Below are 288,358 nucleotides of genomic sequence, written 5' to 3' on the forward strand. Positions count from 1 at the left end.
TCAGGCCCGGTTATCAAGGGGATCGATTAATCCCAGGATTTCGATAAAATGATACTGCCAAACGCGGGAGTACTTCGTGGCCTATGAAGTCCGTCGAGAACTTTGCACCCAGGGTGTACGCTGTCCCATCAAGAACCCAGATGATTTTCTCCGAGCTGCACCTGCTGGACAATACTTTCTAGCTCTGGGTTTCTCTGTTTTCCACCGCCTCCACCTTATTCCTTCCAGAAATGGAAAGCGGGATATCCCAGCAAACGAAAAAAGGGCTCGATAGAGACAGAAGCTCCCCGGGTCCCTGGCGGGCGGCAGCTCCGGCCCTGCAGGGCCGGGGCCAGGCGGCCCCGCCCCGCTTCGCCCCCCGCGGCTCTGCGCAGCCCTTGGCGTGGTGCAGCCCGTGTGACACGGGGCTCCGTGACCCACCTCCAGCGCCTGGCACAGGGCCCGGAATACCTGTTACAAATAGCAAATGATGTCTTCCCCCACCTTGCCTCCTCCCCTCCCCACTGCTCCGTGACATTATTTAGGGGGATGATTATTACCTCAATGGCCGAGCCGGCAGCCAAGTGGAAAGGCGCTCATCATGAAGGAGTGACATTATTAAATATCTCGCGTGCCTTGGCCCCGGGCGCTGACCCGGCTCCCGCCCGCCCGCCCCCTCGGTGCTTCTCCCGCCGCCCGGCGCGGCCGGCCCGGCCCGGCCCAGCGCCGCTCCGCCCGCAGCGCCCAGCCCGCTCCGCGCCCCATCGCTCATTTCTGAGAAGCTCCCGGCAGCTGCGAGCACGCTAACACGGAAAAAGAAAACATGGGAAACATCCAGCAAACTTCTGAATGCTCTTTTTTCCCTTCGTCTTGTCCCCCCCCCCCCAACGGAATCCAGTAAAAACAGCCTAATCTTGTAGGAAATACCTGGAGCTTCTTGCTTGCCAAGGAAATGCTTTTTGCCCTGAAATGTGTTTGAGGCTGCCAGCCCTTTTCTTCCCTTCCTCCTCCTCGCCGCCGTGGTTTACAGGACGTGCTTTGGGGACAGATCTTGTCTGCAGTCACACTTCGGGAGGCCGGGGCCAGCGGCGCTCGCCTCTCCCCGCTGCGGCCCGCGGCCGCGCCGTAGGTGAGCGGCCGCCTGCGCCCGCTGCCCCCGAGCCCCGCATTTCGCCCCTCGGCGGCCGCAGCGTCCCGCAGCCGGCCCGCAAAACGCCTCCGTGTGCGGGGCTCCGGGTCGGGCGCTGAACTCGCCGCCGCGCCAGCGGCCCCGTCCGGCCGCGGCCTCCGCCCCGCGCGGGGCTCTCCCGCCCCAGCCGTGTCGGCGTCTCCCGCGGCCGCAGCTCCAGCCGCATTTGCAGGCTCTTCGCTGTCCCCTCGGGACGTGGGGGTGCAGAAATGCCGCGATGGGGGGCAAGGACGATGAGCTGCTGCTGGGCACCGTGGGGGCGAGGCGGCTCTCGCACCGTCGGGGCAGGCTGCGGAAGCGGACACGGTGCCGCACCTCGACGGCGCAGGGACCTGCGGCCGGTGCCCCCGGCTCCGCCGCACGGCGTGACCGGCTGTGGGTTTTTTTCCCCTCCCTCCTCTCCCTCCCCCACCGCCCGACAGAAACTCGCCTTTTACTCCAAAATGCAAGAAGCCCCGGAGAGCGGCAGCAGCGCCAGCACCAGCAGCTCCTTCTCCAGCCATGCCCCGGCCAGCATCAAGGAGGAGGACTGCAGCCCCGAGAAGGAGCGACCCCCCGAGGCCGAGTACATCAACTCCCGGTGCGTCCTCTTCACCTACTTCCAGGGGGACATCAGCGCCGTGGTGGACGAGCACTTCAGCCGGGCGCTCAGCCAGCCCAGCAGCTTCTCGCTCGGCAGCGCGAAGGCGGCGCGGAACGCCGGCTCCTGGCGGGGTGAGCGCAGGGCCGCGCAGGGCCGCGCAGGCTGCGCGGAGCCGCGGGTGCCGCGGCGGGGAGGGGGGGTGCTCGGGGCTGCGGCTTCCCCTCGCGGGGGAGAAACAGGTCCTCACGCCGCGGGCGACTGGCCTCGCCGGGGGCTACAAAGGGAAGCAAAACTCCACGGAGCTCCAAGGGAGCCCGAGCTGCAGGGTGTGCAGCGCCGAAAAGAGCCTCCCCCGCCGGTCCCCGCCGGGGCGGCTTTAAGATCCGTGCGTTGATAATTGAAAATTTGCAACGCAACAGAGCAAAAAAAGTGGAAACGATTTCGCCAGCTTCCCACCTTTAAAAAGCAAATTATTGATGTCCCTAAATCTCGCCCTGCGCGTAGCACCGCCGCGGTTGGTGCCGGAGCAGAGACAAGGACCCTAAATCGTAGGAAACGGGGGCGTTCAAGCAGCCCGCCGCGCAGCTCCCCGCGGCGCGCTGCGGGTTCAGCCTCGCCCGACTCGCGGCGACACCCAGGGGACACCCGGAGTTAAACATCCCCCTCGTTTCTCCTCCGCCCTCTGAGCCGCCCGGCGTCGGCACTTCTGGATTTTCGGGGGCCCTCCCTGACGGGGCTCCCTGCCCAGCCGAGAGCCCGCCCGAAGGTTTCCCAGCCTCTCCATGAATTCCTGCCGGTGGTTACGAAGGGTGAAATACTAGTTGAAATATTTCACGGCTGAAAGATATTCAGCACTGGAATTGATGGCAGGAGAGGAGATTTCCTTGACCGTAATGAACCACTTCCCTTTCTTCTGAGCACTGCCAGAGGCGTAGAGCTGGCATACCTCCCTGGCAGATGGGTACTACGAGCACAGTTTTTATTTGTCTCCAGAATGCACAGCATTCTCAATCAATAATGCTTAACATCTCTGTCTATGCTATTAATATTCCATCTTGCCCTCTGCTTAACAGGCAAAGAAAACGCAGGGTCCTTGTCCTTTGCCCTGCCAGTCCTAATAAGAACTGCAGAGTGTTTTCCAAATATATGTTAATATATACCCGAGAAACAGGCATAAGTTCAGGATAACAGATGGGGAAATTGCCCCCAAGTGTTCAGAAAATTCAAGCTGACCCCTAGTCAAATCTCATCCTGCCCCTGCCCCCTTTGAAACTGTGCTGAGAAGCAACCGGTTTCCCTGCAGGGTCAGGCATCCTCTGAGGTGCCGGGCGTAAATGCGTAGATAGGGAGATTATTACAAAGACAAACAAGAAAAAAACAACCCCCAGAAACTACTGTGGGGCAGTAGTTTCCAACTCAGTCTCTACTATTAAGGAAAAGAGACATCCCTCACCTTAGATAAGTCTTTTTCCCTAAATACCCACCAAAAGAAACCTGGAGCAAATTGTTCCAGTTTCATGGATAAGCCCTGGGCTAGGTCTGTCGGATGTTTAGCTGGGGAGGTATCTATATTCACCTAGAGCAATTTCTTGTGCTTGGCAGTCGCCTGGGGGATAAAGGGAATTAGAGGGTCTGGTTTTGAGTAAGAGGTCTGGAGAGGGGCAGAGCCCTGGGGAAGGAGATCAGTACTCGCTGGGTGTTCATGCTTATCTTCCTCTTTCGCTCTCTCCCCTGCCCCACTCTCTTCACCTAGACGGCTCCTTCCCTATGAGCCAGCGCAGCTTCCCACCATCCTTCTGGAACAGCACGTACCAGCCCTCCTCCGTCCCCGCCACCCTGAGCAGCCCCTTGGCGGCTGCCACCCACAGCGAGCTGCCCTTCGCCACCGCCGACCCCTACTCACCGGCCTCGCTGCATGGCCACCTGCACCAGGGCGGCCCCGAGCCCTGGCACCATGCCCACCATCACCACCACCACCACCACCACCCCTACATCGGGACACAGAGCAGTGCCTACCCCCGTCCCGCCACCATGCACGAGGTCTATGGACCCCACTTTGACCCCCGCTACGGCTCGCTGCTAGTACCCACCGCCTCTGTCCGCCCCCACCGCCTCACGCCCGCCTCCGTACCCACGCCAGTCAGCCCCCAGTGCGAACTGGGCAAGAGTGAGGCGGGGGCTGCTGCGGCCTGGACGACACCAGGACCCTTCCCCAACACTGCGGGGGACATGGCACAGAGCCTCAGCCTCAATGTGGATGCAGGTAAAGAGCTTCTCTCGGCCCCTTTGGGGTTCCCCCAGCTGAGCTCAACCTCAGCCCCCATCTCCTTCCCCTCCACTTGCTGTCCTTAAGGTGACAGGGAAGTAGCCCTTGTGGAGGGGCAGCTGGTGTGCTGCTTTGCGTAAATAAAGTAGGCGAGAGAGAGGTCTCATGGGAGACACCTGAGCTCTGCCCTTGCTGCCCCTCTCAGAAGATTCTTGGACCAGACAAGCGAGGAAGAAGGGGGAGGATGGGACCAAGCAACACATCAGCTCCCCCAGCACCCTTTGAATTGTGGCAAACACGTCCTGAAGAAACTGGTTGCTTCGAAGTGCTCTTGTCCTGGCCCTAGCCCTGCTCTTGCCTTGAGCAGCGAGAGCTGGAGCAGGACGGAGCCACCTCAAGGGCTTGCTCCCTCCACGGGCTGACTTGGGTGCACAAGTGCAGACCTCCATAAAATTGAAGGTTCGTTTCTAGGCTCTCCTTATTTTTTCTCCCACATTTTGAAAGGAAAGCACAGTTGCAAGTTCGCACTGGAATCCCATGCCTGGTCAGGTGCCTGGACATAAGGCCAGGGGCCACATCAGGGACAGGAAGGTGACACAGGCACAGCCAGCACTTCCCAAGGCAGTGGTGGTGGACACAAAGAAAGCCCGCTCTCAGAAGCATTACTTCATGCTGCAATTTGGTTACTCCATCCACATACGGCTCCTCTTGGTGGCCTCACGCTAGGTGAAAGGGGCCGTGTGTCTGTCGCTGGTTTAGTTTGGGTTCTTCTCTTTGCTACTTCCTTCCACTGCTGGGGAGTCTCTGGCCTCTTGCAGCAGTAAAGAAGTTTGTCTTTCTCTGTCCTAAATGCCTATACCTATTTTTCTTCTTCCCTTTTTTTTTCTTCTCTCCATTCTCAGGTTTACAGCCTCAGGATAAAAGCAAGGACCTATACTGGTTTTAGAGCTGTCCTTCACTCCTCTTACCCTGGCTCTCCCCTGTAGATCTCTGCCTGTTAGACATGGTGACATTCAGAGCCGAAATTGGGTCAGTTTGTAACAGCTTCTGGTCTTGGTTTGCAGCTCGACGTTACTCCTTCTGTGGTGGATCCCTTCTGAGCTGATCTGCTGCCTCAAAGCCTTCTAGATCCCCCTTGCTCTTTTCCAAGCCCACTGTGGCCCTGAAGCTCATGGAAAGACAACGGGACTTAAAACGGCCTGGCAATGCGAGGACGGTACTTTAGACTCATTTTGGAGAGGAAAATCCTTCTGTTGAAAGAGGAGAGCCAAAGACTTTGAACTTTTATTTAAACAAATTCCACACTGAGAACTGCAGTCAGACTACTTTAAAAGAGTCAAATGACATGTCAGATGGTGATGCAAAACCACTGGTCTTCTTACAGGTGACAGAGGAAATCTTCTTTTTTTAGTGGTGTGAATATTTTTTTTTATGGCAGTGAAAATTATTTCTTGAAAGCAATGTGGGAAAACTATTTAGCAATTTTGAACTGGATTTTTACTTTATAGAAAAGTAAAAGGAGAAGAAGTTGGGAATTCATGAACATTTTTGGACTATCAAAAAACTGGTCAGATCTTTCAGCTTTGTGGTTATGAGTGGCAAGTGTCTAGCTTGGGCCACCTGCCTTGGGCTTACAGAAATGCAGCTGTTCCAGGAACAACTGTTCAAAATCCAGAAATATGAAAACCAAGGTGGCACTTCTCAGAGTTTGGCACAACATTTGCATTGGATATATATATATATATTTTTTTTTTTACAAGAAACATTTTACCATGAAAGAAAAATCCTATTAAAGAAGGGGGAGGGAAGAGAAATGTGAAGAAACTGCTCCACCCCATCCCAACGGCCTTTAAGAGGAACACCACAAAGAAAGGCACATAAGGGACAATAGGTCTGGGTTGCCTCTAATATTTCTCTTTGTCTATGTGTTGCTGTCATTTTGTCACTTTAATAGGTTTTTTTTTTTTTTTTTGAAGGGGGAAACAAGATATCTATTTAACTGTAGGAGAGCTGCATTAAAAGTATCTTCTTCTTTCACCCTGTGTGCTTTTATGAGGAACTTAACTGAACAAGAGTAATGAGGCAAACTAGAAACTTCAGGATGAAATAGGAAAAATACCTGTAGTGTGGATGAAGTGAGTTATTTTATTACTTTGCATTAAAGCTAAATGGAAATCCTAACAGTGCAAAATATTATCTCAGTGAGTATAAAATAATAGAGCAATAAATACAAAAGAAGAAAAAATGCAGGGGTATAGCAATACTATATTTTAGTGTATGGTATATCTGTACGATGGGTTAAAGCAAGGATGCCATTACATAATAACCCATTTCTCAACAAACCTGATAGAAGATGGGATTTTAGCTATTATAGAGTGATAAATAATTAATGACAACAGTGCAGAAATGGCATTTTCCCCCCTCTACCTGAAGGCTGTTTTTTATATGCAAAGAATCTGATCCCAACACTACCATATTTTGTTTTCTGTTTTTTTTTTAATGCAATGTCTTTGAAGACTATCAAAGTTCAGTGAATTCAAGTCCTAACGTCACCTTTTTGACACTGGGAGAAGCAGCTACCCTGCAGTAAATGATGCAGTAGAAAATGCACTTCTGCACTGTGATGAGAGAGTATGTTACCTTCCGATGTTCTGACATAACATGAGAGGGAAGATTACTGTTAATGTGAACCACGTGTTGGAAACGGAGTTATGAATAACTAACTTGCCTCTCCTAGGTTTCAGATCAGCACTAACTACAGCGATGGGAAAGGATAGGAATCTGAATAGTGAGAATAAAATAAAGCAGCGTGGGTAAATATTACGGGGAGCTGGCAAGGAGTTGCTCTGGAATACAGCGTATGCAGAGCATCCCCAGCCAGAGCGCTGCAAAAGGCAGCAGGTGACTTGCTGTGCCTCTTTCAGCCAAACATACCCATGAGAATTTCTTGCTCAGTCTCCCAGACAAGCTGCAGAGGAAAAGTGAAGGACTTCAGGATTTATATTACCAGTCAAACCAAAAATGATCTGAGGAAGAAAAGTAAAAATGGCACCTAACTTCATTGTTACAGAGGCTTGGGGATGATGGTATCATTTTGTCAACACCTGCTTGCTGTTTTTTAGGCTTTTCAAAAGTATTTTTTAAAAGATTAATCTGGCTCTAATGTTAGCTGTGCCCCACTGCAACTGTTTCTTTTTTCCTTTCTTTTTTTGCTCCTGTCCTCTGCAATTCATATGGAGGAGGACTGGACAATATGGCCAAAATATATTTGGAAACATTCATGTAAGCAAAAACCAGTCATTTATTTCATTGGCATTTACAATTCCTTTTGACTGTGATTTTTTTCAGCATGAGCATTTATGCAACGCATACATGACTATTGGTATCAACACTTATTCTCCAAGTACTCGTTTATTGCTGTATTGTGAAAGCAGGCAAGCACCAAAGTCGAGAGTGTGGCTTAGAGTATTAGGCACTGTACAAACAACTTTTAAAAAGTACTGCTACTGTGGTGGGATTGCAATTTGAAAGATTACATGCCCTGTTCTGGCTAACCGCTGCAGAGTTTTGCTCCATGTAGGTTATTCTGCTGTCCCAAGGGGAGGTCACCCCCAGCGCCAAGTTAGTTGTTTAAATTATGAATGCTTGCAGGTCACCTGTGAGTACAAAAGGAACACCTCTTTTATATATACATATATATGTATGTCTTATATGCCACATGCTTGTCATACAAGAGAAGAGTGGGACTGTAGGTGTCCAGTCCTGCAGCCTAACGAGCAGATACTCACGGTGCCCCTCCTGTGAAGATCACACCCGGGTTAGCACCGCGGTGCTTGTGCTGGCTAGTTACAGAGCTAAAGAACAAGTCAGCCTGGCTGCGACAAACTCACACGTCTCCTGACCTGTTCATGCAGAGCCTGGGGAAGGTGGCAGAGCAAGGGGCTTTGCGGCAGTGTTGCAGTACCAGGCATAGGGAGAGCATTCGCCAGGGCTAAATGCAAGCAACTTTTAAGGGTTTGTAAAATGAACTCTGGCTATATTCACTGCAGACATTTCTTTCCCATGCAGAAAATAACTGAAGCTTAGCAAAGCACAAGGAAATACCATTTTAATGAACTCTGAGCTTAACACTGATCTTTGTCAGGGAAAGGATGGAAGCATGGATGGGATATACTATTTATGGCAGCAACCTCCACCTTATTTTAGTGAGGAGCTCCCTTATGGCAGTACTTGGAAGAATGCAGTATAGAGTTTTTTAGAGCAATATATAAGTGCCCTAGCATTTACAGTAGACACAACTGGCTAATGTTAGCTAGCTTTGAGATGTTGTTTCCTACTTCCCACCTTCTTTTCCAGTGTTTTTTTCCATATGAGCCCCTGGAGGAGGAGGTGGGGAGGAGAGGCAGGGTCTGAATAATCCTCTGTGTGCTCCGTGGATTGTGTGCTGCCCATCTCAGGGAAATGTATCCGCCCTGTCTCCTCCTTGGGTCAGGAGAGGCTGCCATCCCTTCTCACTTACCCTTTGAAGTCCTATTTAAGTTCATGACAAGTTCTAGCGAGGGCTTAAAGGTTGGTCCCTTCCTAGAAGGGATGAAAATGCTACGGGTGGTTTTGGATGCATCAGGGCTCTCTGACTGACAGTTTTCATGCACCTTTTTCTGGGCAAGGGTTGTAATTAACATGCCCTTATGATTGCAGGAAGGTGAGCCAGCTCCTCCAGGGGATTGTGGTGTCCTGGCCGGCTTCCCTGGCCTGCCACCCAGAGGAGCAATTACAGCCGGAGAAGGAGACAGACTTTGTGGCGTGATTATTTGGAGGACTGAAGTATTCACTTTGTAGGTTAGGCAATTTTTCATAGGAAAGCAGGGGAAATTGAGGATAGTGAAAGAAAATGAAAAAAGAGAAAAAAGGAAAAAAGGAAAAAGGAAAAAGGAAAAGGGAAAAAGGAAGAGGAAAAGAAAAAAGGAAAAAGAAAAAGAAAAAGAAAAAAGAAGAAAAATGAAAAATGAAAAAAGAAGAAAAATGAAAAATGAGAAATGAAAAGCCTCGTTTCAGACAGATCTTAAGCTTTGGGGTTGCAGCCTTGGGAGCCAAACTGCTAATTTCATTCCCACCATGGTTCCAGTGTGCTCTGAAATCACTGCAGTGACCAGCAACTCGACTAGAAGGACGCCCCTATTAGTGTCCCTCTCTAATCATATGGGAGGAGTCAATTTTGCTGTGCCTCCTCTTTCCACAATCAGGGATAATCTGTGAATAATGTGCACAGAAGGTGAAGAGCCTAAACCCAGAGGTGCCGCAGCTGGGGCCGCCTGCATGGCTGCTGCCTGCTGCTCCTGCCCGTGCCCCCTGCAGGGGCGAGGGAAGGAGCTGAAGGCTCCTCTGTCCAACGGATGCTGCAGCCCCCAGCCATGCGCCCCCATGGACATGGACAGGGCCGGGCCCCGGGTGCTCGGCTATGTCGACGCGTGTGGGAACCCTTCTTTGCTGGAGCTCGGCTGCAGCCCAGAAACGCAGCCTGGCTAGGGCGTTGCTTTAAGGATGCATCAGCTAAGTACCAAAATGGAGAACTGTCCTGCCCCACCTAGCCCAGGTGAGCTGTGCAGCGCCCTCCTTGTTCCCAGTGTTTTTGGCCTCCCTCCCCCCTCCTGACTTGCTCACCTCTTTTCTTCCTCTCCCTGACTTCAGGTCCAAAACTGCCTCCACATCTCACTCTTCTCTCTGTCGCCTCTCTCTTGCACTCACTCCACTGGCCTCACGCTTCAGCAGTAGGAAGCAAAGGGATGGAGTTAGGAGGGACACAAACTTTCCTATCAGTGCTGTCTGCACATAAGTGAAGCATCAGCGTTTATGCAAGCAGCAAAATCAGGCAAACGCAGACCCTCTCCAGAAGAACCAGCACACTGGCTTCCGATCCTGCACCATACCCCTGTGGCAGGGACCAAGTCCTACTACCTAATCCAGTGGAACAACTATTTTTTTCCACCAATGGAGTCCTAAAGACAGCCTGCGACAGCCCCAGTTGCACACAGACACAAATGATTATTCTCTCTTGACAGACCTGCACAGCTCCCTCCGTGTATTTAACTGCAGCCACAGTGAGCTGGATCAGGAAAGGGACACTTGATAGCTGCTGTTTCCGTGGTTGAAATATTTGTGAAGTTAGCGCATAATCTGAAAGCAGAAGCTAATAAATTATAGGGTGCTAATTGGGGCCGGAGTGGAGCTGTCAATCATATTATCCTAAATACACAGAGACCCTCATAACCTAAAAAGGCAAGAGAGACTCCAGAAACAGCTCCCAGTTGTCACTAGCCGTGACCTCCAGTGAGAGCACAGAGAGTCAAGGCAGAGAGTTTATTCTGCTAAGAAAATGCAGATCCTGTGTTTAAGAAGGCACTTGCATGTGTTTGCTTACCCTCCTTGGGAGCATATTTCCTAGGGCACCTTACAGTTTTGCTTTGCCACTTAGCATTTTTGCCACTCTTGCAATTTTAAAAAATGTGCAAATCATAGGAATTTGTAATCCTTATATTTGCATAGCCCTTAGAGTAAGTCACACATTTTCAATCATAGCCCAACACCATTGCACATAACTCCGTCTGCTAAAAGCCATATTATTGTTCACATTTTTTATTTGTTTTTTTCTTGTGCCTAGAAACATATATATTTCTTAAAAGAAATAAGAGTCTGTGATTTGAGCCAGAGCACAATTGTGCAAATGTGGTACCAATAGGGCAGTCTCAGCTTCAGCCACTTCGTCGTCAAACTTTCCTATGTTGTTTTCATGAAGATCCTTGCATTTTACTCACACGATTTGAATTGAATCAAAAAATGTTGAAGAGATTTTTGGTGACGCTTTGCACCAAGAAATGCATCTCTATCTTGAAACAACAAGAAGGTATTTCAGAAAGCATTTCCTGAGGAAAAATGTTGAAAAAATTAGGAGGAACCCAAAAGTGAGGAGTGGGAAACCTTGATTTTAGTGATGACTAATGCGTGCATGCCTGACAACTGGACTACAAAAAAGCCAAACCCTTTTCTTGGTGACACCTCACCTGGCCCATACTGACTGCCTAATCTTACAGCAGCAAGAACACGCCACGACTAAGTGTGCAAAGACTTTCAAAGATATTTCCAAGTGTGTCATTTTTCCCTCATTTTTGATGCCTGTATTAATTATTTAACATTAAAATTGAATGCTGGCAGGGAGCAGAACCAGTAGTCCCTTCTCAGCTTGCTACTGTGAAGACAAATGTCAGCGTCTAACCAGGTGACGCTGCCACTAAAGCCAAGAGCCACCTCTGGGTAAAGTACGCAAGAGGACGTGTTTGATGACTGACTGTGGTTTTTAATGGCTCTCCGTTCCCTGACCTCTCTGTGCAAAACAGGAGAGCAGAGTTGTTTGTATATGCTCATCATATTGTTGCAGTGTAAAGCCTTAAAGAATAATCTTAATTTGCCTGTCCTCAAACAGAAGCCAAATGACATATTTAAAAATTATTATTAAAAAAATTATTTTTTTTTTATTTATTATTATTTTCCAGTAGCAAGTATGAGGGAAAGCTCAGACAAGGATTAAGCGTGTGTGACATACATTGCCTGCTCCTTCCTTCTTTCTGAAATTAGCTCATGGTCACCTGCACAACTTAATTTTCTCTCTTGCCAGTCAATGGCATAATTCTCACCGTAGCAGACTGGTGTCAGATCAGACATTGCACATTTATGTTTTGGAAAGTTTTGTTCATGAATTAGAGTCACACAACTATACACAATGCATGAAGTGCACCATATGGGCCAATGGGTTTTAAAAATTTGGAAGTGAAAGCAGTGGGTGTAACAGTAATTGTGCAGCTGTTGCTGGTCTCTTCTCCCTATGTAGTGGAGAAGTGTATCTAAGTGCTCCTGCATACAGTGTGGCGGTGTGAGCTACACCTTGATATCCCAGTACTCAGGCATTAAGCTGTTATATTGATTCTTACAGATTCCATCTAGAAATGCTTATATCAGTACTTTCTATCAGCTGGACACCTTGCGAGTAAAAAGTCTGTGCTTCAAGATATGCATCAGTCTGGAACAACAAGTCTTATCAAAGCTTTACCAAAATTAGCAAAACCCCTCTGTCTGCAAATATAGAATGGAGCTAATGAAAGAAAGCCTAGAAGGTACAAGACTGACATCTGTGCTCATGTGTTTGTGTACACAAACTAATTCCACAAATTCCACTAACTTGATTTTAGCAGTTTCAGGTAGAGGAAAATTCTGGAATATGCTTAGTGCCTTCAGCAACAGAACCAAAAGCTACAGAATAATACCTTTGTAATGATAGCAAAGACTGTGTTGGCAAACAAACTAGAAGGCATAAAATTGGCAATATCCTACTTGAAGACCATAGAGCTGGACTGTGTGAGTAGGTTTCCATCTTTAGGGGTTGTTACGATGTCAGATTAAAGAAATGTGGAGACTGAAAGAAGATATATTCTTATAAAAGGTTAATTCTGTGACTCCCAGAATTCTGTAACTTCTGTTTCTGTGTAAAAGAAAGTTAAACATATTTGTGACTGGAAATTACTGAGAATTTACACAGGGTCAGCGCTGTGCACCTGGAAAGATGCTTGAGATTGGGCGCTTGAAGAGAAATACACCAGAAGATTAATCGGAGCAGTGGGTTTCTGGTGCTAGAAGCGAACATCGAAACTCCACTGAATTTCCTATAGCACAGATAAATAGGTAAGTGTTGTTGCTTATCATACTATGCAGGAGAATAAAGGGGTTTCAGCAGCCACATCTCTAACAACCACTAAATGACTTGTACTGTCAGGCAAGATAGGAGAAGGAAAACAAGGAGAAGAGTCAGCTATGTCAATAGCATTGCAAAAGGGATTGGTATCTAAATAGAGAGTGGCTATTTTACAGCTCTTGTTGTAAAAGATAGTAAAAGTGAAAGGCAGTGATCCACATCCTCCAAACTGAAGATGTCATCTGAAGAAGAAGTTAACACATTATAAAAAAGGTTATTTTATACGGTAGTATCAGTCATGTCACCGGCAATAATGACAATATTTTGGCATCATCACTTGGCCTTGAAGCACTGGGTTTCTGGTTATTTATTAGAGTTAAAACATAATGCCAGTTAGAAATGCCAAGTGTCATTATAAATAGAGCCATGATAGTTGGAAAAATCCATCTGGCATGCAAGCTCCTGCAACTCACTCCAGCACACACGCATTTGTGAGAAAAACTTAAAAGAATCAATTAAAAGAAATGAAGGTGAACTAGAACTTTTTAACCACTAACAGAGCTATAGAGGCTCTTTTACAGACATTCTTTTCTATAATAACTGTTCTTAGATCTGTTATAGCTAAGACCAGCTCTGTGTAGAGAAGAGGTAAGTCCGAATCTAGAAGAAAGTTTGCCTTCACAGTTAAGATTAAAATGAATAGTCCTAACCCCAGATCACAGAGAAGAGGACTCAAACCATCATAGACAGCATGCAGAAAATATCTAAGAAAAAAAATAGAAAAAATATCTAAGAAAAAAATAGAAAAAATGTCTAAGAAAAAAATAGGAAAGAATAGAGACGCTAGTTGATTCAGATCAATGGTAAAACCCTCTTTGCTGAAAACAGCTGTAAGATGTCAAGCAAGGGTGCTGTTATGAGACCTTCAATAAGGATCTTTGTGCCTTCCTTGTACCTGGGATAAAGGTGGTGAGAGAACCATATTTTGAGGCACCTTGTGGATTTTATTAGTCTTGTTATCTAGGATGCCATGAAAGCTGAGGAAAACCAACTTTGCCAAGTTGTGAGGAACTTCCTGCCTGGATTCTGGCTAGAGCTTCTCAGGTAAGCGAGGCTGCAGTGCACACAGCCCTTGCCATCCCTGTCCCCACCACCTATTAGTCTTTGGAGGTGAGATGCTTCTAGAAAACACCTGGGTTAGCAGTATAGCAGTACAACCTTTCTCCTTTCTGCTGGTCATTTTTAAGTTCCCTGAATCTTGAGACAATGCCATTAAACTATAGATGATAGGGTCTCCCAGAGTAGATGAGACCTGACTGTTAAATATGAAAAGGAAGAAAAAGCATCTGAATGCCCCACATTTGTCCATCGCATGCTATATATGTTGTAAAGAAGCAAACCGCTCTTTTCCCTCTCCCATCACCTCTCAGGAATTCCTCCTCTCAAGCTGTTTAAGTTTTCCCTTTGGAGCTCCTGACAACCACTTTGCCTTAGCTCTCATTTTACATTGCTGAGCACTCACTCCACCTGCAGCACACAGGAGTAAACCGAGTGATCCCACTGAAGCTCAGCATGTCTCTCATCAAGAGCTACACACAAAGAGGCCATAACTTTCTCTTTCACCCGATAAGGACTCCATGTTTCTTCCATAAGGCATCTGTTTATGAATGTAGGATCTTGCTTGTGGTCAGAAGTGGAAAGAGCCAGGTAATCAGTTTTTGGACAGATTTGGTCACTGGTGTGCTGGGAGCACACCAGTGCTCCCTTGTGAGCAGCTCTGAGAAAGAGAAATGCAAAGATGGATAGGTGTTGCCTGGTGTAGACCAAACCACTGCAGGAACTGAACACAGTAGACCTACTATGCTTTAAAACATAAAAATGATGCCACTGAAAAGTCTACCTTAGTAAATAAATAATATCTACTGATTCTACCCTGGCCCTTCACATTTACAAAATAATTTACAGATATTAATTAATCACCACAGCATGTATGGTATGCAGTAGTAAATACTATTCATAGGTAATAGTAAATATTCTTCATCCACTCATACGGATGTCAAATTTGCAGTTGAGAGATTAGATATGTCATGTAAAGCCATTTAGATGTCCATGTCCGTCCAAGCACGGATCAGAATTCAGCACTGCCAGTTGAGAGCCTGGCACTAGTAGGTCACCAGTGGTATCACGTCTGAAGCATGCTAACCATTGGGGCTCAGTAATCTTGCCAAGTGACTGTGCTGACATCAAGGAACAAGGAAAAGCCTGAGACACTCACCTGGCTGCGGCCCAGAGAACCACCTGGGGCATCCCTTGATCAATGCCCAAGGACACACAGCTCCTCCTCCCAGGCAAGGCATCAGCAGTAGGTGCCCAAGGGTGGTCCGGTCCCTGCCCACTCTCCCAGGCCAAACCAGAGGAGGCTAACAGCAGTCCCCACAGGTGCTAAGAACCACAGGCAAAGCAATTGCTAAAGCCCTAAAGCTCACTGCAAAGTACAGTCTAAACCATGGCACTGATGTCTTTTATATCTAAATAAGTTACAGCATCCTGCCCATTTGCAGAGTATTTTCAGCTTTCTCAATTTCAGTCTCAGCGGAAGTACCTAACAGGACAAAGTACCTAACAAGAAAAGAGAGATTAAAAATTGAAAAGCCACCAGATTCTGAAAAAGTCAACACCGATCTCATATAGTTCAATCTACTTGAGAAAAGTTAACAGCCTTTGAAAAAGGCTCTTCTGTCTCACAGGCTAATGGAGTTCTCTGAACTGATCAACAAACATGGAAAAGGATGCTCCAGCTGAAATAATCTAATTGGATTTCCAAAAGGCTTTGTACAAAGTCGTCCACCAAAGGTTTTTAAGGAAGCTGAATTTTCCATGAGGAAGGCTCTTCACCTGGATACATAACTGGCTAAAAGATTAGAGAAAAAGGATATGCATAAACGGTCAGTTCGAGGAGGGAAAGGAATTCACCAGGAGAATTTCACAGGAGGGATTAATGTTGTTTCTTGTATCATTTGGCATGGTCAGAAACAATGAGGTGGGAGTGATAGGACACTAGGACAGTGAGAAGGAGGCCCAGCTGTGAGGAGCTGCAGAAGGACCTCACACACCTGAGTGACCAGGAAATAAAACAGCAGGTGAAATTCAAATATAGAATGATTCAAAGAGAAAGTGACATAACACCTCAAAATTATAATCATAGCTTCACAAATAAAAGGGTGGGCTCTGGGATGGCCATTTTCACTCAGAAACAACATATGAGGATTATGATAGAGAATTAACTCAAAAATGTCATCTCAACACTCAGAGAGATCAAAAAGCAGAAAAAATAGAAGGGATGATTAAGAAAGGAACAGAGAAGAACTGAGAAAACACCCTTATGCCACTGTATAATGCATCTTGAATACTATGTGTAGTTTGTATCTCCTCCTCTCAAAAAGGAGACTGTAGAACTAGAAAGGGTCTGAAGAAGAGCAGAGAGGATGGCCAAGGGTATGGAGCAGCTCCTCGATGAGGAACAACTCAGTAGGCCAGGATCCCCCAGTGCAGGAAAGAGACAACAGCCCACAGGTGAGTGTGGGAATGATAGAGATCTGCAGAGTTATGGTACCGTGAAGTAGGAGGAGAGGAAGTGACTGTTCCCTCCCTCCCTGTAAGAACATAGAGGTCTGTTCTAGTTATCTGGGCTCCTTCTGTGGTCAGTAGAGACAGTGTCCTCTAAGGGGTGGTGTTTGCACAGACTTTGCTCCTTCCCCAGTCCAGCTAGTTCTATAAAACCAGCAGTGATTTGTGAAAAGCAAAGATGTGCTGTACAAGAGGTGAACATGACACTACACTAGATCAGAATTTCCTTTACCATGTCATGTTACAGGAGTCTTCAACGCCTCTTTAGGGCAATTAAAGAAATGTGCAATACAAATAGCCCTACATAATATTCCCCCCCAAAATGCTGAGTGCCAGAAGGAATATTCACAGCAGAGAAAGCAGCGTGGATCTCCATGGGGAAGGAGCGAGGAGAACAGCACAGCCACTCAACTGCGTCAATGATACAGAAGTTTCTAACATACCATATTGTAACCAATAAAGGAAGAAGGAGGTGTTTAATACTCTGAAAACCTCTAATAAACTCAAGCCTGATCTATGTGGCAGAAAAAAAAATGTGTATCAGAGTTGTTCGTATTGAAAATGAGGATTCTGAAAACAGAGCTACTTAACCTTTGCAAGGGTGTGAGCTATAGTTCTAATTTTTCTTTCACATGCTCTTTTCTAGAGTTGCATTAATAGCAAGGTAAAGTGCCCTCTTGACATTGAAGTTTAAAAGTATCTTCCCTTGGATCTTTACTTCTCAGGTTGCTGGGATGTTGCTTTTGCATTGGCTCACATGACAGAAGTCAGAGTTTGTGTATATGTGCTGCCTGACTGCAGTATCACACCACATGAATTTTATTACATCTAAAGTAGCACTGTTACTCACATTTCTCTCCACTTCCAATTCCTATTTGGACAGGGATTTTTCAGCACCGTGTCAGCATAATCTCTAGTTGGTTGATGCTTATGTGGCCAGGGTTTTACACTGCAGTGAAATAACCAAAATTTGCTTATAATGACTAAAGCAGTACTTGCTGAATCCATGCCAAATCTTGAGAAGCTAAACACTGAGCAGTTTCTCTGCTGCTATATATCAGCATAGCTTAACATATTTAACTTACAGCAGATGAAGGTTGCAACCATCTACTTTATAATAGTCTGTGAATGAAGCTTTTATTAAGAACCTTTCAGACTTGCTGACAGTAACTGCTATGCTCAGTGCATTTATGATTCAGACTTCAAACATCACTTGATCGTTCCTCCAGTCCTTGCAGAAGGAATCTTCCCAGGAGAGGTTCCTCCTTTTATTTAGGTGGCTTCCTCTGGCTAACAAGGGAAGTCACGAAGAACTCTCTTACTACATAGATACCACGTGCTGGACCTGGTCTCAATGTATGCCTTAAAGAAAGTAAAAATAGACAATATGGCCTTTGCACTTCAGGCTGAGGCTCTCAACACACAAGTGTGGTCATAATGACTGTTTCACTTGTACCTTTATCTCAGATTATACTTTTCTGATATGTCAGGATTCTTTTCTCCCCTAAATACATCATTTCCCTGAAAAACACATTATCACCCCTTACAATTTATCTAAAAACCTCTAGCTTTGAAAGTCAAGACACTTAAATTCAAGGCTTTCTTCTGAATCTTTACCTTGATCCAACACAGCAGGATGTGTCAGCAGTCAGAGACAAACACAGGGCAGGTAGTGCTAGTTTCCCTGCCAGAGAGATAATGAACTATAAAAGCCTGTATGCTCTTTCCCCCTTACACATGTGGCTCCTCCACTGTCTCCAAAAGTAGCTATGAAAACTGTCATTAGGGGCTGCTTGAAGGCAAGAGGTGACTTCCCGATACTGAACAAGAGTTGATGGACAGAATGGGAATCATAACAAAGAGTTTGAACATGAAGAGAAGATGCATCACTTTGATGAGATAGAAAAGGTGAAGTGATGAAGATGAGTAAAGAAAAGGATGATAAGGAAAAGTGGCAGGTTAAGAAAAACACTTTTTGCAAGTGTCAGTTTGAGTGCAAGGGAAGCAGGGTTGCACGCATCAAAGTCAACTTTACCATAACTCAGTGAAATACTTGTGTTTGCCTACTTGCTCTTCTACAGCAGGGAAATGAAGGAGAGGGAGAATGGGGTGACAGGCAGGGCCAGGCAGGGCTAGGCCCAGAACGGAAAAATCCCACTGCAGAGCATGCCTCACCACACTCTCCGTGCACAGGGAAGATTATGTATTGTGTCCTCCACTGACTTCAGCAAGCTACAGATCATGATCTTCAGATTTGGGCTTAGAGATTTGTGTTTTAACCAGTCCAATCCATTTCTCATACTCTCAGGTGCAAAAGGCATAGATCACTTGTCAATGTGATGCTAAGCTATCACTATTGGTGATGCACTGAACTTAACACTTTCTTCTTCATCATGCTGTGATAAACCCTCCATCAAGCGTAGTCTTGTCCTGCAGAAAACTCACAGAACGTGGCCAAGGCAAGACTTCTCTCCTGTTCTTCTACACAGAAGAACATCTCGTCCTCTGTTCTTTCTACACAGCTTTTGGTATTTATGACTACTTCAAGACTGCAAGGGCATTTCTTCTGACCACATTATTCTTGCCATGTGCCACTGACTCTGAGCTCACCCACCGACCCAGTTTCCCCACGTTAAATAGGCTCTTGCATGATTCTTTTCCAACCCAGCCCTGCACACGAGACTGAATCCACTTGGGTTATCATATCATGGACGTAGTCATGAGGCCCATGAAAGGCATGGCCTAGACAAACTTCTTGGCAGGATTCAAGGCTTCTCCTGCTAAAGAAAATGAGCTCATATGAAGTCACATTGATTTTCAAAATCTTTGTGATTTGCTGACTGAGTAGTATTTTTGAGTTAAGTGGAATTACACATGAATGTGAAATCATCCAGGTGTGGTGACTACAGAACTGGGATCTTCCTGGTTTCTGGCTAATACATGCTACTGGTTAGCAAACGTTACTCCTCTTTAAGTTACTGAAATGGAAGGAATGGCTGTACAATCAATCAATCAATCAGCACTTGACGAGGATGGAAATATTATACCATTATTTATTTATTTATTTATTGGCCACTCATGGTATGGTGAGGGTAATTTAGGAATAAAGTGCTAGAAGTGCTGCAGTTGTTGTTATTACCAAATCTTGCTTGTATGCTTATGTGTAGATGAATACAATTGCTTAATATAATTACAGGCTATTTAAATGGTCTTTGTTAGGATTTTAAAAGATCTTAATATAAAAACTCTCTAATTTGTATTTTGTTTGAGTAAAATCCCCAAAAGGTCAAAAATCAAACTTCCTGTTCCACTGTGTAGGATCTCCATTTAAGAAACTTTTGAAACCTGATTTCAGTTTGGTGGTGCATCTTAAAAATCTATACATATTGGCATCAGACTGTGCTTCTACTTCTCGCCAGTGTCCTCCATTATCAACTATTTGCATAAAAGCAAGCATGATTCTAGATTACTGACAGATGCCAATAAATAGCTGCACATAATTATAAAATCACTATTCATGAAGAAACTTTCCCAAAAGCTTATTGTTGTCTTTTATTCAGTATGCATTTTTTCTGTTGTTTTATTGTATATGTTGATTTGATCTCCAAACACATCAAGGAAAAGTATTTCCCTTTATCCAAAGGTTCAGTCTAATATGAAATGAGAGGATGATTGAGGTTAAAAAGGACAAGAAATGCAAGAAAAGAGGCTCATCTAGATTCACAGATCAACTGTTGTGCAACTTAAACATACAGCATGATTTCAAAGCTTTTTTGTAATTAAATAATAAAATAAACTATCCCCAGCAGTGAAAAGCCCAGCCACCTTTCTTCAGTTGCTTTCTGATTTGGAGTTCATAAAACCAAACCAAAATTTAAGCTAGTTTTTCCAGTCCGTAAAATCTTTTTTCTGCACAAGACTAAATGGATTTCAATTGTTTTTGTTTTGATAAGCTAGTAAGTCCCGTTGATGGGGGTGCACACCAGGACTCTTTTTTAAGCAGAACAATATGTGTGCCAAGATGTACCAAGAAGCTGAGGTACATGTGGTTGAGTAAAGTTAATCAACATAACAGTAAAATAATTTGCCATCTGATTACAAGTTTTATTCCCTTAAACTATCTCCTGTGAAACACCCAAATCATAACATTTAGAAAATCTAAAGATACGTAATTGTCTCCTTATACTCCTACACATCATTCAGTACCTTATGATACTTTCTAGCAGTTTAAATAATTTAGAGAGGTGGAGTTTTTTTAAGAAGTCTTTATAAGTATGCAAAGTGCACAGTGTTTTTCTTGATTTATGTCTTCTTTTGCAGAGCTTTCTCTTCTGTCCTCAAACAGAGGCAACCAGACTTAACTAAGTTCCGTAGAATTGATGATTCCTTGACCTTGGTTGCTGTCTTTGACTAGTACCAAATAATTTAGGCCTTCTTGATTCCTCATTTCCATTAATGTGGCTGAAACAATACTGTCCGAATCTGCACATGGAACATCGCTATCTGCATTTAAAACAAAAACAGCCCAGTGATATACATGCAGTGTTAGAAAGCAAAGAAAGTCAGACAGCTGGTGAAGAAAGTTTGTCTTGTGACCGTGTAAGGAGTGACTGAGGATTCAAATTTATTTTCTGCTATTGCCTGCACAGATTATATGTTCAACCAAATCACTTAGGGATGGTTGGTCATCACCACTCATACCATCACAGGTAGCAATGCCATTATGAATATATGAAATGCTTCTTCTCATAGTAAAGATGGCCTACATAAAACCAATGTGATTTTAATCTGTACCTTTATATAATCCATTATGCTACAGTGCCTTGTAATACAGGCAGTTTTCCACCTATTAAATTATAATAACCTCTCTTTACAGAAGAGTTAAAATATTCTGTCTTTCTAGGAGCTTAAACTTGAAAATCCAGCATGATTTTCCCAATTCTAACAATTTTTTTCCTAATTTGGTGCTGTTCAAATAGTCAGAGTTCCCCAGAATCTATTGCAAGGAATATATCTTTTTTTAAAATGTAAAAATAATTAACTAAAGGCTCAAGTTATTATTGTTGCTATTATTTCATATATTTATTCTTAGTAACACATACCTTTTTTTATTACAGTCCCTCCTTATTTTACTTCACAACTGGAAAACAGAGCATGTGACATTCAGGGTCATCTACTCGTAAGAATAACAAGCATTGTACCGTTGCACCAGGCAACATACAGTTTATTATGTCACTATAATCACCACCTCCCCCCCGCAAGCTATGAAGTCAGAAGTCTGTTCCACATGCTAGAGTCAATTGGGAAAGATTATCAGGAAAAAATATGAAAGAGAATTTTAATTTAAGAAACCTATTAGTGAGATGAGGATTGGGATATAGAACAGACTGTGTTCACATACCACAGTGACTGACAGCTATGAAAAATCATTTGATACTCACTTTGTCAGTTCAAGACTATTATGGCAATATTTAGTAATTCAATCCTCACCAAGCCTTCACCAACCAGTATGGCTTTTCTTTGTATTTGTTTTTTGTTTAATAAAGCTTTTAATGGAAACCCTCAGGGGCAAGCCACATTGAAAAAGGCATGCTGGCAAATGCCGAGGGCATGTTTGCAGCAAACTCTTACGAGAGAAACCCTAAAATAAGGACCCAAGTAAAACGGGGTATTTACAGACCAGACATATGCCGGCTGACCTGACTAAGTATAGAACACTAGAGAAGCATTCAGATTTGTTTCCTGTATAAGTATCTGGAACTGATGAGGTGATGTTTACACAAATGTGAGTATGAGGTCACTGAGATATTTTTACCAGATATATAGATACATTACTAATTCTTTCCCCAACAGGTCTGAAGAACTACAGAATATATAAAATATTATAATCCTCTTTTAGCCTATATGCCACTGCATTTCTCATTATGCAGAAAAAGAGCTAAAAATCGAAGACCTTGCCTTGGTTTTTCCTTTTGGAGCTTTGCAGACAAAATAAGCAAGAAAGACTATTTTTCCAGAATATGCATTACCCCATTCAAACACAGGAAGAATATAAAGTTGGTATCCTTTCTCCTGTGACACGACACAGATAAGCTACATTGCCTCTTTCACAAAGAGATATTGACTGCGTATGCCCTTTCCTTCACTTGCTATGTCTTTTTCTGTTAGCAGAGCATTCGGCACCCATGAAAGCTTAGCGCCAGGTATTCTGTGGTATAACCCAAAATCTACGCAAATATGTCAAATTACGGAGTACAGTGCTCGCCTCTCATGCAAGTCAGCATAGCAAGCAAATATTTTTTGCTCACTTAGTTATATGACATATGGAGATAGAAGATACTGAAAATGAGCAATTGAGAGGAAAAAAACATAGTATATTGCGGAATTTCCCCCAAAACGTGAAGAGTAGAAGCAGCACCAACACTGGGAAGCCATAAATCATGGCCAGCAATGGACAGAAGTTTGAATAATCTTAGAAAGCCCCTTCCAAAAACCCATAAGAATTTAAAGGAAGGTAGAGAGAAACTGGAGTGGGTAGGTAGGTCAGCATATTCATGAGATATCATGCTTTTCTTTTCAGTTTTAACATTGCTAAAATTAGTTGATTGATGTATAGTCATGCTGGGTTATACGTGAGTAAATGCAGGATAAACCATGTGATGTGATCCCCTCAGATTTCACGAGCAAAGGCTGGCTGAGCCAACAAAACGCTCCAAGAGGAGGCCTCCAAGGAACACCTTAATGGAATCTGAAGTCATGCTGGGGAGTCAACTCCAAATGCTTAAATCCTGCGGGGTTGTCTACATTGTAGGCTACTGCATAGTGTAGGGCTACCCATGTTAGTTTTAAATGACCTACCTCAGGACATGCAGCAGACTAAGTCCAGATCTATGTACAGGCTAGGTACACTGCTGAGAAGTAGATCTCCACTAAACTCTGTGCTCTCATACGTAGACTCTTTCCAGTAACCAAAATGGCATGTTCAAAACTTTGCACTGTAGTTGCATAGACGCCTGTCTCAGGTGTTAATTGCATGTGATCTTGAACTTTCTGGGCACTTTCCCTAGCAGAGGTGGTAAGCACAACATCCTAGCCAAGCTGCACGTAAATTAATTACAATGCACCTTTTCAGGGGCAGCCAACACCCTTCCTTTAAAGAGCACCACATCAAGGGGTACAAGAACCTATGACCTCCTGGCTCTGCTAATGAAGGACAGAGTTTGTTTGCTTAGTATCCTCTAAGGAGACTGGTAAAATCTGTGTTTCCCGCTTCCAAATCTCAGAATCTCACTCAGCTGCTTCCTGTAGCAAACCAGCATGCAGAGCCAACTAGGCGTCTCAGGCAGGCCATGGATCCTACCTCGGTGGGAGAGAAACAATCACAGAGTGTGTTTCATTGCCTGCTTGGTAGGCTGTGTGTACTTACTAAATGTTTTGAAGTCCTGTGTGGAAGGGTGCAAATTTTTATGATGTCTTGGTAACTAGACAGTTTTGGGGGAGTTTAATTTCAGAAGGTGACAATGTATTAGAAAAAAAAAAAGTCAGTAGAAAAGCTGATTGGTAGAGACTGAACAAACTGATCTAGAGATTCTAATCTTCTACTAAAACTATTTCGGGGCCAGGTCCCCAGCTAGTGCAAATTAACATAGCTCCATAGAAACCAGTGGGACTCCAGTGATTTACACTAGCTAAGTATCCACTCTGAGATGTTACTAATTCTAGGTAATACATTCGCATACAAGTCTTTGCAGCTTCATATGGGAAGGATCACTTATTTCAGAAGTGCAGTCACATTTACTTTTTTCCCATTAATATCCTCTTCTTTTTTCTCATACATGTTAGATTCTGCCCTTTGTCCCTTCCATGCACTTTATGTGCCAGTGAACAAGAGACTAGTTGATTTATGGGAATGGCAGAAAGATCTACCCCGCAGTGAACACATTCAAAACAAATGCTTGGAGACTTATCTGTTTAACAAATATTAAGGGTGAAAAATTTGATTATCAAATCCTGACTTCTCCACCTCAGCTATGTCAGTCAGAGCAAGGAGACAGTTCTATGGATGGAGTATTTTATTGAAACCTGTTGACCACCTGGAACTGTAGGTACTGTGTTTGGGCTTCTGTATGCTTCCAGTAAGAATATAAATAGAACAAATATATATCCGTTTTAATACTTCATTCTGTATTATGTATCAGTTGAGATACATCTGTGTTTCCTGTCTAATCAAGCATATCATCCCACATGGTTTGAGGGTGACTCACTAAGCTTTGCTATTCTGTCAGGTGCTAAGGATGCTAAAAGTGAGGATTTTGCTCATCCTTCATTTCCATAGCACTAAACTGCTTAAAGCATTGGTTGCCTATCTTTCCTTTTATTTTAATAGATTTTCCAAAGATAAATTTGTGGATAGAAACCTGTGTGCAAGATGCTGTCTTGAGGAATACAGTTATAAGCCTACTGGAGTTGTTTATTATCACACATTTGTGTTACCCGGGAGCACCACAGAAAGGCCAGTTCCACATTTGTGGCTATACAGTACGGCTTTATAAACAGGAAAGAACTCCCATTTTCCAGGTCACAGAGTAGGATTCATTTTACCTAACTTTAATCATTCAGATCTTATACGTCCAGTTTAAGCTCCTTGCTTAGGCTGCCTTTACAGTCAATGGAGAGAAAAGAGGGATGAGTCACGTCACAGAGATGCTTAATTTACACACTTATCTTTAACAATACTTTACCAGTACACAGTCAGAGTAACATCCACCAAACATGCCTACAACTCTCTGGTGACTATCAAAGAGCCCAGACAGCCAGGCTAAACTCTGTGTCTAAGGTTTAGTTGGCTATATCTGTACGCCCATAGTACACAAATGTCAGCTATTATTATTATAGTATCACATTGATTGTGTTTTTTCCTCAGTCTAATGCAAAGTGTTACATTACTTTTCTAGCAATATCATACCACTCATGTGTACTCTCTGGAATTAAACAATATTTGTCTAGGGGACAAATAAGAAATGATCGCTCCACCAAGTCCCCTTTTGCCTGCAGTGTTGTAACCACTCAGGGTTTTGGAAGAAACCTTTTTGCTGACCTCTACTGGCTTTGGGTCAGCCACCCGCTAAGGTAAGTGGGGAAGAGGATTATTGACTTTCACAAAAATACAAAGGAGACTAGGTACAAGGTTTAAGAACTGTCTCTTATCTGCACATCTGCTTTAGAGAAGTTTCCATTTGTCGAAGCGATTACTTTAAATCCAGAGAGGTGTGCAGAATAGGTTTTAAAAAGTAACTGGTTTTAGGAAAACAAACTGATGACACTTACATGGGGAACAGAAAACAAGTGCTATTCAGCCAGCAAAGAGGACAGAGATGTAGTTAAAGGTGAAATCACTAATCCCAGATTTTAATACCAAATCCCCCTGAATACAAAGTTTTGCACCAAGATTTTAAAAGACCTAGTGACATTTTTAGTAAGCACTTTACTTGCTGAAAAAAATAAATACTCTAAGTGACCAGCTTTGGAAAGAAAAGCAAAACAAGGAGAAATTACTGAGGTCTAACTATTTTGTCTTCCTTCAGTTTTCAAGGAGCATCTCCAATTTATGGATGAAACAGATCTTTTTCATACCAAATGTGTTTTCTTTTACTCTCTTAAAAAAAATATATATATATGTATAAATATATATATATGGTTTTTAAGTAAAACAAAATATTGCAGGCAAATACCTTTTTCTATTCAAAGAATGAAGAAAAACTGATTCACATAGTTTTACTGAAGAAACAGCACTCAGCACATCATTAACAGCTTTTTTATAACATGAATTTGTTAAAAAACAGCACAGAAGAAATATTTTTGAGCAATAGATTTGAAGATGAAAGTTGTCTCCTAGCCACAAAATAGCTACAGGATAACTGGAGATTGGCACAACAGGCTGCCCTGGATTTCCTCAGGCTTTTTCCAACTGCTTTACATCTGCTCCCATCAGAGGAGCCACTTCTAGCAGTAACAGGGTTGTGATCTGACAAAATTTCTGAGCAATTACACGTTTTCCTTCTTGATCCAAAATGGATCTAGAGCACTTAGCAGCAGCACTGAGTAGAGCAGTCCTCCTGGGTCACAAAGGCAAGGAGCTGCTCAGGCTGCTTGATGTCCAGTTGCCCGATGTGGGCAAAGAGGTTTGCCAGAAGAAACAGGTAACTTTACAGATTTCCATCCGTAAAGAGGGCACATTTGGGAAGTGAAAAAAACCAATGCTGTCTTGCAAGAGTATAAAAGTACTTTTTTTTGGTAAAAGAGTAAAAAGTTATCTCTGCAAATAGATTCCTTTCACAGCAATTCAGGACTATCCTGTTAGCATGCTGATTCATGACACTTTATTTGCACTTTTTGAAACAGTAGTCTTATGTTTCAGCAGTGAATAGGGGACTTTGGTGATCTGGGAGTTGATTCAGCCTCTACTTTATAATTCCTATCTGATTCAAAACCATTTAGGTAACCTACTGATGTCTCAGTCCTCCAACTGGAGACGGCTTCCCTCGCTCAAAAAATGTTAATGAGTCTCGCCTGCCTGCATTCAATGTCCTGGAAAAGTGCATAAGAGCAAGAAGAAAAAACTCTAAACTGGTAGAGCTCAGAATTGCCACGATGCAGAGCAGCTGCAGCAACTGCCGGGACTGGTTTTGTGCCCAGTTGATAAAATGAAACAGGAACAGGGTTTAGATGGATTCAGGTGCATGACTCTCACTGATACCACTTCCAGTTGAAATCAGTGAGAGGTAGGTGAGGAAATACCCAGAGTCCCAATAGAAATGCAGAAAGCATTTAGAACAGCTGGAGCTTTATAAAATACTCACTGCAGTGCTTATTCTGCAGTCTGATACCCAAGAGAAACAGACCAGTGTTCTCCAGCCTATGATGTTTGTAAAAATGGTATTGTTCTGGGACCACTGCTGCTACAGCCAGAGAACTGCTCCGTCCGTCCCAGTGGGCTGCTGCCTGATCTCCTGGTCCTGGAAGAGGTCCTGCAGCCTGTAGCCAGCCACCCCAACCATCCTTTGGTCGGGACTGCAAAGTCTGCCTCTTACAGGGATTCCTTCCCTCCCTTCCAGGGAGCAGTGCCAGGAGCTGTTGGTATTGCTCAAGCATATTTGCTGCCATCTGATGCCTTCTTTAGAGGGGTAACTCCTGCAATGCCAGAGGTTTTGTCATCTCCATACTGTCCAGTTAGCATGCATGTCCACTAGCATACTATCTGTGTTAGTGCACCCACACTTGCAGCCTGCATGTCATACTGCACCGGCATTAATGTTGATGAGAAAATCTAGTGTTTTTCACCTCTCCCACCTAAGAAATAGTGATAATAGCATGCACTGACCGGTGTGGTTAAATACAGGTATGTAAAGATTCAATAGAATTTGGTAGATGTATGATCCAATGTAGGGCTAAGTATCATAGTTATTTTGAGGCCTATCATTTCACTTTGCTTGACATTTGGCTCTTTCTTTTGGAATCAAGTCTCCTGGTGAGAGCAAACATTTCTTGGCAGGAGATTTATGACAGGAGTTTCATTACACACAAAGGCCAATGACCGCATAACATCTTTGGAAAATGTTGTCTGGAACAACGTATCATGGAACTGTCTTTTGGAATATTTATTTTGGCTGTAATCTTTCTACTACTACTAACACAGGAGGTGCTCCATTTAGTCCCAGCTAAAAATGACTGCAAATTTAGGGTTAGTCTTATCAAAAAATGCTTATCTATGATAAAGCATTTTACACATTGCAGACTAAGACATATTCCATGCCCCAAACTGTTTACAACAGGGTCATTAAGGAATGCACATTTTAGTCTGAAAGTCTGAATGGAACCTGAATTGCCTGTTCTTGTTTAAATCAACCACACTTCTGGAGCCAGCATTTCACTGAAACCCATTGCAAGGGATTTACACTGCAGGCAGATAAACAGCTGAATTAGTCTCTGGCCTGAGGGCTACAGAACACCGACATGCATATGTCCCTGACCAGATGATCCAACATTAAAATATTGCCAGGACTCTAGACCTTCAGTCACACACAGTACACAGCATAACATTAGAACAGCCTTATAAAGGCTGCAGTTGAGGATAGGAGATAACTTATAGGTAAACTATGAATATATGGGGAAATAAGTATGTGTGTTACAGGGACACGTAAAGAGTTTATCAAATGTTTAATCTTTTAAAATACATCTATATAAAAGGATGATATGAAGAACATTCAAGCTATGGTGTTGTCTGATGGGCATCCCCTGTGTGATAACCACCAAACGAGCTTGAGGAGAAATAAGGAGCAGTTGTGAGAACTGAGGCACGAAAAGATGAAACAGAAGTATGAAAAAAAGGTGCCTTGATTTCCCATCCCAATGCAGATCCAGCAGCAGGACTGAGGCAACAACAGCTGGGCAGAGCCTATGGAAAGGGAAGTGCAGGGGGAAGCCAGAAGAGGGAAAGGGGCCATTGCAAGGGAAAGGGGTAAGGCCAGGCAAAACAGGCTGAGAGCTGTTGCCAAAGGTCTGCCTAAACTGAGTTGCCCTGCTTACCAAATAGAACAGATTTTTACCAAATAGGGTATTATAAACATGCTTAAGGGAGTCTGATTTCAAAAATGGCCACTGCTGACTGATCCCCGAATGTAACCTACATTATGCAGTACCACTAACTATTATTAAGGCTACCCTGAAAGTCCATTACAAAACTGTGTTTTCTGTTGTAAATTATTTTTCAAATTTTAACAATTCAAGCTTTTCATGCAGGTGTCAGTCTCAATGTGTATTTTCGTCTTCAATAACTTGGCCATTTCTAAGAACATTATTTTGCCCTGGCAAACAAATTAAATGCTGCTTTTTTCTTTGTGATTTCTGCTGTGTGTGGCAGAATCTGAAATTTTGGTAAAAGAATGACTTTTGTGTTAAGAATTACTTTTGTGTTAAGAACGTGCACTTATCATCCCAGTAAAAATACTGACTTGCCTAAATTGACCAAGTTAACAACATGGGGAAAGACCACATTTTGCACAGGCTAAGCAGAGACTTGCACTATGTTACATCTGTTCCAGGCCTGGTCCACCAGAAGGATGACAACCTATATTCCAATGTTTCCCCAGCTCCCAGCAGAGGGGAAGGCTGCACAGGTAAAAATTTCAGCCCTACTAAAGATTCACAAGCTGTCTGGACAAGGTCTTGGGCAAACTGTTGTAGGTGACCCTGCTTGAGCTGGGGGGTTGGACTAGATGATCTCTAAAGGTCCAACCTCAACCATTTTGTGATTCTGTGATTTAAACAGATACTGATGCCACAAGAATTTCTAAACTCCTTTAGTTTTCATGTCTCTATTGTCAGTGGAGTTAGGGAACACAAAGTAAAGATGTCTAAGCTAGGAAATCACATTAGCTCAGAAGTAGATGCAAGCAGCCAAATAGCACAGCCCCGTGTGCAATGAATGTCGTGTTATAGTAGCCATCTAAAAATTAAACAAGTCAAAGATGTTGTGTTCAAGTCCAATGTGGCAAGTCATCCAGATTCCAGCTACCATCAATGGAGAGAACGGCAAAGGGTGACTCCTTTCACATTATGATACATGTCTAAAATACGAGAGATGTCACTCTTTGGAGACACCTGTTTCTCCTCCTGACTACAGAGATATCTAGAAGAATATCGTAGACCAGAATTTGTAGCTTCTAGACAGCTGCATTTAGGCAAGATAAAGTCCATCTAAAATGTAAGGCCTATTAGCTTGGGCAAAGTGCCTAATTAATTGGCTGTACTACTTTCCTGAGCCAATGCCAGGCTCAGATTTGTGCCCAAACTCCATTATTCAGAATGAAGATGTCCTTAAAGAAACTAAGAAATTACATTACATGCACATGCACAAAGCTCTTCACTATAGGATAAAGGGCTGAGAAATCAGCTGTTAAAAAAGTAGGAAATGCTAGGTTGTCAGTGCTAGTTTGCTTTTGGTCCCATTATGCCTATGATACAGTCTTTAGCCTTATAATGACATAGTGCATTTTCTCAACCGGTAACATGCACAGGCTGCGTCTGATGTAGAGAGAAATTATGATGGCGCAGAGTAGACTGACATTTGTAAAGCTACACTGAGTGATAAAGATGAGCAAAATATCAAATAGAACCATCACTAACTGAGCATTGGACAACATCTGTGAATTGAATATAGGTAGAATCCTATAGAAAAAGAACTACTTAACTGTGTAATTAAAGACTATACCATAGCTAGTATCAATCAATCAGGATATTTTTTAGTAAACCACAAAGTACTGATGTATCAAAATTGTTTATGAAACAGGGTGACTTCCCAGTCCCATAACATTTTGTGAAAAAAAAAACCTTCAGAAAATTTAGAAACATGTATTTTTTAGAATGGAAAGCAATTCTTTCAACAGGAATATTTTTCAGTAGAAAATCATAATATACAAAAAATATTAAAGTAAAAAGTTTGAATTAAAAATGAAATATTTCAATTGACAAAAACTTTCTTTTTTGCAGATTTTCAGATCACATTATTTACTAAGGTTTCACTTTTTCCTATATTTAACCATTTAGGAGTTGCTACAGGACAAGCTTCTTGTTCTGGTCCTGTCAGGATGTTCTTTTCCATGTTTAGAGGATCTGAATCACAGTTGCACACACAACTTCAAATTTGGTATTACCTAGTTTTTGAATTGTTGTCTTTCAACCTTAATAATGTTCTTATAAAATGGGACTTTGTTGTGCCCTTAAGTATATCTTCCCTAACATCAGCATGTTTTATTTATTCACAGTGTGCAGAGCGCACACATGCTGTGATTCCTGAGTGGGGCTATCATAGTTTGGGCTAGAATAAAGCTTACTTAAGAACCTAATTTATGTTTTACTTTCAGCTATCTACTGACCAGTCCTCCTAAAGTAAGTGCTTAACTTCTCTGTTTATCTAATGGAGATGGGGTAGATGCCTTTTAAAGTGGAGCGGATTCCCACCCAGAGGCCTTCAAAAGCTCTCCTGACTCTATGAGGAACATAAGCACTCACTTTAGCAGAACAAGGTCATGAGGTATCTAAAATTTAGATGCAAGCTGGACATCTGTGTGAGGCAGACTCAGTCTCAATTTCATAGGGTTTTTCTGCTTCGTGATCTTATCTGCTCTTTAGCTAATGAATGGTACCTAGTGGTACCTAATGCATCTTTACAAGTTCATTATGAGAGAGGTAGGTTTTATCTTTTCCCATAGGTAGAAAATTTGAGGTAGTGACAAACACAATGGAAAGAATTGCTGAGTCCCACTTGTCACAGCTCACGGGGCAGAAGCAGTGGGAACAGCAGCTGCTGGTCCAGACTCACCCTCAAAGGCTTCATTGATGACTCCAGTTGCTGCCTTGCTGTCTTCAAGGCAGGGGATGAAGCACATTGGGGAGTGTCTTATCTCTTGCAGTTTGTCCTGAATATAAAAAAAAGTAGGTCTGTTGTGAGGTTCTTGGGCCCAACATCTTGTCATTAAATCACATCTGGAAAAAAAAAAAGATAAAATGCAAATATTAAAGATAGTCGAATCATTCATCTCCAGACACAAATCATTAAATCCTCTGACAGGCAAGTTCAGCCTAGATTTTCAACCGCTGAAAACTTCATATGTGGTGCAATGATTTTCACCATCTGGTGAAGGAAGGAAAAGCAAATTTAAGGTCAGTTGTCAGGAATACTTACTACAAATGTTTTTCATTTTTACAAAGGTGGTTATTTTTGAGATTGGGAGTAGCGACAACATTTTTGGAAAAAAAGAAATATTTGCCAGTAATACTTGCTCTTACCAAAGAAGTCACCGGTATTTTCACTGAAAGCAGATAAGGAGATATTTCTCTCACAGAAAAGAAGAGATCTCTAAAAACAGAAATGAACCTGAACTTGGGTCACCTCAACCTCAGAGGAAGTTTGAGGCAGAATCCAGCACAGAGAGGGTTAATTTAGACTTCTGCCTCCAGTCCAAAACAAATACGAGTAGGTTTTCCCATCAAAGGCAAAAATTGTATGAGTTTCCTCAGGATTTAGAAGAATCCTCACCCATCTTGCACAAAACTTTTGGTACCATTCAGTGAAAAAAACTGCCCTCCCTGTTTGTCTAAAGGATAAGGCTGATTTATATTGCTTACTTGAGGGCAAGAATTGTGGCAAGTCCCAGCTACACAAAACCAAATCCTATAAAAGCCAGGGTGAAAACCAAAAGGTAACCAGCACCTGGATGTGCTAAGTGTTCAGAGGGAAGAGATGTGTTAGGATTTCAAAACGGGGCATGTAGCATTTGAGCAGTTAGTGAAAGGACGATTCAGGAAGCTGTTAATGGAATGCAGAGTATTCACCTCTAAGCCCTAAGTTCAAATCCTCCCCTGACAAGCAGCGTCTAAGACTTACTGCTATGTGATACCAGGCGTTAATGAGTTATGTGAAATGAATTGGCTTGCTCAGATCCTCAATTATCCGTCTTAAAAGGAAGGAGACTACTGTCCTTTTCCACAAATGGGTATTTCACAAAACTCTTGATGACAGCTGAGAGATATCCTTTTTACTTCTGTCTTTTCAATGATATTTTTCATTAAAACTTTGGATTTGCATGAAAATCATGATTAGAAAATTTTTTTCAAAACCATTTTTCATTGACTTCTGTCATATCATTGCAGAACTGGGCAGAATGGTTCTGTTTTTTCAAAACAATTCAGTGAAATCTTGAAAATGTGTTTTAAGAATCTAAAGAGTGGTAGTGACTCCCTACCACCCTGAGTCTCTTCAACTCCTTACTTACTTTCAGCTGTACTAGTTATTGATGTCACAGGAAATATAGATGAAAATGTACTAAATGGGACTCAAAACGAAGTGAAATAACTCAAGAGATTTCCTGTTGCTGCCAGCAAAGTGTTTGCCACACTGAATTCTAAAGTCAGCCTTGAATGCCAGCAGCCAGTTTGCTTTCTAGTCATCTGCATTTCTAGGGTATCCAAGAAGAGAACTTCAGTCCAGGTGCTGTGCTCCTCCAGGTTAGTGCTTGGGCTGTCATGAGCCAAGCCCTGTGCAAGTTGTAGCAACATACTAAAAGAGTGTTAGAGCTTAATGAATACACTTCTACTCTAATGAAGAGAAAGAAATGGACAGCCATAAGCCAAAAGAGGGAGAAAGGAATAGGAAGTGATATGTAAGTTATTCAAGAAACAAGAACATGACAAATGTGAGTTCTGAATATTTTTGCATTCCTAAGACCAATTTTTGTCTTTTTAAATAACTTTCTAAATAGACAATCTACTTCACAGAGCCATTCAGGTTGTTACTGACTGGGGGCATTCATTGTTTCTAAAAGTCAGAACTGTAATTTTCTCATTTTAGTTACATTCTCTGTTCTTATTTCCTAAATCAAATTACTTGCTGGTTGGTTTAAAATATTAATACCAGAATTGATATTTTCCACAAAGTATTTAATTCAGACAGGTTTTTTGTTTCTAATAACAGAAACTCTCACTCCTTCTCAGAATATATCTGTAAATTTTGCAGGGACAGCTATTTTCAGTGTGATATTTAGCTTTCAAGGCTTGTTGTGACATCCAAAGCAGATTTTCCCAGAATCAGAGAGAAAAAGCTTTTAGTTATCAAGGTTTCATCATCAAACTCAACCATGTAATTTTACATAGGAGTGAGCATTTGGTGGGACCAGAGCTTCAGGTCAGCAAGTGGTACCACACTTGTACAAACTCTCCTAACTACAGTCCACAGCTTTCAGGGTATATATGAGGTAAGCTCGGTTCACTTGTGCCAGATGTGGGTCTTTGACTACAAAACAAGTGCCATTCATACACCTAATTCATATTTCAATAAATGTTAGCTTGTTTGTGGATCCGGAAGCCCGTTTTACAATTTATTACCAAATTTCACCCACTCCACACTCCTCTGCATGGAAGTAGATGATTATGTCCATGGTGCAGCATTTTGGGGAGAAGAGAGGAAGAACTTCTTCCCCTTCTCCCCCCCCCCCACTTCCTTAATGCTTTCTTATGTCCCAAGGTTTCTGTCAGCTCTACTTGCCCTTGCAACGTAAGCCTACCACAGATTCCTAAACACTTCTCAGCTGAAGTAGTTTGGCCTTTGAACTCTCTTCCTATCAGTGATGGTTTATTTTGTCAAATGACAATGAGCAAGCCAAAGTGCCAAGGAGACAATTACTGACTGCTGATGTCCTGATGCAGGTTCAAAACCACAGGGCGGGAAGCAGGAATGTCAAGAATCCTGGCATGCCATTAATGACCAAACAAAGTAGCAAAAAGCTATTTACGCTACTGACAGAAGCTGCATGCAGGTGCTGAGTGTTCACCAAATGAGATAAAAGATGGTACAAGAGTCTAAGAGCTCATTCAACCCCTTGGCTTTCAAAGACGGGGTTACTGTGATTAGGCCCTGAATCCTACAAGTTACAACATGCAGACCAGTCTTTAAGACCTACCAGGTCCTACCTCCTATGCTAATTTTTAGGGAATGGGACCTTAAGAACTACTTCAATCAAACATAGTTTTCATGATTCTTTTGAAGATCTGACCGCTCCTTTTAAAGGCAGCTTATGGGTCTCTGTGTGGGCTTGAATAACAAGTACATGGATATGCTTTATCACCTATACTTTTTATTCATGAGACAGCTGTCAGGAATTTTTTGAGGAAAAATTTCTCAGCAAAAAATACTGAAACTGAAATTGCCTCTCATTTGCTCTGTCATTTCCAGTTCTCCCTCTGCTCTGAATGCAAAATCCTAATGTCTTCAGTTCTTCAGCTCCTCTGAGTGATAAAAGTTTTGTTCTTGTTGTTAATATAGTATTTCTGCTATTGCTACATAATGATAAATTCTCACCAGCTCTGGAACTTGGAACATTGTAATTGATGTGAGACCTACCAGAGAGGTCAGGTTTGCCAATCACAGAATTATTCCTAAATCATTTCCTGAGTCACAAGAGTTAGAGTTTTACACTTTAACTAGCTTCTCCCATTCGTAGGATCAGCTGTCAAGTGCATTGCTCTTACTGCTTATGCAGAGTGGGTGATACAGGAACTGAGACATAAAATTAGATAATACTGAATGATCATCAGGATCTGATTCAACTTCTTCCCTCACACACTTCTGGATAGTATGTGTTTGATACACTATCTATCAATATTTTTTATCTTTTAATTGCATCGAATTTTGTGCTCAAGAAACAGTTGGAAATTGAAATCTTTGTTTATCCAGTTCAATTAAAGACTAATCAGAAGTGCAGACTTCCCTTTTGTTGTTCTGCTTGAAGTTTTCTTATTGGCTTTTGTAGGAGTTACATCTGCAAAGAGAGCATGGTTTATTTTCCACATAAACTGTAATGTTAGCATATTTCTTGCAGCTACCAATGACAGAACCAGTTATATACAGTTATATCGTACGCACATGGGGTACAGGGACCAGTAATTTCTCTCTTAAAGCCATCATAACTTCTAACCAATACTGAACTGATTGGATTCAAAGCTAAGCCCCAGTGGTGAAAGAATGTTCAACTCGTTACCCCTTATTTCTTCAATCCAGCTATCTTTTTCTGTACAGCTATTTCTCAGCTAAGAAAATGTAATGTCTGCACTCAACAGGTTAAATTTAGAGATAGAAAAGCAGTCTGAAAGCACCTCCAGATTTAATCAGGCACTCTTGGCCTGTTATCAAATTACTACAGGATTCATGCCCAAGACTGAATTTATGTTATCTCTGAAATTCCGTTAAAAAGACCAGTATGCATCAACCATTCAACTTGAAGACTTAATTTTCAGCTGTTACTGAATTTCTCGCTCATAGGCTGAGTTACTGGATGAGTTGGTAGGGGGCTAGTGTCTACAAGTGCAGGCTGCTTTATCTGAAGAAAAAATGGAGGATGTTGAACTCTGCATGGGTCTAAGTAGACATTTAAAATGATGGTCACTTGGCAAAAAGTCTCTTGCTGTCTTATAAATATTACCAACAGTATTCAAACAAAGTTAACTTACAAGTCATCAGGACAATTATTTGGAGATTCCAGCCTTCCTCCTGATTGTACATGGTGTAAAACATCTATATTGGAAAAACCTGGATATGGCTGTTGACCCAAGGTTAGTGTTTCCCATATTAAGATTCCAAACGCCCTAAGAAACACCAACAAATAATTTTAATTACCTTAGTGATCATGAGCAATCTTCCTATCAGCAATTAACTAAAATGTCTCCAACCTAAGAATAAGGCTCAGTTAGAAAAAATAGGACTAAGCAGTTTTAATTTTATGTGAAACAATTCCTTCAGCCTTAAGCCAGCCTCTAGGATAGCTAAAGTAAATATGTGGAACCGACACACTTTCCCAGACTCTTCAAGGTACATTTTAGAAGACTCTGAGCACCCACAGCTTCTCTAGGCACCACTCTCCATTTGAGTATGTCCTCACTTAATCAAGTGTTTAGATATCTCTAGAGGTGTCACTGGAAATGGAGAGAGTTACAAGCCCTCCTAAGCACCACTCACAAAGCAATCAGCATCTCATAGGGTTTTGTACAGAGAACGAAATGGTTTTCTTAGATAAATGTAAGAGTGGCAGTTAAATGCTAAGGTTGCAGGGGCTGAAGACTTAAATAAAAGTTTGGTGGGCTACAGCCTACCCGTAAGTGCCTATGTCTACCCAAGTCTAAACCTATGTGAATCTCAGGTTTAATGGATCTGTTTTTTTTTTTTTTTTTTTTTTTTTTCCATGCATCCTGTCGGGGGCCTCTGCTTCTTCACCATAAACTCAAACCCACCCAAATGTCCACTTCAACCACACCACTGCAACAAAGTACTACAACCTTCCCCTGACGTTGCTGAGAAATTTGGGCCCAGATAAAGGCCTAATGACACATATGAGCTTAAAAATAAAGTCCCCAGAAGAGGGTGAAACTGTAAGGGGAAAGTATTTGCCTGTAGGAAGGAAATGCCAATTAATCTAATGGAAGACTGAATGGAAAGAACAAGATGTTGGTAGCCAATTCACTGCCCAAACAAGCAAAAAAACATACTGTGGGCTTAGTACAATATTGTTTAATTGAATGACACCAGTTCTTTCCAGCCAGAATCCAAAGGTAGAACCCAAAGCATTAAGTAAAGAAATATATACATGCAGGTACTGTCATAGTGCCAAACTATGAGAAAATTATATTAGAAAGATATTTGCCTTAGCCTATAAATGATTAGAGATGGCTATATACAAATCCATCATTGCTCTGGTAAACCATTCTTCTTCTCTGTGGGATTTAGCATTATTATTTGCACAATTGTATGGCTGCTAGAACTCACCAGACATCAGAGCGATTGGTAAAGACACCATCAATGAGGCTTTCAGGGGCCATCCATCTCACAGGCAGTAGTCCTTCTCCTCTTTTTCTGTAATAATCATTTTTGTAGATATCTCTGGCAAGCCCAAAATCCCCAATCTTTACTACTCGGGAGCAGCTCTCATATTCCTTCACAGATACAAGGCAGTTGCGAGCAGCCAAGTCCCTGATTCGTAAAGCAGAAACAAAAGGATGGAGTTAGCATCACAGAGTAACTCAGGCCAAAGGGATCCTTTGGAGATCATCTGGTTCAACCTCCCATTCAAAGCAGTGCCAGACATGAAGTTAGATCAGGTAGCTCAGGGCCTAATCCAGCTAAATTTTGAATGTCACCAGGGAGGAAGACTCCACAGCCTTTCTGGACAACCTGTTCCAGTGAACGATCCTGCTCATTGTGAAGAATATTTCCTAATTTCCCTAGCTGCAACCTGTGCTCGTCACCTCTCATCTTTCCCTTGTGCCCCTTTGAGAAGAGTCTGGCTCTGTGTCCCCTTTGAGAAGAGCCTGGCTCTGTGTTCCCTATAACCCACTATTAGGCATATGATGACAATAAACAGATCTCTCCGCTTGCCCTTCTCTTTGTTGCCAGGGATATGATTCTCGCCTCCTGTGCAATGGGTCCTGGTTTCAAATCTCAGAGTAGCCCACCACTTCGGGAGAGAACTGAAGGTGATTCTAGCAAACTAGCACAAAATTATATTGCACTCCAGTGCTTTCCCCTTCCCATTATGTTGTGAAATCTTTCGCAGGAAATCTTTTCCCAGGTAAAATAATTACTCCTGATACTGTGGGTAAGCCTAGGAAGACTAAGGAAATAAGTTCTATACCTGTGTATGAAATGCATTTTCTCTAAATAGACACAGCCTTTGCAAATATCCAAGCATATATCCAAGAGATCAGTCACTGTCAGTAAGGTGGTCTGGAGCTACAAGAAACAGAGACGGAAGTTAGCCATGTCTTCCAGCTTTACAGACTCAGAAAGACAGCCTCACTATGCCAATATGGTATTGTTTTTTCATTTGAAACTCATAGGACTTTTCCAAAACATGCAAAACACAGGGAAGTGCAAAATCTCTGTATGTCAAAAAAGTAGACACCAATTACTGGCAGGGTAAACTGCCAAATCATTGTCCTGCAAGGCAGGAGAGCACATCCTGCTCTTTGGTGTGGGGCTAAGAATATCCTGGGACCTTCAGAATTGCTTCTTTGCTGTAGCAGAAGAAATGGGATCCTGAAAATTTTTTCCCCATATCAGGTCAGGTTTGCTTGCTGCTGTATTTATCAGTAGAACAGATTATAGTGCACATTGCTGAATTCAATACTGAGTGCGGACTTGATCTGGTCATGCAAATGAACTAGGCTATTGCTATAATGCTATAAAATTTCAGTGTCAAGTCCTTTTGGCCTGCAGTCCTATCATCCATATTCTTAATTTGTATGCTGACTATGAAAAAAATGACTTAATTTAAGAGGTTTATCCCTTTCTCTTTTCCTCTTTCTTTCTAAAGCCTTTGGGGATACATATAGGGACAGTGTCCTCTTGTATACTTGGACTCTGCCTAGCACATTACGGATACTTCTGCTATCCAAAGAAAAAAATACATATGTGAGGTATTATTTATGATCACTTTTCAAAGCACTGTTCATGCTGTTCATAGAAAGAAACTCAACAGGCATGTCATGACTGAAAAAACAATTTTTGTCAGTGGCCTACTGACGTTCAATCCATTTCACAGCACCTCTGAATTCAAATTCTGCACTTGAACACTGAGGTCCCAGGGTGTAAAGGAAAAGCCAGGTCAGAGTCTGCAGACACAGAAACAGCTAGGCATCAACATGGCCTTTGAGGAAGAAGAAAACTGAGAAACAGTGGGCAGCTACGGGTTAAAAAACATATCAGTTAGAGTCCTTATACTACCTTTTGCTTCCTGGCTCCTCGTAAATAGTTAAGTAGATCCCCTCCTTCCATCAGCTCCAGTATAAGGTACTGAGGTTCATTTAACAGACACACTCCAAGTAACTTCAGAATGTGGGGGTGATCAAATTTACTAAAGAGAAGGAAATGGCTGTGAGATTATGTATGAAAAATCCCAGTTTGTTGATAGCTAATAACTTGCACATAAGCTGCCTGCAGTGCATGTGCAGTTTGACTTTTACAATCCTGCCTCTACCAACAGCGTGAACTTACAGTGCTTGAATTTGCTCAGTCATGGGGACAGTTCAGAGACACTCATTAAAAATATAGACTTACACTATATTTTGGTGGGCAGTCTAATGCATGTAGGCATATTAAAAGCACACTTCATCTTGTTTCTAGGAAAAAGGAAGTAAAGCAAGGTAGCCAAATGGCAATCTCAGCTAAGAATAACATGAATTGCAACCTCTAAGTTAAAGGAATCTGTAGTATTTTAATAGACTGCTTTTACTACTGTAATCAGAGAGGAACTGTTGATTCAGAGAAACGTGCAGAGAAAGGTAAAAGCACGAGGTGCACCATGTTATTTGCACAATCCAAAGGAGAATTGTCTCTCACAGTACATTTTGAAGAAAAATAAAATATGCAGGAGGAGTATTTGGAGTAAGGTATGCTAGATACTGCCTTGTGTGTGTCCAAAAAGAAAGGGATTACGACAGCAATCAGCAGCCTGACATTTAGCACTTTTCAAAGAACGGAGAATATTTACAGGCTCTGTCAGTGCCCGAGCTTTCACAATTACATGTCCTGTGTTCGAAAATGTTTTTCCCTTCCGACTGCTGTGTGAAAGGACTCGCACCAACAGTCAGAGAAACTTGACTCTACTGGGGAAACTGGTGGTGTCTAAAATGCTGTCAAATGCACCAGCGTAAACAAACAAATAAAGCAGAGAAACATTTTTCTTCCAAACCTCTTTCAATCCTAATAATCTTAGGTGTGGTCAAAAACTCTTTAACAAGAAGTGTGATTCTGAATTTGACAGTTCACCCCTCACCCCCAGCACATACCTCTCAATCAGACAAACCTCGACCCTCGAAGAAACAATAACCCAGGCAGGAGCACCTGGCACTTTCCTCACAGCTCAGCTCACCCAACCCTTTCTCCAGTGAGCTGTCATTCATTAGTTCCCAAGTGACGGGATATACCCAAGAATTTTTTACATGTATTCGGACACAAATGACTCGCCAATATCCAGTATCAAATGACTGTTTGCAACACAGGTAACTCAAATATTTTCCCACTGCTGCATAGTAAAAATAGAAGAAACAAATAGTCCTTGCTTAACTGGGACAGTGTGCATAACACTGCAAGCTGAATTTTAATATGCTTTCCAAATGGCAAGCAAAATAGAAGTTGCCTTTAAATCATGAACATGAGGATATGTCAACAGTCAGGTACACTTGAGTTCCCATTCTGCCCTTGGATTAATTTAAGAGACCTTATAGATGAATATCAATAAGTATCACTAAGCCCTCCAAGAGAGAACTGAATCAGTCTTTTCTAGATAAAGAAAGAAAGCTTTAAAGCATATAAAACATACCAACTTTTTTCTTGATTTAATGACTATTGGGTATATGTAATGTTTAAATTTTTCTATTCTCTTGGTCTCTTTATCTCACTGTATTAGTGTGCATATGGGCACACAATAGCATTTCCATTTAAATACAACTATTTCCAATTACATATTTTTCCCAGATTTCTGTTTTTGGACTATTTTCTGCAAAAAGAAAGCAGAACTGGGGATGCTTCAGAGATTTTCACAAGGCTTTATCCTCAGTCAGTGTAGAGTAGGTGGAAAAAGGCAAAGAAATGTAAGATTTTTGTTTAATATGGAAACACAAACAAAAAAGAATTTTCTGGAAAGCAGTTCCAAATCTAATAAACTTTGTTTTCTGCACAGAAAATAAAATCCTCCATTTTTCAAAAGATCCTTCTAATTCTGCACACACAAAACAGAAGTCAGAGAACTGCAGATCAGCACATCTGAAAACAAAACCCTGTTCTTAGTCTTATGCTACCAGTGGAAAACTTCAGCCCAACTTCTACTAGTCTTTGTTAAGACTCTGGAAAATCAGAGTTCCAGCAGAAACACAGACCTTTCCATGTAAAACTCATGCAGTGCTGGCAGATACTTATCGTCTGTTTGCATCCACCTCAGTAGAAGAGGGATGTGGCAGCCTCTAGTGGTAAACCTGCACATTTTTAAACCAGATTTCCTCGGTAAATTGAAACTTGAGGCATCAGCTTGTGTTGATAAATTTATTTTGATGAAATGGGAGTAGCCAAATGTTGCCCAGTTGTCTTTAACAGCTAATTTACTTCTAGGGGAGCAAAGATGCCGAAGTGTCTCAGTTCAAAACCCAATAAATCCACAATATAAGCATACTGAACCTACAGTTTGCATCTTAAATTTTGCAAATCAGTTTTATAACTCTGCTTTCATCAGTAGTCATATATTTTCTCAGCAGAAACAGGAGGGCTCCCCAAAATGCCACACTGATTTGTTCAGAATAATGAAAGCACCACTGTCCTCTAGAAGGCCACAGCCCTTATGTGTACTGGCTTTAAAGGGTGCCTAGCAGTAAAGTTGTCCTCACCTCATTAAGTGTGCTTCCTTCAGGAATTCACTCTTCTCGTGGTCTGTTGCACCTTTCTTCAAAGTCTATTCAACAGAAAGCAAAAAAAGTAATGATACTTAGGACACCACCATCGCTATCATGCAGCACTTAACTAAAGCAGTCAGACACAGACACAGCCTTACATAAACTCTTAATATTTTTCAGGAATCATGAGGTGACAGTCTCAGCTTTAAGTGACTTGCACAAAATACTGCAGTGAAATCACCTAAAGCTCTCAACTCCCATTTCTCTGGTATGACCTCTCAGACAAGTTTGTCTGCCTATCCCGTACTGTTGCCAGAGAACTAAGCAGCTGTGATTACCTTGATGGCTACTTTGGATTCTCCACTTCCATCTGCCAGGATATCTACTGCAGTCCCTTCATATACCTCTCCAAATGCTCCACTTCCCAGCAATTTGTGTAAGTTTAGTTTGTCCCGAGGGAAAGCTGGCAGCAATTCAATCTCTGCTGGAGAAGGAAGAATGCTACAAAACAGCAACACTAGTCACTTTTTAATAGTTAAAAATAATTGAAATGTTATTAACATTCTTCCTCAAATGCATCTGGTACTGTGTCTCATCAGATATATTTAAGGTGGACTCAGGCAAAGCCTGGGTGTTTTGGAAGTTATTGGAATATACCAGGTCTTTCCCTCCCCATGCACTTGCATTTCCTTTCCAAGGGAGCATGCAGGGTGGCCCAGCAGAAATCAAGGCCTCCCCCAGCCGGCATGCGTGCCAGGGGACCAGCACAGCAAGGCATACTTCAGAGCAGACCAGCCCTGCAGTGCAGATGTGGACCTTAACTCCACCTCAAAGTGTCAGGGATGAGCGCACTGACAAAAACCAGTCCAGGGAAACTCTCTTCCTTTTTTTGTCCTGAAAATACACATGCTCCAAGGACATACCTGACAGCATAGCAGGCATTGGCTAGTCCCACTGTCTCAGCCACCTCCCTGAGCTGAGCTAACTCTTTATCTTCCTTGACAAGTACTATCTGTCCAGGCGAGACTGGTTTTCTGGATTTCCATCGTTGGTGCCATACTGGAATAGAAAAGCAGAATATCAGATGTTTCACTCTGGGAGCATCCCAGCATGACAGCAGGCTGAATGGCTACAGGTTATTTGCTACTCTCTTCATTACGACCTTCCAGCCGCCTGTGTACACAGGACATTTCTATCTGGCCAATACCTTTTCCCTACAGCAGACAACAGAACAGCTCCTTGAGCAGAGAAATCAAACCCCTGCTCCTGTTTACAGCAAGACCCAAGCCCAAAGAACTGGTGCTATGTCCCGGGGAGAGGATGAGGGATGAGAGGGCAGGTCCAGCTTAAGGCTGGACCCTTCTGTTAGGGACAAAGCTTGAAGGGAAAAAAATGGGACCCTTTGGTGAATAAATGCAGTACCCAGCTTCGGAATTACAAGGTACAAGTTTTCATAAGAAGACAGAAAAATATCAGAGCTCCCTCAGCATTCCTGTGCTCTCCCTGCAGGGAACCAACAGAAAGAGATGTCTGAGGACGGAGCGAGCTGATATCCCATCCCACATACTGCAAACATAGCCAGCCATCTCTAGAGCCCTGAAGGATGAGAACACCTGAATTCCCTCCAGCTCCCACCCCAGGGATTGTTCAGCATTTCCCTGAAATGGGGAAAAACCTGGAGGCCCATCATTTCCTGCCATTTGAACTGCCTTTTATTGTTGCCTGGCAAACCCAGGAGATGCGAAAAACAGCCACATACCAAAAACAAGCAGTATGACCACAGTCAAGCCTAGCACAACAGCTCCAATTGTAACAGCAACAGCAATGATGGTGTCTGGAGAGGTCATAGTATCTGTTAAATAGAAGAGGTGAGTTGGTAAATGACTGTGTATACAAACCGTATCAGCCCTACTGAGCTAAGCAAACCTGAGTGAACCGCAGGTTCACTTCCCTTGAGCTGCTTGCTGTTTTCATCTGTGCAAAGCTCTCTTACAGGCTATATATAAACATCTATGTATGGTCCAACTAGTTCTCTTCCCCCAGATCAGGGCCATTCCTTTGGTAATGACCTACTGTGTATAAGGAAAAAGAAAATGCTGAACTGTTTAACCACTTAAAGTGTGATTTTCAAAAGCACTCGCAGAGTGTAGGTCTAACATTCCTGCTGAAGGCAACAATTAAGTTCCCACAGGCTTAGCCAGCCTGGAAGCCTACCTTTACTTCAAGATTTATCTTGTGATGTAGAGTACAGGGGCACAGAGACAAACCAGTATAAACAAGCAGAAGCAAAGCTCAGGTCCACTGTTCCATGCAAAGAGTCTCTGTCAGCACTGGCAGCTAGGATCACTGGATGAGTGCAACCTTTTATCACCCCTTAGACACATAACTTTATCTGTGGAGCAGTAGTGTCATAAAAATAGTCAGCCTCTCTTCAGAAATCAGTGTAATTCTTCTGAATAAAGAGCTTGATTACCAGAATTCAAAAGTACGGTACATACCTTCACCCAAAATGATAGCCTCACTGGTGTCGCTGTATTCACCAAGTCCCAGCACATTTGCAGCTGCCACTCTGAACTGGAAAGTTCCTTCTAAGTTCTCGGCCTTCCATGTGCAAATGCTGGCGCAGGAGCCATTGTAAACCACCTTCCACAAGGACTTCATTTTGCTAGTGTTGTCAGACTGCTTCCTGCAGAAGGCACAGCAAAATAACACAGGTGTATTATTAATGAAGGGAGTGCTGCTTGCTGCTTCTCCCCCACTATTCATTTCAACACCGCGGCTTTCACGAAATCTCTCTGCTTGCATGAAAGCTCATTCTATTCATGGGGATTTGGCTACAGAGCAGAAGATCGTACCATGCCATTTCAGCAATGCTGGAAATCACACATCTTTAGTCTGGCATTGGAAATGAAATGTTAGAACCTTTTACACATAAAAGGCTACAGCAGTCTTTCACTTGCTTCAGTGCACACCTCACAGATTTCAAAACCTTTGGATTTAGCTTTCAAAAAAAAAAATAAGCAAAATAATAAGGCTCTTACTCCTCCTGAAGACTTGCAATTGAGGAACAGGTTTAGTGCCCTCCAGGCTGAGAAAGAGCTGGGCACGGCTTCAAGGGAAGCAACTGGGCTGACAAAACCTGTGCCTTGTGGAACACCTGGAAGAAGCAGCGAGTGATTGTTGTGACTCCCTGCTGCAGGGGACAGAGGAACCTATCTGCTGACCTGACCTCTTGTCTAGAGAAGTTTGTTGCCTGCCAGGGGCTTGAATACGAGATGTCACGGAAAGACTGCCAAGGCTTGTCCACACGTCAGACTATTACCCTCTGCTGCTCTTCCATGTGGGCATTAATGATACCAAGGGCAAACTGGAAACCATCAAACAGGATTTCAGAGGGGATGGGGTCAAGGGTCTGGGAGCCCAGGTCATTTTCTCCTCGGTCCTGCCAGTGAGGGGGAAGGATGGGAGAAGAAGTAGATGGATTTTTCAAGTTAGCAACAGGCTGTGCCGCTGGTGTTGGTAACAGGGTTTTTGTTTCTACGACCATGGGACCCTGTTTGAAGACTGACAACTGATGGGGAGAGATGGGATCCATCTCGTTAAGCGGGGCATGCAAACAGGTTGGCCAGCCTGGTAAGGAGGGCTTTAAACTAGGAAAGGTGGGGGAAGGGGAGAGTTATAGAGACAGGGTAGTCAGCAAAACACAGCTCAAGTCGGGATGCCTCCAGCGGGTGCATGCAGCCGGGGAAGTGCGCATGGGACATGACTATGGAGGATCCTCTTGCACCCCTCCTGAGAAACCTGCACACTTGATTACTTCTCTGAAATACCTGTACACCAATGCACGCAGCATGGGGAACAAACAGGAAGAATTAGAGATCTGTGTGCGGTCACAGGGCCATGATCTCACTGCAATTACAGAGACATTGTGGGATAGCTCACATGACTGGAAGGCTGTCATGGATGCCTACATGCTTTTTAGGAAAGACAGGCCAGGAAGGCAAGGTGGTGGAGTTGTTTTTTATGTGAGAGAGCAACTGGAATGCATCGAGCTCTGCCTAGGGGTGGACAAAGAGCGAGTCAAGAGCTTATGGGTAAGGATTAAAGTGCAGGCTAACATGGGTGACACTGTCGTGGGTGTTCACTACAGGCCACCTGGTCAGGAAGAGGAAGTCAATGAGGCCTTCTACAGACAGTTGGAAGTAACCTCACAATCACAGGCCCTCGCTGTCATGGAGGACTTCAACCACCCTGATATCTGCTGGAAAGACACCACAGCTAGGCACAAACAGCCCAGGAGGTTCCTGCAGAGCATTGATGATAACTTTTTGACACAGGTGGTGGAGGAGCTAATGAGGAGAGGTGTGCTGCTGGACCTTGTACTAACAAACAAAGGACTGGTTGGAGATGTGAAGGTTGGGGGCAGCCTTGGCTGCAGTGACCATGAGATGGTGGAGTTCAGGATCCTGCGAGGAGGAAGCAGGGCAGTAAGTAGGATCGCAACCCTGGACTTCAGGAGAGCAAACTTTGGCCTCTTTAGGGACCTACTTGGAGGAATCCCATGGGTCAAGGCCCTAGAAGGAAGGGAGGTCCAAGAGAGCTGGTTAATATTCAAGCATCACTTCCTCCAAGCTCAAGATCAGTGCATCCCTATGAGTAAGAAGTCAAGCAAAGGGGGCAGGAGACCTGCATGGGTGAGCAAGAAGCTCCTGGCAAAACTCAAACAGAAGAAGGAGGTATACAGAAAATGTGCAAAAAGGGACAGGCCACTTTGGAGGAATATAGGAACATGGTCAGAGTGCGCAGGGATGCAATGCCAAAGCCCATTTATAATTAAATCTGGCAAGGGATGTCAAGGACAACAAGAAGGGCTTCTTCAAATACATCAGTAGCAAAAAGAAGACTGGGGAAAATGTGGGCCTGCTGCTGAATGGGGTGAGCGCCCTGCTGATGAAGGATACAGAGAAGGCAGAGTTACTGAATGCCGCGTTTGCTTCAGTCTTTACTGCTAAGGCCAGCCCTCAGGAATCCCAGACCCTGGAGACCAGGGAGAAAGTCTGGAGAAAGGAGGACTTTCCCTTGGTGGAGGAGGATTGGGTTAGAGATCGTTCAGGCAAACTTGACACCTACAAACCCATGGGCCCCGATGGGATGCACCCACGAGGGCTGAGGGAGCTGGCAGATGTTATTGCTAGGCCCCTCTCCATTATCTTTGAAAGGTCAGGAAATCAGGAGAGGTGCCTGAGGACTGGAAGAAAGCCAATGTCACTGCAGTCTTCAAAAAGGATAAGAAGGAGGACCCAGGAAACTACAGACCAGTCAGCCTCACCTCAATCCCTGGAAAAGTGATGGAACAGCTTATCCTGGATGTCATTTCTAAGCATGTGGAGGAAAATAAGATGATCAGGAGTAGTCAGCATGGATTTACTGAGGGGAAATCATGCTTAACCAATTGATAGCCTTCTATGATGTGATGACTGGCTGGGTAGATGAGAAGAGAGCAGTGGATGCTGTCTGCCTTGACTTCAGCAAGGCTTTCGATGCTGTCTCCCGTAACATCCTCATAGGTAAGCTCAGGAAGTGGGGGTTAGATGAGTGGACGGTGAGGTGGATGGAGAACTGGCTGAATGGCAGAGCTCAGAGGGTTGTGATCAGTGGTGCAGTCTAGCTGGAGGCCTGTAGCTAGCAGTGTCCCCTAGGAGTCAGTACTGGGTCCAGTCTTGTTCAACTTAATCATCAATGACCTGGATGAAGGGACAGAGTGCACCCTCAGCAAGTTTGCTGATGATCCAAAACTGGGAGGAGTGGGTGATCCACCAGAGGGCTGTGCCACCATTCAGAGGGACCTGGACAGGCTGGAGAGTTGGGCCGAGAGGAACCTCATGAAGTTCAACAAAGGCAAGTGCAGGGTCCTGCACCTAGGGAGGAATAACCCCATGCACCGGTACAGGTTGGGGGTTGACCTGCTGGAAAGCAGCTCTGCGGAGAAGGACCTGGGAGTCCTGGTGGACAAGAAGTTAACCGTGAGCCAGCAATGTGCCCTTGTAGCCACAAAGGCCAATGGTATCCTGGGCTGCATTAGGAAGAGTGTTGCCAGCAGGTCGAGGGAGGTGATCCTCCCCCTCTACTCAGCCCTTTTGAGGCCACATCTGGAGTACTGTGTCCAGTGCTGGGCTCCCCAGTACAAGAGAGACATGGAACTACTGGAAAGACTCCAGCTAAGGGCTACAAAGATGATTAGGGGACTAGAGCATCCCTCTTATGAGGAAAGGCTGAGAGAGCTGGACCTGTTTAGCCTGGAAAAGAGAAGACTGAGGGGGATCTTATCAAAGCATACAAATATCTTAAGGGAGGGTGTCAAGAGGATGAGGCCAGACTATTTTCAATGGTGCCCAGTGACAGGATGAGAGGCAGCAGGCACAAACTGAAACACAGGAAAGTCCCTCTGAACATGAGGAAAAACTTCTTTACTGTGAGGGTGACAGAGCACTGGAACAGGTTGCCCAGAGAGGTTGTGGAGTCTCCTTCTCTGGAGATATTCAAAACCCGCCTGGACGCGATCCTGTGCAACGTGCTCTAGGTGACCCTGCTTGAGCAGGGGGGGTTGGACTAGATAATCTCCAGAGGTCCCTTCCAACCTCAACCATTCTGTGATTCTGTGATTTATTTTGTTTACCATGAGAGGTTTTTGCTTTCCTGGGCCTAGAGGAATTCAATGGCTCTTGTGCATCAGGTTTCACAAGCTAAACAGGAAGCAAGTCATTGGCAGTGAACATACAATTCTTTAGCTAGCCAGTTTCCCATAGTATCTGGTGACTGCTGGGTATATTTCTTCCTTTATCCATTGGACTGAGATTGATTGCTCACAATAAATTCAGAGCTGATTATTCATCAACCAAAAGAAGACCATGCATTTTAACTTGAAAGGCCATATCTGAAATATCATTTCATGTCACACATTGTAATATTTCATGTGAAATGACCTTCATCAGTATGTCAAACACTCTCCCAACATTCTTTAATGCAGAAAAAAGGACAAACACTTCTAAACCAAAAAGATGTGAAAGCTATAATGTTCATGTCCTTGGCACATTCACATCCTTACCAGAGCTGTGTGAAAAACAGGGCATATCAAAATTTGGCATATCAAAATTATTGTGGTCTCATAGCATGCAGGTCAGTGCTGCACTACACTCACAGAACTGCATGGAGGAAGCTTACAGCACCAGGAAAATATGTCTGAGTGAAAACTTATATAGGTAAAGTATGCCCAGCTCCACAGTGTTGTCAGTCCTTAACTTTCATAAGCAGCAAGTTAACTGAGGAAAAAAATTCTAATTGAGTTTAAAATTTCGGTTCCTTCCATCACTCCTCATTTAAATGATGTCATACGAGTATCTCAGCAGATGGAACCTCTTCAGTTTTAAGTAAAGCCTTGCACTGACTACCTTGAAAACACCCCTCCAGCATCCTGGTCAAAAAATAGAAGTTTCAAAGTCACCACCAACACCAATATACTCTAATCTGTCCATTCAGTCCCACAAGGCAGGACTAAGTGTGAGTTAGCACTGTATGGATGCCTAATGAGCATGACATGTATAGTCCCGGTGATCTGTATTTGTTCACAGAACACTTTAAAAATTATCTAGTCATCCTGTCTTGGTGGGAATACCTTATGATCCTTTCTGGTAACTGTATAACATCTTTCCATAAGTCCTCTATTAAGATGAATATTAAGGTATTTCTCTGAATACTAAGATATTTCTCTATATATTTTCATAGAGAATATTCACTACATGCTTGAGAAATCCAATTTGAAAATATTTCCAAAGCTTCTTCTAATTCACCAATATTTATCCAAATATATCCCTGTATCTCAGGATTGTCCTGGAAATCTTGTTAGCCTATATTTTCTTCTAAGATTTCTAGGAATTTCTGGAGATGATGAGTACTGAGTTTATCTGAGGAAGAGATTGCATGAAAAGGTCCATTTGGGTCACTGATATTTCACTTTTCCCATCAAAGCCAAACTGAAAGTCCCTGAGATCTCAGATCTATATTTGCAAAAATGATTAGTTGTATCAAGCATACTTCAAATTGCCCAACTTTAGAAAAAATGATGAAGCGTAATTTTAACACAGCCCTAATTTTAACCTAATTTAACAAATGATAACACTAAACTGCTGACAATCAGAACAAATGAAATTGTCTTAACTTGTATATTCAAAACTGAGAAAACAGAAATTGTTAGTCAGTTTAGAAAATTCATACTTTTGCTTTTGATGCCCTTCACCAGGTCATGGACCCACTTACCCTTTAATAAAGAAGCACAAAAGAGGTCGAAGTTACAAGCAAGAATCATCCTAAGATACCAAAACACAAGGCTGATCTTCCCTCCTAGTCTGTCCAGAAGTCCAGTCAAAGATAATTTCAAAGACACAAACAACAGACTTTCAGGGCTTTCCAAAATCTCAGTTTGGCGTTCAAAAAGAGGTTCAAAGGCTATTTCTCAGCTAGCATGCTAGAGTCGAGGTAGCTGTCACACACCTTGTAGCATCATTTCCCAAGGAACAGGTCTGCAATGCAAATTGTTCAGCAGTGCAAGAGCACTCACCATACCCTCTGCTTTTCATGGGGACCCTGCAGCTGCCCTCCCCACCTTGGACTTAGGACACGCAGCTGTGGAGGCCATGTGCCACGGCAAGGCCACATCTTCCTCTCAGACGGGAGAGCACAGTGCCAGAAATGCCGCTGCTGCTTCCCAAGCAATTCGGCCCTATCACTTCTGGTCACCCTCCTTCCTTAGAAGCAGGCGGGGATTGTTCTTGACCTGCATTTGCACAGGGCGTCCCTGTGTCCCAGGGCTTCCTTGGAAGGAAGTGGGCAAGTACAGCACCCTTGGTACCTGAATTAGCCAGCCAGGCTATCCCACTGGAAAGGCCAGGCACAGCTGCTGGAGAGCAGCCTGCTGTCCCTCCAGGCCTAGATGCATCCTGTGTTAAAGAGCACTCGTACATGCAACTTACCTGCTTTCTAAGATGTAGTAGGTCAGATTGCTGCCATTGTCTTCAGCTTTTTCCCACTGTACAGAGCTTTTAGTGTCTTGTGCTCGTTTTGGAACTCCTGGCTTACTGGGAACACCAGCTTTTGTCGAACAGAGGGAAGAAACAATCCTTAAGAAGGGCTAATGGGTCATAGAGCAAATTTAGACATGCACATGGATGTGTAGACATACAAAAGAAATGAGGATCTAGACCAATAATCCTCATGAAGAATGAATTTTTGGCCTTCCCTTTGAAACAGATAAATTTCAAAATTTTCATTCACATGCAGACTTTCAACAGTTATGAGTTCATATGGACATAGATATTTCATTTCAATTTCCTTCACTCTTTCCCTCTGTTCCACTTGGAAGGAAAGCTTAGTTTCTTTCCTCCTATTACTTTTGCAACTGTGTGATGTATTTTTCAAACACACAATTATTGGTTCTTAATACAAGAAAATTACCTGCTAAGTTTTACGAAATACTGTGTTTGATTCTTGTAGGTGTAGGATTCTTGTAATCCTACACTAAGTGCTTACCTGTAGTTTTAAAGCTTGTTGAAGAGGAAGTGCTTTTCACTCCTGTCACATAAACTACTGTTGCTCTTACAAAGTAGTTGGTAGAAGGAAGAGTTCCTGTGAGATTACACGTATAAACAGGCCCTGCTGTGCAAGTAGTGCTTGCAGGAGAAAACCAGTCACTTTTTGTTTGCCACTAGAAAAATAAAATACCATTGTGGTCAACTTTGTCACTCTACTGAAACTGTCACAGATCTGTTCCTGGATAGATAAGCTACTTTGCCACCTTTTAATACCGTAGGGGAGAGATTATGCATGTGCTGTTTCAAACATGGGACTTTGTCCTCTTAGAGACCAAGGGCACAAAAACTAGTGTTTTCTTTGTTTTCAGGAGACCTACAAGTCTTGTCAGCCACAAAGGACAACAGACTGAGTTCTTTGCACAGCCAAAAGGAGCCTTCCTCTTGCTTATCTCCATGCAGCTGGCATTTCTGGATCACAGTGATGTGCCTGTGAGTTCAGCTTGCTATGGTGCAGTTGAAAGGAGGTGGTTTACAGGAATTGTGCTATGACATTTGTTTTAGGACAGACAGCAAATGTCTCATGTAGCTCTAATGAATCTGATTATCTATATTAAGGAATCTGTTTGATCCAATTTAGCACATGACACTGTCTGCGTCCAGTGGTCCAGGCATTAAAATCTGAAGCTTCCATCCATGTTGCTATCATTGTAGCACTTACTTCCACCTTGCACACTACAAGACCAGTTTTCCTCTCCAGCATTTTCTCCTAACCCCTATCACAGGAAAATAAAATTCAGATGCTATGGTGTTCCTGATATTTAATGTTGAAATCCCATTTCTTTTCCTTCTTGTGCAGAGCTCAGATACAACTTGTAGTTTGGGGGAGGGCAGTGAAAGAAGAGGGAGGGGACTATACTGAAACAGGAGACCCACGAGGAATTCTGGTGGGGTCATCCAGGATGTCCTTTGGCACTATGGGGTATTAAATGCTGCAGCTGCAACTCCCTCTTGTTCCTGGCAAGCACTGCCTCCATCCTGACCCCTTTGAGCCACTAAGGCTGATGTCACCATGCCCAAATTAGCCACTGAGACGCTTCATATACATCCTGCCACTCTGTCCTGCTCACCAGGATGGAACTGAGTTAAGTTTGCTCTGATCTGGAAAAAATACTAAAGGGTATTTTTACCTTATGCAAATCAAACCAGAAGCTGGTTGCATTGACATGCAGAGGAGCTTGCCATTTTAGCTGGAAGCTGGTATTTCTGGGCACTATGTTGACAGGTGCAGGTGGAGTCTCAAAAGTTGTTGCAAAGACAGGGGCACTTTCAGAAAACCAGTTCTCATCAGGGTGAAAAGCAAGGACCTAGCAAGGAAAAGGATGAACTGCACAACACAAGACCAATTGGAAAGCTGGCTTTAGCAACTCAGATTATTTGGAAAAACAGGTATTTTCAAACAAGGCAATACTCAGGCAATGTGGGACCAAACATTTTGAGCCTCACAACTTCAGTGTTGCACACCTTCAAACTGAAAGTTCATGGTTTCTAGGATCCTCCCTCCTCAGAGACTCTTCTCGGTTTCTAATTTCAGCTTTCTACCAAGATTATTCTCTGTTTTAGACCTCTCTGAAATGCCGCAAACTCTTATACAGGCATGTAGATGTCATCATCACATGCTGGGCAGTGTTTTAGAATCACAAAAACACAAGGTGAAAAGGGACCTCAGACCACTGCCTTCCACTAAGCTGTGATCAAACAAAACAGATGTTTGTGTGCACAAATTTTTATATTTATTTATATGTATATATGTATATGTATTCCCCATTATACCATCCAAATCCTTAATTTAAAAAAAAAAAAGAAATCTAATTAAGCACAGAACAAATCCCCAGTCGTCAGCTGAATGTTTTCTGAGTCCAAGAGTGAACTGTGAAAACCATTATCTGACTTTTTTTGTGCATGCACCCAAGGGTAAGTCTGTAGACCCCATGTTTACTTGGTTACTTTTGAAAACGTCATTCTGATATTAGTCTTGCTGTCCAGATGCATGATTTACTATTTTCCTTTTAGCCTAGAATTCCTTTATCTGTAAAGAGAGAAGTAATATGTTTTGTTCTTATGAATCTACGTTGGATGTTTTTAATTCCCCTGTTATCTTCTAGTTGCTGGTATACCAAAATTTTCTCCTAATGTGGTCCTAATAATACCTTCAGGTACTGAAGTTACACAAAAGTGGCCTTTTCTTTTTGAAGTTAGGTGTTATATTTGCTTTCTACTAGTCCTCTGGGACCGTCCCTCTTCCAAAAGTCCTAGAAGATATTTGTGAATGTTCACACACTATTTTAACCAGTTCCTTAAGCAGTGTAAGGCCATCAGATTCTGCTGGTTTGAATACACAGTACCACTAGCTACATGGAATTGTCTTAAATGTCTAGTCACAGGTCTCCTGTTCATAACAACTTTTTCTTGTTATTTAGAAATGCTTGTGTTCTTCTACCTTCTTGGTTTTATCACCATGTCAAGCTATTCTTTTATGCTTATTCTTAAGGCAATGGCACATGTGCTCAGGCAATTATTATTGGGATTATTTAAGGTGGCTGATCCCTGCCCCAGCTGTCCACAGAGCCTCTCTGCCTGAGTTACTGTCTGAGAGCAGGACTGGCAGAGGAGTGATGTATTTGCACCTCAGTTCTCACAGTTCATACCCCAGCATAGCAACACAAGACACCAAAGATTTCACACGATGCTAACATGGGAGTCCATGTGAACTGTGGCAGCTGAAGGATAGATATCCCATTTTGCTGCTTCTGCTAGACCTCCTGGTGTAGGCCTATTATTATATTTCCTATATTTGAGATCTATAAAAATTTGCATTTCAATTTCACAGTTGGCAGAAGCATATAGACCTTCCTCCATGTGTGACTTGCCTGGAAAGTGGAAGCAACTACTTCTTATACTGCACTTACAGCATCATATTTCAACAAAATCCAAAATCAGCAGGTTTACAACCACCCTTCGATATTCTTTTCTACAGAGATTTTCTTTGAAGGCCACCAAATAGTCAAGCCTCTATCTGCATTTTTAAGTCTCTGTTCATCTTCTGCCTTTGTTAAAGGGCCAACACTGATATATTGTTCTTGTTTTGACGTCTGCATGCATATTTTGTAATATGCTTTTCTTTGAAAAGGTGACTACTGCAAGACAGAATCAACATTGTACTCAGTCAACTATTAATTCAAACATGACAAATATCACTGCAGATCTGTCAGCTGCTTTTTGTTTCATGGAACTGAGGAAAGATTGTTTTTGCTAAATAAAAAGTTATTTATTGAAGGAAAAATATGAATATTCCTGCTCCCAATAAAATAAACAGAGGTTTCCCCTCATTAAAAGTTTCAAAACTGGTGCTTTCCTGAGAAAAGTCTTTATCATTTGAACATGCCCTATTTGCATTCTCATAGCCTGTTTACTGAACTATACCTCATGCTTCACAAGCCGGTCACAGATCCAGGTGTCCTCCTTTGAGGACAGACATTTCCTGTCAGTTGACCAGCGCCTAGCATGTTGCATGAAGTATCAGGACAATTACAACAAGATTGCAGCAGAAATTCCTACTTACTCTTGAGGTCTTTAAAGTGCCCCCAAATAGAAAAGATCTCAGTTTTAAGGATTACATCTGAAAAACTCATATAGGAAGAAAACATGATGTTTAATTTTCCTTGATCAGAAGACTAAAGGACTGAGAGAAGTCTGCCAAGTTTTGAGCTCATATTTTCAAAATGCAAAAATAGCCTTACTTTAAAGATAAGCAGTCTAAAGACTTGCAGGCTAATGAGCAAACAGATGAAGCTGCTTATAACTAACTATACCTTGAATATATTCTTTGTTCCAGGCTGGAGCCCGTTGACAGACCAGGCAAGTGTTCCATTTGGAAATTCACTTTTTCTCAAGGGTGTTGCTGGGACAAGAGTTAATAAATTGACAGTGATTTGATAGCGGATGGATTCTAGAGGTCCATTTGGCTTTGAAGGTTCAGTCCAAGATATGTTGATAGTGGTGTCAGACAAAACCACTGCCTGAATGAAACCGACTGTCTCTGGTACTGAAACAGAAAGAAAAATGAATCACCTTTTAGTCAAGGATTTCAGTAGAGAGGTTTTGTTTGTTTGCTCATTTGTTTTACAGAAGTCAGGAAATGTCAATGAGGAAGGAAAAAACATTACCCACACTTATGATCCATTTCCAGGAGTTATACTCTACATATGTAAAATCCATATTTTTGTATAGTCTGTCAGCACACCAATTCAAAAATATTTTGGGACTATTTTAGTATCTCCTTGACTATCCTACCACGCCATCAGGAAAAAACAAATGGCTGCTCTCCTATATCTTTACCTTTATAGTCCTATCACAGAACTCCTGCTCTCTCTTAGTTTCCTAATCAGGGTCTCAGATCTGAGATTAGCATGATGCTTACTTGGATATGCACTAAAAAAGGTACCCATGCACTATAGCAATTGGGAACTCTTTTCACTGACAGAAAATTCTGGAAAAAAATGGATATAACTTGCAATACGGGTTATAAGGTATATTCTTGTAATACAGATTATAAGGTATATTCAGAGAAGAGTTAAATTGTTTAATTTTGGTACTGTAAATTCCATGCTTTCAATATAATGTGAAACTGCTTTAATTTTTTTATCCAATTGAAAAGTTATATTTCTTTAAAAGTTATTTAGAAGCACTTTATATTGAAATCTCTGACAGGCTTAAGGTTTTGCATAGCTTCTATTTATTCTCTTCTCTTTAAAAGGAATCATAAAATTCAAGACATTTTATATATCATAATGCAAGAGCACTTCCTCATATCACCTGAGGCTGGCCTTAGACAGACAGCCTAAACTCCTATAATATGTCACTCTGTTCACGGTAAGCCAGGAGAAGATAGATATCAATATAGTAAAACATCATGCACCCAGCAAACACAATGAGCTTTTTAAACTTTGGAGATGCACTACATTGATTTTCTATGGTAAACACAAATACTATATTCTCACATGTCAGTCGAATGTGCCACTGAGTAGTTTGTAAAAGAAAATCAAAATATTTGTAAATATATCATGCAAGCAGGATGGAATGGAAATGGCTATTAAATTAAACGAGGTCCCCTAAGTTCATTTCCCATAAGTCCATATATTTCTTAGCTCTTTGTTTTGCTCGATTTAGAATCTCTCAATTAAAGAGGGTGGTTTTTTTAATTTCCTTTGAGAAATGTTTCCAGAGTCCAATAACAAAGGCATATATTCAGCAATATGTTACATAGCATCTGCACAAGAAGAAGCCATCAGAAAACTCCATTTCCTAAGCATTTTTTGCCATCATTTACAATTTTTGCTCAGAAATACATGCTCTAGCTTAGCTGTATAAAGAAGAAACTGTGTTGCTGGTCTAATGTCCATGCCAGCTGGTTACTCACTAACTGTTTTGGAAGAGTCAATCCTTCCTTCAAAGCTTAGCGATCACAAGCTTTGGACTGGCATATGGCATGCCCAAACTCTACATTATAAAAATTCTTTTTTCCTATTGAACTGTCCAGGTAGGTAAGAAGTTGCTAAGGTTTTACACTATCTAGATTCCCAAACATATCAGGATGATGAGTACACATGCTGTAATTTATGCCTTAGCTTCAAGATTACAGACTACTCAAGTGAAATGTGCAGAAGCTTGATGGGTTAAGAAGACAAGTTTCCTGCTTTGTTCGCTAAAACATATGTGGAGTAAGAGTGACACTCTGTGGCAAGAGCAATGCATTTATTTTTCCAAGTCCTCTTTTTTTTAATTATTATTATTTATTTCCTCTGTCTTAGAATTTGTTGGAAATTTCAGATTAATCCAAGCTTTTTTCATTTTGTTCCAGAATTAAGAGAAAGACAGAGGGAGTCCACACAGCTTCAGAGGTGTTAAATAGCTTACACACTTCCAGAGGCTTTAGTAGCATCTGGTTACAATTTAAACTAGCAGTTACCTTCATGAAACTGAGAACATAAAGGCCAGGACAGATATACATTCTGGCTACAGCTGGTTGGAAAATTTTCAACAAATGCAGTTTGCCATTGAAAATTACCATTTTGCCAAAACTGAAAAGTGTGAAAAGCTCTGGATGACAAAATTACCTATTAAAAATGCTCAGGGTTTGGGGTTTTTCTGTTGTTGTGGCTGTTCTAGGACTTGCTTTATTTTGATCCTAGTGTTTTGTTTTGTTCTGACTAGAGAATCCTGCTCCGAGTTTCAAGTTTCTTTTTGACTTGAGACTGAAAAATTCCATTTCAGTGGAGTGACTCGGTCTCCCATTTCACCTGTTACCTTTATGTCTTTCCACCAAAAGGATGCATATTGCTGCAGGATGGCTCAGATTACCACACAAAAAAGCAACAACATGAATACCTGGCACCTCCCAACAGTAGTGAATCTTATTCAGTCAGTGGGCCCTACAAATTTACTAGTATGGACATGGAACCTCGTGCAAAATAAATGAAATCTGCTGATCATAGGGCAGCTTTCTTATTTTTTGCTACAGTCCCTTAGGAGTAGTTTCATGTCTTTTCAGCTTGATCCACAATGAAATGAAACTCAGTATCATTAGATTTTCATAAGGCAGAACCTGTATCACCATAGGAAGCACTAATTATGAGAGCAGTGTCAACACTGGCAGCCAAGAATAAAAAGTATCAGTGTTGCATACATCCGCCACACACCTAAACACATATAGGCATTTAAGCATAGCTTATTGAAAGGATGGTCCAAGGCAGAAACTGCAACCGTTTAGTCATTTTTTAATTTTAATAGTTTATCTTTCCTCAGGAAGTCCACAGCTAAAAGTGGTAGAGAACATACACATTTCTTATGACTCTTACAGATTTCTCAAGTCTGGTCTCCAAATCCTTCTGAAGATTACATTTTACCGATTACACAGATTACATTTAAAGCAGAAAACTTCCCTACTTTCCGATCTATAACCAAAACTAACGCATACCTTTCTTTAACTGAGATGAAAATTCCAATCAAAATCAGAACAAAGAGTGAAACAAACCTCCATAAAGAGTTGTGCCAATTATCTCTTTTCCTACATGCAGCTGTTCAGAAGGATCTGAATAGTAGTTTTTCACTGTAACTTGTATGGCATAACTTGAAAATGGCTGTAGGTTGTCTATGATAGCTGTAGGCCCCTGAAATTCCTGTAACTTGGAATCAGATAATAAGCATGTATGCTTAGAAAAGGAACAGTCACACATCACACTAATCAACTGTCAATGAAACAAGAATGTTAAAAAATATAATATAGTAGCACTTTTGTATTCTAATACAATTTAGTGTGTATAAAAACAATAAAATGATAGTTTGGGAAATAGAACAGTACAATCCTAAGGATTCAATTTAGGATACCAGCAAAAAAGCTGAAGTTGTAATTAGCATGGCTATAATACCATACTGTTCAGCAGCTAGTACTTCAATAGAAAATGGTAAAGTCAAAAAAAAAAGTAATAAAAAAAATTACTAGGGCAAGTACAACTACCACAAAACACAAAGCCAAACCATATAGCTGTCGGACAGTATCAGCAGTTATTTAAACAGATTAATATCAGCCACAACTGTACTTTTTACAAGAAGAAACTGCAGATGCGTTTCAACAAGATTTTAGCAAGGGCATGTTAAAAAGTTGAGTACTTGCACAAAGGAAAGCTAAGGAATCAACCATTTAAACAAAGAGCACCAAACAGAGATGAGAATTGCTGCTGGATATACAGCAGTGGAAAATGCCTGGTAGGGAGTTCCAGAATGTTTCATAAAATTATTAGAGGCGATATCACATCCTCTGTCAATATATGATATCACATGCCTTTTGTTCCAAAATAGCCATACCACTGTTTTTTGCAATATGCCAGACAAACGGTAGGTTGAGCTCCTGCTGTTGTTAGTCACTTCTCTGAGATATATCGGATACGTCAGCGTAGGCTGGGATATGCCAGGGCATAGCTGCTGTGGTGAGACAGATGGCAAACTTAACACAAAACTGGTATTCGTCATATTAAGGATAGTAAGCTCCTCAGTGTCTGGTGTTAGACTCAGGCATCTTTTATCTAGAAAGACACCCAAAAAAATCAAAAATATAATTACTGCTGGAACAATCCAAATTTGCATGTTATTCTACCACCATTCATATGGCAAAGTATTATAAGAAAGTGTTCTCTTTTCTTTGGTTTCAAAAATACAAACCAAATGTAACATGAAAGCAACATGTTTAATTGTACCTGATTATGAAGTATTTGATTACTTTGGTGGCTTCAAAAGTAGCACTCACCAAAATAAATGCATGTTTATCTTTTATAAATGGATACAGATTTACCAAATTATTTAGATTCTTCTTTAGGTACCTAAATACCTTGGAAATCCCAATCTTAATTGCTGTGTTATCAAGGGCAGTATAGACTGTTGAGTCCAAACTTGCTTGTCACAGCAAAGACAGATTTGCAGCAACAAAATGTTTTCCCTCTTTTCTTCCAACAGGCTCTCTATTGTAAAGTTCATAGTAACAACAGGGAAAGGGGAGACTGGTTTCGAAGGAGAAAGGGCACATACAGGGAGAAAAGAGTAGAAAATACTCTTTGATAATATACAAAAGGTAACGGAAGATGAACCATCATCATTGTATGTACTGTTAAAGATTAATTAAAACTGTATATTAAAATGAACCTCCTGCCAAGAGGCTGAAGGAAAAGATTAAGGCGCGTACATGGGGGAGAGGGCACTAGGACAAAAGTTCGCCCTGAGGCCTGAACAACTGGCCTCATTGTCGAGATCTTTTTTTCCCTACATGAGCAACCCTTCCTTTCCCACCAGAGGCAGGTTCAAGCACAGAACGGAAGGGGAGCAACAAAGTCTGTTTGACAGAAATAAATGTAAGGTTGAGCTTTTGTCAATTTTATAGTTTCTTAGAGTAGTAACATTCCCATGGGAAAAATCCCAGATGGAATAAAGATTTGAGTCATTTTCAGAATTAAAGTTTCTGTCAGGCAGTTCCACAGAAATATGTTTACCCTGACAAGAAAATCCTTCACTATGTATTCAGTCCCCTTCCTCCTGACCCTGAAGAGAAATCATTCTCTCACAAAATCTGTGACAGGACAATAATTTTCACTGAGTGCTTCTGATGTGTTAAATGATCAATTGACATCACATCTCTGGATAGCAACTAAATAGGTTAGAATGAAAGAAAATGCTAGCACGACAGCATGCACACATCACAAAAGCAATAAAAAGCATGTCAGTCAACCCAGCCAGTCTTTGCAAACATCATTTCTTCACATATACACCATTTGGTTTCAACACTGAGGAGAAAATAGGATTTTTCTTATTTTACTGCTTTCATTGTTTTTTTCTCTTAAAAACTTATGTAGAAAATTCTGTGCATTTTTCCCCCCTTCAGAATGCCACATCAATGTATTCCTCTAAATATACTTCCAGGAGCCAATGTAAATGAGAAGAGCTCTGTGGGGATCTCTGGGTAGAAACAACCCCTGAGGACTGAACTTCAGGGCCTTCCTCTCTCACCAACTAAGCCCACATAGCCTGGTGTTACTGAAGGAAATCCTGTCCCTGAGGATAGGGATAGGGACTGGTACGCTCTGTGCCAGGGCCAAACCAGGCTCCTGCACCAAGGCCAAGCCCACACACACCTCATGAGAACTGACTTGCCCAAAGTGCTGGTAAGAATAGCCTGGGCACAGATCAGAGCTGTGAGCAGGAATAACTCCACTGGATGGCCAAAACAGCATGAAATTCTTTCATTCCAAAGAAGTCCATCCCATTAAAATATTCTTCTGTATATTTGCCAGATTCTTATGCAAAATTTACGTTAAAGATTTATTTTTAATAAACTCAGCATGCTAGTAGGTGTTTGAAACCTTCCCACTTACAAACATACTTGCTACAGGTACCATGACTTGTAAAACTAATTTTTATTTTCCTTTTGTTATCCTTCTATGATGGTTTGTTTAAAACATTAGGAGTTTTAAGTGAAGCTTGGGTCTACTAGCATGTAAACTGTAATTGCCTCTCAGGCATTTCTTTTCAAATCATTTTCATAAGCAGAGTTCTTATCTGTTTGTCTCTGGAAGTGCATACATTTGTTTTCAGCTTTGCACACTTCTGAACAACAACAAAAGTTATCATCATAATGGGGGTCATTGGCAAACTCTTGCAACAACACTTTGTGGCTACAGACCATCTTCAGGTTACAGCGTTTGTTGGTTTTCTGTGTTTAACGTTCACCACCCTTTCTAAATCTGCAAGTTCCAAGCAACTTTGAAAATAGGTATGCTCCGGCACTAACATCCTGAGGCTTTGAAGCACGGGCAGTCTTTGTTATCATGACCTCCCATGTGATCTCACAGCAGGCCAGTCCTTATTTTCATCCTTCTTACAATGTGCATAGTGAATTGTTTCCCTCTGGAATGTGTCTGCAGCCAGCAAGCATATTTTACATAAATACATGTACCATGATTTGCAACTCAAATGCATGCTCTGAAACAAACTCCTTACATTTACAAAAAAAAAAAAAAAAAACACACACACACACAAATCCCTGCTACCTGGATATGGTTGTACTGCTGTGCTGTAGGCTAAGATTTTCAACTCATGATTTGCTCTCTTCTGAAAATAGAGGCTTTTGTTTTCTTTATTTGCTCGATGAATTACAGTGTATTCCTTTGTTTCCGCACTCCAATATATAAATTCCTTATCTACAGTCAGGCTGCCAACTTTCATATCTGTAGGAAAACATTCTATATTAAGTTTCAGAATAAACCCTGAACAGACAATTTTAAAAGAAAGGATGTATGCTTGTATTCACTATGAGTCAGTGTGGGTGAGTATCTCAGTCATACCATGCCTTCAGAGACCTCTCCTGGAAAAGAGATATTTTCCGAAAGGTCTCCCAAAGCTGAGACATTTTGTTATTTGGGTTTACAAATGTGGATTTGAAGGCTTTTCATTATCTTTAATTACAGGAATTTCTATTCAATTAACAAACATCACAAATCATGTAACACAAGAATGAAAGTCATCTACAGAAACTTTCATTTTTCCAAAATAAAAATACAAAGCTCTGCCATCTCCCAGGAACAATTAAGGCAGCTCCTTTGGTAAAAGGACAATTTTACACAGCATTCTTCCAGTATAGAGCTGAAAACTGAGCAACAAAGACCAGGGTTCATCAGACAGTTAACCTAGATGAATTGTCATACAATACTCTACCAGCATGAAGTGCCCTCCCCACATCTAATATTAAAGTCTGCAATGCCACTTTCAGGCATAACCTAGTATTGTATTTTCTTATACAGATAATCTGTAGCAGGTATATCTGATACTACACTACTGCAAAATAATGTGCTAATACTATAAAGTGATATCTATTGACAAGTAGCATTTGATGCTGTAGCATCTTCATTTGACTGACACGCTACTAGAATACACATATGTGTCAACAAATATCCCCACACTGCTCTTTCCATTGCTTTGTATCAAGAGGGTACAAAACTGGAAACATAGAACACAAACATTTTTGTCTGTCTTGCCTGTAGAGGAATCCATTTCCTAAAGAAACTATGCCATAAATGTTATATTATTGAAATGAACATTATTTAAGGGAACAGCGGCAGCAGCAATCATGAACTACCTAGAAACAACAAAGAAGTCTGACCTTGAAAACTTGGTATTCTGGTAATTCTCCAGCAGTGGCAACCATCCACATCTGAGGCCCATATCTCATCTCTTCCTCTGATAAAGAGCAGCTGAGGTTTCTCAGAGTCAGATACATCAATACTCATAGGTCTTCCCAGCTCTGCCTCTGTCACGTTACAGCTGCAGTAGTTCCTCATCTGATCTTCTGCCGGTACATGTCCCAGTACGTGGTGCACAGTGTCATTCATAATATCATAATAAAACATCTGGCAGCCATAATCAAGGACTTCCATCCAATATAGACGACTATCAAAGAAAATGCATTGCTTACAATATAAAAATTTTGACCTGCGCAGTCTGACCTAAATGCAGTCCTGTAAGTGACTATGGTCACAAACCTTCCTAACATTTACAACAAGATAACTACAGCAGAATACTTTCAGAGTGGTTCTAGGTGTTTTACAGGATATTTTTCAACAGAAGATCACAATAACTGATTACTCTGGATAAAAAGGTTACTATAAAAAATCGTTACCTGGTACTGACTTCCATTTACATCATTTAAATAGTGATAGCCTATCAGTACGTAAGCATCATTTGAAGTCTTTACTCAAGAACAGACGTCTTTCTAAAGTCATACATAACCAGGTCAACTAGCAGTATAAAAGTAGAACTATACCCCGAACATTCTATGACTTTAAAATGCAAAATAGTTATTAACTGTAGGAAGCCCTTTTTGGCCCTGAGAAGCTGATGACTTCATGAAAATCATGTTTCAAATATGTTTTTAAAAAAGTATTAATAATTTATGTCTTACCTTAAGAAAGGATAGGCCAACAGAGATGATACAGTTGAATTCCTGTTACCCAGCTCTATGCTCAATGCTTTTAAAGATTTTATCTTGAGCTCAAGATCAATAACAAATATTTGAGTTTCATTCCATGATGTTCTCAGGGCAACAAAGAGATGTCTTGCAACCCAGTCAATTGTGATGGCTGTGACATTGTGAAGAAATGCATCTTTGAAAAACTTTAGAGGAAAAATAAACTATTATTAAAACTGCTTGGAAGCAGAATTTTTCCATTTGATGAGAAGTTAGGACATTCTGAAATTTTATTTGTTTCACAAATCATTTCTACTTGGAACAGAAAGTCAAAATACAAAAAGATGCCATGGAATGAAGATTCTAATATCTTTATGGAAACAAAAACTGTTGGTTTAATAATATCAACTGTTGTCCCTATTTTCTTGAGTTAAAATGAAATTAAATGACAGCTGATATGAAAATTAAATTTCTTGTATTTAATAATGTGTATTTGAAATTAAAATATTCTTGCAATATCTTGCCAAAAATATTCCTCCTGATAGAGCTGACATTTTCCAGAAAGAAGAGGGAAGAGGGAAGAAGGAAGGAGTCATACATTGAAAAAATCATACATTTTCAATAGGAAAACTTTTCACATGATATGTTCTGGCCTGTTCTAATAGCTATCAATAAAAAAAATCTGGGGTACAAATTTTATTATATTTATTATTATTGCCTTCCTAGAAAGATAAATTATCCAGGCATTTCTTTTTTTATTATGAAAATCACATACCAACTGACTATCACTAAGAATATTGCATCTTTCCAGTTCTATTTTCTCCACTGCATTTTGCCATTAAAAGTGTTTTTTACCATGTTTATTTTTCCCCATTTTAAATATGCAGTTTTCACTTCTTCAAAACATAATTAGACCCAAAATAATGATAATAACAGCCACACATTTTTCTCGATTTCTTCAAGCAAAGAAATGAACAAAAGAGTACCTGAAACCTTGAAGTGCTCTGTATGTTCAGAAGAAAAAGAGAATCTTCTAGGATATAGTACACTGTGTCATCATTAGCAGTATAGCAGATGTCCTTTATAATTTTCTTTGCCAAAAGTTCCCATATGGTATGATTATTGTCTACGTCAGTAAGAATCAACTTGTTGGCAGAAATGGTTATAAGAGTTGGAATAGGGAAAAGATCTGGAAGGAAAATGGTACAATGGAATTGACAGCAAACATTCTAGACAACAGCAGTCATTCATCATAAAAGCAAGTAAAAGGTAAAAATAAACACTGGCCCTGCACAAATTATATTTGATAATATGTCATAGCAAATATATGTCCTAGCAAATAGCTGTATACATAAGGTAAGCTTGATGTTGCCTTCTTGACATGACATACAGACTCCTAAGAATTTTTCAGAGGCATGGTGGATGCTTACATAACAAATTTAAAATTAGTAAAATTTATATTTCCTCTCTTAGTCACCTTTCACACCCCAGCTAGAAAGAGCCTAGTCATCTGCAGATTAAAGATCAAAAACTGCTCTTCCAGCCTACTCTGGGGTTGCTTAGAAAAATTAATCTAGCACAGTTCTGAGAAAAGGCTCAAAATTCACAAAGTTTAAGCGAATTATAAGAAACGTGTTCATCTTTTCCTGTGGAAAGCTGTAAATATTTCCTCTATGGTGCCTACCATACGGTGAAGCAAATGTCCCTCAGAGCAGGAGCCTATTTATCATATTACTAAATTCTTGTACCACTGAGTTCACCCGCTATTACACACAAAGCGTAAGAAGGCATCTGAGTGGTCCATACCTGATGAATTCCTCTCTACTATATCAGATAAAGGTCCTGGACCTGCAGAGGTGAAAGCTCTCACCTGTAGATAGATGGGACAGGAGATTGTTAAGTATGTTAAGAAGCAACACTCATAAGGGACTGCATTCAGAGAGCCCTTAAAGGCAATACTGACAAAAACACGACCAGATCCCCTACTGCCCAAGTGTAAAAGCTAAGAACATTATGACTGAAGGCTATTGTTGGTGAGTTCAAAGGCAATATTGAAGGCTGGACCATGGCTATCAAAACGATTTCTAGAAGTGACCCAGAAAGTGACAATTCATGCTGCATTTACCAGTTAGATCCCAAAGGAAGCCAGACGGTCTCTCTCCATCCCCAGGCTGGAGTAATTCCCACTGCCAAGTGATGCTCAGACCTGCGGTGTTCTCCTCCATCAGTGGCTGGCCTGCCACGCGCTCTCATGTTTATAACTCAGTGTCCTTTGAGCACACATTCTGTGTTCCAAATTTTTTATCATGAGGGAAACATGGCCTCTTGCCAAATTTTAAGTGAGAAGTCTCATATTACAGGGATCGCACAAATCCCTGCATTACTCCAGCAGTGGAGCTTCTCTTAATCTGTGGCTGCTTTATCCTCCACCAGCTCTAAAGGATCTGTGTTTAACCCAGAGCTATTATCTGGGCTTTGGGAGACCTCTAGGAAAGCTTTCTTTTGGCCAGACCAAACCTGCGTAATACAGCAATATTATTTTCCGCCTTACATAATCGCCAACACATCATACAGAAAGGTTAAGTCAGGTACCCAAGGGTAAGCTGGTGAATTAGAGAATGAGTGGAGCCAGGAGCAGAAACACAAGTTATTGCCCCAAGCCCAATACCATCTCCTAGACACATGCTTCAAGCTGTACTGATAACTTCTAAGAACCAGATAAGCTCAGCACTTTTTCATACCTGAAACCTTACTGTGAGCCTGGGAAGCACATCCTTGAGTGAAAAGAGCATCAGGGTGGGTTCGACGTTGCTCATGTTCCACACTGGGAAAGTGGCAGTAGTGTCGCTCTGATGCAATAGCTGATAGTAAATCTTGAACTTTGTTAATATTCCATTTTCCCTTTCAGGCCTATCCCATCTGAACTCCACATGGACTTCCTCATTGCCTTCATGTGGGTTATTAGGTAACACATATATTCTAGGGTTTAGAGGGGCTGAAGGAACTGTATTAAAAAACAAAACAGATTAAAGTACTTCTATTAAAACACACACTCTATTTTGTGATTAAAACACAAACTCTATTTCCTGCTTAACTGATTTAGTTTTGAGCCTGAGCTCTGTGGCCTTGACGCTGACAGAGAGTGAGTGGTGAGGTGCAAGTTATAGAAGAATATCTAAAACTTAGTGGTGACCCCTTTCAGTTTTGTATCATCATAGGGATACCTGATTTTATTTCACTTAACAAAAAAGATCTATATGACCAGACAGACTCAAATGCACTCATGCATGCTCAGACTGGCACACGTCTGTTCAGCCGAGCCGTGTAGACAACAACGAAGCTGCAAGAATTTTCACAGTGTAGAACAAACGCCATCCCTCCTCCTGCCTACCTCAAAACCTGCTGTAGCTCATATACTTTCTCAGTGCTCCTGTCATTCAGCAATATCTCTTAGCCAATTTAATTTTTAATTTTATGTGAGCAAAAGTATACACTGAAGTAAAATATGCACACCATTTATTAAAATCTTAATAAGAGCTTCAAATACTACATGCAGCCTTTGCTGGTCTTTATAATAGATCTCAATTTCTCATTTTTGCTCATAGTCATAGTTACGTGTGGATATTGTCATGTGCTTTCTGCTCCAAATGTTGTTACTGCAACTGTGTTCATTTATATGTGCAACAGATAATTGCCAAATATTTAAGAACATGTCCTCGCAACTCCACTGACAGCTGACTAGCCCTGAAGGCAGCTTATTCCTCTCCAGACATTTTGCTGATGTAGACCTCGTTCCAGTACCCATATAAAGGTTAGGAACGGGATTCGAAATACTGGTACCTCCTTCAGGGGCTCGAAGGACTGCAGATGTTGTTGGTCCCTTGCCCCAGTACGTGTATGGAGTGACAGTAAAATTGAAGAGTACAAATGGTTCCAGCCAATCAACTCTGTAGGATGGCGCTGTCAGATTATGGGGATGGAGGCACCGTTCACTCTCCAAAGACTGTAAATGGAACAAAACAAAACAAAACTTTTTTTTCTCTCTCTCTGGAAGACCTTGAGTTTTCCAAAATTCCCCTCACCAACACGGGTTAATTAAATCAAGGCAGAGCTTCTCTTGCTGTGAGTGATCGCTGTTTCAGTAACTCGTGTGGCACTGTAACAACATACAGCAATCTGCTAGCAATCTGCCCTTTGAGTTGAAAGTACAGCTTGTCAAATGTGCTAAAATTAAGTGTGGATGAAGGCTAGAATTCACTTTCAGGCAAAGGTTGTCCCCCTGGCAGCTCAGAGGACGCTTCCATCTCTGAGTTACTGCGAAGGCTTTCTCACACGCCTCCGGGCGCTGGGAGCTCCTCGCCTGGCAGTTCACACCCCTGCAGCTAACCTGCAGCTACTGCTAAGCCCCTGCTCCTCCAGTGTTGGCCTCAGTGGTGGAGAAACAGGACAGCTTGCTTTATATTTACAGTTTAGTTTAGTTGCTTGACTGAATCCTAAATGCCTGTGAAGAAAGACACTATATTTCTGTTTAAAAATAGATACATCAGCAACTAGATGCAGTAATATGTATAGAGAATAGGAAAAAAAATGCATAAATACTCTCTCTTGTAGAGCTTTTGATCCCACACAGTAGAAGACAGTTCCCCATTCTACATTTGCGGAGGCATTCCAAAAGATGTGAAAACTTGAAGAATTCCCTTTAATCCTAAAGGAAGACTCTGGCACTGAATCTGGAATTACCTTTGGTATAAAGGAAAAATTTCCTGTCCATAAAGAGAGAGAAAAAATAACAATAATTTAAAGAATAAAAGCAATAGGTAAAGTTTTCAAACCTGATTATTAAAACATTAAAGTACTATGGAAAATCTGGTAAGTTGTCATTAAACAGCAACAATGGTGTATGAATAACAACCCTAGGTATCCTCTTTAGCCGTAGTTATCATCTTTTATAATTGCACTTATCCAGCTATAGTCTGATACATTTATTAATAAATTGCTGTTGTTCAGATCTTTTGTCAAATGACTTTTAAGAATTTTAAGAATGAAGAATTACAGATTGTCAGTGAATACCTTTACTGAGGGGTTTAGATAAAGAAACTAACATACCTGGCAAAGGTTTGAGTGATTTATGAACGAGGGTAAAGGCTGCAAACTCTGCTGGTTGTGAAAAGGGAATGCTAATGCTCTGATTGACTTCTTGTGTTGTAATGAACTGAAGACTATTAATCCAGAACAGCCGTCCACTGTAGTATTCCAGAGCACTCTGAGATATTTCTGAAGTACTCCATGCTGCAAATTTTGTGACTATGGCATTACCACAACTGTGAAAACACGTATGACATTAAACTGAAAACACTCTGCATAAAGAGAACAGGATTTATGCAACGTTTGGCACATTAATGTGTTTTTCTTCCTCATTCAAATTCTTAATACTCATGGAGAAGGAAGGAAAATAAATCAAAAGGCTTTCTTTAAGTTCTCTACAGCAGAACACTTTGCAGAATGATACATTGCAGGAGCAGCAAAAACAAATCCTTCACTCCTTTGGTTTCATTAGAAGATGATTGTAAAATGGCTCAATGTCCAAAAACCTGAAGAAAGTATTCTGATGAACGCATGTAGAAAATTGAGTATTTTGAAAAAAATAGCCCCCTTCCTCTCAGCAATTCCAGGGAAACAATTGAGTCTCCTTCCCAATGTGAGATTAATTCTACTTCACTAAAGCAAGTCCCCAGATGAATTTGACCTTGCTAGTTTTCTTGATAACCTTCCATCATCTATAAAGCTCTATTACCACTTTCCTCCACCAGTATCACTTGATTTGATCTGTCTTGTTATTTCTATGTCAAATCTTAAAGGCCTTCTTTGATCCCAATTTATCTTCTGTGTAAGAGATTAAATATACTGTAAGAGGCATCATTTTACTATCTTAGAAATGTCTTTCAGCTTAGACACATGCTATCCTAAGCAAATTTGGAAAAGCTTTGACACACCATCAGGTCCATTAGGATAGATTACTTCTAATCCCTCTGTTCTGGCATGCCAGAGATGATTTATGGCCAGCAATTGGTTCACAATAGAGCTGCATGTTCTAGCTAAAACTAGTCAACGTATTTTGATTCTTTAAATGTTTACCATTGACCATAAGCAAGGCTAAGATCAATCAGAAAATTTAACTGATTCCACATGAAACAGGTTTGCAACATCATGAACACACACACACATAAACATACTTCATTAATTTTAAGAGGTTTAATCTGATGTTTGCAGAAAAAGAGCTACTGTCCATATGAAAGGGAGCAAAAATACAGTTTAAGGAGCTATTCACCAACACCGTAAAATAGTTTCTGTATGATGGACTTGGCACATAAAGAAAAAATTATCATTTGCTCTCATGGTCTTATCATTGTATATCTGAGTTGACTAATATATACACACGCACACGTACACACACAGTTTTGCTCTTTTTTTTCATTTTTGCCTTTCATGGATAGGGGAACCATTTCAAGCTCAGGAAGATCAAGAGGAAAGCTCACTGAGCACTGACTGCTCAGGTGAGAAAGTGGAATTTATTCAAGTCCCAAGCTGCACGCGAGATGAACAAGTTACAGCTCTTGGCATTTGAAAAGTGTCAGATGTTGTAAATGTCAATATAAAACAGAAAATAAATGGTGATTATTTCCTAACAATAAATTTAAAAATTGATGAGCATGACTTCAGTTCACTCAAGCATCCTATTCACTGTATGTTTCTCACAGTGTAAAACCATGTTAACAACCACCCCATAACACATAGTTTGCCATCAGCTAAGTGTGACCATCAGCTCTTCTTTTTGTCTGTTGTTCAATTAGCAAGTACAGTGTGCACAGCTTTGGATAAAAATCTGGGGGGGTTTTAAGACAGAATTGCAAAAACTAGAAAGTACAGACTTTCTTACCGGTGCTACACATTTACTTACCCTTCTTTGCAAAGAGAAACTCTGTATAGGTTTAGGTACAGACTATCTTGCACAAGCCAGTAAAGAAAACCATAGGTGAGATCCAAAGTTAGACCTACCACCTAATAAAAAAAAAAAGAAAGAAAGAAAGAAAGAAAAGAAATGGCAATTTGACCACTTCTGAAGGAGAAACCCTTAGGCATGGATGCTCTCCAGACAGCATCACAAATAGCTCTTTATTGGCAAAAATAACTACTACCATAAACATTTAGTCTAATAGAAAAAGAGGCAGCACTAGAAAATAATCAGATCCTTGGTGGATACCTATTTATAGCAGCTGATGATTTTCTAGATAGCATTTTATGAGCATCTGTTACAGTGTTCATCCCTAAAGCATCTGAGGCCTTCAGATATGATGGCAATAGTGTATCAAGTGGTTAGTGAAACTTCCCATCAAAATTTTCAGAACACCTCTGGTATTTTAATATTGTTTATCTGAAACAGATGGTTGATATCCAGTCTGAAAGTCAAATCACTTTTTGAAAGAAATATTTCAGATCTTTTGTCTTTTTTTGCCAAGGTTTGATTTTATGCATAGAATATTTAATGTGATACATTATTTATGCAAAATACATGCTAATTTCTGAGCAAAATATTCAATTTAAACATGAAATTCAAATGTTTATATTTTAGTAAAACATTTATTATTAAATAAGTCAGAGAAAAAAAAATCTTCCTATTCATTGCTTTGATATTTCATTTTCAGTTAGACTAGCTACAGAATTTTTTGTTGATTTTTTAAGCTGATCTAATACTCAAAATAGAGCTTTCTTGCTTTTGCAATAAACAACAGATTCAATACCATATGCAAAAATAATAGAAATCAAACATCTAATAAGCTGTTTTGTGAGTGACAAAGAATTTGCATTCACAAATTAGACTGCTAAATATTACGCTCGGTACATGTCATATCATAAGCTCAGCTTACAAGTTGGTATGGGCCTTTCTGAAAATGTTTTCCTGCAGCTCTCAAACCTTGCTTTCTCACATTCTCATCCAAAAGATAGTTGTAGCTATTCTTTTATGAGGTTAAATTTCCATTATGGATGTAAGGGGAGCCTCCTTTTTTTTTAAAAAAAAAGATCTCTTCATTAATAAACTGCAGAAGATGTTGACAGGAAAGCAAATGTCATATCACTTAGTTGTCTGTTGGTCCTTATGTAAGTACATTCTTCACATATTTCGGTTGATATCGTATGTCAGGAAATCAAGGTTTGAATGATTGCTCCTGTAGCTTTTCTTGTTAAAAAATATCTCACAATACGCATGTGCTTGAGTGCATATTTAGCAAAGCATGCACTATTTTATCCCATTTACCTAGGCTCCCTCCCACATTCATCACCAAGTTATGTCTTCCTAAATCTACCTTGACTTTTATTTGTTTATTTATTTATTGTTAGGTATTTCAGTCTTCTTTCCTTCCCCCACTTTCTTTCTGCAACTATTATATTTTCCCACAGACATGCCCATCTTCCTTCTCTCTATCCTTGCATCCCTATCAATAAAAGCAAAGAAATATTTGTACTATTCACATTCAGGGGTTAGGCAGTAATGTAACACCTCCCTCCTCTTATGCTTCAAAAATAGACAAACTTTTTTCCATTTCATGACAGGTATTAGTCTCTGGACATGACATATGGTTGGGATCATGCAATACAACTCCACATCATAAGATGCAACATAAATCTAGCTACTTGAAATACCCCTTGACTAGCAATAATAAGAGGCAACACTTAGAGGGTTCTAGCCCCACCTGCATACAGCACACTTAAACACAGCTTCTCTATAAATTACTTATCTCCCAGGCATATTGTACACTGTAAACTACTTATTTAAGTGCTTTGGACATTCTGGGCCAAATCCTAAACTGGAATATGTCAAAGTAGCTCTACCAAAATCAATCGAGCTATGTCAACATGCACCAGCTAAGCTGTACAACTGATTGTAAAATAAAATGTGTCATAAAAAGACATTGTTCCCCCCAAAGAAATAACTTTTAAAGCTCTGCCTTTATATTTATTTAGGAAACCTATTGTTTCCATAGTAGGGATCTTCACATTACTCAAATTTCAAGCTAAAAGGAGGTGCAGCAATACACTGCTGAAGATCCTGTGCTGACCAACTGAATGGCTATTCTTTATTAGGAAAACATTTAGTAAATTCCAGCACAGATCCAGTTTTGTAGAAAGCATTGTCTAACTATTGATAACAGCAATTAAAAATTACCTCTGTGTTTTAATATTGAGGTAAGAGGTAATCTTTTCAGGATAAAGGACTCCATCGTGCAAGGGAGATGCATATTTTTACTTGTACAAACATGGGCTCACATATTGAAATGGGCTAATAAAAACCTACTCAATAGTTCCACCATTAAAGTATATTCTACTCTCTTGTTTTGATGGGTTTGTTTTGGGTTTTATTTTAATGAATAAACACCTGTCAGCTATAACCGGTCACTTCTCGATCTAGACATGTTTACTTGGCTTTTTTCCTGGATGCATCACAGCAGGCAGCTGAGTTCAGGAAAGTCAGTGCATAGATTAGGGGCAATGTGGAAGCAAGAGAAGAGATGTTTGTTTGTAGGAGGTGTGAATAAGTGGATGGCTGAAGGCTGGTATCACTGACATAGAGGAAGGTGCAGAAAAAAAATGACAGCAGCAGACAAGCAGCCTTCTTGCTGCCAAGGGCCTTGAGGCTGAGGACAAGAAATTTGAGGTTAGCATGAGGCAATTTAGCGAAACAGGTAATAAAGTCAAAAGAGAAAGGCAAGGAAGGTGGCTTTAGCAGCTTAGATTGAACTGCCAATTGTCAGTTCTTAAAAGCAGGTCACCCAGAAGATACGTGATAAATTTAAGCGTGCTGTTGGGCTGGGAAAGCGTACATCTTTCCGTGAAGATGTTCCAAACCAGCCATTGAGGAGAGGTGTGAGGCTAGTCCTGGAAAAAACAGTAACCCTTTGCAGCACAGACATTATTCTTTACATGTGAAAAAAGTTTTTCAGTTCTTCTGTATTTATGTTTACAAGTGTAGCAGGTACAACACCAGAACCAGCTTTCCCTCTCCTCACCAAACCCTCTCACAGAGTGAACATAACAGAGACCTGGTAAACCAGCTGACCTTTCTGAATGCTAATTGCCTGTCAGAGACTAAACCAGGCCAGGCTTTTTTTCGGAGAAACATCAGCATCTTTTTATCTAGGTAAAGAAGATTGAAACGTTCTAGGGCACAAGGCTAACCAAGAGATACAAACCTCTAAAGTTCAGAAAGGATGGAACAAAAAGAAAAAAGGTTTCTTTAGCAAGAGCCATGTTTTAAAGAAAGCTTTTGCAGTAATATGTCTGAGGGGGGGTTGTGTGGGGTTTTTTCTGTATTTTTAACACTTCTGTGGCAGTCAGGTGATGCCTCACTCCGGCTCTTGGGACAGAGGGAGAAACCCCATAGAGGTTTGAGGAGGGGACCATTCAGCTTTCCTTTGAGTCCATAGAGTAAAAGCACTGCAGTAGGTGGGATGGCCCCTCAGCCTGACCTGCTTTGCTAGGTCTGGGGCTCTGATCGCACCAACCCCTTGTGTCCTTCGGACTCCATTATGGCAGTAAGAAGTTTTCTTGCCTGGGAATTGGGTCATCCACCTCCTTTCTCCCAAATGCACACATCGGGGGAAGAAAGGAAACAAAAGCAATTGCAGCTGCTGAGACCCTGGCAGGTCTTTTCATGGGGGGAGCTCAGTCTCTAAGCTCTTTGGATGCATAGGCAACACTGAATCCTGCCTCTCAAGAACAAGGGCAAATCCCACGTAGTGGCAGTAGCAGGATGAGTTTGGGGAGAGCAACGATGGTCTGTGAGGGGTCAGCAGTGAACCAAGGACTGAAAAGGCTTGATGGACTTCAGAGAGGGGTGAATGGAGATGTGTCTTGGCACAAAACTGGCCATGTCAGGACCTCTGAGCTGGGGAATGGCACAAAGGAGGTAGGATGCTATGGAGCACTGAGCTCTGGCTCTTTTCTTTAACACCTTGATGGGAAAGCCAGAACTGACAACTAGAGCTAAGCCCTTTGGTAAAAGTAAGCTTGGTCATCGAAGGAATATAATGGTCGGCTGGTTGTTCCTGGGCAAGCACATTTCACATGCGGGAGGGAGCAGCCTTACAACTACAAAGATGTCTTTAATATCACTTTTTGTTGCAAGCGTTTGATTTTAACATTAAAGGCCAAAGTTTCCATACAGCTATTACACGCAAGGCATGTTATTCTTCTGGTCATAACACGGTGATTTTGACAACCACAAACACTGACTGTATCCTAGAGACCTAATCACTAAAACACACTTAAAAAAAAAAAAATAGACATCAGTCACCTGTTTACCAGAAAACTGTAGCTGTTCTTGTAACATAAGATAATGCTCTCCATTCAGTCTTGTGCTCTCCACTGAGTACATTGTGGCCCAGTAAAGATAACCATTTACTGAATCCACTACTAGATCCTTCACTAGGAACACAACATGAGCCACAACATCCATATGGCCTCCCAGCAGTGATTTTCTGAAGATCTAGGGACAGAAGAATTGCTTTTAATATCACACCTAAATTATCAGCCATGATTTTTTGAATATACATGAGTACTTTTCCACAGTCTTTATCTCAAGCCTATGCAAGCCTTAGGCTTTCAGAGCCCAAGCCTTTGCATTTAAAGCGTAAGATGAGGAATAAGGCAAAATTATTATTTAATGTTTGCCAGAAAGTAACAAAAGAAAAAACTCAAATTTCTATCCCCCTTGTTTTTCCCAGTTTTGGCAGCCTTCTGTCTGACTAAGTTTCTCACCCACTTCATATTCACTATTCACAAGTGTAAATGAGGGTGCAAGGCAGTGTGAAATCTGGCCTTCTAGCTCCAGTTTTTAAAACAGCTTCTGACTTTGCACTTACAAGAAATGAAAGGCATAATTTGACAGCACTGCATAAATTAGCACTGCAGTTTCGAAGTCAAATACCTTTTAAATAATTCACATGTCAATATTCCTGATATAAGAACATACAAAGTGCAATTGTTTTTTTACCAGCAGGTATCTGCAAAATATCACATTACAGAGGCCAGTCTTGAAAATCCCCATGTAAGCAAATCATATTAAATTTGCTACATATATAAGGATTAAAATAAAGTCCATCAGCTTCTTAACCAGAAGCAACTTGGCAGCCTCCATTTTCACTATCTTCACTTAGTTTTACAGTATTGAATTCTACAAAACTATTGACAGCACATTCGATTTGCCTGTTTTGCACCTGGAATTCAGTGTCCTGCATTAGCAAATATTAGTGAACATTTTACTCCAAACTTTTGCATAACTGTGGAAAACCTCACAAGGGAAGAAAGGCCTCCTTGTTGTGTATTACTGTAGCAACAGTCCAAACATATCTCAGGTTGCAAGAAGTAAGGATTAGCTTCACAAATACTATTTTACAGCCTTTCTTATTAGCTTCAGGTTTTAGAAGTGCAACTCTACGTACCGTATTTGCTTTGCCAGCCCAATACAAGCATTGGCCCAACCAGTCAAAGGCCAACTGTCTTGCATTTCTGATGTCAGACACATAAGTATTCTCAGTGGTACCCTCTCTCCTGTTCAATGACCAGGTCAGAACTTCCCCCATGGAATTGCTCCAATACAGAGTATCATTATACCAGTCAAGGTCTTGAAGAAGGAAGGGAAGATATTAAGCATTTCACAAATATACCAACTAAAAAAAAATTTTTTTTAAAAAATAAAAATGAACCAGACACTTCACAGCTTTTAAAAACCAGTATAAACAAACACTAAGGCTTAGTTAACATAAAGATAGGTACTTTCCTATAGGAACCACACACTTGCATGCATATAGCTCCAGTGATTATAACCATATTACATATACCTTGGGATTCTGAAGGCACAACCGTTTAGCCCAGAGAGCTGAATTCAGCTCTGCTGTAGCTATGGTGAAATCAGTAGGGTTTCTCTAAGGATTAATTTGACCCATAAAGTAGAAAAAAAGATGATGGGCACAAAAGCTTTACTCAGTGAAGCCGCTTTACTGCGCACTCAAGTCTGGAGAGCTGCAATGAAAGCTTTCGTCTTTCAGTCCTGTTGATTAAATTTATGGAGTTCTGATAAGCGCTGACAAGTTGGTAGCAGCAGCGCCCAGCTTGGTTAGTATTTACCTGAAACATTTCTTATATCAGGATAGAGGAATTCTCCTGGCCCATAGCTATCCAACCGCTGCTTCCAGAGCCCTTCAGCCCCCATCGCCAATATATATGGTTCTTCTTCAGCTGATAAAGACAGAAAACTGCAATCATGCATTCCAAGAAACAATTAATTTGTAATATTTGTATTCTAATAACAGGGATGTCTGTTTTTAGAAAGTTACAGAAACACAGTTAAAACTGTCCTTGCCCTAAGGAATAATGGAGGAAGAGCAAAGGCATGAAAGTATAATAATTTGAAAAACTGAGAGATTTAAGACAGGTTTAGACCCAGAACCTTAAGGTGATTTGAAACGTTATTAGATGCCTGACCACCACTGTGGGTTTGGACCTTGCCTTACCCAAGTCATGCAAAAGTCATCCCAGATCTCAGGTGCCAGCCCAATGCCTTAAGCTGAAACCTCTTCTCCCCTCAGACATATGCTATTAGGGTAAACAAGGTTTCAAAATACATTCCAAAGTTGTATAATCTCAGATATTGCACACACATCCATTTCCCCCATTGTCTATACTAAAACCAAGGGTTCTCAGCTATTTCCTTTAGTGAGCCTACACTGTCCTGAAAACTGTCATTAACCCCCAAGACACTGCTCAAACCAAAGACAGCTATTCTTGTCACTTCATCATAGAAAGAACTTTATAGAGCACAGTAAAGCACAAAGCCTGTCACATGTGTTTACTTGACAGTGTGTCAAATAATGCATTTGCTATTACATTCACATTAGAAAAATATATATAAATATTAATAATACATAATATCAGCATATAATTAGTGTACTAAGTATATACTAATATTAGCATATAGTATTATATACTAATACTAGTATATAACAAAACACCAGTGCTGTAGTTTGAGAACCTTACTACTTTAACTAAATGCTAACTTCTTTAGCCCACATTCTTTAGAGTTTCTAAGACAATCCTTTTTGGGTGACTCATTTTGCAGTCTTTGCCCAAAGCCTAGGCACCTCACCAGGTGGAAAGCTGTACTGACTCATTTTTCATTTCTCCTAGGTGAAGCAGCAATTCTCACCTTCTTCTAAAGTCATGCCTCTAAACAGCTCTGACCAAGGCCCTTCGCCAGCAGGAGACACAGCTCTGATTGACATTTCGTATGCTGTGAAGCTGGCCAGCCCCTTCACTGTAAACCTGGTGTCACTAATGTTTGAAACAACTTGTTCCTCGTCAGAAGGGCACTGAGATGATACTTTCACATCATAGGTCCAGTTCTGCCAAGCGGACGGACCTGTGAGATATAAACAATCACGTTATTACAGAGTGGGTGACTGTAGCAGAAGACATGCAATCTTTGGCAAAACTAAGTTAAATACTCATTTTAATAAATGCCAGTATCAGAGAAATTAGGAAAGGGATAAACTAAAAATTTACATTTCTCCAGGGAACTAGGAAGAGCGGTGGCCCTTTCCTCCATGAAGATGAACTAATGTGCAAGAACCAAAATTTTCTCCAACCCAACCTGGTGTCACTGTTTAAACACGTATGCATAGAGGATACAGACCATAGTACATTCACTGGTCAAAAGCCACTATGTTACTGATATGCATTTTCTGTGTGATATCAGCAACCAGCCATACTGCCACTCCACAACATACTTGAAATGGAGCCTTGCTTAAAATCCCTTACAAGTAATAAATGAGTTAATTCGCTAAAATAAACTTTTATTAATTTAGTTGTACAATTCAGTTATTTTATTGGCAAATCTTGGGTTAAAATTTTCACACTGAGGTAATTGCACATGTTCCAGCAGGACAGGCTACTAAAGTCACTAAAGTCCCACAGCCAACAGAGGCATCAGGAAAAGGAAAACCAGGAAGTTATTCCTGTAGAAAGCAAAGGACTGGACTTTCAGGAAGAAGCAGTTGCACTTACTCGTCCCAATAGTGAGTTCAGGTGGTCCCCAGCTGATCACAGCTTGGTCCGATCCAAATAGCACCATGACAAGCCGAGGAGGAGTTGGTAAAGGAAAAGGCTGAGTTGACGCCCCGTAAAAAAGCAAGTTGCCAAAGCCAAAGTACTCTGGATATGCCAAACTGCAATCCACTATGTACTCATTGAAGCTAGAGCTTCCCACTGGAGAGACCTCCTCATGGAAAACTGCCCTGCCATCTGTGACAGTAAATGTGTTATCTTCATAAACAAAGCTCTCTGTGTTGCTAAGTGGCACGTGTGATCGCAATGTGTGAAATTCTGAACCATCCAGAAAACCTGACACAAAAGCCTGTTCTGTTTTGTTGAAGAAAATAAGTCTCTTAGTCTGGAAGTTGATCACGAAGTCTCTCAAAGCACTAGATTTCACTACTGGCAAAGCTGCAGAGGCAGCCTCAGGAAAGAGCGGAAGATTTGCTCTGTATATGCCATCCTCCAGGAGACAGAAAATATACCTGGCCATGGAGTAAAAAAGACCCGCATAACTACAACACAAGAACTGTGCAGATGAGTCACAAACACTTCAACAGCTCATAGACTGCCCATATTTACACACACAACAGGAAAATAATTTTGGTTCTATTACTATCTGTCCTGTGAGAATTCAGCATAGCACTTTTCACCTCCTCAATATCTGACTGGTGGATTATTTGAGAATATTCCTCCATAATACCTCAAGTGTTAGGTGCAGACATTTAAAATGCAAAGAACTTTATAGTCATAAAGCACTGAATGTCTAAAAACTCAAATTTCTACGCTAGAAATTCTTTATCTCCTCTGACAGCACCCGTGGGAGGGTAAATGCAGAAAAGAACACTGTACGGTGCCACTCTTGTTCTGACTGTTTTGTACCTTGTTATTTGTTACCATTGTACTTTTGTTTGGATAAGGGAAGACTTTGAAACAGGAAATAGATGATTAATGAAGAAAATTAGAGATAAGCTTTATAGAACCCCTGGCACAAAGTTCTCAAAGGACACTTACCCATTGTAGGGATCAGCTATAACCTTCCTGGGGGACGTAACTGAAAGGGGAGTGATGTCTTCAGCTGCCGTGCAGTTCTCTAAATGGCAGACATGTATCTAGGGAATCAGAAGTGAAACTGGTGACACATTCATAGGGAGTTTGCTAAAGAGCAAAGAACCTGCTCTGAGATCCCTCCAGGGGCGTGAGGCTGGAAACAAAACACCTCTCACACTCTTAGGTCCTTACAGGCTCCTGTGCTGTCAGTCACCCAAGTGCAACCCCTGTTCAGCATGGTAAGCATGACCATGAGAACTTACCCCAAAAGAGCTGTCAGTCGCTCTCCTCTTAACCTCCTGTCTCTAAGCTGGGGGGAAAAAGCTGATTTAGGGGTGCAGGAAAACTATGCTTTGAAAAGGATCTGACCGGAAAGGCACAAGAGGGAAGGAAGCCCTCTCCTGATCCTGGAAGCGATACCTCAGAATTCTTCTAACCTATAATGGCTTCAGAAAAGCTCTGCTGTCAGTCTGTTAATTTACAGCCACATTTGCATAGTTTTCTTGCTATCTCTCTTCCAGCTATGGTATGTTGCCTGAGCAGTAAGTGAAAGGTCAGGAATGGCAAAAGGCTTGCAGAGAAAAAAAAAAATCCCCCATTGCCCATTTAGGTCAGCTTTTTTGTCCTTTGTGCGTTAGAGGAGTAAGAAGAGCATGTAAAGTCTGGCCATTAACATAAATGACGTTTTGTGAGCTTTCAAGTTTATCCAGTACGGGGTTGCGATCTATATTTTTACTTCAAGTTGAAACAGCTGTAAGCTGAGCTGTCATCACTGGAATGAAATTCTTTCCCTCTTGAACATTTTTTTTTTCCATTTATGAGGAGTATTATAATCAGTAACTAGTTATCACACCACCCTTCTGAGGCACAGTAGGAACTGAACAGGCTAGATGGAAAGCAGAGCAACAGAAACAAAGTCACTCATTTGGGGTGTGACTTGGATGTGAAGTCAATCTCAAAAACAAGGTAGCTGAAACCAAAGCTTTTTCTTTCCTGAGAAGAAAAGTAAGACAAAGAACCAGAGTTCTGTATAGCCTGTTTACTTTAAATATGACTTGATATTCAAGCTTATTCCTCTATTTTAAATCTTTGAAATATGTGAATATTATTAAACTAAAGAATGTATTTCTATAATTATATTTTGTGCATGTGTGTCTATATATAAATCAGATTTTCTCATGCAAAATAAATCACAGTAATGACTCATATGAAATAAGAAATTAATTAAGTCTCACAGCCCTACCTTTTCATTCATGACAAAGTATATCTTCTGGTAAAGCCAGTCAACTGAGATTGATGTAATATTCCCCCAGCCAGCATAAAAGAGTGTTAGGTCAGACACTTTGGACATATTTGCAGCACCTTTCATCCAGATAGAATTCCCCTCAGAAAAATAGACAATTTGTTGATAAACATTCACAGAAATTCCTAAAAACAGAAATATATGTGCACATATATAATGTAAGAAATACATGTCAATTTTTCAGTTACTATTGTCTAATTGCCTTAAAATTAGGTACTTTTCAATCTGCAATCCAACATGATTGGAAAAAAGTTAGCTGTTTCTCTTCTCCATTTCTAGTCTTCATTCAAATAATAAGGAAACTTTTCTGTGTGCTATGCAAGAGGCATTACCATAGACAGTTGCTCTTCAGAAAGGTAATCGGAAACAGGATAAATAACCAGCAGACCAGCTGATACTGATTCCCTTCCTCAGGTCAAAGAGATGCAATTTGCATCTCCTTACAGAGCACCATTCATTCTAATTCAAGCTAGACATTATCTGTACTGCAACATTACTATAAAAGAGTATTTAGCGTGGGGCACCATTCATTCTGCTGGCTCTTTGTGGCTCTGTGAACTATGGTAGATAAACTCAGATTTCCATATTGTCTCCAAGGACCAAATACAGCAAGAGTGTAAATAAGAGACGTTAGAGTCATGGCCAATTTCAGAAAAACATGGTTGTCTGGTGATTCAGACTACTAAATGCCCAGTTACAAAACTCTTTGCCCCAGACCACCTAACACACCAGCATACTTTTTAGCCGGTATCCTTTGACACTTCATATAATTTAATCCTTTAGTTTGAACCAGTTTCCTTCTTCACATTCATGTTGAGAGAATACACTCATTAATAATAGGGAAATGTCTGGTTTGGTTTCATCTTATCTCATTTTAGATACCTACTGTGCAGAAGTCACCTCTGAACTAGCTGCCTAGAGTCAGTGAAGGAGAGGTGGCACTTACGGGGAACAACTCGTCTCCTTACAACATCTGTCACGTCAAACAGGTCAAGTCAAGTCCTGAAAGCTCCTATTTCTCCCCATTGGCTATAAAGGGAAGCTAGACGCTCTTTCAGCCTAAGTGAGATGTATTCTGTCCTTGACAAATATAGAGGTCTAAGTTGTACTTGAGAGAGAAAGAGAGCCTCATCTGATTTACCTGTAATGTCGTGGTGTATAACATCGTTCTGCAGGCACTGGGCTGCTTCCAAGAAAGATTCCATATATCTCTTCCTTAAAGACTGGTTTCTGGATAGGAAGAGCCATTTTGCTTTTTCCTTAGCTAACAAAAGGAGAAATTCAGAATTAAGGCAGATGACTGAAGCACAAAGAATCTTGCTAACTTAGATACGTCATTAATATATGTGCATATATGCATGTGCATCTATTCTTACACTAGCCATGACTGACTAAAACTAAAACTCTGCAAGTGTTGAAAGTCGATTGAGTTATTCACCATCACAGTGCCTTCAGGCTGTTTGCACAGGGTGAAAATGCTCCACATGAATTTCAGACCATTATTTCCTGTAACACAATTGAGTCCCTAGTGAAGGAGGGGAAGCTGCCTTTCACTGCAGCAAACGAGACCCTACTGACTCACAAGAAAACAGAAGCTCTAGGACATCCATGTCACCCCAAAATCCAATGTAAGTGGGATATTTAGCCCCCCCAGGCCTCTTTGAAAAACCCAGTCAAACTATAATATTATTCCACATAGCTGGGGAAGAGCAAATCAAGTATGTTTAATTCATGTATTTCATCATGCTAACCGGCAATTGTTTGAAGGAATAAGTAACCCAATATTCGAGAAATCTTCACAAGTGAAGGCTGATAATAGGAGAATATTGTTATCTTATTCTTCAGAGTAGATAAATTTTAATTAAAAATAATGTTTTTAAATAAATTCAAGGGTTTTAAGGTCAGGAAGGAGAGTTATGGACACATAACCTGACTTTTTGCTTATACAGGCCCAAGTATCTTACTTAAAACACTCTGCAGCAAATCCATATCTTCTGTCTGAGCTATGCATAACTCCAGAAAAGATAGCTAGCCTTGCTTCTGTATTTCAAATCACTGAAAGCCTACCACCTCGCCTCCTAAATTGCTTCATAAACTAATTACCTTCATTTTAAAGACTGGCACATTATTTCAGGTCTGAATTTGGCTAATTTCAGTTTCTAAACAATCCTCCACAGTCTTTTTCGTCTAGTTTAAACTACTGTCTGTTATCAGACAACATTTCCTTGTATGGGTACCAGAAGACTGATCAAATGCTATCTTAATTCTTTCCTGAATAATCGAAATAGATCGAGCTGCATATAGCCTCACGTGATGCACATACTGCAAATCATTTTGGTAATGATCTCATTAGAGCAGAGTACAAGAAATTAATCACTTCCTTATTTCTTTTTCAGAGACATTCCTTACAGATTCTTTTCCTGATTCAGGTCTCAAATCTATGTAGCTCAGTATCTGATGCAGTAAAAACATTTCTGAATGTAATACAGGCAGGAAGGGGTGCTCCTGTTTACATTATCACAGAAAAAAAAGCACATACCAGTGGAAATCAAGAAGAATGAATTGAAGTTTTAGGTGGCAACTGAGAAGGGCTTGTGTTTTCCACCACCACCACCAGAACGTGCTTTTTGGAGGTAGAGTTATTTGTTTGTTTTTTAACTTTAATTAATTGGTTGCTAAATGGCTTGAGTTAATGAACACAGTCAGATATACCAGTCTGGACACTTCATAAATGGCACAAATGCTTATGGCTCAGGCTCAGCTGGTCCTAGAGCAAACCTCTATGGGCTGTGCAGATGAGCACATATCGATGTGTTAGCTAACTTGAGTTAATTACAAAACAATTTAAGTCATATTTTTGAAAGCATTAATGAATATATAGACTTAATTTCTCCAACCAATAGCAGAAGACAGATGATTCAGAGACAGAGTTAGTGTTTGCTAGAATTTGCCTAACAGTTTCCAGGTGTTTGAAAACTGGATTTCTTTATGGGGGGTAGCAGTCTTTTGCTTTTTTTCCTAAAGATATATTTTGGTAACATTGATTTAATTCTCACTTGCACTCTTATCTTAACACATACCTTTCTCTGGCAAAAAATTAACATTTCAACAATTCTTTGAGTTGTACCTATAGTATACCATTCCTTTTATTATTAATAAGTAGACATAGTAAAAATAAATACAAGCATAAAAGAGCATCAATGATTTCACATTTTTGGCATGAGAAAACTGAGGACTTATTGTCAAGAGAGTCTAATATGACATACTTAACATTATTAGAAGACATACATTTACTTGCCAACTGTTAAAGTCTCATCTTGAAAATGAAAGTGTGACCTCTCAGTCACTGCCTCAGACCACTGAAGTGTTTTTCATCTGTTTTCATCACAATTCAAGCTGAATTTGTTTGAGTCTACCAGAATCTCAAGTTATTACTGTGATGTGTATTCCAGTAATGTTTACAGCCAAAGAACAGGACTCTCTCTGATGTACTATCAACTCCTCAGTGAATGACTCCTTGCCCTGACTGTTTACAGTCTAAATATCACTCTCTTCTGGGTACACCACAACCCAGTGAATGTGACTTTGCCCCCACGAACAGACAGCGACAAGAACTCTGCTAGTCTTGTACCTTTGGATTCTGGAGTTGTGATATTGGCTTCTGCAGGCGGTCCAGCACCAGCCTCATTCACTGCTACAATACTGAACCTACAGGAAATAATAATAAAAAAAAAAAAAACAGTTTTTGGTTTGGGGTTATCTTTTGAGATGTTGCCTGAAAAACATTTTATCAAGCACTGCAACTGTTACAGAAGTACTCTTCACATTCCTTCTTTTGGAAAATGTGTACTTACATAAAATGCTCTGGGAAACTTACAATAAAAATATAACCAACCAGAATCTGAATTCCTCAGCTTTGAAAGGTGGAGCAGCAACGACAGCTGGTAAACAAAGATGCCAAATGGGGTCTCAATTTCAGAGGGGCAACCCAGTTTCCCCTCAAATGAAGGTGTGCATTTACTTGTGCAAGCAGAATGCAGCCCTTTGTGTTCAATAAAAATGACAGAAATTTTCCAGATGCTTAAGGGACCAGAGAAGTTTGCTCTATCATGCCCTGAAAACACTGAAAACATGCCACATAAGCTTAAAAATAAAAAGGCTTCAGAGAAGAAAATCCAGCCCCTCATCCCCGTATCAAATTGCTTTTCCTTCCTCCCAATTTTAATTATTCCAGATGAGATGGCTGTTTATGTGGAAGTAACTCCATTATCCGAATGAAGATACCCTTGGTTTTGGCAACAATGTAAGTAGGGAGAGAATTTTGCCCTCAAGAAGTGGTATTTGGGCATACTCTCTACTACCTAGGCAAGAGGTGCTACAGACACACTTGGTCATGCTGTTTACTTCTTTTTGTACCTGTAAGTGTTGTTTGGAAAGGTGGAGTAGAACTGAAAGCTGTGCCCCCTTGATGCTCTCAACAGTTCATGATTTTCACTGGCCAGAAGCAAGTTATATCCAACAATCAATCCATTGGGAAAAAGTGGTGGAGACCAACTAACTTCAACAGTGTTAGGACTTGAACTCTGAATATCTTTAATGACAGGAGCTGTACTAGGAGCTGCAAAAGACAGAAGCAACTGAATCAGGAATGGCATTTAAGGCATTCATTGTTTTTCATTTTTTAAATTCATGCCTATTAATTCAAATTAATAAATATGATTAGGGACAGTATTAATTCATACATATTATATAAGCTGTTGTGAAGTTAGACATTAGGACCAGGACTGTTTCTAGATGATCACGCAAAACACCTAGACTCCTTGCATATTGCAAAAGAAAAAATAATTCCCACTTTGGAGGTATAATCTTTCAACTCTTCACTCCCAAATGTATGCCTCACTCTGCTACGTGTGAGAGAGGGCTCAACAGGAATAGTCTGCCCTGTGAGTCACTACCCTCTATATTGAGTGTGGTGTTCATTGCTGCATCCTTATCACATTTTCGCTGAAGCTTTTTTGGCACCTATACAATGACCTTCCTGTAAAAAGAAAGAAAAAGACAGACCTAGCCTTACAAGATGGCTCTGATTTCTCACATAGCCGGGATCCCTACTATAGTATACATGGGAGCCTGCTGGGAGCCAAATCTTCAGCCTCCATAGACCTTTCCCTATATTGTATTCTCTGGTCAGATGGGTTTGTCAGAGTCCATAAAGTACAAATCCTGAAGTTTTATTCATTCCTTCAACCTTCAGTCCTGAGAGTTTGTTGTTTTTCTTTATTTTCCTAAACAGGAGATGCAAGATGAAAATGAAAATAGTGTGTATGTTCTTTAGGGTTGTGGAACAAGCCGTAGTAATTAATTCAGTATTAAGCTCTGTGAAGCCAGAAAAGAAAACCATTTGAAATCATTCATATTCTCCAGCTTTTCTAAGGGATTATGTTCACTATGCCATGGAACACAAACTGAAAATTGATGACACCTTCCCTAGTGCCTTATTCAAGAGCACATCTAGTTTTTAAAATGAAACTGTGCACATATTGCCAATAGAAAAGAACTTGTATCTTGAAAATTGCTTCTGTGCAAGATTCCTGATAGGGAACCATTTCTTATCTCAGTTCTATGAAATGCTAATAACATAACCGTGACGTCACATATTTTTTGCAAGGCAATAAAGTACCAGGAAATTATATTAAAATCATGCTTTTTTCCCATGATAAGAATACTACCATCTTTTCTGCCTTCTTATAACAATGTCTTAATTAAGAAACATTGTTTATAAGTCTTTTTTCATCTCACATAATGGAGTGCTGGGAGTTTCCTATCTTTCAGTTGTAGATCTACATATTTTAAAGTATGAGCATATTAATTGACATGTCATAATCAACATTTCAGCAACAGTTAACTTCTACATGTACATTTTGTGTGTATATTCCACCCAAAGAGCTCATGTGTATAATCATGCATAAAAGTATACAATGAGTGCTCACAACTTTGGCCATGTACTTATCTGGGCATGTGTTTAAAATTAAAAGAAGGAAACAGTCCTAAATCTTTTAGTTCAAATAAAAGAACCTGTAGTATTTTAGTTCAGTCTTCTGCAGCTACTGAGCAGACAACATACATGCGCTTCTGAAGATTAAGCCTCAGTGTTTTCTATTAAATGAACAAGGAAAGCTAAATGTTTCTGATATGGTCCTGAAAGGTGTTATTAATAGTGCAATTCATTACCTCCAAAAGCGTTTGTCCGATAACTGGGACTTGATGGAGAATGGAGCTGCAGCTGAGATGTGATGATCCAAACCACTCGAAACACATATTCTGTGAAGGCTTGAAGGTCTTTGACTGCATATGAAGTTTCAGATACTACCTAGACCAATGCATACACACAATCATTTTCTTCCTTCCTCCATTCTGTAGCTGCTGTGCAGGGTATTATCAGTCTAAACATACATATTCATATTTAGGGATATTAAAGCTCAGCATTCTAAATTTAAATAAGAAGATATTCTGGGAGACATTTTCACCACAGACATTGATTTTTCTTCCCTTCAGAACTTTTTCCCTTCTCTTTTCTTCAGAACAAACTAACAGATCTAAATGATGGTTGGATGGGTGAAGGGATGGGTAATAGTAAATTTGAAGGATAAGGCAAAAAAACTAAAATAATAAAAATACATTACAGGCAATATGTTTTAAGCTTTTGATATATATACTAAAGGTTTAAGACTCAAAGGCTTCTGGATAGCCTGATATATGTATGTCCTGAAGGTCTCATTCCCCATTATTTCAACAATAGTTGATTCAAGAGAACTTCCTACTTAGCAAATGATCTTTAACTGCAATTTTTGGGACCAACTTGCCATGCTCCATAAATTGGTCTGACAGATATGATGGTGAGATGACAAGTACACAGCTGACACAAAAAAACATAATGTAAGAACAACTATACAGAACAAAAGTCCATCTATCCAAGTATTGTGTCTTTGACAAGAACCAAAAGCAGATCTCTAGGGAAAAGTGCAAGAACAAAGAAAGCCTACAGGACTATTTCCCCAGAATACTCTGTCTTGGCATTTTATGAGCATGGATCAATGGGTAACAACAGCAATGTTTATGTTTAGTAGGACTCAGGTTTTTTGTCCCATTAATTTGTCCTGTCTCTGAACTCCTCTAAATTTTAACATCCACATATGTCAGGATGCAACTGAACACTTTAACTACACATTCTGTGAGGAAATACCTTTGTCTGTTTTGAACCTGCTTGTTTCTATCATGGTCCCTAGTTCTTACGCTGAAGACAGGAAATAATTGTCCACTTCTCAGCTTCTCCATGCTACTCATGATTTCATAAACCTCTGCCATGTGCCTAATATAATACCCACTTTTGTCTAACATAAAAGCAAAGAGCAGAGACAACAAATACAGCCAGTGCACTATAAGTACACAAAGAATCCTACTACATTTCACCTTAGCTAAGCACTACAAAAAGATAAAGGAATCAATTGATTCACATTCAGCCACTTCTGCTTCAGATTCTGCTCTTTCCTCTCTTTCCTCTCATCATTTTAGATATGCTTGCACTTTGTTAATAATTGTCACTATTTCCCAGTGAAACAGGACTGCATTATAAATAAAACCAAGAACCCATTTCCTTGCAAAGTAAAAGGAATTTTCCTTCTTTACCTCTGTGTACCTCCAGTCTCCAGGGAGCTGGCTGAACTTCCACTGGATAATATATTTCACCCCAGAGATGTTAGCTGGTTTCCATCCTAATGTCACATTGTGGCTTCCAATGGTAGATGCAAATGGTGCTCCAGGCTTGTGCAAATAATCTGGAGAGAAAATACAATAATGTGTTAATGGTAAAAACATACTACCTTACATCTTAGAGCTGTGAAGCCAATAAAAATACAGAAAAGAGTGTATTAAAAATGTTGTAGAATAAATCACAAAACACAAGGCAAACACATAGTTTGATAAGCAAGCCTGAACTGTATGAAACTCAGTGCTAATAAACGTGACTATAGCTCTGCACTTGGGTTAATGCCCCTTTAGTCATAAGTACTTAGTAGATTTTTGATGAGTAGAAACCTAGAGAAGATATGAGATATTTCCGAAGACAAGATTTTCAGAGAGCTTATTTCAATAGCACTATATTGGCCTAATTTTTCCCATGTAAGTCATAGAAACTTTAGCCAACAATTGCAACAGAAGCAATCAGATCAAAGAGGAGTGCTCTACAAAGTACCATCTTAAACAGCTGAAGTTGGATGCAAAAGGTCACATGTTCACAGGGAGGGAAAAACAGTTTTACTGTAAGACAGAGTTAATTCCATTATATTTGCCAAAACAAAAAAAAGGAGAGAATGGTAATTTTTTGATCAAAATCAAAAATGGCAAGACATTCCTGATTTTGTTCAAAGAAATCCAGATAGTGGAGCAAAACTGTACTCTCAAAACTGAATTTATCAAACTGTGAATCAGACATGAAGTACATTCAGACTTACTCTGTACTTCAACACCATATGCTTCTTCTGCACGGCTACAGCCAAACTTGCAGGAAACTCTCTGTTTAGGATACAGAACTCAGTGGTTAGTTTTAGGTAAATGTAGTCTCCTACTAGACGTATCAAGACACTTTCTGAATACATACAAATCCTGTGGAAATGATTACGTTCATTCTAAAAAAATAACAGAACTCACTTCAAGAAGTTTACTGAGAAACATTCCACCAATTTCACTGGGCACTAAGTTAGGGTCTTCATTGTCCCCTTGTGGAAAGCACAAACATGGGGCAAGTAAAGCTGGACATAGACTTTGGTGACAACCATGGAGTTTGGAAAAAATGTTTTTTAATTTGATAATGACATAGTCTACGTGTTGGGTTTCACTCTTTCCCACTTTGAGTATTGCCTATGTATGCAGCACATGCTACGAATGTATGTCCTACAAATTTTCAAAATGGTCAAAAACAGTACTTTTTCAGAGCAACCCTGAGCAATTCACACATCCTTGTTAGTAGTTACTCTCAGCCTACAGGCTGCAATCGTAACAAAACCCCAGGGCAGTGAGTTCTCCACGTTCGCATCCTAAGAATTCAAAGAGTTTTCAGTTTAAGGAGGGAAGACGTATAGTGTTACCCTGTCTTACAGGTGAAGAACTAAAGAAGAGGTGGTAACGTTTTACAAAAGGATCCCAGTAGCTTAAAAATTATGAATAAGACTGAGTCTCCTGAAAGTCAATACAGAAGTGATGGCTTCAGCTTTTTGCAGGCCGGCATTTTATTTGGGCTCATTTATTCTGTGAGTTGATTTGGCCTATAAAAGCTTGAAGTTTGCTTCATACAGCAGCCACCTTTCAAGTGATAATTAACCTTTAGATCATTCAGAGGCAATTCATTATATTAAGTGGCTGGGGTTTTTTGCTCTTTTCCTTTGATTCTAGGGGACACACTTCCAGCACCCTATGGAAACTGGTAAGACAAGTTTTTCCAAACAATTCATTCAGAGTTGCAGCTGAGATGTATTTATAAACTAGTTTATAAATATATTCCTATGTATGTTATATCAAATCTAGACAACCAGTGCCAAGTGCAAGCATTTAAAGAAGTTTTTCCATGTGCTTTCATAATCAGAGATATAAAACATTTCTAAGTAAAATATCATGATAGTTAGCAGGCAAAGGTTTGGGTATTAGCAGATATCAGTTATCAGCTATAAATTGGAGCTTTCCTTTACATCCAAGAAATGTTTATTTTGTAGAGGATGGTATCCTCAAGATTTACATGCTGATTCCTAGCACTTTCAGCTTCTTTCAACACAGGCATTTTCCAACCATTTCTCTTTTTTCATGTTCTTCTTTTTCCTTCTGATCTTTGTCAGAGCCATAAATCCAATTTTTGCTTGAAGTAAGAGGATTATTGAAGTTCCTACCCTTAGAAATTTTGAGAGAAATTTGCCATCTGCTGTCCCTGAAAACAAGAAATCCTCATATATTCTCCATCCATAAGAACTGCCCCTCTATAAGCCAGATTCTGATGCCCTTTCTCGTGTTCCCACTGAATTCAGTGGCACTCCTCCCTTTCTAGAAGAAAGGTAATATTCAGCAGGAGTAATACTACCAGACTTGACTACCAGGGTATAGTGCCACAACAGAGCTGAGCCAATACCAAAGGAGAAGCCCCATTTTCATGTCTTCTCCTCTCCCCTGCAGACTGCAATGACCTCTGCATGCACTGGTCTGGTGCTCGCCTGACTGCATAGGAAGACAATTCAGCCAGCTGATCCAGCAGAAAGATAATCCAGCAAAAAACCCTTGCAGGGTCAGGGAGCTGAACTAGCACAGTGTGCAGCCAGACAGGAGGGAAAAAAAAAGAAAGAAAGAAAGAGAAATCATCAAACTAATTCCTTGTTGCTACAAAGTAAGTTGATTACTCCTTGGACTGTCCCTGTCCTCCAAAACAAACATTTAGTGGATTTTAAAACCATTGTTATGTTCAGAATTTCACAGATTAAAAAGCAACCAAAAAGAAAAAAAAATCAATGCTTTCAATCAAGTTTTCCAGCCTCCCAGTATGTTTGCGTTGTACTTGGGATTCTCTCCAGCTCCTCCATCGCCAGCTTGAAGTGTGTAGCCCCCATCTAGACACAGCTTTAGTACTGAGGTCTCAACAGTCCCAACCAAAATCCTGCAATCGTCTCATCACCGTCCATCCTACACGCCATGTTCGTATTAAAAGACCCCAGAAAGGCACTGTCTTTTTAGCAGCAGCACCTTGTTGACTTATCACTCTAAATGCCCGTCCATCTGCAGCACAGATGGACCAGGCGCTCCCCATTTTAGCCTTGCACATTTTTAGATCTCTTTTTAATGTGCAACACATTGGTCCTTACTGAATTGCATTTTACTTATTTGAGACCTTTTCTCCAATCAAAAGAATGTTTGGTATTCTCGTCTAGCTCCCTTTTTTTTTTCCCACTTATCCCCAAGCTGGTGTCATATCAGACTTAATAAGCATTCTCTCTGATTTATCTTTCATGTTATTAATGAAAAACTGAATAGAACAAGCCTTCTGTGAGAGTCTAGAAAATAGTATAAATATGTCTGTGCTATGTTCCATACTGGTGGGATTAGACTGCTTTGTTTAAGGCAATATTATTTTTACACAGCAGTCTTCAATGCAAACATGTCCTTAGTCACCATGCTAGAAAAAAGTGATTATATATTCAAATACTTACCTCGTTCTTCAGTTTTATAGAGTGCAAAACAGTTAGAGACCTAAATTCATAAATTCATGCATCTACATTGTATTTCTTAGCACTGTATGAACATTGTAAGTGAACATTTAAAAAATATATGATTTTTAAGTTTGTATTGATCTAACGGCACCTAACTTACCTCACATTCTCTGGTGTATGTCTTGTTCTGCCAAGAGGCAAATTGGAAAAGCACAGGATTAATATAAATATAAATGCAGAGTATTTCAAACAGATAATATCAATGAATTACAAATTTCCTACAGTGAAAGGTGCACTACAAAATTTTACCATTGGTAAATAATGAAAGAAGGAAAGCCCAGACCTGAAAAATTGCAAAGTCAGCACTAAAATGATGTCAAGGTTGATGAGCTTCAGTTGTTCAAGAAAAAGGTCCAGAAAAAGAACGCTTTAAAAACTTCCATGGCAGTTGTCCCAAATCTGTGCTAAGTCATCTGGTTTGGTAAAAGCAAGAAATCAATCTAGTAAAAGCACGTGCTACATTTACATCTGCATGTAACTTTGAGGTAGGCCCGAGAAGGGCCGAATCCTGAAAAGTACTAACTCAGTGGCACTGCTTGGAAATCTGGATGAGAGATGTAGCTTAATGAACTCTAAAGTGTCCCCACATTTTGACAAACAAAAAGAAAGTTTTTAATGTTACAAGTGACTCCTATAACAACAATTATGAGTTTCCAAACAGAGAAATTATAAACATACTGGGAAAAAAAAGATGGACATTACATCTTTTATCATAGAAACATTGGTCTGGTTACATTTCACATGTCTACCCTTGGATAACATAAGCGATGGATTCGAGGCAAGTGCTGTGAAACCACGACTAAGGCAATACTCACACACTGCAGTGGGCAGTTGTCTTGCACCACTGCATTCCAAAACCGACATCCCTCCGTGCACTGCAAAGAAAGACGGTGACTTTCAAAACTTGAAAAGGACTTTAAAAAACATACTTTTAAAAAGCAGGGATGCTTTACTGTTAAGGGCATAAGGAATATAGTTAGGGAACTTGAGTTCAGTTTCCAGCTGCTGTATGACTAAATAATTTATTTTCTCCATGCCCTTGTTCCCTGTAAAACTATATATAGAGAACTATATATCTATATATAGTTTTTTATTTATGTAGTTTTTATATTTTATATAAAAAATATAAATTTGGGATTCATAACACTTTCCTAATTCAGAACATCATAACAAGAATATTAAGTATAACAAAGATGGGGTAATGGGTTTACGTTGTATGATGTCCTTCCCAATGTAAAATCAAATATGGAGTAGAAGAAAAAAATATATCTTTCTTAGAGATTGCTTTGTGCAAAAAAGTAGATGTTCAAATGCATGTCCAGCTCCAATAAAGACTGATACTATCACCTGTACTGAGAAGACTGGAAGGGCTAAAAGGTGCCTGAGAGGACTGTGACTATCCGCTGGGGAGAGCACTTATCTTTGCACAGGCCTTGAGAGAGGGCTGATGCAAAGCCCTAGAGGCAGAAGGAGATCTAGCTAAGCCAGTCCACATTCGGTCTTGCTCCAGGAGTGGGGCACCTGGCCAGCCATGATGCGTGTGGCCAGTGCTCCTTCTCTCCCAACTTGTTCACTAGGGCAAAGTTACAAATTTTCAAATGCAAAATTCTGTATGATGCACGGCCAAGCACAGTCAAAAGCCATTCATCCAAGCCTCACGCTCTCCAGCAGGCATGGCATAGACTTTAAAACCATGAGATTTCGAAGATGTAACATATATCATGTGCTTTGTATTTGATGTTAAACATTTCTTGCTCATTCTGTCCCATCCTTTTCTTAAAGGTCATATGCATTTTTCTTGTAAGATGGAAGCTGGAATGGAATGACTCTAGAAGCAGGGAGTTCTGACATCAAATACTGCAAAGTTTCATGGAAAAAAAAAAAAAAGACTTGATAATGCTGAGCAAAAATACACAGTAACCTAAAGAGGCAGGTCAATGGTGCTATGTATTGTCATGACAACATAGCTTTTTATGGTCCCAGGATCATAAACTGCCCAACCTCGCTGGATACCAGCTGCTGAGAGGCTGCTTCCCACTAGTCTCTGTGGAAAATGTTGATGAATTCTCCACAGCTCTTCAGAGAATATGTATAACTACCAGCATCAACTGCATTTGAAAACTGAACTGCAAGAACATCAGCTAAAGTCCTTACAAGAATGCTTCTATGGAAAGCTCATGCTAAGCTAAAGAGCCCCCCTCTACAGAGGCAAACATCTGAAATCCTACAGAACTCAAACCAACTTTGAACAGTTGTCATTTTGTTTCCTCCCATCAAATCTATGAGAAAACAAAATAAACAATACTTCCTTGTACAAGGCCAACCAAATACAACAGTGTTCATGATTTGCATTTTGGAGGGAACGCTGGTTTTGACCCACTTTCTCAAAAATGACTGAATTGTGAATTTTGAAGATCACAAATCTCAACAGAACTGACAGCAGAGACCAACACTATTACCCAAGGCTTTCTTTAAACAAAGAAGGGAGTTGTCTGTTTGATAATTTGAGCCAAATCTAAGCATACAACTTAATGACTTATGCCAGACAGAGCTGTACACATTTACATAAAGATTTTGACAATATGATCATTGAACCCAGCTTATTCAAATAGCAATGACGTAAACTATTAGTAATTAACAAAGCAAACCACTACTCACTGCTCCAGTGATGTCACTAACATTGCAAAGATTATTAATTGCAAGTTCTCCTTCCTGTAAGAGAAATATTTATATTTTTACAAAGAGTCAAAATGTTTTTCCAAAACTCTTTGATTAAAATATATTAAAACATCAGTTCCTTGCATAACAAATTTTCCTTGGCTAATGTTCCCTCATATGAAGAAATTTATTAGTGACACACCAGTAGCTTCTTACTTGAGAATAATTTGAGAGTACCATCAAAACAAAGAAGTTGACAGAATCAGCTGGCATTAATTAAATTATCTCAGGTAGGAATTTGGCCCTAATCTCCTGATTCTGGTTCACTGATCACAAATGCTTCATAAATATATTGGGCATAAATGACAAAGCCAAGTGGTTTGACCTCTTAGGAGCAGAAAGATTTTCTTTTAAGCTAAATGCCTTTTGTCTGGCCTCCTTTTGAAGGGGATTTATGCAGCCATATGGTGACATGGCTGCCTTCTCTTGCTAAAAGTACTGCAGAGCTAAGGTGCCTATTCTTTCACATCATCATTCAAAGTGTGTAAAACCAGTCACCTCCTGTGAAGTGCAAATGATTTGGGGATGTATCTAACAGCCCCTGAGAAGCTGGATGTTAGGTCTTTCTTAAGTTTGGTCCTGCAAGCAGGTAAGAACATCCTGAACAAGGCAACTCTCGGGAAGAAATTTTCAGCACACAGGGCATAACATGACAACAGCGACGAACCCCGGCCTCACACACAGCTGTCACAAAGCAAATGCGAACACACAAGTATATTTGGAGGAGAAAAAGGAGATTTACAACTCTCAGCTCCAAGATTATCTTTTCCTCATGTTTACTGAACAGGAATACTATTTGCCTGTGTTTCAAAGCTGATAGGAAGAGCAAAGCATTTCTTCTTCTAAATTAATTTAAGCTTAAAACAAAGAATCCCCTTTAAAGCTATCCTTGCATGCTAGGCTCCGATCAGGGATGGCAATTAGCTCTTTCACTGGTGCCAGAGTTGACTGTGGCTCAGAAGCAGTTTTAAAGGAACTGTCAGACAAATGTATGAAATAAAATAGAGCAGGTGATAGTCCTTTGCAGTAGCTTTACAGAGTTCATTAGCCCCAGGGCACAAAATGTCCTTTTCACAGAGTAAAGGTACATGGTCTTCTAGACAACATCAACATCTAGGGCAAATAAAAACAAGCAGGTAACTTCTGAAAGTCTGAAGCAGAATTATTATTTGGATTTCAGAGTTTTTGCTTATCTTTGTTATGCATCAGTAGAAGGAAAAATAATAAATTCCACTCCACTACTCAAAGGAACACTAAGAAAGCACAACATCAAGGCTCCAACAACTTTCTTTTCTTCTTAAAGATATAGCCACAGTTAAAAGCATGGACAATTTAAAAGAGAAGCTAGAACCAGTTCAGGATATTTATGCAAGACACAGGTCCCTAGCCAATTTCTTGTGAATTTATAATTTTCCTAGTTTTATATAAGAAAAGTCACAGACCAGACAGAAATCCACAAGTAAAGTGAATATACTGAAAGAACAAAGGCCTTCGCCCTCCACCATCTAGGATCTTAGCATTTACAGTAATTTCAGCAACGGTGGGAATAGAAAGTACAAAACAAAAACCTTGCAGTCTGGTTAATGTGATTTTTTCCTTACATGGTGCTCTGTGAATTCAAATGTAAAACATAACTTCTCAAACTCTGCTTTTACTCAAATACATTCTTTAAAAAACAATTTCAGAAACCTGATTTGTAAAAGAAAATTCTGACAACGCTAACAACCACATATGTTTGAAAAAATTACGTATGTTTTTTAAAAACTTACCAGGTTACTCGTACATAGGTTTTGACAATTTTGTGAGGAAGTACAATACACTGCAGAAATCCATACATAGTAAAAAGCAGCAAGTCTGTTTAGCGGGAGAGTCCACAGGCAAATGTTCCTCATAACTTAAACAAGTTCATCTGGCAGCCTGATACTTTTCTTCATTCAGCCATACAAATTTCTTTAAGTCTAGATGATGGAGACCCAGCTGTGAAATTTCTACATTTCAATTTATTAAATATTTTTAAAATCCTTGTTTACAATCCATTCCTTCTATAACTTTTCAGCTTCCTGGAGCACTTGTCTTGAAATTGCGCAACGTGTATTTTACAGTTTCTTATTAAACCACTGAAACAAAAGAGGTGACCAATGAAAATCAGCGTATCTCCTTACATAAATGTCATTAACATGAAGAGGAAACTAAGTGGAATGCTTTTAATCCGGTGTTGCAAACAGCAAAGAAAGAGGGAAACAGTGGGAGAAACCTTGCCTGAACTTAATTTCTACTATGATTAAGCTATTTCTAAATATTCAGGTGGCTACAACTGAGAAAGTTTATTCATAATGAAGAATAACTTTGTTCAAACAACCATAGCTACAGTCCATATCATTCAGCACAAAAATGTTAATTAATTCTATTTTTAATGACTGTTTCCAAATGTTTTTCCAAATGTTCCACACCAACACCAAAATACCACTCAAAGCAGACCCCTCTTTACCTCCTCAGGCAGTGTAGACACAGGCTAACCAGGGCTAATATACATGGGAGTCTTTATATGAGCAGGTACAATTACACTGGTAACTTTTTGCCCATACCATGAAAGAAAATTGAAGCCGAGAGATAAATCATATATTTGATTCAGAGGGAGGTGAAGAGTCCTAAATATGCTAAAGTTGGAGGTTGATTCAGTGGCAATACAAGTTTAAGATATATGCAGCTCCCTTCAGCCCCCACTCTGTGACACTTCTCTGTACTGGCAGAGCTATCCACAGGTTCATTTTGTGAACAGGATCAGGAAATCAATCCAACTTCTAAAAATATATATACATACATAAAAGTATATATATGTGTGCAAAAATAACATAGCATTTTGATGATCAGTTTAAGTTTCTCTTTCCTGTCATTGCGACTTAAAGAGGGGACTTGCTTTCCCCCAAACCTAAATATTCCATCACCTTCCCAGGCCCCGCTGTCTTGCAGAGCAAACATTCATGTGGCCATGCAATGAACCAGGATGAGAATTTGGCTAACACTAATGCTGTAACAACATGAACAAATCAGTCAGCATTAACCAATGCTGGTTTCTCTGATTCAGTTCATGGTGCAGCCCCCATGCGCTGCTATGCCAGTGCGTGGTAGATGAAAGGAACTGACAGCACAGAAGCAGGAGCAAAGGTTGATCCGGGCTGGGAAGAGCCAATCGATACATAGCACCAGGCGGCCCGAGGAAGGAAGGGCTTTGTGGAACAGGCTCCTTCCTTTCCTTCCACATTTGGGGGCCTCTTTGTGCATCATCTCAGCCTCCTCGCTGTTGCTTGAGAGAGCTCCTAGGCGAGAGTGACTGTGGGCTTCCAGCTATGTCAGTCAGGGAGAGTTACTGCCCCGTCCGTTTGTCGCTATTTCTCTCCAGGAGGACACTGCCCTCTCCAACCCACCAGCAAAGTTGCTCAAGAGGGAACTCACTAGTTCCAGCCAAAATGAGCCAGATTAGTCTGACTGCTTAAATAGTAGCTCTTTGGTAATTCAGCTCAATTTGGCTGAAGAAAGTTCATGAGAGTTCACAGGAGCAGCAAAACTGAAAAGGGAGCCAGTGACAGGCAGCTGTAACCTGGGGTTTCTTCCAGAAGCTGAGCAGTCTGTGCTTTAGATCTTTAGACCAGTTCTAGGACCCTCAAGATTTGGTCTCTGTGGCTAGTAAATTGAATGTGCCCACGTCCATACCTTGGCACCCAGGTGAGGTGGCATGGAGGAGCCCACATCCTCACTTGAAAACTCTCTTGCACTCCAAAAGAAGATGGCCACAACCAAAACAGCTTTGGAGAATGGTCCCTGGCTTTTACTAGCTCCCAAACTGCTCCTGGAAATTGTTTGGGATAGTGCTGATATGGAGAAAAACTGTGCCAGGGACCTTTCTAACAATTTAACCGTTGATCTATGTGGTCACTCAAAGCCTACTGATCAGGAATGCTCCCTCGCACAGCTTTGATTTACTACTTTAGATGTAGCCTGGATAAACATATGTGTCTATGTTCAAATCTTAAAAAAAGCCCTCTTTTTGAATTGCTTTTAGTTCTTCAGTATCTTTTTTTTTTTTTTTTTTTTTTTTTTTAAGAAATTGGTTGGTTATGATCTCCATTATTCATTCTGGGGTAAACCAAAGACATTTTGCTATATCTATACAAACTCTGAAAAAGTGTACAGTGCAGGAGCAGCCACACCAAAGCTTGCTTTCTACAGGAACTGCTACTGCTCCCCAGCCCTATTTTAGCACCACTTACCCAATATCCCATCATCCATGGCAGGGAGTGGAGGGAGACACAGCATCAGACACCTGCCCATGTCGAGTGCCCATGAGGACCGTTGGTGACTGTGCTCTTAGATTGCCAAGGGTTGCACTGTGCCTCTGGATGCACCACAGAGCTTGGGCCTCCACTCCATAACATTATGAATAAGGCGCAGCTGGTTGGCAGATCACCAGTCACACCTAATAGCCACATCCAACGTGTGGGATCACAGAGCTGAAGAGACTCTACAGCACAAGTGTTTGGGATGGGACAGGTAGGTTGCCCTAGCTCCTACTGCCCTGCTGGAGAGAAAAGACAGTAAAGGTCTGACACTGCAAGCTCTTCACACATCTAAGGTTATAAATGTCCAGGATATCAGGAGCCTGAAGCGGGTGCAGACAGGGCTTGGGAAGGCTTGGCTGATAGGAAGAACAAGGCTGGGACACAGGAGGATGTATCCTAGATCTTGTTTGGAGACATATAGGGAGGAGTGGTAGGAGGGGGAACAGGAGGGATTAAGTTAAGGTCCTGGTGAGGAATGCAATCAAGGTGCAGCTAAAGGGCTGAAGAAGAGGAAGTTTGGCAGCTATATAAAAATATTGGCATTTGGCTCTTAGGGGAAGGAAATTTGGCTGCTATATTGAATACCACATATGCCAACTTGTATATGAAACAAACAGCGGTGTTAGGGATCAGTATAGACTATTTCAAGTCTATGGAAGTTACAGGGGAGTGTACATTCATTGCTATCAAACACACATAACTAACATTTTCTTTATAACGGGAAAGATTTGTCACTACTGATGCTGATAAATCTTATGTGAGAGTATTTGCATATTTATATATGGGTACTTACATGCATACCTTGCACAAATGGGCTCTTGTCCCTGAGCAGAACTTCTAACCATTACTGCAGTACAGATAGTTAAAGAAATAATAATGTTAGACATTATTCAAAAGAACAACTTAAGAATCAGAATATTTTCCTTAGACTTCAAACACTATTTTCCACCAGGTGTCACTGTAATATGCCATAAACCAGGATCTTCGAAGAAAAAAAAGCACTGGAATTTCTCCTTCCCTTATGTTCCTTCTAACACTGTGGCCAAACAAATACTAGTAGCCGTCTGAGCCTCTGGATTTGTCACCTAAACATCAAGAACTGCCTTCAGGGAGAGAGTATTTATGGGCTTTAGAAACTGAACTTTAAAAGGAGGGTTTGTAAAATCTGTGAATGGTGAAATATTAATTTGTTTATTATTTTTAAAGTCATCTCTTCCATAAAACTGCATCTTGACACAAAACTAGGGATTCAAACTCTATGAGACCTGTGCTTTATATTATAGATCTACTTGCAGCACATCATTTCCTTCATCCTTAAGACCAGTGTTAGAAGAGAAAATTCTAGGATCTGTGAAGGAAAAGATTGCAAATGAGCAGCAAAATAACAATATAGTGACTACCAGAGAAAAGCAAATTCTATTACAGTTCCCTATTTGAAAAACAGCGTGTATCAGAGCACTTCACAAAGAGTGGGTTCATCTTTAAAACTCCCTGGAGAACAACGGAAATATATAAAAATGAATGATCAGCTCCAACAGGTATGAATATGGACTATTATATCCTGAGGGGAGAAAAATGTACATATTATTGCCAGCAACACAAGTAACTAACATTTTCTTTACAACTGGAGTTATCAGGATCAGTAAAGACAGGGTGCGTGAGTGCCCACATGCATGTTTGTGCATATGTACCTATAGATAAATGGTACGAACATAAACAGATTAATGATCTCAGACACAATTTTGGGGCTCTGACTTGCTGAGAGCAGTAGGCAGAGATCAGTTGCTCAAGGCGGTGTGCAGCCCCAGTGTGCAGACACAGGGCGTTACCCCTGCAGCCAGAATGACTGATCCCTTTGGGAAGCATTTCCTGAACTGCCAAAGGTCACAGCTCAACACAGGAATATAAACTAATGCCAACATCAGCTTATTTTAATAATCCAGAGCAAAAGCTCTTGAATTTCAGGGCAGCTCCTGGCTGGGTCCAGGAGGTGTTCAGCCCTCCCTGCTGCAGGGACCTCCCATCAGAGGGGCAGGCCCAGCGGCCCCAGGTAGTACCCACTCCAACCATCTAATTTTATTCTCCTGTTATGTGCGAGTCCAGCTCCTAAAACCTCATTGAGTAAAACATTTGGCCACGTGCTGCCGTTTAAACATGGTTTCACCAAACTACAGCACACAGCAGCTATTGGAAGGACTGAGAAAACAGGGAAAGGGGTGCCTGAGGAGGCAAGGGGAAAGACCCCCCGCCCAGCCCCAAAATGTCTGTGTCTGATGTGGACTGCCTGTGTCCAGTTACGCAGCAATAAAAACTCCCTGAAACTATGACAACATCTGTAGATCCTACCTTGAGGAAGGGGAAAGAAGAAAGATGGGAGAGGCGAGCAAGGAGAAACTGTCCATCCCACAGCCAGCCTACTAGGCAGAGAGATGAAAAGGAAAATCTCAGCTTTTACTTATCAATGTCCAACTCCTTTGTCTTCTGGGGATAGCCCTGAAAAGATATACTGATATGAAGCACTTACTAGTGGTGACAGATTTTCACTCTTTCCCAAAGATCACAGATTATTCTCATTTTCCCTCCAGCAATGGGCCCTCATTAGCCTTCGAATTTCTCAGGAAAGTAAGTGAACAAGGGCCCTAAGGGCAAGGAGCTTCCCCCCACTGCCCCTGCCTCCCTCCCCTTTTATTTGTTAGTGCAACTGCTCAGGCAGCTGCTTGTCTGGCAAAAAACAGCCAACCAGTCAGGGAACACTTTGCACAAACAGAGGGAAGAGCATACAAGAGAAGCCCCCTGGAGTCTGGCTCAAGATTTATATCTATCTGGGCAGATTAGGGAAGTGCAGAAGGAAAAAAAAAACAACAACAAAAAAACCAGACTGTTAAACTGGATCAAATTGGAAAGACAGTTATGCATGAGATACTTAGCTAAACCAGTCAGGAGACAGGGATTTGTTTCTATTGATCTGCAGTAATGATGACTGGAGAAATGTCTCATTAAATGATGTACAATGATGGATTTCAGACTGGGCAAATTTGAGATGTGGAGATTAACAATAGCAAGAGATCTAAAAGCTAGGCCAGGGTAGAAAATATCAGGAATGTCTGAAGAGTACTGTGGATCTATAAATAGGCCAAGTGTCTATTATGACTGGTTACAAGAATTAACCTTAAAAAAAAATCCTTAGTTGTTAAAAAGATCACATCTAAAGGAAGAGTATATTGAGCTTACCAAAAAATGTTTGTGTAATCATCTTACATGACATCAGGGGAGAAAGAGAGCCAGCACAAAGTGACAATAGAAGGAAAACCTTCCTGTTAAGTAGACAAAACTTGCATTGCCCTTTGCATTGCTTTAAAGAGCAGAGGTTGGCAAGGTATTTGCAATACTCTTTAGAGATCTGTTCAATTGTATTATCTATTAAGAATCTTCTGACTGGTATTAACTAATTGTGCAGTTTGAAAATTGAAGAAAACTAGATTTCAACGTATACAAATATCAGATGGGACAACAGTTTAAGTGCAAAATGGCTTGATGCAACCTCTCTGAAGAGGACTGCATGGAAGGGATTTGCAAAGGTTTTTAGAGAGGAACAGAAGGAAGAGAAGATTGCTTACTGCAAAGGCAACGAATTATTGCCTTGAGCATGTAGATCATAAGAAGGTATAAAGCCAAGATTAGAAGAAAAAGACAAAAGGAACAGAAGCTATAATGTCGATTACATGATCTTTGTAGAGATCCTCAGAACGGTCAAATGCTCAGTCTGCATAAACATCTTCCATAAAAGGCTTCACTTCTAGCACCTCCTGGTTTCTCTGGTACTCCAAAATACCTGAACATTTTGTCTCCTCGTAGTCTCATAAAAAGAAATTTCCTCAGCCAGTAATCGAGAAGACAGTCTATTTGCATGGAGTCTGTGACAGCCTGAAAAGCTGCAAAGCTCCTGGGGGGAGCGGGAGAAAGACAGCAGGGGCTGGATTTGACCATTTCAATCACCTGCCTGTGCAAGAGGGCTGCTAGGGATGCTTGAATGCACCGCTCACTAACCTTTCAGGAGCTATCTGGAGTTTCAATCCCAACATGAGCTTCCAGGGAGAGAAGCCCACAGCCCATAGGGATAAGTAATTCCTTTTCTCCACACAAGCAAAAGCAAACTGCTTGTAACTGAAAAATTAGTATAGACTGAGGTACAAAATAATTTAAATGTTTAAACAAGCTTTCTAAAATGTTTTTCAGCCTCCAAAAGACAAAATAGGCTTGTTTCAAATAACTGGGGAAATGGTAGATCTCTCCTTATTTGAGAGAGAGCATGGTCTCTTTTGGATGAGCCAAACACAGGGTTGACTCTCAAGGTACCCAGGCTGCTGACACTGTGCAGTTGCACGGGATGAGGTCTCTGTCCCCATTCCCCTTTCTGGGTTTTGGCTGTAAATTCTGAGCCAGAAACATCCACTAGGAAAAACACAGTTAACCAGAACCACCAGCATGAGAAACTCCTGGCAATGGTAACCCAGCAAGTAACATTCACGTGCGCTAACAGGTCGAAAGGTGAAGGCTGTGGGAAAGCCAGCATTTTGTCCCGACTTGCTAACACATGCAAACACCACGGACAGCCCAGCTGCCCTAAGATCTTGCCCTCCAAAGGCTTCCAAACCCTTCCAGAGCACAAACAGCTGCAGCCATTTAAGACACCTCCTTTCCTCAGGCATTAGCTGTGCCCTGGTGGGAACCACTGTCGCCAAGGGTAGGCAGCAGGAGAGGCTGGGCACCCCAGGACAGCCCTGCCAGGGGGACAGTCACTGCCACAGGCTGGGACCAGGACCATAGGGTCCCATGGCCAGGCAAGGGCTGGGCTGTGGTGGGCTGGAGCTGGCATCACTGTGGCATCATGGGGCACTGACTGATGACCCCAGGCTGGGGCATGGGGAGGCCCCAGGGGGTGGGCATAGACAGGGCAGGCTGGGGGGGCTTGCAGGGGCAACACTAAGCTGGTGGAATACCCATGCCCACTGCACCCCCAGCTATGTGTTTGCTGCCGCTTGTACTGGCACCAATCTGCAGCAAGCCAGTTCAGAGCACCTGACCAACCCCTTCCTTTGCTGAGGAAATTTCCTGCTGAAGAAGGACAGTATCCCTCCTGAGAAAGTTTTCTTCATCAAGAAGTCAGATGGACACCAGTGTGAGGAAGGGTATAGGAATACAAAGCAGCAGCCTTGCCTGAGGCTGGTTCAGTCTCACAGATCTCCATCCAAACACAGATGAGGATATACATCCAGACCAAGCCAATTTAATACTCCTATGAAAGAAAGCAGTCCTGCTCCCCTGCCCTTGACATTTTCTCCCCCCTCCACATTCCCAAGCCTCGCTTTCTCTTGCCCTACCTTAACTGAGTAGCCCACTCTGCACTGCCTCTGGTGCTTTTTTGACCCTTTACTGAGATAATTCAGCTCACTGACACAGCAGAAAGCCATTCACCTTGTCAAGAAATTTTTCTGCTGCCTTGCCAAGTTGAATTGGCTCAACACCTCAGGTGAGTACCAAGAAGAGGTGAAGGGAGGCCAAGAGAAGGGCCCTGTGACCCGGCTGGTTTGAATCCTCGCTCTCACAGCTGCTATTGTTAACTAAATTTGGGTTCAAGAATACGTCATTGTCCCTTAACAGAGACAAGCCAGGGGAGTGGGGTCTGCTGCTCCTGCTGTGTTTTAATGCTGTCTAGCACAATAGAGCAGTGACCTCTCTCTGCATTACTGTAATATAAATAATAATAGTTGGCCTTTAATTGTGAGCACAGCTGGACTCCCAAAAGATTTGCAACAATAATGATATGCTTAAGCTGTAATGACAAATACTATGTCAAGGTAAAGCAGGGTAAGAGAGGGGAAGCATTAAACAAGGGGTCTCATACTGGTTCATGTGTTTATCCTCCTAAGATTAAAGGGATAAATTAGCTGATAAAAAGTGTGTCATTTTTCCAGTATTGCTCATATGCACAAACCTATGCACACACACCTCTTTTAATGCTGGAAGGAGTCAGTGGGCTCAATGAAGAAAAGGAATGCACTAGAAAGAGAAAAGCACTAGATCAAAACCAATATGACAGAATTGCTTATTTTGCAACAAATGACACAGTAATAACTATTTCTGAGGAGGTTTTTCCATATTTCTTTTCTTTTCTAGAAATGCCTGGGATGTGGACTGAACTATAAACCAGAGAAAGCTTATTCTGGGGAAAAGGCTACCACGCCCTTTTGCAGCAAATTACTATCCACAGTAGAGAATGGAAAAAAGACCATATTCTTCAACTTCCTCAGCCATTTGTGTTCAGTCCTGTGTACCACTGTGCATACACCCTAAAAACAATTTAAGTGCAGGTCAAACAGCTGAGGTATAGGCACACACTCTCTATCTGCCTGACTCTGCTCCTCTGGAAAGGGCAAGAGTTGAGCAGAGCACCGTGGGCACAGCATCATCATAAACCACTGCAGCAATATCTGCACTGCCCTCTGCACAAGCTCCCCGTTGTCTTCACAGCACTTTAGATTAGGTCCAAGAACTAAGTGGAAGGCAAAGGCTCTGCCCAAGCAAGACTGCTAAGTAGTAATGCTTCCTGCAGTAGTGTTTCCAGGTCCAGAAAGAGCATCAATGCACATACACCTAAATGCTGTATGCTTATCAGTGTTAGTTTACTGATGTTTTGCAAATGGTTTTCAAATAAAGGTGACACATGAGAGAAATCATCTGCATGTGGATCTCCATAAAACAGTAAAACAGCTATAAATATTATTGTTGTGTAGCAACAAGTCAGCCTTTACTCCGTGGAATGTCTGTCTGCAAATATTATCAGTATTTCCTGATTGTGGTATCTCTGCCATGTCGTTTTTGTTTCTTTTGCTTCAGTGTTTGCTATTTTGTTATATTAATGCAATTCCACAAATCAAAACAAAGACATCCCCAGGATACTGAAACAAAGAACAAGGAACAGTAAGAAAAAATACTGTTTTTAAAATACAGAGAAGTAAGCAAAGGTTCATGGTCCACCAAAGCTAGCCTCTGCAACCAGAGGAAACCAATGTGGGATGACCTGCATGTGCTCCAACAACAGTTTCCAATCGAGAGGAGGCTGAAGAGCAGCCTGGCTTCCTGCTCCTGCTCTGTTTAGAAGTGGTCAAACTGAAATTTAGAAGTCATAATTCACTACCTTTGAAGACCTCGCACACGTAGTAGAAGTGAACGCTGTGGCACAGAGGATATTTCACCATTGTTTCGCTTGGCTTTACCTTGCTTGGATCCCAGTAGACCCAGTAATGCAGGAACACCAATGGGAATGAGGGAGAGGGACCAGTTAATGCCTTCAGAATGAATTGCAGCCCATTTGATCTCTCTCTTTCCCAAGCGAAAGCTACCAACTCCATCAGAAAAGCGTTCAACAGTGCTAACATGAATCCTGCTAACTGATTAACATAGCGTGCTTGTGTTTGAAACAGTAGGTCAGATATCTAAAAATGCATAAATGCAACAATATTCAAATGTACCCGGGAGAAGTCTGAGCCTAAAAGATGGTGGCAGCCTCTGAAGAGGTGCTGAGTCCTCTCAATTACCAGATGAGCACGGTGCTGAGTCAGAAAGTTAGAAGCTGCAGGGACTCAGCCCTTCTCTAGAGACAAGAAGCACATTTTTACTCCAGGACTATACCAGGTAATTATTACTGGGGTGAATTTTCCCCTAGTTTGAGCAGCCACAAAGCACAGCTGTTCACTGAGGGAAAGCCTGTCCCTTGCCCAGCCTCTGCCATGCGTGCAGGCAAGCAGCCCATGGGAAGGTGAACCCAGGCTTAACTCCACATAGGCAGTTGGCCCAGCCCAGCCCTTCTGCACCAAAAACACCGCCACGCTCAAGGGAGGAAGGGCACATCACCTTCAGTTCTGGTGAGCAAGAGTCATGCTAGATATAGAGCAAATAAATGAAATCCAGGCTGAATTTAAGTCTAGATGAGAGACCTAACTAGGCTGCATGTACAAATATCATATTTTAGAAACCATCAGGGCCTTTAGAACTGCTCCTGAACCACCAGGTCAGCAACAACCAGTTGCACAGTATGTGTGTCTTGCACAACTAAAAATGCAGTACTTGATTGAAAAGAAGTAGATAGAAGGATGCCAAAAGTTCTTAGTTTCAGAAGGAATGTTTGAAAATTGATACTGTCCACATAAACCTACTTTTAAGACATAAAAACTCTCAAGCTACTGCTCATTTATTATGCTATGAGGAATGAATGTTTAACACTGATTTGAGCATTCATCACCCTACTAAGTTAACTTTCTGTTATCCATTTATCCTTGACAAGGAACCTATGGTAAGCACTACACTTTTTTTTTATATACAAGCACAATAATTTGTCAAATGCTGTAATTAAAATATGTGACAGTATCCAAATTCAAGCCCTTTTTTTGAAATCATTAAAAAAATTAAGACAGATTTGTTCAGATGATTTTTTTAATCAGTTTTTTACATGTAATAAATAATCTGGGTTTAAAAGCAAGTGACAGTGACTGCTTAAACTATATATACAGTTGTAATTCACAGCTGTGACACTTATGAATTACAGGAATTTGACCTTGTAATTCATTGGTGTAATGCCCCAATGCTATGTGAAAAAGTTGCACAAGAAGCTTTTTCTCCACACATAATGATTATTACAGATTTATGACCCATACATCCACTATGCCTAACTGACTGACTTCTGTGAAGCTCACGAGGAATGCGGGCTTTAATAAGGCCTGGAGTGAGCAAGAAGAGGGGGAGGGAGCACAGACCCACCCATTACTAATTCCTAAATTAATAAGCATGATTCCCATTCCTCTCTTCAAAGAAATAAACTGAATTAAAATAAAAGCATCTCGGGACTTGCCTCTCGTCTCCCAACACTTTCTGCCTGATTTCATATTGCATCCTGTAAAAAACTCAGTATGAAAACTTGAAATTAGGAAGAAGACCTGGTGTAAACTGGCTGATTTCAGTTAAATTGGTCAGTCATTCGGATCACACTTGTATTTGCCTTCAGCTTTCTAAGTTCTTACTTATATAGCCTTCCATATGGTGATAGATAAACCAGTATGTAAACTGCCCTCTCTGGTATACATGACAGTAAGTGTCACACTGACAATATTAGAAATGGGTGAGCTCCGTTTTCTTGCATTCATCTTCCCTCCTGCCACACTCTTTTTGTGAGGCTATAACTAGACTGCTTATTGTCTTTATAAAAAAGCATATAATTCAAACATGATTGATTATTCCCTTAAGTGACCACCATATTGCTCCATATTTTGCATAAGTAATTTCTTACCTCTTATTTGGAAGAGCCTTATAAACATGAATAAATGACTAAGGCTCCTTGTTTGCCGTGGCAAAAAATGACCACTACACAAACTCAGCTATGAACTCCCCCTCAAAAACATGGTAGGGTTAAAACTTGCATACTACCTATAGATTAAAGGGGAAAAGCTGTTATTCTTAAAATGTATGAGAGCGCTAATAGCCTCATAGAAACACGAAGACCCTTTAAAACAACTATAAAAAGCAATGAGAGCTTTGTCACTGACAAATTGATCAAGAATACTGTCAACTAGTAAGCTATAAAATAGTAGGCTCTGTTTTGACAAAGAATGTCAGGAATCTTTAGATCATAATATTTTTCCAGGCAACCTTAAAACAATATGTCTAAATGAAAAGGAACATTCTGCCCCATATTTCTTCACAGAATTTAAGATGACAGCACGGCACTAGTGCTTTTGCTGACATTTGGTTGATTATCTTCAGAATCAGGATGATTAGAAACTTTATTTCATTTCGTCTGAAAGCAAGAAAAAATATGACATAGGACTGCGAGGCAGCTGTGCGAAACTGAGGAATATGTGACAGTGGGACAAACGATTAGTCTTAAGCTTGATCTCATAATTACATCATAAAAGGTGGCATGATTGGATAGGTTACAGTAATTAAAGTGATGAAGGGTGCCCATTCATCCCCGAGATGGCTCTCATTAGGGTTATACCCAACTGTTGTCACTGTAGTGAATGAGGCTGTGTATCCTCTTTAGCATCCAATTATCACATATTCATCCTGTGCTGGTAAGAGCCCTGCTACCGCTCCTTCCCGGGCACGATCTTTTGTTCTCTGCTGTTGAAAATAAAGACAAAGTCTTGAAGCCTGCTGCAGTTTGTTTATTTCCTCTCCCAGAGATTATTGCCTGAATTTATTGTCCATAATTTCTTCATTCATGATTTGTGGACAAGGATATTTGTGGTCTCGTCCACGCTGGGGATTTCAGCTACCAGTGTAATTGCACAATACCATTGCCAAGGCTCCAGCTCAGCAGCATAGGTGTGGACCTGTGCCAGTGCAAGTGAGTCTGCTTCAGACATTATTTCTTAGTGATTGCTCTTAATAGGCAAGCCTCAGGTAAGTTTTTTCTGTCTGATATTTACCTGGAATTTCCCTCAAAAGCAGTGAAGTACTCAGCTGACACCCTCTGAGTTATTTGCTCAGATCTACTTAAAAAAATGGAAATGTTATTTAACTAGCTCCTTCACAACACCTTCATCCCATTTACTTTTTAAGAATGCATTTTCGCATCCAGAGAAGGATGCCAACAGTGAGCAATAATGGAAGTTACTAATGTGTTCCCCACCAGAGCCAAGGCTGGTTTTGATAAGAGGAGCTCAGTCCTGCAGTCTGCCACAAATGGAAAAGACCTTTTTCACAGCAGCAATCATGTGAGTATCCAGAAGCCTGGAGGAGTCCCAGAGGTTACCCCATCGCCAACCAGTTTATTGATAAGCAGGCCTTAGTAGGGGAAGCTGGTACACAGGCTGAAATGTCTTCACTGCTCCAGGAGCATGGCCTTAGCCTAGCTGATACAGCCACAGCAAGGCGGTATCCACAAAGCACTCTACATATACAAAACAATTCAGTGTGTCTGAAGGAACTGTCTGGACTTTCTGCACCATCTCACAGCCTTGAAGCAGCACTGACTTTACTGTACCCTAACCATTTTTAGCAAGGAGGGCTCCTCACATATCAAATACAAATGCTGAATCTGGTCACACTTGGAGGCTTTTACTTTACACATTGCTTTTGGGGAGGCTTTTACTTTACGCATTTCATTTTCTTTCCTTTTTTTTTTTTTTTAATGCAACTGTCATGTACACTTCTGGTGCAATGCTGCACTTCAATACACAGAGGTCAGCGACCAGCGTATTTTGTTCTCAACTTTATCCTGTAAATCTATGACACTATTTGCTTTGCGCCAATGAAAATGCAAAATGTGCCCCACATATAAAGACTGCAAAAGGCCTCTCAAGCTGCAAGCTGTCCTTCTGCTAAGTGACAAGATTAACATACCTCTCAATGTCTGGAATTGTTCTTGCACTTTGTGATTGGTGACCTAGGGACCTCTCCACTTCATTGGGCCTTATGATTCCTCCCCCTTCTTCTGCAAAGTCAGCAAAGGAAGCACTTGAAACTTCTGAAGAACAAGAACTTTCCTATTAGCCATACAAAAGCAAGGTTGCTCCAACAAGCTGAAATTTAACCCTCTTTGTATAAATTAGGCTTTGGGTTTCGTTTTTCTAGAACAAATATATGAAAAGATGCTTTTGAAAGAAGGAATGTATACAGTGTCAAGTTTGCAAGATAAGCTTAGGTAAACTCTTCAATGTGTTCTGCCTTTCTTTCCCCTTCCCCCCCCCCGCCCCAACAAACTACTGACTAAACATGAGCATCACCACCCAAGGCATGCTGAGGACAACTCAGATCTGCTTAGAAGACCTTTCAATGTGTATTATATATAGTAAAGGTAAGAAAGTAAATCCATGGATCTATTAAGACAGTAAAAGGCTAGATTAAACAGGTATGTTCCTAGCATATTGTCATACTAACCATCTTCTTAAGTGATTTGAGCTTTCTCCTGAAAGTCCTGTCTTGGTGTTTGTCCTGAGACCACTGGAATAAAAACCTAACTGCTAACTTGCAGGTGGTTGCACAGTCTGTGTAAGTAAAGATATCCATACAATGAATACTAGACAAAATATGTTGCATCTAGTTGCAGGTGACTCAGTTAATACCACTTGCATTAAACACATAAAATATTCCTGATTCATGTGTTTGGAAAAGTGACTGTAAAAGAAGAGCACATGCTCAAGGTAAAAGGTAGGCTATCTACATTATTGGGTGAATCCCGTTTCTTCCAAATTGAAGTGCTAGTGACTAAAATCATATATCATTCAGAGAGCACTGAAGTGGTTTGCCAGAGAGTTTTTGTGCTATGAAGCTCACTTTATGTGATCTCATCACAAGGTATTAGTCAGGCTCCATGTGTGCCTTATTTCTGCATTAATCTTTTCCTTGACCCAAAGTCTCCAATATTTGCATGTGTTTAAAAGCTGATTTTAATTCTCCTTCTTACAAAGGTAAATTTGAAAAAGCACACATAAACCAATGTAGCAATGTGACAGGGGTTACACAGGCTTTTGAATAATAGCTTTGAGAGTTGTGGACTACTTCATTCGTCTTAATGATTATTTAATCTTGGAAGCTGACAGTAAGTTCCTTGCCTATAGCATATTGAAAACTGTCAGGGAGAGGGTATGATAAAGTAATGTGAATTTAATAACAAAATAAATAATACAGAAGCTACTGCACTGGTGGTGTTATTCATTATCTTACTGAAGTCAATAGAAAATCTATGCTGCCAACACCTCCTGGAAAAGGTGCCGAGTTTCCACCTGAGCCCTGTACGCACTTGCCACAGAAAGCACGTGGCCTTGGACAGGCAACCAGCTCCCGCTGGTCCCCAGGCCGTGAGAAGACCAAAAAGGCAGCCTGCTTGCCTTGCAGCTTGTTCTCACCTGTATGGCAAACTTCATTACCAGCCAGCAACAGAAAACAAATATTTTACAGCCCTGGCCTCAAGGGCATGATTTATCGTTTAACTACAAATTGTTGGAATAAAAATAATGGTGAAGCAAATTATTCTCTAGCTACCTGTCCCAGAAGCTATTCCCAAGCCTCTAACACCCAGGAGAAAGAGAATATTTCTTTCCCTTGCATCTGCTGACCCATCTTCCTCTTTCTTAAAAGCCTCCTGAAGATGTGACAGGCAAAAATTTCTTTGGCCTTCTTAGGCTGCTTGCTTGCCTGCACCAACTGCACAGCTCAAGTTCTGCCGGGAGCTCAGCACTAGCAGCGTTACCTCTTACAAGCTTCGTGGCAGATGCTTTTGCCTATTAAATCACACAAAGATTATTCAATAATTTAGCAGGATTTTTCTGCCAGTATTCACCATGATCCTTAACAAACACAGCTAAAAGCTGGTATTGTTATTAAAGAGTATATTCTAGACCTCAGTTAATAGAATGCAAATCAGTATAATTCCCAGTACAAAACCCATGTATGACTGACTGTTTTTCATTGTCTGCTGAAACTGATACAAAACAATGTACACTATTACATTGTTATATTGCTTTTCAATAACCACAACTCTTTCAGAAGTGATGTGTTTTACAACATTTATTTTGTGCTTCTTTTCACTTCCTCTCCCTCACATTTTCATTATGTTGGGTGTTATTTGTAGGCTTTCAAGCAATATTGGGTGTTGGGGAAGCTATTTTACATGACCACAGTATTTTTACCAATTCTGTATTATTTTTAAATTCAGTCTTGTGGCTGTAGCAAAGTTTGACTTTCTTGCCCCTTCCCCTCCATAATCTCCCTAATTTGTAAAGGAACTATTTCTGATGAATGGTAAGACAAATGCAAGAACAGGCCGCTTTTACTTATACAGACATACTCCTCTTTAAGAGTGCCTCAGTCTTCAGATTCTCAAAGCAAAGGATCCACCATTACCTCCTTCAGCCAGAAGGATGCCGGCGTTCGCTACCGAGGGGTAGCAAGAATTAGTCCAACTGTTAAATTGCTGCAGTACTGAACACTCTACCTTATGCTGTATCTAACATTTCAGTCTAGATTTCAAACTCTCCTTTGCAAAGAAGGGATAAAACTCAAAAACTAAAAGCCTGCTTTAAATGCATATACCCAGGATGTAACATATTGGATGCATGGTAGAAAGCATGCCAGAGCACACGTGCACAGTGCTTGAAAAGTTACTAGAACAGCCACAAACAATTACAAAATAATAACTCAGTTGAAATAAAGGTGTATTAAACTTGACTTTTTCTAAAATACTACAAAATCTAGTAATTATCAGCTGTGTCTAAGACATTCAGGTTAGTATATACTATAGTTTATTGTGGCAACACAGTATTTCCCAGCTGCAACCAGTGCCACTTTAGCATCCTCACAGCAACCCTGTTCTGACAAGGCTGTATAAAGGCTACTTGGAATCCTTTGGCATAATTTCCTAAGGACAACTGTTGGGGCCTGTTTGATGCCCAGGTCTCCTGGGGCTACCAACACTTACAGACACTTCCTTACCACACACCTGTGACATGCCCACAGCGTGCAAGCACAGGCCAGCTCACCTGGAGAGCATTACCTACACCCTCCTCTAAAAAAATAATGGTTAATCAGCCCAGAAGCTTAACGCACTAAGGCACCACACACGTGAAATGTGCGTTTTTCCCCCCCAGGCATAGACACGAGCCTGGGGTCAGGGTGCAGGAACGGGAAGCTCAAGGCACCAGGCAGGCTCTGCTGCCTGCACGGGCAGTTTCCCTTTCGGCACGAGTGGGTCGGGCTGGTGCCCACGCCCCTTCCTCTCTGTGGCAGGGGGAGCGTGGAGCCCACGCGTGGCAAAATAATGCCGCGTCCTTAAAAAAATGCGTGTACTTGTGTATGCCTGCAGTTTTGCACCAGGTGCGCTGCTGCTGGGCGGCGGCGCGTCCAGCGCGGTGCTGCAAACGCCGGGGGACGGGACGGGACGGGACGGGACGGGACGGACGCCCCGCTGGCGCCCGGCTCGGACACGCGTGGGGAGGCAGCGGCGGGGGGCGGCCGGGGGGAGGTGCCGGCGGGGCGGCGCCCAATGGGAGCGGCGGCGCTCCCCGGCTCCGGTTTCCTCTCTCCACCCCCGGCGCCGGGGCCGTGCGGGAGGCGGCGGGCGAGGCGCGGGGGGCAGCGGGAGCTCTGCGCCGACCCTCTCCGCCTGCGGGAAGCACCTGCGGGGCGGGCGGACATGCCGCGGGGCGGCCGTCCCCCTCCGCGGGCGCGCTGCCTGGCCCCGGAGCGGCCCCGACGACGGCGACGAGGAGGAGGAGGAGGGGAGGAAGAGAAAGGAGCAGGAGGGAAGCGGGGAAGTTGTGCCTCCTTCCCTTCGGCGCCGGGAGCTGGAGCCATGGGCCCCGCCGCGGGGGCGCGGGCCGCCCCCTCGCTGCTGCTCTCGCTGCTGCTCGGAGCCTCTGCCCCGCTGTGGCTGCGGGCGGAGAAGCTGGGTGAGTACGGGGCTGGGGGGGCTCTCCCTGCGCCGCTGCCCGCGGGGGCTGCCTGGAGCTGACCTGGTTAATCCCGGCCGGGTTTATCCCCGTGTCTGAGTAGCCGCGAGATTAAAGCGCTAACCGGCTTTAGGGTACATGTATACCGCTGATTTCTTAATCCCCCGTTAATTAGGGTGGGCCGCGCGGGGTTGCGCGTGTTTGTTTGTTTGCTGTAAGTCCAGTGAGCGGGGAAAAGGCTCCGTCGAGCTGCGGGCAGAAGCGGCGGAGCGGGGCCGCCGCGTGGGGGCCGCGGCGGGGCCGGTGCTCGCCGCTCCCGGCCGTGCCCGGTGCTCGCAGCCCCCGGACCCGAGACGGCTGCAAAATCGAACACGCGCGGCTCTGTGTGTTTATTGCTTCGCTAAAAAAGAAATAGCCTTGATCCTGCTGCCACGAAGTTGTGTAGGAATTCCGAGAGACCTCTCAAGCCCCCCCCCCCCTTTTTTGATTTTTTTTTTGATCAACTTTTTTTGTTGTTGTTGTTAAAATTATGGCCCAGGTACTTGTCTGTTTACCCTGTATTTTTATGTGGCTAACAGTTAAAATTCCTGTGTAATTACGAGTACAGCTGACTTCCTACTGAGAAATTGCAGCCTAATGACTGAGGAATACCACGGCCTGACACATCCGTCTTAGAGACACTCCCTGGCAGCCACCGGTGAAGAAGTTAGCAGTGAAAATTAAGTGTCATGATAAACTTGGCGCCACGTTTAAGATGAATTAATAACCCCCAATATTAATGTTTCAACTTTGCTGCAAATTGCAAAAAGCCAGTGTTGTCCATTTGCACAGCATCCCAGCAGTGGTACTAAGCAGTACTCCGTGTTTGGCTGACTTATATCTTTTTTTTTTTTTCCTATACACTTCTTATAAATAGAGACTTGTGTTATGGATCCTTCCCCCATTGAAGGGAAGAATTGATGCAAGTTGCCTTTCTGCTTGTTACGCTTAATGCAATTTTCCCCCTTTTTCTCCTTTGAAGCTTTGCTATTCCCTCTTCTCCATACATTTCCTTCCTTTGAGACTCTTGCTTGATATGCTACTGGAAATACACACACCAAACTTCCCTCAATCTCCTCTTTCCTCCAAGTGTTTTGGGGTTTTTTGGTTTCCTCTTTCACCAGTGTTTGTCTTGCACATGATGACATGGAGGAGAAAGCTATGTGGAGAGTCAGAAATAAGAAGTTCACTGAAGTTTCTAGGGACTTTTAGTGTGCGCAGTGGCACTCGGCAGCAAGTATGAATGTTGCTCCTTGTCTGTATTCCAAAATACATTGGTAAGGACACATGTTGTATTCATATTTAAAATGTTTCTGGCATCAAATCAACAGCACAGAAATGCAAAGGAATATGTTTACTTGGTTCTCTTGAACCAAACTCAAACTTGCAAGATAAAGTCTGTCTAGTGTCTAGAAAGCAGAACAGATTTTGACCCATATCTTCCCTTTGTCCTCGGGTGTAGATACTTGTGTGTTTGTTTATTGATATTACCCTATAAATTAGGGACCAAGTGTTAAAAAGTTGCACTAGTGAAGAAAGGAGGTAAGTGGATACAAATTGCCTGTTACACAAGCTTGTTGGCTTGATTTAAAAGTTGTAATGGAGCATGAGAACTGCCAGAGTGAATCAGGCTCGAGTTTCAGCTAATTCTATATCTTGTCACCACTGGGGTCTCCCACCAGCTGGTTCAGAGAAAGATGCGCTGGTTTAAATATGTTGATTTAAAAATAAAGTAGTACAGTTTTCTGGCTTCTCTTGGGCTGAGTGTGCAACCTGCTGCCTTTCACAACAGAAATGATGTGAAATGACAGGATCACTTCCCTCTTTAGTTTATTTTGAGGGCTACTACAGAATAATGATGAATCTGTTGTTATATCTTTTATCCTCTCTCTTACTGAAGTTTTAAATTAAGGAAGAGCCTCTATCTTTCACGGTACAAGTTCTAGCTCTGGCTTTGTTACTTCATGGCACGACTCGTATCAAGAGTGTGACTATGCAGAGCGTGTATCAACTCTTTCTCCACTCTTAAAAATACATTAAAGATGTGTTTGGTCTGAGGACATCTGTGAAACATGGAGTTTGGTTATTCATAGAATGATAATAGGAAAGGCTGAGTGGTTAGGAAACTGACTTTTAATTAAAACATATTTCTAACCTTAGTAGGTCTCACCTGGGGACAAATATCATATCTATGACTGTATGACTAATAAATGACTTTGGGATTTATAATAAAATGTTCTTCTCTTCCCTTTTTATTCTGTTGCACGCTGATCTTAACCTCTCTTGTGGTTTCAGCTGCCAGTTCTTTGCTGACAGCTCCAACAAGTATCTTGCTTCCTGCTTGCCCAGCCTCACGCAACCACACCTGCCTGGTATCTCTTCCCCAAATCTCCTTTTGGCAGCTCCAGTCCAAGGCAGGAGAGAGGCAATCCCAGATATATTAGCTTTGCCTTCCACTGTTCACCAGTTCTTGCTTCTGGTCTCATTGAGCAAGACATTGAACAATGTAATTTTGGGCAGCAGATATGTATATCAGAGTTGAACTGAGTCTGTCTGTCTTCAGAACTTCGGATCTTCCTTCTGTTTCTGTTTCAAGCTCTTAAACAAATTCTGGCTAGTAGGACTAGCCAGTGGTTTGGCTATTTGTCGGAAGACAGATGAGGAATGGGGGTTTCACCTGGTTAAGAACAAGATTTAAGCCACTGCTTTTGCTATAACCTGTTTATTTTCTTTTCTGATAAAACACAGGAATGGAACTAGTTCATGTGTGATTCACAGATCAGCATCCAAATGTGAATTTGTGCTTCGCAGTATTGCTGAGTCTGTTGACACTTCCACCCAATGCTGGCTTTCTGCTCATAACTTAAAAGAATTTATGAGCAGTAGACTCTCAAATATTTTGAGGTGGGGCTCTTATTTAATATGGTAACATCATATGTAGTAATGGGATCTAGGCTTTTATAAAGGTAAAAGAGAGTTGAAGAGTAGTAGGTATATTCAGATGCCTATTCTCAGGGGCTTATAAAAAACACATATCAAAGACTGTCAGTATGCTAACACTAATCCAGTCTGCATACCCATTTCCAGCAGTTTGAAATGCAGATAGAGATGAATTTTTCTGGTAGTGCCAACAACCCCCCTCCCCCCTTTGTGGAATATAGCTGATTGGTACATCTTCAGTTTGTTTGGATTTTAGTCCTTATGTCTGCTTCCTTCCTTGGCGCGCTGTCTCTTGCATTGTGAATGCTGACTAGAATTGCTAAAGGCAGAGGCAACAGTTTCCCAATTATGACTCAAAAAAAATTGTGTATACCCACCATATGAAAATTGCCATATTTTCTGTCACATAGGCTTTGCTATAAATAGCTCTAAACCCTTTGATGTGAATGACCAGAACGAGGTTTCTCTTTGAAATACGCCCTCTAGTAACCTAAGCAAAATCAGAGACAGGGAGGCCACTGGGCATACCACTGATAAAGGAGGAAGAAAAAGATGCCTTGGGAAAGTTGTTTGTTACCTGCACATGCACATAACATGCACTACTGTTGAGTCAGATTTCATACAAATTATCTGTTGAGTTATGTATGCAAAAATGCATTCATTTGTACCCATTAAAACTACGCCACCTTTAGTCTACTGGAGTTGCATATGCAGCACCGTAGAAAAAATATAGTTCAAAGGACACCAGTTTTGAAGATGATTACAGTGCTGTATAGAGATACCTAAGATACATTTCTCCATGCCATTTTAGGTGCTAGAAGTAGCGTAGCTTTGAAAGTGCATCCGAGTTGATATACCCTGCCAAGAAGTGTGGTCCTGAGCGGTGGCGGGCACTGAAGTCTTCAGCATAGACATCACTGCAGGCTTGAGGCTGGCTGTATCGTATCAGATGCACTCCTGTGGCATGTACTCATCAACACATGGGTTTGCACCATCTGCTAAGAATAAAACAAGCCAGACAAAATCAAAAGAAAATCCTTCTGACGGGATTCAGTGGAATGGCATTGGATCGTGACTATCTACAATAAAAATGTTAATAACAATGCATAAGAATGAGCGTATGACTTCCTCAAAAGATTTGATTAGAATCGCAGTTGGAATTAAGAAATGTGAAACTGGGACAATATACCAGTGACTTTTAAATTAGTCTTTTTTTTTGTTTGTTTTCTTGTTTTTTTGTTTTAAGAGTACATAGATGTCTTCATCATTGCTTTTAGAATAAATTATAAACTATCAAATTACACTGAAGCTCTCAGTGAAAACTGTAGAGCATTAAAACTGCATTTTTGAGGTTGGCTGGAAGGTTGCACACAGCAAGGATGCCAGTAGTCATAGGTGACACCATTTTAATCTGATATATTTCTAGTTGTTATGATTTTTGATACTAAGCCTGTAAGCTGAGAGGGGAGAAAACATTTTCATGCTTCATTCCTTCCTTTGCCTGTCTTCTCTTTTGGCAGCGCTAGGACCTGTCTGTCTGGAATTTCCTCTGATGGTGATGGGACTTCAGGGATGCTCTTCCCTGAACAGGATTTCCAATCCCAGCACAGCCTTATTCATTACTTCCAGATCCCCCATGGGATCAGGCTGATCTCCACTCTGCTCTTCTGCTTAGGCAGAGGAGAGGAAAGACATGGCCAGTCCATGCTTGCTTTGCTTGTTTTCGAATAACTTCAGTAAAGGTATTTTCAAGCTACCTGAGGAGGTCAGGAGAGTAAGTGGGGATGACAGAGCATGGTAATGCTAGAAGCACAGATCCAGGGCCTTGTACAAGACTAGGATCTTCCTTTTGGTGCATCCTAGAGCTACTTAGTGTCACATATTTACGTTCAAGCTGCTACTGTAATAGCAATAGTATTCATCAGGTACTTAGGGCTTCTCCGTTATACTGCTCCAGCTCTCATTTAGTAAGCTCTGAAATATTGTTTCTTCCTACAGCTGCTGCAGAAACCTTATTTCCACATCAGTTTAAATCTGTGATGTTCTAGTTTCTCGCACTTCCACCACAAATTATTTAAGCAATATTGGATTTCAGTCTAATGCTTTGACATTAAAGTTGAAGTCATCTTGATGTCATCTTCCAGATGTTCATGTCTACCGAATAAAAATTGTGTTTATTTGCTTTATTTCAAATTGCAAGAACACATGGGGAATTCTGGATGTGATCCCGTGTGTTGTACAAAGGCCCATGTGTCCCGTCAGCAATCAAATAAAACTTTTCTTCATGGCATTGTGAGGACAGATCTCAAAACACTGGAAATGTAGGTGGGTTTCTTAACCCATCCAGACAGCATGGCTTTGTTAAGTGCTTGAGTGTTGTTGTCGCAGCTGCAGCAGCTCTGCACAGAATAGGGACGTGCAACTTCTGCTTGAAACTCCCTAAATACATTCTTCTCTGGTGTCACGCGATTTCTGTGTTGGTGGATTGCTTTGACTTAATAGTCAGCTATGCTTTGTTTGTAAAATGAGCTCATAACAAAAACAGTCCATTTTATTCCCGAAGCATGAAAGAACATATTTTAACCTGTAAAATAAATTCAGAGATTCTGAAAGTCGCCCATATTGAGAGGATTTGGCAGAAAGGTCTATGGGTCACACTGGAGATGTTGCCCTCCCTGTTGTCTCAGCTTGCTCCAAAAGCCAGGGGTTTATATTATCTCATATTTGCTGTGTCAGCACAATAGAGGGGAATTTGCATTGAAATGCCTGATAGCCACAGGTTCTGTGCTCCCACTGAAGGCTTTAAGACAATTTCAATGCGTAAGTCATAATGTGAGTACTGTGTCATGTACAATGAGAAACTTGGTGGTCCTAAGTGTTAACATGTTCAAAACCAAGGGGGAGTCAGCAGCATTTGTTGATCTAGTAGTATTTTGTCACAGTAGTTAAATTTGTTGTCATTAAAGTGAGATATGCGCTGATTTTTCAAAAAGTGCTGATGCCAGGGTTTTCAAAACTAACTTCTTTCTTTTCAAAAGAAATTCCATCCCTGTGTTTTCTAGATGCAAAGCAGAATCATGTTGTATTGCAAGAAATTAGAGGCTGAGAAATCACACTGAAGGTATTTCTTCTTGAGATAAGTAAAAAAAACTGTTCAGACCTTCTTGCCTGCGTTGTTTCAAAACGTGAAAATAAGGTTGCTGGATACTGTTACTAATCAAAAAATTACAGCCGAATAAAAGAAAATTATGGAGTTGAATAAGTGGTGTACACAGGGTGGTGTGAATCATTCCCTTCTGTACAATTTTTCACTTCCATTACAGCATTTGCAAATACCTTTTGCATAGTCTCATGTTAATATGTCTCAGAAGAATGTGAAAGTGGCAGAAATGATCATGTGGATCATATACAGCATCACCACCAACATTATAATACTTAAGTAAAATGTGACTGTTTTTATTCTTTTTAAGTTCACACTAAGTAGATGTGACCACAACAGATTGTAGATGGCATGAAGTTTACTGCTCTACTGAGATTCTGAATTGCCATTCTTGTTAATACTGTGGTGATGAGTATCAGGCAAGCTGATAATGTGGGTATACTGAAAAAAAGATATTTTTTATTTTCAGTGCTCCAGGTTGGAAGCCTTATGTACATCTTTGACCACATCTTCATATTAATTCAGTTAGTTTTTGCTTCCATTTATATGAGGGATGTGAGGAACTGCTTATTGTTCGACTGCAACAATCATTGTGGAAAGAGATCATTTCCGAGAAGTTATGTTGGCTGAGTCAAAGGCAAAACAGACATTTGTGTCTTGCTAAAAAATGGCAATTATTGTTTCCACCATAAACCAATTTTATCTTGAGAAATACATTCATTTACACCTAGGGGATAATGGAGGGTTTGCATAATGTGATTGACAAAAGCGAGGTGTTTTCTATTCTTGCTTACTAACAAATCACATATTCAGTCTAGTCATACAGGCGAAAAAGGTGAATGTCTGATTTTTGTTAGTAAGCCATGTTTGATTGCAAGAAAAAAGCCCAGCCTTAATCATTGATAACTGTCAATCTTGACTGACTCTTGTCATGCTAACAAGGGAATTCATTTTATATATGTGTGTATATATATATAAAAAATATAAAAATTGAGGTTTCAGCTTATTACATTCGGATATTTCTTTTTACCCAAACTAATGCTGTTTTGAACTATTGCCTTCCCGCAATGCCACTCTAATGTGGAACAGTACTGCCTCGGCCTTTCCTTATCCTGGTGCCTCTGAATTTTCTGTCCCTGTGGTTTCGTCAGTCCTTAACACTGCTTTGAATTTTCCTATTCCTGTGCATCCCAGTATTGGAGTTTGGCCCTGAGCTTGCAGCATATGTTTTCCACAGAGTCCAAATTCTGTGCAATATAATGTAAGTTAATCTCCAGTAAAGAACAGCAAAGAGAAGAACTCAGGGAAAAAAACAGATGGAGAAAGTAGAGCAAACAATTTGCATATATATACATATATATATATATATATAAAAAAGTCTCTCAGTTAAGATTAGAATTTCCTACTTCACCTGAAAAGCCCCTAATAGAAATCCAATTGCATGTTTGACCCAAATCAGCAGAATCAGAAGAGGTGCCCTAACTGCACAGTGCCCCAGCCACAGGGGTGCCCATCACTGTGGGGGGGGCTCCAGCACCACTTTGACCACACTTCTGTGCTATACAGTAGTTTCCTTCCTGTCCCTTCTATCTGTGGGATATCTGTTCCCCATAGCCTTTATAGGTCCTGAGTTATTCCACATTTGCGGCTGGCGGAGGAGCACCATGCCACTGCCAATTTTCCGTCCATCTACAGTCTTTCAGGGTTCCTTCTGCACGTGCAGTTACAGCAAATGCTTGAACAATTAAATTCTCGATGCCTTCTCAGTACACATGCACTTGAGGTGTATAATGTGGGCATGTGTTTTAAGTAGAGCAGTTCAGGTAATTGTTGGAAACTTGGCTCTTTAAAACTCAACTTTGGTTTTGCAAAATGGAGACCCTACATTTGCGGTTCCTCTGAATTTTCAATAAATGCGGAGGTCTGTTCTCACATCTGTTCCCAAATACACCAACTAATAAAATGTAGGGGTGACGAATCACAGCATTATACCACATCCATAAAGGAAAAGCATTGCTAAAGGTTAAATGCAGCTAACCAAGCAATAATTAAATAAATAATCTTTTTTGTTTTAGCAGCTAAAAAGACATCGAAGTTTTCTCACACCCACAAGCTCAAGGCTGCTGTAGAGTGCTGAAAAGCAAATTCCCATGCTGAAAGTCACTTATTTCTAAGACTAGCTTTGGGCATACTACCCAAGGCCTGGAAGCAGCGACTAAAACATACTTATTTTTTCTTGTACTCTAGTATGTACTTTCGCAGATGGATGGAATGATGGAACCAGACAGTGGTCCTGAAAAGCAAAGGCAAACCTCTTTCTTTATTACTTCTGTGTATTTAATAGAGGAAAAGCAAGAAAACTGTAAAATGTTATCTAAATTTTTGTGCAAACCTTGTCCCTTATATGTTGTAGGATCTTGTTCTTTACAGAATGCAGAAACTTCTTAATCTTGTGTCCTCATAAATAATTCATAGGGCAGGGACCGTCCAGTTGTAGCTACTGTTCTCTCTTTTTGGCACTGTGTTTTCTACAGTACACTGAATTGTCTTGTCCCTGCATTCTCATGTGTAAGTATAACTAGGTAGTGTGAGGCCTCTTACTGACACAAGCTCCTAAGATGCAGAAGAGCTGCTTGCTTTCCAGAAAGTTAATTGATTAAGGGACAACTAATCAAATCTTTTATGGATACAGTGAAATTGGAAGAGTTTGAGCGCACAAGCTTCTGGTTCACATCTGCATTACTTTAAATGAGACCTATTCTATTAGTTCTTAAGGTTGCACACCTGAATGCTGAGTGTAAAATTCCCTCCTTAGTGGAGCATGACTTCCTACTGATGGAAGAAATTGCTCATAAGGAAATTTCTGGGGTTTTTTTGTTTTTGTTTTTTTTTACATTTTAGCAGCTAAAGAAATAAAAACTCAGATATTGCTAGGCTTTCACCTCTGCAAACCTCTGAACAGTTGAGAGGTTTCTAGAATAGCAAAGTCTCCCCATGCTGTTTGTGGCAACACAATAAAATCCCTGTCACTTAGGTCAAGACAGCTGTAAGGCATTCTGTGCTACATGTGTATGTTTATAATTTCTAAAATTTCTTTAGTTTATGGAGAGCAGTGAAGAAACAGTGATAAAGTTGTAAGCTACTTTGCTAAATAAGGAAGCTGAAATGCTGGTCAGGGATATTTTTATATATTTGATGGTGGTAGTCCAACTGATTACCAGAACAAGTTGTTATGTGTTTGAGGTAGAGCACCTTCTGAGCCCGCTCGCAGGAGAAAACATCAAGAGAGGCAGGCCCCTCGCCACAGCCTGCATGGCTGGGAGGGCTGTCGCAGCGAGGTGCACGGTGGCAATTTGGGATTTATAGAACTGGTGCCGAACCAATTTAAGATCATTTGCTGCTTTTTCATTGCCACTTTAAGTGGCACGTTACACTTACTTAAATAGTGCCTGTGAAGAGGTAGGAAAACTGTGCTGTTGTTTGTATGACCTCCTTCTCCTCTTGCATCCCTTTGATGTTAGTAAGTAAATAATTTGGTCTACGAAATCTCTGCTCTACAATGTTCCTTTGTTTCTTCTCCTGCTCTACCTTCCCTTCCTGCTCGCAGGCCTCCTCCTGCCGCTCCCCAGCTGCTGCTGGTTTGGCTTTGGCAGCAAAATGAGCGTTGTGAGGAGCTGCTGTAGTACAGGGGTTAAAATGTGTGCTGGGAACCTTATGCAGTCACATAAATGAGAGCGCAATCCAAGGAAAATTTCTACAGAATATGGTTTTGGTTTTTTTTTCTTTTGCAGTAGGGCATGCTGAGAAGTGGCGGACTTCTCTTAACGACATAGAATGAAAGACACTAATTTAAAGGTCATGGCATATTGCAGTCACTGTCTTTTCTGATGTGTAGAGACTTGCCTTAATTTCCAGTGGTTTCTGTCGTTATTTGAAAATACTTTTTGCAGTCTCCACAAAATATTGCGAAGAATGTAAATCTGGACGCTGGGAAAAATTTCTGGGAGTTTATATACTTCTACACATTAGGCTAGGTCAGCCGGTGTAAACAGCATCCGCTCTGAACTTGGTGGCTTGTGAAACTCTGACCCTACGCTTGTGAGTCTGACCAGCAGTCATTCCTCAGCCGTGTGGTTGCCTGTCCGCTGCCCCCACCTGCCCGCGGTGGCTCCCGTCCCCCGGCTCAGTCAGGAGCAGCCGGGGTGACTGAGCAGCAATAGTCACCGCGCCGCCATGCCTCAGGCCCGTGACGCCACCTTTCATTTCTGTTCTCTCCCCGAGGCCGTTAATGGGCAGAGTGAGGAGGTCTGAGATTTTCGTCGTCCTCTGGAAGAGGGAGCAGCACAGACGCCGTTCGCGGGGCGATCTCGCTCTTCCGCTGCAACGGTGCAGAAAGAGCTGAAGCTCTTGACCTAGTTTTGCTGCTGAAGAGGTTAGAGATGAAGTGCTTAATTCTGGAATTTACTCAGTCACACAGCAGTGAAAGTGCAAGCACATTTATGTTTGCAGCGTGCGTGATGCGGTTAGTGATGAAGGGCTTCGTGACTATCTGACAAGCTAAAGTTTTGTCAGGCCGCATCAGCAGGCTACGGTGGCCTCCTGCAAAAATCTTGGGTTTTCCCTGGTCTTTCCTCCTATCCCATGTGGGCAGGGAGAGCACAGGCTTGCCTGGAAAGATTTGAGCACTTTTTTGGATGCTCTTCAATGTGTATGTATAACGTGAAGCTTCTGTCAAGCATGGGGGCAGAACTCGTTCCTGACTCAGTTGTTACTGTATCTTTTAATCAGCTGAAGTCATGACTTCAGGGAAAGCGAAATGAGAGGGGTTTCTCCTCGTGGAGGTGGTTATCAGCAGAACTTGCAAAGCCACACGCTCAGCTCGGTGGCATTTTCTTGGCTTTGGCTGTCTCCAGCTGCAGTTGTAGCTCTTAAGAAAATACTGATTTTTGACTGTAACAGTATCTGTAAACAGAGAGGCAGAGGGAAATGGTAGTGCGCAAAGTGGCTCGTGAGGCGATGTGGAAGAGCACGGGAGCTGCTGGTGCGTGCAGGCCAGCCATGTACGTGAGCACTCTTAGGTATAAAACGCTTTTAGCGCTGGAGTGAATCCAAGTCAGTTATTAATTGCTGAGTGAACATGAATCAGAAGAATGAAAAAGGCAGCTGTTTTCTGCCAGGATGTTGTAGCAATGCTTTTGAAGACACACTTTGATAGAAAGCTGTGTAACTGTTTTGTAGCTGGCAGGATTAATGCTGTTTAGTAAAAGGTGCAGTACAAAAAAACTTTTTATTGAAGTACTTGAAAGACGTTTTTGTTATCATGGAGGGTAATATTCTGAGTTCTTGGATGAAGCTGCCATCTGCACCCATTGCAAAGGGTGGACAAACCCGGGGAGCACATGGCGAAGAGGCGCTGGCGCAGCGTGTGAGCTGGGCCTGGGGAGAGGCAGGGCGAGGGGACCTGCCCAGCCTGGGCGCGTACAAAAGACGGGTGATTTTGGGTGGCAGCAGGGTACTTTGAGGAACCGGTGTTATTTTCAGAGCTCTCTAATTCTGCTGCAGTTCAAAATCAACTCTTCAGGTTCTGATTTTAAACATGTGTATTGCTACTAGCATGGGAGAAGTCAAGGTGGAAGAAATGCGCTCTGCGTTTGCAGCAGCAGATGCTGGTTGTGGTTCTCGGTTCTTGGGGAGTTATTTCCATTATCTCCCACAGACGCTATTTTTATCTTGATGGTAAACAGTCGTAATTCCAGAGTTACGTAATCCTTTGTACAACCTGAGTGCAGGCCAGTGGGTGGGCGCCCTCAGTCCAAAGACTGCAGTCTTGAACTTGATTCAGATGCCCGTGGGAACTCCGTTTACAAAGCATGTTTGATGTGCTTTTAGTAAGTCCTGGTGCTGCGGAGAGATTTTATTAAACCTGAACATGTGCAGACTTTCTGGCTGCTGAATACCTTCTGCTCAAATATGTTGCTTTGCTCCAGTCCAGTGAGAAGTGATGAAACTTGGATGTCTGAGGCAAGGCCATCATCTTCTTGCCAAATGGGGTGATAGAAAGTTGTCAAAAGTAATGCTAAGTGAAAACTTAGTGTTAGCAAGAAATCCTACATTAAACTGACTGGTTAAATGCACACATTTCCAGACAGAAGAGCTGTGCCTATAAAAGAGAACATGACATGAGGTATTTAAAATATAGTTTTTATGAGGACAAGTAGCTGTATTTTCAAATTGAAAGGTTCAAGGCATGGCCAGTATTTCTACTGAAAATCAAAATTTTATGTAGAATTATTATATTATTATGTAGAAATTTAGATGAGAACAAAACTAATGATAGTCTTGTTCATATTTTCCATTGAAATAGTGGAATTATACTTAAAACTTTTTCACTACAGTCTGGTTATATCTCTCTTTGAATGAATTATCAGATCCTGAGGGTTTTTTTCTGCCCTCCCTCCACACCTCCAAACTTCTTCCATAGGGTGCATTTCCCAGCAAATTTCAGTGTAACATTTTTATTTGTTCTGGTAATCTTAATAACTGCTGAGAAACTAAAATTTAGGACCATAGTCAGGCTTCTCTATAAGGAGTTATATTTAACTAGGACTTGGCATGACTTTTTGGATATTACTTCAGGCCTTGTGACAGGCAAGCTTTCATCATGACCTTTTCCTTTGAGGTGCACAGGCAGGACAGAGGCAGCAAGAGGAGTTACAGATGCAAAGTGATGCTTCCCTTGCCTCTCATTAGCGTGGGTATGTGAATGACCGTCCTGTCCAGATTCCACTAGCGAAAAGTCAGGAAATAACTTTTATACTTTCTTAGCACAAAAGAGCTGTTCTGGCTTTAATTCATTTCAGTGCTGGTTCAAAGACAAATTTTGAAAAGGGAGCTTCCATGGGAACAAGACCTCAAATGACCTCCGCAGAAAAGGATGGCAGGCTGAGGTCTTTGGTGCAGTTTTGCCTGTACACGTGCTGCAGAAACATAATGGACCATGACCTGCACAGTTGTCAGGGTCTTGCCAGGACAGTGGTGTCTTTTTGGCTTTTTTGAGGTGAGTTCTGTATCACAAAGGATCCTTGGCGTTGTTTGGAGGTAACACAGGCCAGAATGTAACCCAGCAAGGTTAAGAGAAATCAAACACTAGGATTTTTGAGTTTTAAAGAGTTCATCTCCATGACATTTTGTTGTACTTGTGTAAGCGTTTCTTTTGTTTTCCCTTTATCTTCCCCACTGAGGATAAGTTGCAAACCAAGCTCCAGATTGTAATTGTTATACATATTTTTTTTTTTTCTTAAGCCCAACTAAAGTAAATGCTTACAGTTAGAAACATACAGTTGAAATAAAGGCCAGGCACAACTCTTTTTTTCCTATGCACCAGTCTGCTGCACAGACAGCAAGTGTCTTGTGCCCTGCTAGACGTGATCCAGTTGTGCACTGCTAATCCTCCCTGCATCCTTCTCTGGGTTCAGAGAGTTGGCAGCATATATACAGTATTGCTCTTGATATTTTTACTCCTACTGCAGAAAGTTTCCACTGAAAAGGCGATTTGCTCAGAAGGCCAGTTTGCCTTTTATCACTGACATTTGCCTATGCATGCTAAAATCAATAGAGCTAGGATAAGGAATTTTAACAACAGATATTTTTCAAAATGTGTGAACAAAGAGATCTGAAACCCCCCCCCCCCCCAACAAATTTAGTGTGTTTTATGATGATATGATTTTGGATCTATGTTTCCTGTTCACCTCTATTCCAAGCATGAATCTGCAACAGAATTAAATAGCAAGCAACAAAGTTGGTAATAACAGTAAAGCTTCAAAATAAATGCTGTTGCCTGTGAAAAAGCGATTGAGTGAGTTGCATGAAATGGCAGTGTAATTATACAGTAGTGAGTCAAAGTTTGATAGCTTGGAGCTTATCTTTGCACAGTATGCCACTTACGCCCAAGCCCCCGGCATGTCACGTTTCTTTATCAACACTTCATTTCTAGTTGTTCACCTTTAAATCGTCTTATCAAATCTTAAGTATGTTCCTCCTAGCGACTGTGGAAGAAAATTCAGGTACTAATTAAAATAGGTCAAAAGATTTTAACCAAAATATCCTCATTTAACCAAAATATCTCCAAAAGCAAAATGCTGGGTAGTTAAAGGATGTATTGTAAATTCCCAGCTATTCATGATTCTGTATTTTATTAACACTTCTATGACCAGTTTTAATTTTTGCAGTAATAAAGGGTAGAAATATGCAAAACTTAAATAAAGAGTGTCTACGCTCTAACTGAGCTAAAATTGAGGACTGCCTATTCCATGCACATAGATACAGCAGTAGTTTCACTGTTGCAGTGGTTTCCATTATTTGGAAGATTTAGCAGAATGATTTGTCTTGAGCTTTTAAAATACAAGTTTCAAGTTATTAGTACACTGCGAATTGCTTCCTTTAGTAGTCAAGGTCCCTTATCTGATACCTGCTTCCTTCCTCTCTGTGGATGATGCTTCCTGTTTTCCATGTCGACCCCCACATCCCCCCGTGTATCCCATGTGCCTTTTTTGGCTGTCATGCGTCGTGCTCCTGCTGCCCCTTCGATGCCTCTCCACGGCGGGCTCGATGCACATCGTCCTGAAACCCCCTGTGCCGCCGGCAGCAGCGACAGTGCTACGCGTGTGTCGGAGCACGTTGGCAGGAGATGGCAGCAGTAGCATCTCCCGGCGTACTACTGCGACGTAGCTCGTACGCTGCTAGGGATGCACGGCCTGCTTTCGAAGTCCCTCTTCTGTGCTTGCTGTGTCCCTGGCGCTTTGCGCATTGTAAAAGCAGAGCAAAAAAACCAACAGGAAAGTAAGATGAGGTGGGTCGGTGATATTATGCAGTTAAATCGTGCCTGTGCTTTCATGTGTGATTCAATTACCTTCTCCCTGATGGCTCTATTGCATGGAAATAAAACATGGAATGATAACTGGGAGAAAAACATTTAAGGAAGAAACCTACCTATTATGTTTTGAATTGTATCTTTATGGTTTCAGCAAGGTTTGGCCGTAAAACAGAAAACCAGGGAGACTCTGTACCGGACTGTCAAATACATCTTAGTTCATGAGTGTTTCCAACCCTCTTTTCTGCTTTACAGGAGAAAAATGACACTTTATTCTACTTACCTATTTTCCAGTAACAGCATAACTGAGGTGTCATATTACAAAATACGCTTTAAAAAGGTGGAAGTGTATGTGTGAGACAGGATTACGTGGTCAGTATTTTCTGGTATTTTTTTTTATTTGTTTAAGAATACATTTTCTCCTCCTTGGTTCTTTGTTTACTCTAGGGGATGGATGCGGGCATGTGGTGATGTACCAAGACAGTGGGACCCTGGCATCCAGGAACTACCCTGGGACGTACCCAAACTACACCGTTTGTGAAAAGAAAATTCAAGTGCCTCAGGGAAAACGCCTGATCTTAAAAATTGGAGACCTGGATATTGAATCACAGAAATGCGAATCCAGCTACCTTACCATCCTGAGCTCCTCAACATTGCATGGTATGTAAAAGATAAGGCAATGGTAAATGCATGAATTGTTAAAAGTTTGTGTAAAACTTAGCTCAGAAAAATGAAAGCAGTATTAGCCTTTGTTCTTTCCTCCTTTCAATACTCCAGTGCTTTGTTCGTGGCATGTAAAGCTGTTGCCCCTCACACCTTGCACTGTACCAGCAAAGCTGGGAATGCTGCAGAAGTGCTCATCTGGTCGACACGGGCTTGTGATGTGCACTGGCGCATTCACCCATCGCTTTGCCCTCAGACTTGCAGAATTTTACAATTATGGCTTTGTTGCAGCAAGTGCACAAGATCTGTATCAAAACTATATCCTTCTCAGGCGTTGAAAGAGCTCAGTGAAGCATTCAGTCTAGTTCACCGACTAGACAGAGGTGAGATGACAGACTGGAGTCAACTGTCCTAGGCAGTTCAAGCCTCGCTAAGGTGTAACTGCCAAGAGTCTCAGGGAAGGACCGAGTATGTGGGGAAGCAAGTGGGAAGTAGTTAAAGCACAGACTGGAAAGGAAAGGAGAAAAGTGTTGATAACCTTGACTATTGCTGACTATTATTCACTGATAACCTTTGCCTACATACCAGCAGAAATTAAATACGCGCAGCCAGTCTGCACTTCTGTAGGAGATTTGCACAGGAAGATAAGTGAATAAATACGTTAAAACTGTGCACTTAAAACAATAATAATAGAATCCTCCCCAGGGAGAATCCAAGGCCTTCCTCAAATCAGTTTTCCTAATCAGTTGTTGCTGAAACTTTTGATCTGCTCTTTCTAGAAGAGTTAAACTGTTTTTCAAGTCCATGTGCCTATTTGCACAAGTCACTTTTATGTTCAAGCAGAGTTTCTTACTATATGAATAAACTCATGAATCAAAATTCCATAAAATTTTGCCCGCTGGGAGTGGGCTGCAGCCCTTCAGTTAGCTGAAGCTGAATATGCTGTACTGGATGTTACAGGCAGAATGGGTTCAATGGAAGAAGAAAATAGAGAGATAAGCTACACAGAGCTTTTGCCAGTTTTCAAGGTGACCCCAGCTCTTTGCTTGTCCCGGTGAAGTGTGTGATTCTTCTAAGACTCCTAAGGTATTTTAGTAGTAAGGAAGGCTGATTGCCCTTCATTCATGAGCATGATAGGCCTATAACTCATCTGGTAAGATAAAATCAAGTGAGATATTAAAGCCTTTCTCACAAAAGTTAAAGGTAATTATTGTTCTTTGCTAGGGAGGTATTACATTTTGAAACAGTCTTCACCAACAGTGAACAGTGATGTGTTCACGTCTAAGCATTGCACCTAGCTTGATCTGAGGCAAAGGAGCATTTCTCTTTGTGTGCTTGAATTTTTTTTTTATTCATGCTGTTTACCTCATTTCAGAACAGTAAGCAATTAATTCTGTTCATCAAGTTTACTGACTGTACTTTGCAGTAAGTGATAGGTGATTAGTATTTCATTATCATATCTTTGAATAGTTTTTATTGGTATTATCTTCACATTTCTAATCAAAGGCCTTTTTAGGAAAGAAGGATATATCAATATTGGTTTTTTGAAATTAAAAGTGAAGCTTGAATACTGCTTGAATTTTTGTCTCCTTACGCATCAGCCTGAAGACATCTTCACATAGTTCAGTTGTGCAATTATTCAGCCTGTAAACATAGAATAGCTGTGTATTATGCAATCAAACACATATAATTAATTTTTTAAAGTATTCTCACACCCATTTTCAGGCTTGATTGGTAATGTCTGATGCATGTGGACTATAATTTGCATATTCAGTAACAAACTGCAAAATTAGCAGATTTTGCTCATATCTGATTAAGCTTAGGCAGACATACTATTTGTAAAGGTTTTTGTGGTCTGAAGCTTGCTGTAGACTTTCCCATTAGCTACCAACAGAGTGTCTGCTGTAAATGTGTGTAGACCTATAGGGAGGATAGTGCTAAATGCATAAATTCACAATGACACTTGTGTTTTAAAAGACACAGGAGCTCGTACATGAGATGAGGACTTCTGCAAGTGAGTTGTTTCAAAGTCTTCCCACAGCTCTGGGTTTTAATATGCATTTATCTAAGCCAAAACAACTCTGTGAGTGGACGTTGCTATCAGTCCTGCTAAGTGTCCTTTTAGCCAGCCCCGCTCTCCTCTTTGCAACCCTCTGCTCATCATGTACATGTACAGGCAGATCAACACCTTCCCCTTCAACTGGGATGTTGACCTGTGCTATTGAAATTCTTTCATAGGATGGTGGACAGTTGAAGATTTTCTCAGGCATTGAAAACATTCGAGCAATGAAAACCTAATGTCTGAATGTTCTGGGACTTCCATATTTGACCTGAGTTTAAAAGGGAAAACTTAAAAGGTTATGTATGAAACCTAGCAGTGTGAATATTATTTGTATTTCAAATTAGCCAAATGGTCTCTGCTCTTTATTTAAGAGGTATGCCATTATAAGAAAAGATGATCCAAAGAGAACTGTGTTTTAAATACTGTTCTGATCACTTGAATTCTTCAGAAAACAAGAGAGTGAATGTCAGTATGTGTACGCATTTCTATTGAGGAATGTATCTGCAGCTTAGAAAATTGGTCAGGGGCAAAATACTACACAAAATATATACCACATAAATGCAACACTAGCGTAAACAGGTCTTCAGATAGCAAAGGCTTTTTTTTCTTTCTTTCTTCAGATTTCCCCCACATGTTATCTTTATTATGTGATTGTGATTCATTCGTCATTATAACCTTTTGCTGGGATTCATGCAAAAAAGTGGGAAGTAATTCATGTTTGGGGCACTGATGTTCCATACCCTAAAGGGAAGTGGTTATATACAAACGAGTGGATTCATGGACTTATGGTAGCCAGGGGATTTGTTCCCTTTAGCAAGTCTGTCACTACAGATTATACAACAGAACACTTAAATGCACTTAAATATAAGTTTTATTTAAGTTTCAGGCATTCCTCAAATTTTGTAGACCAACACAAGAGCGCTGTGAATCTAATCTCATTCCTTTCTAGAAAAGCATGTACCAACCATTGCTTATGCTGACTAAAGCCTCCCTTTCAGCTGTGATACAAAACTGATGGTACAGTTCTTTTCACCTTCAACACTTCTGGGTTTGATGAACCCGTGAAGGCAGCCATTGTATGTAGACTTTTACACTATCACCATCAAAAGAGGGTGATCCTATAGCAGCTGAAAACCATATCTGAGGGTCATTACTCTGCATGCTATTTTCTTCAGTGTTCACTGAAAGAAAGACTCTGTAACAGACCATGTCTTTCAGACTGTTAGCATGGGATCCAGATTTAGATGAGAAATTATTAATCATCAGTTAGGAAAGCTAGTCTAACATCAGTTTTGGTGAAACTGAGTCACCTGTCTGACAAACCTTAACACAGCTTATGCACATATTGTCTCTAGGAGAAATAAATATACAATAATGTCTCCTTTCAAAGGCATAGCTTTGCATTGGACAAAAATATTTTCTTTGTCCCACAAAGGGAATTACACAGTATGGACAAGGTGCAACCTTTATTGAAATGCTTTTCTCCTAGAGTGAACTGCATTAGCTGAGCATATAAAAATACTGAACTTTGAATAACGCTTGATTTTTTTTTTTACTTAGTTAAAGGGATATATGAAAACAAGATTAACCATGTAGTTCTCAAGAAGATGACAGCCATTGCTGCACTTATTATGAGTGTGTAACATAGATGTTTTAAAAATTTAATAGGAATTGCTTTTAGAGTTTCTTTTCATGTTTTTGTCAGATTTCTGTATCTCTTTTGCCCCTTTTTTCTCACTTTTTTCCTCTTTCACCTACTAATGGCTTAGTATTTTTTCCCTTAATTTTGTGAAGTGATCATCATTCTTGACTGGAAAGACAGATTAAAGAACAGCTAAGTGCCTACTTAGTTCTCCATTCACTTGCAGTCAGTAGGAGGTTGATGCGCTCCTCTGGGGTGGATGTCAGATCTGCTGAGTGACTAGTAATAATTTGAAGAGTTAACTTGTTCTTGCATATTTTACAGCCAGTAACTAGTGTGAAATTGCTAGAGAAATTACTGAAAATGCTTTCTCCTCCCCACACCCAGTCACTGAGGGTTGTTAGAAAAATTGAGCATTTACTGATTTGCAGGAGTGTCTGATGGCTGCTGTGTGTGTGTATGTGGAGAAGGGAGCACCTTCCAATGGCTCATTATGGCTTGAGGGGATTCATCAAACCAGTTTTTCCTTATTATATATTGTAATAAGTGTCTTGCTTAAATAAAGGGTGTGGCCAAGTTTCTTCTTCTCCCCTCGAAGGAAACTTGTGGTTACAATATTGTTTCTGGTATTTCAGGAAATCTAGTGAAATGTCCAGACAAGTTCTCACTGAAGATCAAGTTGAGCAGTTTCTTGAGAGCCAAAATGCTTTTTAACAGTTGATTTTCAACTGAGTGGTTACAGTATCCCAAGGCCTCCGCTTTGGAAAGATTTATGAAGTGAAGAATGTCTGCTTTTGTTTTATCAGATCCCATGCTTTTCTCTTAGATGCATAAATTATATTGTATGTTTTTCTGTGTTTTTTGTTAAGCAGGTACAGCTCTTTACTAAAGATTCCTAACTCTTATTGTGCTTCTGTCTTTGTTTAGCTAAAACCACAGATCTGGTAAAAGGCTGGGGCATCTCACTTGAGGTCAAGCAAGCCCCAAGCCTGTGAGAACAGGTAGCCAAGACCCTGTATTTTTAAACTGGAATTAATTCACCACCATGACCCTTGCTAGATGCCTTTTCTTTTCTTTCTTGCAGTCTTTGGCCACATTTTGGAAATGCTAGTTGAAAGTTATATTTGTTTTTTTCCTAAAACTGAGGAATGGTTAGCGCTCATTCTGGAGTTGTGCTGTGTTGCACAGGGTTGAATGCTGCATAACCAGATTGTCTCATCTCAACTGTCAGACCCTACTATGCCGTCAGCTCGGTTGTGCTGAGTATTTAACACCACCTTCCCCCACATCCCACGAGGGCAGCTGCAGACTGGCCTGGGGTGGCCTCACTCCGGGGTGTGGGTTCACGGCAGGGATGGAGGGAAGAGGCCTCCCCGCTCCTCTTTGGTAGGGACCGCCTGTGAAAGCGAGGCATTGGTGTGAATGTGGGATGGAGACAAATTTCAAGAACACAGTGTTTTCGTGTGACACATTCCTGATGGTTTTGTGGGGTATTTTTGAAAGACTTACATGCTGGCTAACTGAGCTTTTAGCTCTGAAGTGAGGCCAGCATAATCCATGTTCTCCATGTCCCCTGTCCTTCCCCAGCTACTGAGGTACTTCCAGGTTGCTTTTGGTTTTATAAAAGGCTATTGAATATAAAGATCATAATTCAAAATGTTGTTTTCCCCACATAGCTCCTTAGGGGAGTTGTGCTGTTAATGGTAATCCCAAAGGGGCAGATCCATGGGGTTGATGCTACACATTGCTCACCAGCCATGGGTTACGCTGCAAGACAGGCGTTAAGGATAGAAAAAAGGGAAAAGACCTCTGCAAATGCCAAATGAAGTCGAGGAACCTGAAAGCAGAACGAATCAGACGTGTAATAGGTACAGATGAAAAAGTTGCTTTTAAAAGAAAGAAAAAGGGCTTACAGAAGAGGTGGATAATATGAAGAGCTGGAGAAGAAAAGAGCATGTAAGTATTGCTAGTTGGTGTGAGAGAAGAGAGTCCTCCAGGCACAGCATTTCTTAAGGGAAGTAGAAAGAATAAAGGAACATAATTCAACAAAGCAATCTCAGGAAATATGCCAGAGACTGGTTGACAGTAGAAGTAAACTAGACTTCATGAAACAGACAGTGCTGTAAAGATCATCAGATTTGCAAAACAGCACTATTATGAAAAAGACAAAAGCAGTAGACTATTGCTAACATTTCAAAAATAAACAACATGTAAAATAATCTCTTTGGTCCTCAGATGAGCCAGCCAAAGGATATCCATGAAACAATTTACAGAGTTTTTTGCAGGATGTTAATACTGCTTGGAGACAATGATTCCAAAATAAGAGTATATCATTTAAGCCACCTAAACCATATTAACAGATCAGGAGTTCTAGAAGAAAGGCATTAAATGTTAATGTAATTATAGCGAATATTAAATGACGTACATTTGAAATCCCTAAGCCCCTAATAGTTTTCATGTAGAAGTAAAGAGAACATATATATATGTATATTTATATATAAAAAGAATCTGGAGTGAACAGATGCAACCACAGTTGGGTCAGATCTTTAATGAGGCACTGAAAGAAGGAAAGGCATCTGGATGTAGTAATACTGAAATATGGAAAACACCTACTCAGTTGCAGGACAGATAACACATCTCTATTAAAGCAAAATCTTTTCTTTGTTCTCAGTAAACAAACCAAATAATCCTGCCTACTTACCCTAGCAGAGATCCAAGAGCCACTTAAATAGGAAGCAGAGAGAGAGATCAGCATTCATGACTCGTTTCTCAAGCCGAATATGCAAAGCAACCCACCTCGCAACAAACATCAGAAGATGAAAAACTGATAACATGATCTGGCATTTTTCAAAAGGCTTCATAAAAACTTTTGGCTCAATACCAAGTTTAGAATTAGATATTTATCCAGAGTCAAATCCAAACCCTGCAGTAAGTTTAACAAGGCCCCATAAACGAGGGTCTCCCTTTTATACCACACACAAACCAAGGCTTTCTCCATCACCCCTTCCCTTCACTCCATCACCCCTTCCCTTCACTGTGGCTATGTAGTATTCATACAGACAGCCTGGGGCGGTCAACTAATCCAAGGCAGAGTGAACACAGAGGACAAGGAGCACTTATGAACCTTAAAAGTAGATGATAAAATAGTATTTTTGACGTGTGCTTTTGTCACCTCAATTTCAAGTGGAAAATACTGACTTAGTGTGCAGTTTCCAGATGAAGTCCAAGGGCTAGGGAGGCTGATGGGTTTTAACCTTCTAACATCTATAGCATCCCACATTATGTGTATTGAAAGGGAGACTAGGTAAGTCAATGGAGAGGAAAATCTACTGAGCATTGCTGTGTATTTAGAAAGAGCATCTAACTCGAGTACACCACAAGCTGAAATGTTTGGAGTCTGTAAGACTATCCTTTCTATGGCTTTACACCACTAAAGTAAATGGAGGACTACTGTATGGAAGTGCATAGGAAAGAGTGTATGTGGTTAGAAATAATTACAATATTTTTCTAAAGAAAATTAGAAAGCAGGTCAAAATAAATCAAAATCAATGCCTTACCTTGATTCAGTTTTATTTTCTAAGCATTACCAGTTATCATCCTGGAGAATTTCTTGGAATTTTTTCAATGTAAAATAAATCAATTGTGGGGAAAATGAGAATTAGGGGTTAAAAGGGCCACTCTGCAGAAGCTTGGCAAAATGGAGAGAGGTGCTGCTGAACATAAAAAATTATTATTGGGTAAACCAAATTGGAAAAATGCTTACATTGGCCATTCTAAACACAATAAACACCAAAGAGAAAGAAGATTAACACCTTTCCCTGAAAACAGACTGCACATGATTTCATGCAGTAAAGAACCTCTAAGCTAAAATGGTATCTAATCAGCTTCTCTAACAGCAGCAATAGAGGTGTGAGATAATGTTTAATTTTTTTCTAAACACTAAGTATCAGTGCTAATTTCTGTATTTGATAGGACAGAATTAGACTGTACTGAAACCCAGTGAAGTCTGAATGACCTGGCAGCATACTGTTGATATGCTACCTGAATTCAGAGGAATTGTGTTGAAATAGTTTGCAGGGATTCATCAGCTGGCAAAATAAAAAAAGAAGAGGATGTTCTGTTATAGCAATAAATGCATCTTAATTCTTTTTTTCAAATCTAAGCAGAAAATTAATAAACCTTTTGGAAAATATTCATTCTGTAGATCCCACTTCTCTGTTTTATATCTTTTAGATAATTAGTCTTGGGCCCCCTAGTTCTGAGACTCTTAAAGCCCGTTTATCCACTGGAGTCTCCCAAAGCACACTGGAAGTGTTCTTTGTGGAATTTGAAGATAATCATAGCATTTGTAACTATTACAGGATTTGTTACTTAACAGTACAAAACTTGTCTTTAAGCACTGCATGCTGATTTCTTAAGCTGACTGTTTCTGGATATTTGGCTTCCATTTATATTACACAGCACTTTATGTCTATGCAACTCTTCATGTCTAGACTTTTTTTTATTTTGTTTTATTGCTTTTGCTTGCAACATGTGATCTGTTTATATAATTAGCTAGAACACATGTAGACTTGCTACTGGAGGTGTGTGGTTGAGTGAGTCAGCAGTCTGAATTACACCTGAATACTACATAGGTCATTGAGAATCATTACGAGGGTGAGAGGCAAAGTGTATTTGTGAGAATGTTCTCACACGTATAGATATGTATGCATGCACACATGTAGAATCAGTCTTTCAGGGAAGAAAAGAACTAAAGCTTTCTCAGGTGTTTTATTTTAAAGAAATGTAATGCCTTCTTGTCTTCTTCCCCTCTCTCTCTCTCTCTCTCTCTCTCTCTCTCTCTCTGAAAAAAAAAATCTAAGTTAGCACTTTACTTCTCCCACTGCAACCTGACACAAAGACCTTCTCAAATACATCACTCTTGCAGTTGTCTGGTATGACACAGTGTCAGATGCTGTCTTTCTGATAAGTTCATTTCCTAAGCAATTTGTTTAACCCTTTTTATAGACGTTGTTTTCTCTGACTAAGTTGTGAGTCATTTGCAACACATGAGTACTCCAGGAAAATGTCATAATTGTCGCTTTGTTTCTCTGCCTGCCTGGCTTTGCCTTTTAATTTATAAGCCAAAACTCAGACTTACCCTTTTAATTTGTCCTATTCTGTTAATAACTGATTACTGTTGGCTCTGATTGTGTTACTCTCTGTAGGCTGGTCTTACAGTTGTAGCAAGGCTGGTGAAGTATTTGGGAAAGACTACCCCAAGAGGATAAAAAGTAATGAAGAGGCCCTTAGGAGCCTATTAGAAAGGGTACCACTCATTGGATTTATGCTGTGTGGTGGTTGTAATTTCTTGTTTCTCAGAAGTCAGTTCCAAGTTATCCCAAAGTATCCACCACAAATAAAGTAAGCCTGTCTAGGAAAAATCAAAGTGATCAGTTTTTATCCCAAAGACTTGCTTTAGGATACCAAAGCTGTCATTCACCTCAACAGGACAGATGTCTTGAGGGCTTTTAAAGGGTCTTGTTTGCTTTTTATCTTAGTAAAAATATATTTGCTATTTTACAAATACCACTTATTAACAGTTTATATTGCAAACATCTTCATAAATTCAGATAATGGTTTCCAAAGTGCTTTGGATTTGCTGGGTCATCTGTGCTTGAGGGCAGCCAGAGACAAGTGTGTGCAGCCAGATGTGGTGACAGAAGGCAAGAGCAAAGACTATGGAAGTCTCAAAAGAAAGTTCCCCTCAGGAACTGACTTCCAGCAAAGCAAATGTAATCATCAAAAGTCCCAGGGACGACTCCTGTCTCAAGAAAGGAATGTCCCAAACAGTATTGCAAGATACTGCAGTGGGACGCTGTAAAACTCTTACCTAAGTCAGGGTAACACAAGGCTCACGTTTCTCTCTTCCCCCCTCTTCTCTCTCTCCTTCCCTCTTCCTCTCTCACCTTCTCCTTCCCCCTGCCTCTTTTTCATTTCAAACTCTAAAGGAAATTTGAATTACATTTTTCAATTGTTTGATGATGTCTCTAGAAGGAAAATAAATGAACACATTTTATAAGTATTTGGTAAGGGGTACTGCCTTGTTGTACAACTTGACTCATGGCAGCCATGTCCTTTAAAACCAGGTATGCTCTTTGTGATCTTAATCTTTTCTAAATAGCTGTTACGCTAAAGCAGCATGATCTGTAAGCATCTGGAGAGTTTATCTAGCGGACCCTATGTAGATCTCTTGGATTGCCTTTAAATGGTCTATTCTTTTCTCTAATGAGTTACTGCTGTTTTTAAGAATGTTATACTTCAAAGGTCAGAGAGCATTAATCATTCTCTTAAGGCTTAAGTGATGAGAGATGTTAATGCTAGAATTTTCACCATGGAGAGACAACTGGATTCTTGCCATTCTTTGTCAGGGTATCTTTGGAGCTCATGCCCATAAAGGACTGAGGCCAAAATCCTTGTGTCAACATTTGGAATTGTCCTGAAGGAGAAGAATGAGCATATTATGAAATTCTTTACTTATCGTGAGAATATTCCAGCCTAACTATATCATCTAAGCTTTTGAAATCTTTGTTTTGTCTGTAGGGCCATACTGTGGTAATGTGATGCCCGTCCCCAAAGAAATCATTTTGGATAGTAACGAAGCAACTATTCACTTTGAGAGTGGATTCCACGTGTCAGGACGAGGCTTTCTGTTGTCATATGCCAGTAGTGACCATCCAGGTAAAGTGAAATCCCAAAGCACTACTTCTAATGGATTAGCAGCACTGTCCTCCCTGTTTCATGTCTTCTCCACATACAGGCTTTAGCCCGGTATTTGGCCCCAGCGTTTCCAGAGATCTTATTAGCATTAACCATAACATTTTTAACAGCATGTGTGCAAGAAGCAGTTGTAACCTTAAGCAGATATAAAGGCCGCTGAAATCTTACCTAGATAATTTGCAGTACAGGCCCAGTGAAACAGAAAGTGAATATGTTCTCCTTAAAGCTTCACTGTGCCCTGGGCTCCAACATTTACTGCACCGTGATGCGATTATTGACAGTAAGGTTTAATTCCTACCACTGATGTTCACGTTGATGTTGCACCATCTGCAACTTTGTTGAAGGTGACAGAACCTCCACTTTGCTTGTAAAACATAGGACGAGCAGAAGGGGGAGACAAAAAGAATGAGAGAAACCATATCTGTTGTTTTCTAGCTAATAAAGTTGTGTAACTAGTATTACAGAGAGACTTTTAAGTGTATTTTCATGTTTAGGCAAATATTCTTCTGTTTTTCTATGATCTGCAACTGGAATTTACTTTTGTAAACTTTTCACAGATCTCATCACATGTTTGGAACGAGGAAACCACCACACAAAGACTGAGTACAGGTAAAAGGTGTTTAAAGCTCTCTGCACTGTGGCTTGCTTTTCTGTATCTGTCATCTGGTCTACTAATTGTTGTAAAGTATCATACAAGACACGTAAAATCTTAGTTTTCTGGAGAGTGAATATTTTTGAGCTGCAGTGCTATAATAATTTAAAGCCTGGTTGTGAGAGGCAGTAGTGTGGAATAGAAGTCTATGGCCCAGAAAAAACAAGGGAATCAAATTATGGAGCACTCAGCAATCCTGATTTGGGCATACATATACATAGTATATGTAAAAAGAGTTTCCACTTTGAAATTCAAAGTAGCCTCACATTCCATTGCATCTCTTGAGAGCAGAAGGGATGAAACATCCTGCATGATCACACCCTAGCTGATAAAAGATTGTCTCAGGACAAGCTATAATTTCTTAGGGCCTTGAACTTTATGATAGGATTTGAAATGGTAGTAAATTGTACCCTTCTGGTTGTTGTCTGGATGTGGATGTAGGTGTCTTATCTGGGCTGTGTTGAAAGCTTGTGTAGTAGCATTTCTGGAACAACAGAATTAAAGAAAAATGCATTTGCAAAACTGCTGTTTTGGCTCTCTGTGTGTGCTGCTATGTGCAGTCCACTGATGAACTCAAGGGCACATTTACCTTCTAGAATAACTCGTAGATGATCAGTCAGAACTTACTGTTAAAATACTTATTAGTTTGTGAGCATTTCTTGTGTATGACTGTGTTTCTGTGTATCATCGTTACAGTCCAGATTTTAAACAAGCCTCTGTTCTCTTACTACAGCAGATATTGTCCTGCTGGCTGCAGAGACATAGCAGGTGACATTTCTGGGAATATAATAGAAGGATACAGAGATGTAAGTACACAAATAACGAGGGGAAATTTATAAAGACAGAAGATTTATAAACACAAAATCCACTGCTCAATTGCATAGCACAAATTAAAGTTTCAACTTTTGCTGCTTGGCTTTTGCTATTATTTCTTCCCAGCTGCGTTAGATATAATTCTTATCATCGGATTATTAGTGTGTCATCAGTATATAGGCACACTGAGACATTTTTAAATGTGCTAATCAACTGTGTGTGAGCAAAGTCCACTGATTGTCAAATATGCCTACTGACTGTTGGTTTCTGACTTTTTGGTTGCATATAGTTTTTCCCCCTTGAGGCAGTGCTTGTTAATGTACTAAATATTCCTATGACTTCAGCTTTTACTTGTTTGGATCTAGTGCACTTCTCTTGAGTAATCTCTTGTAGGAAAAACAATAAATTTCATTAAGATTTTGCCTACAGTATCCCAGGAACCTACTCTGAGATGAAACAAATATTATACACTGCCTAATCACAGCCCATTGATAACTACCAAGCCATTGGACTGGTTTTTATTAATTACTCTTTCTTGAAAGTGTAGAAGTTGCCTGAGTGGTTACATTTTTCTTCGGTTCATATCATAAATTGCTCTGCCCTTGCTGTGCCCCTCACTCTAGCCTCTCCTCTCTTCATTCTTGTGAAATCTTTACATCTCTCACAGTGGAGTAAGTTTAATCATACCATTGAAGTAAAATCCCACCCTATCCCAAGTAAAGCAGTTGTTGAGTTTCCAGAAAGTCAGTGTTCATGTTTAACCTGTTCATCCAGTTATTCAAGCATACCACTCCAGCCTAGAAAATGGCAGAGCTCAAAAAACAAAGAAATGTCACATTAGATTGTAATTATTGGGAGTTATTCCTGCCATTCTGGGTGATTGGGGGAAAAAAACAAAAAGCAGCACATGGCATGACCTGTGCAGATCTTATCTACACCCAGGAATTTTTGCAAGAAGTTTTCCCTCCACCACTAACAGGGAGGTAGCTTTCCCGATGGGAGCAGCCTTCAGGGCTCCCGGGTAGCCCCCGCTGCCTTCGTGTCCCTTAACCACCCAGCTCCTTTCGGAGCAGGTAGTTGTCGCTCGGTTATCCTGGTGCTTGAATAACAGAGATCCCCCAGCTGGCCCCATGCGAACAACGAAGCAGGCTTGTCTGTTCTGTCAGCACCAGCTTGGGAATCTCTGTTGCACTCTTCTGCCTACCTTTCTTCCCTCTATTTTACCTTAATGGTATGTTTTTGCCACCTAGTCTCTTTTTTCTTTTTTTTTTTTTTTTTTTTTTTTTTGCTTTATCAGGATTATCCCACCTGAGATACTGGCAAATGGACTATACTTAATACCCAGGGACAGCCAGTGGACTGCCAAATTTCCTAGTGTATACCATGCCTCAGCTCCTAAGCCAGCATGCAGGAATAGATATGTCTGGCTTCAGGCAAGGCCATGATGTATTTTTCATTTTTTCATTGCAAAGACGAGTGGTTGCCTTGTCTTTGACTTTGTTTTCCTGAGGAGGGCCACAATATTCATTAGGTTAAGACCTTATGGCACCTTCTCAGAAGCAGATTATTTGCTTTTCTCATTTTATAAACTTGACTTTTGGAAAGAGATTAATTTTTTCAAATTTGCAGAATTTTATGAGCTGTAAAACATGTATAATGGTGGTTCAGAAGGAAAAGTACTGGAAAAAGCTTGCCAGGTTTTTCCTGATGGTTTTGTGCTCCAATGACTTCTGCCTTTCAGACCTCGCTGCTGTGCAAGTCGGCCATCCACGCCGGCGTTATTGCGGACGAGCTGGGCGGCCAGATCAGCGTGACCCAGCAGAAGGGCATCAGCCGCTACGAGGGCGTCGTGGCCAACGGCGTGCCCTCACAGGAGTGAGTATCCCGCAGGTCACCTCCCGCTGACTCAGAGTCGCATGGAAAGCACAGTGAACCCCCCCAGATCAGTAAACGCAGGTGGGATAGCACATGCCAGCCCTTTATGGGAAGGAAAAGATGTTAGCACACAAAAGAAAAAGGGTGTGGGTCCTGGGGGCTTTGGGGCTTTGTTTTTATAGCTTTATTAGAATAGTGTTGGAGGTGGACATAGGAAAATGTTCCAAGTTTTAAGTGTTTTTATACCACATAAAGCTGTATCATCATCTTTTTTTTCCTTTTCCCTCCAAAACATATTTGCAAATTACTTTGTTAGCAGGTACATGGAAGTATGATGGTCTGCAACAAATACCTTTAATGGTTGCGCTAATAAATCATGCTCAATTCGTGTTAAAGTTTAAAAAAAACTAGGAGGAATGAATAAATAAATAGCACTGTTGAGCCATAGGGGATTTAATGGATAACTTCTTAAACATTGTGCTTTTGGCATGTTCAGAATTTTTTCCTTTTAGAATATTTATAGCAAGAGTGTTATATTTACCACTTATCTGCTGCCTTTTAATTGTACTGTTGCTGAAGTAGAAATAAATCCTCTAATCTCTATCCAGCACAGTAAGCCCTTCCAGCAACTGCCTCTGTCATTCCTGTTGGTTCATATCTTTTAATTTTCAAATGTTATCTGGATTTTGCATGAGGCATTTTTCTTGTGGGAAGGGAAATCTCCTCAGCCCTATAGCCTGTGAGAGCTAAGGGAATATGCCATTTTAAAATATTTTTTTCCTGTTTTCTCCAAGTTTTCTCCAGGCCCTCCTGACAGTTTTACAGTTACGATTTCATTCATGCCAAAACAAAAAATAACCCCAATCCCATAGTACAATACCGTATCAGCCATTCAGTAACCATTAGTTTTAACTATCTCCCTCCTCTCAGGGAAACAGAATAAGTAGACCAGTTACAGGATCACTGAGAAACATATTGGTACCAAAACTGAAACTGATTTAAAGCCATCCTTATATGCATCTCACTCCTGTCAGGTGCTGAGCACTTAATCAGAGGTTTAATTTTTAAGTCCTGTTCTCAGTGAGGCTGGCCGTATTCACACCGTGAACCCATGGCAAACGTAGTGTTCATCCAGTTTGCCGATGTGCTTAAACTTAAGCACGGATCAAAATGCTTGGTATAATGTCACTGGAGTACCCATAGCTAGGTAGCACGTAGACCACTAGCAGAAGGCTTGTAAAGTCTAAGTATTTTTTATTTTTCTTAAACATGTTGCTTGACAGCTGATTGTCTAAGAAAAATAATGTAATCTTGTCTCAAGCAAAACTGAACTGAGATCTCAGCTTAGGCACTAAGCCCTACTATAAAACAAATAATATTTCCATCACACATGCCAGCTTTGTGAAACCCTTAAAAACCCTATGTGAAACCCTTTGACTTTAGCTTTGTGAAACCCTATAAAAAAAATTTTGTGCCTTCACTAAAGATGTTATAGAACCATTTAGATGTATTTGTATCTTCGTGCACCTTGACAATCCCAGGAGTAATTCAGATAGTAGCATATAAGATGGCATAATGAAAGACAGCTGGGATTTCCATTTGTATTTTTCTCATAATACAAGAGCTAGTGAGCACCGAATGAAGTGTAAAAGACAGCAAATGTACATTTGCTGAGGGAAAATAGTTTGCATAATTAACCCATGAACTTAACTGCCAAGTGTCCTTTTAATGTTGCTGTTCACAAAATGTCTTATACATTTAATCTGAGTGATAAAAGTACCCACGGAGATGAAAACTTGCCTCTATTACATCAAGTGGCAAAACTCCCATTTGCTTTAATGGAGCCTGAGCTAAAATGCGTGCTTCGAGGCTGAAGGGAGCTTGGATTCAGGCCATTTAATATTGGGTCCCTCAGAGAGCCCTCTAATGAGGAGTGCAGGCACCTTAGCTCTCCCGGGCACCTGGAGGAGGCCGGGGTGCTCCGTGGGGGGGATGCAACTCTAAAGGAGTCAAATTGCCTTGAGGAGACAACTGTTGCTTCCTGCAGAGCCAAAGGTAAATGCAGTCGTAATGTGCGTCAGCTGCCTACCAGCTAGAAGGCATGATTTCTAGCAGAGTAGGAGGGCAAGCACAGCATGGCTGGGGATGCTCCTGCTACACCCAGCAGGTGGGACAGTCACAGGAGCAGATGATCTGCCGGTGGGATCCCATTATTCCAGGAGGGGAAAATGGAAGGATGAAGGGAAATCATTTTATTCTGAAACATGAAAAAGTGTTTCTAGAAACACTGGGTCCATTTACTAAGAAAATGAAGGTATGCGTTTCATGCTTTAAGAAGGCTTTTAGAGTAGGTATTTCTAAAGGTGCGTAGCTTCCCTGTCCTCAGGATGCATATAGGCAGCAATAAATTCCTTTGGAACTGCCAGTGCTGTGAAAGAAAAGTTGGCACTTGGACAGCAGTGTTTTAAGAGCTCTTAATACTCCTTTAAACGCAAGCTTACTCAAGTTCCTAAAATCTCATTTATAGTAGATTTCAGTATTAAAGTTTTATATTATTTAGTGACTTGAGCTGAAATTGACCTCATCAGAAGCTGCTGCCATGTGCAGCGAGCTGTTAAATATCTGTATTATAGTGTAACAGTCAGGTTATGAATCGCTCACTTACCAGCTCTTATGGCCTGACCTTGGCCTCTCTGACTTCATTTTTCAGTATGCTTGTTATGCTCTGTTATCTGTGTGATTTTCAGTTCTCATGATCCATGTGAGGACCTGAACCCACAAATGATATAATGAAGATCAAGTGGCTAGATTTACTGGGCAGTTCTGATATCCAAGTGCAAATATACAGGGGTTTAACTTTGTAATCTGAGCTGGTCTGTGAAGGTCTGTGAACGTACATCTGCACATGTGAGATCATTTGTCTTTGAAAAGGAAGCAACCACATGCTCATGAATTGTGCGATTTGAGATTTGGGGTTAACCTGCATCATTTGTAAAAAAACGTTTCCTTGAGATTGACTCTGAAAAAAAGATTTTACATTAACATACATTCATTATGTGAAGCAGCATCTTTTTTTTTGCAGAGGTACCTGCACAGGTATCTCATGCAGCCCCGTCACCAACACTGCTAGGCAAAATTGTGAAGGTTGCCAGGAAAATGAGAAACAGAGGTTCATACCATCCCTTAAAGGACAAAGTGAAATTTGTGTGACAAATGCCTCTTGTCACATTATGAAATTGATGAATTATCACTTACTGAATTAGTTTGTCCTTTTCAGTGAATTATATGAGAAATATTTCAGTATGACTTCATATCTTTACAGATCTTAAATATACAAACCTCATCCCTTCCTTTGCTAAAATTAGAGACCTGTAGCTCAAAAGGGATCTCAGTGACTTTTTTAATTACAAAGAGATACCTCATAAATAAGTATTCTGGGAGGGCTGTGATTTCTATGTTGGATAGGTTTTACTGATCACCATGTTTTTTTTTTTTATTTTCTTCTTTGTTCATGTAGTGGATTGCTCTGTATTTAACAAGAAAGCAAAAATTGTTTTTGCTATAATTTAGAACGGTTTTGAAGCAAGCAGAGCACATCTGATAGCCCAGGAGAATTGCCTGGGGGGAAGATGTGGGAGGGAAGGGTTGAGTTTCTTATTCTAGCTACTATACCACCCACATCCCCAAATAAATCAGGTCCCTGTTTCATCTGTGAAGGGCTTCGTTTGCCTGTAGTCATCAGTTTTCCCTCAATGACAAAAAGAAGCTGTGTTTTTATTGACCTTAACGTGGGACCACTTTCCTTTTCCCCATTTGCTATATTCTTAAAACGCATAATTTTGTGAACCACTGTCAGGCCACAGCCTATGCTTTAGGGGAAGTTTTTGTGGCTAACAATAAAGGGCAGTCCAAAGGGGAGTTCTCTCGATACTTAAGTATGGAAGTTATTTTATTGCTCAGTCACACTGGCCAAGATTTTTCAAAGGAGACAACCGATGCATGTAGTCAACTGGAGAGACACTGAAAGGGTCAGATTTTCAGGAAATCCAAACCAATTTCATGTTAAAATGCAGGCTTTTATTTTGTCACACAACCAATCACTGTAATCACTTTTGGAACAAAGTCGCAAGGGCACCTCATTGGGAAATCAGAAAGAAATGTGGCTCTGTGGAGAGGCCAAGAAAAGCACAGCTTTCCCTTGCTATGGTTATTTTACATCGTTATGAATTATATTGGGTTGTGTGGAGTGGACCAAGAAACAGCTTCACATCTTGAGTGAAATACAGCTGGTAGTTTTCACTCAACCTGACTGCGATACTTTTTAGCCAAAGTAGGACTGGCCAAAGCTAATGTGGCTTAGTCACAATCAAGTATGACTTGCTTAAGGCTAGATTTTTTTTAAGGCTTGATGTGGATTTACACCAATAGACATTCACTGATTTTGGTGAAGGCACTCTTAATTTAAGCTAATGTAAGTGAGAAGAGAATTAGACCCCACGTTGCAGTTACACCGTGGGGAGCTGCAGTTCCTGTTGGCTGCCCAATTCTTGGCTTTGTGAAGGCTCTTGCATTGCTGCTTTGAGGAGCAGGGGGGGGAAGATTTCCCAGCAAAGTGCCCAGCAGTGGCAAAGGAGTAAAGCAGAGCAATATCCCATAAGTCTGATGAGACAGGGAGTCACTTGAAAGCATAACCAGTATCCTCAAAACTCTTAAAATTGGTCCGAGTTCTGTCACAGTAAAAGAAGTAAAACTGCTCCTACTGCAGTAGGTAATCAAACTGCAAAATAAAAGGTTGTCTGGCCAGAGATATTCTGTTAGATAAAAAGTGATTCTGTATTACAATGAATATATTTATCTATATCTTATCATTCCTATAACCAGTTTCTGAAAGGCTGAATTACCTTTTTCTTTTCTTACAGTGGTTCGCTGTCAGATAAGCGGTTTATATTTACCTCAAATGGTAAGAATAATGGCCTCATTTTTAGTTATTCAAATTGTACCTTTTTATTTAAGTATTTTCTGCAAAAGTTTTGAAAAGTAACCAGAAGAATGTCAGGCTGCCTATAATATGGTTATTTTAGGATAGCAATTTTTAAAAATTGGCAAGTTGAATAAAAAATTGAAGGGATGTGAAGTGAGCTAGAAAAAATCAGAATAGGAGTAGGTCATATGCACACAGATCAGAAACAGAAATAGTATTCTAATCTTATATTTCTGGTGATAGTATGTGAAAAAAGGCAATCTGATAATCCCATTTTTATGTACTTTAGGTAGCAGAAAATGAAAGCAGTTTTTCTTCAGACATTTATAAACTCTGTCTTCAGTATACAAGGAGAGGACTAAAACATACAGAGAAACAAAAATGTATTTACGTGACACTTACACAGAATTAGTTTTTGTTTGTGGCTTTCCAAGATGCAATACCATCTTTAATTTGTCAAACTGTTAATTTCCATATAAACATAGCAAAGAGGGGGAAAAGTTCGCATTCATTCATTTGAATTATACTTCAGTCATCTTACATAAAATCATTTACTTTTCCACTGAAAACTGTAAAACATGTACGGGGCTTTGAAATTGCCAGGGAGTTATTTTTAACCTCACTGAAACTGTATCACACTGGCTGTTTTTTCTGAAGAACCTTGAAGTTCTGCACGTTCTTTGGTGGAGTTTGTAATACTTATCTGCAACTATTATCTTTACGATATCGCCTCTTGGCAGCAGTATCAAGCAGCTTCTCTAATGAGTAACTTTCCTAGCCTTAATTACAGGTGAAAATCATGAAATATTTACAGTAAAGTGTTCCTTTCAGTACAGTGTGCCTTCATCTTAAAAATGTTTTATACAGCAAAACTAGCTAATGCCAATCTCTAAACATAAATATTATGTTTCAGAAGAAAAAATTAAACATGCAAGAAATCTTCACATGAATGAAAATATACTGCAGAGATTAAAAAACAAAATGGCAAGGGAAACATAACAGATGTAGTCAGGAGGTGCTGGGCAAGTAAGAACTAAATTGGTAAAGTAAAAAGGACCACAGCCCTCTGGTACTGGATTATCCACTACAAATTCACTGGCAAATACTACAGCTAATGGATAGTGTCAGGTTAGCACTAGATTAAGCAACATCTGACTTTGCAGTTCTGGGTGGTCTTTATAGGTTACTGGCCTAATGTAAAAATATGCTATGAAAATGCAAAATAACTCTTCTTGTGTCTGTCTGTGTTGGGACTCCTAGGCTGCAATAAATCTCTCAGTCTGGAAGAGGGATTCCTCTCCAAGAGTCAGATTACTGCATCTTCCTACTGGGAGGAGACCAATGAATTTGGGCAACAATTTCTGTGGTCCCCTGACAAGGCTTGGCTTCAAGTCCCAGGACTGGCCTGGGCTTCCAACCACAGCAGCAGTCGTGAATGGTTAGAGATAGATTTGGGAGAGAAGAAGAGAATAACAGGTAAATTACTATCTGGTTAGTAGGAACTATTTTTTCAGCTGGAGAAAGAAACTAAATGCAGTTGAAAAGCTAATAATGCACTAATTCAATACTTATTTTATTAAATGTAATTAAACATTCTATATGGAGGAATATTATTTTCATATTTAAGAAATCACAGTTATTTATAAGACTGGTCTTCCTACAAGGATACAGGATTATACTCAACTGTCATGCAGGCAGATCATGTTAACTACCTGTAAACATGCTGTAGGCTCAGAAAAAATATTTACACTTTGACCAGTAGAGCATGGATATACGATAAATGATTGTTTAGGATCTATTCATGATGCCTTTGTCAAATCAATACAGAATATTAAAGTCATAGCTTTTGAAATAATGGCTTAGCTGAAAGAGAACCCTATTGCCAACTCCTGGTTTAGTTGTAAAAGTATAAATTGCAGTTGCTGCTAAAGATGTAAAGACTGTTGATATGGACCATAATATCCAAAAGCAATTATTATTTTGGGGGTCATTAATAAGAGTTATGTTAAAAATTCCAAAGCTCGAAATTTGCAATGTAAAACCCTTCCCTTCTTCACCTAGCTCCTCCACTCAATTAACCACCCCTGAATTCCAAACATAGTTTGGAAAATAAATTAAGACTCTGAAGGCAAAGCTGTCTGGATTGCTTTTCCTTGTGTATTTGCATTTGAAAATGTTCCTTTAAGAGACAGAGCTAAGAAATGAAAATGTATTTTGCTTTTTGTTACAAGGAATTAAGACCACTGGTTCTGGATCCACTATGCTGAATTTTGACTTTTATGTAAAGACATTCATAATGAACTACAGAAATAACAACTCAAAATGGAGAACTTACAAAGGAATTCTAAGCAATGAAGAAAAGGTAAGAGGAGGTGGGGTGGGAAAACACAGAAAAAATGCTTATGCTGCCTTGACATTGAAGGACAGACTTTCGCTGTCAAGAAAGATGAGGAGTTTTAGGCTTGTCGAGACTTGAATTGTTCTCGTCAGTGTAATTTACAGCTCTGGAACAGATAATGAGCTTGTTGAAACAAAGAGGTTATCTGGGGCTTGCTGAAGTTGTGAGCTACAGGTACATACACAGATGTATGTATGTATCCTTTTTTTAAAAAAAACGGCATAACTAAAGCTATACAAAAGGTTATTTAGACGTGCGTTTGGCTCCACACCCCTGTGTGCGAGGAGGGCTCTACAACACAGCAGTGCGGGTATATACAGCATCAGCAAAGCTGGATTTCTGCACCGGTATGGTAAACCCACTCCCCGCACAAGCAAAACGACCGGCCCTGGTGAAACCGCAGCATCGCTGGTAGAGCTGCATCTACAGAAAGAGCTTCTGTTCTGACCGTGTTGTGTTAATTGGGATTACACTGCTTCCTGCCCCCGGCTGGCATAACTCTTCTGACAAAAGTCTGTAGGCACAGCCTAAGTCTATTGGGAATCAGTGTAACTGAACTAAAATAAATGCCCTTAAACCAGAACACCTGTCCACAGAACAACTTTCATAGACTCTGTCTGAATTATTTAACAATGAACTGATGAATCAGTGAAGATGAAACTTGTTGATGCAGACACAACACAAAGATGTGTTGCACAAGTTCATATATTAACATTTTTCTGTGAAAACTTTGTTTCCTTTAAAACAAAACAAAAGAAAAGCCCATCCTATAAGCTCAAAGCCTGATTTCACTCATCATTTTTGCGGGATTGAGGGAACTCAGTTTGTCTCAGTATCAAGCTCTAACTGGTCCTCAGCCCTGACTATAGATTTTAAAAATTTGCTAGACCTGAAGAGAGATTTCCTACTGAATCTTGCTGAGTTATGAAAAACAGGCATTGAAAATCTGCTGTTTTGCAGTGTTCCACAATGACTTGTTATTTATAAATAATCTTGCAAAATTGTTACATCTGATCTCAGTTCCAGCAGGCACATGGCAGAACCTGTCCCATCAGAACCCTCTGTGGCTTTGCATCTGATCTATCTATACATGCGCTGGACTGAGTCTGGGAAATACTGTACAAGTACAGAGAGTGCAGCCACATGGTTAATAGTCACTCATTCAATCTTCATACAGAAAATTGACAATTGTACTAAAATGTCTAGAAATATTTCACTTTCAATAAATACTAAGGTTGGCTTATTTTTCTTCTACCATTTTTATCCCCTGTTGCACTGCGGTGCTATTAAATCAAAAGTGATAGCATTATACCAGGATACATTAACTAGAAATTACACAGAATTGAAACAGAATGATAATCTTTCTTCTCTGTCTGAGCTATCAGCAAAATGTGATCATCTGTCAGAACTAAAAAGATTATTTGTTTTCAGAATTCTTCGTTCTAAAATCTTGTGGTTACATCCCAGATTATCAATATATTAGTTTTAGGGTAATGAAAATGTTTAAATTTAGATGTCAGGAGTATTTTTGACAAACAGACTTCTAAAACAGAGCAATTTATGTGCTTACATCTTGTTGTAGGTATTCCAAGGCAACTCCAATGCTGGTGATATAGTACGTAATAATTTCATCCCTCCAATAGTGGCCCGTTATGTGCGAGTTATTCCCCAAACCTGGAACCAAAGAATAGCATTGAAGCTGGAGCTGATCGGCTGTCGAGTCATGCAAGGTATGGGGTAAGCGCTACTTCCAGGGCGGGGCACCTCAGAAGTGGGCTGTGCGACCACAGTGCAACTGATTCTGCACCCTCTTTTGCAGGTAATAGTTCATTTACACATTCAATGTGGCAAAAAGCAAGCCAGAGCACAGAAACCTCCCTTGGAAAAGAAGACCGAACGGTTACAGAACCCATCCCATCAGAAGAGACTAACTTAGGTAACACTACGTAGCAGTACTTTTTCTCTAGGATACATCACAACTTCATCTCTGCCTGAGTAAACTTTAAATTTCCTCACAAATCAAAACTTTTATTTTCCTTGCAGACTGTTTAAAAGGTTATCTACAAAAGAGAATAGGGAAGAACGTAGGTTCTTTTAGCTTTGAGGCACAGAAAGAGATTGAATAATTTTTCTTGATACGAGAAATACTAGGCATTGGTTTCCCTGTCATTGATTTATTTGCTATGCTTGGTAGGCTCAGGGAAGCATACTGAGAACTCTTTCAGCATTTTGTTGGAGAGGCCCTTATCCTCCTCACTTTTGCTCCATATTTTATAATTTTTGAGGCAGTGGTCTCACAAAAACGTTACCTTCTCTCTAAGCAACCATGACTCCTCCCCACAGTAGGTCTGCAGCCCTAAGCAAGATACAGTCGTGTTATGATTGTATAATGAAAACATTTTTTCATAATGCGTATGTTCAAGGAGGCTCAGAAAACCTCTCATACTTCTTAATCCTTTGAATGCCTTAATTTGCAGTCTTTGTGCTTTAACATTGTGTAGGTAATTTCTTAGATCTTAAAAAGCAAGCACACAAAATTTGTTGCTTATACTGACTCTCCGATGGATCCGTAACCAGGTAGGAGCTACCACACCAAACCCTGCCACCTATCATGCAGCTGATAGTTGTGGCATTATCTCTGTAAACAAACTTGTTGCAAGGAGCGATCATTGTAAGAAAGAAAAGTCTTCTGAAACTGCATTGCTCTTGCCTAGAGCAAACTCCGTTCATCTGTTTGGAGGTATGAGTAAATTGTATCAATGTTCAATGAAAATGAAATCTTTTGAGATTTCAGTTGCTAAATTGTAAGTTCCCTTTGGACATGTGTACTTACTTATTCTATGCCTTATAAGTGGCCACACGAGTGGCAATAGGCACACTCCTGACACCAGAGCCACCTCACTGATAAATTTCAAATCCCTGCTCTAAACCCTGCTATGTTAGATTTTAACATGGGCACAATGTATTTTCCCCAGCCCCATGCTTGGAAATGGCTGAACTCTTTTGACTGAATTGTTTCAACCAGGTCAGCATAAGCCAGATACCCAGCATGTAAAACTGCAGCCCCATTTGGCAGCTTTATAAGCAACTGAAAATAGAGTTGTTGTAAGTGGCTTTTTGTGAAAGTTACCTAGTGTGTAATAATAAAGAACTGCTCTTTGGAAGGATGCATACTAGCATTTAATCAAGTTTGAAAAAATATATCAACCTTGAGAAAATATATTTAACGCTTTGGTCTCAACACAGGTGCAGATATGCATGTGACATCAAAGTATCTTTGAGGAGTGGTCTTGCAGTTTTACAGTTTTGCATTTTCATGCTCTCTTGCAAGGAGTGTTTCTGCAAGATTATCAGCCTTTTGCTGTATTCTCTATAGTAAATATTATCCAGCTTCAAAGTAATTTGCCTTTTTAACTTTTATCCTTTTTTTTTTTCATGCAGGCTTAAAGCTTACAGCTATAATTGTCCCAGTCCTCATAGTGCTGTGTCTGTTCCTGTTCTCTGGAATTTGTATCTGTGCGGCTCTACGAAAGTAAGATGCTGTCTTTTGTCATAGGAGTTATTCGTGGCTATGTAGCTGCCATTTCCAACTATGTGCCCTCTTTCCAGAGCCTCTTTACTCAGAGGCTGTTATTGTTTGGAAGTCTGCCTTTTAAATAGACCTCATGTTGTGTCTTTGTAAGTTGTATTTCTCAAACATCCCTTAGTTAGACAAAAACAAAGGTGAAATAGGGCAGAACTGCATACCCCAATTCGTAAAGTCCTATGTAACCAGTTATTCTCTTCAGCCTACCTGGACCCGCAAATACCAAGGGATAATGCAATCTAAGATGGAATAGTTTCCATACCAAAACAAAGTAAAAATTCAGCTGAGGGAGGATCTGAGCCATCTGAATCATTTTCTTTCACTTCCCTCCTGTTGTTTCTACGTCCTGGTCTCTTAAGTTAGAGCTCTTCACTTGGGGAGCTGAAATCAGAGCTGATCTATAAGGAGTGGAACATATAAAGTATTGTTAAGCAGACTACTAAGCCACTTCCTTTCACGAGTTAAAAGACTGGGAGAAATATTGCTAGCTTTGGTTCTTGCTAGATGTCCATTCATATGAACTTGCCTCTGAATGTAGACCAGGGAAAGGTTTTTGTTCAGCAGATGGGGATTTGGAAGAATAAACAAATCTCTTGTGATGTTACTTTATCATTAACAGTATACAAGTCTGCCCTGGATTTCCAGAAAAATCTATAAACTAGTGAAAGAGTTTAGAATAGCAGACCCAAGAGCAACATAAAAGGACATGCACACATCAAATCGTGAGTGCCAGCTCAAGCAGAAGAAATATGAACATCAGCAGTCAGAACCTATATACAGATGGGGGGAAAAACTTAAATGTCAAAATGCTGGCTTGCATGTCTTACATTATAATAGACACTATCCTCCAGAAAATAAAAGTGAACAATTGTCCTCAGCCTCCAAACACGATGATTCTGTTGAAGCTAAGGAATGAAGATGAAATGCTGTGAATGCAAAAGTTTATAAACGCTTTCCTGTCCTTACAGGCGAGAAACCAAAGGACTTTCTTATGGATTATCCAATGCTCAGAAATCAGGTCAGTAGAGGATCATGAGTTTTGTCCTGTCCTGTCTGTGGGGCCAATGGGAAGAGTTTTATGCAATTAAGCATGAAATGCTTATGAAATAGCATCCAGGTTTCTTTATTCAAATTCACTATTTCGGGAAATAGCAAATGATAGTCCCACTTGTATCATCTTAGCACAGTGCCCAGAGAAACAATATAATTTGGTTTCTGTGACAGAAAGGCAATTAGCAAAAGATCTATTACACAAAGTGCACAAATTAGCATATAAGAGTGCTCCCAGGTGCCCTCCCTTTCCCTTCCCTCCTCCAAAATACCTATTTTGCAGAAAATTGCTACTTTCCTTCCCCCCACCCAGCATAAGGGATTGCCTTTCTCCAAGAGAGGAAAGGCTAATAATTTTATTATGGCTTTAATATTTCCGTTTCACTGCCTTCTTTGATTGGGACTGTCCTTACGAAACCTCACAGTACTGAATTGTACTTCACGTGTAAAATCTGAATAGAGTTTTGGCTTGAGGACTTTGCTTTAGAAGATCCCTGCAAAACCCTGGTGAAGTAACATGCTTTGTCTTGCTTGATTAAGCTTTCTAGAGTGGGGTCTCCTGTCAGTTTGGAAACTGGGATTTAGCTACTTTTCCTCACCTGCCAACTCTGTAGAGGAATATCCTTTTGAATCTCAGTGTTTCATAAAAAGGAAAAGGAAAAATGAAGCAATTCGCTTCTCTCTTGACAAATTTCTTGCAGCAGCTCAGCTCCGAAATTTCATCTCTCAGCAGATGTTGATATCAGTGAAAGAAACTGTTACCCATTTCAGCTCACCCTTATTAGAAAATTAATTTGCACTTAAGATCATATTTGTTAATATGATTCCTCAAGGTCACATCATATAATCCTTTCTCACTTGCTAATGAGGACAAATCCCATGAAATTGGAGATAGCCTCTTATCCAGTCAGTTCATTTGCAGTGTATGTGCTTCATAAATCAAGCTTCTAAAAGCTGTGAACCAGGCTTGGGACTTAAAAAGCTGGGAGTTGAACCCACCTCTCTACAGACTTCCTGTCACAAGCTCCAGACAAATAATTTACACAGTGGAATTTCTCTTTTCTGTCCCACAAGGATGCTGTGAGAACAAATTAATTGGTAAGTGCAGGTGCTCAGATATCAGGGAAATGGAAGCCATATTAGTCCGCTAAAAAAAGAAATATTCTAGACATTTTGAGCACCATTTTTGCCACATAAGCAATGGCAAAATATTTAGCTTCTATAGAGCTGGTATTTTACCAATATATTTTGTTAAGATATCGGTGCTGACACCCACAAAGTTTGAGGCCTTCTTGCCAAGAAACAAAATCAAGAAAAACTTCTGTATACTTCAATTTTCACTTGGAAAAGCCCAGTTGATGGTTCATTTTTTCCCTTTCACCTTCTAAGTTTAGGGAGTTTGGTTTGGGTTTTTATTTGAAAACAGCTTGTTTTAGTCTGTTTTTTAGCCACCTTAATACATTGGTAACAATGTATACACCAAAAAATAAACTCTCTGATAAGCCCTGAAGTTTTCTATTTTTATTTCTTTATTATAGGTTGTTGGAAACAAATCAAGCAGCCCTTCACCAGACATCAGTCAACTGAATTTACCATTAGCTATAATAATGAGAAGGAGACACCGCAAAAACTAGATCTGGTCATGAGTGACATGGCAGGTAACAATTTCTCCCCTCTGATGCATTTATTTTACTCTGCATACTGAGTAGATAACAAGAAGAGGGACAAGCCAGAAACATTAGCAATTCTAGCTCTCATGCAAGCTGAGGTCCAGGAACAGATTTACCCATATTCATCCTGGACATTTAGTGAAGTAGCTAAATATATTAGGGGGGGGAACCCCCCCACACACACACACGATGATCCCTTCATTTTTTAAGGACTTGTAAGAATTTTGGAAAATTTTTGCAGGGTGTTATCAAGCCAGATTTTCCTCGCTCTGGAATAGTTATTGTTGAAGGTAACTGTGAAAGGCAATCAGGCGTGAACGCAGTGCAAGAACATGTCTAGGAGAGGATAGTTTAACTTCACTGAGTAATTTTTACATTTCTATTTAAGGTCAAATGTCTCTGGAAGTAGAACAAAATATAATGACCCTTGCTGCTGACCAAACAGAAAAGTGAAGTTTGCGAAGTGGTTTTACAGCCAGCTGGAGGTCGTGCTGAGATCTCTGTGCAGCTCTCTAGGTGCCTTATCTATTTCAGAGCCTAGGCCTCCCGAAGTGAAGGAGGCAGATGAGAGAAAAGAAAACAAACAAAAAAAATGTGCTTCTCTCATGTGCTACTTTGCCTCCTTGCTGGATAGAGCAAATCCCTGCATCAGTGCTATTTGCATCCTGAAGGAATGGTTTTTTAATTCATCCTCTTAGCACCTCTTATCCCTGCCCAGTTTCTCTGTCTGGAAAGGCTAGTGAGACCAGCCATTTTATGGGATCAGTGAACAGCGATCTCCCAGAAGGATAAATTTACTGTTTCCAGCCTCCAGACCTTAGAATTCCTTAGAATTTCTTCTACTGTGTTTGGCAGAGAAATACAGTAAAATAAAATTTTTTAAAAAAGGTTATTGTAATTCCATAGGATGCTACCCTGGTTATCTCTCAGAGATGGTTTCACTGCTTTAAAGAAACATTCTGTATAAAAAACTATAAAGAAGTTTTATTTCATGAAGGAGAAGGAGTGAATAAAAGTTCTTTATAATTCATGGTTATCTGGCTACCCTGACTGTGCCTAGGGAGTCTCTGCTTTCTCCATCTTCTTTTTCTGCACTGTGAGAATTCTTAACTCTGATTCTGGCCTGGCAGCTCCTGAGATTTAGTATTTTACCTACAGTCACCTTAAAAATAAGAAACATGAAGTAAAAAAATGTGAATGAAGCCCAGAAATGTGCAGCAAATGCCATTTAATAATTAGATTGCAGAGGGCATGCAACTTGCATATAGGTTTCCTACTACATGAAATTCTTCCCCTTCAAATTCCCTGCTATTTACTGGTTCTTGAAAACAACCCAGAACAAGTCAAGATACTTCATTCTAAGTTACTAAGAATTACTCAGAATGGCAGCAGCGATGCTGGAGAAAGCTGCATTACTTATTTACTGAAATATCATAACACCTTCACCCTACACACTAAAGTTTGGGAAGTAGCCAGGAACTGCCAAAGAGATTCACAGGACATATGGGATTGAATTCAACGCTCATGTCAGATGAACCATGATGCCAGAACAGAAACTGAGTTAACTTCTTTACGCCTGCATCAAAATATGATACTTTATCAGTGTCATTTACTAGAGCTGCTCAGACCAGCATTTATATAAATAAGAATTTTTCACTAACGTGAAAAAGTTAAACTTTGAAATTTCTCATAATAATTTTACTGGATTTTTGAAAACCCTTTTAGTTCAGATCTCTTTCTTACATGGTAGCCTGGGATGCTCTTTAACTAGAGGTGCAAACACGTGCTTCTTAAGACTGCATTCCCTTTATCTTACTTCTTGCTCCTACCTGGTCATTTGTGAGTTCCTAGTTCTTTTCCTGCCATCTTCCTGGACTGAGGTAGTTGTCCACTGCCTCCAACAGTGCTGTTCCCACTTCTTGTCTTATGGCTTGTTCCTGCTCTCACACACACGCTTCAGTTCTGAGCTGACTTAACACATTTCACACTTTCCTTGACTCTCTTGGCTGCCATTCCATCTAACTTTATCCTTCTTGTCATTCAACTACCATGAGATTCCTTTTAAATAAAGCAAGCACTTGGTAGGGCTTGTTAAGGATCCTCCAGGCATTTTAATTATTCCAAAAGTGGAACACTTGTTTTGGGAACTTACTTGTGGAATTTTATGTAAAATCTTTTCTCTGATTCATTGCTAGTATTTTGTTGACTTCTATTGTTTTTAGTGTTTTGAGTATACTACAAAAATGACATTAATTTATTTTGGTGGGTAGGTGGGGGAAGGAAGGAAGGAAGAAAAGGGCTGGCAGATTGTAGCTTCTCTGTAGAACAGCTTCTGCCAAGTTCTGTAACGCATGCTTGCTGAAGAAGATTACAGAAACTGAGTTGGGACAATGTCTCCTCACAGACCCGATAACAACGTATTTGATATAATAAGAGTCATTTTTCAACTCTGCTGCTTAAAGTCATCCATGTATGTTATTGAGTAGTTCGTGCTTCCTTTTAGAGTATCAGCAGCCTCTCATGATTGGAACTGGGACAGTGATACGAAAAGGATCTACTTTTAGACCCATGGACACCGAAGACGAGGGAAGAAGGGGGAGTTCAGAGTTTGAAAATCACTATCACTGTCCACAAAGAGCTAACCGACATGAATACGCTCTGCCCCTGACCAGTCAAGAACCTGAATATGCCACCCCCATCATAGAGCGGCATAGGGCAAGAGAAAATTATTTCCCCTCTGAAAACGGCTACAACGTACCTGTAATCTCATCTCATAAACACTCTCTTTCTGCTGGCAGTTTCTCTAGTTCATGCAAGACCGATGCCAGGAATGGAGACTACCAGACACCTCAAAGTGTAATAAACTATGATAAACCTAAGGTTAACAGTATTCTGACCTCTGTGAGCTATAGTACGGACTACCAGAAGCCTCAAACTAATTCACTAGGAAGTGAGGGTTACTCAACACCTAGAGACTGCCTAAAACCAAGAAGCCAGACAGCAATGACAGCTCTCTTGTGATCTACTGAACAAGAGAGACTTGGTGCACAGGAATGTTACTGTACAGCTTCTGAAATGAAAATAGAGTTTTAAAGGAGTCTACTGTGGAAGGCAGAAGGCAAACAAAGCCTGTGTACATAATATTGCAGTCTTGCTGGGTTCTGACATCTGAAGAAAGCATATGCTGTTTATCACTGTTTATAGCAAGAGAGATGTTATCACTGAAGCCTGTATATCTTATTTTCTGTAACTGATCTCAGTGCTCTGTTTGCAGTGTGTGCAATTTGTACATAGCTTTTATTTAAGGAGAATTTCTTAAGTTTCCTTTTCACCTGTGGAACTGAAAGGAGAAAAAAAAGCTATTGCAGAAAGACCTGTTTAAAAAAAAAAAAAAAAAAACAGGTTTCCTCCTCTGTCTTTATTTTATCTGCTGGTGTACTGGCAGCTGTAAATTTTGTATCTTATGGTTGTGGTGGTTCATTGCCTTTCCTCTGATAACTAACTGAAGACAGGGCATCATTATATTTCTTCTTAGGAGGGTAGAAGACATAAAACTACTTGAAGCATAAAGTGCACAAGAAAAGGCAGCTGAGCATTTAAATGCTGTGTTCAAACCCACCTTCCCAGCTGCCTTTTTAGCAGCAATTTTTACATGCTTGAATTTAATCTGGCATATGAGCTGAGCCTGTCTAATTTGCTGTTCACGTTAAAGACAGGTAAAAGGCTGAAACCCATTTTGGGTTCAAAGCCATGGTGATCACTTTGTAGACACATCTGCAACAGAAAAGAAAATCAACACCTGTTAATCTTCAAGAAATGTGTGCAGAACCAAAGTGTAAATTTATAGCTGAGAATTAAATTCCGTTCGAGCCCTAGCTGATGCTATTGCTGCTAGACTATAAGGAAGTTACTCCTTGACACGCAGCAGCACATGTTCCAAACTTTTCATTGCTCCACTAGGTATTTTTCTGTCCTACAAATTTAGTGCATTGTTTCTATTTGAAATATTTAGACAAAGTAAAGCACAATGTGTATATGATTTACTGTAGCATTTAAATTTGCAAAAGAGCAGATCAGCACAGTTGTTTTCAAATAGGTTTCTCCTTTGCAGGGAATGTGATCCTTAATTCTTTTTTTGGACAAACTTGAAAAAGTGTGGGGATAGCTGCAACGTGTTGCACAGTAGTTGGGTCCTCTTTCAGTAGAGGTGTCATTGAAGCTAAACAGCTTCCCATAGTGGCTGGAACTGTCCATTGCCATTCTCCCTGCAGCACTTGGAGCCTTACTTTGTATTCGGAAGTGTGTCCTAAGATATCAAGATGTGATACACTTCTGGGGATGAAGAATGGTGCTATATTTAAGGCACAGGTTGGGAAACCAGACCAGTAAAATCTGATCCGTGGGAAAGTCACTTACTATCTCAAGGCCCTCCATTTCTTTGTGTGTAAACTGGGATAATTTGCAAAGGATGCAACAAAGATTCTTTTTTTGTAAAGTACTTTCAGATCCTTGGATGGAAAGTGCTGTAAGAGTACAGAATAGTCGTAGTGATCCTATTTACAAATATTGCTAATTCTAGCCATATCTGATCTTAAGACAAGCTCTTAGTGGGTTCTTTGCATATGCTTGTTTTGTGGCCTGAACTGTGCAGTTCTCTCATGCTGATGCGCAGTGCATGTGATTCCTGTGCAAAGAAAAAAGAGTCAAGGTAACCTTGTAGCCTTCCTGTGTTTGCTGTCAATACAGTTTCTGTGAAATGTATAAAACACCTCAGGTTCTGAAGTGAAACAGCAGCAGCCTGTTTGTTAGACTGAGTCAGGCAGTGTTGTTTACCTTCTGTTGTTTACATGTCTATGTAAATAAAGAACACTGGTATTTGTAAATCAGTCACACAGGCCTGGTGCTTAACTTGGTAACTTTTTAATCATCACCACACACCCACTCTTGTCACATATCCCGCAGGGTGAGAAGGAAGTGTTCCTTACGCTGTGCAAAAGTGCCCGCTGTGCTGCTGCAATTTATGTTCTCAGTATGACTGGCTAAAAAAAGATCATCTCGGTGCCCCATTTAGCCTGACTTTTCTGCCCATAATCTCTACAGGAGAAGTGCCCAAGAACAAAATTCTGTGGCCAAACTGCTGCTGGATGTATATAATTGAGGAAAGGATGAGGATGCCCTCCTGATGAGCCTGACACTAATACTCCACCCACATAGCTAATTAGCCTGACTTGTCACTTTACAAACAAGCAGAGCTCAGTAATCAGAGTTATTCCCTAGCTAATGAGGCACCAACATATTGCAGCAGTGCAACAGGACAAGGCTATTAGGCAACAGATGACATGGCTTGTTTTATTATAATCTTTTGGCATGCTTCAGCCACATGCTTTCTGCATCTGCAGTATGCTACTTTTCAAGTGTCAGAGGGCTCTTGGCACATGATTGTTTTCTGCTGCCATTCAAATCCATCTCAACACAGCTGTTTTAGCCCAATAAAAAGTGGGGTCTCAAATTGCACCTTGCCTTCATTCGCCACCCCCTCAAAAGAACCCTGCAAAACTGCAAAAACATGGCTTAAAATAAATCCCCAAATCTCTCCCCCTCCTTGTGTTACAGTGACTTGGTGCTGACAGGGACGGATGCAGCACAAGAGCCCTGTAAGCAGTCACAGCTTTAGTCACTACCATGGTGCTTCATCATTCAAGTCTGAGTGACCAGCAAAAGCATTGGGCTTCTCCACCTCTGCCCTGGAAATACGCAGTTTTTAATGGCCTGAGAGCAGATATTCAGGAAAGTAAGGAAACATCCTAGCTGTACTGGCTGTTCTCTCTATCTTGATAGTGGTGGGGATAAAAAATGCTGAAATAGCATGGAAAGGAGACTGCCTCAGTCTTCCAGTGGTGGCTTATTCTCATGCCCCTCCTTAGAATGGCTTTACACAAACACACACAGAAATCAAAGTCTAGCCCATCTTCATCAACTTGTCCTCACAGATAAAACCAGTTGCAGGTATAACACTGTCAGCCTTATCAAACATTGAACTTTAAAAAAAAAAAATTCCTTCGCATCACTGGCTACTAAGATCACGAAGGAGGTTAGAATGTGTCCCATTTTGAAGTATTTACACACTTGGAAGGGCTGCGTTTGCTCTGGATCTCCCTCCAATGCCTCTAGAGATTGTGTTAAGAGAAGAGGCTAACTAACTTCTTTGTGAATTTGACCCTCTGGTTAAAAGAGACTTTGCAATAGCATTTCAGTACCAAACCTCATTCCTTAGCAAACACTCCCAGGAGGCTGGAACAGTAAACTCAAACCAGAGTTCATAAGAAGGTTAAATATTAACTGATTGTAGCCCTAAGGGCCTACCTGTTCCAGCTGCAGTAGATGTTAAGTCTCTTTGACTTTGCTAGGAACAGGGTCATGCACTGCAACTGCACATTAGTCTGCAACTAAGCAAATTGAAGAATGCTCTTGAGGTAAGAAAGTGTAAAAGATGTTGTACCCTACCTACAACTGAAATGAAAAAAAAAAATGACAGCTTACCTTAAGTTTCCAGCTGGTGCCTTATAGGAAAGAAAAAAAAGAAAAAAAATTCTTCAAACAACCGCAGCAAAAATACAAAGATGTTCTTTGCTCTCATCTCCTTGAACCTGGGAAATAGATTCCAATCTTTTTTTAGCTCGTCCATCAAGTACCTTGTTGGAAAGTACCTTTCCAACACTTGATACTAAAGCTTCTCCCTCCCCCCCCCAAAATGCAACTTTAAATAGTATTTCCTTATTTCTTTTAGTTTCAATAGCTTTAGCACCAGATATTATATCCTGCCTTAGTACTCTTTCCAGTTATCTACATATTTTATATGAAACAGGCAACCAATTAAAATTAGTCCTTGATTTGCAGATTGGAACTAGGATTTCCTGAGCTCCATGGATGGTCCTTTCCCACTCACTTATAACATTGTCCATTGTCTCTTTTACTGACTTCCTCTGGACACAGCACTTGCCATCATCTCCTCCTCCTCTTTTTCTGCATACATAGCTTCAACAGAACGGGTTCAACCTGATTCTACTGCATACAGCTCTGCAGCCTGGTGGTTGGGACAGTCTCTGGGTAGATGGGAGAGGGCAGGAAGGGCATTGAGGTAAACCTGAATTTCCTGCAGCTGCAGGAAACTTCCTGCTCTGTAACCACTGAGCTAACATGGCACTGGCCATGGCAGTGTTTCTAGAAGCTGTTTTTTAAAATGAAGGATCCTCGCTTGGTTCTTAAAAATCCATGAAATTGGATGCCAGTCAGTATGAGCAGGTTGTGAATCCCATGACTTGTCTGCAATACTAGAGTGGCTAGACTCTGGAAAGACTGAGTTTTTAAATACAGCTTTTCTTCATCTTTTTCCCACTGACCATCATTTGGTAGCTCTTCATTCAGCATGTAGATTGTAGTGGATCTCAGTCTGAGGCACAAAATACTGCCTACACAGGGTGGGAATGCCAGGCTGTAGGTCCCATTGCAGGAACAGACATCTAACTGTGCTTAGCTCTTTGGTGTATCATTATCACTAAAACTTGTATTTGTTTTTGCATGGTGCTGGAGACTTCTATCCCATGCAGACACACGGCAAGGGTTACTGCACCCTCTCCAGTGCCGCTCAACCATTGCCTGACTCTCTGGACACATTACCAGGAACTGAGCCACTTCAGGACTCTTCCCCATTGCACTGGAGAAAAATGGCCTTGTGGCCATGCAGAAAATTGTGGGAAGGCACTGGATGCCTTTCAGTGCTTAAGCGATCTAACCTGTATCTGCAATACAAAGCAAATCAGGTGACCAGTATGACCAGTATCAGTAATGGTAGAGCATGCACCTCTGACCTACGCTCACTACTAGATAGACTAGTCCAGCCTGAAAACAGCATCCAAACTCAGGCACAGAGGTGGTGTGGTTAAGGGGAGAAGTGTTAAGGGAAATCCCCAAGCCAGCTCTGCTGAGACATCCCCAGTAAGACTCAATTTTGGATCTGTACAATACAGGTGGTAATTTCTGCCATAATCTGGCACAAGGACTCATTTACCGAGTATTTCTGAAGAGTATGAAAACCACAGCAAGGAAATGCTATTGCCATAACAAGTTACACTGTTTACATTAAGTTACACTAATGTTCTGTCCTTAAAACAGTAGTGCTGCATTTTAGCAACACTTTCAAAAATGCACATACAAAGTCACCACTGAGGTAGTTATAAAAAATTAAGAGAAATGCAATTATTTGTCTGTTTCCTGGCTTTTGCCAAAGGTAAGGCAAGCAGTAATTTTTCTCAAGAGAGTTCAGATTTAGTTCAGGAAAGCAAGTGACAAAAGCAATTAGCGATGAATAGCTGTTTTATGACCCATACGAAAAGAGTCAGTGGTCTCAAAGCAGCCCTGCAGAGGCAGGCATCCCCTGAAAAGTAACCCCATCAGTATTCTGTTCATTCTGTCTCCAAAATCAGGTTAGATTTGCTCAACAAATGTGTGTCTAAGGGTTCCCTTAGCCTGTAATCAGCCTAGACTCTAGGAATGACAAGGTTATGTTGCAGATTTTATGCACAATTCCAATAATAAAAATTCCATACTGCCTATCTCTTTTCAATATCAGTGATGGTGTAGCTTGTTCTGACCTCCAACCTCCTCTGCAGTAGTACAGTGTGGGGTAAACGAAGGCAGAATTTGTTCTTTCTTTGAACCTTACTCACCAATGTTGGTGGTGCTGACACTGAAAATTACCCAGCCGTAGCTGTGTGGGATCAACAAAACAACCAGTGTTACAAAGAAGCAGCAGGAATATATATGAATTATTAAAGACTGAAAAAGTTCAAGGAACATGTTTATTTAAAGGGAAGGTGCCATTTCTGCACAATCATTTTGACACTTAAAATAGAAACCTCTCCTGGTGCTTTCCTTTGTTGAAGCTCCTGGTATCATCCCACCATCCATAAAGGACATGCTTGAAGAGGTCAGATAAAGTATTCCTAAACTAGATAAAGACAAGAGGAAAGACATCCTTAGTTGGGGAAAACTTGTGTTATCCATGATAAGGAGGACACCTAACAACTGACATTCTTTGTTATCTCATTGTATAGTCTGGACATGAGAATATGGAGGCTTTTTCACTCAGACTTCACTACATTTGTTTAGACTTGGCCCCATATTATGCATCTAAGTCCTGAAAAACATGTGCCACCTACTGTATGCAGAGGTTGTTCAGAAGAACTGTTTTCTTGAGCCAAGTTAATTCACTATTTATTTAGCCACTACCAGCCAAGTACTGAATTGCCATGGAACGTCCAAGAGTTTATCATCACATTTATTTATATACAGTCATAGGTATTAATGAGAGAAATCCAGGAAGGAGACAACTTGATTTAGTTAAAGCACAACATCATTTTCCAGCAGAGCTAAAAATCTAAATCCACATATATATATATGTGACATATTACTGGGCTATGCTTCATGATAGTGTCCTGAACTGACCTCAGCAACCCATAATTTTGGCTAGACATCTTATTGGAAAAGTTCCTCTAATGATCTGCAGTATCTGTTCAGCTGAAGAGGAACAATATCTCTGAATATCCAATATTTCCTGATAAGGCTTTGAGCTAGTACAAGGAGTGAGAAAACATAGAACAGCACAAATTATTCAAAAATCATGAGGTTGTCTCAGTTAGACTTGGTGAGAATGGTCAACAATAGACTTAAAAATATATATATATATTCTGTCTAGAAGGTAGCCAAAAAACAAGTGCCAGAATTCTAGCATTTAAAAAAACCACCAGAAACAATTCAATACAAACAATACAAAAACATACAGCAATGGCTGACACCTGATAGACTACAAGGAGGCTTCTTGAAATGAAAAGCTAACTGAGGAGCGAAAGATGTTGGAGAAGATGGTGACATTTGCCTTACGAGAAGAGGAGAAAAGACTGTAGAAGGATATTGTTATGTTAGCCACTACTAAGCCACTGATCTGAACAATTTAGTGGCTTGTGCACATACTAGAAATTTCAGCCTTTGCAAAGATATTTTACACATCATAGTTAATTTCTGTGACCCAGGCAACCATTTCACAGATGTACAAACTAAGACAGTGAGATATGCTGCCGCTTGTCCAGAGTCATATCAACAAATAAAAACATCCAAAGATGTAAAGGCCTTGGAAAAAGCCACCTGCAAACCCATGAAAAATCCTGTCGTGTTGGGAGAGAAGACATAGGTGATTGATAAAGAGAAGATGCCTTAGCAGACCTTATTTGAAGAGGCAGCTTTTCTTCACATCTATGGCTAAGCTTTTTATCCTTAAGTGACACCATCTGTTCTGACAGACAGTTTTATAAAATTTGAATAAGGTGACCTGGATAGAGTATGCCTAAATTATGGAAATGCAAAAGTCATACTTCGATGTGAAAAGGTTGTGGACAGCTCATAGAATTTCTCTTTCACGTACATCTATGCACATACAGCACTATGTCATAAAAAATAGCACAAATACAAATGATTCTCAGAATACAAAGTGAGCCACGATTTTGGTATCAAAGCTGCAATAACCACCTTACAAGTGCTTGGCATATGGCATTCATAAAGATACCCAGTTAGAAGCTCTAGATCATTTATATAGCTATCTTTCTGACAGATGAATTCACACCCCATCTTTCTCTATTTATAGTGCATTCACCCCACATCATAAAAGACAAACATTTTATGCAACAGAATATTTGGTTTATAAGTTCACTGACCACTTGGTTAATGACAACAAACATAGTCTGGAAACTGCACTGCCATTTGGTTGTCAGCAGAAACCAACAGCAGTAGAGAAAGGGTTATAGTGGGTGAACATGAGCTGATCCTCCTTTTTTCTGTAACCACATAGCTTCTTTCTGGAACTAGACTGGAGCAAACTATGGAATGGTCATCTCCCTTTTTTCACTTCTCCTCACTGACAAATCTCTGAACAGTTTGACATGATGGGCAGCCTCTGTTCCAGGAGAGATCTTAGGAATGTGACAAGGTTGGTTACACACCGTGATTGAAGTGCACTGGCAGAGAGCAGAGTCTGCAAATCCACCTGATACTTCATTTCATGTTTTATCAGTGCATTTGGTCCCTTACTTTTGGAAATACTAAATCCACTCACAGAGGATCAAAAATTTAACTGCTTCTGTGTGAACTAATAAGAGAGCATTCACTCTTAAAATAACAGATGGGAATATTTTAACATTCTTTAATAAGTCACTAATCTAGAGCTATAAAAATTCTAACTCTGTATGTGTGTGAGTGTTCTTGTGTGCTTGTACATGTACAACCCATATACAGGACAACCCTTATTATAAAATGTGTTACCTGAAAAGTGCTTCTTACTTGAAGCAATGCCAGCTAAACTGGATGTTTGTTCTCTGAAGAGCATGTTACTAGAAATAGTTCTAAAGGATACGGTTTTCCTATTTTTGTACATTAAAAAAATACTAATAGGTTCTATTTTCTAAGTCTAGTTAATCCCAAAGATTTAAAGGAAGTTGCTGCCCCCTTCTGGCACTAAATACAAATATCAAATACTTAGCACTAAAAATTGTAGGATTCTAATAACAAATGGGAATTACTAGCTGATAGACAAGTTTTGATTTTCAAAATAGCATAAAACTGAGACAGCCCTCTCCTACTTAGCCAGCTTGTTCATGGCAACCATTAACTTACCATAATACCCATGCTCTCACTAATACATCACAGTCTCTCTCTTTCATTTTAAAATAAAAAAATTCAAAAGTTTCAAAATTAAGTAATGTGCTGCCTGGATTTAGAAAAAACACCTTAGGAGCACATCAAAGCTGAAAAATTTCCTTGCTCCCTGTGTTATGACACTTCACTTGTATTGTAAGTTAGCAGAACACCTGAACTATCACACTGGACAGAAAGCAAGATGGAATAAATACAAAATTATGCAGTAACATTCGCCTGTACAAAAGTACTCATTTAACACATCAGCATCCTTTTATTAAGAAGTTAATTCATTAGTTTCAAGTCCAAAACTGCCAAAGCTCAGCAGCAGAGGTGCATCCCCAATAAAATAATGAAGTCCTGACTCCCATTGGGAATCCCTTCCCACAGAACCATAAATAACCACGTAAATTATAACTGAAACCAGTGGGAATCAGTGCCTTTGTGGACATAACCCAAATGCTCTGATCTTATCGCAACCCCTGATCTGATCAATCTGATCAATATGAGCGATCTCTAGCAGCCTTACAGGCCATCTACTACAAAACAAGTGTCAAAACAGTAAACATAACAGCCTGTACATCTGCAGCCAGCATCTAATACTTATCCCGGAGTTGAAGCTATTAAAATCTCCTAAGTCCAAAAGGTGAGACAGATGGCCAACATAACGAGCATATGAAACCTCATACGGAACATGATAAGTAACATGCATCTTCCAAGACATATTAGTGCTCTCTGCATTAGTAGGAGAAAATGCAGATACTGTTTTCTGATCAAAGATCCCACTAAAAAAACTAAAGAAATTCATCTTATACAACTTCCTAGGCTAATGAGTCCTTGGGCGCATCCCCTAGGAGACACTGCCAAGGCAGTGACTTCTGTGTGTCCAGACTTATTCCTTCCAGAGATGTCGCCTTTGTTGCCCGGCCTGCTCTCTACAAACCATATGTCAGAAAAATCAGGAAACCATGTCACCTCCTAGGCTAAATCAGGAAGAACCAGGCATGTAGCCCAAGAGGATGCAAAGAAAATCTTCACCTGCCCTAAGCAAAGGAAGGGCCAACAACAGCAAACTCACCACAGGTTGTTCCAAGAAAGAGTGAACTGGGACATCCCATTTCTTCTTGGAAAGAAAAGCATTCAGGGCCAGTAGATTTCCAGAAGCATGATCCCAGCAGACTGAGTATATAGCTACTCAAGTTCAGCATCCTGAAGATTAATGCTTCCATTCCCCTAAAGAAATTGACATTAAGCATATAAACACTTGGAAAATAGCAAGTAACATACCATTAGATAAAATTAATACCATCCCATTCTGATTTATACCATTTTGCAAAAGTATTATTTGTGCAAGCATTTAGACAGTTAATAGGAAAATTAAGATCAGTAGAACCCACCCAGATGTACAGATATATTTGTCAACAACTTGAAGACCTTAAAATTTACCAGGTTACCCAGGCATCCCTGATTCCTGTCACTTGCTTATGGTTAATCAAAAAGTGCCTGTGAATGCCCTTGGAGGGGTTCTACTCATACTTTTGCTCTGCTTGTTTTCACACTTTTCTAACCTCCTGTTTGAGACCCAGCCATTGAAAACTAGTCAGCACAGAGCTGACAGCTGTGTGACTGATGACGGGAAATGCTGGGGAGATGGATCAGCAGCAAAAATTAGGGGTACTGTTTTTGGATTTCAGAAAAGTTTGAAGAAATGCAGAGCTCCAAGAACGGTTAATGAGGGATACCTGACCATAATCTCCAGTGGAAAGTTTTTAAAAAAATCCACAATTTTAACCAGTTTTACTGGATTACTTGCAGGGATCAGTACATTTCCAACATACCTCAGTGGGAACTGGAAGACTACCCTCCTACAGAGAGCCTTCAAAACACTAGCATCTATGATGCTTCTCTAGCACAGCTGTGAAAAACAGGTCTCAGCATCCTAAACTGAAGGCTGACAAATAGCCACCAGCTAATCCTGACAACTAATTGAAGCAAACACTCATAAAAGTGCATGAGAGATTTACCCAAATGAATTAACTTATCCCTTAAAAAGGGAGTCACCCCTTTAAAAAGATATTACTAGGCCTTATTATTCAGCCTAGAAACGCTGTTTATCTCAAGTGCAGTACAGAGGCCAGCGCTCACAAGCAGGTACAAGCTTACTTCTGTGGCAGGGGGAAAAAAAATCAAACAAACACAGATATGGCACAGCTACTCTTAGAGATTTGAGTGTATGAAGCAACAACTGTCCTGTTGAGGAAAGAAAAAAAGAGGTTGAGTATTTTTCTTCTAAAGACAGCAGAAAGTGTGCCATTTTTTAATTTTTGGATTCCACTCAAACTGTGAAATTTCTACAGTTTCAGAAGATTTGGGAATCACATCATATTGGAAAAGACACATTCTGGATAGAAGCTAAGTTTGAAATATTTTAAGTAATTCTCTTTTCAAGCTGTTGGGCTGCGGTTCTGCTGAGCAAAATTCACTCCACAGGCACATCCTGAATCAGGACATGTTCCTCCTCTTCTGTCATGCGTGGATCTCTGGGAAAAAATGCAGAGGAACTACTCAGTGACTGCAGTCACTAAGAGTAGCAACAGGGGAACAGGGACACCAGGAACTCTTGAGTGATCTCCCCTGACCCCAGCTGGCACAAAGAAAATGATTTTTTTTTCCTTCTCTTGCTCTCTGTTTCCATCTCGATAGCTACCTCTAATCTTCTTGCTTTACTACATCTCACCCAAATATAAACATTTTCTCCCTATTTACTGTTCTTTCCATGTACTTAAGAAGCTCATAATTAAACTCTTGAAAATTATAAACTAAAAAAAAAATTGCAGTTGTAGTCCTCCCCATTTGTACATTATACATCTTTTCATCCAGTCTTCTTCTCTGTGCTTACATAGTTGAGTCACACATTCCCAGTAAGTCCTTAAGTACTACCATCATTATGCTACTACCACAATTACCATACCATTACCATTCATCTGTGCTCTGTTCAGCCTCAAGTTCTGCTTGAACATGCTGCTTAAGGGCAGGAAGACCACTTAAGTATAGGTAAGAGGCAATTAAAAAAAAAAAAGTAATTTTAACACATAATAGCCTCTCAATCTCAACAGAGACTTCAATATAAGATACTTTGATATAGACTAAAAATTATAACTAAGATAAATGCTTTGTATCTTCCCAGTGTAAAAAACATTAACACAGAGAATATACCTGTACTCCAGCATGGCAAATTTAAAAAAGAAAGAGGGGGAAAAAAAAGGCAATTTCCACAATTGTACCCAAACAACATAATCTTTTTGGCAGGTTTGGATCTTTATGGCTCTTCTCAGCCAAAGACTACAGAATACTTATATTATTACTATAGAGTCAAAATAACACTGAATTTTTCCTTTTTTTTTTCTTTTATTAAAAAAAACAACAGAAAATATCTTAAATAATGAAATTTGACTCATGTCATATAATTGTCTCCTTTTAAAATAATAATTTGCTGTTAAGATTGGATTACTGTAAACCTATACGTTGTACAGTTTGGTTTTCCTCATATTAGTCAGTTTTTAGTCTGTATCTCTGTGCAACAGCCTGAATGTGGACAACACCTTTAACAGAAATAGATCACACACACAGTTAGGTGTCTGTTTTTTATATAAAACAGAAGAAACTGAAATATTAGGCTGAATTAGGTAAAGAAATCACTGCAATGCAGAAGAGTATCTTTATTTACAGGCTAATAAAAATATTAAATTCGGCTTAACTAGGTATAATACATTTGTTGCAAAATGTTACATCTGCAGGTGTGAGAGTGATCAAGGATGTAAGCATGTTTGAACAGCTACAATAAATAACATCTGAATGTTGTTTGACATAACTGCAGATTAACACACATTGAGATAGATACAAACCCTCTCCACTGCCATAAATACACTTCTACCAAGGAAATACTACATATAGTATTTGATCAGAGTTAAACTTATTGCCATTAAGCACTTTTCTTAACTTACATGCTCTTAGTAAACATTGGGCCCAGACAACAACAAATACTCTCCACCTTTATGTTAAAATACAATTGTCCACGGAAAATTTCCTTTCAACAAGCAAGGAATTACCTACTCAAAAGAATCACAGTTCTCTCTTTAGAATTTTATTTTTGAAGTAAAAATATATATACACACAAGTAAACTATTTTACACTTCAAAAAACAAAAATGAAGTCTGAATACTGACTTGCCTTGGAAATTCTTCCAAGTCAAATTCAGTCACCGTTTGGGAATCAGCAGGTCTGAGTCTTCCAGTTACAGACAAAAGAGGAAAATATACATTGGTCTACTGAATCTGGAAATCTCAACTTGCAAAACTTTTCTCAGCTCAAATATTAATCTCCAACCATCTCCATATGACTGCAATAAATCAGTATGTTAAATCAGCTGGTAAAAAGTATGGAGTACAGCCATACTGTAGTGCCTGAACAAAATCCTCCCATTCACAGCTTCCTAAACAAAGATTATAAAAACTGTGGGGAAGGAATATGGTGATAATTTACTGTCACCTAATTTTTTTATTCTTCTAGTCATTTTTCTCAGCAAATATTCCTTTTATTGATCTCACTTATTGGTTAAAAATAGATGAGTTAACAGCAGAGAGAGTCTAGCAGCTTCCAGAGTATGCAGAAAGAGCACAGCATCATGAGAAACTGGTGGACAAGGAATGTCAGGAAAATAACTCCAGTAACACTCTCCCCCTTCCAGTTGAAACCGGTCAAAAGTGACAATGAGGTGTGCCAAGAAGTAAGGAAGAACTAATAAATCTAAAATCCAATCCTTCTCTCAGATACAGGGAAACTGTACAGGCAAATTTATTATTTTTAAAGGTTACTAGACTAGTTGAACAAGCCCTCATTTCTTACAACTGCAGCAGGGTTTCATATAGCAATGATTTTCAAAGATGACAAGATCCCCAACTTGGCTCTGAACTGTCCTCTCTGACAGACAGAATATAGGGTGTCCCGGGCCACAGAGAGCTTCAAAGCACATCCTACTTGAGTAACTGTGACAAAAACGGAAATCTAGATGCAAAATTACGGCAGCGGATTTATCTACTAATATGTAGCCAATGTGTTCTAAAATTCATGAAGCTTCAGAAAAAGAAACGTGCCTGGGGACCTGTTTCTTCTTCACACAGCTCTATTTTTAAATACTAGTTTCTGTTTGGTGATAACGTTTTAACTTGGACTATTTTAAAAATCTTCAACAGTACGCCATATGACAAGGACTATTACAAAAAGTGAAACAAATAATGTAATTCCATTGAGTGAATGGAACTCATGCACACACGCACAAAAAATAATCATGTAAATAGCAGAGTTAAGGGATTTATAAATAGTAAAATCTTTGAATAAAGTATATACATTTTTAGGATTTTTCTATAAACATATATATATAGTGCTCCTAGGAGAAACAAGTAACTGTGTTCTACATCACAATTTTGAATATTAGATTAATTGATATTACTCTAAAGGCCTTTGAGTTTTTTCTTATGTATGTACATCCTATACAGCAACACTTGCAAAGCTGCCATTTCATATTAGTTCCTCTCTCAAAGTACAAAATCTCATCTTTTCACACTACGGTTCAATAGCCTGCAGAACAGTGAACAGAAAAGCAGGCATTGCATGCTGAAATAATAAACACTATTACAATATGGAGTTCGCATACAGAGAGTACTGCACTTCACCAAAAGATCTACAAATACAATATGAGAAACTGGCCAAAAAAACATTCTTTTCCATTCGCAACCATGCCTTGAGCCTTTAGATGTACACCAATTAAAAGCTATTTTAAGATACACTGCTTTTAAAAAAAAGGAGTAACATTTTCTTTCAATAATAAGACATTTTGTTTCAACAATAAGACAAATATAGGTTAACAGGACTGTCATATCATAACATAGATAAGGCCAGACACTGTATGTACCTCCTGTAAAGTACTGTGCACTCAACTCATGTCTTTAAAGATTATTTTAATGTGAAATGAGTTCGTTCAGTACCCATCAAAAGCACTCAGCATTTCATAAGGTCAAGCCAATGACGACCAATTCAAAATGTATAAAACCATTCCACACTAGTAGTAACCATATCCATGCAAGAATAGATGCTAAATTAATGATGCTCAGAAAAAAAAAAAAATACCAAAGGGCACACATAATTGTGAATATTTTTTAAAACTAATTTTGCTTTTAAAACCCCATAATATTCTCTTTAAATATTTTTGGAGTAAGTTTCAAAAGCAGCAGCAATTGCCAGTGAATTGATTAAAACAATAATGCCAAAAGTCTCAATCACAAAATGATCATGGGCTGAAAGATCAAGATTAACAAGTAGTCAGTTGCCCCCTTTGGGTTTTGTTGGTCTTTTTCTCAAATAAAAGCTCTGGTTTTTGCTATTCTGAGAAAAATGTTGTCATTTTTTAAAGTTGCAGTTAAAAAATACCAAGTAGAAAACTCAGGGATATAATAGTACAATTTTATTCTCCAGCCCCACTCCCACCCCAAGAATAAAGCTTTTTTTCCCCCCACACCAAACTGATCATCAGCTGTCCCTTTAAAGCATCAAAGGGACAAAATGAAGGTCACCGCACTTAATATTACTTCCCTTGGGATGTTAGTAAAATTCAAAGTTGAACACATTAAGATTATCCTTTTTAGAAATCCCATGCTTTGGTGTTTATTATTAAAAGAAAATTCATTTCACATGCCATGTGCTAGGTAACTATTGCATGTCACGCAAGAGAGAGTTTTCCACATTTAGAATTGCTCACAATGAAGTCCTGAGGTAACCGCCTTTTTTCCAGGCAACAATAATACAGTTCCCTTTGACTTTTAAACATCGTTTTACAACCTACACTAGTGTATGCAACTTGGAGCAGTCAATAATGATTATCAGTTGTTCCCAAAAATGGGATCTGTACAAGCTGATTATTATTATTATTATTTTTACGATAGAGATTCAGCAGAACGGGCTAATTTGGGTGCAGTGTCTTCTAACGGAGCTCCAACTGAATTCCCCAGGTCTCCATTTTCATGTCCATCAATACTTGGTTTCTTATCAAACACTGCAAGTTAAAAATAAATTTTATTTAAGGAAGAGAAGCAACCTTGGGAATCACAGATCAGTGAGCCTTACTTCAGAAACTGGAAAGCTTACTGAAAAGATTACTAAAATAGGATCTAAAAAGGCTTTTAGTAGAACATTATACATCAGAAAAACAGGAACTGTTTCCACACTTCCCTGATCTAAATATATGTATATATTTGAAGAAGTCAACAAAATAATGGATTAATGGGAATCAACCAATCCTAGACCAGAAGCAGAAAAAGGTGAGATTAAATTTGATTTTCAACTTGGAAAAAAGTGCTCAATAAAAAGAACTCAAAAGTTAATTCAGTTGTATCTAAGTAAACCAGGCCAATGAGTGAGGGACCGACCAAAAGAGCTGACAGCCTAGCAGTAGGTTAATTGAATTAACAGAAGATTAATTTACAGCTAATATAAAAACAGTGTATTCTAGAAATTGGTTTGCATATTGAGAATTCAGAATTAAAGTGCATGTAACACTTTAGAAAGTTTACCTTGTGATGCTTTGACATCCACATTTTCTTCTTTCCTATTAGAACTTGAATTTGCACCTTCTTCCAATTCATCGAGATACAAACGATAACGGTGTCCACTCTCATCCTCATATTCTACATTTTCATCATCTGAATCTACTTCTGGAGCAACATATACTACTTCAAACTCAATTTCGCCTCTCTAAAATGCAATCAAAATTACAAATTTACCTACTAGACAACTATGTAATAGGATTACTATGTTGAGCTAGCCTACTAAAACATTTTACTCAACCGTCAAGTTGAATATTTTAAGTATGCACCTGAATTAAGTTTTTACTGATTAAAGAAGTGCAGCTCTATAGCTATGATTTGCCAAAGTAAGTTACCTGAATTTCTTAGTTGTGTGCTAGTAAGTTTAAAACAGTAACTTCTAATAAGTAAGTTTTCTGATAAATTAAGTGCATCTATTAATTGTCTGAAAACAAGAAGCAATGCAGCAAGAAAATTCTAGACCACAGAGCAACACTGTTCAGCTGGAGATGATCCTCATAAAAAAAATAAAACAGACAGCACTAAATAATTATCTCTGTAGGGACAACATAACAACAAGATTTCCATTAGCCTTACTGAAGGATCATTAGCCAATATGTGGATTTAACTGAACCAGTACTGACCCAGCCATTTCTCCTTAGACTTCAAGACATAACAAGATTAAGCATAATGTGACATAGCTTTAGGAATCATTGTATCTTAGCTTAGCACAATTACTGTGCTTGACAAAACATCAATATCCTAGGTAATTCAATAGGTAGAATAAAGGAAGCACCTAAACGTGACTACGGATAGAAGTGTCACTCACTTGTTGGGAAAGAATAGTTACAGCTTCTTTATGTTTAGCATCCCGTAGATTAACTCCATTTACTGCCAAAATAGCATCACCAACATGCAGTCCTCCACATCGATCAGCAGGTTGTCCAGGATGGATTTCAGAAATAAGTATTGGAACACCATGCTCCTTCCCACCCTAAAAAAATAAGTATTTTTAAATTAACTGAGCTGTCCATTAGCATAAAAATCAACATTTTGGTACTTCCTCTTTAAAGTCCTTATTTCAGCTTTTATTACAGAAAATTAGAAAGTCTACGCTGGATAAGAAGAATGCATGAGACGCTTCCCTTAATTCTTCTCCCCCCCCAAAAAAAAGAATGGACATATTTCAAATATATACTCAAAGAGTGGAAGGAGACGATTCTGATTATAATAAGTATCAAAATCATACATAAGCTGATGAGAAAGCATCAAAACCTCATATAATAAAAATAATAAAAAGCATATCAGATACAGTATTAATTCGCAAGAAGAAAAATTCATATTTAGAATAAAAGTGTAACAGTCAGAATTTTCAAATTTTGGTGTAAAAACTTAAAACAGCCTTTTATATACATATATAAAGGTGTGAGATAACAATATTTAAAAAAGGTATTCTACAACCACAAGAGCTAAGCTTTGAAAGTTTGTTCTCAGTCTGTTTCTACTCTTCTAAAGATTTAATACAGCTAAAATTCATCACTGGCTAATCTGCTACAGGGTCTGAAGCTTAAATCTATTTCTTAATACTTATTTAGTCTTTCTGAAATCATCAGTTTTACATAAATCAGCAGTTAACTATTTCATATTCTATCAACATGAGTTGTATTCTTCAACTGACTTGAGCATAGTTATTGATTTGTATAATGCAGTCCTATGCTTTTTCATAAATACTACCAACAGATTCACTGTTCCTCATATTTTACAAAAGTACAAACAAATTTTATGATTGTTTCCTCTGTATCATGGAAAATAACTGCAAGTATTTACTGTGATTGAAATTCCTAGTCCTTCATGGTCTTCTTTAACGAGCAGAACTTTTCTGATTGGACCAACACCTTGACTCTTCTTTAAAGCATCTGGATCCTAGTTTGATGAACACAAACATAGCATAAATATAAGTGAGTAAACCTAAAAGTGCTGCATTTCTGTGTTTTCTTTTTTTAATTGTAGAAAGGCAGTCTATCAGCAACAGAGTTTTAGAGCAGCTCCAAGCAGGACAAACTTAGTTTCCCTTCACAGACAGGCTGTGAAATTAAAAAAAAAAAAAAAACAAAAAAACAAAAAAAACCCACTGTGTTCATGACCAGTATAATTATTTCAATTATTCCAACATCAACTGATGCACAACACAGAACTTCAAAAAAAGGAAATCAGTCACATATTAAAAATATAAAGGGACTACAAGAAGGAATGATGATCTCTGCTGAAAATTATATGACATATTATAATTTAAAACTAATCAAAAGATGAAAGAAGATGCAATACAGTCACAAGGAAGGGGTTGCTTGTTTGACTTTGTTTTTATTATGCTAAAACCCAAAACACTCCAGAAGCCATTCAAATCAAAGCTAACAAAAAGACCAAGTAAATAATGGTATTTATTTTGCTTTTGTTAAGCTGCTGTTGCCATTATACATAACCTTACAACTACACATACTCACCAATACTTTATATGTAACTAGCAACATGAGCAGTAGGATTCATCTGACCAACTATAGTATTCAGAACAGGTCAAAGTAACCCCCTTTCCAGAAAGTCTGTCTCTAGGCACTGTGCCCTGGGCTGATAAACAGTTCACATGCCAAGGCAGGTGAGGTGAGTTCCACCAGGATCACCACAGCGAAATGCCTTTTGAAGGTTTTATTTAAAAAGCACCTTCCAGGCGAAAAAACTTCAAGTACTTTACAGAGTGTCAAGTGAAGCACTTGGCTTGTGGTGGTCGTTTTTTTGTTTGTTTGTTTGTTTGTTTTTTAATTCAACAGTGTTTTTCAGCTCGACCCAATCCTACAATGTTATTCTTCATGGCTTTCTTCTAAATAGTTTTCCCCACATTTTGAAACATAGGTAACAAAAAATATGCTGCTAAATCCATATGTATACACATGCATATTCAAGACTCAATTTTCAAAAGAACTGAGTGTTCCTAGGTAAGTCAATGGAATTGTAACATCTCTCATGGCCATTTATGGAGACATGCTGCTCAGGATGAAACTGTCCTTTAACATATAGAAGAATGATTTATATAAAAATGACATATAAAAGAACACAATATTGAAGTGAGAGCATACAGGAAAATGAAGAACTAACTCATAGCTATTTCCCATAAATCCTGGAAATTACTGTGGAATGGTTCACCATTTCAGCTTACATGTCCTGGCGGTGCTTGCATTGGTCGTTTTAGATCATTCCGACCCCGACAGGCTCTAATAACAGTTTTGTGACGGTGAAGGTGTATTTCTGCCTCAAGTTGATTCCAGAGCTTGTCATGAGCAGGTCCCTTCATATCACGACCCAGTAACTGAATCTGCTGGACCCTACACAATGATGAAGAGGGTAAATAAGTAATATGCTATATCACAACTGAAAGTAAAGGCACTGTATTACTCATAACTACATCTGGCTACAGCACATAGTCACACATCAACTAGTGCAAGTGCAATAACTATGCACAGCATTGTAACAGTGCTGAGCACGTTAAACAAACATGTATGTGCATATATAGACTCTTCCTAAAAGCCTAAGGACTTGTAGATTCATCTAACTCACAATATCCAGAAAAACTTAAAGCATATGACTGTACTTTGTAAAGTGAGGAATTTGGGGTTTCCTCCTTTTGCTGTATTAACAGCAAATATGAGATTTTTATTTATCCACATGCCTTCCTACTTACTCTTTAGATGTGCCTCAGGAGCTCCAGAGGAAGAAAACACATGGGGCTGAAAAAATGGCCATTTTACGATTGACAGAATACATGTCAGACAAAATACATGTGAACTTGCAAGAACGAGGAGAAGTAAGTGGCTGGGCTCTCCCCATGACCAAAGGCATCATATCATGCCTTGCAGACTTTAGCGGGTTGGGTGAGCTCAGGAATCAGAGTGCTTATCATAACTTTGTCACTGTGCTGCTAACACTGACCATGATTGTATGTTGCTAAGTTTATTTTAGTTATCCACTCCCAATTATTACAGTTAATCATGTCATAGTTATACTGTAGTCACACACGCTGCCAAATTTAAATAAGCATACCTGACATCCCTGCTTCTGCTACTGTCATGCCTGAGTTACCAGTTACACGTTATAGTCTATAAAAGTTATTAATGATAATGACATATACACTGCAGATAGTCAGACTTTCTTACCAGATCATACCTCTGCACACTTTTCCTCCCTGCTAACGATGTTAAAGGCTAAGGACACAGAGGATTAGAAAACAAATCACGAATAACTCTTTCTTAAAAATGTAGTTATGAAGATTGTGTAACAGAATTATTTAGGGAGAACCTAAGTCTTAAAATTTCTAAAGATAACTAACAGAATGTGCAACTGGCTTCATTCTGGTCACTCTCTTATATTAATCCCTAAGACGACAACAGTGCAACACTATCAATACGGTCAGTCCAAAGCCTAGGAAAAAGAAAAGGTAACAGATGCTACTAGGAGATGCTGATTGCAGTTTCAATAATAGGACAAAAAAATTCTACAGATATCTATATCTAACTCTTCCAAGGCATGATTTGTATATACATTGTTGATATTTCCATGGTGTCAAGAAATATTTGGTATAGATCAGGACTTCTTGTGCTATACACTATGCAGTACAAAAGAACCCCCGGTATCAACAAAAAAGAGAAAGAACCCATGTCAGGTACACAAATTGACTCTACACACCTTCCAGCTAGTTCCTTATCCAAGTACTTGGCTGCTAATCTTGCTCCATAAACCTCTGCCTGAAGCACAGCTATGTGTCGACGAAGTGCTTCATTTTCCTTCCTCAGCAACTTCACCTCAGCTTCCAGTTGAGCTTCTTTCACTTTCTCTTTCTTGTTAGCTTCAAGCTCTCTCTCCTTTACGAAAGAAAAAAAGAAAAAAAATGTTGAAAAGTTTGCACTGGCATTACTAATGGAAGAGCACTTACTGTTTCTGCACACCAGCATGAAATAACTCTCCTGACTATAGGAGATGCGGTATCACGATGCAAAAATTATAGTTCCTTTATGATACAGGCATCTTATAATGAGCCACAGGACTCTCAAAATTCAAATTACATACTTCCTCTAAAATAATTATATTAAAAATTCTTTTCTTCCTCTCCCCCTCCCCCAAAAATTAATTTGGAAGGAGATTTTCTAGAAGACTGTTAAGTGCCCAATCTCACTAAAAGTCAATGGGAGCTAGGCATTTAATTCCATAAATTTTCTTTTGAAAGTCTTACCTATAAACAAAACAAAATCCAAAGTCTTCTAGAGCAAAGATCTTATAATATCTGATTATGTTTTAAAATTAAAACAACTAAAACCAAAATGTATTACCACATACTAAGAAATGCTTTGCTGTTCAAATACTTTGTATGAGAGCAAAGGTACAGCTTGTTTTTTCAAAACACAAAAAGACACGGTCTTCAAGAATATGAGACAGACAGACAAAGGCAACTAATTATTTGAAAGAAACTGGTGGCCACATCTTTTAGTTTTGAAGAGTATTGGAGTTTGATTTTCAATAGTAGTAATATGGGGCATATTCTTCCACATGTACATATCTAGACTGACACACAAGCATCAGGCTCAAGACATGCCCTTTCAGAAAGGTGTCAAAAGCAACTGCTTCCACACGCAATATACTGTTATCTGCCTGTACCAGTGCACTTAGACTGGCTCAATGAAAAATCAGCTGCTTGCTCCTCCATTATTCCTCCCTTGCGTTAAACTAAGGTATGTCAACAAATACACTTTGGAGAAATTTACAGTTCATGAGAAGTTGCCCAAATAGAACTAGACACCTGTCACTGAAAATTGAATTAATAGCACATAAAAGTTTAATGACATTAAGGAAAAGAAATGCAACCTTCATAAACCAAAAAAGCAAATACATCCATCCTTATGAAATGATATCATCACTCACAGATTCTGAGTTTTGGAGCTGGGGACGGAGGGGGGAGAGGGAAAATATCTAAAACATTCAAAAACCAAGTAAGTTCAAAAACCAAGCCAAGTATGTTTCCTAGTTGACAAAAATCCCTCCTAGACAACCATCTTACTTAATGCTCAAGCCTTGCACTAAACAGCAGCCAAAGTACATCTCAGTAGATGTATTCTTAATAGAGCAGAGCTTACTCCTTTTGAACAGACACTCACAGGAAGAAAAGATGCTATGATCCTCCACTGCCAAAAGAGTCTAGTGTTTAGAGCACTCATCCAGGGAAGTGGGAGACGGGTTCTAGGCTTGTTTCATTCCTAAAGGATTCAGTCCTGAAAATACCAGACTTCAGACTAGCCTAACTTTGACTGGGGACAAACTCCCTAACTTGCTGAAATGGTATCACTGCGAAAAAGAAGAGGAATTATTTGGTACTAGTGAGGGGGAAAGAAGTCTGGTACTGCAGCCAGAGGTTTACACTCCCGTCTGGGGAGAGGAGGCCTTGCATTCAACACTGTGCTCCCAACACTATTTTTACCCTACTTATGACTCCTTGGCACAAAATGCATATATTGGTTCCAAACCCATGGACAGACACTAATGGCAGTGCTTCTTCCTGTCACATGTAAGAGGCAACATTTAAGTAGTCCAAATATCATCCTTACTTTTTCCTGTGTTCAGATGGGACAGATTCATACAACAGAGCAAAGATTATTTTAAAGATAGGAAAGTAACTATAAAACTATAAAATTCTTTGAGGTGATCAATATTCTTTTTAAATTATTTTTAAATGATTTTTAATACAATCACATGTTGAAGAAACGTTCAGCAAGTCCTATGTCTTTAAAATGACAATTACTTTCCTGCAAAAAAAACAAGGAAGCAAAGGGTCTCTAGTCTGTGGTCTAGCCAGGAACATTTTCAAATTAGACTCTGAAGACCACAAAGATAAAGGCAGAGATTCTACACACAAGGATACCTACCCTGACAAACTAGAAAGAAATTAATGCAGAACAGCTTCATAACAAAGAACACACACACACACAACCACCCAACCACAAACACTAAGAAAGCTATCCTCCTCCATTGCTTTTCTCATGAAAAAGGAATTACAGAAATAAAATTACTCCCATAGTGATCAAACCCAGATGTAGAGCAAATCATCATCTTTTCTAATACCCAAAGCACTAGAGTTAATGGAACTAATATGCACACTATTCTGCAAAATCTACTTTTGAGAAGAGCATGTTTGATTACTTTTGATATCTTTGATATCTTTTCTATATTGTTTAATATCACTTTTACAGAGTGTGGGGGGGAAACACAGCAAAACAGGAAAACAGTAAAGGCATAGGATTTATTGCTGTTCCCTTTGAATAATGGTTTTCAACTGAAATAGCAATAAAAAAATAAGCTAACCATAATGTGCTTTTGAAGACATTTAAAGTACCTAAAGAGTACTGATACCAATTATACTATTAGACAAATAAAACCATGAGGTGCTACTTAAGAAGCAACAGGACAGAAACGAAATTCTGTAGAACTGGCAAGACAAATCTGCTATCAAGTTGTAAACATACTTATTCACTTTTCCAAACCTGGACATAAAACCATGAATATGGCTGGTATTACTATATTTGAGAAATTAAGCAAGGTTGGTCCTACCTTCCCAGGAGAGGTATTTTCACAATATATAGGTAGGTATTCGTAGATATTTGCCAGCAAAACAACTCTGAAATTCATGGACTTTAGTATCTCCTTCATCTCTTGAATATTTTTATCAGGTTAGACAAACAGAGTGTATATAAAGTGGGGCTTGTCCTGAGAGCAAGACAAATTTTTCAACAAATCCCCTTTCTAACTGCAGGACACACTCATAAACCAAGAATTAACCTGCATTTTAAAATCTAAGTCTCACTACCGTAATGATGGTTTGGGGCTGTTTTAATTCAAATCTGCCAGCAGCCAGAGGGCAATTACAAAAATTCAAGAGTGCCTAAACACTGGATTACCTGTGCCAAATGCTTGCGCTATTAGAAGGGTCATAGTTCAGACATAAAATTAGTTTTACAGCAGCTGGGGAGTCCATATACAGGTGTGGTGTTCCTGTAACACTTGCATTTGTTACATACATACTGCAAAGACTGCATCAAGTAACTGTAAATATTATAGGCTCACTGACTGTTTAAGTATTCTCTTTTAGAGCATCTTTTATTTGACAAATACAAAAAGAGCAGAATTTAGGCAGATATATAAAGGTACACTATTCAGACTCAACACTCCATTTTCTTTCTCACTGGATATTTTTGTGCTTTAGTTACTGAATACAAATTCATAAAGTAAAACTTTATAATGTCTTTGCACATAAATTATTAGGAGTTACCAGTTGTTTTCTACTCAAAAACCAAGCTTCAGAGATGCATGAGTTCCTTGATATATCTGAAATATGACTTGAGAGAAGAATTACAACCTCCCCCAGAAAACTGATTTGCTGAAGTGATCTAGGATATTTGCTTAGGCAACCAAATCTCATAGAGCACACTATACACAAGGAAGAGTTGACAAAAAAGGAGATAAAGTATGATATATAAAATATTTCATATTGCACTGCTAGATGTGTACACTATTTATGTTTTATAAACTGTAAAACGGCTTAAAATTTTGTTGAGATGTAGCAAGAACAATCTTTCAGAATGTCAAGTTGCCAGTAATAAACAAATACAGACTTACGAAAGAGACCACTAAAACTAGTAAAACAGAACAACAAACAAACAAAAAAATTCTTCACACAGTATCTTATCAACTTACAAGAAGATTGAACAAGACAGATCTGTTTTGCCAGTTTCTAAGGCCAACATATATAAGTTGCTGCACAAAACAAAGCACTGTTTTAAACATAAATAAAGGCAATCAGCATACTTACCATTTCTTCCACAGAAAGGACAGACTTAAGACAGAAGAAGAGAGTTTCATAATTAGAGAAACAGGCAATGGGAATTTTAAGAAAAAGCAATAACATGAATTCTGAAAGAAATGTACCAGCTGATTTTGTATGTCATTACTGGGGACAAAAAATAAACACACTACTACAATCGTACTTAGCGGCAATTTCGGTATTTTGCAGTGGAAATTATTATTAGAAATCTTAACCTTACTGTACCATTGAAAACAGTATTTTCCCCTAAAAATACTAGGAATTGCTGTAAAGAATAGCAAGATAACATAAAAAGCATTGTAGTATTTTACTGAGAAGAAAAACTCCTTTTTCAAGCAAAAGAATGCTGATTTACTTCTTAGCTCTTCTGACCTTAAAACAAGGGGTTTAACTGATGGATAAATAATGTATGTAGCAGTTTTCTGACAGGATCATAAAAATATTGTCTATAATATAACATTTGCTACACAGAAAATGGCTTTTTTCTTTTCAGAAGGGATAACAGGATATGTATTACAACAGTGACATGAAGGATGGAGAAAGGTAGCCAAAAAGATATATGAACCACAACTAGGTAACTTCATATTCTTACAAAGAAAATCACATTATCGTGCCTGGACTAGGCAAATATACCACTCCTGAAAAGGGATTCAAACTAAACTACATGATGCTATCAATTGCTCAGTAACCTGAAACATTTTAAAAATGTCTTAGTTTACCACTGTGCACAATTTCACAATTCACAAAGTATATATTTATATTAAGAGTCTACATGTAACAGAAGAGTGGTCGTAATTAAAAAAGAAGCAGGAAGTTAACCAGTATAGAACATTATTTCCCTATCACAGTGTCTGTTGATACCATCTCTTTGTCCTCAGAGACTTTCTAACTGCCAGAAGGTCAACACTGAAGTTTTTATTTACTTAAAACTCAGACTTCCCAGTTTTGATTGTCATTTAAGCAGTTTCAGTTTTGCTTGCCCAAGTCATCCAGACCTCTACAGTCTTCTGTATTTAGAACAGTTTAAAGAGGAGTTTCTTTCCATTAAAACTATGAAATACATAAAGACAAAGTAAAGCAAACTTAAAAGATAAGCCCTGAGGTTTATAACAAAGGAAGCACTCCATGGAATTAAGGAGAAAATGCTAGATTAGACTTTTAATAAATTCAACTTCAACATGAACAAAATCCTAAACAACAGAAGAAAAATGTACTACTTATTCTCAGCTGTGAGAAAAGGCTCCTGTCACTAGCACAGAGATTTAATACCTTTTAAAAAATTGCTTATAATGAAGTAAGGAATATTAAAAATGAAAACGTTGCAAGTACAACTCTCTATGTCACTCAGAAGTTAAGCCTCACTAACCTTACTAAAACTTAGGGACCTGACACCTTCCTAAAGTTGGATAAAAAAAAATTACATCATGTAAGTGTGCAAGCTGACACTTACAAAATACTTGGTGATATTTAACTGATCTTTATTTACAGATCCATAAAAATTAATGATGATTCTATAGAAACTTTATCAACCATTTCTTATTTGCTTAAACTATAATTTGGAATAGAATAAATTATGTACAGAGAATCCAGAATGTGTCACTCCAATACTGAACGTGCAAATATTTAGACCTAAGTACATATAAAACATTTTATGCCCACATAAATTATTATGTAATTATAAATTACTAAGTTCAGTCCTGCATTAGATACTTTTAAAATACTTTAGGTACCCATTCAATAATACCAGTTCTAAATCCCAATTAACTTTGTTTTGTGGTACGTGTTATGATATACACTGTTCTAACAGGAAGGATTCAGTTTAGTCTGTTAATCAGTGATCAGCACAGATAACCTTTACGCCTTACAATCTATTACTGTTTCAGTATGCATTAAGTAAGAAGACAACACAGCAGAGACGACTAATCTGATGTTCTACGTTTGCTGGGACTAGTTATTTGGAATAAACCCGTGAAGCAATTTTAAAAAACGGCCAGACACCTAGACTTTGAGTTATGTCCACGGTTGGAAGCCACAATCTATACAGAATTACTTCACTCTTCTATTTAAAAATATGTCTGTATTAGAGCATGAAATTGTGCTGTGTCTAGTAACAAGGTAGTTTTTCTTACTCTGGTTATCAGTCAATTACAATTACTTGCAGGAATATCTATATATTAGCTACTGTTAACCGCTGGCGGGTTTTGTAAGATTTGTAAGTTTCTCAGAACCACTCCGCTAAATTATCACTGGTCTCTCACATTCGTTTATGATAGTCCGCTGAATGTATAAACAGACAGGATAGTGGATGGATAACAGATACATCTGCAGCATTCTGAATGAGAAAGCCGGACAACAGAGAGAGGACTGTGACACCATCTACCCTCTCTGTGTATGGCAAAACTATCCCATTCTTACTCCAATCAGAGTATTGCTACAATAAAAAAAATAAAGTTACATCACTTTAGACTTTTTTATGATACATAACATTTTGTTGTATTTTTATATTAGAAGCTATTGTCTTTAACTTCAGTCTCTGTAAAAAAAAATCTAAACCATCAAAATCCATAAACTATTTTCTCAGTAATTTGTTTGCTGGAGTAAAATTAAAAAGTAAAAACAGCATCTTACATTCTTAATTCATTACTCCGATGTTAGCAACAGTAAAAATAACTTAACTAACAACCAACTGTAAATATTATTTAGAAAGAAAAAGCTAATTCTCTCCAATGTTCTTAATGTTAAAATTTGCAGTCAGCCTATTTGCATCTTCCAAGGAAGAACTTCAGCAAGGAAAGGAAAGGAAGAAGTATAACATAATCCTCCATTCAATCCACCATACTCACCAGTTTTGCCTTAATAGCCCCAGAATCAACACTCTGACCAGTTTTGGCATGTAGCTGAAGCTGAACGGCATGGAGTTGCAAAAGCTGATCATGCACTTCCTTTTCCAGTACTGCTTTCTCTGCCTGAGTTTCTGTCAGTTCAGACTTCAGATCAACTAATTGTGCCTGGAAGATATAATCCATCATAGTAATTAGAGCAATGATTAAAATGGGGTCATCAGACCTGTGATACATAGGTACATTTTCTGCTGGTACATATGTGCTGCACACAGTGTTAACAGAGGTAAGAGTACACTCTGGCACAAGTTCCTCTGCAGCCCTGCTTAAAGATGGTATCATTTACAGGCCTTTCTCCTCCCTAACTGCAACCACATTTATTCATCAACAAACACAGTGTCAAACAACCATACCGCTGAAAATAACAGTAGCCAGATATTTCTGATGCAGGCAACAGGGTTTTTCTGATGCTGATGTCCACTCTGAAATAGGAAAACTGCATTTAACCTACAATAGGACTTACAACTATAGCAACATAAATTCAATTTAAAAATTAAATATGATGAAATTTTTTTTTGAAAAATTTTACTACAATTATTAATGCAATGCTGAAATTAAATAAGCCAATTTACAAGTGGTCTATTATCATCAGCTTAACTGCAACAGTCAATGAACTGGGCAAAATAGAAGCCATAAATTAAAATGTCACTGAAAATGTGCCTGTAGAAAACCACAGAGAGTTATTAACTCTAAAAATTGGTTATGAAACATTTCAAATACAGCTTACATGCAGTATTTCTATCTGCATTAACAGAACAACTCCAAGCATATTTACCAGGCTACTTATTATCCCTAATTTCAAGTAGCATTTTATAAGATAAACTACACTTATACAAGCTTTGAAACTAGTATTTACCCAAGGAAACACAGAAGATGTCAGGGGAGAGGAATTTTAATCACACTTGATTTTTTTTTTTGTAAACTCACTCTTTTTTTGTTTGCTTTTTTGGGGTTTTTTTTTTTTTTTTTGCTTCAAAGCAAGTTAAAGGCAAAAGGAGAAGTCACTGATTCTTAAAAAAAAGTCTCTCACATGAAAGCAGTGTATTTTAGATATTTTAATAACATTATACAAATGTATTTTCACAATTAATATCAAATTGCAAGCCAACACTCAACCATTCAATTAAGTAAATCACTGCTTTAAAAGATTTGTAACAGTAAAAAAAGCAGGAAGGATTTGACCATCAGTGGGGAGTACTTACGGGGTCTAACTTTAGGTAACTAATTGAGATAGACAGCTTGCTTAGGCTTCCAGCATAATTATCACACATAAGCAGGCTCTTTCAGAGGAGACCCAGAGCACCTAAATTAGAGTGCAATTTGATGAGATAGGTCAAGCCAATGTCCAGCTTACTGCTGCCAAGATGAAGGATCTCTCTTACCTCCCCCAGCTTTCCCCCTCTCACCAAATGCCTCAGGGACCAGGGTGGGAAAAGGAGCTCGGCTGACTTCAGGCCATACTCCCAGATTCCCAGAACACAGAGCAGAATCGCCCACCTCTCTCCATCCGCTTTGATGGAGCCTGGACATTTAATTTGTGCCTAAGAATGGGGCTGCACACACTTCCTCTTTCTGACTTCTGAAGTGACAAGAAAACTTGAATAATCTGCAAGCCCTCACAGAACTCTTAAGGGGAAATCGCCTTTTACAGTGAACTAGTATTTAAAACACTATGAAGCCATACCACTTTACTGAAATGGGTTATTTACAAAACTATACTGTTCTGCCTAATAACTAGCCATTGCTGAAGTCTCTCTGCTATGGATATTCTCCCCTCAAACACAAACACTTAACTAAGGTAGCTAAAAGATATCATCAGTGTAAGAAGCAATGATATAGTATAGAGTAGATGACTAAGACCTTAATAACGAAGGCACAGTTTGACCGATTCACAATTTTACATGGGCAGACTATAATGATATTGGTTCTACTAACAAACAAAAACTCCATTCACTGATGTTCTCTTCCTTTCAAAAGGGTGCTAATAGTTAGTATAGTAACTTATATGACTTATTACACACCTACATTTTAATTCAAAATGCCTGTGTAAGCAGAACAGAAAAGTTACACCCATCTAAGGTTGCCCCAGCACACCCTGTAAATCTGACCTAAAAGGAACAAACCAGTTTTCAGGCATCACAGTAACATTTGTCTCTCTATGCAAATTGCAAAGCGGTGAGAATGATAGCTATCGGTTTTGCAACATGAGTGATGCTCCAACACGGTCAAAATGAGACTGCCAAACTCACAGTAAAAAACAGTACTCTGTATACGTGCTAGTATTTAAAATCATATTGTGCTGTTTTAATAAGATGACAAAAAGAGAAAGTGTGGGCATCACAAAAATGCACATGCATCTGTGTGCGCAAAATGGAAATAATCTATTTACATATTATAAAAGGTCATAAATCCATCCCAGAAACAGATGTAAACAAGACAGTCACGCAAAAGGAAGTGCTGGTATCAAACCTTGTGATCCACTCCTGTGAAGGCTGATTATAAGTTTTTTCATTATTTAAGTTCCACCTTTTGCAGCTTGGCCAGCTTATCTAACTCTCCAAACCAATGTAATACAACCAACAGAGATATCAACTGCTAATACTGCAAGATATTTTACATATGACAAGTAATGACAGCCCTTTACACTACTCTTCCTAGCAATGTTCTTTATCTACAATTCCCTCAATTCTGTTATAAGAGAATCATATGAAAACCAGAAAATTAACAGCTCCACATAGAGTATTGGAAGACTTTCAGTAGAAAATGGGGAGGGAGAAGGGGGACAGAAGGATGATACGACCAGAAACTACCAATACGCTTGCTCATTCTGCAAGCACCACTCACTGCACCAGGCAGGGCTTCTACAGAAAGCAACGATGCCAGTTCATACAACTATAGTGTTTTGATTTGCATGAACATAACAAGGACAAATGAAGGCTACATCAGCAACTGTACCAATCCTTTAACTGGCAGGTTTGGGGGAAGTAATCTATAAAAAGACTGTCAAAGGAAAGATGCCATATCGTATTGTGAAGGTCAGCTGGGACTGCTCCACAGTTTGTCAAGAAACCAGCTGGGAGCAGGAGCAGTGAACACCCACCGCAGGAGAAGGTTTACCTTTACAGTCAGGAGATTTTAGGAAGAACCACCAAACAGCAAATGGTAGAACAGAAATTTTCATGGGGAACAATAAGGAGCTGGGCTTGAGGGGAGTTTTGATATTTAATTTCCCTACATCCTTTAAGTAACTTCCTGGTTCAATCAAAGGAGGACACAGAAAGACACTTCTAAACAGATGGATATTCCTCTTAACTCTCAAATATTTATGAGAGATGCAAATTTAGTAGTATTAAATTAAAATACAGTAAAAGTGATTTTACACACATAAAATAACATCAGGGGCTCTAGCTACATCAAAATTGCATAAGATCTCTAATCTATAATTAATTACTGACACTAAAGTAACTGTATGTTAAGCTCTAAAAAAACACCCTGCTGTTCATTTTCTAACTGCATTATTAACAGAATAACCATTTTTGTTGTTAAACTATTTCTAGATTAACACTGGGGAACTGACATGGTTTTTCCTCTAAAGTTAACTTTACACAATTTCAAACCAAAGAATTTTCATGAAGGAAGTTGTAATACAAAAACATTCTACATATGAATACCTAATAATAGCCAGAAACCACAATATTTCCCCTAGAAAATACATAGCAGAGACAGTTTATCATTGGTTTTGCACGTAACGAGTTAGACTCCACACAAAGCGCATACCCCTAACAGTCAACAAACCTGGTGACATTTTAATGCTCCACAAAGTAACTACTTGAAGATACAAAAGCTACTGTATAGGAATCATTTTAAAAAAATCCTAAAACATTTCACTGACACTATTCAAGGCAGTATACCGTTACTGTAAGATGATCCTAAGACACTAAGCAGGAAGCATATGTAATTTAGTTAAGACTCTCATGAACTTAAAAATCTCTGGTTTGAGCTAGCAAAATTACTTACCTTAGGAAACAGCATTAGTAATACTATGAATTAAACCCTAAGTATTATTCCCAGATATACCACAAGAGATGCTGGAGTCCTCTACTACTAATCCAGCAGAATAAATATATGTAGCCTTTCAGCCAACTAAAACTATAGACAAGGAACAAAATTTATGATTTGATAATAATATTACCACACCATGCAAAGGCAGAAAATGCCATTCTGAGTCCCATGGACACTGAAGAAGAGGGCAATTAGAAGAGTTATCTTACTGCCAACAAAGTTTCTGAACTTGCAGTAATTGCCCACATCCATGGGCAGGAAATAAAAGGTCACTATTCCACTGGAGCACAAAATATTTTTTATTTAATATAGCATACAACTGTGCAGATTAGCAGTTATCATGGAGTAGTCATGCAAGGTAACACCTTAGTTTCTCTCTGCTAACTCATTTGTGAGTCCATACCTACAGCAGACAGATGGAGACAGAGACGGAGAATCTAGCAGACTGGACGTAAGACCCACAGTTATTTGCACAACTCCTTTCCTTTTCGTTCTGACCAGTGTTAGCAAGGTCAGTGACTTCTGAGGTATTTTCAACTCTGTCTCTGACTCACTGAAGTGCTGGTTACTCTGCTCAGACCAAGATCCATAACTGCAATTAGACGCCAGTGGTAATGGGAAGTGCCTCAGTCTGGGCGTTAGAGTACAGTCAAAAGCTTACTGAAGTCAATCAGAAAATCCCCAAGGTGGTTTTATTACAACGGGTCAGACCACTTATTTCAATGCTCCCCTTTCCTTCATCACTGTTATCAGTGGACAATGATTACTAGAACTTTTTGAAGTGTTCTGAGATTCATATATGTTTCAGTTCAATAATGGCACCTAACTGAAAATATTGAGAAGTTACATAAATGAGTCAGTATGGGAAAGCCTAAGGAAAAAGAACAGCATTCTTGACAGAATCACTTTTCTCTGAAGTAGCTTAACAAGCATGCTCTCCAATTTCTTAATAAATATATTTACATTTTTGTTAATTTCTTCGTATTTACTACTCCAATTATAACCCATTAAACTTTAATTTCAGCTGTTTACACCATCAATTACACAAACTTTACTCCTTGCTTTCCTACCTCTTTCCTCCTCACTGTTCTGAACAAAAAGAAACAAACCTTGAAGATTGATCTGTTTGGGGGAAAGGAGGAAAGGTAAGTCTACAGGTTGTTTTTCTTTCTTTCTTTTTTTTTTTTTCTTCAAAGTACCAGTAAACAAATTCTATTTCAGAAAGAGTTGCGGCTTTAGATCACCACCACACTGGCCTATAACCAAGCTACCTTTAATCTCTAACAGAAAAGTCTGCAATTTGAGTAAATTGCAGATCTTGGTCAAATTAATCAAAAAATGAAATGGAATATTCATCTTCCAGACAATTCAAAACACAAGGATGGTAACAGAAGAATAGCTCCCAAGGGCTAACTAAATATTTACTCAATTTTTGATATATTATGCCATTTACCAGACGTTTTGTATTTCATAGAGATTTTACACCTATGTAGGTTAAAACCAAATTTCATTTGAAATAGCCCAAGAATATTAAAACGACTCTTTTTTTTCCTTAAAGAACAACACACAAAAAGTCATGGCACTAAGCAACAGACAAATAATTACTTTGCAGAGCATTCAAGAGTATTATTGCAAAAATTAAAAAGTTTCTGTAGACAAAACGGTCCAGACAAAAAGCCTTTCCATCCTGGAATCAACAATTCTTATTTCCTGTTCGAGCAGTTATGAGGAATCAAAGAGTAATGTTCATATAAATGATTCTGCAATAAAAATGCATTTCAAGGTGTCAATATAAAATCAATTCAGTTTAACTGCTGGAATTGATTACCTTTACAGTCATGTAGCTTTTGAAGTCTTTTTAATTAAGGGAGAGATGGCTTGCAGCCTTAGGAAAAAAAGTAAACATCACTGGGATCTCTTTGGACTATTTTATAACATATTTAATCCTCTCTTCATATGGTGGTCTCACCTCTCAGAAAAAAACTTCAGAATTACTCACCCATCCACTTGCACATTTTTCATAGAAAGGTGAGTGTTAAAACAATCAACCAAAAATCATATACTTTTAGTATTTCAGATCTGTACTCAAGGATCCTATGCTAAGTGTTATACATATACAGAATAAAAATATGGACCTTGCCTTGGACAATTTACAATCTAAACATAAGTAGTAAATGATGAATAAATATAACATGAAAGAGAAGTACAAATATAGAGGGTATTTGTGTAGTAGCAAGTAGACAGATGGCATGCTAAAACCAGGAGTTAACCATTTTTTCATAACCAATGCTGCAAAGGATAGCTTGAATGAGGAACTGGAAGGTGGCAAGATCACAGCCTCTTAGACCCAAAACATGAGAGGAAGCACACAAAGAATTATAACGTTTTAGAAAGTGGGATGATGGCAACTACCATACTGTGTTGACAGGAAGCAATCAACTTCTCATTACTGAAAGCAAGGGAAACCAGTGGCTGGAGACAAATAGAGAGGTGGCATTGACAGAAAAAATAATTACAACTTTTGGCTTTGGGAGTAGCTTTTTCATTTTCTGAGTTATCACCCCAACAATTTTTGCAGCATGAACAAAAATGACATATTCTTTCATATCTGTTAACCCAAATACAAGACTTATCCATTGCCCAGAAAGGAGGACCCAAAATAGGAGCGAGTTGAAAATGAAAGCCAGGCTATAGGCCTGAGTAGTAACAGAGCAAGGCAGTGACATTATTCACCACAATCAATACAAACAGGAGGAAGACCTGAATTCCCTCTCTATCAAAGTGAAATCAATGCTTTTTGAAGCATGTAACAATATGCTTTTCAGTATCTCAATTCAGTATCTTTAAATGCCAGCAGCTAGGAGTTTAAGAAGCATCAGAAACATGCAGACTAGCAATAAAAGCCACAAAAACTGTTAGCATTGCATCATTTTTAGGTTGGTTTCCTAATGAAGGCAGTCCTGTGCAATCATTTTGTCTGTATGTCTACATTTCTCCCTATTTTACCCACCTTCCCTGCTGCTTTGAGTTGAATATTGTTTTCCAGGTGCAATCAAATCTGTCTGTGGGTAAAGGTGTGTATGATTAAAGTTCCCACAACATGCAAGTTTTGGCCAAGGCAGCAGCTCAGCAGAAAAGAGAGGCCTATTAATGACATCACTGAGGGAAAAGTGGGAAGAGTCAGATCTTAGTTAGTTTGTTTAATCCACCCACAAGAAAGAGGTAACCGCCAGATGGCTAAGCAGCGTACGTGCGGTTTTGAGCTCGTAACTGCGCTGCTGCCTCTTGTCCAGTTAGCAAACGAAAAATGCATGCAGATGAAGAGGCACAAGGACACTGTGGTGTGGAAACTCAGAATCCATGGGAGAGAACTGGCAATGCCTAAATCAGAAGATGTTAGTGACTCAGGAGGATGGTGGATATTTGCATTATGACAAAAGCATTCCCAGTACATCAGCAGGAAAACAGATTCATTAGTTCCACTAATTCTGCTATTAAGAAAACACTAACTATGTATATTTTATAATAGCTAATAATATGACAGGTTCCCATCAGCTTTAGCTGATACATGAACAAGTTACTTGCAGAAGAACTCAGCATATAGGAACATATTCCTATAAACCTGTTAACTGATTCTAAGTTCATCAAGGACATAAAATTACATGGGTGATTAACTTCTTAAACATACACGGGTGATTAACTTCTTAAACATACACTTAAATGTTTTCCTAAATTCTAGCATCCGCACTGGCTTAAGCCAACTTAAGCCACTGGCTTAAGTCAAGACACACAGAATGCTCCACCAGACATTCCCTTCTAGTTTGTTCATTTAAAATTGCAGAATCAAATTGACAGTCACAGTGCCAGAGTTAAGGTCAAGTTCAGCTTTCATTGAAAGCAGAGGCAGATCGACCTACTTCTTTTACTTCTACAAAAATGCATTATACAGAACTTTTATGTTTTGAAATGAACATTTGAACAATGCTGTACTTAGCATCATATATTTTTTATTCATACCAAATGATATGTGCAAGGGTAAGACAGATCTTATTAACTTCCTCCAAGCTAAAATCTGAAATTTCACATGCTGACTGCCAGCATGCATCTGCTGATTTAGTAACACTTTAAGAGAGGGAGGACCACAAAAAGTTCCTTTAAAATGATTGTCATCTCCTTTTGTTCTAACAGCCTGAGACCCCTACTGTCCTCCATCAAGATATACTCCCCAACTGTTCAACGTGTTGTACCCCACGCAAGTGAAATCAAGCTGACATTAGAAAAGATGGTGGCCTCTAGCATCCAACACATTTTTCCTCTTTAATGGTTATTAATAGGTTATTTAACTTAACTCTATCCTACTGTGACCAATAGGAAAAATATGAAAACAAGTTCTCCTTCTCTTTGGTTTAATTAAACACTGCAAATGTTATTATCACAGTAGTATGATTGTAACCTTTTGTCGCTCTAAAGCACAAGCAAATGTATCTGTGTACACTCACTGTGCATCTGCATATCTTCAAGATCCTTCCCAAAAATAACTTACCTCTGAATACAATATTTTACCAAGACCCTTTCTTTCTGTAGCAGTAGGTATTACCAGCCATGCCAAAACACTTTTTTGTACCAAACTCCTAAAAGCCTGAGTTTCTGTCACCAACCAAACCACTAAACTGTGCCTCTTAAGAACAATTATATCAATCAGAGAATGCATATTAAGCTGATAAAGAAAAGCAAGGTCTGCTTGCTTTCTCTTCCTGTCGGTAATGCTATATCACCAAACAGTTCTGCTAAAAATAAAGAAAGTGAACCCATAATCAACTGGATGATATTCATAATTTTTTATTATTACTTTGATTTCCCTTTGGGAAATAATGTCACCCACTCAATAAGGCAATGGCATGCAAAAGTAACTGCAGCAGTAAAGTCTTAGCTTCTAACAAGTCACTGACATACTGAAGTTAAAGTATTACTTTCATCCACATAAAAGGCATATTTCTGAAGACAGATTTAATGTATTGGCTTGAACAAATGTTTGTACCTACGTAAACTTTAGCTCATGACACTTTACAAACATAATGAAAACTTTAATGAAAACTTTAATATGAAGTGCACAGGCACCATAAAATTACAATTGTGAGCTATTAAGAAATGACTATAATTTAAAATACTATATGAGATACAGCACTTTCCATTTTAAAAAACAATAAATCCACTGATCATATCCTAAATTCCAGTATTAATCCTGGTGAGTTTTTTGAAAATCGTAACTGTATCCTTCATTCTGGACATAGAGGCTTTTGATTAGACATCTGTGCATGTAAAAAGACAAGACACTCATTCTCAACAGAGCAGTTCTTTTACAGATTTTAAATGGCAGTTTTCATTTCAAGCTTATGGGTCTAATAATGATGAGGTTCTAAAATTAACAGGCTTCAAGGCAATACTGTAACTTTCTAAATGTCTATTTAAGCGATAAAAGTTCTTGTATACGTATCAGGCCTAATACAAGTATCAGTAATAAAACTATTTCACAAAAGAAAAGGTTTTTGCCTCACTTCTAAAGTGCTCCCTCCAGATTCTCAATACCATTTTTATCAAAATGAATTACTTCTCACACTTAGACACATACACTAATGATGCTATTGAAACTCCTAACAGTGCTCCTTTGCTCTTCAAGTCATCCACAATCGAGGCACAGACATTCAGTTATTAGGTGCCTAACCCCTGACAATTTTAATTAGATACCAAAATATCTTTCAGGATCTGAGTTTTGTTGTTTCCTTTCAAAATATTTAAGCTTGAAGCAACTTTTCAAAGAACTATTTGCCATGCATCACTCATTCTCTTAAAATAATCTGAAAACTCATCTGTTTTACAAGTCTGTGCAAAACACCCACCATGCCCACATAATATACAATAAATACTGATCGCCTACTATAAATTCATAAATTCTTAAGTCTTAACTTGCTACGCTTATACAATTAAGCTCACAGTAGAGCTTGACAGTATATACACAAATCCAGTACTAAAAAATGTGTATGACAACCTAGCAACACAAACACAAAGAATACTGCAAACATCACTACAGTAAGTGGTCAAATAAAGACTACAATGAACAAGGTCTTTGTCTAATAGGGTCTTTATTCTACTCTGAAATATCTTGATTCTCAGCTAAACTCTATGAATGTTCTGCACAACTATATGCCTTCATACCAGGAAGGAACCAAATTAAAACCAAGGCCATTTTACTTACTTTACTTCCTTCAGCAAAGTACTGCAGAAGTGCACATTAGAGTTTGAAGACTCTGAAATTCCTTTATTATAATATGTATAATATAGAAGATTAAAAGAACTTTACTTGTCTACCGAAGCCCTTAGAAAGGATGCATTTTCACAGTTTCTGAGAATTTTTCCCCTTGCTCCTTTATAGTCCAAGTTTACTAGAACAAACAATAGAACCCTAAAAAGCACAGCCTACAAGAGATACTGAAAAAATTGGGGTTTTAGCCCAAAAGGGAAGCGAAGGAAGACATAGCAACAATCTTCTAACACACAACAGAAAGATGGGCAGTTATCATCCATACCTGTCAGGAACGAGACAGATGACACCACCTACTAAAACAAAGGAGATTCAGGTCAGACTGTAGCTGTAAAAGGACATTCTGGCAGCCAGTGACACCATATTTCCCCAGAATCTCTTTCCACAGCTCTCCAGCCCTTGTGCAAGTAACAGGACCTGCAGCCCCTCCTCCTGAGCAGCATCAGCACCAGCCAGCATGGCTCCAGCAGGTGCTTCTCTCTTCCTACTCTTATTGAAGTTCTGCAGTAGACATGAGGAAAACTTTCTGACAGTGAGGAGAGCCAGGCATTATTCTCTTCACAGAACATGCAATGTCCACGATTAATTTTACGAGACCAAGTCAGGCAGAGACCTATCTGATCTGCCTTGGAGTATGGAGGAACAAGAGGACCTGTTAAAGTCCATCCCCAAATCATTTTTCAGTTTCATTTACTTGCAGGCTGGAATGACACTCTCATTCTGACCACTGACTATAAGCTTTAGGTATCTTGATAATATGTCTTTTTCTCCATTTTCAAAGGGCTTACTGAATTCGCTGGGGACCTGATGAACATGTAACACCAGCCAAAGGCATCTGTTGCTCAGGAGAAAAGAGCTGCTGCTTTCGACATCAAAGAGAACTCTTTTTTGGCATGCACTGCTTCATGCTCATGCTGTAACAATCAACCCAGAGATCAGCACAGCCAGACCCGAGTCCTGTGGGACAGTGCAGAGCCTCCCAAAACTCAGAGCTAACTAATCTTCCCCAGCTGCCTCTGCCCTGGGGCCCAGCAGCCACAAAAAGGCATCTCCCAGCCACTCGCGTCTCCTCGCACGCACACAGCAGTGGGCAGGACGCTCCTCGCAGCCCCTCGTCACCCACCCCGACACCTCGGCAGGGCACACCGGGGGAAGAGGCACCACCCGGCACCCCCTCCCCACACCCCAGCTGCCCCCGGAGCGTCTCAAGCCCCCCCCCCCCCCACACACACACACCTCCAGCTTGTGGTTGATCTGGGACACGGTCTGCGCCTTGTGGCAGAGCTGGGCGAAGCAGGAGCTGAGGCTGGTCATTTTCTGCCGCCCCTCGTAGGTGATGTCGGCCTGGTCGGGGTCGATCTCGCCCAGCAGCAGGTCCACGTCCACGAAGGCCTTGTCGAACTCCTTCTCCAGCACTTCCAGCCACCGGAACATGGACACGCCGCCGCCCGGCGGCGAGGCAGCGCCGGCCGCGCCCCCGCCGCAGGCCCCGGCGCCCGGCCCGCAGGAGCCGCCCGCCGCGCCCGACATGTTGCTGCCGCCCCCCCTGGCCCCCCGCGCCCGCCAGGCAGGGCTGGTGCCCCTCGGCCCCCGCGCGGCGCTTCCCCCGCCGCCCCGCTCCGCGCCCTGCCCCGCTCCGCCCCGCCCCGCAGCACAAGGCGGCGGCGGCAGCAGCAGCAACACCGGGCCCAGCGCAGCCCGGCTCTACTGGGGCAGCCACGCAGGGAAGCGAAAGGAATGCGCCCCGCGCGCATGCGCCGCGCGGCCCACAGTCGGCCTCGGAGGCTGCACGCTCGGCCGCCCAGCGGCGAACGGCGAGCGACTCGTGCTGCCTGCCACAAGGCCAAGCCGCGGCAGGCAGCAACGGCCGAGGCCCAAACCCCCGATCTCGGCCGCCACGCCTCTGCCCCCCGCTGCGCCGCCAGGGCGCGCCGCTTGCGCGGCCCGCCCCCGCCCCGCCCGGGGGCCCCGCCCGCCCCGAGCCTTGCCCCATCCTTCCGGAGGCGTCTTTCGCAGAGCCCGCGGGCCCCGCCCCGCTGCTTTCCCGCCTCTCCGCGGACCGCCCCCTCGCGCGCCCGTTTCGGTTGCCCCCGCATCTCCGTAGCCGCTCCCCGGCTGCCCCCCTCCAGCAGCCCCGGGCCCCCGGCACTTTGGGGAGCCCCGAGGCAGGTGTCTTGCCGCGCGCGCCGCGGCCGATGTGCCCGGGAGCCCCCAAACCGGGCAGCAGGCGCGTTGCCGCCACCCCCCGCAGCGCCCTTCGCGCGGGCAAGCGCGCGCCCGCGGCAGCCGGGCCGGGCGCGCGGCCGGCCAGCAGCGAATCGCGCGGCACGCCCCTAATGGCCGCGCCCGCTCCCGGGATCGCCGCGTGAGCGCCCGGGGGGGCGGTGGTGCTCCGAGGCTGCCATCTCGCGGCCTTCACGGGCAGCTGTGTCTGAGTAGCACTTTCAGACCCGGGATGAATGAGTGCTGCTCACTCCGCCGCTGTGTCCAGCTAAATGCGCATCGTTCTCCCGGTTATGGAAATGAGCCTTCTCACTTTTTCTATTTTTTCAGGTTCAGGAGACAGATGTAGCTGGAATGCCGGTACGATTACTGAAATGTATGCGTACCCCCCCGACCCCTTTGGGAAAGGGAGAGAAAAAGGGTATCTTCACTACCACCTTCTCAAACACATTCATCATTCATGCTCTGCAAAGAGGCAAAGATGTGGTGCTGAATGTATTGCTAAAAAAGCCCACCCCCAACACCTTTGCATCTCTGGATGCACTGTTAAACGTAGTTATACCAATAAAAAGGTACTTGTATTTTTAGCTCATTCTGAAAATGAAACAACTCTCAGGAGATAAGCTATCTCTACATGGGTATGACTGCTTTCCCCAAGGTATTCACCTTAGTTACACCTGCTTTCCTTTGGTTCTGATTGATTCCAATATTGATTTCAGGGAGACCGTTATTAGTAGCTCCTGTAGAGATCTCATGCAGCTTGACTTTATTGCAGCGGAGTAAAAGTAGTAATTGGATCTCAAAAGAGAAAAAGGGTAGTTTTAACCCGGATCAGCACTCTAATCCTGCCTACAGCATGACCCCACAAACTACTGTGCTAGCACAACACAAGAGGTCCTGTAGTCAGCAGAGTGAAACTACCCTGACCATGGCAGGTACCAAAAAAACCATCACGGCATGTCCCCTGCCTGCCCCCGCTCCCTGGGCTGTAAGCTGTCCTGGGGTGAATTTCTTTCAGCTGCTCCACTTTGCATAAATAATTGACTGGGAGGGAGGGGGGGAGGAAGGAAGACACAACTTTACAGCTCAGTGGTTAGGCCACTCACCTGGAATGTGAGGAGAGATGTTTAAGCAAGACAGAATACTTCCATCAGCCTGTGCTTTCAGAAAAGCTGGATAAAAGCAAACTCTTCACTAGCAGTACATAACACATTTGCTCTGGGATCTGATACCATAGGGTCAACAAGATGCTTACAGATTGTTATTATAAACCTGCTCATTTGCCATTTACTGTTCAAGTTATCTGCACTTTGAGATAGGTTGTAACAAACAGAACTTAATTGGGATTCTCTTCCTATTAAGCCCATCCATAATGGCAGAAAAGCTACCAACACCTTTAAATATATACCTATACAAAGAAATATACTGTCTCAGTAAGTTGAGATATTCAGAATAGCTCAGCGAAGGGTTTGTGTTTAAACTCTAGAGATAGGCACCTAAGTACTTTTGCATGAGCCAAGTTTAACAGGGCATTTGTTTGACCTTCATTCTAACGTTCATTCTCCACAAAGCATTGGCTGTGTTTATACACAACAAAGTCTGCTGCAGAATCAAAGAATCTGTTGTATCCAAAGCTAAACTATCATTATTGTCATTATTGTTTAAATTAGTTCAGCCACACGATAATATACAAATTGTTCCAAGACTATCAGTTTTATTTGTTAGTTTTGGCTTTGATTCTGGTAAATATCATACTGGAGAAATATCTATAGGATAACATTCCATTCTCTGCCTTTTGAAATGGAACGATAAACTATCACTTACCTAAATATTAGCATTTTCTGTTAATATATCTCAATCATGCTTTTAAACATATCTGCTTATCTTCATGAAGTTTCCCATAGTTACTACGTAGCATATCTATAGCAAGTACTGCTTTTAAAAACATATACTTGATATACTTGATTTAATTTATGTACGACTGTCTCTTTATAACAATCACATATTCCCAGGTTTTTAGAGTGTTCTTTCCCTTTAGCTTAGGGGTTGGTCCAATTCTATCTTAAATTGTATTTATCTACAGTGGTATCAGATTTTTCTGGTCATTAATTTTAACTCTTTCACCCCTTGTCAGTGTTACATTTATTTTGCATGTCCTTACATTTCCCAAGTCAAACAAGGTTTTGTCTCTGCTTCTTCCACACAGAGATTAGCTTCTCAAATACAATTGCTTTGGAAGCCTACCTCCAGAGTAATACCTGTCTAATACTTGCTGGGCTATGGATAAATGAGAACTTTATATGTAATTAAGAAAACTGTGACACTAAGTCTTAGTAAATGTAGGGTATCACTATGTAGTATATATATTCCTCAAGGGAAATACTATGTAAAAAGGGGATTAACATTAAGAGTATGTATCACTGACATAAGAGAAAACATATAAGTATTTTAATTATCTTAAAACTATACTTGCAGGACCCCTAAAAAATTCTGAGCAATTCCAATTATCCTTAAAATGCCTGCCAAAAGTAGCCAGACAACCTTAACTCTGTTCTGTAGACAAATCATGGAACTGAACCTCAGAAAAGTTAGCAGTTTAGACCTTCAGTTAGATTAAACTGATTTTAAATAAACGGTAGTATATTCTACCCTGATAACATCAGCAGAATAACATTTAAAGAACAGCGATAGTTTGAGGCAAGTGACTTAGCAGTAAGAATTCTTGATAAGTGGGTCCAGTTTTACTACACACAAGAGACATTTCTAACAATCAAACAGTTGCAGCAAATTATATGTCAAGAAAATTTTAAATTTTAAATTGGTTGAATACCTTTAATGTCAAAAGGACCTCACTAAGTTTCCTGATCTGCTGATTTGACCCCATCTTATAACAGAGCTAGGTGAAGCTAATCACAAGCTAATTTCTTCACAAATAATTTATGCACAAAATTTCAATTATCCAAATAAGGTAGACTGTACAGAATGCAAAGTCTCTGTGTTACTCCACTGTTAAGTACCTTCGAGTAGAAACAGTATTTTATACATTTAAACCCACATACTTTCACTGATCACTGGAGTACCTAATAAATTCTCTGAAAACCTACTTTGTGCTCAAAAAATAAATGACCTTAAGTTTGGGGAAGACACATTTTCATACAAAGCAAAGTAATGTAATACCTGAATCAAAAGAAAAAAACCACTATCCTGATTGACATTTCCATTACTATATATTTAGTACTTAGTGCCCATGCTAAGACTAGGAAACTGCTGTGTGAGTTATTTTACAAGCCCTTGGTTAGAGCTAGCCTCTGCACAAAGAATGTACAATCTAAATATCTGTGTTTGCACATGAAGGTCAGTTCACCTAAAAACTTCTGTAATTGCAGCTGCCCAGCTGTGCATGCCAAGCTGCAGCATGCACGCATGTCAAGGCCGTCTTCTGTGTGGTTAGCGCTGTGGAAACAGCTTGAGTGGTTTGATGGTGTGGGTGGTTGTACAGTCAGGGCAAGGGACACCAGAAAGAAAATGTAAGAGAAAACAAAGAATATTTTGCAGTACAAATACGGAAGACAATTTGAAATGATACAGCAAGAATTTCATACCCTAAAAAAGGAGTCAGACATACTTTTCTAAAGCACTTTAGAGAGGAGGAAATTATCCATCCACACTGATACCTAAAGAGACATAAATTTTAAGTTGTAATTACAGAAAATTTCTTCTAACAAAACCACAACTTTTTAGATTTTTACATTTTAAGTGATCCCTGCCCTGTAGGCTTAGAGAGTTCATAGTTGGATGCCTTCTACAGTCATTCACTGCTCAGTGCAGTGATTTCAGGGACACAACAATTATACAAGTCATTTCTTAGGACCAGCTCTTCTTCTTTACAGTGCCTATTGTGGTCTTAGTCCCATATTTCTTTCTATATATACATGTATGCTTAGTTCATTCTGAAATTTTGTTTTGAGCTTTTACAATGAAGAAAAACAAGTGCTGAAAAAAAAATCAATTTTTACAACCTGGAAGAATGAAACCACCTTTAACACTCGCAGTGGGTATAATTTAGGGAACTGCCGTTTCAGACTTCTCACCTTGTTGAAACTGTGCCTCACTCCTGAGGTAGACAAATTTTTACAATTCAGGTTCCATTCTCTTATAGCCCTTGTTCTCTTTGCTGATCCAACAGCGAGTAGCAGAATGTTCCTAAAGGCTAAAGATATCCACAGGAAATGGAAGGCCTAGTACCAGCTTGCTTCACACACGCCTCTGAATAGCCATCACAGTTATCAACTATTGACATGAACTAGTTTTGTGTGTGCAAAGTGCTAGAAACAGAGTTTTCATGGTCCCAGCATCACTTGCATGATCCATGCCTCCTGCTTAATTTTAGGTGGTTCTGCAAGAGGCACAGACACAAATAGGCTAATTACAGATCTTTATGTAAATGCTCATATTGAAAAGACCTGTGTGTTTAAATTCTAGGTTGAGAAGGGATTCAACAATTGTACCTGTTCTCTTTATTCCTCCTTCTTCATCCATTTTGGGACTATCTTGGAATATCATTACTAGTAAAACCAATAAAAACTAGAAAACTGTCATCATACTGATCTATGATTTTACGGGTACTGCTTTGTATGGCTCAATTATTAATGAATTACAGTTCTCTATCAAGTGAATGCCATTAGTAAGGATACTTTGAAGGCCAATAGCAAAACCATTAGTGGGATATGTGTATGAAATTATTTAAACTGACTTCCTTCAGGTAGGGCCTGCTTCTTATTTGTTGTTTGCAGGGTGCCTGCCACAGTGACATTTGATCTTGGAGCACTATCATAAAACTGGCAATGACTAAAGCTCCTTGATATGTGATTTCTGTTTAACAAAGTTTCATTCCCTTTCAACAAGTTTCATTGTGCTAATTCCTTTGGAATGCCAAAGAGCCCACAGACAGGTGCAATGTCAGAAATTCCAAAGGGATTATCACTTCCATCTCCTCTCTGTAGCCAGAGTAGAGGAAGAACAGGGAACCTACATTACTTATTGTGTGGAGGAAATATCTGCTTTAAGTCATTCAGCAGCTGTTGCCACTGTATGAAAATGAAGTTGCCTGGAGTTAGAAAGCACATTCTCCACATACTATGAAAGCAGGTAAAAAATATTTTTCACAAAACTTGTCTTATAAGGAAGAGTGAGACATTGTTTTTCAGACAGGCTTGTAAATGTTTTCATGAAATTCTACTCAGTTTTATTTTGTGGGAATAAAACAGCAAAATCAGTTTCGATAAATTTACAATCTGTATATATAATTAATTTACCTAGAATGTCCTCTAATAATAACCAAAACCAAATTTGTTTAAATTTTGTCTAGATTGATATTTTTGATTCAGTGTATCCCTCTGAGGCTGTTTAAGAAACATTTCCGTAAAGCACTTCAAATTATTTCAAAAGATGATTAAGAGAGGCATATTGTTTCTAAAAACAATACTATGATTATTTCACATAGCAGCCCTATATGCTCTGGAGAACAGTATTTGATCGGAGGTAACCTTTAAATCAGACAAATGCCATTTGTTGTCCCTATGAAAAACTGGACCAAATCCAAGTTAAAAACCTCCAGAAAAAATAATTATAAATTCACACATACTCAGTAGCAGGCACTTGATAGCATATGGCAGCTAAATATGCCGAGCATTCTTTAGAGCATACTCCATCACTTAGCATCTACTAGCTGCCAGTCTGCTTGTCTTGTGCCATCTCTTGAGGACTGAGCTCCTAACCTGTGCTCTCTGCTGGGAGCTGGTCTTGTCCTGCAATTTCTCCTTTCCAGAGACAAGGGCCACTCAGATTGTAAGAGCTCAGCCTTCTCCATGTTTTTCATGAGGAGACTGCATCTGCCCCTGTGCAATTTGTACCATGATGTACATCACAAAGGATCCAACCACAAGTTTTATGGGCTGTCTTAACTCAGACATTTCTAAACCCTCCATAACTTCAGTTCTGCAAATTCATTTTGCTAATTTTAATGTCATCTTAATTTTACAGGATTTTCTAAGTGTAATCCTAAATTAAAATACACAAGAATTATATCTTGGCATACATCAGTGTGCTTTTGTCAAATCTCTGACTTTGAAAAAGAGCCCAAACACCAGTATTGCATATTATTATCAAAAAATGCTGAATCCTGAATGAGCAAAGGCTTGTACAGAAAGGCATTATTTTTATGAGACTAACTGCTATATTTGGAAAAAAAAAAAAACCGAACTTTACAGTCACATAAGCCCTTATTCAGATCTGAAATACAAGCAGCAATCCTCAAAGGTCTTCTAACTTCCGTAACAAGAGTGTTAAACTTACGTTTTATCCAAATTTGGCCATTATATTTTACTATTTTGCCATGATTTTCTATAAACAATGCTCTTATTAAGAGCTGACAAGACAAAGAGTCCAGTCAGGATTTGGGGGTTTTTTTGGTTTGAATTGAAATGTTTACTTTTGTTTAAAGCACATACTGTGTAGTATGTCCTTGGGATTTCTTGTAAAGACAAGTTACAGATGCTACCTTTCTTTCTTTCTGACAGAGAAATGACTTAAGGGAATATTATGCCATTAGTTCTGCACAGACTCCCCACTGAAAGGTTTTGAGAGTCTGCATAAAAACTGTTGGCAGGAAATGGCCTCCAGTGATTTACTTTCTCAATGTCACACTGCAAAGCTGTGCAACACACTGAGCCAGCAGTGTTCCTTCCATGCTAGCGATCTTGGAATGTTTATTCACCTTTTTGCATAGCCCATCTTCCTGCTAGGCTTACAATTGTGTAGTCCTGTGACTCTCCATCAGTCCTGTTACCATCATGTTGCCTAGAATGAAGGAAAAAAAAAACAGTCACAGCCTTTTGTAAAAACAAAGGCATCTGCTCTCATGGAAGTGTGTCAGAATTTACAGGAAACAAATTTAATAGGACTATTTTTCATAACCAACACTTTAAAATACCCCGTTGCTTAAAGCAAGTATGTTTCAGAGATTAATGGATACACCTATCACTCTTCATTGATCATGTCCAACAATATCACACAAATGAACAATTAAATCAATAAAGTTTCCTCACGTTAATTTGAAAAGACCAAAGATATATATACTGCTCAAAAATATGAAAAGCCAAGAATCTTGCACTGTGAATTTATCTTGTAAATATGTCTGTAAATTGTAACATCACCTGAGTTACTCCAGATTTGCAAACTAGGGAAAGATGCAGTATATGGCTCTTATTTAAAGGGATTCTCAGATTGACTCTGCAGTATTGTACAGCTCTAAACTGCAAAGTTTAGGGCTTGATCTGCACTTCTTTTGAGCCTCCTGGAACAAAAAGTATTCATTTTGTTTAATTCTTCATGCAAGGCCTAGATTACATTTTTGAAGAATACAAATATCTACATAAGTTTCTGAACATTATTGTCCTACTGACCTCAGCATTTAAACTCAAGTCAGTGGAAATCCAGTGCATCACCTGCTATAATGTGCACTAGTAGCTGTCAGTACACAGACAGGTTTTACACTTTTATCTGAGTACTCTGACTCTTTTAGAAAAAATCAGCTAACGGACCCTACACCAAGATACGTCAAAATGTTTGTTTTAAAACATCATTGCTTATCTTGCTCACCCACTCATTTTTTCATAATTGATCACTATGGCATAAGTCAGACAGGATTTTCTGCATAGACAGTTAAAAATGCCAGTTCTACAGGTTAATTTAGAAATAGGTTTTCTGCTCTTGCTGCTTGGCTTAGCAGACACCGGTTGAAGTTTTGTACTGCAGTGTGCGGGGACGTCAAGTAAGAAGATGGCATAGCTAGCAGATACACGAGAGAAGGACTAATGACCAGAGAAAACTCTGAGGGGAATCTTAGTGTTCCCCACCTGTCATTTTCTTCATCATCTGCTACTGGATTTATACTAAGTGCTTTCAGGTGTTTCACATTTGTAATTTTCAGATACAAGAACAGTAACAAAACTTTGAATTACTGAATCACATAAACAGAGGTAACTTAGATTTTTATAGAATCTTTAAAGAAATGTATACCAACCAACACCACTCAGCTGTATCATAAATATTCAAAAAGTTAATGGTGTATTTTAGTTTTAGAATAATTGCTGCCTGTTTTTTTTTTTTTTTTTTTTTTTTTTTTTTAATATGTAATAATGTAAGAGGAGGTGTAAAAAAGCTTCACTGCTGGTCGTAGTTGGCTTTTACTGTTTCTAATACTGGGTCACAGAAGATACAAAGGTTTTACAGCCCCACTATAAAACAGCTCTTTATCTTTTCTCCACTAATTCTGTGGTGTCACATTTAACAAAACTAGGAAACTGGAGATAATATGGATGTTTGCAGATTAGATGTCAGGTAATAAATAACACTGATTTCACATACCTACAAATGTAAAGGCACCTTATCACTGTTTAAGTTTCTCACTCTTTGTAATGCCTGCCAACATTTTAACCCAGGCAAATTAGGGTATTGTTTTTGCTGTTTTTTCATAGGGATAAAATACACAGTCATAATATCCTTTTATCAGATTTCATGGTATAAAAGGACTTTGGCGCATAATTCACACTATGTGCTGCTGAGATAGTTCCAGAGTTCCTGTTTTGGAAGATGTATTTATCTTACTTCTTTGTCTTTTTGTTTCCTTTTCACAGTGGTCTGAGTACCACTTGCCCTAGAAGATGCAACTGTGATTCTGCGCAGTCGGTGCAATGCTACAGAACCACAGAGATCCCCAGAGAAATTCCTTCCACTACCAGGAGACTCTACATCAGTCACAGCAAAATTAAACAACTCCAGGTAGGAAAAATCCAGTGTACATACTGTCTGTAGTGCGCTGCAACTAAAAGCCATGTTTCCCAGATGGTGGTGGCTTTCAAGTAAAGGGAGAATCTTATTGCAGGTTTTAAAACTGATAAAATGGTGCCACATCTGTTTTTATTTTTACTTGCTTTTTAAATGTATGCAAATATATTCCTATAGTGTTTTCATTATCCTGTGGTCTCTAAACACCAGTTCACTTGCCTTGATGATTTCTTTTATATGCAACTCAAAAAGCAGCTATTAAAATCATTATAATCTTGCATGTATGTTCTATAATTTGCAACAACAAGCCAAATCCTGACTTGTTTTCAAATGCCCATTCACTTTACAAGTTTATTTTTTTAACTTGTTCAAAAGCTGTTCCTTCCCTTAATACAATATAATCTTTTTACATACTAAATAGAGAGGGTTTATGTAGCTAGAGTGGTTTCCTTAATGAAAGAAATTGAAGTTCTTTTTCCCCTGTGAGTTGCAAGTTTCAGGTACAACTGCTACTAAGAATCACAGTGGGAGTTAATAATCAGGGCTTGATCCTGCATTTTTAGAGTCCAAGGCAGTGTATGATATTTTATAAAAGCAATGACAGGCCAATCCAATAACCTGTATAAACAATAACAGCTTCTAACTGAAGCTGACGACTACTTGTGTTGTTAAGAGTTTTTTACTGAGTTTCTTGAGGCATCACTAGTTTAAATTGTTAAGTCATTATCAGTTTATGCTCATTTTGTCCTGGAGCAGTGCTTCTCTATTTCCCACCCTGAAACATATTAATTTAATACATTTACCTGTCATAAATAGACACAAGGGAAGTATAACCACTTGCATTATATATACTTGCTGTGTACCAATTTTCTACGAATAGTAAAAAATGTCCAATTTGAAAGAGATATATTTTCTTTTAAATATACCTGTCCCCATACAAAGAATAGATTTTTAACTGCTCTGAAGTACATCTTTAATTTTGCTCTAAGGATTGAATAAAATGGGCTAAAAGGCAGTTTAGAGCTACATCTGGGATACCTGCTGACCACTGACAAATAGTTCCTATTTTGAGTAATTTTGGAATTTAACAGTGTAAAAGAGTTTATTTCTCTTCTAGCCAATACTAATAGCTCTGGTTTTCTTCTTGTAGCTCCCATACCTCCCAGAATCACAGTTCATCAGTGTAATTTAGCTATATTGATGTATCTAGTTAAACTAAATCTCTGCCTATAGAAGTAATTCTTTATCAGAAAATATATCTTCTGTGCAGAAGAAAATATTTCTATTTCAAAGTAAGAAAGATGAGCCATTTTTCCTTTCTTAGGCTAGTTGCCCATACCTGTCAACTACTCCTCAGTTACTAGTAAAGTGACCTTAGATTCTGACTTGGGGAAAAGACAAGTATCTATTATAAAGCACTTAAATATTTGTTAGAGGTGAATAGAGTAATGAAATAAATGTTTTATGACTGTTCAGAACAAATGGTGCATGAAACCCTCTTAAGAGAGAGTTTGTCACTTTTTACATTAACTTAACTGACCAATCAGAATGCCTTACATCTACTACTGGCTTTGCACTGAAAGGAAATAAGTCCTCCTTGTGCTATCTGGCTGCAATTATCTAGATTCTCTACTTCGGATTAAGCTGGGCTTGTGAATATATTTTTCATTTTTCTTTCCATGTGACAAATTGTGCTCTTGACATCCTAAAATCAAAAAAACATACGCATATGCTTAATTTTACACAGCTGCAGAATTCCACTGGCACATATAATAGTGCTTGCAGGAACAGGCTTTGATTACTGTTTGTAAGGTACCTGTCTGGCAGCTCTAAAGAAACTCTTTCTTTCTTTTTTTTTTTTTTTTCCCATAATTCCTTCATTTCCCTCATCTTAGAGAAAACAAAATATTTCCAGAAAAGAAGCTGAATGTAAGTCTAGGCTTTCCACAGCTGACCTCCAAAGGACTTTTTTTATATGAACATTCTCATATAATATGGTTTGGCAATTTGTAGCCTCAGAAAAATAAGTATCTGATTCAAAATGAGCATCAGTAGAGTACTTCAAGGACTTTACTTTGAATTGGTCAATATTAAAATGGTAAAGAAATTAAAAAGAAAAGAAGATATATTTCTACGCTAAATTCTGCCTCCTCCTTGATTTAAAGAGCAACTATAATCTGTTCGTTCTCAGTTTAATGTTTCATTTATTTCTAACTATACTAATGCATATACTTTCTGCTAGAAGAAAGCTGTTTCTCTGGCAAGACTGCTTTGAGAAACTGTGGTTATAATAAATTCCAACTCATAAAAATTCCAAAAGCAAAAAAAATCCCCCCCAAAAGTTTAAAATGACACAATTATGAAAATGTTGCTATTAAAATAAAAGTCTCTTAAATACATTTTCAGAAGATCTACTTTTTAAAATATAAAACTATTTTAGTATCATTTTACAGTTTAGGTAGAGATTAAAACATCACTTTGTAGCAAAAAGAGAGCTGACAGGCTTTCAAAAGTGTCTTGATTCAGATTAGTATGACTGTGTGGTTTGCAAGAGTATGGATGAATGTTTAAGTCTCAGCACAGCACAAGTCTGGCAAAGCATACCAAATATGGGGAAAATAGAAATGATAATAATCCACATTAAGAAGCCTAACATCACAGAATGAATGTACACTGACCAGAAGTAAAAAGAATTGATTCACATAGTTCTCTATCACCTCCTAAGATGAAAATTAAGCCTCTTAGATTCATACAGCAATCAACTGAGCAAAAGGAGGAAATATTTCATTTGAACTTATAGGAGAAAGCATATGTCAAGCCTATTTCAATTGTTATTTCAAAAGCTGTTCCAGTTTCCTTAAGACTCCTGTATCATTTACATATCACTATTTCTTTCTGCTCCTGAGCACTGCAATTCATTCCTATGGGAATGCTCATGATTAAAGCTTTGCAAGATTAGCCTCCTAATTATGACCAGTACTTCCCATTCTGCAATGACTACATAGCAAAAACAAATAAATAAAATCACATTTTATGCAATGATAGAAAAATGGAAAATGGCCAGTTTTGTTATTTACTTTTGAGAATGATCAGTGTTTCATAAATTTCCTCATTGAACTGAAGTACAATTGATGGCAAAACCTGTATCAATAGAGGTTCCATATCTACTCTTCCTCACTGACTCTGCATCAAATCTAAAAGTGCTCAAAAATGACTTTATGAGACAGAATGAATATAATCAGAAGCTAGTGACAACTAAGGATGCCAAAGCAAAGTGAAATTTGACTTCTCTTTCACAGCTGTGTGGGCTCTAATTTTAACAGAAGTTAAAATGTGGGTCTGTAGATAAGATAAAGAGATACAACTTAAAAACTTGCGGGAATTAGACAAATAAAGAAGGAAGGAATATTTTTACAGTCACCTAAATCAGTTGCTTTAAGACACACAAGTATGATAACCAAATCTGTTCACACAGCCTAATCAGGATCACAGAACAAAACTACAATGCAGTATTGGAGCTGCAAAAGGATTTGTATTGCCCTTCCTTAAGACTCCTGACTCAGATAAGGGGTTATGCTGCCAAATGCACCTTATAGCTTCTCTCAGTGAGAGTAAAATGTGCCTGTAGCTAATGAGCCCTTGGGAAAGTAGCATGCAGACTAGTAGTGTTAAACCTCTCACCCTGATGAACTGAAGTGCAATCTTTACTGGAGATGTGGGGGGGAATATAGATGAGGCCACTCCTTCCTGCCTCCCCCATGCAGAAGGCTTGCTCACCTTGCTCTGAGCTCTCTGTGCTTTCCATATAAACGCATTTTTTGAAAAGCAAGCACCTAGGTCAAAGGGTAGCATCTCTGATAATTTCAGAGAACTACTGTTTAATTAACAGGTGCGCTCTGAGAGTTCCTGGATTTACCCTCATTCCATAGTTTCTCATACCTCCATTAAGAGGAAACTGCCAGAATCATTTAAGCTTGCTTGTTAACTGAAAACACAAGATGGCAAGCTTCGTTAACAAGCAGTTTCCAAGAGAGCAGAAAAATAATGAAACAATTAGTATGTCTCTATATATTATAGTCACAGTCAACATGCGAGTTTCATTTACCACCGCAAAGCATCTGTTTATTACTAAGTAACAAAAACTCAGTAGCTATAAAAGCAACCTCTTCCATACGGAAGATTTTCAGACCAAACCAATCTGACACTTTTGGTCTGGTCATCTCAGTATTAGAGGTTTTTACTTTGAAGAAAAGAAGGGAGAGTGGAGGAGAAGAAGAAATATGAATGTCAGATTTTAGTTTCCTACCAAAACTTCATGGTAGGGAGAAGTGATGGCATCCATACGTGCTTCCTCTGGGGAACACATACGGTAGTGACAGTAATGCTGATATATAGAAATGGCTGTATTATGAATTCAAACCTGCACCAGCAAGCTTTGCTGAGAGCAGTGAGCATGTAACAACCACCTACTCTCTGCAAGGATTCCTGCCACTGGTGATACTAGCTATCCATTTCACACAAACTAGACACCAGGCAGAAATGAAAGGAACATTCCCTCTTCAAGCCTGTGTGTTTCCTCAAAACCAGGTACAATACGGACTTAAACAACAAAATTCTGAAAATGTAAGTAAATACTTGCAAACTGCAGATACCTACAAGTAACACCTCTCTAGTTATTTCTCAGTTCCTCTTAGTTTCTCATTCTGTAAGAAAAAACACCAGCAATGGTCAGAGCATCAGGAAGTAACCAGTGAGGAGATCCATGAACTGGATAGTGTATTATCACATGAATTATGTTTTTCTCTTTAAGATTACTGACTTCAGAAGAATGTCAGCCCTTGAAGAGCTGGTCTTGTCGTGCAGTGGAACAGAATCAATAGAAAACAATACTTTCAAAGCTCTGAGCACCTTGAAGTCCCTGGAACTCTATAAAAATCACCTGAAGCATATACCCATGTTCCTCCCATCTGGCCTTGAAATTTTAAAACTTGGCGATAACTCCATCAACACTCTGCATGCATCTGATTTTGAAGGCCTGAGGAAACTAAGAGTGCTTGATATTCAGAATAACTTGATTGTGACTCTGCCTCTGAGTGCATTTTCTTCCCTTTGCAATTTACAAAGTCTGATTCTGGATGGCAACAAGCTGGAATCTGTGTCTGCACCACCTAAACTTCCTAGGCTGAAGTATCTGAGCATGGCTGACAACAGACTCAACTCTTTCCCCACTAGCTTCTTTGCATCTTTCCAAAATCTACATTTTCTCAGCTTAAGTGGCAATTTTTTGACGAAAGTGCCTCTTGACCTGCCTAAGTCCTTGCTGTCACTAAAATTAGATAAAAACCGACTCAAAACAATAAGACTTCGAGACATGAAACACCTTGAAAACCTGTCTGAGTTCTTCCTTTCAGAAAATCAGCTTTCATCAATAGATGGTGCCCAGCTTCTTCCTAACTTAACAACATTGGAGCTCTCTAAGAACCAGCTCCACGCTATGCCACTCAGGCTCCCAGGCAGACTGCAGAAACTTGACTGCAGCAATAACCTGATTCAAAGAGTGACAGCACAGGACTTCCAAGGATTACAAGACCTCAGACACTTGTTTCTTGACAACAATGCTGTTCGCATGTTTGAGGCAGGAGCTCTTCAGCAGTGTGCACAGCTTTCTAACCTGGCACTGGAACAGAATCTCCTGATCTCTATTCCATTGAGGCAAGTGAATCTGAGGATAGCTGGTTGACAGGTGTCACCTCCCCCTTCCTTAGATTACAAGAGTGAGGGCTAAACTGAAAAAAATTAGCATTCAGACCTACTCATAGTAGAAGTCTATCCATACCATAAGCCCTCTGCCATAAGTGGCATTAATTAGCACCCTTGTTGGCAGCCTCAGCTTAGAACTAGAGCTGTTTCTATTACATCCCTGGCGTCCAGTGAATCTGCTCATTTCACATCTCTGGCTGCCAGTGAGACTAATTAGCACATGAATAAAAGGAACAGAATAGAAGAATATGAAAGAATGGTTATAGAGAAGTTACACTGCTGCTTAGTTTTATCTTCTCCTATAATGCAAAATTAATGGAGCACTCAATAAATGTGAAAGACAGCAAGTTTAAAACTGATGTTTTTACCAACCCATATTGAGCTTATCACTGTTAAAATACTAAGATTTCAGGAGCTGAGTCTGGTCAAAAAACATGTGCTGTTTAGATGGATATTAGCATTCCCAACTTCATTAAATTCACACACAATAAAGTATTTGGAAGGCTTATAAACTCTCCTGCTCCAGACTATAAGCAAAACTCCAGTCAAAGGAGCACAGAAGAAACATCCCTTGGGCACACAGTGTTCCTTAATGCCCTTCCTACAGCTTCTCTCACGTTTATCTGAGTGTTGATCTTGGCCATTATCAGAGATGGGATGCTAGACCAGATGGAGGCTGCTCTGATGTATAGTGGTAATTTTTTAATTTCAAAAAGCTGTGCAGTAAAGTGGCATAAAAATAGCCATGTAATTCCATTAACATCAGCTTCTTAAACAGAACTGCACTATTAAATTTTACTTTTATGGCTTGTGGACAGGTTTAACTGGCCCAAATAAATAATGTAGTAAAATTTCAATTCACTTAGCATCAGGTCCTTTAGCATTTGCATCTACTTGGTAGAAGCTTTATAATCAGAAAGTGATTTAGTGGTATATAAATACTTGATTTCAGTCTAGCTTGACAGGAATGTTTAATGCTTTCTAGTTACATTAGTATTGTCTAATCCATCTTATTTTACAACCTTCACAGTCAAGAGAATTAACAGGAAGAAAGAGTTCTCTATTACCTTTTAACAGTACAGCTTTTAAGGATATATTGGAGACTTTTTCTTTGAACTCTACAATAAATACAAATTTCAAGTGGAGGCTAAACATAAAAGAGGGAAGGAAATGATGAGAAGTAAAAATCTGTATACTTAATTAAATTGTCTGTTGATCCCAGGTAGTCGCATGGATACACAGAAATAAAAGTGTAACTTCTGAAAGTTATCTGAGAACTACCAGTCACTGGTTTCAGAGGTTACAAATATAGTTAATATGTCACAGTTAATGGGTCTTAGCAGTTGTTCAGTGGGGATGAGGAGGAGAGAGGTTCTTTTGTTTTTTTCTGAAAAGAAAATAACGAAATGAAATTGCCCCCAGCAGAATTTATATCCATTACAAGTCCAAGTACTTTCAGGACTCACACAGAAGAGCTCCTACTCCATAAAATCTTGCTGGGAGGGGTCTGAATGCAGGAAACAGCCTGATGATTCTCTCTGGAGCAGCAGCTGCAGCATGGCTGTCACGATCAGCTCCTGAACATGCATGGCTTCTATGTTAGCAGCAACATCACTCATCACATACTCAAATACAGTTATTCTCTCAATATACTCTCAATTGAAAGTCAAACAATACAGCCACAAGCTTAACATACTATCCATGGTACATGGATAGTACTATTCACAGGTAGTACTATTCATAGGTTTAAGGATTTGCTGGTCAGGCTTTAGGTTGCAATCTGGTTGGATAAATATCTCAGGTGACATCCCACTACCTTTGACATCTGTGGGACTGGGATTTTACCCTAGAGTACCCTTACGTTATAGTGTTATGCTGGACAACTATCATCACTGTCTGTAGTTTGGTGTAAAAACACATTTATTGCAGTCACAAACAATGGTAAGACCAAATTCTGTGGAATGACTTACCATTCCAACACATGAAATTCTGATCTCACACAGGAAATACAGTAGAATACAGAGCTGCCTTACTCTTGAAATATTCCCACGGAAGTTGTGAGATTTGCACAAATATGGCAACAACCTTTTAGCCTAAGAAGTCAAACTTGGCCTCCCAGAAACAATCATTTCAGCCAGTGAGGATCACACTATACTCTATCAGTCATTTTCAAAGATATCTCAAATCAGTATGTTGAGATAAACTACCACTATCAACACTTGCCAGTTGTGGGATATTGGTGTTCCATTTTAAATAGTTCTTGGTATTATTATCATTTTTATTTTATATATATGTATATATAAAAATATTATAAATATATAATTACCATTTTTAATTTCACTGACAGTTATAGTGAATAAGTTTCCTTAAAATCTCTAGTCATGATTCTTAATCTCATCACCTTGCATAGTACAATATTAAAATGACTTTGGGGTTAATTTCAAATTAACATAATTAAAAATAGTCCACATCAGTTAACTGGTTTTTCTATTAAACAATTTTCACTAACTAGAGCTGGAGAAAAATAGAAGATTGTAAAGGAGCAAGACTTTTGAAATACAACAGTTTTATCACAGACTTACAAGATATATGGAAGTAAGAATGAAACTGACAAGTCTAGTATGATATCCAGAGATCATTGGCTTTCTTTTTCTTTTAAATGTGAACAGTTCTAATTCTCTAAAGTACTATTTAAAAAGACCATTGAAAAGCATTTCTATTTTTCCCTGTTGCTCAAAACATAACAACATATCATCAGATGGGCTACTTCTGAGATGATTAATTAACTTGAATCTGATGGGATAGGAGAATAAAAAGGAAGAAAAATTCTAGTTCTTTCATCCATGAACTAGTCACTTTTTTTTTTTTTAACAAATCATATATAGAAGTACTTGGGGTAGCAGAGTTGTCATGCTTCTCTAGACATTTCATCTTTCATGCTGCTACAAATTTATCCTTCATGCTGGTCATAGGCTTGCTTATGGCATTAAAGAGTACAAAAAACTATTTTAAGCTTACTTGACACCCACTTGAACTTTCTTCTTAGTACAGCAGGACTTGCTGTTTTGTTCAGTTGCACAAACACAGTCAGTACAGGTCAGAATTGCCATAATTTAGGAAAACAGTTCAAGTGTGCATAGATAGTATTCTGATAACTTCAAAAAAATAGACACACATTTCAGGACCACATCTTTTTTGCAGAAGAATGAATTACTGCTTTCATTTACCAGTGTTGAATATCAAAGACTTTACTTTTGTTAGTGATAGTTTTATTTAATTTAAGTCAGCTGTGGCTGGGCAAATATGCATCATCCAATACCACCTACACAAATAAAATTAATGCGATGAATATAACACATTTGTATTGTTTTATTTTTATTCAGACTTCCAGATACCCTTGCTAGATTGGATCTAAAGGGAAATGGTATAGAAGATGTTGGAGAACAAGAGCTGAAGGACTTGAAACAGCTCCAGGTTTTAAATTTACGGAACAACAAGATATCTGCCTTGGATCGCAAAGTCCTAGAGTATTTACCTCGCCTCCGGCATCTGTATTTAGATGGAAACCCTTGGAATTGCACTTGTGACCTTCTCAGAACCAGAAGAGCACTCATGGCCAAAGGAACGGATGTCAGAGGAGGGCAGTGTGCAGCACCAGCTGAAAGTCGAGGAGAAAGCTGGATGTCTTCCAACAAGATTCTGCAACAGTGTCAAGACAATCTGTCTTCCACAGAAAAAGGCAAAGAAGACAGAAAGAAAATGAAACCCCATGACCCCTCCAGCATTGGAGTAAACACAGATGATGATTACTATGATTATGAACTAGATTAATTCCTTGGTTATTCTGTGGTGAACCTTTAAGATGTCTACAGCTGCCGACTACCCTCTTTCTCTACGGACAGCCAGCTTGCTAGGCCACCATTAACTTTTCCTCTTTAATTTGTACTATAAGAGTTGATAGCTGGGGACAGAAGGGCTAGGATAAGGATGCCATTGAAAATTGTAAAAAACACACCTATTTTTCTATGCCATTAGTATTAGGTAGTTTGAGGGAGGTAACAATACAATTACTATCTCCTAGAAAAAAATCTGTAACTCTGTATGGACCTTTTTATAGTAGACCATTCTTATAGTTGCATAAAAAAAACCATAAATAAAATCCTGTAATACTGCAAGATACCATTACTAGGAGTCTGGCATTCAACCCATTTAAACTCATAGTTCTGCAATTGAAAATGGAGAGCTACACTGATGTGGGTAATTTCTCAGGATTGTTCAGAGCCTTGCCTTTGAAAAATGATTTTCAGTTTTCCAGAAATATTTGCCTCTCATTTATTTTAAACTATTTTAAATGACATTAGACTAAATTAGCTGAGCTCCAGGTAAAACAAGGAGGGTGTATCTTTATCATGGTGAATACAACAAACAGAAGAACAGTCACTGTCCTGGTTAGTAACATTTATTACTAGTTCCAAAGTTAAGATGTGTTGATGAACCAGAATACTGTGGTCAATTTGACCTGACTCTATTATTGTAAATAGGGCAAGGGAGATTCTCAGGAAATAGGATCTACCTCTGCAAAATATTTGGGTAAGAGCAAATAAGACAAAGTTACTGGAAGAGTTTGGATTTTGGTAGATGAATAGCTAATTGACTATAATATAAGTTGCTGTATATATATTTTTGGGTGATGTGTATTCCATGTGGGAGTATATGCTGCAAGTGCCCCCTTTCAGTGGCAGAAGCCTTCCAGACTTTTGCACGCAAAAGGACTTCATGGTATATGCATCAACTCTAATATATGTACAAATTTTATTAAGCAGTTCCCAAAGTGCTTGAAAATTAAAAAAGGAATACCAAACCCACTAAAAACAGTGAATTACAAGCTGTAATCTAAGGGATTTCCTGGCAGTTCATAAATTTCCACTGATAAGTGAGCAGTGATAACACCAGCAAATTACTTTTCAAAGCAAACAGTTTCTGTTATTCTTTATCTCCTGTTAGCATTCAGTAACTGAATAATCACTTACATTCATAAAGTCTGTTTTGTCAGGTGTCCGAGTGCAGCTATTCGGTTATGTCCCCTATGCAAATCCTACCGATACTTGGTTTCTTAAGCACCCAACACATTAAGCTATACGAGTTAAACAGAGTGACATCCATTAACTTTTTAATTTTTTTTTAACGTAACAGCTCAATAAAATTTTGGTGGCTAAAGATTTACAGTTATGGAACAGGACAACCTTCCTAGCTGTTTAAATGTGTTATTTCTATCAGCTAATATTGCTCTGTATTAAAAGCCTGAAATATACTTATTTTCTGAGCAAGAAAAATATTTTAATGATACAATATTTTTAATTCATTTTTTATTGATTCTTTTAATAGGGTACTGTGAATATCTTCCTGTGTCATTTCCATCCTCCTGTCTGTTTGATGGCACAGGTCTAGCTTAATGGCTCCTGCTCTATCTTTTGCCTGCAATGTATTTTGTATCTCTAGATCTATGGATCTTTACAAGCTCAGGTAGCAAGAACCCAGAAAACACAGACTTCGTGTAAGAGATGTAATTCACATAATGGAGGTCTTGTGCTAGAATACTGAATTTGCTCGCTCCTGTAGAGCAGAATGATGATTGTTCATTGACTTAGGGCAACAAGTACTCCTCTGCTGTAATGACAGACCTGCTGACAGAAAATACTGAAGTCTCAGCCACCACACCATACACTCAGTAATTTGCTAGAAGCTATGCTGCCCCCATTTTCTATACTAGCCCACTTGTAGGCGTGCTATAGGATTTCTTAGAAAATGTTTCAAGCTTTGAGGATTAGACATATCATTAATAAAGACTCCCATGAGACCCTATTGCTTATAGAGTGTTTTTAAATTTCCTGCCATTTAAAATATCAGAGCAAACAAGGCATTACAAATATTAAGAAAACAAAGGAACAGAAGTAAATAGTATCTTAATCAGACCCTCCAGAAATAGCTGGAAAATTCGAAAACTGGTCATCTGGTCTAACAAAGATTAGCAAACTCCAGCCTAAAGACAAATAAGGCCTTTTTCAAACGCTGTCTTCACTTTATCAGCGTTTCCGTGACTCATCTTCCCAAGACTCTTCTTCCTCCTCACGGCCACCGCTGCAGCTCGGTGCTGATACAGGCACCGCAGGACCTGTAAGGCAACGCGGAAGGCGTCGCTCCAAGCACGGGAGTCCCCTGCCTCAAGGGGAGGGTTTTATCCTGCAGAATTTGGCGCGCTTTCCGTTACGCCCTCGGCTACGGCAACCGAAGCGTCACGGGACCGAGGGCGGCGCGGGCGGGGCCAGCTAGGAGGCGGCTGGCCCCGCCCGCGCCGCCCCGGCAACGGCCGCGTCGCGCGGGCGCCCCGCCCACCCCGGGGGCGGAGCCAACGGCCGGGGGCATCCCCACGCCGGGCTGCAGCGGTGCCGCCCCTTCCCTTAGAGCCACGTCATTCGCTCTCCGTGGGCGGAAGTTACGTCCGGGCAGGCCTATGGGCCAATGGGCGCCGTGCATGTGGCGGGGTGAGAGGTGAAAGAGCAGGCGGTGGGGAAGAAGATGGCTGCGTTGGCGGCGCCTGCAGGGCAGGCGGCGGGGACTCAGTGAGGGGCCGTGGGGCGGCGGCGGCGGCGGCGGCAGCAGCAGCAGCAGCAGCAGCAGCAGCAGCAGTGGTGGTGGTGGTGGTGGTGGTGATGATAGTGATGGCGGCATCGGCGAGGCGCGGGGCGCGCTGTGGGTGAGCGCCCCCCCCCCGACCTTGGGCTGCCCCTGCTGCCCCCGCGCGCTCCGTCCGTTGGCGCCGCTGCCCCCCAACCCCCTCATGAGCGGGGTGCTGGGCCTGGTGTGGCGCCTGCTGCACGCCCTGCTCTGCCTGCAGCGCGCTCTGCTCGCCTGGCTCCGCGGCCCCCGCATCTGGCTCTGGCGCCGCGCCGCCTCGGCCGCCGCCTCCTGCGCCCTCCTGGCGCCCGCGGCGGGGACTTTCGCCTTCCGCAAGGCCGACGCGGCGCGGCGGCGGCCCGGGAGCGCGGCGGCGGCCCGCCAGCGGTGGCGCTTGGACGGGCGGGCCCTGCAGAAGCTGCCGGTGCACATGGGGCTGGTGGTGACCGAGGAGGAGCCGAGCTACGCGGACATGGCCAGCCTGGTGGTGTGGTGCATGGCAGTGGGGATCTCCTATGTCAGCGTCTATGACCATAACGGTAAGCGGCAGGGGAGGGGGCTCTGGTGATACCGGGGAGGCGCCTTGAGCACCGGCCTGGGCAGCAGGTGGGCCGCGGGCCATCTCCGGGCAGGTAGATGCAGCTTGGCTGTGTTGTGGCACTGCTGTTGAGCTGAGGGGCCTCTTTCTCCCTAGATCTTACCCATCTGACCTCCGTGCTGGCTGCCCCCTTCTGCCTCCCGAGGCCGACTGGCCTCTACAGAGCTTGTGGCTGTGGCTACACTGTCTGGGGCCAGCTTGGGCGACTCCTTGAGTCCCTGCCTGCTCACTGGAGAGGCAGAGCAGTGGGGCCTTCCTGGAGCCTCATCCCTAGCCCAGGACTGACAGGAACTGCTAGCACCTCTAGGAGCTCTGGCTGTGTGGTACAGACTGTTAGTAAAGAAGAGCTTTAGGCTATTTGCTCCTTCAAACTTAGTGTATAGATGATATGTCTGAATTTTTGGAAGTGGTGGATGTGACTAGCCACAGGTTCTCATGTTGCCCTTTCTCTCCCAAAGGAACATGATGGGGAGGTAACTAAATGTAAGCATCTTTGTCCCATGTGCTCTTTATATGGCAAAAAGATGAGAAAACTGCCTGCCTCCACTATAAGGCATGGTGAGACTTGATGCTAAAGTTAACCCTGTGGTCCTGAGCCAGCAGTTGTGAAAGTTTGGGTATTTTAGATGTCTGCTATGTAGTTTCATTCATTGTCAGATCTCAGGTATAGGGCTTTTGAACTGTTGCTCTTACAGGTGTCTTGGTCCCACATCACTGAGTTGCTTAAAGATGAGACTTTCGATGCAGTTCTGTGGTGTGACTGTGAAACATACCAGACTTCCTCTGTAGGAAATGAGACTATCAGGAGATGAAACCAGCCCTACTCAGAATTTCCTTAGGTGTGCCTTCCTGTCCAGCTGCTGAGAGATGATCTCTTACTGAGGCTAGAAAAAGCTATCAATGCAGAAGGACTAATAATATGTGGAATTCGCTTCATCCTATGTCTTTGGTCCTCCCAAAGGAGAAAGCTTTGCACTGAAGCTATCAGTGATGCTGCTGTCAATAATGAGACTGTAAGAGGCCAATGCCTAATTGTGGCTTTGTGCTGCTTCTGATAGTTCTCTGCAGATATCATGCAAATTAAATCAACTTTGTAGACTTATGTCAGCTTAAAAAAAGTCTGTAAATAGTGGTCTTCTATTGCTTCTTCAGGAGAAAAAAATCAACAGTGCATCCCATCTAAGTAGATGGAATCTATTGTGGTCAATGTGTAAAAGCGCCTGCAGTACGGAGGCCTTTCCCAAAGTGCAGAACCTAATTGGCGGGAGTCCTGTTTCCCCCCCCACTGTTGCCTTTAATAATTCTTGCTTCATGGATGGTCCTGCATATGTAGCACAAGAGTCAAGTGGCTAGCTTTAATTAAATACTCTTAAGACTTTTTTATGGTGTTTAACTGGTAAGTGACTTCAGTTAAGCCTAAACTGACTATCTGTGTAGGGCTTCTGCGGAACTTGGTTATGTTCTGTATCAGTGGGAGAATACTCACTTCCTCATTGAAAAGTCAAGGAATGGTTGAAACAAATATTTGCATAGCATCTCAAGGACACAGAGAACCTTCTGACAAGCTATTTACATGTTTATGTTTTTATTGTCAACCTGGAAAGCATTAAGCTAGGCTAAATGCTGTGGAGCAAACACTAAAGAGTGGGCGTTTCCCCTTGTGCTCTGAAGAGAGGCGTTTTATTGTACAGGTTTATTTAAGGTTCCTCAAAATGTAATCTGCAGTATTGCCTAATATGGAGTGTGTATATGTATATTGAAAGGAAAAAAACGTTTAGAATCTCCTTAGATCCCTGCTTTGTGCAGCACAAATGTGTATGTGAACTGAATTATGGAGCAGATCCAGCAGAGAATAATGTTTCTTGGCAGACTTGGTTTTCAGATTGTTCACTGTACAACTGTTCAGCAGTGAAAAAGGAGAGGGTACCAGCAAATGCTTAAGCAGCCCCTGCCACTGAGATCCTTTGTCTCAAAGGCAAGAACAAGGTGGGCTTTTGTAGTGGCAGTCTTCACTGAGGAGAAAGCTAATTCTGCTTTTTCAAGAACAGGTGCTGAGCTCCACAGGTCAGATCTAAGATAGACTATTGCAACATTGTGAATGTGATGACAAAATGACAAGGTTATGAAGTCCTCTGAAGAGCAGCATAGTCCAAATCTTGCAAAATATCCTATCTCTGTCTGCAGTTCCAAAAAAAAAAAAAAAAAAAAAATCCTGAATGGAGACTCTCTTAGCTGCTGTTACTGTACATTAAAGTGAATGTTTGAGTTGTGTATTATGAGATCATGGCCCTTTTTCAGATTTCAAAACCTCTTGACTTTGGTATCATGAAATAATACCTCTTAGTACCTAATTTTCTGTTAGTCCTCTGGTATCAAAGTATGCTGGTTTAATTACCATTTTTAATTCCAACTTGTTGCTACATAATTGCAATAGCAAGCAGTTAAGAGGGCAAGTCTTAATGCAAAACAGCTGAATGATCTTAAGTCAGTGGCTTTAACCAAACTTTCAGAATTGATGAGAATAGCTTGCCGTTATGCATGCATTCTTTACTTGTGTTCAACGGATTTTTTTTGGATACCAGGCATAGCTGGTCATTGCACAGCATCTTGTCAAGTCTGAGCCTATTAAACTCATTTCGAAGCAAGTGTGACCTCTGAGCAAATAGAGCCATTAATGTGGCTTGAGGATATGCATACTTCTGATAAGAGCAGATACATTGTCCTTCTCTCAGTGCTAAACTCCTTATTTTATCTGGTTTTGAGCATACAGCACTTTAGGATAGACTTGTGCCTTAAGTAGAACACTATAGTACACTGCTAATTTGTTGTCACCAAATCTGATTCTGAATGATAGTCTGAGACACTGAGCAATAATACTTTCATTGATTTCAGTATGCCCTTATTAAACTGTATGCTGAGATTAGTATAGTCAATGTGAACAATTCACGTACAACTTTATTGGTAGCAGAGAGTGAGCCTTAATTACACTTTGCACTTGTCTTCAAGTGAACACTTACTGCTTTGTGAAACTACTACTTTTGGTCTACTGAGCTGCTTCAGTGAGGTGCTATGTTCATATGATTGTACCAACTACTGATCAAAGATGTGTTACCACTGACGGGTGTGGTGAAAAAGGAAATGCAGTGACCTGCACTCTGATTCTGTTAGATGTTCTTGGATATGTTTTAAGTCACTTCCTCTTCCTTCATCGCATTCTTGTCGTGGTGAGATCCTTCTCATTAGAATAGGAAACTTAGCTTAAAAGAATAGTCTTCCATGCTCATCTCTTGTGGAAGAAATGATTTGTGTTACTGTTTCCAGTAGAAGGCTTAAATTAAGATGTCCTTAACTGTGACACCTATAGGATGAGGGGAAGCACAACATTCTTCAAAGAAGAAATAGTAGACAAGGGATTTATTTGTTTACACTAGTGAACTTCTAGGATATTTTTAACAAACAGCTTGATTGGAGTTAAACTGATTCTTGTGGGGAATTGGAACCCAGTACATTAAAACTATGTTGGATATTACTTGTGGAATGTGATCAGGTACTTGGCTGTATTCTCTGAATGTACAAAGATCAGCAAAGCAAAAGATAGGGCCATAATCTGAGTAAATGATCAGCTGTAATAAATATAAGAAACTGCAAGTCAAAAATACAACTTTGAGACTTTTTCCAAGCAGACATAAGATGGCATTATTTCATTATCTGGTTTTCTCTTACTTCTTTAAGATGCAACAGAACAAATGTGGAATAAGCTTCATGCTACTGTGCGTGTCTTGTTATCAAATCTGGTTCAATTAAAATTTTATTTAAATGATTTTGGGGTAAAATTTTATTGTTGTGGGCTGCTGTATTGCCAATCCTGTTACTTGGAAGATATCTAATGATGCTGGTTAAGACCTTAATTCTGAGGAAATAAAGCAGTCTGCTAGCAGTCAGAGGACAATGATTATGCAATCAATAGTTGCAGTTTAAAATGAGTGTCTGCTGGGGAGCAGAAGCCTTGGCCAGTGTTAACTACATTAATATTCTTCCATTAGAGTTACTCTGTCGTTCATGAGAGCTTCACTGAATGTTTCTATCCATCAGCAAAGCTTTCCTGAAAAAGTTTGGGACAAGTATACTGCACTCTCAGGCAGTCTGCTGAATCTTGGCATTTGAATATTTTGAGCTCCTGAGTTCAGCCTTCTGGTTGAAGTCTTCATAAAACCCTTACTACTACTCTATTTAAAACTTAGGTGTGTCTTTATCCTGGATTTCTTTTCTGGCGTGCTGCTTTACTTCTGACCAGTTTTCTTCTAGAAACTCTGGGAAAGACTAAGTACTGTGATAACCAAAAATTCTTTTGTTAGCTCCAAAGAGTACTTGGGCTTGTATACAAGTCTTTTCCAGATTAGTTGAGAGTTAAGCAGATCTGGTCTATAAAAGCTATAGAGCTGACTGAATGTTCAATGTTTGCCTCATTGGGGAGGTAAGTGTGCTGTGGTTTCATGCCACTGAAGCATTTTTGTGGGCTCTGTGTCATGTCATATGGTACCTTGTTTGCATTCAATTTAAAATTATAATACTTCTGTGCATTTTTATTTCAGTGTTCAGTTGGCAGGGGCTCTCAGATTTCCTGTTTACTAAACAGGATAAAGCTAATCTATAAGAGAACCCCTTTGTACTTATGGACAGTGTGAAAGTAGTGATCTCTTGCTGATGAGTTATTGTTCTCCTGCTATGTTTCTTCCTGAAGGGAGACTGTCTGAGGAATGGTCATCTACTAGGTTATAAGTACTACTTTGGATTCTTTGTTTTGGCTAGCTCTGACTTAAGTGACTTTAATGTGAATGAAACAAGTGACTTAAATCATTTCCAAAAGTCACTTTGTGCTTTGGTTACATTTTTCTGTACTCTTGGTATAGATGCAGCCTAATGCATTTTCTAGCTCTCAGTATCCTGTGAGGTCAAGTGTAATGACCCAAACCCTGCTTTTTGCTGATAAACTAGCACCAATGTGATCCAACACTAGGATATAGGCAGAATTTGTTATAAGTTTTCCTGTTTTGCACATATATTATTTGAATTTGATTATGATTTGATGTGTTTCTGAAACTGTTAATAGCTGATGCTTAAAACAGACTTATTTAATGATTCTTCCCTTGTTGGTGCTGGAGAGAAGTTGAGGAAAAAGCTAATCAAACTCTTACAGAAGTGTATTCTTTCTTAAGTTTAACTTTAGTAAGACATTCTCTTGTAAAGAAGAGAATGGTTTACCTATCTCTTGTTGAACTTACAGATGCTATGCCTACAGCAGCTTTCTCTAAGCTTGAGAAAACTGCTCATATTCCACATCTTAGTCAAACTGTTAGTCCTATCTCAAAACAGATAATCCTGTCCTGCAGAACAGCAACCTAGAATCTAAGCCCATGTTCAAAATGTAGTTACAATGTACTCAGTCTATCTACCTGACATCAGAAAACGCCCTTCTGTTAATCTTGGTGACTCTTAGAATCCAGAAATGATCATTTCCATGACTTCAGCGGTGTCAAAGCTTGATGTAGCCTAGATGTACAAAGATGATCTGGAACAGTGGTAAATCCAAGCAAATTATCACGGTACAAGGAATAAACTAGACTTCATTAGTAAAAACAGCATGTTTTACAGTGGCAAGTCTAATACTCAAATTGCTTGACTCGGATGGAGTCATTAACAGATAGCAGTTGTAGAAGTCTAGCCAGACAGATGAAATGGTTGATACCCCCTGGTGTTTCTTTATGTCAGTTGCTCCCCTCCAGTTTGCAGTTCCTGTCAGCTTCGAGTCCTGCTTCTGCTTGACTCCTCGTGGTCCCTCAGTGACAAACAGCATTTGTCATACGCTACCTGCTGCTGCAACACCATAATTCGTTGACTGCAAATTGGAAAGGTTTTTGTAACTATTCTAATACCTAAAGACGTCTGTCATGGAGAAGACCCATGTAATGGAGAACTGGTGTAGGAAGATAAAATGCTTCTGGTTTGCCTCAGCTGTAATGTGGATGAGAACAAATGACCAATACCTGGTGTGCAGCTTTTGTTGCAAAAACAAGAGTTATCCTTGAAAACGGTTCATGCAGATGCTTACTTCTCATAAGAACTTAACTGAAGCTTTCTTTGAGGGTGGTATTGCTTAAATATGCTTAATTGTTAAGAGATCACTTGCTGGAATATACACACTATTTGCCCTAGCTTGCAACAATTCCAGAGTTCTGATTGAGCAAAACTGCTTCTGCTTCTCAAAAAACAGGAAGCAGTGTTTCTAACAAGAGCAAAACATTAAATTTTCATTATTAGTGTTCTCTATCATTAGAAATGGTAATAGTACTGAAACTTTCCCTGCTTAACAGCAAATGGCCATTGTAGTGCTAAATTATTAGACCTCTTATTGGAACATTAATTTATGTTAAAATCCTGTTATGGACTTGCTTTCAACTTGTATGGAAAACTGATCAAAATTGGAAGGTAGACTTAAAAGAAGCACAGTTTCATTGCCTGGGAACACTCCAGGGTTCTGTTAGTGCATGAGCAGAACGATTCACTCTTTCTATAGTTATCATGGTTAAATTAGTAACAGCACCTTCCAGAACTAACTTGATTGTATTTTTAAAGTAAGCTTAAAAAATGCACTTCTACGACAAATTGAATTTTGAGATATTGTAAGGAAGGAAAGTACTATGTCTGAGCCACAACCACGTATATGGACCAAATTCACATTTAGCTTTAAATGATTTTACATTACCTCTTTGGGCACACTGTGGCAGAACTCTTTGCTGCCATAAGCCTTCATAAGAAAGTTAAACACTTGCTCTTGCTGGATTTGTGCATCCAGTGAGAAACAAAACACTGGAGGAAGTAAAGTTCCTAAATGCTATATATTTTTTCTTTTTTTTAAAAAAAAATGGAGACTTAAGCTACTTTGTGTACATCCATCTGTGCTTTAGGTTCTTCTCTGCAGGAAAACTGCAGGTATGTGTCAAGGTTAGTGGATCAGTCAGAGTTCTTATTCGGAGACGCTTCCTTTTGTTTAACTGTTATTCCAAGAGCAAAGCAGGAGCCAGGTTTGGACATCTAAAGAGCTCATTGAGATAAGGAAGGAGGGTAGAAGTTAAATGCTAGCTAGCTGCAGATAGCTCAAGAATACATCTAGCATGTCTTCAGTGTGTACTGTGTGTTTTAAGGACCCTTGTTTCAGAGCTGGACTGAGTCTCTTCTATCTGTTCCTTTTTCGGCAGTAAGCACCTTCCAGCCATGGTCTAATCTGTCCTCCATGTCTCTATTTATTTTAAAGTTGATGCAGTGTGGATCCTTAGGCCTGTTCTACTGATATTTGACTGGAATAGGTAACAACTTTTCACCAAGAAAGAACTGATGTTGTTAATCTAGGATGGGAAAAGGGAAGAGAGCTGCTGTCTGTCTTCCAGATTGGTATCTTTTCCTTGTTATGTCAACGCTCTAAATGTGGAGGATGGTTTCCTTTCTATCAAGTGACTCTTAAAGGTGTGAGGTGCATCCAGCATGGTAGAGATCTCCTTAAACTTGAAAATGGCCCTGGTCTAGCAATCACTGTAGCTGCACTGTTGCTGATGCTACATTTTGGAAAAATGTTCAGTGCTAACTCCTGTGTGAAACAAGCTTATCCTAGCAGAGTTGTATGAAGCAGCATTCTTAATTTCTAATATGCATGAATACAGTCTAATAAGTAGGACCACAAAGTGTAACAATAGTAATGAATTTAACTTTTTAATTTAGACTTAGTGCAAGTCTTCTGTAACACTTTTGTCTATCAAGGTTGCTGCCTTGCTGAGATTCACTGTTAACATGCGAAGTTGGTCGTAAGCATCACTAATGTGTAATAAGTTATTTTTTTGCTAGAAGTGTCCAGGATGGGAAAAGAAACAGATGCTTTACTACTATGTAAAGCCTATATAAAAACACTAACTCACTAGAGCTAAGAGACTAGCATATTAAATGCACTGTATCATTTAGTGTTGCAAGCTAACTTCTAACGTATTACAGTTTTTACATGAAGCTTTTATGCTGTTTGACCCACTACTTATGTAGAAACTGCTTGTAGTAGTTTCTAATACTAGAATTAGATTGAAGTGATCATAAGCCTGAACATAAATCTGTATACAAGTTCAGTTTGTGTGTTGTAGGCTGACTGTGGCGTGGGATCAACATTAAGTGCTTGACATTTGATAATGCTTTTATTGCTTGACTTACAGAATTTTACTGATAATCAGCTCAAGTTTCATTTAGAAAACCAAAGTAAACTAGGAAATATGCTTAGCCACATTTTTGCCTTGTAGATACTTAAGCTGTAATGCTTATTTATTGTGGCTTTTAATTAGAAATAGCTGTGGTGTCTTTAAGAGCTAGAACTTATTTTAGAACAATAATTTAAATATACTTGCTTAAACAGTTTGTGCAATCTCTTGTGCTGAAAATGTCTACCACAAATATTTAAGTATAAAGGCCCCATGGGACTGCATTAACTCCTTGCAATATACAGCTTGTGAAATCTTATTAGGAAATTAGTGATATGTACCCTGTGCTATAAGAATGGATGGTTCCTGTGGCCTGATATGCTAAACTAGCATTCTGTTTCACTTTGTGGTGACTTGTTTATGAGCCTGCGGCCTTAATGATGGGTCAGTAAATGGTAGTGTGTGTGTTACTTAGAAAATCTAGAGCAGGACGAGGCAGTAAAGTTGGTGCTAATGTGACTTGATGGTCCTGTGTTGATAAGGTATTGCTATCTTAAATTTTTCTTCATATTAAAGATAGTTTAAGACCTACCTCGCCACTATCCCTTAAGCACTTGCTGCTAGTTACTTGGGCTGAGTGAAAGAGGAACAGAAGTACATGAGATCTAAAGTTGTCTCACTACATTTTCTTTTCCAAGGTCACTGAAATTAGTCATGTGCAGTAGCATCTGCTTTGGATTTGTACCATACTTGTGGACTCCGGTTTGAAACTAGTACTGATCATATGATTCTTTTTTCTTCCTGCATAGTTTTCATAACATTCTTTATAGGAGTTGGCTGACATACATATTTTTTTTCAAGGTATTTTCAAGAGGAATAACTCAAGATTAATGGATGAAATCTTAAAACAGCAACAAGAACTCTTGGGACTAGATTGCTCCAAATACACAGTGGAATTCTCAAATCAAGACAAAGCTGATCAAGGTGAGATGAACTGGGGGATTAGGAAGAATCAATTCATATATAGCTTGCGTGGATAACTGTGCTTTTACTTTCCCGTGTACTGTGACCTTTTTTGTTCGTTAAATACTGATGTGAAATCACTTGCAACCTTTCTGGGTTTGCGTTAAACTACTTTGTGCTCCCCAAACACCCCCTCCCACACACACCCCCGTAACTGTAGTACAAGGTGTCACTCTCTCCTAGTTGAATCTTCCCTTAGCCTGGTGCTAGTGCCACTGATCCCCTCAATGTATCAGGGTAGCTCAATTCTCCACTGATTCAGCAAGATTGACTCAGTGTTGGAAAAGCACTGGAGTTACTGCAAGGAAACTTGATGTCAGGTTAACAAAGCAAACACTTCCATCTTTCCCAACTCAAGCTAATACCTCAAAGTTAAGAAGAGAAAGCAAAGCTGCTGTTGTCATGACAATGTATAATGACCTCAGGAAGGAAAAGGGCTTAAGCAGAAATTGTCATGTGCTGTCATAGCAGGTTTACATGAGATGTAAGTGGAAAATGGGACTATCCTGTTTCAAGGTTGATGTTCCTTGTTCAATACTAACTGCAGTAACTGTTCACTTCTACTGAAGTATGCTAACAAACACTAGAGATCTATTTAAAGTGTGGTAAATAACAAACATGAGGTATACTTACTAAAGTAGGCATTTGTCTTAAAGGAATAGGTTGATACCATTATCTCTTGACAACCACTCTTAATATTTAGTAGAACTTGAGATTTTTACATTATGAGAGTTAAGATAATGATGTTACAGACTTCTAATCCTGGAACTAGACCTCACAAGCTGTAGTGCATTTAGGCACACTTAACATACTTCTGGATGACTTGTTGATTGTTTTGCTTCCCTTACAAGAGCTGATAGGACAGCGTGTGACCCTTTGTGCCAGCCTTTTAGTACAAAATCAAGTGGTGTTGTGTAAACTCATCTTTGTAAGCAGTTTAGGCTAAGGTGCTAGCATTTGCATGGAAGCACCTGAGTTTCACATTCTTTGTTTATTCTTCTATGAAAGTTGAAATAACCAGCTGAGAACAGAGTAGGGAGGCCATTAAAGTCAAACTCTAGCATAGTTAGCTGTACCTATCAAAGCTGGGATATTCTTGTCCACTTTAAAAGAATAACTGAAAGACTTCTCAGACTTGCTAACTGAAAAATGATGTTTAAGTCTCATTTTTTTTTCCTGGCAGTTATGAAAAGCAGAGGCATTTTCCATTCTCTTTAGAATTTTCCACTTTTATGTAGAAGACATCAGTCAGACCAGGAACTTCAAACTGAAAAGTTGACATTATCCCCCCCAAAAAACCTGTGCAATTATTCTATTTTTTTCTGGAAGCAAAAGGGCATGTCTTGCATGTTTATGTGCTATCATACAGAAATGTTCTTTAACACAGCATATTGAGAAATCGATCAAGTGATCTCAGAGAAATATAGATGTCTTCATTGTGGTTGCCTGGATAAAATAACTTTAGTTCAGTTTAAGATGTTCTTATGCTGTCAATTGCAGTGAGTTGAAATATTTTCTTTTACAACAGCATTCCTCCATTTTTTAAGCTCAGTCTTTTTCCTGATCTTGCTGTAAAGGAGGGGGGATGGGGAGGTGGTACAGGTGGGCATCTGTGCCTCATTCTACAAGTATGAGCCCACAACTGCACCAAGTTGTATCAGTTATTTCCAGGACAGAGTAGATATCCTCTAGTACGTAGTCCCTAGAAAAGCTGACTTTGAGATGAAACTCAATTCTACTAGAGTTAAATGGTGCCCCCTAAATTTTGAGTATTACAGGGCTTCCACTCATACCAAATCTTCACACTTCCTGCATAGACTCCATCTCTTACAGCCCTAGGTTCTTGGGATTTGATACCCCAGCTGACAAGTCTGGGTCTGTCCATGAAATGATTGTAGTTAAGGAATGCTGTCTGAAGCTTGATCCTCTGGAAGAGGAGAGTGAAAGGAAAAAAAAACTTGCAAAGTACTCTGTCACCCCCTGCAGGCAGATTCTGCAGTTTTAAGAAATGCTATTTTTGAAATAACTGGTGAATATTATGACTGAAAATGCTGGGTCCGTCTATTAAATATTCATGTAATGTTATGTGCATACATACAAAGCACACTAATAGCACTAGTGTTTAACATGGTGTACTAATACCAGCTTGAAGTAACTAATTACTTGTTTACTTTTGCTTGGTAAATTTACCTCTCAAGTACCTTGTCAAAATGGATAATAATGCTAATTCATGTAGCATTAGAAAACTCTTAAATTTCATAATAATATTGACAATAGTGAGGTTATGAAATGTCCTCTATGTCACAGACCTTATACTTCCAGATTAATGGGTGAATTCTGGTACTGTTATGTTTCCTAGCTTCTCTGTAGCCATCTTAGAGATCAATGTTGTAACTTTTGCATCAATTTGGAGTGTTGCTGAAAAGATTCTGTAACCATTATTTGGGGTGGGCTCTGGCTTAAAGATCCTGTCACATGAGTGTCCAAAATAGCTGTTATATCTAACTTGTTTTGTATAGGATAAAAATAACTTTCTTCCCTGAATTGTAAATTTTTATACATTGTTCACCACCCCGAAGTTGCTATCTAGATGCCCTTGTCTCTCTACTTTTCTGACAACATGAGCCAATGCTGCTTCCCTGGAACAATCTTTCCAACCCGAGTCTGGCATTGATTAAACCACTTCACAAGATTCCTCAAAATAGTTGCTTTGAACTTGTTAGTAATGGAACAAATTCGGAAGACTCTTACTCCCTTGTGTAAGAGATAGATGATAGATTCCTGTGGATAGTGTATAATATGCAAAGTAAATTATTCAAAGGACGTGACTGAAAGAAACCTATATCTAAAGTGCGCATTCAAAACAACTATACTCTTGTTGCTTTTAAACTATGTTTTGTACTTTCAGTTTTAAATTGCCAATCTACATTGAAGGTGCTGTCTCCAGAAGATGGAAAAGCAGACATAGTAAAAGCTGCTCGGAACTTTTGTCAGTTGGTAGCACAGCAGCAAAGAACATACGCCGACCTGGATGTAAATGAGTTAGACAACTTATTAAGTAGTAAGTATGATATGGTCTGAGGGGAGGAAGGGAAGAAATAATCAAATGATAACTCATCTGGTCACTAGCATGTTTATTGCTTAGAACATATTTATCTTGACTTCTAGCTTACCAGGGTAGGTAATGATCATAGCTTCCATAGTCTGCTAAAACTTCAGATCCATTTGCTTTTTTTCTGTCCTAAAAAGTTGAAAGGAAAGCATACGCTAAACTGGAAAGTCTTATTTCAAGCAGTTTTCAGCCTGTGTGGGATGCTCTGTGGTAAGCTCTGAAGAAAAAGTACTACTGGAATTGGTCAAAAGTAGGCTGTTCTAACTTAGGTTAATTCCTTGCAAGTTAGCATTGTGCAAACCTGGGTGTGGGCTGAGAGTCTCTTCCAAATCTAGTTGCAGCAGTTAAAGCTCTTACTGCTGTCTAGCTATTGCCCTGAGTGTGAATGACAGAGCACTTGCTAATCTTTTGCTGCTGTATAACCCACGCTAGCTTATCTTCATTACTAATTCATGCAAGTTGCTGGCTCTGCATTGAGGTGCATGGCTACATGCAATAGCAATGAAGAGGCAGGGCAACCCTAATTAATTTAACGTGGAGGAGGAATAATTTAAAATACAACCTTCACTTCCGCAGCAGTACTAAGGGGCTGGAGTGCTCTACTTCCCTAGGTGACGCATGCATGTTACTTGCCACTGTAATTAGCTTAGGCAGGATTCAGGTTTCAGGTAAGACACTTAAACTTGGTTGTCTGCAGGCACATTATCACAGTGTGGCTCCTATTAATTGGAGTTCGTAGTGTGGGGGAGTTTTTCCTCCTTAAATGGTTGGTCAGCTGAATTGCTCTCCAGATGCTGACTGCAGTGGGAGCTTAGACATTTCAAGTAGATCTTTAATCTCAGACTGAACTCCACCCATGGTGTCAGCATACTGTGTGATTCCTTCTTACTGTAACAGTTGTTAGTGTGGAAATTGAACTTCAGTCTGCTTTTTATCATTGGCACACATAGAGTTATTAAATAGGTGTAGTGTTAGTTAACTGAGGAATTAACTTAAGTATCTTTCTTAAATTGCTTTCAGAGTATAACATGATAATGGAGAATTGCTTCTCAAAAACTAGCATTTAGTTTGTGAAAGACTGACAGTTGATACCCATCTATGAATTTTGTCCAGTGATGCCTATTTAACTGTAGCTTCTTAGGCACTTATTCCTGATCTTCTATCTTTACATATAGGCATTTGGATGTGTTGCAACTATTGAGTTCAGTTTGAATAGCCTTAATAAATCTGTGTGACTCCAAGTAATGCATGCTAGCTGAACACAGAAAAGAATATCCTAGGTTTTTTAACCTGTCAAAACTGTATACTTCTAAAATAGACTGTGGAATCCATGTGGCTCGTAACTAAGGATAATGTCTACAGCTAACTAGCCCTGCCTACTAATTCTCTTGGTTTCAGTGTTTCAGGACAGTTGGAGGTGAAACACTAGCTTTCCATGACACATTTTAGTTGTAGCTCAGGAAAATGCTCTTTTTGGTTGTAGGCAGGTTTAGCTTTTGTGCATCCTTTATGGCAAGGTATTGAATGTGAACATCTGTATTAAGTTGCTGATGTAAATTAGGAGTTACTTCTGAAAAGCAGTACTTGAATAGCTACCTCTTATAGATGTGTTTATCTCTTCATGTTGGCTTCCATAAGGTTTTGTTTTCACATACTAATTTAGAACACATGATAATACAGTTCCTTGCTTTTTTCACTTACTGTTTGTATTTGGGATGGGGTTATTAGTGAAGTCCAGCCCTAAAATACTGTGATTCTTCTAGCTTCTCCTGTGACTTTTGGTTCTTAGACCAGTCATGCTCTAATTCTTGCAACCTGACTAGCTTTCTTCAGTGTAAGAGTACTTTTTCTTCTGAGCCATGTCTCAGGTAACCAGCTTGACTTTTCAGAAAAGTAGGTGCCAGCTGCATGATGATGTCTCTACTTGCTATCAGCATTCTCAGTAAATGTTTGTCAAATTGGCCAGTTCAAGCTGCCCTACAAAACATGTGAAGAATAAAGGAAGTTGTATGGTTGATAAAGCTACCCCTTTCTCGTTCTCTCACAGAACTCCTGACTTAGTGGGAATATTGCCAGATTCTTATCTTGTCAAAGCCTTTCAGCATTTTCTTTAGAATCTGCTCCCAAATCCTATCTCTTGTGCTAAACTTGGAGTGCTGTAACTTTAGCAGCTCTAAGGGAGTTTCCATGTGTCGAGTAGCTTTGCAGTGGTGATATGTTTAGGTAGAAAAACAGATGTGGAGTAGAAAGCACAGTATTGCTTTTTAAATAAGCTGTTCTGACCTTAATGCTACACAGTGTCCATTTTCATTTTCCATCTTCAGATAGGAACCAGAAAGAAGTATTAGAATTAACTGGGATCTCTGAAGGTCCTTTCCTGTTTGAAAAGCCATTACAGTGTTGAAGATCATGCTGCTGAACTGGCCAGCTGATGAATACTCAGCTTCTGAATCAGCTGATGAGTAAAGCTGTCCACTTCCACAAGAATCCCCACTTTAAGTATTCTCATTACTTCCCTGCAAAGCTTTTTCCTACTAACATGCTAGCTTTCCAACAAATAAGCAGCTTTTACATGTTTGTTCACTTTGAGATAAGCTCTGAACTCTGGCACATAAGGTATTATTCTGTCTAAATACTTAAGCCTTGATTAGAAATTCATATGGCTGGGAATAATGTTTACTTACATCTGGCAAAAGGATTGCTATTGTTATAGTTCTTTTTGGGAGGGAGAATGTGAACTTCTTTGAAGTCTCTAGCTTTAGTTAAAAACCTAGAGGGAGGGAAACTGGATGGGACCTCAGTTTCCTGTTTTGTTCTTCCCGAAGTTAAGTTCCCCCATGACTAAACCTAAGCTTGTATGAGGCTCATATTAAAATATATGTATCTCAGGAAATAACATCTGAAGCTCAGAGCAGGGTAGGCAGTATTAAACTCCTCATCTCTTTGAGGTAGGAATTGCACAATATAAGCACCTGTGCAGTTAATGTGGTATTAGCAGATGATGGGAGGGGCAGCAGGAAATGCATCAGAAGTATCATGCAATAATCATGACTGTAACATTATAGCTAAGTAGGACTATGACTGCTGGAGGGCTTTTCGGATGGGCTAGGTAGGTACATGAAAAAGAGCCTAGCTTGTTGGTCCTCAGTGTTATGCTGGTTTTCATATTGCCATAAGCAACTTTCTAGAATTAGTAGAAAAAGCTGAACTATAAGACTGTTCATTCTAAGTTTATTGCCTGTCTATCAGTTTTAGTTTGGATTAGCTCAGGCATGGCACAAGTGTATGGAAGGGAGAGTGTTGCCTGGCCATTGATTGTCTTCAGCATCTGAAGATCGGTAGGAAGCTCTCACTCTTGAGCAAGACAGCAAGCTGCTAAAAATCTATTTAGCATCCCTTATCTAGGGAGGACTGACTTGTATATCAAACTGTAGTATTAGGGCTACAAAACTTAATTCCTTGAAAAGTTGAGACCTTCTGTAGACAACTATTTGTATGTCAAGTTCCAGAGACTGGAAGAACAAAGTCATCTTGCTTGGTTGGGATGTGACTGGTTGAATAGCAGTGACTGAGAATTTCAGGTATAGGCAGTAAAAGTGGGCACCCAGTGAGCTCCTTCAGTGTTACCTGCCCTGAGATGGGTCATGCTGTCTACTCAGTACTAGCAAAAGTTCCCCAGCCTTTTCTTGCTCATCTAACTAGAAAGATGTCTAAGAGCCAGTTAATCTAACTTAAGGGTTTATTACATTTTTAGTACCATTTGTTTTTTGATAGCATGTGGTGATATCATTTTGGCCCTCTTGAATGAAAGAAGTCACCTTGAGGTCTTCATGTGTAAATGGGTCTCTGCTGTGCTTGACTGCAGCTCCACGTAGTTGTTAGCACTGTAGTAAGTATGGGTCAAGTACATTATGTTCTGCACTACTAAAATCCAGTTTGCAGAGACAAAACAAGAGCAAGTCAGTTATAACAGCAGTGTTATGGTTTAGTGTCTGTTATTCAAAACAATCTGTTTTCCCTATGACTTCCTCACAAAGTCTTTGAAAACTAGCTGGTATGAAAACAGCTCTTGCTTAGTTGGTCCTATTTAGGTGGTACAAGATCAATCTGTCCTTTTGGGCTTTTAATCACTAACTTGTCCTCAGGAGTTTCACTTCACATGCAGTATGCATTCAATTTAAAACAGATGCCTTAGGACTTGGAATTAAAACAAAAACATTCTGGTGGATTTGGCAAAACTAACTTAATTTGCTGTTCATACAGGTACAAATGGATTTCCTGATCCTGATTTAGTCTTGAAGTTTGGTCCTGTGGACAGCACATTAGGATTCCTTCCCTGGCACATCAGACTGACAGAGATCATGTGAGTTTCCTGTAAATAATCTGAAACATTATTTTAATATCTACATAAGCAAGAAGCCTTAAATATGTGGCCTACCTTAAAGAAATAGCCTTAAGAGGAACTCCCTCTAAACAAAGATGTCCTGAAATTAGTTTAAGGCCATTTAAAATGTTAAGTGAAAACCTGGCAAGTGTTTTGGCCTTATTGCTGCTTCCAGCCATGATCAGGCAACAGCAAGCTTTACTCCTGAGCTTTGAGGAACATCTTCTGTCACCATTTAGTCTTGCTGGACACATCCCAGCTCTGTTGGTGTTTCCTATACAGAAACTTACAAGTTTCGCTCCTGGATTTTGAATGGCTTGCAAGAATGTAATAAAATGGAAATAGGACAGTATAAGATGGTCATGCTTCTAGATTACTTTCAAGCTTTGGCAATAACTAAACTGACTACTTGCTGTACTACTAAAGTCTAAGAGCACTTACAGGGCACTTAAACACATCTGGGTAGACCTGTGCTTCTCTAACTTCCTCACTGACTTGGTACCCTGTGCACTTTAATTGCTTGGCTTTGATTTAGAGGGTGACAAAAGATGCTGACAACTAATTTAGTTACTATAAAGTTACATGATGATAACACTTGTCTTGAAAATAACTTTAGGAGGTTACCAAGGCATTAGCTAGCTTTGAGTAGTGATGATCCTGACTGGTCATACCAGTCATGTGCTGCTCATAAAAGCTACTTATATTAAGTTCTTTCTAACTTGTTTTCTCAGTTCTCTGCCTTCCCACCTGAACATCAGCTATGAAGACTTTTTCTCTGCCCTCCGTCACTATGCAGCCTGTGAGCAACGCTGGGGAAAGTGACTTTTGGCTGAGCACACTAAATCAGGCTTTCCACGGAAAGGAAATGATGTCTGTGTTTACAAGCACCTGTGACCCATAAGTCTGGTTCATAGTCGTTTCTTAATTTATCAACAAACTCAATAAAGTGTCTTACCTTTCTAGAGAGTCTGTGTGAGTGTGTGAGAATCTGTTTATGGGGAGGGGGAAATTCACAGGTTTGCTCTGTAAAAAAGACAATTATTGCAAGACAAGCTGTTCAAAGCTTAATTACCCCACTTTCATGTCCTGGTGACCAAAAGAGCATGTAAGAACTTAGTCTTGTGAAATCTCCAGGACGGTGTAAATGGGTATTCCATGCCCTGAAGGTACTTTTCAAATCCAAGGTAGAACTCATGTCCCTCAGTTCCTGTTTCTTACTAATTCCTCACCATCAGGCATTTCAGAGCTAATGGCCAAATATGTCTGCAGATGTGTTGACTAATATAATGTGTGCATTTAGTGGGTTAGTATCTTCTCTAGTAGCCATGAGACTAGAGACTGCTCCTTGTCTATAAGGACTAAGCTGGCAGTGTAGATACCAAGTTCTAGAAATATTGAAGAGATGCAATAAAAAGGATAGGAAGCTTCTGTGGTAAGTGAATTAACCAGTCTGTCTAGAAATGCCCCTTTTTTGAGGCTTAAAAAAGGTATTCCTGTAGCTCTTGGTGAAATTTTTCCTTGAGGTCACTTTTCTATGGAGAATAAGCATAGAGTGCTATGTATTGACTGTGTACCTACTTCTGCATAAAACTTGCATAAACCTAATTGACAAGCTGTCTAAGGTTTTGGCATTACTTGCTGGAAAAACCTGAAAATGGACTAGGTCCACTTCTATAACAAATGTGAGTTGCTTATTGTGCTTGTGTACCCAGCAGGGAGTGTACTTAAGCTTTTTGTTAGGTTTGTTCTGAACTGTGCATTCAAAAGTTGAGTTGAAATCTGTGATAAACAGGAAAGAAGATTGAGTGAATTGCACTACAGTATCTCAAAAATGACATAATGAAGTAGATACATTGGCTGAATAGTCTTCATGGTTGAATGTCCTAGTCCTCTTAAACTCTTAATGTTGAACGTAATTTGAAATTGGAAATCTTTGTAGCATTTGGACAAAGCAATATCTCTGGAGCAGTATTCCTGGAGGCAAACATTAATATTTCAGTCTCCTGCCCTGGAGGCTGTACAACTCTTGGACACTTTATTCTAGAAGTGTTTTATTTGCTCATCAGAATGAGTCTGACTGCATCTCCTTCAGGAAAAGAAACTGGCATGGCACTAGAAAGAAATTTCTTCTGCCTTTAGAAGGGAATTTCCAGATTTAAAATGAATGTCTGCTTCTTTGTGAAATAATATATTAAACTGTCATAACTTGATATAATGTTATAAAACAGACTGCATAAACTTGTTAGCTGCTCTATTTTTATTTTCATACTGAGATCAGATTGCAGATACAGGAGAGAACTATGGTCTGGTTGATTCCATGAAACATAAAAGGACACTTAATCAAGCTGAACTTTTATTTGATGTCAGAAAGCCTCAGTTAGCATTCTGTAGGAGCTGGGATGCTCAGTGTCTTTGCCTCCCTTCTGCAGGTTGGCTTCTGATGTTCATCATTTGTATGTTTGTGGTGTTCATTTTATGGTGAATAATTGTGTGCAGTGTTTCCTGGGCCCAATCATTGCCATAAGAAAATTTTCTTGAATGTTAAGTTTAACTTTTTTGTGGGGAGTGGATAGCCTCTTGGAGGGGATCTTGAGTATTGAAGTTTATCTATATTGCGCATTTTGTTTTATCAAAACAAAGTTTTATATGTTGCCATGTATACATGTGACTGTCACCAAAGCAGTTCTGGTGCTGGCAGTAAATAGAAATAAAAGGAGGGAAAACTTAGTTTAGTCTGAAGACTAAAGTTAATCTATTTTTATATTTGCATCAATCTGCCAAAGAACACTTATTACCTGTGCTGCCCTTAGTCCTCAAACTTCTGCATATCTCAACTAAAATGATTTGTTTTATATTGGAGATGAATCTGAAGATCTAGGGTTTGTCTATAGAGGGATGCTTAATGAAACTAAAATGATTAGTTCAGCTGCATTTGATTCAAGTTAGTCAAATCTCTTCTGATGGCTAATTTAACTGTGAATAAGTGCCCCTCCTGGAATTAATGTGGCTGAACTAATTTCACATTATCACTTAGTCGGGATTATTTTTACTGTCCCTGCGTGGGCAATCTTCAGTGAGCTGTGCCAAATGCACTGTGCATATCCACAACTTGATCTTTGAATGTATGTCAATGCAGTTAACACCTCTCCCCAGCTTGTTCTGTGTGAAGGTATGTGGTATAGCTGTGATATTCTGTATGGCTGTAGTCTCTGGGTACTTGTACATAATGTGTAAACCAAGTTTTTATGATTAGGGAATCAATTTATTGAACTTTTATTGAAAATTAAATCATCTGTAAAAAAAAAAACTAATAAAAGACTATAATCTTTCTATAGGCTATGGTGATATATGAACACTTTTACAGGTTTGGCTGGGAAGCTGTAGCTTTATTCATACTGCTATGCAGCACTGTCAGAAAATGGAGAACTTTAAATCTCAGGATATTCATACTCTTTTTTTAAAAAATTAAGAATGGGAAACTTCTGTATTCACCACTCCCAACTTCCTAGCTGTTATGAAAGCTGCTATTGTAAAGCTTTTACAGTAAAACACTTCTGATATTCCTGGGAACTTGCTAAACTTGCTTTCCTCCCATGCTGCTGCTGAGTCAGTCTTGAACTACCAGCTGTGTTCCCAAGTTCCTCCAGTTTGGGGCAGGGTTATATGAGTGAAAAGGAAAGCTTGACAATCCCAGTAATGCCTGGAAGTGGGTGTTGAGCATGACTTATGAAAGGGGATGTCAAGGTTGAGGCAACTCTGATAAGCCCTAGGCTGACCCTGATGACAATGGGATCAACCATGAGCCAGCCACAAGAAAGGCCAGTGCTCTGGATGGCATTAGAGTATGGCCAGCAGGTTGCTTAGCGCTGGTGAGACCATATCTGCTTTCACTCTACTTAGCACTGGTGAGACCACATCTGAAGTGCTGCATCCAGTACCGGGCTCCCCAGTATGAGAGAGACTTGATCCTCCTGGAGCAAGTCCAGCAGAGGGCCACAAAGAAGATTAAGGGACTGGGACATCCTTTATACAAGGGAAGGCTGAGGGAGCTGGGACTGTTTAGCTTTGATCAGATCCCCCTGAGCCTTCTTTTATCCATGTGTATAAATATCTGATGGGAGGGTGTAAGGAAGACTGACTCTGGAAGAGAGGCAATGGGTACAAACTGGAATGCAGGGAAGCTTGCATGGTGTGTGTGTGTGTGTGTGGTTGTGTGTGTGGTTGGGTTTTTTTTTTTTGGTTTTTTTTTTTTTTTTTTTTTAATGGAGCAGCCTGAGCAACCTGCTGTACACGACCCTGCTTTGAGTAGAGTTTGGGCTAATGATCTCTGGAGACTTCTTCCAACCTCAGGCATTCTGTGAAATGGAAAATCTGAAGCAATATCTGTGGGAGTATTTATATCAAGTAGCTCTTGAATGAATGCAGGAAGCTCAGTAGCTGTAAGATGAATGAGGCAGAGACAGGCAATTTTAGAGAGAAGAGCTTTTTGCCTCAAACAATCTGCAGTGGCTGGAGTTCAGTGTATGGCACTTGCATGTTTGTTTTAATTGCATATACCTGTATTCTAGAGGAAAGTGAGGGCAGAACACAGGGCTGATTGACACACTGTAGTAGTGAAAGAGCATAGTGGGTGCTGACAGTAAGCTTAAAAATTAACACTTAGGTCTCAATCTCAACTGTTGACTGGAAGACTATATCCTTTACTCACCAGTTTCTCTCTTGTGATAGAGGGTTTTCTATGCTGACTGTTACTGCATCCTTCAGTTTTTTCTCCCTTCCTTACTGGGTGCTGTTGACACTCTTAATTTCATAAGATGTACAAGCTCCCATTGAGGAAACTCATATTACTGAAGGTGACTATTTGGTATACCATAGCTGATACAAAAAAAATCTCTTGTCATGTGATTCAGCAGACCGTGAACGTGGAGGAACTCATATGGCTTTCTACAGAACTGGCTTATGCCCAGAATTATGCCTACAGAATTGGCTTCATGCTTGCCAGAATTAAGCTGGCTCTTGAAAAGCTATTTGGGTGTCTCTGGTCTGTTTTTAGTTGTAGGAGGACCTATTTGCACAGATACAAGCTGCCTGTGGAGGTTAGTAATAGCTTCCAAGGTAAAGCAGGCTCCAGAAGGAATATAGCAGCATTAGTATGGTGCTGCTGTGCTCTCACACCTCTGCTGGTTTTAAAAGAGCTAGTGCTAGTGACTCTACCTACAACAAAGTCAATTCATAATTTCAATGCTAAAGAATACTAGAGCTGTCTGTGGTGGACAATCCATCTTAACTTGCCCCAGTATAAATTGTAGCCTATGTTGAGGGTACCTGTTGCTCTCTTGAATGATTTAAGTTTCTACATCTTTCTTCCTTTTTCTCCCCTTCTGATGGTGCAAACCAGCTGATGTCTAGTAAACTAGCTGGATGAGATTCTGAAATTGTTACTCTGCAGCAGGGAATTCTGGCCCATGCTCAGTAATATGTTTGTTAAGGGAAATAGGTCTACAAAGCAGTTCTTGAAATTACAGTTATTTTTAGGACTAGTTGTTACCAACATGCATTGACCAACTGTACAACATAGCATGTTGCATCAACTGAAGACTGATAAGCAAGTAGCATGTAAATTAGACATCCTCTTTTCTTTTTAGAGGAAAGTATACCTTACATATTTATATTTGTAAGTGCCTTCTAAAATACTTCACAAAACTTCACAAGAAAAAAATAACCCGCTGGTTAGGTTTCCCATACGCTTCATGAATTCAGCTTGCATGTGCAATCATAACTGCTCTGAATAGTCCAAAGCATTTTATTAAATAAGCTCTTGTTGCTTTACTTAAGTTGTTGTTGTTTTTAGCATAAGTTAAACATTTTTATTGTCCTTACAGGAATTAATGTTGCTATGCTGTTAATCACATTTATTTGTTGTCATTGAAAGATAGGTATGAGTATGAAAACTCAAGGGTGTGTGCAGATAGCTTTAGTCTCTGTCCGCTGCCCCAGATGAACTAGCTGCACTGCTGCTGCAGCAGGGGAGCTATAGGTAGGCTTTAACCCGCTGTGCTGGCAGGGGCTGTGCCTTGCAGCCAGCACATTGGCCGGAGGGTGTTGGGGGTGCTGCGGGCACCGGCTCCCACACTGCTGTCCCCTCCTGGGCCACAGCACCACGGTGTCTGGCTTCCCCAGCACCTTCTTCAGAAGAGGCTGTTGCCACTGCTTCTGAGCATTTGGTGCAAGAGCAGCAGCTTCAGCTGAAGAGCTAGACATGAACTGGAGACTGAGGTTAAAATCTAGCTCGTGCTGTGCAAAACTTTCTGGCTAATGTTGCTGTGTAGGTTACCGTTTGTCTAATTTTCACCCCAAGATGAATGACTATATACAGCTTCTAGCTGTCTGCTAGGAGCTAAGTTACTTTGATAAGCTTGAAATGCTAAAGCATTGAATGCTTTATGAATGAAATGAATCAAAGGCCATACTTTAAACCTATACACACCTTTTTTCCTCAGATCTGCCAAATTAAAAAAAGTGAGACTTGCAAGCACTTCCTCTGCTATACATTCATCTTTGTTAAATGATGCAAGACCCCATCAAATTCTATTGAATCAATCTGTTGAGAGCCTTAGGATTATTTTTTAATTGCATCCAGACCAGCTTTTTTAGACGATGAATAGTTATGTGTTATATAGAAGCATACCCCAACCTTAACTTTGAAGTTCTTCATAAATTAATGTTTAATGAAACTGTTTGCCTTGAGGTTTTTTTCCTGTACTAACAGGCTGAATACCAACGCAAGCTGTGGCTGTTTCATCTCCCTGACAAGCCTTGCTGCTTTAATATGACATATACTCTCCTACCGGGTGAAGCCAGTCAGTTTTTAGTACTGTTGTTTTCTGTGCATATCTCCCTGGCCTGAAAAATAGCTCTCCTGCCTCCTCCCCCCCACCTAAAGCCTCTAATGGATTGATCAGAGAACATATTTTTATGGGAATGTTTAACTGAGCTAAATGTATGAGTAGTATGACAGTTTTATAATACTGTTCACACTGTAGATATTGCAAGTTCAGTAGCTGGTAAATTGGAACAAAATATTTTTCTTACTCCTTGCCTGCAGGTGTATATTGTAATTTTAAGGGAAAGCTTCTCTTTGAGTCACCTGTCAAAGTCAAAAGCTTCCCCTTGGACTTTTACATTCTATGATTCAACAAAAGTTCCCACCTTGTTGGCAGGGTACCTCATATTTTTTTGAGAACACAAAAGTAAAGCCTGGTGTCTGAAAATGTCATTTTAAATCAGGCCTGCTCTTTAAATCTGGTACTGCAAGGACATTTTTGTTAAACTGCCTTCACAAGTCATTCAGCAGTTTATAATATTTAAAGTTAAATTCCAAACAAAATCTCATGTTTCTACTGTGACTGAGCAGTCACCCTGTTGGAGTCGGTCAGGATTCCAGGAGGACATATAGCCATTAAAGAAATGAGTGTTTTATACAGAATTAAGTACTCTGCTGGCCCCAATTCTTGACAGCTTGGTGGCACTGAATGAAAGCAGAGATGGACAAATGAGGAGCACTCTGGGAAGTTCTCAGAGTTAAAGAATCATAGGAAAATGTTGTTTGGAAGGGATGCCTGGAGACCAGCTTGTCCAACCTCCTGCTTAGATTGAGACTAACTTAAAAGTTAGATCAGGTTAGTCAGGGTCTTGTCCTGCTTGAAAGCTTTCAAAAGAGCACTTTTCTTGAAGCACTTTACATCCTCCCAATGGGGAAACTCAAGCAGAGGGGTATGGGGGAGGCTGAATGTCATGCTGCTGGTCAATGGCAAAGTATGGAAAGCATCCAACTTTTCCGAGTCCTTTTCCAGGGCAGTATTTCACTTGCAAAGCTAGGTTGTTGTAATTCAGTACATAGAGCAGATAATTTTCCATTGTGAAAGAAAAGGCAGATTGTTCTTTGGGTCTGGCAATTGATGCAGAATTCGAGGTAGAGGATTCATAAGAGGACAGGAGACAATGAGAGGACTCGACTGCTCTAAGCAGCAAATTACAGGTGACTGCTAAGCACTGTCTCCCACCAGCTGGAAAAGGAAAGTTTCAGAGAAAAGTGTTTTGCCATGGGCACTGTCAGATCAAGACTTTTGGGGTTAGAGGGGAAGTGTTGAGTCATGGAGTTGGGGACCTACCCCAGAGAACTCATTGACAGAAACTCATTTCAGTACAGGTGACTGCTAGTCTGAATATTTTTTAGAATAAAAGCCTGGGATTTCACAGACATAACTTGCAAATATTATGAATAGCATAAATACTTTAAAGTAGTTTTAATTGTTCAAAACATTTGTAATTTTGCCCACGTATCAGTAGGCATCACCTGCAACTTGTACAGCACGTCTTAAGTTCCCACAGGTGACTGCTGTGCATGCCTCACCTCAGCTTCTGGATGATCGTAGTTCGGTGCTTAATGCATTGCTTTAATAACAGCTAGAGATGAGACCTGCATTAGTAATGGTGCCACAGGACGGTCATGATTTCCCTCAAAACTGTCTAATAAGGGTAAGAACATTTACTACATCTCAGCTTTATTATTGAAGCCTGGTACAGTCTGGATGAGTGTCTCTATGTAAGTCTATTCCTGAGACATAAAACACTATGTGTGATGATGAGCAGTATCTTGTAATTCGCTTCATGTAGTTACTCCCGACTATGTTTTATTTAACTCACTGGCTACTGCCTACAGCTTCCTCCAGCTCAAAGCGATTGAAGATGCTGCTCTGGAGATTATTTTGACTTATTCCTCTGACTCCTCTTGTGCAGGGAGGAGCTAGGCACAGCCCAGCTCACCTGCCCCAGGGGCTGGGGCAAGAGCAATGCTGGCGGTGCTGCAGCGAGGAGCCCTTCCCATGGCTGTGTCTCCCACCCACGGCTCACCCCGACTGCACTCCTCACCACTCATGATCTCCTCACATTTGCAAAACTTCCCTCTTCTACAGGTGCAGGAAGCCTCCACCTCGCCCTGCAGGTCTCCACTACTCCCACGGACTCCAACGCACTCCCCATGAGTGCCTGCAGGAAGAAATAAGACTCCGCCATGCAGCAGCTGCAGCCTTCACCAGCAAGACTTTCAAGTTCTTGATCTCCAAAGCAAGAAGTCTCTCCTCACTGAGGAGTTCTAGGGTTTATTTTTTTATTTTTTTTAAATAAATTATAGGAAGTTGGCTTACTTTAAAAGCAAGCAAGTGGGTTTTATTCATAGAGAGGCTTTAAAATATGTGGAATGTGTGGGAGCTGACAGCAACACTGCAATACGAGGGTTTTTTAAAGATTCTTTTTAATGCAAAGAGGAAAGAAAATTAAATTTCTATTTATGCATCATCTTTGGTATGAATTTAAAAGTGTATATGCATGGGAATAAAAAGATAAAACTTCTTATGCTGACACTAGCTCGGCTGCACTGCACATACTGTATATATATGCAACATGTATATATGCAACATGAGCTGATTAACACAACAGTTGTGCAAGTTTAGTATTGCTGAGATATATTGCTTACTGCTCTCCCCCACTGTCCTGGCAGTGGTATTTGAATCCTAACACGACTGTGAGATTGTTTTAACACAGTTTATGCTACATTTTTATTGTGACCAGTAAAATCTCTCCTACAGCAGAAGCAAGTCCTGCTATTGTTATTGAAGGTGAGACTGTTTTACAGGCCCTTTTTTTATCTCCATGAGAAGTCTACAGAGATGGGTACAGCCATTGCCACTGCTCTTTGCACTACATACAAGCCTGTGCAGCTTGTGGAGAGCTGCCAAAATGAGCTGCCTCTCCATGCAAGGGTTGTGTGCACACAAGCTTGGTGACCCTGAGCGCTCACTTGTTGCAAGTGGCAGCAGTAACCTACATGGGGAGAAAGTTATATATGAGGATATACTTATACAAAAGGAATTAGCAGCTTTGAAAGGTAAGTATAAGCTTTTAGAAAGCTGCTTTTCCCTGATGTTCACAGCCCTAATCAAGCCACCAATACATTACAGCAACAGTTGTGTTAACCTACTAAGTACTAAACATGGAGAAAAAGGGAACATCTAAGTCTCAGGATCTCTTACATTTTACTCATCAAGTTAATGCCTTCTCATAGGATATTAAGGAGGCAAAAGAGAAGTGGGGAGACCCATGGAAGACCTGTCCTGGTTTCAGGAGGAAGCTCATAGAACCTTGATGGCAAGAGTTTATTTTGTTATTGCAGCTTAAAAAGCCATGGAAATGTAGTACAATGATGAGTTTTGGCTCTGCCAGGAGGTTTTCTATTTTTTTTTTTTTTCTGCACTATTCAGCTAAAATAGTTCTTAGGAAGGCATAAATGCTATTTAGGTAATGCTCACCCACTTCAAGCACTGTGCCAAAGTCTGTCTGAGCCAACACTACCTCTACTGCCCACAGTGTTGCTGTTTGTGGACCAAGGGCCAGATTTAGCCATCTTTTTACGTTTTTCAGAGCTTGCCAGGGTAGCTGTGCCCATTGTAAAGGGAATTTTAAATCACTGTGGTGTTGACTCCAACTGCTCTCAACAACAGCCTTCTGCATCTTTAGGCACCTAAAAATTCTACAGGTCTGATCCCAGACCTTGGTACGGTGAATGGAAATGGTTCTGCCTGTAACAAAACTTGTTCATTATTTGTGTATTTCATCACCTTGAGAACAGAAACATCTTTGGTATAAATACTCGTAGTGTATTAAATATGTTTTTGCAGGAGAAATATAAAAGAGTTGTCATGTTTTTGCACCTGGAGTCCTGTTTCTCACAGTGCAGCTAAAGTCCTGGCAGGGGAAGTGTAAAATTGCTTCATGGTGTCGGGCTGCCATCTCCTGATCCAACATTTTGCAGCGCCCAACCCTTGCCTGTGAGAGCAGGAGCCCTGTGCTCCCAGGAAATACTGGAGCCACTGTCTGGCCTCTGGCTACCTGGTTTATGCATGGAGCAGAAATGCAAGCCTGGCCGCAAGCCCTGGGCTTAAAGCACGGTGTAGACACAGGCACAGTTAAGCTCTGTGGTGTTTTGCTGATGCATTAACCCCCTTTTTCTCCCCTTGGGCTGAGTGCCCTGACCGCGCCTGGCTGGAGTTACTGTGCTGCAGCTCCAGGAAGGACGTCACAGGCCTGGAAAAGCAGGCAGATGTAGCAGGTGCTCAAGCTCTGCTTGCATAAAGTTCCCAGATGGAAAAAGAGGACACATATGGGGGAACCTGTATGGGTAGCCCTAAAGTAATTGTATCCCAAAAGATCAATTTTTGCTTTGTTTGACCTGAGAAAAACATCTACTCCTCAAGTCCTTAGCTTTCTTCTGACCAATGTGGGGAAATTAATTCCAGCTTTGATAGCTATTTTGCAAACCAGAAAACTAGCACCTAGAAAATATGAGTCACCAGATCTTTTACAATAAGATAGTCACCATCAGGTAGCATCAAGTCAGTGAATGGGAGACAAAACTTACTGTTACTAATTTTTATTAAAGCAGTACTAGAAGGCTCAGGTACTCAGACCTCCATGTTCTGAACACACCATCTGACAACAGGACCATACGTGACCTATCACAACATTACTGTGACCTTAAGTCATTCACAATCTTATTCTTTAGGGCATCATGTCAGCTTATCTAGATCATTATACTTCTTGAATCAGTAATCTGTTAAATGTTGTCTGATCTCTCTAACCTGTAGTCTACCGTTTAGTTTTATGCAGGAAATGAAAACTGCAGCATGATTGTATCATCCTGCACCTTCAATTTCCGCTATATACAAATCCTGAACAAATACCACTGCTTTGATGTGTTTAGAAGAACAGAGACTTTCAAAAAAAAATGTTTATTTTGAGTGGCCAAGCCTAGTTCTCTAGGTGAAGGCTGCAGTTTTATTGAGGCAGAACAGCAATATTCCTAAACAGTGTGAAAACATATTCTTCCTTAATAAATTAGATTATTGATCCAAGAAGATTATGTGTAAAGCGCCAAAGAGAAATTGTCGTGTAAAAGTTTTCTTCTTCTTTTTTAGAAAATTGCTTTGAATATTTGTTTTGATATGTTGGAGCACAGTATGTTAGGCAAACATCCAGCCTACTCAGAAAGCACATTACTGGAGAAAGAAGTAATTGCTAAGGTTGAAGGAGTTAATATTAATGCTGAGGGAATTAATACCCCTTTATAAAGAGGAAATTCTAGGAAGGCTGTTGAAAACAAATTGAGCCTTAGAATGCTGAGAAAAAAGGAGCATTCAAAATGCAGATCTCCAGTTTAAAACTGCCCCATTTTTTCATACACAAGTTTCTGTAGATTCCACCTTTAGCCAGAAAAAGCATAAACCAGCAGACAGAAATTTTTAGAGTGAGGCTTGTGTTACCTGACCTTACGGGAGAAGCAAGAGCACCCACCGCTGGTCAGGAGGGAGCAGGGTCTCTGCCAAGGTGGCTTCGGAGGCTGCAGAATAGTCAGGCAGAAAGCGGCAAAGGAGAAAACAAAGCAAGCAAAGAATAATATCATATTGATTCCAGATCGTGTCTGGGTTTTTTTTTTTTTTTTTTCCATTTTAGCAACAGACCAGTGTTAAAACTCCAGCTGGGGCTGTCCTATGGGAACAAGACATTATACGTGTGAGCTGCATTCAAACATCTCCAGGTTTTCCAGTCAAACTGTGTCATTCCAGGAAACACTGTCCAATCCCCAGACTATTAAACAGAATCTGGCTTCCTCTTGCTTTTATCTTTAAAGCCTCTTTTGTTGTTTGCAGGCTGATAGAAGCAAATCCCTGCGGCCTGCAAAGGGATGGAGCAGGTCTCTAACATCAAAGACAAGGACAGCAGGAGGACATCCAATGCTGCAGAATGTGCAAGCATGCAAAAAAAGAATTTTAGTTGTATTAAAAATAAAAAAAAGGAAGAGCAGCTACAAAGCGTATTGCTCAGTTACAGAGTTTTTTGTCAACAACCAATCATGAATGAGGATGAGTTTGTCAAGGTGTTAAGTTTGGAGGTAAGTCAGAAATTTAAATAACAAAAGAATGAAAAATTTCTGGCTACCCACAGATGCTGCAGGCCTAGTAAACACCTTCCACCTCCCCTCAAATAAATAAATAAAGGGGAAAAACCTAAAAAGGGCAAGGTTTTTCTATGACAAGTGCATAATACTATTTTTTACATCAAGCATAATGCTGAGCTGGCATCCAAAAAATCCTCTTTTGCAAAAACATACTGCCAAGACGTACTCAAGCTCTTAGAGATGCAATCTGAAATTAATATGATTTTTTAGAAAGTGCTGAGTATTTTCCTCCAGAAATTCAGGCCTTTGGGACAATCAATGTTACTGGCTGCTTTTCAAACTTCTGCGGAGAGCCTTGGCTGCCCTTGCCGGATGCAGTACCCTTATGCTGCCCAGGCAGGCAGCAACCCTGAGCCCCCAAGCAGCTTTGGGTGCTTTGGGGAACCTCAGTTCTCCAACAAGCCGAACAGCCCCACAGCTTTGGCTACTGCTACGGTTCATGTGGTTTACTACTGAGCCAAATGCACCTGAACAGGGAATCTGCAGGCAGGCAAGGCTGCCCCAAAATCAGGAACGCCCCCTCCTCCCCCTAAACTGGTTTGTACAAGTAGCACTGATATAGGCAGTAGTTTTTGTCAACAAATGGTCTTGACAATAAAATCCAGGGAAAACAAGATTTCATGACTGTAGCATATTTCAGGGCTATAGAGCATACTTTGGGTCTACAAGGAAGCTTGGGAAATATCCTGTTATCTTGTTTTAACACTTTAACATTATAGATTAATACTATGATAAACTCGAAGGGCTGTTGTGCGAATAAAGATGGATGGGGAGTGTTGTTTTGGTGTATCTCTAGTACAAACTTACAGCCAGAAATTGTCCGTGGACTATTCTTCCCACAGAGAAATGAATAGGCTAAAACTGGCCATGTGCTCCTGCTCCGTGCTTGAAAAAAATCCTTCCATCCCAAACTGGCTTTCAGCTTTCAAAAGGGTGCTTTAGGGGGAAAAAAGCTGTTGGTGCTCAGACCACTCCCTTTGCTTTTAAAGCTGTTTCTTGGCCCCTAGCTGACATGCGGATAGTGGTTAGAACAGAGTAGTTTTCTATTCCAGTTTTGCCTCCGATATATAAAGACAGGTCTGTTGACCTTTCTGTGCTACCACTTGGCCATCCACGGGTTTGGTCTTCCTTACCTGGCTTAAGGTCATTGTAAAATTAAAAATATGCCTTCAGCTTCTGAACAAAATAGGAGATTGAAGAAGAAAGACTGTGGAAGAAAAACCCACTGAGATCTGCTAAATCAAAGAAAACACCTCTAGCTCAGGAGCTGAACATGAGTTGAGGCCGGGAGAGTATCAGATACCATCTCTCAGGTCGTGTGTTCTTTCCTAGTGATCCTCAGAAGCCACAGGCAGGGCCAATATACTGGGATATCTTGGGTCTAAGCCAGTAGGGCTATTCTTAGGTTCTTACTATAGCATAACTAAAAGTCTCCTTAAGCCTATTAAATAAGTTTGCTTTGAAAGACTTGGCATATGGTGCTTACATATTGTGCCCCTCAAGAACCAGAAGGGTATCTCAAGCTGTAGCTCACAGAGTCGGTAGCATCCAGCAGGCTTTTTGAGCATTTTATTCACTTAGGACAATTCTAGCTTCAATGACTAAATATTTGGTTAATGCTTGCTTTTCAAAAATATTTGTTGAACGCACATTGCTTTTCCCAAATGGGATGAAAGCTCATTAGTCATTTGTTATTTTGACTTTAGGGACCAAAGTTAAAGTTTGCACAAGAGCTGAATGTCAACTGGTTGACAGCTGAATCATTGTGAATGGAGAATTTTAAGGAGTGAATACGGACTGGCTCCTTTACCAGCTGCTTCCCAGGCACACTTGCTTTCTTGAGTTTTGATAAGATGAGGAATTTTTCATATAAAATGTAATAACGGACTTGGCTGTTATCAAGGCTCCACTGAAATAAAATGTTGGTTTTAACTCTTTGAAATTACGTTTGGAAATTATCAGCATCCCCTTTCAGCTGAACCTCTTGAATTGGGGCAACAGAGGAAGGAAACTTAAAAAATACAGAAAGCCATAGGCATTATTCATGCAACAGTAGCAGACAAAATTAATATCCATGTATCTTAGAGACTCTATTAGATTATATTTGTTTTTTATGCCATATAATTCTCTCTCTCAGCTCCCTTCCTCACCTTTCCTTCCATCTATACTAAGCAAAAATATAGCACAAATGTTTCTAGAAAGTACAGATGTGACATATGTTCAGGTGACAAATATTTGCAGTCAGGATAAGTTGCAAAAGCAACTTCATTTTGTTGATGTAGAATCTTCCTATATTTATATTTTCACGCAAAAAAAAACTCTTGGAAAATTATTTTGTCTTAATCAAAGAAAAAATAATTAAAAGGATTGTAGCCAAAACTGTTGATGTTGCTTCTAAAAGTCAGAGAAATGAGATTTCAAGTGAGGCATGCTGCTTTTCAAATATACTTAGGATATACAAAATTGATTGAAAATTCCTCTGTTTAAAATGATATATGTAATGGAAAGTCCATACGCTACTTTAATTTACTGCAAAACCTAGCAAAGCAGAAAGGAGAAAAATAAATAGCTACAGTAGACAGACAACCAAAAGATGAGAAAGCAAAACATTGCCTTTAAGAAACAAAAGTGCTCTAAAGTCAGGGAGATTTAACAACTACTTGCATGTGCAGGCATTGCTGAAGGAAAATAAAAGATCCACCTACATCCACCTATTACTGGATGGGGTCACCACCATGGTGCAGTCTCTAGAACACTTTCAGGCTAGAAAAACTGTAAATGAGGCGAAGAAGAAATTGATTTTACATCACCATTTTTGTTTTCTTTAAACTTGTTCTTGAAAAAATGGGGATGGGCGTGGGGAGATCAATAGATATTTGTAGTTTTCCCTTATAAGAAATTATTCTTCCTTGCCTAGATAGTTGGTTTTTTTCATTGTTCTTAACGCTCCAAACTTCTGGTTCTACATTAAACAGGAATGGTTTATGCCAGCTAAGATTTAAGATGGGAAATTTGACCTAAACCACTGACTGAAACCTCCTGTGGACCTTATTTATCACAGATGGAAAATATTTCTGTGCATTTAAATTGAAAATCCAAGGAGCCTTCTTTTTCAATAACAAAATGCCTGTCTCTCCTACCATCAATTATAAGGTGTGCTCTTTCACTCCCAATAAACTCTAAAATCTCTCTTCCTTTGGGTCTATTTGCTTCTGAAAAAGCAATCCCCAGCAGATCCAGTCTGTGGTGAAAAGAAAATTTATTCTTCACTTTTTCCTTGCTAAAGTGCTTGAGTGTAAAAGTATGGGAGGCTACAAATGCACTGAGACAGAAACTCGTTGTCATTAATGGAAGTGACACTGTCTTTGCTGTAAGAAGGCTTCCCAAGTAATAGAAACCTCTGGGACAGTTTGAATTGAAACCAATTCAAAGGTCTAGGAGAATCTGCATCATTGGCTACTTTACCACAGCAAATAGCACGTCTACTTGAGAGATCTGAAATGCAATGTGTCCCCAAGGTGTGGGGAGGAGGGAAGTATTGGGTCATAGTGCTCGAATGTTCAGCTCTGCTTTTTTAGCATGAAGAGACAGCAGTAGGAAGGAAACTTGTGGAAAGGACAAAATCTGCAGTGCGCCACCTGCCTAAGGCACTGTCCTGCACAGATCCCCCTTGGCTTCTGTGCAGGGCGAACAGACCTGACCCCAACTATTTAGCAGACCTAAGGGTTACAAGGGAAAAAGAGAAAAGGAGAGGTGAGAAAGCCACTTTTTCAGTATTGCTGTAGAATAAAGCTGAGCCCTTGGAGGAGTTGGAAAAGCAGAAGGCTACAGGGTGCAAGCGTGGGATGGAGAATGGTGGTCTGGCTGGGGGTGAAATAAGCATTCCCTCTAATGCAACCTGGCTCTTTAACAAGGAATATCTGGAGTCCGAGTTCCCTCCTGGAAGACAGATCAGGCAGAAGACAATTTCCTTCTTCACAGCTTTTGCTAGCACATGGCCCAGTTTGGGGATCTTGCTGCCTGTGCTTCTCCGGCCTCCATGGCTCACCTCTCCTCCAGGAGTGTTTTTCTTCCTCTCTCTTTCAGCCCCGCAGATGATCATCCTTCTCAATATTAAATGCAGAAACATCAAATTCACTAGCATTCTCCAAATTCCTGAGTAGCTGTGTACCTTTGAAAAGGAAGAAACCCTTCTATTTTAGTTTGGAGCCTACAATTATGTTAATAAAGGAGTCTAACCTTTGTATGGAGCCATATTTAAGCTGACAATTGCACCCTCTGATAGGTATCACAGAAAAGGGGGAGGACTATTCATATCCCTTCCTTTAAGTAATATTTTGTCCAAGCTCATCCCATAGTTCAGTGGGTGCAGGGAAAATCAGAACAATTTATTAATAACATCTGCAGCATGATCATGTTTACAGGTCATATCCTAATGCTGGGGCATATGGTGCTACACACACATACTTACTACAGATCTGAAGTCAGATGCTGAAATTGGGGCCCAGAGAGAGTCGTGAATCACCAGCCCAGGCAATTTTCAGCCCTTGACTGGACAAAGTCATAAGCAACCTGACATAACTTTGAAGTTGGCCTTGCTTTGAACAGGAGGTTGGATTACTTGACCTCCAGAGTAACCTACGTTTTTCTATGATTCAGTGGAATTACTGTATCCACATTTCTTTCAACAGCATTAAATTCCCCTCCTGCTCCCACCCAGCCCCTATGAAAATCAAATATTCAAGATAAATACTTATTTTTCTCTTAACAGTCTCAAACAACCCTACTTAGCCTAGTAAGTTTTCATCACAGTGTCTCTCCATTTACGGCTGCCCATATTACGTCCAGTTGCCATCTTTTGCAAAGATGTTGAACTTAACCATCTCTTTGTGACATGTTTGTTCCAGTGTTTGGAACTCCTAGGTACTACTATAATCATGAAAATGCAGAGAAGGAAGCCAACATAAACATTTCTCCAAGTATAACCCAAGGGAATGACTGAGAGTGCTTCTGTCTCCTTCACAAGAAATTTTCTACAAAGTTCTTGGCTCTTCTTGCTCCTCATTGGCCCATCACTGCTGGCCTCACTGCTACTGTGCTTCTATGTGGAACTTCAGTCCTGACCCTGGGAAAGGCAGATGGGGCAGATGAGTCCCTAAAGAGGTGGTGCCATGGAGGAAAAATGATCAAATGCCTGAGCATCTCTGGAAGCTTGAGCCCCAGGGGGTTGGACTCTGTATCTCAGTGTCTTGCACATGTGAGGACAGTCAGAGCTCCTCCTTGAACATACCCTCTCCAGGATGCAAGGATGTTACTGTTCTTGGGGACCAGGTGGGACCAAAGCCCCTTAGGAATGCCCTGGAGACCATCTTTCTGCTCTTTGCTTTCAGCTTAGGCTGGCTGGTGCTGTGGTCCCTGAGAGACCGGGCTGTGGCCACCAGGTCTGCTCATGGCAGAGCCTGGAAAAGCCAGAGCCAGTGTCCCAGCTTGTGTCACTCAGCTGTGTGATATTTCAGGGCTCTGCTGGAGAGAGGCGATCCGGAAGAAACAAAGTGAAGCCCTTACAATTATACAGTGTGTGTCTGAAACCAGCACAAAAAGTTGGGCTGCTGAGTAAGGAGATCAAGGTAAAAGTATAACCTGAAGTGCTGTTTCAGCCTCTCCTGTAACAAAGAGAAACAGCCTGTCAGTGCTGGCCAGGAGCATTTAAATCACCTACACCTCGATGAATCCAAAGCACAGAAAACATCCAATAGGCAGAAAAATTCAGTTAAAGATATTTCCGAGTGCTCATGTTTGGTTTGGAGAAACCTGGTCATCCTGAGTTTCAAGCAGTGGTTCTGCAAGGCCACTTTTACCTACCCATGCTACCACCATCAATATCAAAACAATTAAAAGAGCTTGTCACTGAAGTGACCAGTTGGGAGGTGCCTGCCTTGTGGCTGTTTGTGGTGCTCAAATGCCTGCAGAAGCCCCGTTTCCCCTTCAAGAGCCCGGGGAAGAGGGGTCCCAGGGGGCCTTGAGCTGGCAGCCTAGGCACATAAACCCCTGGTGCCCTGCCAGGTTGTCCTGGCTACCGTCCTGGCCACCACTCAGTCCCCCAGACCTGCCAGGGGCTCTCACACCTTTCCAGAGGAACAAGTTTGGAATAGCAGGTTTGTCTCAGATTTACCAGAAGATGGAGCACAAGAGTCTCCCATGTATTTGCATGAGAGTGTGTGTGTGTGTGTGTGTGTGTGTGTGTGTGTGTACGCGCCCTGGTACAAAACAGCCTTATATCTCACTTTGTGTCACCAAACCCAAGGCAAATATTGCAGGCTTACAGTGAAACCATTTATTATGTGGGCCATATATTCCTATCTGTCAAATAGCTGCCCAGTTAATGTATCAGTGTTATGAAATGGCAACACGATTGAATGATCTTGGTGAATAAGGGAGGATATGTGCTGCTCCTGGTGCGCTACCTGAATCGTAAATTTCTAGCAAAAGGCTTAAAATGTCTCTCAGGGGGAGAGGAAAGCACTGCCTGAGAAGTGTGTCTAGGAATGTCACAGAAAGTGAATTTTGCTTTTAAGTAATATGCAGTGATGAACCAAATATGAATGAAAAGGAGTGTATTTTGTTTGAGAATGAAATACAAAAAGATGCTGGAGCAAAATGAGATGATGTCAAATGCTGAAGTAGGAAATAGAACATTATGTTACTTTTTCTTTTGCTGTTGCTTTTTTATGCACTACACACAAAAGATCTCTTCCCCCTTATTTTTCTGAATAACCAGAATACTACCTCCACTGGAAAAACAGGGAAATAAGGATCAATTCTTGTAATACAGTTTTATAGTTTATAGAATCTCCTAGGATATTTTTTGAAAGAAAAATATGGGCCAACTCTGTATTATGCTCTATTGGCTTAACAACTTCCATGGAGCCCAGCTGGATTTTAATATCATGCCTCAGCTGTCCAGTTCCATACTTAAACTTGTAAACCCTAGCCCTACTGTGATGATGTTAAAGTAAGGCAGCAGATATTTGTTTTTTAGATACTGTATGGCATCTATATATAACTTACACTGTTAAAGAGAAATTTCTTTTGCTTAACTTTTGAATAGATTAGAGTAAAGCTAAGCGAATAAAAGTCGGAGTGAATATTATATCTAGAGAGTATCTGATGGCCCAGACTCTAAGATATTTGAAATCTCTCAGCGTTCATTTTGCAGCTGTGAAAAATACTAGACATAAAGCCTAATTGGCTGCTATTGCTACCTGGGGTTAGAAAATTCCCAGACTTACTTGAATCCAGTTTCCTTCCCACTGCTAGACTGGGAGAGCACAGAAGTCTTTGAAAAGTCTGCTCTCAAGGATTTCTTTCAGCTCCTTCCCCCTTTGGGTTTTCCCATTATAAAACACCAATGCACCTGCCCATTTGCTTCCTTGGAGCCAATTCAGACAAACCTGTGGGGTACATAAGGGGACAGTTTGGTGATGAGGACATCTGAAGGGTCTATTGCTGGGAACTGGCTTGCTGGGGAGTGCCTGCTTCCCGGCTTGCTGCAATACGTGTAGAAGGTGTTCTGTGTTTATGAGAGTAAAGGGCTAGTATCTCACTTCTTCTAGGACCCTTCAAAGGTAGATATCTAGAATCAAAAGCTGAGGAGAGCCAAACTGCACCTATATTTATGGAATTACATGAAGAAGAGGCTGCTTCAATGAATGTGGCAAGAGTGACAATTCTGATAATTTAGTGATGTTTATGTAGAAAACACTCAAAAATGCAGAGTTTGTGCTGGAGGCTTTCTTTTTCTCCCTCTCTTTAGACATGTCAATAACTCTTTGTTATATGTCTTTGCATATACACAAAGATATAAATATATATATTATATATTTTTACCATGCACTTCAGAGACTCTCCAGCCCCTCCATTCAGAAGATGAATTAAATGAAAACAAGCCTCATAATAATCCTGACAACTGAAACCTGAAACCCCTCTCTCCAAAGCCCTTTTTTTTGCAGAAAAGTGTTCCATGCATTACACTAAGTAAAGTCAAAACCTTGGCTGTGAGTGAGTATCTTATCTCTGCCACTAGCAGGAAAAAGTGGTATCTTGGGAAACTGCAATATGCAGGAAGCCCTTTTTCTGCCCTTTCTGCCAGGCCTCGCTCTTTCCAGACAATTCACTCCTCTCTGATACATCAGTACAGATTTGGACAAAAGATTGGCAGCCATTCCTTTTGAAGACATTTTCTAAGAAGATCTCTCCTTTCCTTCGGATGGTGAGGATGCTACCTTTTCATCATCATAAATGCTCTAGGTTTGACAGAAGTTTCAAGCCCTCCCATGGTCAGTGAACCCTGCAGGACTCTTGCATCTGCCAACTCCTCCTTTCAGGGGAAACAGGAACCTTCACAGACAAGCAGAGCTGTGAGCCATTCCTACTCTGTCAGTAACTGAAGACCGGAAAAATCATCTTTGTCTGGTCTTCCAGAAGGTATCTGTTGGTTGTAGTAGTGTTTGCCTGAAATTTGCCAGGAGCAAGTGATGAGATCTGAATCAAATCAATAAAACTGGCTGCTTATTCTTCTCCCTCAGGCCAGGCATCTAGTCAATCTGCATGAGCTTGTTTGACTGCCTGGAACCACTGGGTTTCCAAAGTAGCCCAAAGCAGACACTTACAGAAGAGCCTAAGGACAGGCAAAGGGGTGAAGACTCATCCCCAGCACGATCTCAACCTGCACTAGCTCTGGCACTTCTTCAGCCAGAAGCAGTATCTAATAGATGAATCTTTCATTAATTTAGGCAGCCACTTCTTGAGCTGATCAAACCATTTCATGCATCAGGCAGTCTCTTGCCCAGTCTCATGCAGTGAGGCGTTCCACCGCTGAGCTAAATGCTGTGAAGCAAATCAAACATATTTTGGATCCTTCCACCTCAAGAGACTTTAGTTAAATTGACTTTAGCCTTTTATTCCAATTGTTATTAAAAAACGACAATTACACAAAAAATCCAAGAGCTATTTTTTCTTTGTCAAACCAAGCATCTGTCCACAAGTATGAAGGGAAACAAGACCAAAATTCAAGCATACCCCCGAGGGATAGGCCTTTATTTTCAGCAATACTACCTCTGTAAAATTTCTTACTGAAAATTCCTGCCAGGTCAACTTTGCAAGAATACCCCCTGTTATTAATATATATCTTTATACAGAAGTACCTAATGGTGTGAATGAAACGTATGTCAGTTATTTCATTGCAAAGAGGAGTTCAGACACAGCTGTTACAGAACAAAAAAAAAGTCTGAGACAAGGAAGGCAAATTGCCTTAAGACAACTAACTTTTAGACATCCACTACTGGTGAGCAGAGGCCCATCTTTCCTGGTCAGAAATGTCCTTTTAAATGTTTCGGGAACTATTTTTTTTCATGTACATTTATTATCAGGATTTTTATAATCATGTATTTGACTATATACAGTCAAAAAAGGTCAAATCAGTTTCCCCATTTTTGTAACAAATAGGCCTTAGCTGACTTGGCTGTTATACTTTTGGTTCCAAAACGAGAGTCCAGATGCAAGACTTTCACCGAACTAGTTAAATTGGCTGTTGGAGGCCAATTAGTGTGAGTTTATGTAGACATCAGTGTGTAGAAGCAGACCACTCCTGAGATACTGAATAAGCACTGCAGTTTCAGGAACACTGGGTAAATATAAACAAGGCTGAAAGCAAGAGAAAGGTTGAGCAGGGTTTTCTCTGCTAAAAAGCAGCTGCTGAAGAAAGCGTGAAACAGGGAAAAAAAAGAAAAGAAAGAAAGAAACTAGAACAAAAGCATAATAAAGTGGGATTTGGTAGACTCATCTTTTGTAATTTTATGATAAAGTGGATATGACATGTAAATCAGTTATTGCAGATGGATTAAATGCATCAGACCAAAATGAATCAGGCACTGAAAATTTGGAAAACCAAGTAAATGAAGGAACTTTCGCCTTTGTCTGGCTTGAAAAGGATTTGTGTCAAATATTTATTAAAGTGCAGGCTCAGCACCCTGCCCTGATGGAGTGGAACTGAGCCTCCCCGCACAGCTACACCTGTGGAGAGAAACATGTTGCTGAGGAGACTTGTAGACAGAGGTAAAAGCAAAATCTGCTGGAAACTTTACCATTTTCATGTAGTGCTAATGGAGGGGGACGCACTGAACATATTTCACTGTAATCCACTGGGTTTGGTCATAATCCAGCAATCAAAGTGTTAATTGTCTGTCCAAAAAAGAAGCTAATTAGACAATTGGGGTCTACTGGGTTTAACTGGGCAAAGATAAAACATGATTCATTGCTGTACCTGTGGTAGCTTGCACCTGCAGGAGTTTGCAGTTAACTGTGTCTTACGCATAGTTAATGGCAGTGACTGATACTTCTGGTCTTTGGATACCTTCCTTTCTTTTTTCAGCAAAAGTCAGGCAGTTTGGCTAATGAAGTGCAGATTAATGTTCTGCAATACAGATGGACGGATATCTCCCAACACAAAACGCGGCAAGCCTTGGCGGTCTGCGTAGAGCAAGCCTCCCCGTGCAGTCGCCACGATGGGCTTCTCATTCACGTGTGGCACTTGGGGACACGGAGGGTCAGAAAAATGATTGCTTGGACTAACGGCCTCATTCGCCGCCTGAAACCAGTTTGAATTTCCTATTAGTGTGTTAAACATGATAGATAGCTCTTCTCCTTTTCAAAATGATGACCTATTTTTCTACCGTCACCATGGAATACATTATCATAAACCATAGTTTTCACATTTATTGCTCTGGACTGGAGAACCATTATTTATAAGAATTATAAGGTTGTCTACATGTTTTATTTTCAGCATTAAACATGACTGAAGTTTAGAACAAGCCATTTTCCATTCTTACCTTATTTTGTAGGCCAGAGGAGCTGTGTGCGGGTGTCAAAATACGAAAGGTTTTACAGTCTTCAAAATTATAGCATTTTCCAAACTATTTCCAACATTAGATATTGAAATAAGGGGAAATACCATTTCACATGTATTTCCTTTTTTTTTCCCCCTAAAAAATACAAGATTAAAATAATATCTACTTGCAGGAAAAAATAACTGGAAGAGACCTGGATGCTACAACAAACCAAGAATTCAGTATTTTAAAAAAGGGTTTTGAAAACACTCTTTGAAAAAAGTATAGCATTTAAACCATGCACCTTCATATTCTTGCAGTATCTAAACAGCCTCACTTCTGCCTCTTTTGCAAGGCCAAGCTCTGTTTCTGTCCTTCAGATCTGTTTGCCTGTCATTTGGATTCATGTTATTTCCTTGCAGGTGAAACCGCTTTCCCACTGAATGACCTCTAGACTAGAGAAAACTTGGTTTGGAATTTATCTTTATTTGCAGACAACTAATAATAAAAGAAAGCCTGAAAGGTGAATTTCATCCTCTTTTGGGGAGGAAGCTGGGAAGAAAATATCTAACTTTTCCTGTGGAGAATTTCAAAAAGGCAAGCTATAAAAGTACAGGTCTTAACACTGGTAAAGGAAGATCTCTCCATCAGGGACTCAAAAGGGGGCTTGTGCTCTAGGTAGGGTCAGTAACCTTGTCTCTTACTAAACTCTTCTGACACTTCCAATTAAGTAAGGACAGGTCTTTTAAGACAGACTTTTCACAACTAATCCCCAGCTGCCAAACTTGCAACGCCAGCGTGGGACTGGGGAAGTGCTGAGAATTCATAGCTGCAAATGGACCTGACACGAGCCAAGCTCTGAACTTATGAAAACTTTATATAATGCTGAGCACTCAAAACTCTCACATTTTAGGCCTCTCAAACCCAAATTAATGTCTCTGTGCACTGGTCTTCCAATAGTAAAACCAGATTATCGAGCTCTTTTTCCCTGTACCTCAAAAGTGTACCAGAAAGGTAACGTGAACTTGTAAAATTGTTGAAGTTAGCCACAATCTATAAACTCATGATGAAACTAGTAATCTGAGCCCTACTGTGAATAAAGAATGATGTTTTCTAAATACAGCAGAGGGTTTTGACTATTTTTCGCATGACTGCTCATACTGCCTAAAGCAAGGGGGGCTGAGGAAGAGTGCCCCAAGAGGCCACCTCCTGGGCCGTGGGGCACAGCTCACCTTCACCTTGGCCGTTCCTACCCTGGGTGCTTTCCTTTGCAACCTCAGTGCTCGTCTCATGCCATTCGTGTGCATCCCCCTCTCTGAGCTGCCATTGCTATGCATGGCTTTGCTCTTCTCCAGTGAGACTTACAGAAAAAAATTCATCTCCCCTAATTCAGCTGAGTACATTTCAAAGCAAGCAGTCAAAGCTAGGCTTCCTCTGTAGCCAAAGAAGAGGTTTTGCACAGGTGGGATGAGGCAGCTTAGGAAATGCATATAGATAAATAGATAGATGGAGATATAAAAGTTGGCTAGAGAAGCATGTATAGGAGTAGCTTCAGGTAGGTAAGATGATGGCTAGTCTCTTCCTTCAAGCTTGCCCTTAGAGTGAAGTAAGTGTTTTATTTTCCCTAAAATCTGTGCCTGTGAGTGAATGTGAGCAAAGGAAATCTTTCAGATGAATTCCCTAGAGACAAAATGGGGATAAGGTCAGATCAGCTGCTTTGCAGCTGCTGGCAGGTACTTTTGTTCTTGGCTGTTGCTTAGCTTGATATTATGAACATCTGAGAAACTGTGTTACCAATAGGCTTGGGCTGTTTTTCAGTTTGCTTTCACTGAGCATTTCCATGTGTCCTTTTTCTGCAAGTTTCAGCAGAAATTCTGGTAGAGTCTCCCACTTGCTCTGTTTTTGTGACCTTTGCCATTCTGGACAGGTTTTTTACCTACCTGTGCTTTTAAATGGAGGCCATTAAGGTTTTACCAATCGAGGCTTAACAATTTCTTTTCTCTGCATATTGGTAAAGTTTTAAAAAGTGTTCCCAGATATGGTTGAACAAAACTAACTGTCCTTCAAATGGATCCAGTGCATTGCAGCATGCTAACTGTATCTTCACCTATTGCTAACTCCTGTTCACGTTGGTGTCCTGCTGTGGAAAATACCACTTGTAATTGTTCTTGTGTGTGCCTACCTTGACGGCACGTTTTTCTGGTAACAGACTCCTTTAGCCAAAGTTACTGTTAAAGGAGTTTTAAAACATAGCATATCTGTGAGATTCAAATATTTATAAACCTTTAGAAACATTTCAGATTTGTCTCTATTGTACAAATGTTTGAGCAAATGCAAGGTATCTAAGGTAAGAAGAACTGATACACTCCAAAACAGAATCTGACATTTACCCTCATTTATTTTGAAATGCAAATGCGTCTAGTTTATTCAGAATTCTTTTGCAGCTTACTGTCTTATTAGTGATCATGCTGATAACTTGAATTTCTGAAATGTTGTTGCTAAGCAATGCAACTTCAGGCATGTAATGAGGCTTTCCAGTGGCTACTTGAAGATGAAGAAAATTATCTCAGCTTCAGGTTGTTTGATCATCAACCACATTCTAATCCTTGGGTGATAAATAAGTTTTCAGCTTGCCCTTCCTCTCCCACAGATAATTTATTTCTGCATGGTAACTGAAGATCATACAGTATCAGGAAGAAAGTTGTCTATTTGGGGATGCAAAGGGAGAATCAAAGAACTTGTGCAGCTCCTTTGTGTAACTTTCTATAAAAAGAAGATTTCTTCTTACAGCCCATTGCTTTGGGAAAGCATACGGGTGACCTGTGTCCCAAAGGATGTCCTCCCTGGCCCTTTCCCCGTGCTGCTGCCCCTCTTCCCAGCAGCAATGCAGACACCTGCAGAGGTGTTCATACCTTCAACTGAAGTCAGCCAGAGCAGCACACTCTCCGACATGCAGCATGGAGGGAGAGCAGGTCCAGTTGCCTCAGCTGGGCACACGTGGTCGGGCAGTGTTTCTGACCCTGCTCTCTCAGTGCCTGAGTCCTCCACCTGTGAAAGGAGTCAGTATTCACCACACAGTGAAAATAAACTGGTGCCTGAGGCAGGCAGATGTTATAATGATGAAGGCTATGAAAAAGGCCGGGGGAAAATTGATACATCTTTACTCAGAGCTGGTTTGAAGTCTGCAGTAGACAAGGCCTGGGGCTACAGACTGCAGAGAAGAAAGGAAATAAAATAAAATATTGACCATCTGCTCCATGAGTGCCCAGCACTCCACAGTGCAGGGCAACAAGGGAGAAGGATTGTCTAAGTAAAGACTGTGCCCTAATGCATTTGCACAGGTGGACTGACTGAAGGTTGTCAGAACAACCATGCCATTGACTCTTCTTTTCAGTGCTTGGTTTTTGCAGCCTAATATTTTTCAGGAAGGTGGGTTTTTTGGGGGTGTCTGTAATACCAGTGTACTGGGCCTTTCTTGAGGATCAGGATCTCTTATGCCTCTTGCGCCAGCTAGAATCAGCACAGCTCTTGCTACAGAGAGCTGCTCTTGCAAAATTACAGAGCAGAATCTCATTGAAAAACTAAAGTGTAAGGCAAGATGATGTAGTCCTTGCTTGGAAGGACTTATTTTTACAAATCTTTCTTCCTGAACAGTTCAATCTTCACAACAAGAAGCAATCTCAGAGGAGAGTCTCCCACCCAGCTCAAGATGCATTTTTCTGTTGGTGAAGGAGCGGCATTTATCTGTCCTCACTGAGAAAAAGTTTTGCCTGTTCAACAGTTAACAACTTCAGGATTTAGTCCTCGAACAGAGAGAACACTTTAAAGCTTGTGCTTTAGAGCATGTTCTATTTTCTTTCTGGCCAAAAAGCCACTAACTCTGTACTTACAGTGGGTAGACACGAACCCAATCTAAACATCAAATTACTTTCCTTATCCAGGCGCAAGCAAGCCTTAAAGCATATGCAGCCAAATGCTTATGTAATATTCAGTGCACTGTACTTGTGACAGCTAAATGTTTGAGCTCCAGGAGAGATTTCTGTCCATTTTGCTAGTTCATGGTCTTTGGACTCCCTGTCAGTTAATAGATGCATCTTTTGCTGCACCCTGTCACAGTCCCAGGCAGTTATTTGTTGACTATTATGTGGAAGGGGAAAAGAGGTTGGGTGCGTGGGGGGGAAAGTTTGGGTGGTAGGATTTTTTTTTCCTTTTGCGGAAGGAGGAGAAATTGGAAAGGAGAAAAAAATGCTTAATTCTGAGCTGCTGTAAATTTGATACGCTTTCCTTAGTATATGTGTTTGACTGGGGCTCTGAAGCTTAAAGTCCACATTATGTTGGTCCTGGCAGCAGCCTCTGGTAGTCCAAACCAGAGCTTTAAATGCCGGAGCCAGGCTTAAAAACCAGCACCTGTTTTCTCACTGCAGCAGCACAAAGGGTCTTCTCACTCACATAAACCTGGCATTCAAAGCACATCTCACTGCTCTCCTGTGCTGAGGAAGCATGCTGAGGGCACCGGCGCCAAACACCTCTGGAGAAAGTCACCATCACCTAGGCACAGCACCTCATATTTCAGGCCTGCGACATCAGGGCTGGCCAAGGAGCTCCGACTTTGATCCTTATAACGATTTCTGTCTTATCGCTGCCATTTGCCAGTGCAGGAGCAAGCAGTTGCTACTGGTTTGTGCAGTTCCCTTCCTCAGTGGCACACTTGGTTTGTGACTTTCTGGGAAGAGGATTTATTTTCTGTGTATGATAAAATGTTTTCAATTAAGTCATTAATCTTTTAGACTGACATTTAACCCTGTGATTTCACCACATGATTTCAACAGTTGGAATTCTTTGCATGGAAAGGGAGCCCAAATTAAAACCCTCCTTTTTCAGTCAATTAAGAGAAATCTCTTTTCTAACACAGAAATAGAACTGTAAAAAAAAAATTAAAAAATCCCACAACTCTCTCATTCGATGAGAATAAACTGATAATGTAATCAAAGATTCTCTTTAGCGTGGTAGTTAAAATTAAACATTGTGAAGAATGCATATTTCCAACCCTTAACAAGTTCACAAATACTTTAACCCTTAGCTGTCTGGCTAATTCCATGATTTAAACTTGTTTGGATGTGGTCTACTCAAATACAATAAAACAACAAAAAAACCACACAAAAAAGGAAGAATAATGCATTTTCAGTGATAAAGTTTTTCCTTTTTCTCCTCTCTTCCACTGTGTCTACCTCTCCTGTTTTTCATTTCCACTGCCAGCACTTTTGCACGCGGTGCTGCACAGGGGTCTGGGAGGAGATCGCCCTGGAAAGTGGCATTGGAGATGGGGCAGGGACAGCGGGCAGTCAAGGGAAGCTGTTGATCCACTGGTTGGAGGCTACACTGGGGAGGACTACGGAGATCATAGGGACTAGGATTTGCATGGAAATGTAGCAGAGGACCCTGGAGAAAGAGAGGCTACATAGCAACCCAGGCACTGAATTTAGCAATCGGTGTCATGATATCCCTGGGTCACACAAATACTTCCTTTGTGCATAACGGGGAGGGAGCGACTGAAGTGGTTTTGGCAGGTCTTGCTGAGGACTCTTCATTCATGAGGAAGCTGATTAAAGCAGTTAGGCAACTTGGGATGAATTGGAGGACTTGTATTTCCTATGCCACCCTCAAGGTCACTGATTTCATTACAGGGCAGAGCTCATGAGAGTGACCACAGCCTGTAGGTCCACAACTCATGGATAACAAAGGCTGGGCATACAGAAGTGTCATCTCCTGGTCCTGTTGTGAATGATGGAACTGCAACTGGAGAAGCCACAGTCAACAAGGAGATTGTGCCTCTAGAAGCAAGATTAACAGCTAGTCTGTTTCAGAAGAGAGCCTGAGGATTGATTAATACTCTGCAACTGCCTGGAAATGGAGAAGTGCTATATTACAAATTACTATACCTAGGGAACTGCGAATGTTGCGTGAGATTAGAGCACACATTCATGGGCCTCAGATCTGCAGTCTTGCTTGGGATGTTACATGCTAGACAGCGTAGCAGGGTGAATGCTGACAAGGATGTATGAAGAGCTGGTGACCCAGGTGAAGAAGGCAACATTGAAATACAGCAGGCATTCAGCTGAGGAATAGTAATGTGTGCATATGTGTGCACTGCCTTTTGCATAAGTAATTGATAGCTCATTAACAGCCCATTAGAGTGAAAGCTCCTGGGATGAAGAGCATGCCCTGTGTTTTTATTTGAAAACACAAACAAGTAGAAGAGAAAAAAACTATAGTAGAGGTTGCCATAGTTGACTGCTCCATAGCATGACCTTTTTCCAGCTTCCAGCTATGACCACCAGGTGACCTCCAGGGAGATACAGGAGTTTCCACCCTGACCACAGGCACTTCAACTCCACTAGCTAGAGCAGCTTTTGCAGTATATTGTCTTTCTCCCCCTCCAGAGCATAGTCCAAGGATCGTCTCTGTGCAATGACCTAAAGTGGTCAAATCGTTTTCTTTTAGCTGAAAACCTAGAGCTGGTAGAAGGAAAACTCTTTGTTCTCAGCCTGTGAAATTCATTGTTTTCAAACAGCTGCAAGGGGCTGCACAGGCGTGAAGGGAGTTGACAGCTTCGTACTCCGTGTCCAAGCTCCCTGTGCACAGGGCATGGAGAGAGTCAGGAGCTAAAAACCCAGCCGTCTGAACAGGGAGCACTGAGAGATTAATATTGTCAGCAGCAGGCTGCTCGCTGCTGGCTGAAAACAAATACTGAGTACAGAGCTGTATCCAAAATCCTGCATCCCTCTGTTCAGTAGATGCTTCTACTCACAGGTCAGTGCTGTGCAGCGCACAGATACTTATTGACATTTGTGCACAGGACTGAGCAAGACATGTCTACTTTCCTTTTGCCAAAGGTTTGGCATAGTCACCAGGGAAATGGAAGATTTAAGGTCCAGGTTACACTGTGCCTTGACAGTGTTCAAACACACACCTCTTATCTTTTTGAAAAGTGTCTGAATCACTAGGCTGCGTATATGTAGTAAGGACATTGTCCATTTTCTAATTAAGGGCGTTCCACTGAAAAGAAAATAATTCAATAAATGATTGGGCTGGAGTACAAGAGAGATCACAGCTGTGTAGCCTAGTAATTCATCAGGACAGGGAAAGCCAGTGTTACAGTCCATATACCAAGTAGAGAATGCCCAGAGACTCATCTTGATTTTTACCAAATATGTCAGTTCATCAAATAAAACATGCAGCCTCAAACCACTAAGGATGGTTGTACTGGATCAGAGCAGAGCTTCCTCTCAGCTGCTGTCCTGTCTATGACAAAGGCCAAAAGTAGATGCCTAGGAAAGAGTAGAAAATATAAATTATACTTCCCCCGCTGCCCAGCTATTTTCAGCTTAGGGCCTTCTTGAGCCAAGCATCATTTCTGTGTGTGACCTTCAATGGACTCTTCTTCCATTAACTTGTTCAGTCTCCCTTTGAACCAATGTGCATTTGTAACTTCCACAGCATCCTTTGGTGAGGAGTTCAGCATTTCAGCTCCACATTTTGCAAAGAGCCACAACTTTTTATCTAGTCTGAACCTTGATTTGATGCCACTTTTGATGTGTTGCAAGAGACAGTGAACAATTGATTCCTGTTTCTGCTTTCCTTGGTACTTTTGATTTCATAGACTTCTGCCATATCCCTCCTCAGTCCCTGATCTACTCCAGTGCTTCCCTGAAATTCACCATTTCATTCCTTTCGTCACCCTTGCTCTGAATCTTGTCTAGTTCTACTGTGTCCTTGCTGATAAGTGGAGACAAGAACTACAGGGAATATTTCAGATGCGGGCAAACCATGAATTTTGTAGCACCCCAATTGCAATCAAACCTCAAGGATGGGGTACGATAAGCACAAGCAATAGAGGTATAGCCCCTCTACTGATAATATGATACTTACATATGTAGCAGTGCAGTATAAAATATCAGAATGATCAGTCTGCACACTCCCTTTTGAAGCACAGTTGAGTGAGGTTTGTTACAGTCTTATAAGAACAATCCGGGGGGGCTTCACCTACGCTGTTAGTTCTGGTCAAATATGATGAGTCTCCATGTGGTTAAACTTTGTGTTCCCTATACAAGGTTAATTCACTTTCCCAGAGAAGTTTCCAGTTTAATTTGATAATGTATCTATTCTGTGGACTATTTGTATGTGCATATAGTCTCAGATAACTTGTTTGTCTGTAGACCGTCCATCAAGATACAAATATATTTTTTCCTTCAGATGCAGATTAGTAGTGTTTTAAGACATGGTATCTTACTGAAGCTTTTCCAAGTGTAGTTTGAGGTAGCCTTCATACTTTCTTGGTCACAAATTAGTTCTTCAGGATTCCCATGTTACTCAGAGTTCCTAGAAATTCAAGCTACCTAGCAAAAGTATAGAAGAAAAAAAAATATATATATATGTATGTATATATGGGTGTATAAATGTGTATAAATGTATATATAAATATATATATATGAGTATGAATAATACCTTGGTAACTACTTGCTATTAATATTTATTAGTTGTTGCAGTATCTCTGAAATGTTATCCAAACTGCTTTGTAGGAGTTTATACAACAGTAAATGATATTCTCTATTTTAATTAATTAATTAATTTTTCTTTCCCTAATAATTCCTAACACTTGATTCACTTTTTTTGGCTATTATAGAGTGCCGATATTCTCAGACAGTAGTTACCATGGCAAGAGATTACATGCCTGCATTGAGATCTGTCGTTTCCATGCTCCTCCAGAACTCCTTGTGAATGCCACCTGGTCCTGGTAATGTGCTGCTGTACAATTTGTCTGTTTGCTTGAAGACTCTTCTAAAGTCCTTTCAATTTGAGACAGATCCTTTAAGTCCTCCACAAAGAAGGGTTCCAGCACAGAAGTGTCCCAAGCTGCTTCCACAGTGAACACAATCACAAGCAACTCATTTAGCTTGTCTGCAGTGGCCTTATCTCTGCAGGTTGCTTGAATATCCTGACTATGTTTTGGCCCTTCAGATTTCCTGTTTTGGACATGTCCAAGGAAACTGCCTTACTCTGTTTTCATGTTTAATCTTTTAAATTAAAGATTCTTTCTATTATGATTATGATTCTTTCTATTTTCTTCATTTCATCATAAGTTCAACTTTTTGAAAGATGTCTTCTTGTTTCTGCTAACTTCCCTTATCCTGTGTTTAGCCATACCAGATTATATTTGCCTTTGTCAAGGCTTATTTAATACACACTTACTCTGGATATAATGACCCTTACATGTGCTAACCATTTTATCCAGTATCTGTAACAAAAACACAGAAACAGGACCGGGTGAAGGAAGCAAACTCTGCTCCCCCTCCCCACCCTGGCAGTGTCCAAATGACAGACTGTCACAATCTCCTCTCCTCTCCTCTCCTCTCCTCTCCTCTCCTTGCCCTGAAGCTCCATGCAGCTGCACTATGAGTGCAGGCCATGGGATTGCATTCAGAAACCTCTCTCCTAAAAGATACCATGGTAAATAGGATGCATTTTCCAAGTTCGGTTCAGTTTTGCATCTGTTGTATGGTCAGCTATACATCTGACCAGACAAGGTATCTCATTTGAAAAACTTCCGATAAATAAACTAGAAAATAATGGTGATCTCAAGTCAAAAGCTCTTACTTTGCTTTATGTTTATTTCTCAACAGACCAAGGAATTTAAGGAAGACTGGTGAAAGAAGAAAAAAAAATGCAGACCTTGAAATATGTCAAACAGAAGCTTTGTTTTTAATGTCTGTTACGATACAAAGATCATGATGCCTTCCACTATTCTAGCATGAAAATCTTTCTCAAGACCCAGCATAAATGAATTTTGCATAAAACAGATTTTTTTGTTTGGCTTTGGATACATAAGGCAGGCAAGACATTTAGCAGTTGTGTTAAAATTATTCATTTCCTCAGACAGTTTCTAAAATCAAAGGCATGTGTTTTGGAATCATACATACTAACTAGGAGAGTAATTAAAAAAGCAGTCTTTCACAAATGTTAGCAAATTAAATATAACCTTGAATGTTGTTTCTGAAATGTGTTCTTTGTTATCAGAGGCTCCCTCTGTTCAGCTTATTCTGTTGTGTTCCTTCTACACCATAGTAATGACAAAGAAATAAGGAGTGATTGGAAAGTAAACACTTACGCAAGGGAAGTAGGTGCACCCACACTTTCTTCCAAGTGTTTAAATGCTCTCTGTCATTGTACTTAGCAAAGACAGCTTTTCATTCATAACTCAGGGAACTTTACAAAATGCAAACTGATATTGTTACTACTTGATCCCATGAAATATCCAAATGGAAACACAGAACTGCAAGCAATGCCGAGAAAAAAAATCTTCATTTTATAAAAGTGGAGAATATTTTTTCCAGCTGGACTGAAACCAGTAAATTATGTATTTTGTGAGAACGTGTGATGGGACAGAATGAAAATGGCTAATGAAGAAGTGCAGATTGCCTGGGACTATTAAATCAGTAGCACTGTCTGGGGAGACTCAACTGAGTCATGCACAACTGCTATATCGGCGCCTGGAGCAAGCCCATAGAGCCAAGTCAACATGGGACAACCTATGGCTCTTGAGCCCGCCCAAGGCTACATGCACACAAGTAACTCAGGGCAGCCTCCACCCTGCAGCTACCTAAAAGGCCAAGAGCAAGACTGTTGGTGAAGGGACTTTTGGGGCACCAAGGGAGGCTATAACACAGAGCAGGCAGCCTGCTCGCCAAGGCTGGCTGCTGGGGGGGAGATGTGCTTCATGGCTCCAGTGATATGAAGGTGTTAGTCTGCTTTCGTGGGATCAGGAAGGTTGGCTACACTGGACGTAGGAAACTGGGAATGCTAAATAGAGAATTATTAAAGATAAAGCCTTCAGACTGTAGGAAAGTGCAGAAGACTAAATAGGCTAGGAGCTTTCTAGCAAAACAGATGTATTTGCTTCACGGATGTGTACTGGTTCCTGAAGAGAGAGGACGTGCAGATTTTGCTCCTCAACCTTTCCCAGCCCAAGAGCTTTTTTCTGTAGCTCACTCTGTGTTATACTCAAGACTCCTGTTAGTTGTAAGTTCCAGTACAGATTTCTTACCAAGTCTTTTCTAACAGCATCACCAGTAAAAGCGGCTGCTAAATGTCTAGTATCAGGAAGAATTTTCCCTTTCATCATAAGTGATTTCACATCCGTCCATTATTTAATCACCCTCTTAAAACAGTTTTGACAACACAGAGAAACCAAACTAGACAGACTGCTGGTCTGATCAAGAATGGCAATTTCTATGGTCTCACTAGCGATGATAATACTCTAAAAATCACGTAGACTTATCTCAAAAGGTATTTAGGCACCGAACTTGCACTGCAATAAATTTAAAACTCTGTGAATAATTTTTATGTGAGATATTCATATGAGGGAAAGAATGCTTGTCTTTCTCACTTAAAATAAAATAAAAGATCTAAAGTCTGCTAATGAGTAGTGATCTTCTCGAGTGCCAATTTACATGGAAAAAAATGCCTTCATTATGCAGATTTTGATGCTGGCCATGTCATGACACTGCTTCCTCCAGAGGATTAATTTAAGTCCAGTAAAGCAGAAAAGAATTCCCTTCAAAGTGATGAGGTGAAGAAGAAGAGAAATTGATTTATGCAAAGTAAGAAAGTCTGAAAGTATTGTGGATTATGCAAATAACTACAAAAAAAAGGACCAAAGTCATTTGAAATACCAAACTTGTGTTTTGAAAAAAAAATAATTGTATTATACAAGAAATAGTTACCCTTCAATTGAAACACTTTAGTATTTGATTCTATAAATGGAATAAGTTAAGAATAACCTTAAAAGAAATTAAGAATGCAATGCATATTAAATTGGGCCCCAGTCTTGCCTGAGACTAGACCTTTAGAGACTATTGTGACAGAAATATTCAATAAGAACACCCATGTGCAGTTATTTTTAAATAGCATCAGCCAGCTGGCAGACAGAACTGCACTGATTTAGACAATACAGAAAGAGGAATCTGATTAGTTTCTAGTGCAAGGTGCAAGTTCAGGCTCATTAGCCAGTGGTGATGAAAGCATTAATGCCCTTCAAGGAGTACTTTTACAGTGAACACATTTGCTCATCAGGAGGATGAAGGTCTCTTTCCTTGCAGTACATCTGAGCTGTGAAAGAGTCTAAGGAAACTCTTTGCTTTATCATGAGCTTCATTTCATCGTGCTGAAAAACGAAGGGAAGTTCCAGGGCACGGTCGTCTGGGGTGAGACTGAATTCTCCTACCAGGAACCCCTATAGCACAGCTGCCTGTACCCAAGCCGTCATCTAGATTTCCCTTATGGTACGTTGAGAGAAACTGGCACTTCTAGCATGTGAGGTATTAGGGAGGAACTCAGAAACATCCACTTTAGAAAGATATGATTCATTGCCATGGGCTAAAAAGGAGTTTAAACAACCAGTCTGCAGAGTGTTGTCCACCCTACATTTGGTCAGATGAGTTGCAGCCCCTTGTCCTGAACAGAGCTGTGCCGCTTTGGGTATGGCTGTTGTTGCAGTGACAGTTGTCTTCCAGTGGGCCATGCCTACATTTACACTGAATTTGAATGGCATAATATCATCCCTGTAATCCATCCAGCCATTGAGGTAGAAGGAAAAACAGCAGTACTTGAAAGCAGAGTCATCAAACACAATTAGAGGCAGTCAGGAGTTTCTTGAGAAAATGGCCTGATTTGTTCAAACAGAAATACTGCAGATGACTTTGAACATTTAAAAGAAACTTCAGCCCAGAGAGACTTGACATCTTTACAGTAGGAGCAAGCTGCACAAGACAGGCAAGCAGCTGTTTATAGGACATTCCCTTGTCCCTGTCCTCCCCCTCTGTCAGGCTTGGTACCAGCTTCCCGTCCCAGCTCTGACTGACTGCTTGATTTCTCCTCACTTCACAGAAAAGAATTCAAAAGTTATTAGCAGAAGTATATTTATGGAAGAGGCTTTTTCTTAAATCTCAGTTTTACCATTTAGTCACTAGTATTGTGTTGGCTTTCAGTCATATGGTAGAGCAGTCACAAACGTTGACGTGATACAAAACAAGAAAATTGTCCCACATGCTTTTAAAGCTACTTAAAATCTCTTTTCCCTCTACTGTAGGATCATTGTTTAGGAAAATATAAGATACTGACATACCTCGAAAACAGCACGAACACTTGTTTACGCAGCTTTGTTAGCCTGTGTACAAGTATCTCTACAAAAAATGTAACTTATGAAGAGGGTCAAGATATATGTTTGCTCAGTGAAAGTTTAGAGAAAAACAGAGAAGACTGCAATCCATGTTTCAAATGGGAAGTGCTCTTTTTTTCTTAGCCCTCTCTTTTATGGGTTTTTAAGAGTCTTTGATTTCTCAAATTTCATCTTCAGACACGATGAACTGCCAGCCACTGTGTTAATGCTGGGAAGGACTCTGTCTTCACCGTGTATGTCAGTGCTTCTCATTGTGAGTTCCATTATACATGGAAGAAAAATACATTGTGCAGAGGAAAATGTATATATAAACAATGTAAAATCCCTCTAGTGTACCACGCAAAAAAAGGGGAATTAGGATAACGAAGAAAATGACTGTTGCCACTTGTACCTTTCATCCTTCTGATCTTTTATTAACTATATATGGAATGTATTAGTGCATTTTTTTATTTTTTGTAAATATTAGTTTAATATAAAGATGCATATTAATGCAGCATCACCAGCTGTATATCTACACAGATGGTCACTTCATGGGAATTATATTGTACATTACAAGCAGTTACTCCAGGAAGATATTTCTAATGAAAAGGAATTATACTGATTATTAATGAGTTCCAAATGTATTCAAGTCCTGTGGAAATGATAAGCTTAAAATAACACACAGGCCAAAAATATTAGCTGTGGAAAATGGCTATCTATGAACTACTGATCGCAGTTGTATTGAAATGTAGCTTCAGAAATGCAATCAGCCAGAGTTGAGCCAATTAGGCTTGAGAAAGTAATTATTTTGCTTATGTCATATTCATCCCTCAAAATTGTTCAAAAAAAAGACCTCATACTTGACAAATCCATTGATTTTTCTACCTTCTCAAAGGCAAATATAGACAGAAAATCAGATGTTTGCACTTTTTGAAGTGAAGGGAAAAAGCAAAAGAGAAGTAAAAGACACCCCAGGGACACTGATCATTCCAAAACCACTTAAAAAAACAAAACAAAACAAAACACTGTTACGGTGAGGAAGAGGCTGGACATCCCCCTAAGGAGTCCAGTGAAACTCAAAGATAAATGCAATGTATTGTCTGTGGAATGTATTGTTATAAAGCAAACTGTTGCCTTGGTTTACCATTTTATGTTGTAAAAACTCAAAGAAGGCAAAGGAAGTGGAAACAGAACTATAAAAAAAAGGTTAACTGAAAAACACCATAGTGTTTTCAACAGAAGAGGTAGGAGTTTTCTATCTTGGAAGGCAACTTCTAGCATTGGAAGTTTTGCACCACTGAGATCCCCATGAACTAATATTATTGTCTATGTCTATTGTATTATACATACATATCATAAAACATGAAAGTGAGTTGACAAAACTGCATAAACGATATTGGCTAAAGTCAAGTCAAGTCCCTGGTACTCAGAATTTTTCTTTAATGTGAGATGAATTTCTGCTCTTTCTGGTTGTATGCTGCTATGTGAAATGTGTGTCATCTTCACTGCGGAGCCCGCTCCTGTGTGGGATATACTGTGACACCTCAAGTATCAGAAGCCTTCCTTCCTCCCTGCAAATATTTGTCAGACAGGACAGGTTTAATAACTTTCAAGTAAAATTAGAATGAATGAAGGAAAAGGAAATTTTCTGGAGTGTAAACAGGGCAAAATCCATCTCAGGAACATCTTTTCAAGTATGAACATCAGGCCTTTCTGGGGAAGGGTGGAGCGAGATGAGATGTTCTGGAGAGCAGCAGCCACACCTGCTGGCCTCAGCCCTTGCAAAGGCCTGTTTATGTATATATATTTCTTTTGGTGGCAGCTGAAGTAGTTCCTGCCCCTTGCCCCCTTCCACCTCCTTCCCCTGTTCCCAGCACCGCTTGTTCCTGCCCTCCCCCAGCTCAGCCTCAGTGGGTGGTTTAGTAGCGTGGTGAGAGGGTCGGAGCTGTTGCCTGACTGAGATTTAATTCTTGTAATGGAGTTTAAAAAGCGGATTCTGGCATAAGGACAAACGAAGCCTCCAGATTTTATTGTTAGTTACAGCTTCTCTATGTGGCATTTGCAGAATGAGTGGGTGTTGCTGTTTTTCTGATACTGGATGTTCTAGTCCTCTCTATAGGAAAAGGTGACTCGAAGAAAATAACACAGTGCAAACCATGCGTAGTGAACCTGGCCGGGGAAGAGTCATTTGCTGGCTGAATAATACTCCATGAATCTATGGGCCCAAACTCAGTAACAGCACGTTGAGGATAGGACAAATTATTGTGGGGTTTAACATCATGAAGAAGTTGACTCTTCCAACAAATCCCTTGAAAACTTGCTTGCTCATCTTCTTTCTTTCCACTCCCAAGTTACTTCTGTAACAGATCAGCCATGTGAGGCTTGTACACCCTTTGGACATTCAGCCACCAGACAGAACAGACAGAAAGAGCAGAGGGACATGACGGGCCAAATGGTTGAGGCAGGACAACTGCTCATATCAGGAGCTGGCTGCAGGATTGGCTCAGCTGTCACATCTACCCATGCTTTTCACGAGCTTACAGGCCTTGTGAGAACTGCCAGTTAGCAGGTTGGCTGCAAGGTTAGAGGTCCTTCTAAGCATAACAGGATGGATTATATCAGAAGCTGGCATCCAATAAATTAGTTTGTTAAAGACAGTATTAATCTCTGTCGGTGACATAAATACTCCAGGTAAGACTGTTGTGTCATTAAATTTAATCTTTAATTAACAGACTCCACATCCTTTGCTTCTGATGACATTCACAATTTGGATTTTAATGACTTATGAAATATAGGTGTGCCCTTTCCTTTTGTAGGGAGGAACATTTCCAGTTTGTCATTCCTATTCAGTCTCTCTGAAGTTGTGGGATTTTAAAGTCAAGCAGGTGAGCTTCTTGTAAGAAAGCTTCCATCTTCCCTTGGTTTCTTAATACCTGCCAATGTTTTCTTTAATTTAATTGTGATACTTCATCTCTTCAATATTCCATGAAGTGTTGAAGAGGAATTCTTGTGACTGCTGAATCGCATTGCAAATCCAGTAGTCCCATGTGGGATCAGATAGTTTTTATTATTAGGAGTGTAGGAATTGTCAAACATTCGAGCTTTCTGAAGTATACATGATATATGCCAGGGCATGTAGCTAACTGAAAATGATGGACAAATATAATAAATCTTTCAGAGAGTACTGTTGCACCAAGACATGTTTTCATTTGCAATCCATAACAGCATCTTTTCTCACCCCCAGCAGATAAACAAGGCATTGAGGTATCATTTCTTTGCCTTGTGGCCCTGCTTCTCTAGGATTTTGTGCAGTACTTAGTACGCTGGCACGACTCACACTTCTGCAGAAATAATGTGAAGTTCTTCTTCAAAGGGGTGCTGGACTGAGGTTGGGGATCTGTTCGTAGCTTTGTGTAAATGTGCAACGTCCAATTCCTTCTCCCTGTCTTCATCTGCTAGGTTTTGAGGTGTCTGGGCTAGTTCCTGTCTTCCATTATGTTTATAATGCATCCATCTCCATCTGGAGCTCATGGTAGGGTATTGAAATAATTTCCTTCCATGGAAAGTATGGTGAGAGACATAAGTCTGCAAGCTTGTTGGTCTTCACTGGTCTGGTGCCATGCAGAGTTTTGTGTGCTGTCAAATTTTTGCAATATCAAGACCAGGGGAGCAATTTGAGTGCTTGAGCGGAGGGGACTCCTGCCGTTTCAGGTCCCCTAGGTACACCAGACATCTGCGCAGGGCTGAAAGCTGCGGCACAAAACTTGCCAGAAGCACACACCTTAGGCCAGCAGCTGGAGACTGGGTGAGACACCATACAGCACCTCTGATGGTTAAGTTAGCTGAATAGCTTAAGTCAGCTGAACAGCTGAAGGGAATATTCTATTTTGCAGACATAAAACTGAAATTCTCCTAACATTTTTCTCATAATTGCATTCCATATTTATTTTCCCACATTTCACTTCATGATTTGGATTTGTTCCTCTGGGTATGCCCAGACCCAGTATCAGTGGGAAAGCATGTGGATAATCAAATTGAGTATCTGTGTTGTGCTGGAAAATTCTTTTTGAAGAACAAAATTAACTCAGGGAGGGAAAATGAAGAGCTAGACTGAGAATCTGGTACTCTAGATGACTTTTTCCCAGGTATCATTATTATTAGTGGACATTTTGCGGTTACCTGTTCTCATTTATATATTATATTATTAACTTTGTAAAAGCTAAAGTTTTGTGCTCTTCTGTTCATCTTTCATTGCTGAATATAAAATACTATATCAGTGTTATTTTTAGAAATGATTTATTTTCTGATATCATCATTTTATTTTGTCTTTGGAAAAAAGCTTTTTATATAGCTACTTCAGAAGGACCAGTGATTTGGAGAAATAAAAGAAACAGTCAGAAGGAAATGAAAATGATAAAAAGATGAGAGTAAGCAATAAATAGACAGGAAGATGTAGAAAAGGAGAGAAAGTTAGGGGGGTGGTTCAGGGAATATTTATAAAAATTGTGTTCTGTTGCAGTCTGCTCCTACCAAACATTACTGTAACAAGTAATAAAATGGAACAAGGGTCTGGAGTTCTGGCTCCAGTTCACCTGATCATAATGTATGTGACTATTTTTTTAAAGAAAATCTAGAAAAACTAACATTATTATCATAGGGAAAAAATAAATACTAACAAGACAACTTGTCACAGCAAGATCAATCATCATTATGACAATCTTGTTTGTATGTTGTAACCCTTTCCTGAGCAGCGTGTCCATTCTGTGATCAGCTCACAAAGAGAAACAAAGCATTTGCTTCCTGTGCAGGTTACCCCAGCCTTCACAGGCTTGTCCCTGTCCTCAGCGAGGGATGACACACAGGCTGCATTGCATTTCATGACATACCTGGTCCCAGCTGGGCATCGATGTTACTCTTAGGCATCTCCAGGAAAGACGGGGATCAATTGGAGAGAGGTCAGAGGAGAGTGCGTGGCCAAGCAGGGAAAGCATGAGCTGCTCAGAAAGCCTCAATGAACCAGGCTTGTTTGAAAGCTAACCTCATGTTGGGCTGCTGTGGCAAGAGAGCAACCACAGGCCAAGGGAAGCAATTTTTCCCCTCTGCTTGATACTTGCGAGCTCACAGCTGGGGCACCAGGCCCAGCCTTGGCCCCCAGTACAAAAGAGAGCAACAAACCGGAGAGGATCCAGGGGATGGTCAGGGGGCTGAAGCATGGGACAAACGAGGAAAGGCTTGAGAGAGCTGGGTTTGTTTAGCCCAGAGATGACTAACTGCTAATTATTAATTCATCTAATTGCTGTCTTCCACTACCTAAAGGGAGGTTGTACATGGAGTCAGACTCTTCTCCAAGCTGAGCAGTGAAATAGCAAGAGACAAGGGACACAAGTTTCAGGAAAGAAAAGTCTGTCTATAAGGAAAAAATTCTTTGCATTTAGGGTGGTTAAGCCCTAGGACAGGTGCTCAGAGAGGCTGTGGCATCTCCATCCTGGAGATTTTCAAAACTTGACTAGAGAAGTCTTGAGCAGCCTGTTGAAGCTTTGAGATTAGCCCTGCTTTGAACAGCAGGTTGGATCAGGGGACCTCCAGTGGTCCCTCCCAACCTAAATTAGTCTATGATTTGATGTTTAGTCCAAAGAAGACAAGACAGAGGGAGGACACAAGTCTTCAAGTGCAGAAAAAGTTCTAGCAGAAAGGAAAGGAGTGATCTGTTGGCACCAGCTGAAGGAATTGCAGACAGGTCGAGTGGCCAGGGATGCCCTGACTGAGCGCATCTCTGTTCAACCTTGACCTACAGGTCTCCCGCAGAGCTTTTGAGGACTCCTCCCAGGCGGCTGGAAAATGATAAGTAAACAGTCTACCCTTTCGTGGGGCACATTGTTCAGGTAACACACACAGAGTACAGAGATAACTGGCCTGACACTAGTAAATAAAATTTTTTATAGTTTATTTTTCAATTTTAGAATGCTTTTTATTTGCTATAAAATAAAAGCCAAGCATTGTAACAGGAGAAGTAACTAGTAAGCTATGCAACTAGAATAACAGATAGTTAAACCGGTCTTTTGAAGACTTTTAAGCTACTGTACAAGAGGAACATATTGGAGCTTGTGCTTCATCCCTGCTGCCTTGTTCTTGCTCAAAGCCACCACAACACACAAAACTGAAGTTGTAGGAAATGTTTTCTGATTGCTCAGAATAAAGCCTGTGACTTTACTTACTGCTTGCACATCTAAATACTACAAGATGAAGGTGGTTTGTCGCCATCATTTTTCCCCACTTGTCAGGGCACAGCAAGGGCTGGCTGCTCTGCAGAGATGCCAAGTCAAGGGAGACCCCAGCACTGGACATCCCCTCACTGACGGTGCTGTCCCACAGGGTCTGACTACAGCAGGCAGAGCTGGGGGCTGGTAAGCGGGTCCATCGGCAGCCCCAGACATGGCAAGTGATGACCCAGGGCCAGGGGCTCCCTGAGGAGCAAAAGGAGACGGGGACTGGGACAGGGACAGGGACAGGGTGGGGACAAGCTACAACCAGTTTTAACCAAGGAGTCCACCCAGGAGACCAGCTACTATAATCAGGTCCACCCAGGACACGGAGCTGGAGCTGGCACCACTGTGGCATCGCAGGGCTGATGGCCCCAGGCTGAGCTGAAATGGGGCCGGGGTTGGGCAGACGGGGGAGGCCTGGGGGTGGGCAGGGATGTGGAGGGCTGATGATGCCCCCAGGTCCCAGACATCTAAGTTGATTTGTTGAGAAGCTGGAGAAAGTTTGAAAGCTGCTTAGTAATTGCTCAGAGTGGTGCATGGCTTCAGGCACAACTGGTTAAAAAAAAAAAAAAAAAAAAAAAAAGTAGGTCTTTTCTCTCTCTCAAAGTTTTCTGGTGGATGAAATATGCAAGAATCTATTTTTGGAGGCAATCAGATAACGAGAGAGGGGAACTCATGTATTGAATTGTGCTCACTGCATGGGAAACAAGAAGACTAAAAACACTAACCAGCTAGCTAGCTAAAAGAATCCCCATGTGCTTGCCATTTTATTTATATTTTGCCTCACAAAATTGGAATATTAAATGAGTTTCCTAGGCACATTCCTAGCAGCTAGGCTTTATTTTTTTTGTGAAACTTAAAAAAAGAATACATAGTGTTTCCAAAAACGAAATGCCCTTATCTTCTGGTTTGCTAAGTATGGCTAAGGTGCAGGGCAGGCCATGGATCAGAATGAAAAAACACAGAGTTTTTAATTGCACCCTACTACGAAAGTCCCCTGTGACCATTCAGCGCCTAGAGAGCCACACCACAGGTACATACATGCTGGTAGCTAGCAGCTGGCATTAAACATTATGAGTCACAGCATGGACTGGCTCCAGAAACAGAAGTTCTCTCCCACAGGGAGGACATGCTGGGGAGCCCTTTGCAGGCTAAAGCAGGGCTTCCCTTTGCTGTGCAGCTCCACTTTGTGCCACAGCCCCGTATTGCACTGTCATGGAAATGCAGTGTCCTACCTGAACCAGGTTCTGCAAGAAACTGCCCCCCCCAAGAATCAGCAGGTTTCCAGTGGTTCATGACAGTAACTGCAGACCACAGCTGCTTTTCATCTGACCAATTCCTTCACCTGGAAAAGAGAGAGGAGAAGGCAACAAAAATGGGTCTCCCCTAAACCTCATCCTTCCACTTCAAATTTTAGGTACATGGCATTCAGCCTAACCTTTCTCTCGGGGGCTTAGCAAAAGCAGTCGATGCTCTTGACTTCTGCCAAAGCTCACCTCCTGCAGCTGCTGCCTTGCCCTCTCCTCCCCGCTGCCCATGGCCATTTGCAGCAGCGCAGTGTGTGCCTGAGCCTGAGATCTGGCCCTGGAAAAATGACCCGCTGGCTTCGCTGGTAGGTATGTGGGTCCTTCCCAAGGAGTTATAAATCCTCTGTGCTTCCTCCCATGGCTCCTGCACAGCAGCCTGGCAGCTTGTCGGCTGTGCACAGAGGCTTGGGGGCACTCCTTCAGCACATACGGGGTTATACTGTGCTGAGCGGATGGAGCCCTTGCCAGCTGGGAAGCGCCACAGATCCCCAAAACTACTGAGAGCCGTCAGTCTGTCCCCCTGCACTCCCAAAGGGCTGCAGGGCTGGCTCATGGCACACACGGGGGCCATGCATGTGCAGGCTTCTGGGCCCTAGGTATAACTAAGAGGGGGCATGGGGCTCCCTGCCATCCCCACTGCTAGTGATGGTAAAGGGGTGGCAAGGCACAAGCCTGTTCTCCTCCTGCCTTTTCGCTCTGTCACATGCTAGCCAGAAATTAACCCTTTGTTAATTAAATTAAACAGAAACCAAACAATGACAGATTGTATAGACTCTAGGCAAGAATCCTCATTTTCAATATCACATGGAAACCTATGCTAACGAAGGGGGACAAAGTGGAAAAACACCTGCATTATCTTCTCGTTTATACTATACCGCCTTCTGTCCCCTCACTATATTTCTCAGTGCTGCTTGCCTGATTCCATAGAGTTAATTGAAAGCAAGCAATAAAGGGCTTGTTACAGGTCTGAGCAGGGAAAAGTAAAATAATGACACCGTTAAGCCAGCCTCAGGTACGCAGCTTCAAAAGAGTTAGGATAACAATGTCTGGCTCTGCCCAAGCCGGGCTGGGAATCTCCTCCAATAGCTACGCCTGCTTTCAAAGGAGTCCCTAAAACCTCAAAGATGCTAGAAAAGGGCAGGGGATTGTGTGAGCTGGTAAAAGCTGACACACTAAAGATATTAAAAAAAAAAAAAAAAATAGGGGAACCAGGCTGGAAGGGTGACGGACAGTTTCTTGTTCACCAAATTGGGGAAAATGCCTAGACTACAGCTAGAAAAGTTAAGTATGGGTACAAAAAATAATGTATAAGACACCTCTCTTTTAAATCCATCTTACTAAAAGCTGTGCACCTTTTTGGCAAAATAAATCATACTTCTATTTCAGTTAAGCTGCTATTGCTGGGTACCAAAAGGACACCTTTATGTGCTCCAGTGCCGGCAGGCTCCTCGCCCTGAGTTCTGCTGTGCAAATTACAGAATTTCTTCCAGGAGGCATAAAATCGGGGACCTGGCATCTGTGAGGGCAAAGGAAGGGAGAACATCTAGACTGCTTCTAGAGACTGGAGCAGGGACAGTGGGACAGCTAGCCCAGTAACACTGGTTAGAAAGCCAACTTCTAACCCTGAACGTGAAACAAAATTTCACATTCAGGGTTATACATTCAGGGGAGATACATTTTTGAGAATTAGGTTACTTAATCTACCTTAATAGTCACTTAATTAAATGCCGCTCTGTGTTGGCCTGAGGAGAAGAAGCCTGAAAAACACAAGTGATGGGATGGCAATGAACTTTGCCTGTGCCTTAGGAATCTAATGATACTGAGAGCTCGGAAAGTCCTTTTCTCAGCTGTGATTTTGTGTCCCGAACTGTCCAGTAACACTGGCTTCAGTAAGTGACACCGTATTTCTTGTGCATGTTCTATCTAGGTTTTTCCTGGACTGTGTAAGTGCCTTTTTATAAACCTAGACTGTTGACCAAGGGATCACTTTTTAGTTTATAAACTAGCCTGTAACTCCTCATAAATCCATCTTGCTGTCTCGTGGAGATCACAGTGACTTTTTATTCCTCAGTCCCTGCAGCAGACTATGGTTAGAGAAAACACTGTGGGAAACTGGTCATGTTTCAATAGCTATTTCATAGGATGGGCTAGTCAATAATTAAATTATATATTTTTAGACACTGAAGAAAATACTTTCAGCAGAGCTGGGAGCCATTCATGCTC

At 40.3% G+C, this 288,358-nt stretch overlaps 6 protein-coding genes and 1 long non-coding RNA gene across 12 annotated transcripts in view; 4 read left to right on the forward strand and 3 right to left on the reverse strand.

The window, feature by feature from the left end:
• Positions 1-5,977, forward strand: part of VGLL2 (vestigial like family member 2) — a 6,848-nt gene extending 871 nt beyond the window's left edge. Inside the window, exons 2-4 of the mRNA XM_026123523.2 lie at positions 1,591-1,882; positions 3,505-4,014; positions 5,082-5,977. Of these exons, the coding sequence (XP_025979308.1) occupies positions 1,591-1,882; positions 3,505-4,014; positions 5,082-5,122 (843 nt within the window). The 3' untranslated portion in view covers positions 5,123-5,977. The remainder of the gene's footprint in view (positions 1-1,590; positions 1,883-3,504; positions 4,015-5,081) is intronic.
• Positions 5,978-19,918: 13,941 nt separating this feature from the next.
• On the reverse strand, positions 19,919-98,101 carry ROS1 (ROS proto-oncogene 1, receptor tyrosine kinase). 4 transcript variants are annotated; one of them, XM_064508916.1, is made up of 44 exons: positions 97,801-98,101; positions 95,972-96,025; positions 94,129-94,188; positions 93,414-93,440; positions 90,524-90,584; positions 89,700-89,848; positions 88,245-88,383; positions 86,430-86,631; positions 85,645-85,721; positions 83,155-83,277; positions 81,954-82,138; positions 80,675-80,772; positions 79,634-80,145; positions 78,777-78,989; positions 77,699-77,809; positions 77,014-77,195; positions 75,867-76,058; positions 71,475-71,575; positions 69,623-69,837; positions 69,257-69,279; positions 68,357-68,519; positions 67,258-67,520; positions 66,323-66,386; positions 65,503-65,705; positions 64,511-64,722; positions 63,713-63,999; positions 62,604-62,780; positions 59,875-60,092; positions 59,045-59,195; positions 55,824-56,056; positions 53,142-53,318; positions 51,953-52,127; positions 51,397-51,514; positions 44,869-45,056; positions 44,130-44,222; positions 43,294-43,429; positions 42,709-42,871; positions 42,365-42,429; positions 39,711-39,840; positions 38,620-38,717; positions 37,755-37,958; positions 36,446-36,580; positions 31,764-31,927; positions 19,919-20,887 (listed from the first exon to the last, which is right to left on the reverse strand). In XM_064508916.1, exons 1-44 carry the CDS (start codon positions 97,921-97,923, stop codon positions 20,742-20,744), a joined length of 6,810 nt encoding a protein of 2,269 aa, XP_064364986.1. In that variant the 5' UTR covers positions 97,924-98,101; the 3' UTR covers positions 19,919-20,741. The 4 variants fall into 4 exon arrangements, with proteins under 4 accessions (XP_064364986.1, XP_025979325.2, XP_025979324.2 ...); XM_026123540.2 differs by having other exon boundaries at positions 59,045-59,189; positions 69,116-69,279; XM_026123539.2 differs by having other exon boundaries at positions 69,116-69,279.
• A 17,310-nt stretch (positions 98,102-115,411) lies between these two features.
• On the forward strand, positions 115,412-163,859 carry DCBLD1 (discoidin, CUB and LCCL domain containing 1). 3 transcript variants are annotated; one of them, XM_026123527.2, is made up of 15 exons: positions 115,412-115,814; positions 131,270-131,482; positions 141,772-141,909; positions 142,506-142,557; positions 143,334-143,406; positions 145,155-145,288; positions 150,208-150,248; positions 151,530-151,745; positions 152,501-152,631; positions 154,250-154,397; positions 154,487-154,603; positions 156,109-156,199; positions 157,222-157,271; positions 158,842-158,961; positions 161,244-161,447. In XM_026123527.2, exons 1-15 carry the CDS (start codon positions 115,559-115,561, stop codon positions 161,333-161,335), a joined length of 1,872 nt encoding a protein of 623 aa, XP_025979312.1. In that variant the 5' UTR covers positions 115,412-115,558; the 3' UTR covers positions 161,336-161,447. The 3 variants fall into 3 exon arrangements, with proteins under 3 accessions (XP_025979312.1, XP_025979313.1, XP_025979311.1); XM_026123528.2 differs by lacking the exon at positions 161,244-161,447 and adding an exon at positions 159,362-160,003; XM_026123526.2 differs by lacking the exon at positions 161,244-161,447 and adding an exon at positions 161,477-163,859 and having other exon boundaries at positions 115,413-115,814.
• Positions 163,860-174,419: 10,560 nt separating this feature from the next.
• Positions 174,420-202,478, reverse strand: GOPC (golgi associated PDZ and coiled-coil motif containing). Its single transcript, XM_026123553.2, has 8 exons — positions 201,781-202,478; positions 190,107-190,271; positions 183,084-183,259; positions 181,561-181,726; positions 180,180-180,275; positions 179,182-179,346; positions 178,341-178,521; positions 174,420-177,823 (listed from the first exon to the last, which is right to left on the reverse strand). Exons 1-8 carry the CDS (start codon positions 202,072-202,074, stop codon positions 177,705-177,707), a joined length of 1,362 nt encoding a protein of 453 aa, XP_025979338.1. The 5' UTR covers positions 202,075-202,478; the 3' UTR covers positions 174,420-177,704.
• A 5,463-nt stretch (positions 202,479-207,941) lies between these two features.
• Positions 207,942-223,671, reverse strand: LOC135327863 (uncharacterized). Its single transcript, XR_010388343.1, has 5 exons — positions 223,348-223,671; positions 222,405-222,508; positions 220,910-221,094; positions 218,841-218,951; positions 207,942-209,625 (listed from the first exon to the last, which is right to left on the reverse strand). It is a non-coding gene; the product is annotated as an uncharacterized LOC135327863 (long non-coding RNA).
• On the forward strand, positions 211,420-221,590 carry LOC112997484 (nephrocan-like). The gene is made up of 3 exons (XM_026123534.2): positions 211,420-211,608; positions 216,425-217,326; positions 220,758-221,590. The coding sequence occupies exons 1-3, from the start codon at positions 211,420-211,422 to the stop codon at positions 221,203-221,205; spliced, it is 1,539 nt and encodes a 512-aa protein (XP_025979319.1). The 3' UTR covers positions 221,206-221,590.
• A 391-nt stretch (positions 223,672-224,062) lies between the features above and the next one.
• NUS1 (NUS1 dehydrodolichyl diphosphate synthase subunit) lies at positions 224,063-242,363 on the forward strand. Its single transcript, XM_026123552.2, has 5 exons — positions 224,063-224,588; positions 233,740-233,862; positions 236,810-236,962; positions 241,277-241,376; positions 242,129-242,363. Exons 1-5 carry the CDS (start codon positions 224,213-224,215, stop codon positions 242,217-242,219), a joined length of 843 nt encoding a protein of 280 aa, XP_025979337.2. The 5' UTR covers positions 224,063-224,212; the 3' UTR covers positions 242,220-242,363.
• The last annotated feature ends 45,995 nt before the right edge of the window (positions 242,364-288,358 follow it).

This window comes from Dromaius novaehollandiae, chromosome 3 (genome assembly GCF_036370855.1).
Source record: "Dromaius novaehollandiae isolate bDroNov1 chromosome 3, bDroNov1.hap1, whole genome shotgun sequence".
Lineage (NCBI taxonomy): Eukaryota > Metazoa > Chordata > Aves > Casuariiformes > Dromaiidae > Dromaius > Dromaius novaehollandiae.

Excerpts from the sequence above, each read along its gene's own strand:
- ROS1 (XM_026123539.2), bottom strand. The coding sequence starts at position 97,923 with ATGAGGAACATTTGCCTGTGGACTCTCCCGCTAAACAGACTTGCTGCT. Across the intron at positions 67,521-68,356 it reads CCTTCGAGCCCCTGAAGGAG|TTCCTTCAGCCCCTCTAAAC; the intron begins GTACCAGTATTT and ends TTTTTAATACAG. Across the intron at positions 38,718-39,710 it reads GAGGAGCCAGGAAGCAAAAG|CTCCAGACCACCTTACTGAC; the intron begins GTAGTATAAGGA and ends TGTTTCTTGTAG.
- DCBLD1 (XM_026123526.2), top strand. The coding sequence starts at position 115,559 with ATGCCGCGGGGCGGCCGTCCCCCTCCGCGGGCGCGCTGCCTGGCCCCG. Across the intron at positions 151,746-152,500 it reads AGAGAAGAAGAGAATAACAG|GAATTAAGACCACTGGTTCT; the intron begins GTAAATTACTAT and ends TTTTGTTACAAG. Across the intron at positions 152,632-154,249 it reads TTCTAAGCAATGAAGAAAAG|GTATTCCAAGGCAACTCCAA; the intron begins GTAAGAGGAGGT and ends ATCTTGTTGTAG.
- GOPC (XM_026123553.2), bottom strand. The coding sequence starts at position 202,074 with ATGTCGGGCGCGGCGGGCGGCTCCTGCGGGCCGGGCGCCGGGGCCTGC. Across the intron at positions 190,272-201,780 it reads AGATCAACCACAAGCTGGAG|GCACAATTAGTTGATCTGAA; the intron begins GTGTGTGTGTGT and ends TATATCTTCCAG. Across the intron at positions 181,727-183,083 it reads GATAAGGAACTAGCTGGAAG|GGTCCAGCAGATTCAGTTAC; the intron begins GTGTGTAGAGTC and ends ATCATTGTGTAG.
- LOC112997484 (XM_026123534.2), top strand. The coding sequence starts at position 211,420 with ATGTATTTATCTTACTTCTTTGTCTTTTTGTTTCCTTTTCACAGTGGT. Across the intron at positions 211,609-216,424 it reads GCAAAATTAAACAACTCCAG|ATTACTGACTTCAGAAGAAT; the intron begins GTAGGAAAAATC and ends TTTCTCTTTAAG. Across the intron at positions 217,327-220,757 it reads CTGATCTCTATTCCATTGAG|ACTTCCAGATACCCTTGCTA; the intron begins GCAAGTGAATCT and ends ATTTTTATTCAG.
- NUS1 (XM_026123552.2), top strand. The coding sequence starts at position 224,213 with ATGAGCGGGGTGCTGGGCCTGGTGTGGCGCCTGCTGCACGCCCTGCTC. Across the intron at positions 224,589-233,739 it reads CAGCGTCTATGACCATAACG|GTATTTTCAAGAGGAATAAC; the intron begins GTAAGCGGCAGG and ends TTTTTTTTCAAG. Across the intron at positions 241,377-242,128 it reads ATCAGACTGACAGAGATCAT|TTCTCTGCCTTCCCACCTGA; the intron begins GTGAGTTTCCTG and ends TTGTTTTCTCAG.